Genomic DNA, 208120 nt, shown 5'->3' with positions numbered 1-208120 from the left:
TCCATTCAAACTCACCTCCCAGTTGACTATATATATATATATATATATATATATATATATATATATATATATATATATATGTTCTATACTTAGAAAAGCAAATGGATTTGTATGTAGCATTTATGGATCTGGAGAAGGCATATGATAGAGTTGATAGAGATGCTCTGTCGAAGGTATTAAGAATATATGGTGTGGGAGGCAAGTTGTTAGAAGCAGTGAAAAGTTTTTATCGAGGATGTAAGGCATGTGTACGTGTAGGAAGAGAGGAAAGTGATTGGTTCTCAGTGAATGTAGGTTTGCGGCAGGGGTGTGTGATGTCTCCATGGTTGTTTAATTTGTTTATGGATGGGGTTGTCAGGGAGGTGAATGCAAGAGTTTTGGAAAGAGGGGCAAGTATGAAGTCTGTTGGGGATGAGAGAGCTTGGGAAGTGAGTCAGTTGTTGTTCGCTGATGATACAGCGCTGGTGGCTGATTCATGTGAGAAACTGCAGAAGCTGGTGACCGAGTTTGGTAAAGTGTGTGAAAGAAGAAAGTTAAGAGTAAATGTGAATAAGAGCAAGGTTATTAGGTACAGTAGGGTTGAGGGTCAAGTCAATTGGGAGGTAAGTTTGAATGGAGAAAAACTGGAGGAAGTAAAGTGTTTTAGATATCTGGGAGTGGATCTGGCAGCGGATGGAACCATGGAAGCGGAAGTGGATCATAGGGTGGGGGAGGGGGCGAAAATTCTGGGAGCCTTGAAGAATGTGTGGAAGTCAAGAACATTATCTCGGAAAGCAAAAATGGGTATGTTTGAAGGAATAGTGGTTCCAACAATGTTGTATGGTTGCGAGGCGTGGGCTATGGATAGAGTTGTGCGCAGGAGGATGGATGTGCTGGAAATGAGATGTTTGAGGACACTGTGGTGTGAGGTGGTTTGATCGAGTAAGTAACGTAAGGGTAAGAGAGATGTGTGGAAATAAAAAGAGCGTGGTTGAGAGACTAGAAGAGGGTGTTTTGAAATGGTTTGGGCACATGGAGAGAATGAGTGAGGAAAGATTGACAAAGAGGATATATGTGTCGGAGGTGGAGGGAACGAGGAGAAGTGGGAGACCAAATTGGAGGTGGAAAGATGGAGTGAAAAAGATTTTGTGTGATCGGGGCCTGAACATGCAGGAGGGTGAAAGGAGGGCAAGGAATAGAGTGAATTGGATCGATGTGGTATACCGGGGTTGACGTGCTGTCAGTGGATTGAATCAGGGCATGTGAAGCGTCTGGGGTAAACCATGGAAAGCTGTGTAGGAATGTATATTTGCGTGTGTGGACGTATGTATATACATGTGTATGGGGGTGGGTTGGGCCATTTCTTTCGTCTGTTTCCTTGCGTTACCTCGCAAACGCGGAAGACAGCGAAAAAAAAAAAAATATATATATATATGTATATATATATATATATATATATATATATATATATATATATATATATATATATATATATCTTCTTTCTTTTCTTTTAAACTATTCGCCATTTCCCGCGTTAGCGAGGTAGCATTAAGAACAGAGGACTGGGCCTTTGAGGGAATACCCTCACCTGGCCCAATTCTCTGTTCCTTCTTTTGGAAAATTAAAAAAAAACGAGAGGGGAGGATTTCCAGCCCCCCGCTCCCTCCCCTTTTAGTCGCCTTCTACGACACGCAGGGAATACGTGGGAAGTATTCTTAATCCCCTATCCCCAGGGATTATATATATATATATATATATATATATATATATATATATATATATATATATATATATATATATATATATATGAGAAGAAAGATCATGAGAGGCAAGTGTTTTGGGAGCAGCTGAATGAGTGTGTTAGCGGTTTTGATGCACGAGACCGGGTTATAGTGATGGGTGATTTGAATGCAAAGGTGAGTAATGTGGCAGTTGAGGGAATAATTGGTATGCATGGGGTGTTCAGTGTTGTAAATGGAAATGGTGAAGAGCTTGTAGATTTATGTGCTGAAAAAGGACTGATGATTGGGAATACCTGGTTTAAAAAGCGAGATATACATAAGTATACTTATGTAAGTAGGAGAGATGGCCAGAGAGCGTTATTAGATTACGTGTTAATTGACAGGCGTGCGAAAGAGAGACTTTTGGATGTTAATGTGCTGAGAGGTGCAACTGGAGGGATGTCTGATCATTATCTTGTGGAGGCTAAGGTGAAGATTAGTATGGGTTTTCAGAAAAGAGGAGTGAATGTTGGGGTGAAGAAGGTGGTGAGAGTAAGTGAGCTTGGGAAGGAGACCTGTGTGGGGAAGTACCAGGAGAGACTGTGTACAGAATGGAAAAAGGTGAGAACAATGGAAGTAAGGGGAGTGGGGGAGGAATGGGATGTATTTAGGGAATCAGTGATGGATTGCGCAAAAGATGCTTGTGGCATGAGAAGAGTGGGAGGTGGGCTGTTTAGAAAGGGTAGTGAGTGGTGGGATGAAGAAGTAAGAGTATTAGTGAAAGAGAAGAGAGAGGCATTTGGACGATTTTTGCAGGGAAAAAATGCAATTGAGTGGGAGAAGTATAAAAGAAAGAGACAGGAGGTCAAGAGAAAGGTGCAAGAGGTGAAAAAAAGGGCAAATGAGAGTTGGGGTGAGAGACTATCAGTAAATTTTAGGGAGAATAAAAAGATGTTCTGGAAAGAGGTAAATAGGGTGCGTAAGACAAGGGAGCAAATGGGAACTTCAGTGAAGGGCGTAAATGGGGAGGTGATAACAAGTAGTGGTGATGTGAGAAGGAGATGGAATGAGTATTTTGAAGGTTTGTTGAATGTGTCTGATGACAGAGTGGCAGATATAGGGTGTTTTGGTCGAGGTGGTGTGCAAAGTGAGAGGGTTAGGGAAAATGATTTGGTAAACAGAGAAGAGGTAGTAAAAGCTTTGCGGAAGATGAAAGCCGGCAAGGCAGCAGGTTTGGATGGTATTGCAGTGGAATTTATTAAAAAAGGGGGTGACTGTATTGTTGACTGGTTGGTAAGGTTATTTAATGTATGTATGACTCATGGTGAGGTGCCTGAGGATTGGCGGAATGCGTGCATAGTGCCATTGTACAAAGGCAAAGGGGATAAGAGTGAGTGCTCAAATTACAGAGGTATAAGTTTGTTGAGTATTCCTGGTAAATTATATGGGAGGGTATTGATTGAGAGGGTGAAGGCATGTACAGAGCATCAGATTGGGGAAGAGCAGTGCGGTTTCAGAAGTGGTAGAGGATGTGTGGATCAGGTGTTTGCTTTGAAGAATGTATGTGAGAAATACTTAGAAAAGCAAATGGATTTGTATGTAGCATTTATGGATCTGGAGAAGGCATATGATAGAGTTGATAGAGATGCTCTGTGGAAGGTATTAAGAATATATGGTGTGGGAGGCAAGTTGTTAGAAGCAGTGAAAAGTTTTTATCGAGGATGTAAGGCATGTGTACGTGTAGGAAGAGAGGAAAGTGATTGGTTCTCAGTGAATGTAGGTTTGCGGCAGGGGTGTGTGATGTCTCCGTGGTTGTTTAATTTGTTTATGGATGGGGTTGTTAGGGAGGTAAATGCAAGAGTCCTGGAAAGAGGGGCAAGTATGAAGTCTGTCGGGGATGAGAGAGCTTGGGAAGTGAGTCAGTTGTTGTTCGCTGATGATACAGCGCTGGTGGCTGATTCATGTGAGAAACTGCAGAAGCTGGTGACTGAGTTTGGTAAAGTGTGTGGAAGAAGAAAGTTAAGAGTAAATGTGAATAAGAGCAAGGTTATTAGGTACAGTAGGGTTGAGGGTCAAGTCAATTGGGAGGTGAGTTTGAATGGAGAAAAACTGGAGGAAGTGAAGTGTTTTAGATATCTGGGAGTGGATCTGTCAGCGGATGGAACCATGGAAGCGGAAGTGGATCATAGGGTGGGGGAGGGGGCGAAAATTTTGGGAGCCTTGAAAAATGTGTGGAAGTCGAGAACATTATCTCGGAAAGCAAAAATGGGTATGTTTGAAGGAATAGTGGTTCCAACAATGTTGTATGGTTGCGAGGCGTGGGCTATGGATAGAGTTGTGCGCAGGAGGATGGATGTGCTGGAAATGAGATGTTTGAGGACAATGTGTGGTGTGAGGTGGTTTGATCGAGTAAGTAACGTAAGGGTAAGAGAGATGTGTGGAAATAAAAAGAGCGTGGTTGAGAGAGCAGAAGAGGGTGTTTTGAAATGGTTTGGGCACATGGAGAGAATGAGTGAGGAAAGATTGACCAAGAGGATATATGTGTCGGAGGTGGAGGGAACGAGGAGAAGAGGGAGACCAAATTGGAGGTGGAAAGATGGAGTGAAAAAGATTTTGTGTGATCGGGGCCTGAACATGCAGGAGGGTGAAAGGAGGGCAAGGAATAGAGTGAATTGGAGCGATGTGGTATACAGGGTTTGACGTGCTGTCAGTGGATTGAATCAAGGCATGTGAAGCGTCTGGGGTAAACCATGGAAAGCTGTGTAGGTATGTATATTTGCGTGTGTGGACGTGTGTATGTACATGTGTATGGGGGGGGGGGGGGTTGGGCCATTTCTTTCGTCTGTTTCCTTGCGCTACCTCGCAAACGCGGGAGACAGCGACAAAGTATAAAAAAAAAAAAAAAAAAAAAATATATATATATATATATATATATTTTCCCTGGGGATAGGGGAGAAAGAATACTTCCCACGTATTCCCTGCGTGTCGTAGAAGGCGACTAAAAGGGGAGGGAGCGGGGGGCTGGAAATCCTCCCCTCTCGTTTTTTTTTTAATTTTCCAAAAGAGGGAACAGAGAATTGCGCCAGGTGAGGGTATTCCCTCAAAGGCCCAGTTCTCTGTTCTTAACGCTACCTCTCTAATGCGGGAAATGGCGAATAGTTTGAAAGAAATATATATATATATATATATATATATATATATATATATATATATATATATATATATAACATGGCATTTTCTTACAGCATCGGAATTATGACCATTAAAAACTAAAGACATAAAGACTAAAACCAAAGTCCAGCAAACAGTTAAGCCCCCCCCCCACAGCCAGGGGTGTCCCCCACCACAGCAACACATACGGGGAAAAAAGTAAAATCGATCTCTTTACGAGCCGCGGCCAAGATAGCGTCGGATAAGAGGCCACACACCCATCACTGTCCGGCTCCCGGCCCGCTCCCCACCAGCACCATTCTCTGCTGTCACAGTCCCTGGCACTGCTCTGCTACCGTGATCCCTGGCACTGCCCTCATCACACCATCCCTAGCACTACCCTACTCTCGTGATCCCTGGCACTGCTTTACCATCATCATTCCCGGCACTTCACTGGCGTCAGTCACTGGTGGCCAATTAGCAAACAATACCCAGGTCGCTTTCATTCAACCATGAATTAAATGAGCAAAGTAGTGCAGGGACTGGGTCTGGGTTGGTCCCGGCAACGAGCAGTGGGTGTGAGGGCAACACACTCGTGCCCACCAATTATCCGGATTACTGCGGGGTAGTAAACTGCTCTACTGTGATGTTCTCACACATGACAATGAAGAGCTTTATCTCTTGTTCCTCATCGTCAGACGGAGTGGTGAGGGACACACAGCCATGAAATGATGTGACACGATCGCACGATTTGACAGCCTAGTCCTGAGACAAATGACATCCTATAATCGTGACAGATAACAGCTTGTGCTCGTGACAGATGACAAATTACAATCGTGACAAGTAACAACTTGCGCTTTGAACAGGGGGGCACGCGTGCCATCCCTGCAGCTTATGCTGACACCGGAGTTAAGTGAGGCAAGTCATCACATTACTGGTCAGTTATCTGTACCTGATGCAGCTGTTGCACACTCGAGTACATATCACGGTCACCAACCACTGTGCACGTCTCACCACACTGTACGTGCAGACTGATGTACGTGACTTGCATAATCTCAAACATGGAAGTATTGTAAATGTTTGACCGGTATCTGGGTCCGCAGGCATCATATCTCTCATATCTGTGTCGACTCGCCTCATAACCCTCCAGACTACCGGCACACCAGACAACAACAGCTCTATCACCTCCTACAACACCACACAACTAGCACTGCTAAAATCACTATCACCAACAATAAACACCAACATCTACAGTAACACTTGCATAAACAACGCTATGAACACCAACACTACCAACAAGACTATCACCATCACCAACACTCCATCGCCACCATCTTCACCAACAGCATTACTACCACCACCAGGCCAGACTGGTGACCATGACTGGGTAATGAGTATGGTGGCTGAACCGTCGCCTTACCTGCCTCCAACCAATGAATTTCCTAAGCGTGTGATGCGAGGATAGAGTCTGCAGGTGGCCGGTCTAACCCATGATATTCATGACAATATGATTGGTTTCTCCTTCACCTCATAACCCATGCATAAACCTATTTCCTCTTGGCATCGTACCATCACAGCCTGGCCATAGCCAGTCTCTCTCTGATGTGGCCCTTAACCTCAAGCCTCAGCCTTCACTTGCCCCTCTCCCAGGTGGCCCCAACCCTCCTCCAGACAACCGTGCGTGCGGGGGGCAGGGATGATGCCTGCCACCAATAAAACTAAAAGCCTTTTAACTAGCGAGAGGGAACAAGGGCGAGGGTTGGCGTTGGTCCCCGGCGCTAACTGCGTTACTGCCTCGTTCCCGGAACCCGTACCGCTGGTAACTGAGTTATCTCTCTCGCTGATTTGTAGTCCCAGATGGTGGGACGGCGGAGCTGGCTGTGCCGGGGAGTGTGGAAACAACAGCTGACATCTTGTACCTTGTGAAAATCTCAGGACAAGAAGAAGAAGAAGAAGAAGAAGAAAGAAACATAAGGAACTTGGAGCAGCACGACGCAGGAGGATCAGGTGACAGGTAGTACCGTCGTGGTCAGGGTGTTGCGCTAGGCTTGATGAATGTGGGACGACAGGAACATTAAAACAAGTAAACAACTCAGAGAGAGAGAGAGAGAGAGCAGGAGAGGGACAAGCACCCGGCCCCCGGCAGCAGTCTCAACTGTGTACACGTTGGCAGCCAGCGATCCCTGCCAGCTGCACAATACCTACCAGATAATATGATCCTCAAACCACTGGTGTTAACACCTACAATAACATCATAACATGAACACAAGCGTCGCAAAACTCAGCTGTGTTTCCCGGCAACAATAATACACACATAAACTTCAATCTGGTTTTACATAATTTTCTTTCTTATGCAGAAGCCGTGGTTTTTACCGTGCGATGGCTACAAGCTCATCGGTTAGAATCAAGAGAAAAGTTGGAAGGAACAGAGAAGAGTAAGATGACCGTTGGGCGTCGGTCTACGTACGTGGGTTCTGGGTGAAATGAAGAGTGGATGACACCTGCACGAACCAGGTCTGGCAGGGAAGCCACCAGTGAACCAGCGTGGCGAGGAATGAGAGGATGAACAATTGAAAAATAAACTAACTACTCTGACAGGGACTGAAAGGTATCAAACTTTATTATGTAAACTGACTTTATTGGTCGAGAGAGAGAGAGAGAGAGAGAGAGAGAGAGAGAGAGAGAGAGAGAGAGAGAGAGAGAGAGAGAGAGAGAGAGAGGCAGGTCTGCAGAAGGTGTGTGGCGTCGCCAGAGATCAGTGAGAGCAACATGAAAGGCTTCCCAGCAGCAATAATGGACCAAGTAATTACGTTGTGTGATGCCTTATGACTGCCAGCCTCGACCTGGCCTTGCTGCTGTCTGCTGTACACCCAGCCCGGACATTACGCAGGTCGGTTCTCCTAACACTACAACGATCATCAAGTTTGTTAGCAAGTTTCTCTCGAACTGAGTCCTTCTGATGTACTGCATATATCATAGTATCCTTCTCTCCCAGTGAACAGGTCATGTATCATATAAGGCTTCAGATGGACTCGTCAAATCGATCAGCTGTACAACGTTATATGAGCAAACATATCGCGTATCCCCCTGGCTGGAGCCAGCAGTGTAATGCAGCACCAGCACCGCTCTCACTACCAGTTCCTCAATGCATTTCCATTCTCCTGATGAACCAAGTGATCGGTAGGGATACAGGGGGTGAGGGGTAGGAGTGATTGTGAGAGGCGTGGTTGACCTGGACGTACAAATTCAACTTTTTACAAACTTCGACATACCTGAGTATTGGGCGCGGGTGACTGGGTATGGGCATAATGGCTGGGTATTGGTGTGGATGGTTGGATATGGGTGTAGGTAGGTGGGTATTGGCATTGGTGGCTGGGTATGGGCGTGGGTTCACGTGTGGCTGGCTCAGTGCGGGCGTGGAAGTTGGTGGTGTGGAGCCAGTTGGTAGTGGCGAGGCGACCATGTTCATGTTCCCAGGGTGGTGGTGGTGAAGGGCGCGGCGGCGGCACGTGGCGGGCGCGTGTTGCCGTGGGCTGCACGCGCCCCCGTCCCGCCCCTGGACCTGTAGCCGTGGGGCAGGACACGCGGGCCAGGGAGGGGAAGGACACGCATGGAGGAGAGAGGGCCATGGACACGTCTAGCATGACACAGGAAATAATGAAGGCTCAGGTCAGACGGGAAGATCCTAGTAAACTACACTGAATAATGAAACTCTCCACCCCAGTACACCATCACCACACACAACATGTAAACCACACACCCCAGTATACCATCACCACAATGTAAACCACTCACCCCAGTATACCATCACCACGCACAACATGTAAACCACAAACTCTGTGCTGTCTTCAAAAAGTCCAGGCATGGCAGAGTGGAGAGTGGTGGAGCGCAGACCACACCACGTACAAATAGCATTACTGACTGAACAGGGTAGATATTGGAAGGATTATGAGAGGAGGAACCATGAAGAACTTTTCTCAGGTTAAGAGTAAGTAGGTAGAGGAACTAAGGCAAAGGTTTCGGTCGAGGCTGCATTGTAGTAGAAACAGAAAGTCTACTCCCACCGAGGCAGTCCTGACAACAGGAGGCAGGAGCCAGAACAACACTATTAGTGAATCCGGAAGTTAGGGTTGGGGGCTGTATGTCACCCTGGCCAACTCTGAGGCAGGCAAGACACGCCGACATGATACGTGGCAAGACTGACGAACTCCAGCCTGAAAGAAATCATAAATACCCAGGCACTGACCACAATGCTAAACACATATACACAGCTAATGTACGGCAGTGTTTACTATATCAACCATGAAAGACATACTGGAGAAGGAGACACTTTGTGGAGAGTGTATGTGGACAAGATCACGTGTAGAGGTTGTACGTAGGGAAGAGGTCCCCTTGTGGAATTAGAACGTTTGGATACCTAGCTTATCGTTCCCTTCTCTCGTCAAAATGTAGAACGACTGATGTCTACAATGTCCACATGGCTCTCCTGATGTGATGATCTAGATTCTACTGAGATGTGTAGGCGTGGAGCGAGTCTCTGTGGACTTGGAACGCGGCACTGTGGTCGTGGAACGAGTCATTTTAGGCATGGAACGAGTCATTGTGGACTAGGAATGAATCTGTGAGGTTAGTGTGAGAAAGTATGGGCGAGAGGATGCACGAGGAGCCTTCCTACTCTTACTTGATCTCCCTCATATACTGATCCTCACAGTGAGCCTCACTTCCTCGCACAAGAGAGGGGAGAGACCCCACTACTCACCCTCACCCCCCAACACTCGTTCGGAAATTCTTAATTAGCATTCCAGTCAAGGGTCCTGCCTCGGGAATGGGAATGACTGAAGATGGGAATGGCTGGAATTTCGTAAATTTTCAATGGGAATGACAGTTAAGTACAGGACAAACGCCCTTAAGGATCTGTATGGCACGCAGATAAACACATATTTACTTAACTTCTCATATTGATGTTTGTAAAAATGAATAACAACATGTTGTATCATCATCAGCTGTTGTTGGTATATTCTCGGCTCAAACATCTTCAGTCAACAAGATCACTTTTCATACGTTTCCCTCAATATTGCAGCATATTCATCCTGATTACTATCATCTATATAAATCAGCGATGACTAATGAGGTGATAAATAGATTGATAGAGATGGATATATGTACCACACCCACGCCCTCCCTCTCATCACGCCCACTTCCTCAATGAAGTCAGGTCAAGGGTCATGCCATCACACTCGAAGGTCGCACTGTTGTGCTCACGGCAATAAGGTGATCAGAAACAGACGAATCAATTACGCAAAATTATAACATAGTTCATGGTGACCTTATCTGAGTAATATCCTATTTAAGGCCAACGACAGAGTAACACGTCCTCATTTAAGGTCTCTGGCTATTCACTGAAAACTCTTATAGTCAATGTACTACACTGAAGAGTGCTGTAGGAAGTACAAATTAAGCAGTATCACAATTAAGAGTGTACGCTGAGACATACTGAAGTAAAATTAAGGTAACCCTGATGGCAACACAGATCATAAAGTCCCGATGGTTCGAGAGCAGTGTGAGGCAGGCAGCACTGCCCCGAAGAGCACCACAGATAACTCGACCCCAATCATGCCACAGTTAGCATCTACCACTTGGAAGATGATGATGTTGACACAGTTTAACGTGAGTGTGAGATGTCTTCCAATATCACTATCAGTTACGTTATTATAGTGGGTATAGCATCAACTATATTGGATATAGCATCAGTTACGTTATCATAGTAGGGAGAGGATCAACTATATTGGGTATAGTATCAGTAACTATAAAGAGAATGACAAATAACTTACTGTTCTGTGTGTTCATGGTTAAATCTCATGATTCTAGTATGTACAGCATGGAGCGTATCATCTTATGGTATACTAACTAAAGGATATCATTATCATAACTATGATCTTCGATAAGGTTCCCTTCATTTTTATCTTTACTGGCGTGCACACTAAAAGATAAACCATGGTGTTGTGTTATTCTACCACAGTCGAGGTAAAGTAGACACAAAACTCCTCTTTTTAGTGAGGATTACCTTGGGATGTTGTGGGTCTTGTGTCTTTGTTCAAGAGGTGTTGTATATCAGTGGGTTAGGTCGCGACCTGTCTTTTTGCCGATCCTTTGTACATGTCTGACAACGTTTCTGATTTTCCTATAGACTAACTACCGTTCTATCGGTTCGTAAAATAACAACATCTTTATATAAGCTCATACTTAAGATATTCATTACCTACTACTGAAGGTATTGAGAAAATTACCCGCAGAAAGATACACTGGCAATGGTGCTGGCCGCCATGTTGTGTAAGGCAGTTGCCACGTCTCCCCGTAATGTGTGCCATGTTACCAGCACCAGCGACCGTGACCCAGGCTCCCACCCAACCTGACCTGATGCCGCTACAGCCCTTGTTGTCCGGCACACACAAAGCCTCGGCTGAAACATTCCTCGCGGCTTGCATTTGAGATGTTACCTCTAAAAGTTTTGCGAAGACCTGATTTAAAATTCCCAACAACTCACGGTAACCAAGAATTATAATTTCACGAGAGGCAATGGGCATAACATCAGAAGAAAGTCGATAGTGGCTGCGACCACAACAGCTGAGTTAGGTTGTGTCAGGAGGTCTGGAGGGAATATGCCTGGAACAGGAAGACGACGCCAGGCTGGGTGAGTGAGCCTAGCCCGCGCGCGCTCCACCCCGGGATCAATAGTGTTCCCATGGTGCCCCGGGACGTATCCCACACCCCGTTGAGGTTGATGCCACCCTTGTGAGTGACGTGCACTAGGGCACTCGAGGCCCGCCTCCATCTCCGTGATTGCACGACCAACATTCGATCGGTGGTAATCTGAGAAGCTGCGGTGCACGGGAGTTTGAACCTTGGGAAACCCGACAGACAATCAGTATTTCAATCCATTCCTTCGATCATTTCGCCTGATGTGTTCTTTTCCAGTCGACTTCCATCGAGTTATCAGTGACGGGGTTCATAAGAGCATTAGGGATGTAAGTTTGGCAATGGGTGCGTAAGCCGGCCATAACCAATTCTTCACGCTCATATTTACGGGTAATGACGCCGACCACTACACCAGGCGGGGGTGGACTCACAACAACATTGGTACGTATTTTGAGAAACAAACATTAAGCGTATGATAACTAGTTTATTACTCCAGTGCACTGTCATCTTAGGCTGCCATCAGCCTATTATTACCTTTCGTAATTTCCATGGGGTGGCTGCACTGTAAAAGGTCGTAGTAAATATTTGCAAATACCTTAAGTACAATTAGGAAATAAAAATTGAAAAACTATCTAAAGAGAAGGTACACGTAATAACCCGTAGGAGAGTTCTAATTATATCGAGTTATTAGTCAATAAGGAGAGTCCTGTAATGCCATGCAGTCTGGCATCTGATGTGTTCATTTACTGTTTCACTGTCATGACTAAACTACTGGCAGTCCTGACAACCTATCATTCTTGCTGCAGCCTTTGCTGGAATATCCTACACATAACTCAACCATCTTGGAGCGAGGGATTCCTCGCCTTCTGCTACCTCTCAACCTCTTGAAAATTCGTTTTCATCTGCCTAAAACTCTTCATACTTTTCTACATGCTTACACCATCATCATAATTTAATCATACAATTTCTCAGAAACTTCCCGGCCAACATCTTTATCATTGTCTATGTTCCTCCTGTACCTACAATGTGGCTCAGGTTATTTCCAGCGTAATATACTGAAAGATAGAAGCAGCCTGGAATGGATCACAGTGGGCGCAGAGATAACTTGCAATCCTAAAATCACGTCCACATATCATAAACATGGATCACAGTGGACGTAGTGAGACATAAATTGCAATCCTAAAATCACGTCCACATATTATAAACATGGATCACAGTGGACGTAGTGAAACATAACTTGCAATCCTAAAATCACGTCCACATATTATAAACATGGATCACAGTGGACGTAGTGAAACATAACTTGCAATCCTAAAATCACGTCCACATATTATAAACATGATGGGAAGAGTAAGCCTTCATGAAGGGTCCCCATGCATGTGACACATCCACTGGCCATATTCTGAGACAGTAATGTTTTCCTCATACCAGTCCACCTTCTGTCATCACATGCCCACACTGCTAGTCTTATCAAACTTTGTTCTCACACACCAGAACTCTTTCATACCACACACACCAACACCACATGGAAGAGGAGGATGGCCTATAATGTATCACTACTCTCTTACTTTTTTACTAATACTCAAGCACTTATACTACTTTATTAACACATGTACCACTACTACTATCAGTACTAATATTTTTCTGACACATGCATTACTGCTAGTACTCTTTTACTAATACACAATCGCTGCTATCACTACTACTTTAATGGCACACAAGTATAACAAATTCTTTACCCAAACACTTGCTCAAACATAAATGAGCAGTCCTCCAGATACGTATGAATTTACAGATAACTTTATTATATCTAATTTTTTTCCCATCCTACCCACACAGCATACACTGCCTTTCAATCCAAAAGTTTCGGGTCAAAAACAAACAAAAAATTCATTCACCCCGCCACTCTCCATAACCCTTCTTATTCTTCATGTGAATGTGTTACTATATCTTCTAGACAACATATTACATCCCTAACGTACACCTTGCCAACAACATAAAGAGATTTTATTCCTGTTATTCTTGAATACACTTATCTCCTTACGAACCTGAGAACATACAATGCTTTATTGCAATCAAATGTTCTCGTCAATTTTTCTAATGGACCCATACTCCTTTTTTGTATCGTGCTGCTGTATCACATACATAATACATACTGGGAAACAGTATCGAGGTGATGCTTACTGGACAGCAAGGTGATTAATGAAGAAGAGGCAGTTAGTGAATACATAATACATTCAGGGCTGTAAGGCTTTACATAATATATCTAGGCCAAAAGGGAACTAGCCCTTACATATATGGCAGTAGGATGCTACAAGATAGACACACAGCAAGGGGTCACATTGTGCGTACAGGAAACTTGAGGATAGAATCAAGACTGTATGGAACTACAGCAAATATACAAATTACATGTCTTGGTTCTGGGCATCACTTGTACATCCCTAATTCAGGCGAGAACTTGCTTGGGCGGGTGCTGTCTTCAACCTACTGGTACGGAGGGTGTAGGATGCTTCCAGACATTACCTCAACACAGTGAAGTCATCAGGGCAGTACTTACAGATAAATTAGGAATAAATTGTGTAAACAAAGGGGTAGAGTACATACAATATATTCAAGGAATAAACACCACACAATACATCCAAGGATGTTGGGAACGTACAGTAAATATATAGTTTATAATCACAGGGCACAGTTGCAACGAGATGGTAGACAAGGCAACATCTCATCACATTTCCCTCGGTGATCGTGAACAGTGCATGACGTGAGCCGCTCTTGGCTGGCAAGCCTGGTCGAGGCCACGTCTACACACCGATAAAGTTATCCTGACTTTACGAGGTCCATCCCGGCAGGGCGAGCAGATGGAGGGTCCCCGGAGACGAGTGGCGCGGGGCCTCTCCCTCACCCTGCTCTTTAACCTCTTAAGCACGACGGTACGATCAATGCGCACGACGGTACGATCATTGAGCACGACAGTACGATCCTTGAGCACGACGGTACGATCACTGAGAACGACAGTGTGATCCTTGATGAGGGAAGACCCTTGAGCACTAGAGTGCTAGTTATCTGGCAGGGCAAAAAAGGGTATGTTTGAAAGTACGGTAGTCCCACAATGTTATATGAAAGCGAGGCATGAAGTATAGATGAGGACGTGCGGAGGAGGATGGATGTGCTGGAAATGTTTGAGGACAATATGTGGTGTGAGGTACTTTGGTGGAGTAATGAAAGGTAAAGAGTGAGGTGTGGTAACGAAAGGAATTTGGTTGAGAGAGCTGAAGAAGGTGTGTTAAAATGGTTTGAACATATGGAGAGAATGAGTGAGGAAAGGTTTACAAAGATGATACATGTGTCAGAGGTGGAAGGAATAAGGAGAAGCGGGAGACCAGTTTGGAGGTGGAAAGACAAAGTCAAAAAAACCTTGAGCTCGGGGTCTGAACATACAGGAAAATGAAAGGTGTTGACAGCATGGAGTGAATTGGAATGATGTGGTATACAGAGATCGACGTGCTGTCAGTGAACTGTACCAGGACATGTGAGGCGTCCAGGGTAAACCGTGGAAAGGTCTGTGGGTCTGGTTGTAGATAGGGAGCTGTGGTTTCGGTGCATTTCACATGACAGCTAGAGAATGGATGGAGCAAAAGCCTCAATTATTCGTCTGTTCCCGGCGCTACCTCGCCATCGCGAGGAACAGTGATCAAGTAGGACTTAATAGAAATCCTTTAAGACAGTCTAGTCAACAGAATGTAGGATGTATAAACTGGTAACTGGTGATATTTTTCTTCTTGCTGTTATGACAAGAGGCTGCGGTGATGTGAGCAGTGGAGTCCTGGGAGTGGCTGCTAGCCTCCCTCCCCCAGAGCCCCATTCCTCCTGCTACCTCCCCCAAGACTGTAATAATTCGACTTATCGGAGATTCTAATACAGCGCTCAGTATAGCCAACGATCCATGAGAACGAGTTACCAATTCTAGAGATATTCCATTTCATATATGCAAACCAATGTTACAACCTTCTAAATCCTATTTCTATAATGTGTAGTGTTATATATTAGTGTAAAAAGGAGTAGATGTTAGATAAATAGAAGGAGATAATGGAGGAAGATGGGATGAGGGAGAACTTGGGTGCGACCTTGGCAGGGGTGCGACGTGAGGAGGGAGCCAGGGTCGGAATGAATAGCCTGACATGATATTGCCCTCCCGACTCCGACCACCGCCACCACTACATACCCTTCCATCTTCTCCCTCCTGCAGCTGGTGACGTGCACTGGACATAAATATCATGGACCTGTGCAAGATGAATCAGTTTAGTGTTGTGTAAGCTGCAGCAGAGGGCGGTGAGGAAGGCCGTGCTGGTGTTGTAGGCGGAGTCAGTCGGGGACATCGTATGAATGTTGATGAGATAGAGTTCCCTCTCCTGCCCCACCACCACCACCACCACCACATCATAATACCATCCTCGCTCCCGCCACAGCTGCCACCCCTACTGAATCCTCATCACCACAGATGCTCTCGGTCCTACACAATCATCACAGCCACAGCTGCGAGTCCCAGTCGTCCTCACCACCACAGGCCAGGATCCTTCACAGTTATGGTTTCTGTGACACACCACCACCGATACAGGCGATCTCCATCATGTTCTTCCCGCAGATTAGCTCCGGTGTCTCCTCATAATGTGGATGCGTTTACAAATGTCTGAACTCGTGTATACGCAAGAGGGGAACCCTTGCCGAAGTCTAAGGTGTCTACGTCCCATGTTCCACTTACCGAAAGTTGGGGATAAGGTAGCGGGTCCCTGGCAATACCAGAACCTGTCTCACGGAGGATACAAAGTGTACAAAATATTTACTTACCTACACTGTCAACATGATGGGTGAAATATTTCTAGAAGTAAGGTCGTATCCTCCGCTTCTTGAAAACACGTCCAGCTGAGGTACATCTTCCCTTCACAGGAGAGATGGAGCAAGTTAGAAGTCCTGAAGGATCCAGAGTCTCTTTGACAACACTGAGGGAGGTCTGAGAGTTGTGGTTTCTTGTCTAACGATGCAGAGAGGCCGTCCAGCAGATGTGAGGGACGGGCATACACTACATGCCATGTAGACGGAACTAATGGTACTGTCCAATGCTAATTGCATTAACATTCTGGAGCAAGTCTCATGCCATTCGTGGTCAAATTTCTTATGTAGTTTTTCGATCTATTTTGATAAAAATGTTTCTCGGGTGAGGATATCGACAGAAGATATGCCATGCGTCTGTTTAATGGAAGAGAACATATTATACTGACTTTAAAGCACCACCTTATGTGTCATTCGGGTTTTCAAACGTCAGGAGGAACCGATGGTGGAGTTTCCTCGAGGACCAAAGCGAATTGCTTGCCACACAGAAATGCCATATATCCTAAGAATTTGCTTTGGTTATGACAAACAGCGGGATTTCTCTGGGACACGGGATCTGCTGGGACAAGGCGCTACCAGCGTTACAGCACAGCCCGGGTCACTGCGACCCCAGGGCACACCTTCAGTGGTGAATCGCCACTGGAAAAGACCCCCCCCCCCCAACAGTCGTCTTTATGGTACACGGCAGCCCAGAGACACTGTGTACCAGAAAGGGGCAGGGCAGCCCAGGGACACTGCACCAGGGATGTAACATTTCGTGAGACCTGGGAACCTAAGGGTATGGCACCTCCTCAGGGACACACGGCGTCACAGGGATATGAAACTTTCAGACACACACGGCGCCCTAAACATACGGGGCACCAAGCATACGGTGTCTCATAATTACTACATTAGGGTCTTAAGGTCTTTGGGGAAATCCTCCACTAAATCCTACAGTAAAATCTGAGAGTTGTAACAAGTTACGTACATGTGTCAGTAGTGACAGTGGTGGCGGAGGCGATGGGTGGAGACGGGAGTACATCCTCCATCACCGGTGTCCGCCAGTAACACACGCTGTGTTCAGGACGACGGTACGACCCCTGTGCACGAGAGTACGATCCTTGAGCACTACGGTACGACCTTTGGGCACATCAGAATGATATTAGAAAACGAAGTTGCGACCTTATGTTACGATGGATTAGTTTCTCACCTGACCCCTGGTCAAAAGCCAAGGCGTCATTCCCAAGGGTCAAACTGTGGTGCCAATGGTCGTACCATTGGGCTCAAGTGTCGTACCGTGGTCCTGGAGGGGTTAAATAGCTATGGCTGGTCGTGGTCCTGCAAGCCAGACCCAGGCAAGACCACGGATCACCACTTACCCGTACGTCACAGTAAGCAAATCTTAACTAACCAAATGCAAGTAATTTTTCTCGAACTGATAAAATTCTTATAATTTTCAGTAAATCTACTGGACTCCAGTTGTTATTCACAATATTGATAAAGAAAATTACAACATGAAGGAAAAGCATTATTACACTGACACAGTAACAAATGAATAATAAAAAACAAACAAACAAACAAAAAGGTATTCAGCGAAGAAAATGGTAGGACGGCTATCGTACAGCGGGCAGCAGCAGGTGCAATCAATATCTGTCGTAATCTCCAATTAGCCGTATCATTTATTCAGTGAGTCATTATCTTGCACGAGGATGAGCCGTACACAGGTTGGATGGTCCACACACGTGCACGTCTCGTACACAAGGTGGTGTCCAGCCAAGTCATGACGGAGACGACGTGATCTCGCAGATTTCAAACAAATGGTATTTAACTGTAAAGTTAATATTCTTATGATGATATCACGTGATTCTTACAGGAATTTCTCCTACATTATCATTATTAACATTAATGCAATAATAATAATAATAATAATAATAATATTGACCATTATCATATTCTTGGTGGTAGGGTGAGTTGGTGGTTGATGATGTGGTCAGGTGGACACACCTGGAAGTAAAGATATCGTTAATAATATCAACATTCTGCACTGTCACACGTACCACCACCAGCAGGTGCAGGTGACAACAGCAGGTACAGGTACCACCAGCAGGTGCAGGTGAGGCTGGAGAGGTCAGGTGAGAAGCGTGAGGACCTGTTGATCTGGTGATGGCCGGGTCGATGCTACAGGCAGGAGGTGTTATACGTCCATCACACGCTAACCCTCCCCACCTCCCTCCTGCTGCACCCTCCTCCCTCCCGCTATACTCTCCTCCCTCCTACTATACCCTGCTCCCTCCTGCTGCACCCTCCTCCCTCCTGCTATACTCTCCTCCCTCCTGCTGCACCCTCCTCCCTCCCGCTATACTCTCCTCCCTCCTGCTGCACCCTCCTCCCTCCCGCCAGATGTACCTGCCTCTCCCCCAGAGTACCTGCTACTCTCCCACGCTACACTTCCTGCCTGACAACTCTCCCACGCCACCTACTCCCACAGCCAATAACATAATCATGGCCTCATTGTAACCCCTGAACGTGAAACGATATTTGTCTTTCGATTTTCTGATTAATATTGATCATAAGGACGAATGTGGGGTACAGTGTTGCTGGGGTGAGTTTAAAGTACGCAGGGTCGGCGGTGTGTGGGAAGAACTCAGGTGCTGAATGAGCAAGGTGTGTGTCATGGTGGAGTGCCTGTTCCAAATCTGTTTTAAGGATGTGAAACCCAAAAGATTTCTAAAATCGACAGAATATAATAGAGCATAAGAGATGGATATGTTACATACAGGACTTGCAATTAGGAAAATAAAGTAATATATGAAAGTGTGAGAAAGCTATGTATGTAGTGTGAACACTTTACATTTCATGACGATAAACTTTTGAGATATTACAAGTGTCATGACGGACGATGAGCCAGTGAGAAGATACATGATTGTCAACAGTATGGACAAATGCAACGACCCAACTGTTATTGCCAGACGATGGAAGGGGAACGGTATTGGATGATGATGTGCTGCGCGTTGCTCGAACTGTGAAGATGGGCGTCAGTCTCGCCTGACGTGTTGCCTTAATGTGCTAAATGAAACATAGTATTTACACTAGTGTGGAGGCCAGGGTCACCTCAACACACTGGACGTGTCTGGAGGATAAGTGTGTGTGTGTGTGTGTGTGTGTGTGTGTGTGTGTTAAAATGAGAGTTCACAGTACCTAATCTAGCCCATGAAAAACTTAATGATGATGGAACAAAATCTGTCACATCAGTTCTCGAATTGATTCCCAGACGAGAAAATCACAAGAGACCTTCACTAGCTACAAACAGGTAATCTAAGGACAAAAAATGATGAAACTGAAATATAAAAAGTATGTAATTAAAGGACAGTTATGTCTTGTTCCTTGGTACATAAAAAGCATTCATGTACACATGCTACAAACTCGCTCTGGATCATGATTACCGACCCTCCGTCCACAACCAGAAAACTCCTGAACATATTATTGATACGATTCCAAAATACTCGCTGTCTCCCGCGTTAGCGCAAGGAAACAGACGAAAGAATGGCCCAACCCATCCACATACACATGTATATACATACACGTCCACACACGCACATATACATGCCTATACATTTCAGCGTATACATATACATATATATATATATATATATATATATATATATATATATATATATATATATATATATCGATTGTATATAAGAGGGAATGCCATGTAGTTCTGGCTTGGTGAGTCTCCTATGGATTGTTTGCTAATGGACCATCCCCCTGACCCCCCTCACACACACACACACACACAGAGCAGCGCTCCACCCCTCGCCTGCTACATTAGTCATTCCCCTCACCTACAACTCTGAGGAACTTGGCTTGGTCTTCATCAATAAAATAAGGTTCCTTGCCGGACAAAAGTCAGGTCATGGGAGATTGATGTTGATAGTGAACCAAACAATCGGCAGCGAGCGTCCATTGTTGATGTCTGAGCTGCGTCTCCGGGTCAGGGGTCAAAGGATGATCCTCGCTGGTCCTTAGGGACGAGGTCACCGGTTCATGCAAGCCTTTCCTATGGCAGGTGTGGGAAGGACAAGCTATGGGCCGTCGGACACACTAACCAAAGCCCGCACAGAATGAATTAACAAAGCGTTACGTCCATTAGTGAGGCAGTGTTCATGGCTACACAGACTGGGTTGTGTTTGTTCATTTCTGAAGTCACATGTCTTCATGTGAAGACGTTAAGTTTTCCCAGGAAGACATGTGACTACTTCATACGTCATGATCGAAGGACCAGACTACCCTGCCTACATACGTCATGATCGAAGGACCAGACTACCGTGCCTACATACGTCATGATCGAAGGACCAGACTACCCTGCCTACATACGTCAGAGCGTCGTCGTCGTGCCTAAGGGTCGTAGCGTCCTGCTCAAATGTCATACGTTGTGGTCATTAAGTTAATAGCCTGTAGAGAAAAAGGAGGCCGGAAATTGTACCCACCCGGACGAAAAGATTCTCAACTTTTCATTAAAAGGCAAGGGCGAATAAGTTACTTCGACCAACGCCTTACTTTCTAGGACTCCGCCCGTCTGACATTCTCCACAGGCGTAACAGCAGCAGCCCACGAAGCCATCAGCTTTATGTATAAAGTATAAATAGATCAATCAGGAGTAGTGGTAGTGATGTTGGTAGCGGCGTCGGCGGCGGCGCGAGGCGGAGGTGGTGAATATTGGAGTGAGGGCAGGGGAGGTGAGCTGGTCCGAGGACCCGCCCCGGACCCTGACATTTCTAGCACCGCGTCCACCACCACCACCACCACCCGTGAAGACACCAGGCCAGGTTATCGTAACCAACGTGAGCAAGACTGTACGATCCTTGACCACGACTGTACGAGTCTTTAAGCAGGACAGTACGACCCCTCGACATGAACTATCCATCAAAGTACTACGAATCAGGGAGTTGCAAAAATAACTTGAGGCCGGAGAAACACGTGAAGCATAAGGGGCGTGCGTTAAGCATATGTATGAACGGCCTCCACGAGCAGAGAGAGAAGATCCGAACAGCTTCCACCAGTAGAGAGAAGACCTATAACTTTAGTATGTCGTGGGAGACTCATGAGGCTCTGAGGCGGGGAGGAGGGGTGGTATACAGAAGGGTATGAGGGTGTGTAGCGCAGGTGGCAGTGAGTACGGTCAGGGTTTAAGGTCCATCTTTACATCTGATTCAAGTAATGAATAACAATATTCACAATTTATTTAGTAACCATATTGAAGTGTTGTTACTGTACATGTCGAATATTGTACCTTCAACACAACCAGAGTTCTAGGGAACAACTGGCGTGCACCATATCCCTCTGACCCTCTACTGACGCATTTTACCAGCGCCTGACAGCCTCTCCAGCACAGTCAACCAAGAGAGTGTCCAGCGACAACACCACCTGATTTCCCAGCCTCCAGCTGTATGTGTGTCACGTGGAAAGTTCTACTTGGTCACTAGAGTACGTCACGAAGATCAGTGTCACGTAGTGTAACGTGACGTAACCTAACCCAGACTGTAACTGAAATAATCCGAACAGATCTTGCTAAATTTCCTCCTTCCACATCGCTTTCACAGTTCTTCTGACAATCAATACAACTTTGCTCACAACTTTATTACTGCATCTTGCACTTGCCTTTAATGAGAGTCCCGTCATTATTAAACACCTTCCTGGCATTTAAAGCAACTCTGCGCGACCTTTATCATATTTTCATATACCTTCAATATTACATTCCCCAGACCTTCATTAATGAGGCCTTTCCCACATCTATATTGAAGGGTTTCCAGGTAAAAATCATGTCAATACATTTTTCATACTTATTCGCCGTTTCCTACATTAGGGAGGCAGCGCAAGAAACAGACGAAGCAAAGACCTCATTTGCTCAACCACTTTTTTGCTGTCGTGTATAATAACAGAAATAATAATAATAATAATAATAAAAATAATAATAATAATAATAATAATAATAATAATAACGTACTGGCATCGTCAATACATTCAGTAAGGTACCTTAATGATACCTTCCTACCCTGAGCTACTCAGATACAGTCTTCTCTGGACCTTCCTCTACAGGAAACCTTCTCCAGCAGCAGGAGAGACATATATCATTACAACGATTTAACACACAGCTTGGGAACAACACCTACTGACAGGATCAGACATGATTTCCATTTTGCCTCAAAAGTAACTTCTTATGATGAGTTGGATTAGTGAACTATTCTATTGGTTAGATCTTGTTCAAGCCCCCGTAAGCCACACTCCTCAACTCCACAACGATCAAAACAAAAACTAGACCATAATACCCCACGGGTCGTACCGTGTGAACACGAGTAATATTGTCGTGTTCAACATACTATACAATACGTTAGATAAAGCATGAAAACCAGCCATCAGTGAGTGAAGGTGTAGCATCAGGCAAGACTAAGCAACATGTCATCACCTCCTCTCCTGGGGTGACACGAGACACACAGCCAACCAGCTGTACACACATAACTCTCACGAGAACACACACACAATCACATGACTACCCCATCATTTACAGCACCCTTGCCTGTCCCGTCCTTCCCACCAGCCAACCGCCTATCCTGCCTCCCTTCCCCTCGCCCCTTGCTTCCCTCCCACCAGCACTAAAACATTCATTACCTTGCAAATTCCGTCAACGTCCCTTTGGATTTCCCTTGGCACCCCTCACTTTCACTGTCTTTCTCAAATACAGAATACACCAATTATTTTACCTCTCCTAGATTAAACATTGCCATTCAGTGTATTTCAATTCCTTAAAACAATCATATGCAGTAATTTCATTGCTCTTAATATCATTCTTCTTTATGAAATCTAATATGACACATAAAAATGAAGCAGAAGTCACCGTCAATGATCGAACATAGGCTAGTTTCCCGCCCATATGCTGGCAAACGCGCGGGGACGAGCGAAATTGTAAACCCATTTTACAAAACAAACTCCACAGTCCTGAAACAGCTCATCTATTGGATTATTCAAACTATGTACCAACTCGAACAGCTGTGCCAAACGACAGAAGCTCATGAATATTACTCTTTATCGTTGTAATAGGACTCAACACTATCATAACGTACCTAGTGCAGAGTTCCTTTTGAAGTTAGTTTTTGAGTTTTGGAGACTTGAATAGCATAAACATATATATATATATATATATATATATATATATATATACACATTATTTTATTTTGCTTTGTCGCTCTCCCGCGTTAGCGAGGTAGCGCAAGGAAACAGACGAAAGAATGGCCCAACCCACCCACATACACATGTATATACATAAACGCCCACACACGCACATATACATACATTTCAACATATACGTAAATATACATATATACACATGTACATATCTATACTTGCTGCCTTCATCCATTTCCGTCGCCACTCCGCCACACATGAAATAGCATCCCCAACCCCCCTCCAGCGAGGCAGCACCAGGAGCAGACAAAAAAAAAAAAAAAAAAAAAAAGGCCACATTTGCTCACACTCAGTCTGTAGCTGTCATGTGTAATGCACCGAAACCACAGCTCCCTTTCCACAACCAGGCCCCACAGACCTTTCCATTGTTTACCCCAGACGTTTAACATGCCCTGGTTCAATCCATTATATATACACACACACTTCTGACATTAGTGTAATACTGGAAAAGGCACATAAACTTTTAACGCCTGCCAGGGATAGAATGATGTATGTTAAAGCTGTCTGTGGTAGTTCCAGACCATAAGAACAAAATGCTTCTGATATATATATATACGTCACTACAGATAACCAATCCTTCATAACTCATTCACGAAGTCTCAGTATTTATGTAATCAAATACCTGGACCAACAACACCTGGATAATGAAAATATCGGGTTCATTACTCGGTCGGTTAACTTGAGTCTACTCTCAGTTAAGGTTGTGTTGCTGTTCACGTGCCTTATAAGAAAGGACGTTCATCGACAACAGAGGCAAGCCATCAGCTGAGTGCGACACTGTAAGTCACCAGTGACCGTTGACTGTATCCGGCAGCCTTGTCACTCCGGTATACAGCACTCGCTGTGTCCCGCAAGGAACGTGTCTGAGACATCTTACGTTCATTTCTAGAACCTAGTTTCATACCAGTACGACTGTTTTTAACTCAATGGCAACATGGAAACGTGAAAACAGACGACTATATTCATTCAGATCAACAGAGAAGAGTATCAGTTAGCCAGAGATGGGTTCGTTGCTATCAAGTTACGTGCGTCATTCGTTACTGTAGCATAATACTACCAGCGTTCCACCTAGGAGGATGCTATCCTGGCCTGCGAAGTGAATGCAACGTGTACGGCGTCCACAGGGCTGGTGGGATAAGTGGCCAGGATGAGCCTGACGCGGGTGAGGGGAGCGCCAGTAATCAGGTTAGGTTGGTCTCCCCAAAAGCCATCTGTCGTGGTGGCCAGGCGAGCCACCTCACGGCTAATCAGGCACCTGTCTCTCGCACTCCCTTCCCCAACATTACTCCCAAGTCCGCTCCCTTATCTCCCTCCTCCACTATCAGGCATCGGGGTCCTGCCCTGGTGAACGGGTCTCGTCTCTACTGCACAAGCAAAACAAAATTCCTGAAGAAACTAATGATAGCCATGATACTAACGTCTTCCCGTGCTCTCTCTAGCAACAGGAAACGGACCTTCCTAGAACGACAATAAATCAGAATACATGATCCCCTAAAAGACGTTGCCTGGCTGGTCAACCCTCACGAGAAACCGTTGCTTCAAAACTAAACGCGTCTTGAAACACGAGCTATAATGAAACAAGGTACACATAATCTGTAGTCTATCTTCACCGAGTCTTCTTCATAAGTGTCCTCCTCCTAACAGTTTACAGGCTTCAGTAAGTCTAAAGCTGCATCATCTAAAATACGTCACGTGATACGAAGAAGTGTTGGGTTAGCAATGTATACAACATACATATGCTTAACTAAATGTTGTATTCATGTAACCAAGAATCTGAGCCTTACATCCAAACCTTACAACTACAGCCGCCTGTTCACAACATACATGCCGTAGTATACTCCACCCCACCACACACACACACCCACCCGGACACCTTCCTACATACATCCCCACTCCACCATCCAAGATCCTGCATCACTAACTTCCTCTTTCTCAACACACCAAGACCCTCTACCCATCATCTATATCCTTAAACACGACGGTCCGACCCTTGGCCATGATGGTGTACCTAATGACCTGACGGGTCCTGTCATACAAGGGTCGTGCTGAAGGATAATGTTGCCGTAAACCACATCAACGGATCCCTTTGCCTCTGTTCACCTCCATCACACTGAACGACCCTTGGCCATCGTCTTGAGCCTGGCCATCCCAGCAAGGTACCTGGAGGTGTGTTCGTTTGCAAACTACACCTTTTGGACACCCTTTCGGACGCAGTCAGAATAAAAACATTGAGTGGCGGTGCCCGCGCTGCTGGCGTACTGAGCCTGGCGAACCTACCATGGGTGCGTGAGGCCTGCTTTGCACTGCACGGGGAAGCCCCTCCAAGGTCTCCTCACTGGAAAATCGATCTGCAGGTGCCAGAGGTCGATAACCAGGTCTCCTGAGGGGGCAGGGACGAGAGCAGGGGTCCTTGTGGTTGGGGAGGCGGAGGATGGGGCAAGACTGGGAGGGGAAGGCGTATGGCCTCATCCCTGCTTCATGATGACCGAGGTTAATGGTCACCTGTGGGGATCAGTAGGACATTTAACCCTTAGTCTAAGGTGGCAGTGATGAGGTTGCACAAGCTACACCAGGTCACATCATCATGCAACCCGCTACATAGAACCCATCTTTCCCAGCCTCAATCTGTAGATTATGATTCTCTGTTTCACACGTGACCATCTAACACCTCTTTCCCTCTGCCACAGTGGTGGCACATAACAGGACCACAACCCACAAGGACACGATCCGAATCCCACAGAAATGAAAACCATAAGGCACATACAAGCGGCCTACCACAACACTTGTGGTCCAGCCTCATAATACCTCAGGCAGTGGTCCACTTCACACATACAGTGAGGCACATGGACCTCGGGCAGTGATCCATTTCACCAGGGTCACGTATCATCAGTTGCTACTTGTTTCTCAGTCAAGAATTTTTTCAAATTTGGATGAACAGAAAACTAATTGCTGTTCCTCACTGGTTACTACGGTAATAGAAAAATGACGTGTCAAATATGTTTCCTTTCTGTAGGAATAAGTATTGTCCATTATAGAAATGTTCCCCAAGGAAATAAATATATGCTAATATGCTTAATCCTGAGGTAAAGAAAGATTGCATCTAAATTTTTCCTCTGTAATGCCTTAAAATTTTCTAGCTAAGAAAACGACTCAGTATCATATCTCGCTTGACAGTTCAGTAATGGCTGTTCGCTGATCTTTCCAAACGTTTGATAACAGCTGCGCTTTAAATTACGCAGGAAGTTCACGGAAAGACGAAACGTTTACCCCATTATCTTACGAGAGGCTCTCTTCACGAACAGAGGTCCTTAGTCTCCTGACCAGACTTTAGAAAGCAATGGAGCCAAAGAAGTTAAAAAAGGAAAGCTAAGCGTAAAATCCATGTAAACAAAAAGATATCTGGTGGCTCAGTTTGAATGAGAGCATAACCATTAATCCTGCCACGGAGGGTTTAGTACTGGGCTTCTCTTCAACACACATAAGTCAGGAGGCTTGTGCGTCCCTGGGTGGCTACTGTTTAAAGACTACGTACACAGAGGGCGTCAGATGGTTCAAAGCATCACTTTTACACTCCTACAGTAAGGAGAGTAGCGTTTACCTGGGCGGCGACAGCCTATAGATCATTACAAGGTATTCATTCATCTCTTGTAAACTGAAGAAGGTAGCTGATGAATGGAATAAAATGCAATCTGAATTCATTTTTTCGGCGATGGGTGTAAACAAGAGGTGACATATCTGTTGACAGCATAATACTGTATTCTAAAAGTTTGGATCTCACCTGAACAGCAAATTAGTAAATTTATTTGGTTGGTTTTCATTTGCTATTACTGTCACAAGGATCAAGAACATCTTTTGTTACATATTTCTTTCCAACAACTTTATATCAGTTGTTAAATAGAGTTCTTGCAGGAGGCAACAGTATAGTCCCTACAACCTTGAACTAAGACCTTTATCTCCGATTATATTGAAAGAATCACATTTGTCGTCGAACATCGTAGATCGTGACAGCAAATATCTTGACAAACCAGATAACTAGTTTCTGGTGTAGTGGGGTTGGGAATATACCAGTTAGTTAACAGTGTAATGTAGGAAGAAAAGAGCTAATATGTGGTTCAGTAGGATCATTAATGATGCACATAAAGCTAAGTAATACAGCTAGTAGAGACGTAAGACGGTGCATGTTGGAAGAACGGGTAGAATGTGTTGGTGAGGGGGTGTAGAAGGGAAAGGTAGGGTGTCGAAGGAACAGGTAGTGTTGGTGAGGGGTGTAGAAGAGACAGGTAGGGTGTTGGTGAGGGGTGTAGAAGGGACAGGTAGGGTGTGTTGGTGAGGGTCCCGGGGTAGTGCGTAATTTTGCCTGGCTTGAGCTTCGGTCCCGGAGGACATAATATCCGTAATGCCTTCCAGCCAAAATATTCAGTGGCAGCTCCGAGCACTCCGCCCTCGTGCCTCACTCCAGAGCCTTGGAACATCTACATTACTTCTTTTACGAAGACAAATATACTTAAGAACGAGGTTGTTAGGCGCAAGAAGGAAGAGTAATTCCTAATATCTATTGTTCTAAAAGTCGTCAGGCAATCCGAAAAAAAGCGAAAGATGGCACCACTTGTAGAGACGTCTCTTCCAGGCCAGGAACGTCACCATTGGCTGTTGAGGTTTTCGGGGCGTGGCTATCGATCGTGTCTGTACGGTGAGTGGTCGGTTAGCCTGGGAATGGCCTCAGTCAGAAAGTCGGCAAAGCTGGGAAAGTAAGGGATCGGTAGTGAGGTTGCTGCTGAGAGTTTGGGGACACCGGGTGGCTGAGGCAGGAGTACCACCGGTCGGTGCCAGGTCCTGGGCCATCATGAAGCCTGAGAAGCAGACGCCTCCCACTAGAGACAGAGACATCCTCCGTGCCAGTAACACCAAGACGTTGAAGGCTGCTGCACAGCCTTCCTCCTCATCCTCATCAAGTGTAGAGTCAACCTCGTGCCCGCAGCCCTCAGTAGTGCCCACGCAAGACGCTGCCACGGCTGGTACATCGGAAGGAGCAGCACCAGCAGCGTCAGGTGGGGAGGATGGGCGGGGGGCGGAGATGCGTGTTTACCTAGACAAACTGCGGGAGTTGGTGCCGTATGTGCCGCGCTCCGGCCGCCTCTCCCGTGTACAGCTCATCCATTCGGCCATCGACTACATCACCGACCTGCAGGAGGCTCTGGAGGCACGTGCACGAAGGAAGCTCCGAGACAAGCAGGACCGCCCTCCTAGACCTCCGCTGGCCGCCCTGCCGCAGGCACAGCTGGAGGCCAACACCAGCAAGACGACCCCACTCATGGAAAACAACGCTAACAGACTCCCTACTGCTCTGGAGACTAACACCAGGCACCCTGCCGCGCTCACAGCCTCGGAAACCGCGGCACATGGCGTTACCAACACCACAGCTACTACTACCAGCACCAGACCTATCTCCCCAGCTGCCCCAGGTCCACCAGCCCTACACCCCAGCTAGTGATTCTCTGTATTAAACACCTGTTCGTATCCACCAGCATTATTCTGCACACATCTGGTGTGACGTGCTGACGCCTCTGGTGTGACCTGGAGATAGGGATGCTCTAAAAATTAAGTGACCTGGAGTTACTGATGACCAGGGCGATACAAGTGATCTGCAAGGTACACAAGACCTACAAGAGAACTAAGACCAGGCAGCTTGAGTCACCAGACGTGGACTTTGTAAATAGTGTACAGTTGTGTCAGATTTTATATTTGTTAACTTAGTTCAGTGCGGGCTCGGCACTGTCAGTCGACCCGGTGCAGCTGTGAACCAAAGAACCATAATGATGGGTGACTGCCCACCTAAACAACACACATCACTCACTTGAAAACATCTACTGATCAAGAGGTGAACACCACTGATCAAGAGGTGAACACCACTGATCAAGAGGTGAACACCACTGATCAAGAGGTGAACACCACTGATCAAGAGGTGAACACCACTGATCAAGAGGTGAACACCACTGATCAAGAGGTGAACACCATTGATCAAGAGGTGAACACCACTGATCAAGAGGTGAACACCACTGATCAAGAGGTGAACACCACTGATCAAGAGGTGAACACCACTGATCAAGAGGTGAACACCATTGATCAAGAGGTGAACACCACTGATCAAGAGGTGAACACCACTGATCAAGAGGTGAACACCACTGATCAAGAGGTGAACACCACTGATCAAGAGGTGAACACCACTGATCAAGAGGTGAACACCACTGATCAAGAGGTGAACACCACTGATCAACGCTTCAGATTAATGCTAGACACATGGCAAAATTTCATTTTATATCCTAGATACATCGTGATTCCTTCTTTATTTAATAACTGGTGATGTAAGGAACACCAAGATAAGTTTATATCTTGATAAGTGAGTTTTTCAAATGTGGAACCAGTTATGATAGACAGAAAAGGTCTGCAACTATGAAGTGAAACCCACATTATCAAAGGAAAAAATGGTAAATTATGATAATTTTAGTTTTCAACGTAACAGTAGCGACACAGATAGTGCTGCTAATAAATGAAACGTTTTATGACATGGAAAATTCATTAATAAAAAAGAAGAAAAATTGTACAGGGAGATGGCCAGGACGTGGTAAACAAATATAAAGAAAATACGAACACTCCATATTACACTGTGATGACTTAACGTCAACAATACCTGGAACATGTGCACCTGGAGGAGGGGTGAAGGCGGGCAGGAACATGGATTAAGTGAGGCAGCCAGCAGCGTGGTACTGTCGCCACGTGTGACAATCAGATTCTAAGTAAACAGGTTACATCAATGCTTCTCGTCACACGGAAAACCACTTTTCAACAAGTGTTACATTATTTCTATCTTTCTTTTATGTTGTACGGCTGTGAATGGCCATTAGACCCGGCAGTAACCATCAGCATATAACAAAATCTTGACTGTTATCTTTTACAAATATCAAGCAAGATGACTGGAAGTACTAAGAACGCTGGACTTTCCAATGTCACATGAGCTCAAAATTACATCATGAGTCCACTCTCATAATGTCTTTTATATGTTTCCAATACAGAAACGACTTTGTTTTCAATACATTACTGTAAGTAAACGAAGATTAATGAAGGTTGAGGCGATTTCTTGTAGTAGTATAATAATTACCTTCAGTCTGACAATTGAACCTCAGGAAAGTCATGATATATTTCATACCTGATATTCACATCAAGACGAAACATATTATACTGATTAACAAATATGCGTCTCTTCATGAACCCAATCTCAGGTTTGAAAAAAAAAATAAATGATTAATTCAGGAATAACTCACCAGAATTTTTAAGCACGATGCCCCGTTTATCATATTCTTTAGGAAAATATTAATATACAATGTTTTTTAATGAGCTGCATAAATATATGGAGAGTAAACTGCCATCACAGAAGACATTAACGCAGAGTAAGATTAAAGAATACCACTGGAATCCTGCCTATTCATTAATATTACTTCTGCGAGTTATGATTCTATTACCATATCAGCATTAATTTATGGGAGATAAATAAACACGCATATATCGTTTTGCGTATATTTTCAGTGTAGATCCTCCCTTTTTAATTATCTTTGAAAGATACTGATTCCTTAATACGGCAGGATCAAATCTATGATCATTTTCATATCTAAACAAATAAAAGTTATTGATTCGGTATCAATATTCTCGTTAAAGACGAAGAAAGACCATATCCACTCACATGGATTCTCTAGCAGTCATGTGTATTCCGCCGAAGCCACAGCTTCCTATCTACATCCAGGCCCCAAAGACCCTTCCATGGTTTACTCCGGACGCTTCACATGCCCTGGTTCAGTCCATTGATAGCATGTCGACCCCAGTATACCAAATCGTTCCATTTCACTATATCCCGTGCACGCCTTTCACCCTCTTGCATGCTGAGGCCTCGGTCGCTCAAATTCTTTTTCACTCCATCCTTCCATCTCCAATTCGGTCTCCCCATTCTCCTTGTTCCCTCCACTTCTGATACCTACAGCATATCCTCTTTGTCGGCCTTTCCTCATAAACACACACACACACACACACACACACATATATATATATATATATATATATATATATATATATATATATATATATATATATATATATATATATACACTTTCGTGTAATGATCACATCGTTAGGGGAGATACAGGAATGGACAAGAAAACGTAGAACAGCCAGTTGATATACAAGGTATGGTGGCCTGACAATCAGGTCGAAGGCCAGGCCATCATACCTGAGGGTCATACTAAGTGGATTTAATGTCACTTTGTGTATGCACTGCGTGGGCCTTAAAGCACTAGAAAGAATTCTCGAACAAATCTCAGGCAAATGTCAACTTCCTATTGCTCACACGGAAATAATATTTAGTATTACAAACGGAACTAGAACAAGCCGATGTCTGGCAGTACAGCTCCTAGCAAAACACTAAACTCTCTTATCAGCCTTTCACCTCCAGTTATGAGAGAACAGTGAACGGATAATGTCTTTTTTTGTTGTTGTTGTTGCCCTTAAATAACATATAAAATATAACTCGTCTATGATGTCATATTACTTACTTTTACTGATATATGTGCTTTGACATCAAAAGAAAATTACATTTTATTGGCTGTTTTCTCGTAACTATGAAAGTGAAAGGACTTTGCCTGCATAAGGTTACTCCGCGAGTGAAAATTCGCCTTAGGCAAGATTGTATTGTCGTCATCTGACGAAACAGAGTACAGACAGACTCGTCAAGTAATTTCTCGATTCAAAGTGGTTCATCTGCACCTGTAACTGAACCAAGCGAAGCCTTAGCCTTAAGGTCTCTGGCGATATACCAAGATAAGTAAATAAATGATCATTTGATCATTTACAAACACGAAAAAAAAGTAATCAGATAACCACTTTCCTAAATACTGGACTCTACACTCAACACATAATCACTTAAAACTATCATGAAAATATAATAATTTCAACTTCCTTTACTTGCAAAAGTCATGTACAGGTGCACAGTTTACATATATACGTCTTCTCATTAGAAATGTGCAGAATGCTATAATGCTATTTTCATAAATTGTCCAAAAACAATGCTTAAAGGCAGAGACATAGATAACGACACCAACTTTAGAAGAACCACACAAACGTAACAACCTTCCTAATGGTAACCCCTTGGGTATGATGGCCCGGCCTTTAATGTGAACCTTGAGGACCATGCCAAAGGTCACATCATGATACCCAAGGGTCGTACTGACATGCTTAAGGTCGACAGCCATTAAATATCAACATGTATCAGGTCCGGGTGGCGTAACTATGGCATGAAGTAAACTTTATTAGTCCTTAAAAATGAAAAATAAAAAACTATCAAATGTTGACAACCATAATAAAGAAATTAAAGTGCTCAACCATTTTTAAGACTCTTAACGATCATATTCTGAAATACCACCATCTCGAAACCTAGAGTTAAAACAAACGAACTATTTGAAAAAGAATGACGCATATTATTATGATCATTATTATCATTCGTAGTAAGTGAAACTCACTGAGACCTAGCTCACTAATGTAAACTCTGACATTCATTCTTAAACCTCTGTACATTATATCACAAAACTTCAATAACAACTTCGTACTTAGCTTTAAATGGCCAGTCATACCCATTCAAACGCATTCATATTTATCACTCACTGTACATCTAAATAACATATCTCCTAATTTATATAATACGCTGTGTTGAGGTGATCAATACCCCTTCATATGAGGTAATGGCTGCCCGCAACAACTCACGATTAGCTGGTCGTGTTCTTCCATTTGACCAAACAATACAGATTTCACTTCGTCTTCTGTTAACAGTGATTGTCACGCACATTTGTATCTCAACTACACACAGCAGACTTCTCAGTAATGCCTGAACGACTGACTGTATCATGACCATCATCACAACTCATTCACTTACCAACCGTCAGATTCTTCTTCCTGAACAACAAACACAGCCTAAAACTAACCTGATACAAGTGGCCAGATATATTCACTTTTATCTTCATGTGTACTAGATATCTAACATCTCTCATGGTTGCCAACCCTCAGACAACGAAGATCAGCTTCAGATGTTTATCTAAGAAAATAACATGACTACTTCAGGAAGAGCATTCTTGAATATCTTTATCCCTGGTATTAGGTTCTTGGAGAAGTGGTATTCGGCCTGGTGCCCTGCTGGTATTGTATACAGCAAAACAAGAGCTTGCTTCTGCATCAGTAAGGGTGTAACCGAGATTCTTAAATATGTCCCGTTTCATGTTACGTTTATTTTGTAATTTTTTCCTTAATGGTTAGATAAATTGATATGAAAAGTGTCATGTTCTGTGTGAAGGTCAATGTTCTAAGAATAAAAAGGATTTTGGTATGACACAGATTAAGCGTTCCTTGAATATAGCTACAATAGGAAGAAATTTCTCCGGCAGAGACAACTGTTTTGTTTGTATAAACAATATTGAATACAGTCTCATGTATAAATTAATTCCCTGCAATCCTTGTTGCGCCTCTGTACAGTCAGTTGGAATCCCAACTAAAACATTCATTGTATATAAATTATTCAAATAAATAAACTTATTTTTGTTAATCTTTCTTTGAATTACCTTATATTGTTTCCTACTATACAACCTGACGGCCATATGACCACTACATAAAATCTTTCCTTAGGGTTATGTCTGTAGTAAATCCTTAGTTATATAATGTAAGTATACGACTACGCATCCCTTTTAGGCTACATGATTCTAGCACAGTACCTCGGTTATATGAGCTTACAACCTTAACCTAGTTGGTTATGACTTAGCACCATACCTAATCAAGCACTTTACTGAGCTGTGATCTTAGCGCTTTAACCTAGGATATGTGATCTTAGTGAATTAACCTAGGACATGTTAAGCTCTAGGATATGTGATCTTTGTGATCCTAATCCTTAACCAGGGATATGTTAGGTTATATGATCTTAGTGCCTTAACCTTGGATGTTATCTTAGCACTCTACCTTAAAGAAAATATGTTTTGAGCACCATATCCTATAGGCGATCGAATACTTTTCTGAAGCTGACGACCTCACATGGGAGATCACCAACGTCAGGTCAACAATTGACACCGTTGCTCGGACACTAACCTGCCAATATGCACAACACCATCAAATTCTCAGCAACAACAGGTGTGTTCAGGCAGTCTCTACAGTACAGTTATTGATTAAACCATAAATCTACCTTAACAGGAGCATTTTACAGATGTATCTTCACAATGGAAACACCAGGAAAGACCATTAAACATAAGAATAATGGATCACCTGAAAATCACTATCATATCACCGCTGAACACGAAATCCGCCATAATAAGGACTGAACATCACTAGGGCACCAGTGACTAAACCCTGACAACTGACACAAGACCATGCACACCTGCTATGTTACTTTCTAGGGAACTTGAAACAATGTGATCAGCAAGATGTAAGACACTATAGCACTAGGAGCTACTCTTAGCAAAATTACTATCACACTTCACACCACGTCATCCTTAATAGATTTACAAATAACTTCGTGAGCCAGCAACCCCGCTGACAACGTGAGCCAGCAACCCCGCTACCAACGTGAGCCAGCAACCCCGCTGACAACGTGAGCCAGCAACCCCGCTACCAACGTGAGCCAGCAACCCCGCTACCAACGTGAGCCAGCAACCCCGCTGACAACGTGAGCCAGCAACCCCACTACCAACGTGAGCCAGCAACCCCACTACCAACGTGAGCCAGCAACCCCGCTACCAACGTGAGCCAGCAACCCCGCTGACAACGTGAGCCAGCAACCCCACTACCAACGTGAGCCAGCAACCCCACTACCAACGTGAGCCAGCAACCCCGCTGACAACGTGAGCCAGCAACCCCACTACCAACGTGAGCCAGCAACCCCGCTACCAACGTGAGCCAGCAACCCCACTACCAACGTGAGCCAGCAACCCCACTACCAACGTGAGCCAGCAACCCCGCTGACAACGTGAGCCAGCAACCCCACTACCAACGTGAGCCAGCAACCCCGCTACCAACGTGAGCCAGCAACCCCGCTACCAACTTGAGCGCTACATGACACTTTTTCGTTCCTGCCATGCCAGTTCCTCCATCGGAGACCTACAGCGATAATCGACGACAATATAACGTAAGAGTTAAAGACATGCTGACTAAACTGTAATCTATATTCATGGTCTCTTTCTGCCCTGGTTAACTGTCTGCTTACAGATCCAATTCCGTGAAATATAACTTTAACCATGATATTCACAAGGGTTGAATAATGAAGCGGTTACCCAGTGCCTTCTTCACTGAAAGCCAAGCTTCCTGGGACATAATCCAAGATCCGAACACAGATTGTCTCGTGAGGAGGTCATCTGCCAGTAGTCCCAGCCACCACTGCTGCTGCCTAGCGGCTTCACCGTATCTCTGGTGAGGGCGGCTATCCAGCCTCGCCTGGTAGAGATGCTGCACCTTGTTCAAGGGTGATCTGAGGCTACGCAGAACAGTATGTACACGTAGATGACTACGCACGGCAGATGCAAGACTTCTTTAAGGCTGACCTATTACTTGACTTAAAAAAAAATATCTTTAACATCTGGAGAAGGTATCAAATATGTTTAGGGTAGTGGTTATAACTTAACTTGATACCCTTAACGACCGTGGAAGTTGGTATGCCTAAAAGTTAACTAACCAACCAAGGATATGCAAGGAAGGGGCGTCTACCTCCCAAAGATGAGCAACAGACTCACCAGCATACCCGAATATTTATGATTTGTAACGGCAATTCAGCCTAAGTAATCTGATATTGAGTGAGGTAGGTATTATGGAACTACACCCGCATATGGTGACGCTGCGAGTTAAAGGTTACCCTTGGAAAGGTTGTATCATCATCATTAGCTTACGAGAGTACAATCTCATCCATGAATTTCTCACTCCAATATAGTTCAACAATTCCCTGGTACTGATTGTGGAGCAACTTTGAATCTGAAGGAGTCTCGTAAAAGGGATCCTGATAATAATAAACAGACTCGAGAGGTGTTCTTCAGCGACGTTTATGAAACAGCAGATCTTGCAGTGATTGGCAAAGAAATGTAAAAATGGACAATAATCACACAGTTCCTACGCAGCTAGAAAATAAACCAGCACCATTCATAGGAAAACTGCTAAGAAAGGATGATTCTTTGCCCATGCTTCATGGTGAAAACAAATTATCTGCTGGTGAATACTGAAATCGCTTTCAGATACAAGGATAAGAAAATATTCAGCAAACTATTCATATCATATATGAGGCCAGAGTTAGATTACGCCTCTCAGGTTTGTTCACCGCTCCTCAAAAGCACAAAGAACTAATAGAGAAGCAACATAGTACCCGATTTAGGAAAGCTGAGTTGCAGGGAAAGGCTAGAACCTTAAAGTTTGTCCACTTTGGAAGAAAGATGAGTGAGGGTGACCGGATCGCAGCCTTTACGTTTAATACCGATGGCGTTGACTGTGAAGAAAATTCGAGAGATGTAGGGATAGAACAATCCGAGGACAAAACATTAACATGACGAACAATCTTGTTATGATTAAATACTTTTATATCATACGAGTAGTGGATGAATGGAATAAGATTACTGAAGACATGGCTAATGCAGACAGTATACAGAAATTTAAAGTTTTATAAGAACGTTCAAGGAAGTGTAAAACTCCCTCCTCGTACAGTATAAATAGGCAGTAATAACACACACCAAAAATACTTCTCAATACTTTTGGAACAATTTTCGAGAAACTTGTGTGGAAAATAATACGCATACAAATGTTTCTAACCTGCCTATGATAAAAATCAATAAGCCTGCGCTAAAACATGTGAAGGAACACAAATAATAGTGATATATGATAGTCAACACTGGCTTCGTAACCTGGTTCACACAAGAAAATACATGCTTCTCTCCCTACACCTCGAAGCTTTGGAATTCCCTACCATCTCATGTCTTTCCCAGTAACTATGACCTGCTGCACATTTTAAGACAGGTAAATAATTTCCCTTGTCACTTCTTTTTCTTTCAAAATCCTATCTATATTTCAATGATGGCCCGGCCTTGATGTGGATTTTTGTCTGTGACTGGAACCTTAAAAAAAAAAGTATATTTATTTATAATTTTGCTTTGTCGCTGTCTCCCGCGTTAGCGAGGTAGCGCAAGGAAACAGACGAAAGAATGGCCCAACCCACCCACATACACATGTATATACATACACGTCCACACACGCAAATATACATACCTATACATCTCAATGTATACATATATATACACACAGACATATACATATATACACATGTACATAGTTCATACTGTCTGCCTTTATTCATTCCCATCGCCACCTCGCCACACATGAAATAACAACCCCCTCCTCCCTCATGTGTGCGAGGTAGCGCTAGGAAAAGAAAACAAAGGCCACATTCGTTCACACTCAGTCTCTAGCAGTCATGTAATAATGCACCGAAACCACAGCTCCCTTTCCACATCGAGGCCCCACACAACTTTCCATGGTTTACCCCAGACGCTTCACATGCCCTGGTTCAATCCATTGACAGCACGTCGACCCCGGTATACCACATCGTTCCAATTCACTCTATTCCTTGCATGGTGTACCCCAGACGCTTCACATGCCCTGGTTCAATCCATTGACAGCACGTCGACCCCGGTATACCACATCGTTCCAATTCACTCTATTCCTTGCACGCCTTTCACCCTCCTGCATGTTCAGGCCCCGATCACTCAAAATCTTTTTCACTCCATCTTTCCACCTCCGATTTGGTCTCCCACTTCTCCTCGTTCCCTCCACCTCTGACACATATATCCTCTTTGTCAATCTTTCCTCACTAGTTCTCTCCATGTGACCAAACTATTTCAAAACACCTTCTTCTGCTCTCTCAACCACACTCTTTTTTATTACCACACATCTCTCTTACCCTATTATTACTTACTCGATCAAACCACCTCACACCACATATTGTCCTCAAACATCTCATTTCCAGCACATCCACCCTCCTGCGCACAACTCTATCTATCGCTCACGCCTCACAACCATATACATTGTTGGAACCACTATTCCTTCAAATATACCCATTTTTGCTTTCCGAGATAATGTCTCGCCTTCCACACATTCTTCAACGCTCCCAGAACCTTCGCCCCCTCCCCTATCCTGTGACTCACTTCCGCTTCCATCCCTTATCCCTTTGGATAGGGGAGAAAGAATACTTCTCACGTATTCCCTGCACGTCGTAGAAGACGACTAAAAGGGGAGGGAGCAGCTGGCTGGAAATCCTCCCCTTACGTTTTTAATTTTCCAAAAGAAGGAGCAGAGAAGGGGCCAAGTGAGGATATTTCCTCTAAGGCTCAGTCCCCTGTTCTTAACGCTACCTCACTGACGCGGGAAATGGAGACTATGCATGGAAAATATATATATATATATATATATATATATATATATATATATATATATATATATATATATATATATATATATAAACACCTAAAGGGTGTAAATATGTATCATACATACATTATGAAAATAACACATATCAAATTATAGGCTATACTGCAAGCACATGATTAAATCTAATGACGTATAAAACCTAAAGACAATATAACAAGACTTCCATCAGTCAGAGAGAAATAGACTGAATCATATGTAAATTAGCATACATTAACGTACCGACGGAGAACAAGACTCAACAGCAGCAGCGTGCTGGTACTTCAGTGTGATGGTCTTCATACAGGCCGCCCGTAGTACCTGCCGCTACGTATTGGACATACTGCTGTTGTTACCTCCCCGAACTATCTTCTTGTGAAGCCAAACGTCGAAGCTCCTACAAAGTTTAATATCAGCACATGATGGTACGATTGTCCATGGCCAAGCCCCATATACTACTACATGGCACACACACACACACCATTACTACCAGACAGGTACGTGTCCCACAGATAAATTCACACAAATATATGAAAGCTGACGAAAATGGAAGAGGAAGCTCGCTGCAATGTAAGGAAATCACTGGAGCTCAAAGTATAGCTTTTTCCCCACTTTCTTTTACGAATGTAACATAAATCAACTTGGACAATCATTATATCTACTATATTTTACAATGAAGACGTAGACTCAAAGAGGACATGGAAACATTAAACATACTACATCAAAGAGACTCGTTATATATATATTATATCCTTAACGTCAATGAATCTGTTCTGAAAAATCAAACTTTATATAATCATCAATATACTATCAATACTGTAATTATCATTACTATTATTATTACTATTATAATTATCACTGATCCGATTTCATTTATAATGGATAATCTTGTGGGAATCAACCGTACACAATTCGTGTCCCTAATCTCGCAGGCTGACAAAGGGCAGGGGCGCCCAGCTCCCTGGGGTACAACAGTTGTTACCCTGCTACCCAAGTCTAGGTTACAACACGCTTCGGCGATGGACGATCAACCACATTCTTCCGGCATACTACACTTGATTACCACACGTTTGCCACAAGTGTTTTCCCAAAGGTTATTCAAATTCACGTTGCTACTTTCACACTGCTTTCACGTGGTCTCACAAGTGTTTGACTTAGAAAATGTTCCTTTTTGTTTTCAGTCATCAAGGATGATTTATTTCTATCTAAGGTTAGCTCATGTTGATGTTCCCATGTTTTCTAAACGTGTGGCTGCCTCGGAAAAAATTACAAATTTCACATACTCCGCGAGCTCATTCATAGTAAATAAAAGCTTTTTAAGAATGACTAAAATGGCTGTCCATGTTTGATGCTAAAACAATATGGACAGGAAGTTAACACATTGCGAGTTATTCACATAGTGCAGATCACCCTATCATCAGACGACATTCACAGAACGCTTTCTGAGTGAGCTAAACGGACTCGATGCACTTCAACTGATAAAGTAGCACATTTTGCTGGTACATGAAATTTGTGCTAGCATTTCTCAGAATGAGGAGCATTGAATTCCAGCTCCTGTTTGAATTCAGTTTCTCACTAAGACAGTACATGGGACAAAGCTCAGGACTAAAGCTCAAAAGTTTTGATAAGGTTCTTCGTATAAGGAAGATTTCAGTTTAGGTCAGGCGTAAACCATCTTTCAAGGCAGTTCTGGGAGTATAATCCAACAGTCTTGAAATGCTAATAAGTTAGGCCTTCATATTAGTGGTGACATTACTGATTACCAAATAAATCAGCAGTGCTCTGCTGGACAACACTTTAATCGACATAAACTTAATTCTAAGACACGATCAAAGACACGATCACTCAATGACACATGCCGTCCTCAAATTTCCACACATGAAGGTGTCACTGATATTTCGGGTGGTTGTTATATCTCGATAATAACAGCCTTAATGACCTTGTCAGTTGATAACCTCCCCAAATACTCAACCAGAAAACGGACCGTTAACAGAAAACATGGAATCCTAAAAATACAACGTTGAGTGATCGAATTTTGTGATATACCTCTTTTCTTCATTAAAGAAAAAAAATTATTATTTACCCAGATAAGTAAAGCATTATTATAAGATTTTCTGCACAGCTAAAAGTCTCCGTACTAAGAGAAGGAGATTTCTGGAACATCCACTCACAATTACAACAATACGGTTCATGTTTATGCTGCCACTGTCAGATCTGCTCCACCACCACTCCTCATTTAATGATTTGTCATGAATTTAAAATCATTAGCAATCAATGCAAAATTTTAGCAACTGAATAATCCATTTTTTAAAGAATGAAAATCTATCCCCCCCCCCACGAAGTGATTTCACATTTGTTAAATACTGTTCTGTTTCATATTTAGTGTCCAATTATCTCGCGTCATTTAGCAGAGAAGAGCTAATGTTAGCTCGGCCTCCCAGTTTATTCTTTCTCGTCCTGTCTCTGGCTACGAGATACAATCATATCAGGATTCTTGTTAAAGAAAGATAAGAAAAAAATCATACACATGAGGGAAGCATTTTCTAACGGTGAGATTGGTGAAGGAACATTTTCAATATTTACTCATCAACTTGTGTGTTGTCTCGAGTAAACTTAGCCTTCTGAATCACTCCGTCGCCATTGCGATGAGTTTACTCCAAGTTCAATGGGAGGTTGAGCGGTTTCACTGATTAATAGTTCATATGAAACGACAGATTCAGCACCACACACCTACTACTGCAAATACTCCCCATCCAAACTGGTAATTAAAGACATGGCAGATCCACAGCATTTAATGCTACAACAACTGACTTCCAACATCTCCCCAACATTCTTCTTTTTTGAAAACTACAAATCTTCACTTTCGCCTTCACGAGATAATGACCAGACATCCCTCCAGCTGCCTCTCAACACACGGACGGCCAAAAGTCTCTTTTACACGCTTTCCAATCAACACGTAATCCATTAATGGCTTTTGACCATCTCACCTACTCACATATGTATACTTATGTATATCTCTTTTTAAACCAGGTATTCCTAATCACCAGTCCTTTTTCAGCCCACAAATCCACAAGTTCTTCATTTCCATTCACAGCACTGAATACTCCATGTACACCAATTTATACCCTCAACTGCCACATTACTTACCGCATTTAAATCACCCATCACTAAAACCCGGTCTTGTGCATCAAAGCTGCTGACACACTCAATTAGCTGCTCCCAAAACACTTGCCTCTCATGATCTTTCTTCTCATGACTAGATGCATAACTTTTTTTTACGTTCATGACACACCCAGCTACCCAGGTCAACCTCCGCCACCTGACCCTCCTCAATTACTCTCCCTTACAAGGATTACGACCATACATATAGCAGACTGCTTGGCCTAGAAAGAGTGGCGTTATATGGCAAGAACCAAGTGTGATGTTCGGATTTAAATAACTTTTTTAAGAACTGGCACTTGATGGGGTGAATTGTTTCCACAAAACATGTCGTGCCACATGTATAGAAAATTACTATCGTCACGGACAAGCGTGATCATGGTTATATATGTATATATCATACAAACCTCCAAAAGACAGGATCGAACACGGGACCACTGTGCAACAGGCAGGAGCGATATCGCTAGGCTATGATCACCTTTATATCAATATAACTATTCGAAAACTAAGTCTCGAATACCCTTCGTGTCACGTTGGTGAGCAACGGGGTCTACACCGGTCATTTCCCATCAAGCTCACACAGCCAGCAGATAGCATTTCACCGAACCTAACTGTACAACGAGGAGGTATATGAATACGAACAAAGTCTATGAAGGTGCGTGTTCATAAAACACTTTGTTCGTACATATATATATATATATATATATATATATATATATATATATATATATATATATATATATATATATATATATATTATTTTTTTTATTATACTTTGTCGCTGTCTCCCGCGTTTGCGAGGTAGCGCAAGGAAACAGACGAAAGAAATGGCCCAACCCCCCCCCATACACATGTATATACATACGTCCACACACGCAAATATACATACCTACACAGCTTTCCATGGTTTACCCCAGACGCTTCACATGCCTTGATTCAATCCACTGACAGCACGTCAACCCCGGTATACCACATCGCTCCAATTCACTCTATTCCTTGCCCTCCTTTCACCCTCCTGCATGTTCAGGCCCCGATCACACAAAATCTTTTTCACTCCATCTTTCCACCTCCAATTTGGTCTCCCTCTTCTCCTCGTTCCCTCCACCTCCGACACATATATCCTCTTGGTCAATCTTTCCTCACTCATTCTCTCCATGTACCCAAACCACTTCAAAACACCCACTTCTGCTCTCTCAACCACGCTCTTTTTATTTCCACACATCTCTCTTACCCTTACGTTACTCACTCGATCAAACCACCTCACACCACACATTGTCCTCAAACATCTCATTTCCAGCACATCCATCCTCCTGCGCACAACTCTATCCATAGCCCACGCCTCGCAACCATACAACATTGTTGGAACCACTATTCCTTCAAACATACCCATTTTTGCTTTCCGAGATAATGTTCTCGACTTCCACACATTCTTCAAGGCTCCCAGAATTTTCGCCCCCTCCCCCACCCTATGATCCACTTCCGCTTCCATGGTTCCATCCGCTGCCAGATCCACTCCCAGATATCTAAAACATTTCACTTCCTCCAGTTTTTCTCCATTCAAACTCACCTCCCAATTGACTTGACCCTCAACCCTACTGTACCTAATAACCTTGCTCTTATTCACATTTACTCTTAACTTTCTTCTTCCACACACTTTACCAAACTCAGTCACCAGCTTCTGCAGTTTCTCACATGAATCAGCCACCAGCGCTGTATCATCAGCGAACAACAACTGACTCACTTCCCAAGCTCTCTCATCCCAAACAGACTTCATACTTGTCCCTCTTTCCAAAACTCTTGCATTTACCTCCCTAACAACCGGCCCTCTCACTTTGCACACCACCTCGACCAGGGCACCCTGTGTCTGCCACTCTATCATCAAGCACATTCGGCAAACCTTCAAAATAGAGCAGTGTGGTTTCAGAAGTGGTAGAGGATGTGTGGATCAGGTGTTTGCTTTGAAGAATGTATGTGAGAAATACTTAGAAAAGGAAATGGATTTGTATGTAGCATTTATGGATCTGGAGAAGGCATATGATAGAGTTGATAGAGATGCTCTGTGGAAGGTATTAAGAATATATGGTGTGGGAGGAAAGTTGTTAGAAGCAGTGAAAAGTTTTTATCGAGGATGTAAGGCATGTGTACGTGTAGGAAGAGAGGAGAGTGATTGGTTCTCGGTGAATGTAGGTTTGCGGCAGGGGTGTGTGATGTCTCCATGGTTGTTTAATATATATATATATATATATATATATATATATATATATATATATATATATATATATATATATATATATATATATATATATATATATATTATCCCTTGGGATAGGGGAGAAAGAATACTGCCCACGTATTCCCTGCGTGTCGTAGAAGGCGACTAAAAGGGGAGGGAGCGGGGGGCTGGAAATCTTCCCCTCTCGTTTTTTTTTAATTTTCTAAAACAAGGGACAGAGAAGGGGGCCAGGTGAGGATATTCCCTCCAAGGCCCAGTCCTCTGTTCTTAACGCTACCTCGCTAACGCGGGAAATGGCGAATAGTTTGAAAGAATATATATATATATATATATATATATATATATATATATATATATATATATATATATATATATATATATATATATATATATATATATATAAGCGGAAGTGGATCATAGGGTGGAGGAGGGGGCGAAAATCCTGGGAGCCTTGAAGAATGTGTGGAAGTCGAGGACATTATCTCGGAAAGCAAAAATGGGTATGTTTGAGGGAATAGTGGTTCCAACAATGTTGTATGGTTGCGAGGCGTGGGCTATGGATAGAGTTGTGCGCAGGAGGATGGGTGTGCTGGAAATGAGATGTTTGAGGACAGTGTGTGGTGTGAGGTGGTTTGATCGAGTAAGTAACGTATGGGTAAGAGAGATGTGTGGAAATAAAAACAGCGTGGTTGAGAGAGCAGAAGAGGGTGTTTTGAAATGGTTTGGGCACATGGAGAGAATGAGTGAGGAAAGATTGACCAAGAGGATATATGTGCCGGAGGTGGAGGGAACGAGGAGAAGTGGGAGACCAAATTGGAGGTGGAAAGATGGAGTGAAAAAGATTTTGTGTGATCGGGGCCTGAACATGCAGGAGGGTGAAAGGAGGGCAAGGAATAGAGTGAATCGGATCGATGTGGTATACCGGGGTTGACGTGCTCTCAGTGGATTGAATCAGGGCATGTGAAGCGTCTGGGGTAAACCATGGAAAGCTGTGTAGGTATATATATTTGCGTGTGTGGACGTATGTATGTACATGTGTATGGGGGTGGGTTGGGCCATTTCTTTCGTCTGTTTCCTTGCGCTACCTCGCAAACGCGGGAGACAGCGGCAAAAAAAAAAAAAAAAAAAAAAAAAAAAAAAAAATATATATATATATATATATATATATATATATATATATATATATATATATATATATATATCTTTTCTTTCATACTATTCGCCATTTCCCGCATTAGCGAGGTAGCGTTAAGAACAGAGGACTGGGTCTTTGAGGGAATATCCTCAACTGGCCCCCTTCTCTGTTCCTTCTTTTGAGAGAAAAAAAAAAAAAAAAAAAAAAAAAAAAGAGAGGGGAGGATTTCCAGCCCCCCCGCTCCCTCCCCTTCTAGTCGCCTTCTACGACACGGAGGGAATACGTGGGTAGTATTCTTTCTCCCCTATCCCCAGGGATATATATATATATATATATATATATATATATATATATATATATATATATATATATATATATATATATTTGCTTTGTCGCTGTCTCCCGCGCCTGCGAGGCAGCGCAAGGAAACAGACGAAAGAAATGGCCCAACCCACCCCCATACACATGCATATACACACGTCCACACACGCAAATATACATACCTACACAGCTTTCCATGGTTTACCCCAGACGCTTCACATGCCCTGATTCAATCATATATATATATATATATATATATATATATATATATATATATATATATATATATATATATATATATATATATATTCCCTGGGGATAGGGGAGAAAGAATACTTCCCACGTATTCTCTGCGTGTCGTAGAAGGCGACTAAAAGGGAAGGGAGCGGGGGGGCTGGAAATTATCCTTTCTCTTTTTTTTATATTTTCCAAAGGATGGAACAGAGAAGGGGGCTGGATGAGGATGTTTCCTGAGGCCCAGTTCTCTGTTCTTAACGCTACCTCGCTGACGCGGGAAATGGCGAATAGTTTCCCATATATACTTTACCACTACTCTATATAACGAAAAATTCAATTTCATAAGGTTTGCAGCAAAATGGAATGAATTTTGTAACGGAAAAGTGGGATATGGGAAACGAAATGTTGGAGAATAAGTAACCTTTTCTCAACAGAAACAGAATTAGTTGCTATTAATGAATTACTAAAAGAAGAAACACTATAAACTAAAAATGGAATACTGATTATAAATGTATCCTTCACAAGTTCAAAAGCTAGGAAGTTACGGTTCAAGATATTCTTACTATGGACATTAAAGGTATTTCTATGAAATTCGAAGGTAAAGGGAAAAATTACATTTCTTTTTTCTCTTAAGAATATATTTTCTTGAAATAAAAAATTGAGTCTAGGCAAAATCTTCGATCTTCTAGACTGCGCAGCCTCAGCAACATTTGTGAGGTTTTCCGAGTAGAAAATACATCACATGTGGGTTTTGAGATAAATTTTGGAAAAAGTAAAAAAATTAACGTCTTCACTGAAGAAATCTGATATATAGTATTAAAATTAAACAATTAAATAGAACCAAATACTTTGTCTTCGCTTCACGTTTTCAATCATATGATTGTCAAAGCCGTTCTTTTGATGCCCCTACCTTAATTAAGGAGAAAAGTAATGACGTAAAGAGAAGTAGTTCATAAACTTTTCATATTTGAAAAATTACTCTGAGAATTATCATTTTAACGCAAAACCATAAAAAAGTAAAATAGTCCTTTTATCCAATGTAAAATATTAGCTATGATTGTGTATTTGTCCATAAATGTATGTATATTCTCAGTGATAATTTATCATTTCCTTGCACCTCCTCCGAAAATATAACCTGGTCTTATCAATATTGTTTCCATACTAAATCTTGAAGTCCTACGGGGACGGAGTGAGAATACAGTGTTTGCTCCTGAATTTGGTTCGGCCATTGTGTCAGGAGTGTTGCCATCGAACTGCTGACAGTCTCACCATGGCAAGTCAGAGTCAAGGAGTGCAGCAACTCTTGGCCGCAGAGAAAAAGGCAGCTGAAAAGGTTGCGGAGGCCAGAAAACGTAAGTGACTATAAAAGATGTATTGTGATTTAACTGAGGGGTATTCATGATGTATCATTTGACTGGAACCTATATTGATTATATTCGTAATCTTGACATCCATAGTAAACCATTCAGGATGATGATGGTTCGATTTTAAGAGAAATTAGCGCATTTATGTTTGGGATCATTCATCATACATTTGGTAAAGGCCTTGTTTAACTTTGCATGCTTGATGCTGATAATTTCCATGGATATTTTCTTATTTATGATTTATGAGTACGCGTACTCATTCCAAATTGACTTGGAATACCTCTAGCCAACAATGGTAACTTCCACATAATTGGAGAGTACGTTGAATGGAAATTGTAAAAAAAAGGAAAGAAAAGAAAAAAGACAAAGAAGATGCTAGTTAAGGCCTAGTTTATCCATGCATTCTACTGGCCTTAGAAAGTGAGTGATATTGTTCTGCAGTCCTAATTTAGTTTTTAAAGAATACTAAAAGGTAAAGGTTTATCTTAGCTCTGCAAAGCAACAGGGTTTGATAAATGGGTATTATGCCTTAGATGCACTTTGTTGTTAACAAAATATTGGCGGATGATCAATTCACGTATTAATTTATTGAAGGATACTCAGAAGGGTGAAAATGGTAGTGTACATCAGGGAAAATATGGAGTTATTTAAGTTAAAATGGTTACTACATGTAAAAAAAAAATCAATAAAACTTCAGAAAACTTTAAACTACCTAGCGTCAAGATTTATGTTAATGTTCACATGGTGAAATAAACCACTTGAACCCTTACTTGAGTAATGTGCTGTTGGTGTTGAACATTAATAATCATGTTGCAGTGAGCAGATAAGATATACCATCCTCAGCAGCAGAGGAGTTTCATACTGGTACAACAAAACCAAAATGCCAAAATTGGTCACCATGCACATGAACATAGTGTATGTCATCCAATTTCCCAATATTGTATTTAGATGGTATATTGATTAAGCTTATTTAGCAAAATATATGTTTTGATTTCACCGAGGATAGCAAGGAAAGTATAAACATATATACTTATGTTGTCCTTATAGACTTATGTAGGGCTGTTGATACTTTTAAGATAATAAAAGAACAGAGTACAAAAATGTAATTGAACTAGATACAAATTATAATGTCTTTGTAAGTAAGAGCAAGGAACTGTTATTAGCTTACTTAAGAAGAATTAGAAAATAGTCATATATACATTGATATCATTGGTACCCATCTAGTGATCTTACTAGGTATGTAACATTGTTATACATAAGAAAAGATTCACCTTAGTACTCTCACCACATTGTTCTCCTAAACACCAGTGTACATTTTAAAAAGCAAGATAGTAGTTAGAAATTCTCTATTATGAAATCAAATAATATATATGAATGATAAAACAAGAAACAAATGATGTAGGCCTAAAAAAAAAAAAGTGGTGGGAGCGCACTGGTAAGATAGCGGTAATCACTAAGAAAAGTCTGCTGTTATGGTTACCCAGTTGGTGGTTTTACCATGTTTGTATAATGTTTTGGTACTCTTGCTTATTAATTCTGTCCATTGTTCCATATCTTTCCATTGGTTCTGATGATGGTAATGTCCACATACATACAATCTCTCCTTGTCACACAGAACACTTGACAACACTTAACACACCCTCATAACTGAAGATATTTCCTACAGTGAGTGCTATGTGCTAGCCCTGCCCTTTGATGAAATTGTAAAAGCAATAGATATGAGTAGTAAGTAGGAACAATAGATGGGAGCATTAGGTAGTTAATAGGAACATTATTAGGTGGGAGCATTAGGTAGTAGTAGCTGGTAGGAACACTAGATAAGAGTCTCTGAAAACACTGTGCTTGAGTTGCCCTCTGCCAGTGGTCTGTTAAGGGTGAGACACTAAAGGATACAAATTGGCACTGTAGTTCACTAGTTACAGAGACTTTTGCCATGGCCACCCCCTCGAGGGAGTTCCTGAAAGGAACAGGCATTATAGATTGATAGATTATGTATATACTTAGTAGTTTATCATTACTATTCTTTGTTTATCCTTATAATTACTGCAATCATTGTCAGAAGTAATGATACAATGAATGAATGTTTGATTATTTATTCTACTTTATTACACACATAGAATAAAAAATGTACAAATGATGACATTTGTTGACCCAGTGATCTTGACTCATCCATATTATTGAGTAGTTTAGTGATGATACATGATGTTTGATAGCTTTTCCTGTTATCTATTAAACTCTATAGTCGATGCAGTGTATACTACTTGGATTAAATCATTGCAGTATTGTTTTTCTCTTGTGTCCAGGGATAGAAATAAATCTTGTGTAGAAGCACTGTAATGTATATTTTAAATATATTTGGTTTGCTTGTTTGATGAGTGTATTTCATTATGGACAAGTATTGTTTTATCATGACTTATTAAATTCAGTCATTTATAAACCTTGAGAGAGCAGAAGAGGGTGTTTTGAAATGGTTTGGGCACATGGAGAGAATGAGTGAGTAAAGATTGACCAAGAGGATATATGTGTCGGAGGTGGAGGGAACGAGGAGAAGTGGGAGACCAAATTGGAGGTGGAAAGATGGAGTGAAAAAGATTTTGTGTGATCGGGGCCTGAACATGCAGGAGGGTGAAAGGAGGGCAAGGAATAGAGTGAATTGGATCGATGTGGTATACCGGGGTTGACATGCTGTCAGTGGATTGAATCAGGGCATGTGAAGCGTCTGGGATAAACCATGGAAAGCTGTGTAGGTATGTATATTTGCGTGTGTGGACAGATGTATATGCATGTTGTATGGGGGTGGGTTGGGCCATTTCTTTCGTCTGTTTCCTTGCGCCACCTCACAAACGCGGGAGACAAAAAAAAAAAACAAAAAAACCTTCCCAAGGACTGTGTGTGGGTTCTGAAAAAGTATGGTCTGTTTTACAAATTGAAATAAGTGTTACATTGATAGTCCTCGTTTGATACAATTCTTTTTTATTTTGTCATATCTACTTTTCTTTTTTTATGCTAAAATTCCAAAAACCCAAGAGCTCTAAAGAATTGACCTTCACTGAGGTATGTCATGCCAAATCTCTGGGTTGCATTAAGTATAATACTTGCAATTTTATTATTGTATAAGCTGAAGCCACAGAAAAAAAAAAGCTTTCACAAACTAAAACTGATCAAAACATAAGTAGGATCTTCCATGACACAAGAGAGAGATTAAATTCTCTAGCAATTTTGTGAACAGAAAATTACCTAGTAAGAAATATAGATAAGTGCTAAAACTTTACAGACTTGAAGTCTAGGAAAACATGTTTGAGTTAGCTTAATGTATGTTTTTGCATGCCTGTTGATAAGCTAGATTTCTTTCATTTATTTATAATAAAATATGTTATTTAGTTTCTTCTTTCTTTATGTAAAATAATGTTGAGTGGCATGGAAATATCCGTTGCTGTGTTTGATTTTTTTCTGATATGCAAAGTTCTTTTTTCCAAACTTGAACTTTTTACCATGAAGAAACAAGCAAACTACATTGGTAAAAATGTGGGGTAATGTGTGGTTTTAATGTATAATGCTTCATTTGATTTTTTTCATGGTAATATCTGTAGTTTATTCATTATTCCTATATTCTTAATTTCTTATCCTTAAAAAAATATACAAGTGGTAAGTCCTAAAGGTGCTGAAGTTCAGTTGCTTAGGGTGATGACAACCCTACAGCAGGCCTTAAAATGAGCTTTAGAAAAGTATACCAGCAAAAAATTGAGAAAATTATTAATATATCATCAGAGTAAGTCCCTACTTAACATTTTTTTGTGGTATTACACAATCATATCATTTGAGTAACCCTTACTTAGCATTTTTTTGTGGTATTACACCATAAAGGTTAATATGACAGACATCATGTTTATAATTGCAAATCAGGTTTATTCATTGGATGTAGCAAAGGTACCAATTGTCTGTTTAATGCTGGTTATAATTTGATGTAACTTGTACATAGAAAGCAGGGTTTAGAAGGAGAGGAAAAATGTCTGGTTCAAATACTAAATCACTTATTACTTTGAACACAATCATAACCTACTTCAAGGTAGTTTAAGTGATCAAAATATGACTGTAATTATAACAGTTTAAAAAAATCTTTGATGTGTATAGTATCTATGATTTTGACACAGGTAAGGCTCGACGACTGAAGCAAGCTAAGGATGAGGCCCAAGCAGAAATAGAAAAATTCAGGCAGGAAAGAGAGAGACAGTTCAAAGAATATGAAGCAAAGGTGATTATACCATAGCTGTTCTATACCTTGAAGAGTGGACTTTTATGTATGATTTATCTGAAAGGGTGAAATGTCAGATTAATGTGATCAATATGGAGAGATTGGATATGAAGAATGTACTTTACAGTACAAGAAATAATATGTTGTAAATAATTAAATTAAGAGGCCATTTTAAAGGTAGTCTCAGCGAGGGATGCAATTTGGGATGAATAATAACAAGAGGTACTAATAAAGTTCGTAGAACAGTGCTGATATAGCAGTAGGAATTGTTGACTAATGTGATAACCATAAACAGTGATGATTTTAGTTAATCATCCTGTGGTTTGTTTTCATAGAGGAAACATTTCTTAATTATTTTTGATTTTCAATAATTAATTTATTTTTCTCTTTGTACATCAGTGCAATTTTATTATTGATAGCAGAGTAGCATTTGCTTATTAATATAAAGATTTATTGTGTAAATAAAGTATTCATTAATAAGTATGTAGTTAGCTTAGTGATATTTATTTTAATGCAGTAACTGTTGCTTTATTAGAATCAATGAAGTGATGCTTTGAATGCAGATCTACAGTGTGACAGTTCATAGTTTGTGAATGTAGGTTTTGCTGTGGTGCAAATATTTGTGTTGTTCATTGTGAGACTGATAGATTCATTTCTTCTTGTATTTTTTCCTCATATCATGGATACTGACTATGTCATTTCTTTAGCAGTTGCTAAAGAATTCTGTTTCTTCAACAATTGCCAGCATGAAATATTAAAAAAAGAAGAGAGTCACTTTGGTACATAAAGGTGATGACAGATGTATGAATTGGTTGTGCAAGACACCAGGTCTGAGAGTTAGTGAATATTTTCAAGTGAAGCAGATTTTGTTGTGATTTTAATTTCAGCACCTTGGGTCTCAAGATGACATAGCTCTGAAGATCAAGAATGACACACATGAGAAAATTACTGCCATGAATAAGCAAGTGGCTACAAATAAGGACAAGGTAAGAGTTGTAGTATGAATCAGACTATTGAAATTCTTAACTTTCATGAGGTTTTATATCTCTAGGCAGTGCACTGTTTGGAAAATAAACTGATGGGCGTGAATGATTTGATTGATATTTGTTTCTTGAGGTTTGGTGTAAAAGTTTTATTTTAAAGCTATAGGGAGAGCATACAGGGATGATGATGTGATAAACTGTTATACTGTGTGTAGGTTTTTAATCTTTTTTATTAGGCACTCATGTAACGATATTCAAATCTATGAGCTCTGTATTATGCTATCACCAGAAGCATCATGACTAGTCAAATTTTTAGGCACATAAAATTTGTAAGGCAGGCAGGCAAATGGGCAAAACAAACATCTGAAATAGGAACATAAAACTGAAAAAAGCAGTAATTATTTTGCTCGTTATTTTACAAATAGTATTTATAATGTAACACCACTATCAGTAAAAGAAATGATAGTTAACCAATCAATTAGTTGCAAAGATGGCTAACTTAAATTTCTAAACTGAAATCTGCTCCTTCTCAGAGAGGAAACGTGGGAAAAAGAAGTTGCATTTACAGACTACGGTACTGCTTCACAATTTTGTTACCAGCTTTTCAAATTCTCCCATCTTATTTTTCCTTCATCTGTTACAAAATACAAAAAATAACCAGCTGCTTTTTACACATTGAAAAACAAGGAAATTATCCATAGTTCAAATGGTCATGTTAGCAACACGTCATCCCACAGCATTTATTGTTTTGTCAATGAAAATTCAAATAATTATGTTTGTGGCTTCATCCCTTATTTTCTGGATAACACTTCCATGATAAGTGTCCACAGGATTTTTCTGTAATGTAGTCTCATTTGATACATCATTAGTTTATTTCTTTAAATTAGAGAGAAATATTTTTCTATTTTCAAAGAGGAATGTTAATATCAACAAATGCCTTCCGGAGGTCTAACAAAAATTAAGATTGCCAGCTGGAAGCTGTAGTATATGAAGTAAGAAGGCATGCAATCTGTTGACCAGCTTTGCTAGCAGTGGCAGCTCTGCTTAGAAGTCTCTTAAGTTTTTTCTTTTTTCACTATAATACTATCCTATCTTTAGACATCTTATTGCTACCAAACTCTGTAACTAAACTGTTAATACTTAAAAAACAACTCACTTCAGGCATCAAAAGTGCAATGTGTTCGACATTGTTTTAAAGAGGAGTGAATAGCTAAAACAGTTTGGTCCAGGCCATAGAGGGGCATACCAGGACATATTCATACATACTGTACCTGTCAGTTGCACCCCTCTAGTACCTGTCAGAATGGTGTCTAAACATAAGTAAACAGATTCAAGGAAATGAGCAATGTGTTTTGTTTTCTTTAAGGACAGCCAGACAGTTATTCAAAAATACATTAATTTCTTCCATAGCACATATGATATAAAAATCAAGGAAATAGGCATATTAATTGAAAATACGCAATTTGATCTTGAAATAAAAACACATTTATGGCATTTTGCCTTATCATTTGGGGTTTAGTCATGATTTATTTTTCCCGCCTTAGCAACTTGGCTAACTATTACATCTATGTGTTTCTCTGGCATTGTTTATTAGTCATTAAATGCAGTACCAGAATTGGTTTTTACAGTGTTTTTCAACATTTAGTTCCCTTATATATCTTGAAATTAATGTATTGCTTTTGTGTTTAAAGCTTATTTATTAAGCACTAATCATTGGCGAGTTACTGTAAGAAATGGAATAAGGGAATATATTTTGAAAAGTACTTTTCCATTCCAAAATTTGTTAGCTTAAACCCATTTTTCAAACTTCATGTACTTTATTTCCAGTTGCTCATACAGTAGCAATTTATGTTAACTTTTTTACTACTACACTAACCCTGAAATGGCATTGTGATGTAATTTATCCTTTTGCAACATTGGTTTTAGTTGAATTGAAATTAGGATCTTCCAAGCAAAAACTGTTGACCTCGGTTGTTGTCTTATCTTGGAAAAAAGTATCACAAAGACTTTGTATGTTACTGAACTTTACGTACTTTCTATTGCAGGTGATTGAGCGTACTTTGCAGCTTGTTAAGGATATCAACCCAGAACTGCATATTAATGCTTCAAAAGAAATTTAAACAAGAAATAGTTGTTTGTCATAACTTAACTGTAAAGTTGTGATGATTATACATATGTCTAGACGTGTTTTAATGTAGAGTGAGGGAACTTGATTCACCTCTTCCAATAAATGTGATTAGATGAATAGATATTAAACAGAAATGTTATTTGACTCTCTACATAGGGAAATTAAATCTTATAATTTTATGATTTAGTGGATTTTACTTGGATGCTTTCATCAGATTCCAATTTTGCAGTTAAGTGTAGCACAAGAAATAAGTTTTTGTAAGATTATTTAACTTTTTGGTATTTACTGCAATGCAGTCTATGTACTGTGTAGTAACATTGTATTACTCATGTGTTGTGGTATTTGTTTATAGTGTACATTAAACTTTTTGGATTATGAAAATATTTTCATTTTGCCTGGTTTTAGAGACAATTAATGAAAATTTATATAAAATTTACTAGGGCATATGAAGCATCCAGGGTGAATCATGGAAAGGTATGTGGGGCCTGGGTGTGGATAGCAAGCTATGGTTTCAGTTCATTACACATAACAGCTAGAGAATGGATGTGGCCTTTCTTCATCTGTTCCCAAAGCTACCTCACTAACATGGGAAATGGCAGTCAAGTATGAAAAAGAAGCACTATCATGGAATTTTCCTGTACTTGAAAACTGAGTATATAAGTTAGAAACCATTGAATAAACAACTTGTGTACAACTACCACAGTACCACATGAATAATCTGCAAATTACACCAAATACATTGCCTACATTGCAACCACAAAAGCATCTCCATAATGTAACAAAAATCCTACCACTCCACCTCAACATGCTTGGCACACAATGCACCCACCATGACGACATTAAACATTTCCTCCTTTTACTGCGTGTCGTAGAAGGTGACTAAATGGGGGGGCCTCCCCTCCCATTTTTAATTTTGCAAAAGAGAGAGCAGAGAAGGGGACCAAGTGAGGATACTCCCTCTAAGGCTCAGTCCTCTGTTCTTAATGCTACTTCGCCAATGCGGGAAGTGGCAAATATTTATTTATATATTTATTTTGCTTTGTCGCTGTCTCCCGCGTTAGCGAGGTAGCGCAAGGAAACAGACGAAAGAATGGCCCAACCCACCCACATACACATGTATATACATACATGTCCACACACGCAAATATACATACCTATACATCTCAACGTATACATATATATACACACACAGACATATACATATATACACATGTACATAATTCATACTGTCTGCTTTTATTCATTCCCATCGCCACCCCGCCACGCATGAAGTAACAACCCCCTCCCCCTCATGTGCGCGAGGTAGCGCTAGGAAAACAACAACAACAAAGGCCTCATTCGTTCACACTCAGTCTCTAGCTGTCATGTAATAATGCACCGAAACCACAGCTCCCTTTCCACATCCAGGCCCCACAGAACTTTCCATGGTTTACCCCAGACGCTTCACATACCCTGGTTCAAAACATTGACAGCACGTCGACCCCTGTATACCACATCGTTCCAATTCACTCTATTCCTTGCACACCTTTCACCCTCCTGCATGTTCAGGCCTCGATCACTGAAAATCTTTTTCACTCCATCTTTCCACCTCCAATTTGGTCTCCCACTTCTCCTCGTTCCCTCCACCTCTTGACACATATATCCTCTTGGTCAATCTTTCCTCACTCATTCTCTCCATGTGACCAAACCATTTCAAAACACCCTCTTCTGCTCTCTCAACCACACTCTCTTTGTTACCACACATCTCTCTTACCCTATTATTACTGACTCGCTCAAACCACCTCACACCACATATTGTCCTTAAACATCTCATTTCCAGCACATCCACCCTCCTCTGCACAACTCTATCCATAGCCCACGCCTCGCAACCATACAACATTGTTGGAGGTATAAGTTTGTTGAGTATTCCTGGGAAATTATATGGGAGGGTATTGATTGAGAGGGTGAAGGCATGTACAGAGCATAAGATTGGGGAAGAGCAGTGTGGTTTCAGAAGTGGTAGAGGATGTGTGGATCAGGTGTTTGCTTTGAAGAATGTATGTAAGAAATACTTAGAAAAGCAAATGGATTTTTATGTAGCATTTATGGATCTGGAGAAGGCATATGATAGAGTTGATAGAGATGCTCTGTGGAAGGTATTAAGAATATATGGTGTGGGAGGCAAGTTGTCAGAAGCAGTGAATAATTTTTATCAAGGATGTAAGGCATGTGTACGTGTAGGAAGAGAGGAAAGTGATTGGTTCTCAGTGAATGTAGGTTTGCGGCAGGGGTGTGTGATGTCTCCATGGTTCTTTAATTTGTTTATGGATGGGGTTGTTAGGGAGGTGAATGCAAGGGTTTTGGAAAGAGGGGCAAGTATGTAGTCTGTTGGGGATGAGAGAGCTTGGGAAGTGAGTCAGTTGTTATTCGCAGATGATACAGCGCTGGTGGCTGATTCATGTGAGAAACTGCAGAAGCTGGTGACTGAGTTTGGTAAAGTGTGTGAAAGAAGAAAGTTGAGAGTAAATGTGAATAAGAGCAAGGTTATTAGGTACAGTAGGGTTGAGGGTCAAGTCAATTGGGAGGTAAGTTTGAATGGAGAAAAACTGGAGGAAGTGAAGTGTTTTAGATATCTGGGAGTGGATTTGGCAGCAGATGGAACCATGGAAGCGGAAGTGAACCATAGGGTGGGGGAGGGGGCGAAAATTCTGGGAGCATTGAAAAATGTGTGGAAGTATGGAAGTATGTTTGAAGGAATAGGGAGCCTTGAAAAATGTGTGGAAGTCGAGAACATTATCCCGGAAAGCAAAAATGGGTATGTTTGAAGGAATAGTAGTTCCAACAATGTTGTATGGTTGCGAGGCGTGGGCTATGGATAGAGTTGTGCGCAGGAGGATGGATGTGCTGGAAATGAGATGTTTGAGGACAATGTGTGGTGTGAGGTGGTTTGATCGAGTAAGTAACGTAAGGGTAAGAGAGATGTGTGGAAATAAAAAGAGCGTGGTTGAGAGAGCAGAAGAGGGTGTTTTAAAATGGTTTGGGCACATGGAGAGAATGAGTGAGGAAAGATTGACCAAGAGGATATATGTGTCGGAGGTGGAGGGAACGAGGAGAAGAGGGAGACTAAATTGGAGGTGGAAAGATGGAGTGAAAAAGATTTTGTGTGATCGGGGCCTGAACATGCAGGAGGGTGAAAGGAGGGCAAGGAATAGAGTGAATTGGAGCGATGTGGTATACAGGGGTTGACGTGCTGTCAGTGGATTGAATCAAGGCATGTGAAGCGTCCGGGGTAAACCATGGAAAGCTGTGTAGGTATGTATATTTGTGTGTGTGGACGTGTGTATGTACATGTGTATGGGGGGGGTTGGGCCATTTCTTTCGTCTGTTTCCTTGCGCTACCTCGCAAACGCGGGAGACAGCGACAAAGTATAAAAAAAAAAAAAAAAAAATATATATATATATATATATATATATATATATATATATATATATATATATATATATATATATATATATATATATATTATTAGGTACAGTAGGGTTGAGGGACAAGTCAATTGGGATGTAAGTCTGAATGGAGAAAACCTGGAGGAAGTGAAGTGTTTTAGATATCTGGGAGTGGAATTGGCAGCGGAAGTGAATCATAGGGTGTGGGAGGGGGGCGAAAGTTCTGGGAGTGTTGAAAAATATATGGAAGTTGAGAACGTTATCTTGGAAAGCAAAAATGGTTATGTTTGAAGGAGTAGTGGTTCCAACAATGTTATATGGTTGTGAGGTGTGGGCTATAGATAGAGTTGTGCGGAGGAGGATGGATGTGCTGGAAATGAGATGTTTGAGGACAATATGTGGTGTGAGGTGGTTTGAGCGAGTAAGTAATGAAAGGGTAAGAGAGATGTGTGGTAATAAAAAGAGTGTAATTGAGAGAGCAGAAGAGGGTGTTTTGAAATGGTTTGGTCACATGGAGACAGTGAGTGAGGAAAGATTGACAAAGAGGATATATGTGTCTGAGGTGGAGGGAATGAGGAGAAGTGGGAGACCAAATTGGAGGTGGAAAGATGGAGTGGAAAAGATTCTGAGTGATCGGGGCCTGAACATGCAGGAGGGTGAAAGGCGTGCAAGGAATAGAGTGAATTGGAACGATGTAGTATACCGGGGTCGACGTGCTGTCAATAGACTGAACCAGGGCATGTGAAGCGTCTGGGGTAAACCATGGAAAGTTTTGTGGGGCCTGGATGTAGAAAGGAAGCTGTGGTTTCGGTGCATTATCCATGACAGCTAGAGACTGTGTGAACAAATGTGGCCTTTGTTGTCTTTTCCTAGCGCTATCTTGCGCACATGCGGGGGGAGAGGGTTGTCATTCCATGTGTGGAGGGGTGGTGACGGGAATGAGTAAGGGCAGACAGTATGAATTATGTACATGTGTATATATGTATATGTCTGTGTGTGTATATATATGTATACATTGAGATGTATAAGTATGTATATGTACATGTGTGGACGTGTATGTATATACATGTGTATGTGGGTGGGTTGGGCCATTCTTTCGTCTGTTTCCTTGCACTACCTTGCTAACACGGGAGACAGCGACAAAGCAAATAAAAAAAAGATATAGGGAGCAGGTGGCTGGAAATCATCCCCTCTCGTTTTTTTCAATTTTCCAAAAGAAGGAACAGAGAAGGGGGCCAGGTGAGGATATTCCTCAAAGGCCCAGTCCTCTGTTCTTAACGCTACCTCGCTAATGCGGGAAGTGGCGAATAGTACGAAAGAAAAGAAAAAGAAAGATATAAACAGTTAAGGCAGTGTGTGACAGAATGTAAGGAAGAAATTCTAGGTTGATGTGGGTAAAACTGAGAGTGAATGGCACGATATGGGTGATCATTGGTGCTTATGCACCCGGTCAAGAGAAGAAAGATCGTGAGAGGCGAGTGTTTTGGGTGCAGCTGAGTGAAAGTGTCAGCATTTTTGGTACATGAGGCAGGATCTTAGCAATGGATGAATTTATCAAGAGGGTGAATAATATGGCAGTTGAGGGTATAATTGGAGTGCATGGGGTATTCATTGTTGTGAATGGAAATGGGAAAGAGCTTGTGGATTTGTGCTGAAAAAGACTGGTGATTGGTTTAAAAAAAGATATACACAAATACGTGTATGTGAGTAAGAGGGATGGTCAAAGGATATTATTAGATTACATATCAATTGATAGACATGTAAAAGAGACTTTTGGAGGTCAATGTACTGAGAGGGGCAGCTGGTGGGATGTTTGATCCCTCTTGTGGAGGTGAAGGTGGAGATTTGTAGAGGTTTCTAAAACAGAGGAGAGAATGTAAGGAAGAATATAGTGGTGAGAGTAAGGGAACCTGGAAAGAAGACTTGTGTGAAGAAATACCAGGAAAGATTGAGTGAAGAATGGCAAAAGGTGAGAGCAAATGAAGTGAGGGGAATGGGTGAGGAATGGGATGTATTTAGGGAAGCAGTGATGGTATGTGCACGAAAAAGGTGGGAGGTGCGCAGATTAGAAAGGGTAGTGAGTGGTGGGATGAAGAATAAAGTTGTTAGTGAAAGAGAAAAAAGAGGCATTTAGACGATACTTACAAGAAAGGAGTGGGGATGTACGAGAGAAAGCAGCAGGAGGTCAAAAGGAAGGTGCAAGGGTTTAAAAAGAGGGCAAATGAGAATTGGGGAGAGATAGCATCATTAAACTTTTGGGAAAACAAAAAGATGTTTTAGAAGGAGATCAATAATGTGCAAAAGACAAGAGAACAAAGGGAAACATCAGTGAAGGGGGCAAGGAAGAGGAAGTGATAATAAGTAGTGATGGGGAGAGGAAGAGATGGAGTGAGTATTCTGAAGGACTGCTGAATGTGTTTGATGACTGAGTGGCAGATATAGGGTGTTTTGGTTGGGGTGGTGGGCAAGTTGAGAGAGTCAGAGAGAGTGATTTGGCAAAAAGAGGAGAGGTGGTGAAATCCTTTAAGATGCCTCTGAGTTAGAATAAAAAAAGAGAGGGTGAAGAAAAGGCTCAGAAAAAGAGAATGGAGTTAAACTGCATACAAGGAAATAATATAAAGTCTAGTTCAGCAATTAATTTTTTTTGGGGGGGGCACGGCACAATTCCGATATGGATAACCTCCTGAGATGATTCCATGCACTGCTTCAACACTTAAAAGTCATTACAATATGATTATTGCATTTATTTCTTACCACACCTTTCCTTCAAAACATGGTATTTCTACTGTATCCATCTTGTCCTCTAGTACTCTCACACTGAAGGTATAAGAGCATTCGTACTTCCTCATTCAAATAAACTTATCCATAATCCTTGTAATGGCTAAATAAAAACTTATCTGAAGATTTGGCCCCATGAACTGCTTATCAAGCAAGAAATGGAAATGATGTTTATGAGCTATACATTTGGAATATTTGGTGCAGACTGTCAGTATTGACTGTATAGAGCCCAACAAAAAATGGTGAAAATGATGCTTTACCATCAATAAAGAAAATCCATTATAATGCCTAATAATAAATTAAAAGCATTAGTATATCAACACAATGTTAGATGGTTCGTTGTATGTCAGCAAGATGGGTAGGTGGAGGAGGAGAGAATAAGATGATGCATCAACCTCCCGTGACACTCTAAGCCAACTCTCCAAGAAATCAACCATGGCACCAGTGCTCATGCTGGTTGGGTTTAACCCTCGAAAAAATAAACACTGGAAAGAAAAAAATATGAATACATTTAACATTTCCTATTTACTCAAACTAAACAAGTTTTAAAAGTGATGATACTCTTATAACAAAAGTTTAAGGGCATTAACATTAATCTTAACTACTGGAAAAGTTCAATTAGCAAATTATGCCATCTATTACGTGAAAAAAGGAAAAAATCAATACTAAAAATATCACTATCTGAAGTAACTATAATTCATGAAATGTATCCAGTCAAGTACACTTTTACACATTACACTTGTTTTTCATAGATTCAAAGAGAAAAAAAAAGCATGGAGGAACAAAAGAAGAATGAGAAATGAAGGTGGAGAGCTATAAGGAAAAGGAAAGTGAGAAGGGAAAAGAAGGAAAGCAGTTGAGCAATGGGTAGAAGGGGAAAAAAAGGTAAAGGATAAAAGTGAACAAAGTCAGAATTTTCATACTGGTGGGTCAGAAATTGGACTTTTAGGGCCATCGAGACCCTTTCTAGACCCGTTTTTGAAGAAGTGTTAAATTCCTGTATAATACAACAAATGCTAACCCTAAAGAACAATAATTCTACAACCAAAATATTAGAAAGCTACACAAGTACGCAACTGAGAGTGAATTGCCAACTTGAAAGAATAATGCTGTACAAGATTGAAGTCATAACAATCTTTTTAACCATTTCTTCAAGCCCTGAGGTCAAAATTCACTCCAAATGGCAAATGCAAATATGATTTTCAGACTATCTTGGGTTGACGTTTTAATCATGCTCATTTGAGACTTACATAGACTTTTGCAAACCCAAACAAAACTGACAAGACAGGAAAGAAGGGAGGGATGGTGAAGTAAGATATGAGAGATAAAGGGTAAAAAGAGAAGACAAATAATAAAATGACAATGAAACTGAGTTTTTAAGTCCATGAAAAAATAGCCCAGAAAAATATGAGCACTCACTACCAGAGAAACTTCTTTAAAATGTATGGGTTTCAGTTTCTTCCTTGACAATCCTATGCTTGGACTTCCCTTGATATCCCAACATAATAAATAAAACAGAGGAGGGGTTGGAGAAGAAACACATCTATAATCTAATTAAAGGAGTGAAGAAGTGGATTAAATGGAAGAGATAATCTGAGGAATGAAGGCATAAATAAACTTTGTGCATATTACTGATATGAATAAGGGAATGCATATTGTCATATGGAATAAAAAAAAAACTGTTTGGAGAGAGAAAAGCAAAATGTAAAACATAACATGATGCTTACTGATTTAAGTTGATCATGTGTCAATGAGTTGATCCCTTCCCTTGATATTGCGGCATCCATGTAATGCAAAATTCGTGCATGGTCTCTCAATCGGCGACGGCGTCTCCCCCAAACCGATCGTCCATGAAGTCGAAGTAATCCATTCTGTGGAGTGTTTAAGTTGTATACAGACGAAAATGTCTACAATTTCAACAGATGACAAGGAACCACTTGCTGTCCTCCCTCCTAACTTGTATACATACCTTACTTTCCATTTACTCTTCACCGCACTTACAATAGTAATTTTCCCCTTTTCCCCATATATATGTAGCACCTTCCACAAGATCTCTCTGTCAACCATAACATGTGCTTTCTCCAGTTATATTAATGATACATACAATTCACCCTTTCTTCAAATACTCCTCATGCAAATTCTTCAAAGCTAAGCTTTTACTATCACCTCTCTTTTCAGCTCACTTATGCATTCAAGTCTGCTGAAATATTCACTTCCTCTTTTTTAACCTCTTCTTTGCCTGTCATCACTTAGCTATTTGATTACCACTTTGCTATCTGCTTTCCTCACCATCATTCCAATTATCTTCTCCTGTCCTTCTCTGCTATTTGCCTTTTACCACTTTCCATCTCCTTCTCACAACACTCACCTCCTAACAGAACATTTTTCTGTTCTCTAAGTTCAATGGTCTTATCTCTCACCCTATTTTTCATTTGCCCTCTTTTCCATCTTTTATAATCCTAATCATTTGCACATGTTTCTTGCAGAAAATATCCATGTATCTCTTATTTCTCTTTCACAAGCAATTCAATTTCTTCATCCCACTCCTTCCTCGTACATCAAAATCTCACCTTCTGCAGACCATGTACTTTGCCCACTCATGTAAACACTGCTTCCCTAAATACCTTCCACTCTCCCTGTTTCATTTTCTTTCCCTCTGACACCCTTTAATCAAATTCTCTTGCTACATTGAACAGTGTGGAGAGGTCACTGTGAGGGCAAAGATGGGTATGACATGCTGTAGTGTAATCCTAACAATGTCGTATGGGTGCAATTTGTGGACCCTGTATACAAAAGAATACAGGATGGATGTGTTGGAAATGAAATGCTTAAAAACGATATGTGAAGTGAGAAGGATTGATTATGTAAGGAATGATAGTGTGTAAGAGGTGTGGTAGTAAGCTCTTTATGACTGAAAGAGCTTAAGAGAGTATGCTGGAATAGTGTGAATAGATGTAAAGAATGAATGAAGAGACACTGATTAAGAAGATATATGTGTCAGAAAAGGAGGTAGCAAGAAGGAAGGATGGAATTAATAAAGCCTTGAGATACTGGCAGGTGTGCATGGATTAATGTGAATTAGAGCAATATGGACTACCATGGTGTAGAGGTTAGCGGTCTGACCGTGACACATTCATAGGCCTCCCAGGGTCGAGCACATAGGTTCGAATCCTGGTTAAGGAAGTCAGTCCGCAGTCAACCCAGCTGTTCATCCACCCTTACAGGGTTGGCTAATAAAATGAGTACGTTTCACTCTATATTGGAAAGATGGAGTGAAAAAGACTTTGAGTGATCGGGGTCATGAACATACAGGAGGGTGAAAGGCATGCAAAGAATAGAGTGAATTGGAACAATGTGGTATACTGGGGTCAACGTGCTGTCAATGGATTGAACCAGGGCATGTGAAGCGTCTGGGGTAAACCATGGAAAGTTCTGTAGGGCCTGGATGTGAAGAGGGAGCTGTGGTTTCGGTGCATTATACATGACAGCTAGAGACTGAGTGTGAATGAATGTGGCCTTTGTTGTCTTTTCCTAGCGCTACCTCGCACACATGAGGGGGGCGGGGGATGGTATTCCATGTGTGGCGAGGTGGCGATGGGAATGAATAAAGGCAGACAGTGTGAATTGTGTGCATGGGTATATATGTATGTGTCTGTGTGTGTATATATATGTGTACATGAGATGTATAGGTATGTATATTTGCGTGTGTGGATGTGTATGTATATACATGTGTATGGGGGTGGGTTGGGCCATTTCTTTCGTCTGTTTCCTTGTGCTACCTCGCAAATGCGGGAGACAGCGACAAAGCAAAATATATAAATATAAATAAATAAATATATATAGTGTTAATCGGATGGCCTTGATTAGGGCCTCAGCTAAAAAATAAATAAAGGGTGTTACATGCTGCCACTGGGCACAAAAGGAGGTCATGGTGAGCGAGTAAAAAATACATATAAATATACATGAATATATCCGTTGTATACTTCACCTACAAGTGGCAATACTATTTGGTGATGTACCTCCTTCAACCATCATGAATAATAAGAGGCTTCCAGAAGGATGTTCACTTGGTCTTAACCACCACAGAGTAACTTAACCAGGCTTATGACATCACAACACAAAGCAGAGGTGGTGGGGGTACAAAGAACATTTCACTGTCAAGAACCACTAAATGGATGTTAAGGGGGCTCTTCTTACTATATTGAATCTGCTTTTCATCAAACAAAATATTTTTCTCATATATGGACAAAGACTTACCAGCATTTGTGAGTATATCCACATAAAGGATGAGGGACTTACAAGAAAAATCTAAGGAACAAAACTAACCCTTAGCAAGAGGTAGACCTCCATCACACTTACACGGTAAGAAGGTTACCTTCACATGACCAAATTCTTGAATTAGCTACTTCTACCTTCTTAGTGAAATAAACAACCATTAATACTTGTAATGGCATCCTATGAATTGTTGCCAGATGCTACAGACCAAAATGTTTTCCATACACTGTTCAGTTTATGAATATGTCGAGGATACTCATATGGGATCATATGAGTATCAAAAAGAATGAGTTGTGTGAGTTAAGTGTTGTCAAGATTGCATGTTTGTGAACAGAATGCAAGTAGTCAGTGTGTAGGTAAGGCAGAGAGAAATGACAGGTTCCTGGGTCAGAAGAGTACAACTTGACAACCAATGAAGTCCTGACTCTCTTCGGTGGTTGTCAAATAAAACATCAAAACATGCAGAAAAAAAAATAAAATAAAAAAAAACTTCATTTTCCCATGAATTTTCAGCACAGCTTGATCTTTTGTCACAAAATCATTGTTGTTGACTTAAAGTGAGACTCAGTGAAGACATGTTACAACAGCTTTTCTCCTATTACAATTTTCATATGTACTGATAATATTTTTTCATTTGTATATACTTATGCATGTAAAGATTTATATTCTGGCTGAAAATTTAATACTCTCACTCATTTGTCACTGACTTAAATACCACAGATGCAAAGGTTACGTAAAGTCCCTTAAGAAATAATCTAATGAAAATAAGACAGAATATACTGCAGTACAAAATAACACTAAAACTGGGGGACATTTTGTAACAATAAAAAGTTGTTTCTTACCACGTGGGTCAACCCGATCCTCTTGATGTGGAAGGGATCTCCTTGAAATAATGGTATAAGAGACACTATTTCATCAGTGGTTGGGTGAATTCCTGAGCCAACCTTAAAGAAAGCTCTTTTGCATTTTTCTTGCAGTTTTTCATCACTTATAGTAAAAAGAACAGCTTGCAAAGACCTGAAAAATCCAAGAGCCCAACATATAAATAACCTTATACAGTGTGGGTGTTAATGGACACTGCTTGTGGTTACTTTGTGAATGAAAAATCACTTTTGGCAACACTATCATTACCATTTGATTGAAAGGGAGTACAATCTAGTCAAAAAATTTCTTGCAACAAATGAGTCTACTAACTCTGGATGTAGCACAGCCATGAAGCTACAGGAGCCCCAGTCTCCTTCAGAAAAATCATTCTACTAGAATACCATGTTGAGTAATGCCTAAGATTCTTGTGCCATGGCCATCCCCTTCAAGGAGTTCCCGAAGGGAATGGGTGTCAGAGATATAGATACAGATAGAATAAATGGTAATGCCTAAGTCCTTCTATGATGGAAACATCCTGTACTCACAAACATATTTTCATCTTTTGCTAAGTAAACACCATATTTTAACATACTCTATCATATGAAATACAGTGTTGAATTCTTGCTACTGCATCATCAATTCAGTGCTTCATTCTTTGCATTTCCAAGGTGTCATCGCTGTCCTGAAATTTTGTACTTATAAAGCATGAGTGATGTACTCAGTGAATTATCAAAATGGTTGAGATTCTGCAATTACTGGGAATGTGATGCGGTGGAAACATTTCACATAAGGAAGTGGTATGAATGGATACTCTGGAAACAAGTGACAAACGAACTTACTTTCTTTCTTTTCTTTCGTACTATTCGCCATTTCCCGCGATAGCGAGGTAGCATTAAGAACAGAGGACTGAGCCTTTGAGGGAATATCCTCACCTGGCCCCCTTCTCTGTTCCTTCTTTTGGAAAATTGAAAAAAATGAGAGGGGAGGATTTCCAGCCACCCGCTCCCTCCCCTTTTAGTCGCCTTCTACGACACGCAGGGAATACGTGGGAAGCATTCTTTCTCCCCTATCCCCAGGGGCCCCTTTATAGGTAGTGAAGTCACTGTTTCATTCAAACAGTAGACATGGGTAGAGGATATGTGTAAATGATGGTGTGTAGGCTGTATGTACCTGATGCACCCCAATAAGTCATAAATGAGTAACGATAACAGATAGATTGGTTGATGGATTCTGCAAAAGACTTTTCTTCTTCATAAAGGTACTACTCATGGACAATGATGCCTATATCATGGATAGACCTGATGAAGACATTTTAAAAAGTGTCATCTATTTCAAAAGATAACAGAAGCATACAAGAGTTTGGAGCACTTAAATAAAAGAGTAACTCAGTAAATGGATGTTAATGATACAGTACAAAGTAGTTTTAAATATGGTATGATGTGAACTGGGCTACAATATATACGAAAAGGGAGTACAAATCATTGAAAGACTTAAAGAGGAGTCAGTGCCCTCTGAATTGTTGGCAGGGTAAATGTAAGGATAGTGACTGACTGTCTTAAAAGAATTAGTAAACCCTGCAGTGAGGAAGAATTAACAAGGTTTGGGAAGGGAGGGGGGTGTGTTGATCATATTTTTGCATAGACTCAATATGGGGTGCATGGAAGATTTCTGAATGCCTTTAAAATGGAAGTATTGCATATGTGACGGTAAGTGACTATTTGAAATGCATGTGGGTGTGTCAAGGAACAGCATCTTGAAGAGCAAGAATGCTAGCACAATGTGGGTAAATGGCACAATTTTTTTGAAAAGTGGATAAAGAGTTAGAAGAGAGGACTGAGTGAGAAGTGAGATATTCTGGAAAGGATGAGTACTAAGGAAGTATAAACATTCAGAGAGAATGAATTTGGGTACAAGTGGATATGGAGAGAAGAGCAAAGATTTTTCATGCATGTAAACCGAATGGAAACAATCAATGGAGGGTCAAAGGTTCAGTGGATGGGAAAAAATATGGAATATATATGTAGGGTGTTCAAGTAAAGTATTTTCTTGTAACATACACTGGAAATGATGTATGAAAAAGGTTTCGTATTGCTAACCCATGTGTATACTGGGAAAGACATCATTTGTTACAAACATAAAAACAAATAAAAACGATGCGTGATCAAGAAAATATGGTACAAAAAAATCAATATCAAGAGAAAAGACTAATACATAAGTCATCAGAATGAGAATTTAAAAAGTTATAGAAAAAGGAAAGACATTACAAATATCTAAACTATCTATCTACTTATTTATCTATTAAACTTTATCACAGTCTCCCACGTTAGCGAGGTAGTGCAAGGAAACAGTCGAAAGAATAGCTCAACCCACCCACATACACATGTATATACATACAGGTCCACACATGCACATATACATACCTATACATTTCAACATATACATATATATACATACACAGACATATACATATATACACATGTACAATATTCGTACTTGCTGCCTTTATTCATTCCCATTGCCACCCTGCCACACATGAAATGACAACCCTCTCCCCCGCATGCACGCAAGGTAGTGTTAGGAAAAGACAACAAAGGCCACATTCATTCAAACTCAGTCTCTAGTTGTCATGTATAATGCACCGAAACCACAACACCCTTTCCACATCCAGGCCCCACAGAACTTTCCATGGTTTACCCCAGACGCTTCACATGCCCTGGTTCAATCCACTGACAGCATGTCAACCCCGGTATACCACATCGTTCCAATTCACTCTATTTCATGCACGCCTTTCACCCTCCTGCATGTTCAGGCCCCGATCGCTCAAAATCTTTTTCACTCCATCTTTCCACCTCCAATTTGGTCTCCCACTTCTCCGCGTTCCCTCCACCTCTGACACACATATCCTCTTTGTCAATCTTTCCTCACTCATTCTCTCCATGTGACCAAACCATTTCAATACACCCTCTTTTGCTCTCTCAACCACACTTTTTATTACCACACATCTCTCTTAATCTTTCATTGCTTACTCGATCAAACCACCTCACACCACATATTGTCCTCAAACTACTCATTTAGAACACACCCACCCTCCTCCGCAACACTATCTATAGCCCACACCTCGCAACCACATAACATTGTTGGAACCACTATTCCTTCAAACATACCCATTTTTGCTTTCCAAGATAATGTTCTCGCTTTCCACACATTTTTCAATGCTCCCAGAACTTTCGCCCCCTTCCCCACCCTGACTCACTTCTGCTTCCACTGTTCCATCTGCTGCTAAATCAACTCCCAGATATCTAAAACACTTCACTTCCTCCAGTCTTTCTCCATTCAAACTTACCTCCCAATTGACTTGTCCCTCAACCCTACTGTACCTAATAAACTTATTTTTATTCACATTTACTCTCAGCTTTCTTCTATCACACACTTTACCAAACTCAGTCACCAGCTTCTGCAGTTTCTCACCCGAATCAGCCATCAGTGCTGTATCATCAGTGAACAACAACTGACTCACTTCCCAAGCTCTCTCATCCACAACAGACTGCACACTTGCCCCTCTCTCCAAAACTCTTACATTCATCTCCCTAACAACCCCATCCATAAACAAATTAAGCAACCATGGAGACATCATGCACCCCTACCACAAAGTGACATTCAATGAGTACCAATCACTTTCCTCTCTTCCTACTTGTAGACATGCCTTACATCCTCAATAAAAACTTTTCACTGCTCCAAATAACTTGCCTCGCACACCATATATTCTTATTACCTTTCATAGAACATCTCTATCAACTCTATCATATGCCTTCTACAGATCCATAAATGCTACATATAAATCCATTTGCTTTTCTAAGTATTTCTCACATACATTCTTCAAAGCAAACCCCTGATCCACACATCCTCCACAACTTCTGAAACCACGCTGCTCTTCCCTAATCTGATGCTCTGTACATGCCTTCACCCTCTCAATCAATACCCTCCCATATAATTTACCAAGAATACTCAACAAACTTATACCTCTGTAATTTGAGCACTCACCTTTATCCCCTTTGCCTTTGTGCAATGGCACTATGCATGCATTCCGCCAATCCTCAGGCACCTTACCATGAGTCATACATACATTAAATATCCTTACCGACCAGTCAACAACACAGTCATCCCTTCTTTCTTAAATTCCACTGCAATACCATCCAAACCCACTGCCTTGCCAGCTTTCATCTTCCTAAAAGCTTTTACTACCTCTTCTCTGTTTACCAAATAATTCTCCCCAACCCTCTCACTTCGCACACCACCTCGACCAAAACACCCAATATCTGCCACTCTATCATCTAACACATTCAACAGATCTTCAAAATACTCACTCCATTTCCTTCTCACATCACCAATACTTGTTATTACCTCCCCATTAGCTCCTTTCAACAATGTTCCCATTTGTTTTCTTGTCTTACGTGCTTTATTTACCTCCTTCAAAAACATCTTTTTATTCTCCCTAAAATTTAATGATACTCTCACCCCAACTCTCATTTGTCCTCTTTTTCACCTCTTACACCTTTCTCTTGACCTCCTGCCTCTTTCTTTAATACATCTCCCAGTCATTTAAACTATTTCTCTGCAAAACTCGTCCAAATGCCTCTCTCTCCTCTTTCACTAATAATCTTACTTCTTCATCCCACCACTCACTACCCTTTCTAATCTGCCCACCTCCCACGCTTCTCATGCCTCAAGCAATTTTTGCACAAGCCATCACTACTTCCCTAAATACATCCCCATTCCCCCTACATCCTTTGCTCTAACCTTTTTCCATTCTGCACTCAGTCTCTCCTGGTACTTCCTCACACAAGTCTCCTTCCCAAGCTCACTTACTCTCACCACTCTCTTCAAACTAACATTCTCTCTTCTTTTCTGAAAACCTCTATAAATCTTCACCTTCGCCTCCACAAGATAATGATCAGACATCCCTTCAGTTGCCCCTCTCAGCACATTAACACCCAAAAGTCTCTCTTTCCCACGCCTATCAATTAACACATAATCCAATAACGCTATCTGGACATCTCTCCTACTAACATACGTATACTTATGTATATCTCTCTTTTTAAACCAGGTATTCCCAATCACCAGTTCTTTGTCAGCACACAAATCTACCAGCTCTTCACCATTTCCATTTACAACACTGAACACCCCATGTACACCATTTATTCCCTCAACTGCCACATTACTCAACTTTGCATTCAAATCACCCATCACTATAATCCCGTCTCATGCATCAAAACTACTAACACACTCACTCAGCTGCTCCCGAAGCACTTGCCTTTCATGATCTTTCTTCTCATGACCAGGTGCATCGGCACCAATAATCACCCATCTCTCTCCATCCACTTTAGTTTTACCCATATCAATCTAGAGATTACTTTCTTACACTCTATCACATACTCTCACCACTCCTGTTTCAGTAGTGCTACTCCTTCCCTTGCCCTTGTCCTCTCACCAACCCCTGACTTTACTCCCAAAACATTCCCAAACCACTCTTCCCCTTTACCCTTGAGCCTCGTTTCACTCAGAGCCAAAACATCCAGGTTCCTTTCCTCAAACATACTACCTATCTTTCCTTTTTTCTCATCTTGGTTACATCCACACACATTTAGATACCCCAATCTGAGCCTTCGAGGTGGATGAGTACTCCCCACATGACTCCTTCTATTTCCCCTTTTAGAAAGTTAAAATACAAGTAGGGGAGGGTTTCTGGCCCCCACGCTCCCGTCCCCTTTAGTCGCCTTCTACGACAGGTGAGGAATGCATGGGAAGTATTCTTTCTCTCCTATCTTATATATAACTACATTCCCACCTAAAATCACTGCCAGAAGTCGTTCTGCAAATTAATTCATATAAAAACTTTGCGGCAGGGGTGTGTGATGTCTCCATGGTTGTTTAATTTGTTTATGGATGGGGTTGTAAAGGAGGTAAATGCAAGAGTCCTGGAAAGAGGGGCAAGTATGAAGTCTGTTGGGGATGAGAGAGCTTGGGAAGTGAGTCAATTGTTGTTCGCTGATGATACAGCGCTGGTGGCTGATTCATGTGAGAAACTGCAGAAGCTGGTGACTGAGTTTGGTAAAGTGTGTGGAAGAAGAAAGTTGAGAGTAAATGTGAATAAGAGCAAGGTTATTAGGTACAGTAGGGGTGAGGGTCAAGTCAATTGGGAGGTGAGTTTGAATGGAGAAAAACTGGAGGAAGTGAAGTGTTTTAGATATCTGGGAGTGGATCTGTCAGCGGATGGAACCATGGAAGCGGAAGTGGATCATAGGGTGGGGGAGGGGGCGAAAATTTTGGGAGCCTTGAAAAATGTGTGGAAGTCGAGAACATTATCTCGGAAAGCAAAAATGGGTATGTTTGAGGGAATAGTGGTTCCAACAATGCTGTATGGTTGCGAGGCGTGGGCTATGGATAGAGATGTGCGCAGGAGGATGGATGTGCTGGAAATGAGATGTTTGAGGACAATGTGTGGTGTGAGGTGGTTTGATCGAGTAAGTAACGTAAGGGTAAGAGAGATGTGTGGAAATAAAAAGAGCGTGGTCGAGAGAGCAGAAGAGGGTGTTTTGAAATGGTTTGGGCACATGGAGAGAATGAGTGAGGAGAGATTGACCAAGAGGATATATGTGTCGGAGGTGGAGGGAACGAGGAGAAGAGGGAGACCAAATTGGAGGTGGAAAGATGGAGTGAAAAAGATTTTGTGTGATCGGGGCCTGAACATGCAGGAGGGTGAAAGGAGGGCAAGAAATAGAGTGAATTGGAGTCATGTGGTATACAGGGGTTGACGTGCTGTCAGTGGATTGAAGCAAGGCATGTGAAGCGTCTGGGGTAAACCATGGAAAGCTGTGTAGGTATGTATATTTGCGTGTCTGGACGTGTGTATGTACATGTGTATGGGGGGGGGGGGGGTTGGGCCATTTCTTTCGTCTGTTTCCTTGCGCTACCTCGCAAACGCGGGAGACAGCGACAAAGTATAAAAAAAAAAAAAAAAAACTTTAGGATGTGTTAGAAACTCAAAGCAAAGAGCATGCCGCATGTTTAGTCTCAATAAGATGAAAAAACAAAAAAGACATAAATTGTAACTTCATATTTAGTTTTTATTTACCTTAGGAGATTTTTTTAAAGATATTTGAGTCTGAAAGGATTTTGAGTAAAATGGTGAACGAGGAATCTCCTGACTGGCTATCTCAAAAGCAAATGTAGAGAGAAAAATCATTCAATCAGTGTAATAGAATATGTAAAACATGAAGTTGTAATAACTAAAACTTAAAGGGGAAGGGTAATTGCGGAACATCTGAAGGGGTCTGAAAGTAAGGCAAATTCACTATATGGATTTAAGAGCAAATTCTTGTCTCAGTAACAAGAATAAGTTCTGCTTGAACACACTGTATAATAATCCAGCTAACAAATTCAAAATAAGAACATTTATTAAAGTAATCTTACATCACCTGAACACTGGACGAGCATTGAATAGCCTTTTCTTCAATGCTAACACAGCAAATTCATGGCGCTGCTGAATATCCCAAAAGTGGCGGCATAACAGATAGCGAGGAAACCAGTACCTGCAAATCATTAAATCAAGTCATATGGTTATCATAACAAAGGGATAGACATAACTTGATTTAGTCTTTCCATCTGTCAACAAGAGCACTATATAACAATTCTTTTGTTTGGTTTGCCATAGTTTTTCAAAAACAGTATAGATGTGAAACTATGTACTTTACATAATGTAATTCAAGCTACAGAGATTTAATTCCTTCCCTAGTTTGAGGGTGGTTTGGAAAATCTTTGTAAAGATCATTTCTTTCCATCCTTTATAACAAATACAGTGGTCCCTTAAAGTTCATGGTTAAACTATGTATTAACCCTTTTCAAAGCTCATCACCACAATTATGGCACAATACAGTGTGGAGCTCCACCCATTGTGTTGTGTACCACTGTATTAAGTTTCCATGGGACAATGGCTGATTCCTGTAGCTCTAGCAATTCCACAACCTCACCCATACATGTGTACAATAGTGAAAATAAGATAACATGGAATAAGGATAATAATGAGTAATACAACTATTTTGAGAGTTGCACTCCCCTGAACTTCTAGCAGTGTAACGTAAACAAAAAATTTCTGAATGATAACATTCCAATATAAACTCCAAGAAAATCAACACCAAAGTGCATTTTTAGTGGTACAACATACATAAGTTATTAGGGAGTCATAAAAAATAAAGTAATATAGGGTTATATCTTACCTTTCCTTCCTGCCCCAGGAGTCACGTCCACCTTTATGATGCTCCTGTAGCACTCAGGAAGCAAGCCACGTCCACTAGTTGGGACCATAAGTCATACAGTTTTGTGGCACTGTGTATGTATATATGTCCAGAAAGGACCATGGTGAAGTGCCTGAGGACTAGCCGAATGCATGCATGGTGCCATTGTACAAAGGCAAAAGGGATAAAGGTGAGTGTTCAAACTAGAGAGGCATAAGTTTGTTGAGTATTCCTGGTAAATTATATGGGAGGGATTTGATTGAGAGGGTGAAGGCATGTACAGAGCATCAGCCTGGAGAAAAGCACTGAGGTTTCAGAAGTGGTAGAGGATGTGTGAATCAGGTGTTTCCTTTGAAGAATGTGTGTGAAAATACTTAGAAAAAGGTGAATTTGTATGTAGCATTTATAGATCTGGAGAAGGCATATGATAGGGTTGACAGAGATGCTTTGTGGAAGGTCTAAGAATATATGGTGTGGGAGGTAAGTTGCTAGAAGCTATGAAATTTTTTTTACCAAGGATGTAAGGTATGTGTATGAGTAGAAAGAGAGGAGAGGGATTGGTTCCCAGTGAATGTTGGTCTGCAGCAGGGGTGTGTGATGTCCCCATGGTTGTTTAATTTGTTTATAGATGGAGTAGTTAGGGAGGTAAATGCATGAACTTTAGGGAGATGGGCGAGTATGCAGTCTGTTGGGGACGAGAGGGCTTAGGAAGTGAGTCTGTTGGGAATGAGAGGTCTTGGGATGTGAGTCAGTTCTTGTTCACCGATGATACAGCTCTAGTGGCTGATTCAAGTAAGAAACTGTAGAAGTTGGTGACTGAGGTTGGAAAAATGTGTGAAAGGAGACAGTAGAGAGTGAATGTGAATAAGAGCAAGGTTATCAGGTTCAGTAGTTTGAGGGACAAGTAAAGTGCGATGTAAGTTTGAATGAAGAAAAATTGGAGGAAGTAAAGTGTTTTAGATATCTGGGGGTGGACTTAGCAGAGAATGGAATCATGGAAGCAGAAGTGAGTAACAGGGTGGGGGAGGGGGGGAAGGTTCTAAGAGCAATAAAGAATGTGTGGAAGGAGAGATCATTATCTCGCAGAGAAAAAATGGGCATGTTTGAATAAATAGTAGTTCAAACAATGTTATTTGGTCGCGAGGATGTGTTGGAAATTAAATGCATGATGACAATATGTGGTGTGAGATGGTTTGATCGAGAAAGTACTGAAAGGGTAAGAGATGTGTAGAAATAAAAAGAGTATAGTTGAGAGAGCAGAAGAGGGCGTGTTGAAATGGTTTGGACATATGGAGAGAATGAGTGAGGAGAGATTAACAAAGGGGATATATGTGTCAGAGGTGGAGGGAATGAGAAGTGGGAGAGTGGGAGACCAAATTGGAGGTGGAAGGATGGAGTGAAAAAGATTTTGAGCGATCAGGGCCTGAACATGCAGGAGGGTGAAAGGTGTGCAAGGAACAGAGTGAACTGGAACAATGTGGTATACCAGGGTCCACGTGCTATCAATGGATTAAACCAGGGCATTTGAAGCGTCTGGGGTAAACCATGGATAGTTTTGTGGGGCCTGGATGTGGAAAGGGAGCACGTGGTTTCAGTGCATTATACATGACAGTTAGAGACTGAGTGTGAACGAATGTGGCCTTTGTTGTCTTTTCCTAGCGCTACCTCGTGCGCGTGCGGGGGAAGGGGGTTGTCATTTCATGTGTGGCGGGGTGGCGATGGGAATGAATAAAGGCAGCAAGTATGAATCATATACATGTGTATATACGTATATGTCTGTGCATGTATATGTATACGTTGAAATGTATAGGTATGTATATGTGCGTGTGTGGACGTGTATGTATATACTTGTGTATGTGGGCCATTCTTTCGTCTGTTTCCTTGCGCTACCTCGCTAACGCGGGAGACAGCGACAAAGCATAATAAATGAATAAATAAATAAATATATATATATAAGTACATATAAGTATATCACACATGACACATGACAGGTAGAGATTGAATGTGAATGAATGTGGTCTTTGTTGGCTTTTCCTAGTGCTACCTTGCATGCACGCAGGGGGATGGGGGTATCATTTCAAGTGTAGCGGGGCGGTGGTGGGAATGGATGAAGGCAGCATGTATGAATATGTACATGAGTATATATATATATGTCTGTGTATGTATATGTTGAAATGTATAGGTATGTATATGTGCATGTGTGGGTGTCTATGTATATACATGTGTATGTGGGTGGGATGGGCCATTCTTTCATCTGTTTCCTTGCACTACCTCGCTAACGCGGGAGACAGTGATAAAGTATAATAGAAAAAAAAAATAGAATATTCATTTCATGGTCAAGCCTATTTTCACCCCTGAAGTCTGGGTAATGGGTCTTGATGGGACCTGATTTATAACAACCTCATATGTCTTTGCCTCATGGAAAACATGTATATAAGCCTCGAACATGCAAGTGAAATATATAATCACAGCAGTCACTGAATAACTGCAAGGATCTCCTACACATCCCACCCTTTCAACACCACAACTTGTGTACTTTTCCTGCCAACTATCTTCTGATTCATCTGCAACTTCAGCAATGTCTTTTTTGAACTGTTATTTACTAAGATTTTTTGGTAAACAAATGCAAATGGGAAGATTAAAAAAGTCTAGAAATATTTGACAGACAATATTACATACATAACTGCTGGAAGACTGACTGTTATAGTACTCAGGAAGGGAAAAAGAGCAAGTTTATTGCCTACCTTCATGAAGGGCAGAAAAAAAATTTGTTGTGCTATAAGAACATCAATGACAAGCATGATCCACATAATACTTTGCAAGACATTCAGGATGTATATGGATGTGTACTTGCAAGACAAAACTACAAATGTAATAAGCATCATTGTTTCAGAGGGAAGAATTATGCATTACAATATTTATATCAATTATTTATTTATTCATTTTGCTTTGTCGCTGTAGAGGGAAGAATTATACATTACAATATTTATATCTATTATTCATTTATTCATTTTGCTTTGTCGCTATTTCCCGCGTTAGCGAGGTAGCGCAAGGAAAGACGAAACAATGGCCCAACCCCCCCATATACACATGGATATACATACACGTCCACACATGCAAATATACATACCTATACATCTCAACGTATACATATATATACACACACAGACATATACATATATACACATGTACATAATTCATAGTCTGCCTTTATTCATTCCCATTGCCACCTCGCCACACATGAAATAACAACCCCCTCCCCCCTCATGTGTGTGAGGTAGCGCTAGGAAAAGACAACAAAGGCCCCATTAGTTCACACTCAGTCTCTAGCTGTCATGTAATAATGCACCGAAACCACAGCTCCCTTTCCACATCCAGGCCCCACAGAACTTTCCATGGTTTACCCCAGATGCTTCACATGTCCTCGTTCAATCTATCGACAGTATGTCAACCCCGGTATACAACATCATTCCAATTCACTCTATTCCTTGCACACCTTTCACCCTCCTGCATGTTCAGGCCCTGATCACTCAAAATCTTTTTCATTCAATCTTTCCACCTCCAATTTGGCCTCTCACTTCTCATTCCCTCCACCTCTGACACATACATCCTCTTGATCAATCTTTCCTCACCCATTCTCTCCATGTGACCAAACCATTTCAAAACACCCTCTTCTGCTCTCTCAACCACACTCTTTTTATTACCACACATCTCTCTTACCCTATTATTGCTTACTCAATCAAACCACCTCACACCACATATTGTCCTCAAGCATCTCATTTCCAGAACATCCAACCTTCTCCGCACAACTCTATCCATAGCCCACGCCTCGCAACCATATAACATTGTTGGAACCACTATTCCTTCAAACATACCCATTTCTTGCTTTCCGAGATAATGTTCTTAACTTCCATACATTCTTCAATGCTCCCAGAATTTTCGCCCCCTCCCCCAACCTATGATTCACTTCTGCTTCCATGGTTCCATCCGCTGCCAAATCCACTCCCAGATATCTAAAACACTTCACTTCCTCCAGTTTTTCTCCATTCAAATTTACCTCCCAATTGACTTGACCCTCAACCCTACTGTACCTAATAACCTTGCTCTTATTCACATTCACTCTCAGCTTTCTTCTTTCACACACTTTACCAAACTCAGTCACCACCTTCTGCAGTTTCTCACATGAATCAGCCACCAGCGCTGTATCATCAGCGAACAACAAATGACTCACTTCCCAAGCCCTCTCATCCACAACAGACTGCATACTTGCCCCTCTTTCCAAAACTCTTGCATTTCACCTCTCTAACAACCCCATCCATAAACAAATTAAACAACCATGGAGACATCACACACCCCTGCCACAAACCTACATTCACTGAGAACCAATAACTTTCCTCTCTTCCTACACATACACATGCCTTACATCCTCGATAAAAACTTTTCACTGCTTCTAACAACTTGCCTCCCACACCATATATTCTTAGTACCTTCCACAGAGCATCTCTATCAACTCTATAATATAATAACTCTATAACATGCATTACAAATATTCTAAATTTCAGGGATATGAGTGAGCACAAACAATCAAAAGGATATAGGTTAGGAAAAAGGGTGTTTTGGTCATACATAGTGCTGCAACAAATTCCCCTACATATCAAAAATACAGGCAGTGTTTTGCAGTCAAATACACTAAACTTGCATGAATGGAATGAAACTAAAAATTTTGGACAATAAAAAGAAAGATGCCAGAGCAAAATGAAGGATTATACGGATGAGTGGGATATAAGGATCATCAAATGGAGAATCTTTGGAACAACTATCCTCCAATACAGATGAAAACATCTATGAAATATTAATCTGAATGACTGATATGATAAAACGATGACTTACCCAATTGGAAAAGCAATATTCTGTCCAAAAGGCACTGAAGACATAAGCAGCACAGGAAAAACCCTGATCATGTCTCCAGGCATGTGATAGTACAGTTCCAGCTCTCGATGGCTCACTGTACGTAAGGTGCAGCCTGGTAAACTTAGCTGTACCAACAACTTGATGAAATCCCTGTTAAATAATACCAAACCATAAACCATGCTGAAGCTCAGTAATATTCAAGAAACAAACACTGAAAACTGAGGATAAATGCATGTCTAAAAAGGATAATTACTAAATTTACAGCATTCATAAATCAGTTATCACTTAGAAATGCAAAACGTTTTGACTAGAATTAAAGCAGCATTTTCTTTACAGGAGACAAAAGTGAGTTGGACATCTGAATGGTTATAGCTCACTCAGTAAAGGAAAACAAACCAGTCAAAGAGATTTAATAGAAGGGTGAATAAAAAGTATAGCAAAGAACCATTTGTGGGAAAGAAAATTAATATAGTATTTTAGTTGATAAATCATATTCAAATTAAGGGATTTCAATACAATCAAGAACTTAAAAAGAATACAGAAGTTCAAACAGATGAATGACTGCAGAGAAAGCTGAAGAGATGGGGGTAATAAGAGTGCAAATATCCCTCGCCATACAGTATGAAAAGGTAATTACTGATGTTAACCAAATGGCCAATAAACAAAATATCACCCCTACAAATAACCAACACAAATGAAATTCTTTTAAACTCAGGTCCTGATATTCATCAGAGCTGGTTTGCCAACAAACCACTGAATTTCAACAGTGCTACTGAGAGTAGGCAGTTACATTCTGGTTGAAGAAATGCAAAAGATAATAGGGACATTAATCATCCATGTAAGAATCTCAACTTTTGAAAACTGATACATAAAACGCCAGTCCATGAATGTGGAAGGATGGAGTGAGAAAGATTTTCAGCGATTGGGGCTTTAACATGCAGGAGGATGAAAGATGCACACGGGACTGAGTAACTGGGAATGATGTGGTATACTGGGATTGAATGCTGTCAATCGATTGAACCAGGGTATGTGAAATGTCTAGGGTAAACCAATAAAAGGTCTGTGGGGCCTGGCTGTGGACAGCAACAGGAAAAACAGACAAAAAAAAGCCATATTCATTCATAATCAGTCTTTAGCTGTCATGTGTAATGCACCGAAACAACAGATCTCTATCCACATCCAGGCCCCACAGACCATTCCATGGTTTACCCCACACATTTCACATGCTTTGGCTAAGTCCATTGACAGCACTTTGACCCTGGTATACCACATTGTTCCAATTCACTCTATTCCTTGCACGCCTCTCACCCTCCTGTAAGTTAAGGCCCTGATGACTCAAAATCTTTTCCACTCCATCCTTCCACCTCCAATTGGGTCTCTTGCTGCTCCTTGTTTCCTCCACCTCAAACACTTATATCCTCTTAGTCAATCTTTCCTCACTCATTTTCTGCATGTGTCCAAACCATTTCAACACACCCTCTTCTGCTCTCTCAACCACACTCTTTTTATTACCAAACATCTCACGCTTTCATTACTTACTCGATCAAACCACCTCACACCAAATATTGTCCTCAAACATTTCATATCCAACACATTCACCCTCCTCCATACAACCCTATCTATCTATATATATATTTTTTTGCTTTGTCGCTGTCTACCGCGTTTGCGAGGTAGCGCAAGGAAACAGACGAAAGAAATGGCCCAACCCCCCCCATACACATGTATATACATACGTCCACACACGCAAATATACATACCTACACAGCTTTCCATGGTTTACCCCAGACGCTTCACATGCCTTGATTCAATCCACTGACAGCACGTCAACCCCGGTATACCACATCACTCCAATTCACTCTATTCCCCGCCCTCCTTTCACCCTCCTGCATGTTCAGGCCCCGATCACACAAAATCTTTTTCACTCCATCTTTCCACCTCCAATTTGGTCTCCCTCTTCTCCTCGTTCCCTCCACCTCCGACACATATACTCTCTTGGTCAATCTTTCCTCACTCATTCTCTCCATGTGCCCGAACCATTTCAAAACACCCTCTTCTGCTCTCTCAACCACGCTCTTTTTATTTCCACACATCTCTCTTACCCTTACGTTACTTACTCGATCAAACCACCTCACACCACACATTGTCCTCAAACATCTCATTTCCAGCACATCCATCCTCCTGCGCACAACTCTATCCATAGCCCATGCCTCGCAACCATACAACATTGTTGGAACCACTATTCCTTCAAACATACCCATTTCTGCTTTCCGAGATAATGTTCTCGACTTCCACACATTCTTCAAGGCTCCTAGAATTTTCGCCCCCTCCCCCACCCTATGATCCACTTCCGCTTCCATGGTTCCATCCGCTGCCAGATCCACTCCCAGATATCTAAAACACTTTACTTCCTCCAGTTTTTCTCCATTCAAACTTACCTCCCAATTGACTTGACCCTCAACCCTACTGTACCTAATAACCTTGCTCTTATTCACATTTACTCTTAACTTTCTTCTTTCATGTGGGAGACAGCGACAAAGCAAAATAATAAAAATATAATATATATTATTATTTATTTTGCTTTGTCGCTGTCTCCCGCATTTGCGAGGTAGCGCAAGGAAACAGACGAAAGAAATGGCCCAACCCACCCCCATATACATGTATATACATACACGTCCCCACACGCAAATATACATAACCATACATCTTAATGCACACATATATATACACACACAAACAGATACATATATATGCATGCACACAATTCACACTGTCTGCCTTTATTCATTCCCATCACCACCTCGCCACACATGGAATAACATCCCCCCCCCCCATGTGTGCGAGGTAGCGCTAGGAAAAGACAACAAAGGCCCCATTCGTTCACATAAAACATTTTCTTGGTACTCCAGGAGTCCCTTCTATCTCTATAAAACTCCTGCAGTTCCATGGAAGCCAGCTATGTCCACCAGACAGGACCATAGGTCATAAAGGGGCCTGTTGCCAGCTGGGGGTCAAGTCAGTCCACAGACCCCAGACAAAAGTGCATTCTCCAGTACTTGAACATGTCTCCTGCCATGTAAATCTAGCTCATTCTCCTCTCTATATGGAGCAGCATGGGGCCTCATCTCTCACAACTCCCTTTGGGCAGCAGCTCAATGTAACTCCAGCTCCTTTGCCCTTCAGCAAGAGCTCTGTGGAACACTGTTATCACCTGTCTCCTGTAGCAGCTCAACATCAGAATTAAGCAATGCCACTTCCTTCCTACAGCAAACAACTCTGAAATTGCAAGGGGTAAACCAACATTTTGTACCCAGTGACCCCCATGCTATCCTGACCAGTAATCCCTAGCTACACTGAATTCCATGTGCATATCTTCTTGAACCTAAGTGAGAAACAAAAAATGCCTCGGAGATGTAAAAATCATGTAATAATTAGAGTATCAAATTTATACAAATTTGTTCTGATTTACTGAAATGCTTACCTGGTAGCAGAAAAAATTAATACTAAAAGTCTCTGACACCAGTCTGGGAGCTGACCAAAGTGTAGGTGATTTAAGTCAGTGTATAAGATCCCAAAGTATGTGAGATATCTTCACACTGAGCAGATACCCTTCCTGTTAAAAGATCCTGTCTACTTAATACATATCATTATACAAATCTGTGGCTATTCAGCCACTGTAACGGTAGTCAGCAAGTGTAAAGTAGACATTTTCTGGTAAATAATGCAAAAACCAATCTGGGTTGCTACGTAAATAAAAAGTTAGAAGTACTTACTTGAAATCAATAATAAATTCCTTTAGCCCAACTGTGAAGATACGAAACATGTTGAAAGTATCAGGCATTTCATTTTCCAAAGACACTTGGAACCTCTTCAGATACCAAGTGTATCGTCCCAGAAAATAACGCTGTATGCGAGATGGCAATTTTTCACTTTCAATGTTATTTTCACCTATCTTCCTTGCAATTTCTGTTGCAGATTTGCTTGACATCTGCCTGGACTGTGGAATTACTGCTACATCATCACTAGAGGAGTCAGCAATAAAGGATTTATCATTATCAGTAACATCCTTTTTTAATACAATAAAGGATTTGTCATTATCAATAACATCCTTTTTTGATACACTACCATCCTTATTTGACACTACTTCTCTGACTGGAGAAACAGCTTCCTTTGGAACACTTAAATGGCTTTCCCAATGAATATTACGATGTGAAAAGAGTAAATGACTACTCTTAACATCAGGATTTCTTCTGTCTAGCAATCCTTTATGGCAGGGGATAGAATCTTTCATCTTTCTTGTGAAAAGCTGTTTGCTATCCTGACTTTCAGCATGTTTTTTAGTCCTTGTTTTATTTGTACTTTTTTTTGCTACTAATATTGCTGATATGTAACAAGGATTTTGCCAAAAGGGTGAACTCCATAAACAGAGGCAGTTCTGGCTGTTGATACTCCATGGAGGCCATCTGAAAAAGTAAAATAAATAAATAAATAGAGAATATGTACAAAGAAAAGAATTCAATATATATAAATATATATTCATATTTTTTTTTTTCCCCAAAAGAAGGAACAGACAAGGGGGCTAGGTGAGGGTATTCCCTCAAAGGGCCAGTCCTCTGTTCGTAACGCTACCTCGCTATCGCGGGAAATGGCGAATAGTATGAAAAAAAAAATATTCATATTCATTTATTCATTATACTTTGTTGCTGTCTCCCACATCAGCAAGGTAGCGCAAGGAAACAGATGAAAGAATGGCCCAACCCATTCACATGTGTATACATACACGTCCACACACGCACATATACATACCAATACATTTCAACATATACATATATATACATACACAGACATAAACACATATACACATGTACTTATTCATGCTTGCTTCCTTCATCCACTCCCGTCGCCACCCCACCACACATGAAAAACAGCACCCCCCTCCCCCCGCGCGCGCGAGGTAGTGCTAGGAAAAGACAACAAAGGCCACAATCATTCACGCTCAGTCTCTAGCTGTCATGTGTAATGCACCAAAAACATGGTTCCCTTTCCACATCCAGGCCCCACAAAACTTTCCATGGTTTACCCCAGACGCTTCACATGCCCTGGTTCAATCCACTGACAGCACGTCGACCCTGGTATACCACATCGTCCCAACTCACTCGATTCCTTATGTTTTGGACAATCACATGTTTACCAAATGGCGTCCTAGCTTTGTCTCTTTGATGTATATCAACTGACTGTTATATTTCTCTCTTGTGTCTCCCCTGATGATGTGATTATTACATGAAAGTGCACTTGGGAACTTTTCGTGTTTCATTTTCCCCGTGGACTCATGGGAATATACATATATATTTATCAACCAAATGTTCCAACCAATTACTTTTACCTAAAGTTCTCACCTAATATGCCTACCTTCTATTTCTACTTAATCCCCCTGTCAAACGTTTCTACCTACTACTTCTATCTATTCCTCCTACAATTTTGCCTAAAGGTAGGGCTGGTGTATAATGCTCACTGCAGGAAAAATCTAGTCACAAAGAGTGAGTTGTGTCAGTTAAGTGTTGCCAAGTCTTACGTGACAAGGAGATTTTGTACGAAAGTGGACAGAATGCCAGCAGTTCAATTAGAAAAGAGCTACCTGGACAGAAGAGTGCAACTTCAGTCACTGAAGAGCTGGCTCACTACAAAGTCATCATCAACCTTCCTAATACCCAGGTGGGTAGTAATGGTAATGTAACTCCCTGCTCAGTGGCTGCTTACCAACCACTACATACCAACTTTTTAAGTCAACTTTCTTAAAGATAAAAAATGCATTACAATCAATTTCCCTTCTCCATAAAGAATGAATGGCAGCACTACACTAGAAGTTTACCAAACATACTCCAGAAAACTGAAAATAATATGAAAGTCAGCTCCTAAGGAAAATTAGGTAAGGTTTTCACTGATTTTGTTTTAAACTAACTTAATTTGCACATCAATACCCAACTTCACATTTTCTTTCATCATCTATGTCCCCACACTTTGGTAAAATTAGTTAAAAAATCCACCTCTCTGGAAGCTGATATTATGTTGTTTATGCGTTTAGCATGATTCTGTGGGTACCGGGGGTTTAGTGTGGGGAAAATCACAATGAGGAGTAATTTGCAAGAGAAATGAATGCCAAATTTGTCAAAAAACATTAAAAACAATCTTAACCATTGCAAACCTAACCTAATCTAACAAAATTAGCTGGATGTCTGAAACTGTAATAATACCCCTACTTACAAGTTATGCGTTCACTAAATGTGTATCCCATTTATATCAAAATCAAGTGAAGAAATGTCCTAATATCTGCAACAATCTCGGCTTATATGATTTTCACCGATATAAATCCTTTACTTCCATTTATACCAATCATTATCACCAGAGTATGGTCTGTCGACTATTCCAAGTAATACTGTCTTGTCTCATGTATCCAATTTTGTAGTACTATATGCCTGTAATACTTTTTTCCCTTTATCATGTATAAAATCAATTAATAAGATAATTAATCGTCTCAAGCATCAACATGCACTCTACTTTGTAATATTTACTTATAATGACGGAGAAAAAAGCGAAGAACTGTATAATTTGGTGTAAGGAACATTCCGTCTGAGTCACCTGCAGTTTGACGAGATGTTGTTGCTAATCAGCTGATTCTTTTGTTTACCAAAAACATTACGGGACTACCAAACAGAACTCTGAGTCATACACACACACACACATATATAAATATATATATATACATATATATGTGTGTATGTACATGTACTTCTTATGTATTATGTTTTACCTTAATGTATGTCCTTAAAATGGGAGTTTACATATTTTTTTGTATGGTTCAGCATTTTCTACATGCCACATCTAGTAAAGGTGAAGAACAAGTAACAAGAGCTTGATACTTTCCTGTTAAACAATTCCATATTTGGCCAGGTTGCAACTCTGCAAGTGGAGACAAATTTCCATGAAAATATAAGGTAGGAACTGGAGCTCACATAGTTTATAAACCACACTGTTAGACAGGTAGAGTCATTTGATTTAGTTGCTGGGTCAACGGACGTCATCTTGCGTCCACAAAGTGATGAATTGCAGTTTCCAGTCCTTATCTTAGAGGCAAGTAGAAGGATCATAAAATACATACTCATGCTTTATTCACTTGCAGTAACCAAGAGAAATACTACTGTCATGAATTCTGACACTTGAGCCTGTACATTTCATCATATGCATTAAATCATGATTCTCATAATTGTGTACATAAACGAGAATATTGTATGTATGCCATCGTTTGATGGGCCTCATGCAGTTGGTTAGCACTATGGTATACCTTTGATCTGTGCCTTACTCTTGATCAGTTGCAGCTTGCTGAGTAACAACTATGATTGTAGATGAAGATTATATGCCCTTAAAAGTCTCGTGCTCTCACTAGCCTTTTTAGAATTTTAGGTAATGAATATTCAACTGGTCCTTATCCTCTTCAAATGCTTTTTTTCAAGTACATTTTTTTTATGATATTTGAGTCCAAAATATATGTCACCTCTATCAAATGTTTTGTGACTTGTTTAAATAACTTCAGCCTTCAAAGTTCTGCAATTCTTTTTTCTGTTTCCTATAGAGAGTATGCTGTTCTCATTCATCTTGAGACTTTTTGCACATATTTTTCAGTAGTTCTTGTTTGCTGTATTTTTAAATTGCTTCCTTGGTCAGCCTTTCTAGACATGCTTCTGATGTTGGTTACCATTAGTAAATGGTTTTCATTATATTGCAGATAATCATTGTTTGTTTAACCCTAGAGTAAACTCAATATTGCTAAATTAAATATGCAGAGTTTCCCCCCTAGGACTTACCCATTGAAATGAACTGGATTAGAAAATGTAAATGTTAAAACTTGGTATCACAGATCAAATCTATTTTATATGTAAAAATCACATTAACCATTTCATTTACACATAAGAGTTCTGTTTTCTGCTTACAAAGATTGAACTTGTAACACATACGAAAGAATTCCTTTTCATAAATTTTAGAGGAAGTTTATATTTCTCATCCTTCTCCATCTCGGGTGAGATAGGTAGAAGGCTTTTGTGACTCAGTTTCCAAGATTACCAAGAATGATTCTTTAATTTTGCTCTGCATGTAGTTTTTTTTAAATGAGTAAACTGAACAAAAGTTTCCAGTCATGATTAACACTTCCACCACTTCTTTTACAATTATATTTGTGAGCTAGTCTACAACATGCATTCCAACTTCCACCATGTCTTTCCAATTCTGTCACATGTTTGTAAATTTTAATTTGGAATCCATATAGTTGCAAGGCATGACCTATAGATAGGGTTGTACAGAGGAGGGTGGATGTTTTGGAAATGAATTGTTTAGAGGACAATATGCAGTGTGAGGTGGTTTGATTAAGTAATGAAAGGGTAAGAGAGGTGTGTGGTAATGAAAAGAGTGTGGTTGAGAGAGCAGAAGAGGATTTGTTGAAATGGTTTGGACATATGGAGAGAATGAGTGAGGAAAGGATGACAAAGAGGATATGTGTGTCAGAAATGAAGGAACAAGCAGAACTGGGAGACCAGATTAGAGGTGGAAGGATTGAGTGACAGATTTTGAGCAATCAGGGCCTGAACATGTAAGAGGGTGAAAGGCATGCATGGAAAAGAGTGAACTGGAACGACGTAGTTTATATACGTACACATATACATATTCATACTTGCCTTCATCACTACCCCCTGCTTCAACGAGGCAGTGCCGGGAAATCAGATAAACAAGGCCACATTTGTTCACACACAGTCTTTATCTGTCATGTGTACTGTATCGAAGCCACAGCTCCCTATCCATATCCAGGCCCCACAGACCTTTCCATGGTTTACCCCAGACGTCTCATATGCCCTGGTGTGCATAAAGAAATGTATGCATTGTACAACATACTGTTTTCAAACAGCAATAATGCATAATGCATCTTATTTGCATTTTACTTTCAAAGTAATCATTGTAGTAGGTAGCTATCATAATAATAAAGAAGTACATCTTGCATTCACACTTACAGACCTTACCTTAGTCAACAGGAGCCTAGTATTAATTTTTAAACCAATTATACCCATCAATAAGTATACATAGTTGTTGGATACAAATCTACTTTTTTAACTTTCGTGACATTGGAATGTTGGGTTCGCTTAAGGTCAGGGATAGGAAGTTTATTGACAAACAATTATTTTTATGCCCTGGAAATATTTTTTAACTTAGATGTTATTGTCATACATTTATTATCCCTGACCCTCTCCACAGACTTGCTAAACTTGAATCCATGGCAATTTAAGAATCAACTATTTGTATTTAACTGTTTATGCATGTATGGAGGTAGATTTACACTCATAGAGCCCCACTTAAATTTTCAGTTATTCATATTTTTTTATCTGAATTCACTGTTTCTTCAAAGTTTGTTTTACATGTCCACAACTCAGTTACTATTGAAATGTTTCTTCATATATTATTTGATTCTTCTCTTCCTTAGTTCCTTTTTGTCCATTTGCTAATCATTTCCTCCCCTCAAAGAACTGCTCTGTGCCATTATGAAGCAGAGCTAGAAATTTGAAGATATAATAAATGCATTCCCTTCTCATTCTCTTTTTCTGTGTGGGAAAGTTTATAGCTCACCTCAGCTCACTTTAGGTAAAATTTCTATTGCCCATAATTGAACTGTGGCAATTTTATTGCACCACCTCCATATCCGTTATTTGAAGGCAGTACCAGCGGTATCTTAACTTATGCTTTACCTCCTTTACAATTCTTCCAATGTGGTTTTTTGCTGATGGGTGTGTTTGAAAATTGACTGAAATTGGCACCCTTAGGTTGATTATATATTTGCAACATATCTGAGTTGCCACTGAAATATTTAATGACAAAAGCGTAAGATTCCCTCCCAGAGAAATTATCAAGAATATCAGTTTGGCATAATTGAATAAAAGTGATTTGTACAGTCTAAAAACGACATAACTTAAATATATCAACTAACTGAACCATGATTATAGTGCTTAAGCATGGCATCATATAGTCAGGTTGCAGGCTTGTTGATCTGGAAATACTTAAGCTTGTTTATTTTGAAATACTTGAACTTATGTAGTGATTATTGATTAGAATGTTTGAACTATTACTTCCTTGACTGTATTTCCATTTACAGAATAATGCCAGCCAAGAAGGGTGTGCTGCCCCTTTGCAGTTTATGTGTTGAGAAGATTACGAAACTGTTGATTGAAGTTGTTTGTATATGCCAGACCAATGCAGTAAAACAGAGCCCTCTGGCTACTAGTGTCCAAGATAACCTTAGTAAAGATTACAAGGATTTGCTGCGCAGTAAGCTAAAACATGCCCAGAATAAACAAAAGACTGAAGAAGGATACACCCAGACTCTTAGCCATGAAACTGATAAGCCTGACCACCAAACTCAGAATATAACAGAGCCACAGGATGCAGAAGAATTATTGCTAGAGAGTACTAGAGAGAGAGAGAATGCATCCCCTGAAAATAATGAGGAAATGGAGAGACAGGGTAGTGAGTATATATGAATACAGAGTTCATGTTTCTGATGCATTTTACTCTTTCTGTCATTTATTTAGTAGCCTAATAAATAACTTAAGACATTTTTCTTGTTCAGTATCAGTTTGCATGTTTTTATTATTAGAATGACAGAACTACGGTATTAGTATCACTTGGATGTATAGTTACGAAGGGTTAAGATAAAATGGAGTCATTAAAGATTAACTTGCATATTTTATTTGATATCTATTTTTCTTAACTTAATTTGTATAGGCTGTCTCTAAAATTCTGCAGGTGACATATAGCTACAGTATTGGTCTGCTTTTTTTTATTTTGCTCACATAAGCACTATGGACATAGCTGAGGATGTATGTAAAGCCTGCACATGGAAGTAATATCTGCCTCTTCATTGAAACATGATCATTTGGGGCAGTGATTTACAACTTGTGTCCATAATTCATTTCCTTTAATAGCTCCTATGAGTCCCTTCTCGTCTGTTTAGATGCCAGTTCACATGTCCTTAGCTACTATTCGTGGGGTCTGCACCACTAGAGAAATAGTCTGAACTTGGTCCTTATTTACTGCATGTGATCATCCAAAGGCCCAACTCCAAAGGTACTGTTTAAGCAACATGTTGGAAAAGCATCTCTTGCTGTCATGTGAGCTGCTTTAACAGCGATCGTCTTCTAGCCAAAGACAGATTACCTTCTTTACTCAACATGAACTTTTTCATTTAAATTATCAAAGTTTCCCTTAGGCACTCATAGATAGTTACTTCATTGGCCATGTGGAATGTGATATATCACCAGACAGAAAAGAAGGACATTTTCTTCAGTCAGGTACTCTGACATTTGTTTAGATTAAACATCATATTTGTGTCTCATTTTTTATTCCATGCAAGTGGTTGTATTCACCTATTTTTCTGTTCCAGAGTTTGAGATAATACGACAAGAACTCAGTAGACTTTTGACTTCACACTCCCATGCTGCATTGCATGGTCTCCTTTTCAACTCAATCACAAGTAGATTAGATCCCATCTACATGCGAGAGAAAAAGACACGTCATGCTGTTCAAGATATTTTGACTTATTTCATTAATTCTACCCTTAGAAATCTGGATTTTGGAAATGCAAAGATGTTTTCAGAGGCTGATATGTGTAAGGTTAGTGTGTTTATCTCATGGCTTTTTGTACCACTTAACTGATCAGTTGCATAAAAACAGCTCTTTCACCATTAAAAATCTCCTTATGCTTTTCCTGTTAACTTAAATTTGCCTTTGTGAAATAGATTGCAAGTGTCCCATAAGTAACCATGATGCTTGTGCCCTTAGGCTGTCACGGTCTACATCTCTCCATGTTTTCAAATTCTCTGGCCATACACTGTTATAAGTGATATCACAGTCATATAATAATGAGATGCTATTCTGTTCTCTTTAACCCTTTTGCTGCTGCTTACCATTCAAATGTAGGTTTTCAAAAAGTCATTTTGCCATCAATAAATGTAAGTGCTCTAATCATCTTTTTAACTACTTTTCTAGTATGGAAGAAAACAAATGTATATAGTATTCATATGACCGTGTGGATGGCATGCGTTTATATCAGCTGGGACTGTTTACTTCTGGGATTTAACTTGCCCCTTCAGTGTGGCAGCACCAACTGGACAAACATGGGCATTCTGTTATGAGAGAACTTAAGGAACTGTACTGGGGGTTTCAAATATTTTTACAAGTCTGTGCCATAAATTTGCATTCTTTGGTGAATGACGATCGAATTGTACATACATGAATGAGATTTATACAGCAAAAGGGTTAGTTAAAGAATATCTTGTCATATTCAAATTCTTGTAGCTTCATTTGGTCATTCTTCTGTAGAAAAAGAAAATAAAAATGTACAGTTGCAGGTATGAAGTATAGTTTTAACCAGAGTATTTTACAGCCTATTAAAATCTGAAGCATTAGTTTCTATTGTTTAGTCATTTCATTCACTATCATAATTTCCCCCATGTAACATTAAAACTGTAATGTAGTGATTGGAAAGACTCATAATATGAAGGCTTTCAGAAGCGTGGTAAGATGTAGTCATTTAACTCAAACTGATACTGAAAGTTGGAATGCATTCGAGTAAAGGATCCTGGGTAAGGTATACTCTTCTTGAAGAATGAAGGTGCTCGCATGGAAACTTATGTATTGAAAATCTTTCTATACAGGTGGATACTGATAATATTTGCAGCCTCAGGACATTATTAGTGCATATCACCATTCTTTGAATGTCATAATTTACTTTTAAAGCAATGCTTGGTAGTTGTTTTTTCTTTAAAGGTTGACTTGGAAAAAAAAAAAAAAAAAAAAAGTTGTCTGGCTTAAGGTTATGTCTACAAAGAATATTCTTTTAATGTGCACATTGATTCTGATACTAAGGTAATTCATTTCAGATTTTGTTTGAACATCTACATAAAGCAACTCGACTAGAAAAGTTGGTCATTGGACGGCCATGTTATTGGAGATCACAGATTTTTGAAAAACTGAGCACCAAGCTTGTTTGCATGCCACACTTAACAGTCTTAAAAGTCCAGTATATATGTACTCCTGAGATGATATCTGGGCTGTCAGGAATCTGCCCTAAATTATATGAGTTGTCATTGAGAGGCTCAGAAAAGATTACAGATCAACAGTGTGAGGAGATTGCTAAATGTACTGGGCTGATTTGCCTAGATATTTCAGGCACAAGGATTACTGGAAAAGGATGTTGGAAAATTCTAGACTCCATTAAGAATCTTGTTTGGCTACACCATTGTGCTTTTAATTGTAATTCAGATTCTCTCTTATTTGAGTCTAGAGCAGATTTGTTTGATTGCATTAAAGAACAGTTACGTCATGGAGAAAATGCCATATCTCTTGTAGATCGGCCAGACCTCAACCTTAGAGATGTAAGATTCAACTTGAAGAACTTTTGGCTTTTCAACCCCTTCACTGAAGATTTGCTTACCTCACTTCTTTGTCCTCAACTGGAGCAACTTCGACTAGATTTTGTCTTCCAGGATTTAGAAGATGAGCCAGATGTCTCAGTACTCTCATCGCTCACACAGGTTATTCACCTTTTCTTTTACTGTAGCATCTTCTCTTTAAATAACAGTTAATGTATATTTTACATGCAGGATAAAAGAAAGATTTTTGTTCTTTAGCTTAAGGAAGCAGTGCTAAGATGTAGACAGTATAATACACATGAAGCATAGACTTTTTTCGTGCAAATCTTATGAAGACCTCAGTTTGTTTCTAAGTTTGGTTTTCAGATGATATTATTTTTATAACTCAGTATGGATCTTCTGTTCTTTCTGTTAAACACGAAAGTTCACAAAATCAACCTTACTATATTACCTTTTTAAAAAATGTCTTGAATTTGTATTTATTATATATTTTGAGTATTTCTGCAATGTGTGTAATCTAAAACTATTAGACCTACAGTACATGATCCTTGACAGGTCATTTAATAATGGAATCCATTTATCATTAATCAGGTATTACGTGGATAATGTTATTTAGATTTTATAAATTTTGTAAATTTCACAGGTTTATTCCAAAATATACTATAAACAAAGTTTTCATATTGAAGAGTGAGGACATTATTATTATTATTATTATTATTATTATCATTATTACTCAGGTTTTACTTAGCATGCATCTCAATTTTTTTTCTATCATTCTTCCTGTAGCTGCTTTGGGTAACACCAAAGTAAGTGACTCTATCCTGTTATTATTGGGTCTGTAATGCTGTTTAAGAACAGTATTTTTATAGTCTATGAAATTTTATTTTATTTTCATAATTTTAGAATGGGTGAATATACAATATACATTAGTTTATCTGGGAGTGGATTTGGCAGTGGATGGAACCATGGAAGTGGAAGTGAATCATAGGGTGGGAGAGGGGGCAAAAGTTCTGGGTGCATTGAAGAACGTGTGGAAGTCGAGAACATTACCTTGGAAAGCAAAAATGGGTATGTTTGAAGGAGTAGTGGTTCCAACAATGTTATATGGTTGCGAGGCGTGGGCTATAGATAGAGTTGTGCGGAGGAGGGTGGATGTGCTGGAAATGAGATGTTTGAGGACAATATGGGGTGTGAGGTGGTTTGATCGAGTAAGTAATAATTGGGTGAGAGAGATGTGTGGAAATAAAAAGGGTGTGGTTGAGAGAGCAGAAGAGGGTGTTTTGAAATGGTTTGGTCACATGGAGAGAATGAGTGAGAAAAGATTGACCAAGAGGATATATGTGTCAGAGGTGGAGGGAACGAGGAGAAGTGGGAGACCAAATTGGAGGTGGAAAGATGGAGTGAAAAAGATTTTGAGTGATTTAGGCCTGAACATGCAGGAGGGTGAAAGGTGTGCAAGGAATAGAGTGAATTGGAACGATGTGGTATAACTGTCAATGGATTGAACCAGGGCATGTGAAGCATCTGGCGTAAACCATGGATGTGGAAAGGGAGCTGTGGTTTCAGTGCATTATACATGACAGCTAGAGACTGAGTGTGAATGAATGTGGCCTTTGCTGTCTTTTCCTAGCACTACCTCGCGCACATGCGGGGGGGAGAGGGTTGTTATTTTATGTGTGGCGGGGTGGCGATGGGAATAAATGAGGCAGACAGTATGAATTATGTACATGTGTATATATGTATATGTCTGTGTATACGTTGAGATGTATAGGTATGTATATTTGCATGTGCGGACGTGTATGTATATACATGTTTAAGTGGGTGGGTTGGGCCATTCTTTCATCTGTTTCCTTGTGCTACCTCGCTAATGCGGGAGACAGCGACAAAACAAAATAATAATAATAATAATAATAACATTAGTCTAATTTTAGAAAATTCTACATGACCTTTCAGTACCTCCAGCAAACCACAGTATGAAGGTCCTATCATATGTAGATGACCTTGCAATCACATCACACACCCAGACACCACAGTAGCATCATCAGTATGCAGCACTGCATTACACATTTGGCTTACCTAGAGTAGAATGTCTGCATCTGTACTTAAGTCTTCAGTTACTCTTTTAACCCTAGACAGACATGTATTCAACCTACATCCTCCAGTCACCTTAAATGGACAATCACTACCACTGAACAAAACATCAGCCATTCTACACATCACATAAATTAAACACATAACATTCACTTCTCACTCCAGGAACAGCAGTACAGTAGCTGCTATGGGTAACACCACAGTGAGTCTATCCTGTTAGTACTGTTCCTGTAGTACTGTTTAAAGAGTATTTTTATGTAGTTTGATGAAATTTTACCATAATTTCATAGTTTTAGTTTTATTAGAAAAAAAAAAATCCTGCATGAACTCCCAGTACCTCTGGAAAGCCACATTATGAAGGTGCTTATATGTGCAAATGACCTCATAGTCACATTACAATACCCTAACACCACAGTACCATCAACTTAACATACACAATTGAAACTGGCTCACCCAAAACAAAATGATTGCATCTTCACATAAGTCTTCAGTAGGATATGAATCCTACTTACATCCTCCAGTCACCTGGAATGGACAATCAATCCCATTGAAAATCATCCATTCAAGGCATCATATACATTAAACAATTGACATTCTCTTCCCACACAAAAAGTATCAACACACAAACTAGTTGCCCTCAGAACACTAATTGGTTTTAGATTTCTGAAAAAAAAAAAAGAAAAAAGAATCCTTTAAGATCCTCAACAAACAATTCATCCTCTTCACCCTAAACTATCCCTGGTCGTCAATCCTCTCGAAAGCAAACATAACTAGGCTGCAAACCACACAAAACAGTGCACTCAGAACATTCACTGGCTGCTTGGCAACCTCAAACATTTAACAACCATACAATTAATTGAACAAAGATTCTCCCAGTACATTCTCACCTCAATATGGTTCACACTCAGTTCTTTGCAATAGCAAAAGACCTCTCCTATTTAAACCACTATACCATCCTCCCAACTTGAGTCTTAAATACTACCATACCAGACATAACCCATCTAAAACTATGCTTCCCAAACAAACATGTGCCACAGTTTCCCATCTATGCTTCGGATATCACTAATCCCTGCAGTACTATAAACACTGATTGAACACATCCCAAGACCCCTCATACCCATGATGCAGCTATCACAATAAAGACAAACTTACTGTTTAGTTGCCCAGCACTCTCCCCAAATTGGGAGTGTGTGAAAGGAGAACATTGAGAGTAAATGTGAATAAAAGCGAGATTACTAGGTTTAGTAGTGAAGAGAGATGGGTTACAGTATTTGGAGCAAGGGTGTGAATGGAGAGAACTCGAAGGAATTATAGTGTATAGTGTTTTAGATACCTGGGAGTGGATATGGTAACAAAAGGAACCACGGGAGCTGGAGTGAACAACACACACACACACGGATGTCAATCTCTTTGAAAAGAGATTGTTCATAAGGACAGTGAACAATTCTTTGAGAGTTGTTGGGACAGATCAACCAAAGAACAAAACATGAAACTGACTGAAAAACTTTTTAAAACAGTTGTAAAGATATACTTTTATGGTATAAAAGTGGTGGATGAATGGAACAGATTGAGTGAGGACATGATTAATACAGACAAAATAAGGAAACTTTAAAATTTGTATGACAGTGGAGAACCCTCATGAGATGGGGCCTCATAAGTTTTAAACTCCCTCTTCATACACACACAAAAAAGGTAATTACATCATTTTAAAATTTCACACAAACACACCATTGGCCTCTGCTACTTGTAGAGGGAATCACAGAACCATTTTAAAACTAAGCAGTGGACCTTACAAAATTCTTAAGCCATGTTACTTACCTCACTTCCCTGTGTATTCACCCATTTTTTTTACTAATCTTACAAAATTATCTTTTGCTGCCCTTCTTCATAATGGTGTTTTATTTTCTTACATTTACAATATTACCTTCTTTCTCTGATATGTACTGATTTGAACATTCTTATCACACATATTTCATGTCTGCAGAGAAAACCCTTTTTAGAGTTACTTTGTCAGTCATTTTGACTCTGTTTTTTGATTGACTTGTGTTTTTGTTTCTTCTGCTTTATGAGAGACTCCAGTTCAAGTGCTTTTACTTCCTTACTATTCATTCTTGCTATTCCACTTGAACGTTCCATGTCTACATCATAATTTCAGTAGTATTGTTGTATTTGTCAGATTATATGGGGATTGCAAATACTTTATATATTTTCAATATGGTAATGTTAAAGAAATATGTGGGATGGGTATAATGAAGAGAGGATAGCAACAAGCATAACCAATCCAGTATCTTTATGACACAAGCAGGAATATGATATATTACGTGAATGGTGTGAGGCCTCTAAGAAGTACTCAGTATTATGAATGGAAATGGTGAACAGCTTGTGAAGTTGTGTGCAGAAAAAGGACTGGTGATTGGGAATGCCTGGTTAAAAAAAAGGGACATACACAAGTATAAGTATGTGAACAAGAGAAATGGTCAACATGCATTATTGGATTACATAATTTTTGAGAGGCATGTAAGAGTGACTTTTGGATGTAAATATGCTGAGGGGTTAAGCTGGTGGGATGTCTGATCACTATCTTGTGGAGGCGAGGGTAAAGATGTGCAGAGGTTTTCAGAAAAGTGGAAATAATGTTGGTGAGAAGAGTGACAAGAGTAAGTGAACTTGGAAAAGAGACTTGTGTCAAGAAATACCAGGAGAGATTTAATGTGAATGAAACTAGGAGAGTGGGCAAGGAATAGGAGGTATTTAGGGAAGCATTGCTGGCATGTGAAATAGATGTATGTGATATGCAAAAGGTGGGAGTTGGGCACATTAGAAAGGGTAGTGAGCGGTGGGATGAAGAAGTAAAGTTGCTAGTGAAAGAGAAAATGGAGGCATTTTGGTACTACTTACTGGGAAGGAGTGCAAATGATTGGGGGATGTATAAGAATAATTGGCAGGAGGTCAGGAGGAAGGTGCAGGGGTTGAAAAAAGAGGACTTGGGTTGGAGTGAGCGACTATCAGCAAACTTTAGGGAGATAAGATGTTTTGGAAGCAGGTATGTAATGTGCAAAGAACAAGAGAATGAATAAGAACATCGGTGAAAGGGGCAAAAGAGAGAGTGATAACAGGTACTGATGAAAGGAAGAAGAGATAAAGGGATTATTTTGAAGGACTGTTGAATGTGTTTGACAATAGAGTGGTAGATGTAGGGTGTTTTAGTCATGGTGGTATGCAAAGTGAGTGACAAGTTTGGTTTAATGAATAGAGAAGAAGTGGTGAAAGCCTTACATTATTGAAATGTGGAAAGGTGGCTAGAGTTTAGTGTTTAGAGGGAAAAGCTCAAGGTTTTATCCAGTAATCTGTATTTCTGCTGTCATGTATGATTTCCATTAAAATTGTCTTTTAGTCTAGATAATGCATGTGAATGTTAAAACAAGAAGTGAAGATTGCAGTTTTAGCCTCGCTGAAATTCCTTTAAACAATTTTGAAAACATTTTCCAGCTAAGAAAGTTTGAGGCAAACTTGTACGATCGATGCTCCATTGATTTGGTAAGCCGTATGATTGAGGGCTGTGGAGAACGACTCACAACTTTAGAACTTCACCTGGCTGATGATTGGTATTTTGCTGCACAAGTATGTTGTATGTAGCTCTAAGACTATACTTATTGTTTTCCTTTGTTTGTTTCATATGCTACACAAAATAGTTAAATTGTTTTTATAACAGTTTCATTGGTATGAAAGCCATAATACTGCATACTTCCTTTTAATTTTTCTTACCCCATATCAGGTGTAACTTTTCTGTACATACATTAGGCAGGTCAAGATGAATTATTTCCAAACAAAACAGTCACTGGAAATATTTATTCATCAGTAACAGCACCTAATTTACACACACAATCTCTCATACCTTTTTAGTTACCATACCCAGGCGGGCTTATACATATTTCTTCCATATCTGTTCTTCATTCATGCCACATAATGTCAATAATCATTTTCTACATTATATAATCACACCATTATAAGGCTACATGTCTTTCAAAATGATTAATTTTATTTTATTTTCACTGTCCTGATTCACTATTTGCACCAGAAAATAAACCTCACCCATAGGCACTTGATATATCATTTTTCAAGGTCTTTGTTATCTTCCATCAAAATTCCAAACATGGGCAAGCCTGCATTTTCATCTTTCTTAATTTCCCCTACAACTCAGGTGATTTACCAACTTCTGAACTCTATCCCTGAGCATACTCACTTTACAACAAAAAATCTTTGCACTTTGATCTTTCTTCCTATGAGGTATTTCAATCATATTTCATAGTCTAACTCCCTTTCTGTAAGGAAAGACACCTTGTTATCTTTGTGTACTCCTGTTCCTGATGGTTCAGTGAGGATGAATCATCTTGGATACACATGATGTTGGGGATGAAGTGACATTTTAAGCCTTGAATAGCAGGTGCTCTTTCTTTCAGATCTGTAGGTGGGAACCTAGCAGAAGCTCAAAATTTTAACTCTTGGTCTTACAAAATTCTCTATTGTTTCTCATACCTTTTTATTGTTTTTATACATTTATTTTCAGATTCTAATGCTGTTGTTCATTTATTTTTCATATAATATATCATTTACCTGCCATATATTACTAAAATATTCTACACATAATAATTCATACCTGAAGCAGGGGGTAGCAATGCTGTTTCCTATGGGGCGGGGTAACACCAGGAATGGATGAAAGCAAGCAAGTATGCAGTCTGTTGGGGATGAGAGGGCCTGGGAAGTGAGTTAGTTGTTGTTTGCCAATGATACAGCTCTGGTGGCTAATTCAAGTGAGAAACTGGAGAGGTTGGTGATAAATTTGGAAAAGTGTACGAAAAGAGAAAGTCGAGAGTAAATGTGAATTAGAGCAAGGTTATTAGGTTCAGTAGGGTTGAGGGTCAAGTTAAATGGGATGTAAGTTTAAATGGAAAAAAATTGGAAGTGAAGTGTTTTAGTTATCTGGGAATGGACTTAGCAGTGAATGGAACCATGGAAGCAGAAGTGAGTCACAGGGTGGGGGATGGGGTGAAAGTTCAGGAAGCAATGAAAAAGGTGTGGAAGGAGAGAACGTTAACTTGGAGAGCAAAAATGGGTATGTTTGAACGAATAGTAGTTCCAGCAATGTTATGTGGTTGTGAGGCATGGGCTATAGAAAGGGTTGCATGGAGGAGGGGTATGTGTTGGAAATGAAATGCTTGAGGACAATATATGGTGTGAGGTGGTTTGATTGAGTAATGAAAGGGTAAGGGAAATGTGTGGAAATAAAAAGAGTGTGGTTGAGAGAGCAGAGGAGGGTGTGTAGAAATGGTTTGGTAACATGGAGAGAATGAGTGAGGAAAGATTGACAAAGAGGATATATGTGTCAGAGGTGGAGGGAATGAGAAGTGGGAGACCAAATTGGAGGGGGAAGGATGGGGTGAGAAAGATTTTGAGCAATTAGGGCCATTCTGAATATACAGGAGGGTGAGAGGCATGCAAGGAATACAGTGAATTGGAACGATGTGTTATACCAGGGTAAATGCGCTGTTAGTGGACTGAACCAGGGTATGTGAAACATCTGGGGTGGGCTTGGAGAGGTCTGTGGGGCCTGGATGTTGATGGGGAGCTGTGGTTTCAGTGTGCTGCACATTACAGCTAGAGACAGAAAGTGAACGAATGTGTGTGTGTGCGCATATATATGGATATGTGAGTGGATGCGACTTTCTTCTGTGTCATGGCATTACCTCCCCAGGAAATGACATGGAATGCATGTATAGTGCCATTGTACAATGGCAAAGGGGATAAAGGTGAGTGCTCAAATTACAGAGGTATAAGTTTGTTGAGTATTCCTGGGAAATTATATGGGAGGGTATTGATTGAGAGGGTGAAAGCATGTACAGAGCATCAGACTCTCTCTCTCTCATCTTGGTTATATCGACACACATTTAGACACCCCAGTATATATATATATATATATATATATATATATATATATATATTGGGGAAAAGCACTGTGGTTTCAGAAGTGGTAGAGGATGTGTGGATCAGGTGTTTGCTTTGAAGAATGTATGTGAGAAATACTTAGAAAAGCAAATGGATTTGTATGTAGCATTTATGGATCTGGAGAAGGCATATGATAAGAGTTGATAGAGATGTTCTCTGGAAGGTATTAAGAATATATGGTGTGGGAGGCAAGTGGCTTGAAGCAGTGAAAAGTTTTTATCGAGCATGTAAGGCATATATACAAGTAGGAAGAGAGGAAAATGATTGGTTCTCAGTGAATGTCGTTTTGCAGCATGTGTGCGTAATGTCTCCATGGTTGTTCAATTTGTTTATGGATGGAGTTGTTAGGGAGGTGAATGCAAGAGTTTTGGAGAGAGGGGCAAGTATCCTGTCTGTCGTGGATGAGAGGGCTTGGGAAGTGAGTCAGTTGTTCGCTGATGATACAGCGCTGGTGGCTGATTCATGTGAGAAACTGCAGAAGCTGGTGACTGAGTTTGGTAAAGTGTGTGAAAGAAGAAAGCTGAGAGTAAATGTAAATGAGAGCAAGGTTATTAGGTACAGTAGGGTTGAGGGACAAGTCAATTGGGAGGTAAGTTTGAATGGAAAAAAACTGGAGGAAGTGAAGTGTTTTAGATATCTGGGTGTGGATTTGGCAGCGGATGGAACCATGGAAGCGGAAGTGAGTCATAGGGTGGGGGAGGGGGCAAAAGTTCTGGGAGCTTTGAAAAATGTGTGGAAGGCGAGAACATTATCTCGGAAAGCAAAGATGGGTATGTTTGAAGGAATAGTGGTTCCAACAATGTTATATGGTTGTAAGGCGTGGGCTATAGATAGAGTTTTGCGGAGGAGGGTGGATGTGTTGGAAATGAAATGTTTGAGGACAGTATGTGGTGTGCGGTGGTTTGATCGAGTAAGTAATAATAGGGTAAAAGAGGTGTGTGGTAATAAAAAGAGTGTGGTTGAGAGGGCAGAAGAGGGTGTTTTGAAATGGTTTGGTCACGTGGAGAGAATGAGTGAGGAAAGATTGACCAAGAGGATATATGTGTCAGAGGTGGAGGGAACGAGGAGAAGAGGGAGACCAAATTGGAGGTGGAAAGATATAGTGAAAAAGATTGTGAGTGATCGGGGCCTGAACATGCAGGAGGGTGAAAGGCGTGCAAGGAATAGCGTGAATTGGAACGATGTGGTATACTGGGGTCGACGTGCTGTCAGTGGATTGAATCAAGGCATGTGAAGCGTCCGGGGTAAACCATGGAAAGCTGTGTAGGTATGTATATTTGTGTGTGTGGACGTGTGTATGTACATGTGTATGGGGGGGGTTGGGACATTTCTTTCGTCTGTTTCCTTGCGCTACCTCGCAAACGCGGGAGACAGCGACAAAGTAAAAAAAAAAAAAAAAAAAAAAAAAAAAAATATATATATATATATATATATATATATATATATATATATATATATATACACATATTCCTATGAGTTCACAGGGAAAATGAAACACTCATAGGAATATCTTGATCATGCACAAAATTGTGATCCTTTCCAATATATATATATATATATATATATATATATATATATATATATATATATATATATATATTTTTTTTTTTTTTTTTTTTTTTATACTTTGTCGCTGTCTCCCGCGTTTGCGAGGTAGCGCAAGGAAACAGACGAAAGAAATGGCCCAACCCCCGCCCCATACACATGTACATACACACGTCCACACACGCAAATATACATACCTACACAGCTTTCCATGGTTTACCCCAGACGCTTCACATGCCTTGATTCAATCCACTGACAGCACGTCAACCCCTGTATATCACATGACTCCAATTCACTCTATTCCTTGCCCTCCTTTCACCCTCCTGCATGTTCAGGCCCCGATCACACAAAATCTTTTTCACTCCATCTTTCCACCTCCAATTTGGTCTCCCTCTTCTCCTCGTTCCCTCCACCTCCGACACATATATCCTCTTGGTCAATCTCTCCTCACTCATTCTCTCCATGTGCCCAAACCATTTCAAAACACCCTCTTCTGCTCTCTCAACCACGCTCTTTTTATTTCCACACATCTCTCTTACCCTTACGTTACTTACTCGATCAAACCACCTCACACCACACATTGTCCTCAAACATCTCATTTCCAGCACATCCATCCTCCTGCGCACATCTCTATCCATAGCCCACGCCTCGCAACCATACAACATTGTTGGAACCACTATTCCCTCAAACATACCCATTTTCGCTTTCCGAGATAATGTTCTCGACTTCCACACATTTTTCAAGGCTCCCAAAATTTTCGCCCCCTCCCCCACCCTATGATCCACTTCCACTTCCATGGTTCCATCCGCTGACAGATCCACTCCCAGATATCTAAAACACTTCACTTCCTCCAGTTTTTCTCCATTCAAACTCACCTCCCAATTGACTTGACCCTCACCCCTACTGTACCTAATAACCTTGCTCTTATTCACATTTACTCTCAACTTTCTTCTTCCACACACTTTACCAAACTCAGTCACCAGCTTCTGCAGTTTCTCACATGAATCAGCCACCAGCGCTGTATCATCAGCGAACAACAACTGACTCACTTCCCAAGCTCTCTCATCCCCAACAGACTTCATACTTGCCCCTCTTTCCAGGACTCTTGCATTTACCTCCCTTACAACCCCATCCATAAACAAATTAAACAACCATGGAGACATCACACACCCCTGCCGCAAACCTACATTCACTGAGAACCAATCACTTTCCTCTCTTCCTACACGTACACATGCCTTACATCCTCGATAAAAACTTTTCACTGCTTCTAACAACTTGCCTCCCACACCATATATTCTTAATACCTTCCACAGAGCATCTCTATCAACTCTATCATATGCCTTCTCCAGATCCATAAATGCTACATACAAATCCATTTGCTTTTCTAAGTATTTCTCACATACATTCTTCAAAGCAAACACCTGATCCACACATCCTCTACCACTTCTGAAACCGCACTGCTCTTCCCCAATCTGATGCTCTGTACATGCCTTCACCCTCTCAATCAATACCCTCCCATATAATTTACCAGGAATACTCAACAAACTTATACCTCTGTAATTTGAGCACTCACTCTTATATATATATATATATATATATATATATATATATATATATATATATATATATATATATATATATTTTTGCTTTGTCGCTGCTCCCGCGTTTGCGAGGTAGCGCAAGGAAACAGACGAAAGAAATGGCCCAACCCACCCCCATACACATGTATATACATACGTCCACACACGCAAATATACATACCTACACAGCTTTCCATGGTTTACCCCAGACGCTTCACATGCCCTGATTCAATCCACTGACAGCACGTCAACCCCGGTATACCACATCGATCCAATCCACTCTATTCCTTGCCCTCCTTTCACCCTCCTGCATGTTCAGGCCCCGATCACACAAAATCTTTTTCACTCCATCTTTCCACCTCCAATTTGGTCTCCCACTTCTCCTCGTTCCCTCCACCTCCGACACATATATCCTCTTGGTCAATCTTTCCTCACTCATTCTCTCCATGTGCCCAAACCATTTCAAAACACCCTCTTCTGCTCTCTCAACCACGCTCTTTTTATTTCCACACATCTCTCTTACCCTTACGTTACTCGATCAAACCACCTCACACCACACATTGTCCTCAAACATCTCATTTCCAGCACATCCATCCTCCTGTGCACAACTCTATCCATAGCCCACGCCTCGCAACCATACAACATTGTTGGAACCACTATTCCTTCAAACATACCCATTTTTGCTTTCTGAGATAATGTTCTCGACTTCCACACATTCTTCAAGGCTCCCAGGATTTTTGCCCCCTCCCCCACCCTATGATCCACTTCCGCTTCCATGGTTCCATCCGCTGCCAGATCCACTCCCAGATATCTAAAACACTTTACTTCCTCCAGTTTTTCTCCATTCAAACTTATCTCCCAATTGACTTGACCCTCAACCCTACTGTACCTAATAACCTTGCTCTTATTCACATTTACTCTTAACTTTCTTCTTTCACACACTTTACCAAATATATATATATATATATATATATATATATATATATATATATATATATATATATATATATATACATTTTTATTTTTTTATATTTATTATACTTTGTCACTGTCTCCCGCGTTAGCGAGGTAGCGCAAGGAAACAGATGAAAGAATGGCCTAACCCACCCACATACACATGTATATACATACACGTCCACACACAACACATATACATACCTATACATCTCAACGTATACATATATATATACACACAGACATATACATATATACACGTACATAATTCATACTGTCTGCCCTTATTCATTCCCGTCGCCAGCCCACCACACATGAAATGAAAACCCCCTCCCCCGCATGTGCGCGAGGTAGTGCTAGGAAAAGACAGCAAAGGCCACATTCGTTCACACTCAGTCTCTAGCTGTCATGTATAATGCACCGAAACCACAGCCCCCTTTCCACATCAAGGCCCCACAGAACTTTCCATGGTTTACCCCAGACACTTCACATGCCCTGGTTCAATCCATTGACCGCATGTCGACCCGGGTATACCACATTGTTCCAATTCACTCTATTCCTTGCACGCCTTTCACCCTCCTGCATGTTCAGGCCCCGATAACTCAAAATCTTTTTCACTCCATCTTTCCACCTCCAATATGGTCTCCCACTTCTCCTCGTTCCCTCCACCTCAGACACATATATCCTCTTTGTCAATCTTTCCTCACTCATTCTCTTCATGTGACCAAACCATTTCAAAACACCCTCTTTTGCTCTCTCAACCACACTCTTTTTATTACCACACATCTCTCTTACCCTTACATTACTTACTCGATCAAACCACCTCACACCACATATTGTCCTCAAACATCTCATTTCCAGCACATCCACCCTCCTCCACACAACTCTATCTATAGCCCACGCCTCACAACCATATAACATTGTTGGAACCACTATTCCTTCAAACATACCCATTTTTGCTTTCCCAGATAACATTCTCGACCTCCACACATTTTTCAACGCTCCCAGAACATTCGCCCCCTCCCCCACCCTATGATTCACTTCCACCTCCATGGTTCCATCCGCTGCCAAATCCGCTCCCAGATATCTAAAACACTTCACTTCCTCCAGTTTCTCTCCATTCAAACTTACCTCCCAATTGACTTATACATATATTTATATTTCATACAAATTTGCCATTTCCCACATTAGCAAGGTAGCTTTAAAAACAGAGGACTGAGCCTAAGTGGGAAGGTCCTCACTTGGCCCCCTTCTTTTGCTCCTTCTTTTGGAAAAGTAATTTGTATACTAAAACACATAATTTTATCAACTGTATTGTTCACATTATATCATCCTACATAGAAAAAATTCTTCCACAGGTTCACAATGTTGTTGCAAGTTGCTGCCCAAGTCTTGTTACTCTTACCTTCTCTGGGGATTACAAGGTCAGATATCAGTTTATCATAATTCCAATTTCATAAGAAGTATATCCTGAATAAATGATTCAGTTTCCATCAAATCACTAAATACAATCCAAGCATCAGCTAATGAATAGGAAACAAGTGAAATGAATAAATGTAAAGTAATTCTAAAGTTGAAAATCATTAACCCTTTCACTGCAACAGGCCTAATATCTTCTGTACAATCTCTGTGGGAATTATTACATATTCTAAACAGTATCTGTAAAAGCTTGATGTTTCCGTTAACTAGAATATAATTTTCTAAAATGATATACAACTCAACCTGAAGAAACATCGTTTACATGTGCTTTGTGCCCTCTAACATATGATACTCATTGCCAGGTGTATGATATACATCAGGAGAACTGAAAGGCATGTGTAGTGAGATTTCTGTTTTATTGAGTTTGAAAAATTGTAAGGCACTGAAACCTAAAGGTTATTAAGTGACTTTTAGCATGAAAAAGATATCTAAGAACTTAAAAGTAATCTTACTGAATTATGTATTATGACTTCCTTTAAAAGATATCTTAAAACTTAAAACAATTATGTTTTGGCTTCAAGAAAATATAAAAAGCTTGAAACTATTAATAGAGATTTTGGCTTCTTCTAAATTCATTAATGTTTTTAACATAATTGTCTAAAATTTCTCCAGTACTCTCATTTTTCCCATTATTTTAATTCATATATGAGTCTGAGACTCATATATCGTTGGCATTCTATTAGAACAGGTTCCACAGCAATATTGCAATTGCAGGTGTCCCATACTGGGGCAGTCTCCTCTCCATTAAGTGACCATGGTCAACATAGTATGACCCATCCCCAGTCAACAGGGAAGTGCCTCAAATTAGGGCTTCCTTTTGGGGTAGGAACACCATACTTCAACACCTCTCTTTATTAACTGTAGTTCGTTATTCTTTGGGCTTTCAAGTCCCACGTAGGTTGCCATGTATATCTAACAGTTATTTAATCTGCCTTTAAGATTATTGTAAGTTATAACTCCCATTTGTAGATTGCTCAGTACAACTCCTTTAGCTGCAGCATCTGCTGCTTCTTTACTGTAGATACAACATGTCCAGCACACCAGTGTTGCCTGTTATGTGTCATTTTCTTATTCCTTTTGTAAATTATTTCAAGCCTTACTGTGCATCTATGAGAAAACCTGGCTACCACTTTATGTGCAAAAAACAAGACAACACCTTAAAAACTTATTATATTCTCATAAAATTAAAGATATGGATGCAGAAGGATGAATGATGAAAAAAATATAATCCTTTATCTTTATTTTGCCATGGTGGAATATTGACTTCAGCATCAAGGGGCTGCTTAGCCAAGCATGTAGATGTGTAGCAGGGAGAGGAGCAAATATTGCATAATAAGAGAGGAAGGAGGAGAGAGGAGTGGTTAACTTGGCAAAAAATCTCGAAAATGCTGACACAGAAATCTTGTCTCAGTTAATGTACTATGTTGCACTTGATCAAGTACCAACAAATGACATATGCCACAAGTAGAACAATCAAACAGAAAATGTGAGTAATGGGCATAGAGAGATTAAACATTATCAGAGAATATCTATAAAGCTTAACAGACACTCTGCATTAGATTTCTCTTGCACACTACCTGTACCGCCACTAGAGGAAGATGGACTAACAAATGACGTGTGACTTAGGATATCCAAATAAAGAGTGAGCTAGTTTAAGGCTTACTAGCGAGCTTGCACTTTACCAACACTTTTCCTCACACAACACTTTTGTTGCACATCATATGTACCATGGGAAGTATATGGTACTGGGTGACTAGAAAATGGTGATGTACAAGTGTCCATCATGTTGACAGATTCTCCTGAAGACTGAGTGATGTGTGGTTGGTGTGAGGAGGCCTCTGGGACATGATATGGTTTATGAATGCTAAACTTGGATTAGTTTATTAATTACAGTAGCATGGAAATTTTCCATTTCAGATGTGTCACAATACATATGGCACTGACAAATGTATGTTGCAGTTTAAGGGTTAATGAACTTTAAAAATCAATATTAGAACGCTACTTTTTATAATGTTTTTTGGTAATCAATAGCACACAGATTTCTTAGATTGTATTCATTCTGATTTTATTGAGATACCTTATTAATAAAAGCTAATCATTTTGGTATAATTTACAACCATACTTGAGATTCCTGCATTTGCAACAGTATCATATCTGTTATTATGGTGATTGTTTTATGAGGATGATGAAAAATCTAAAATAAAATATTGAACTGGTGATAATTATGTAGTCAGATTCTTTAAAAGTGAAAGTCTACGAGTTAGTTTCTAGAAATCAATAATTAGAGTTTGCAAGAGTGTCATGGGTGCCTATGACTTCTTTAAAAAATTCTACGGATGTCTAAATAAGCACAATTCTCTTATTGTAACAATAAGTATACTGTGTATCTATTTTTCCACATAATTGTTTTGAAAATGGTAAAATTATTTAAGACTTAGAATATTCTTTTCTGTTGGTTTTAATTTTTATTTTATATTATTTTACTAGTGTACAATATAAATCTCACCTTTACATATTTCTAGACTCATGACTTTTTTTAAGTACTGATTTTTTATGAGAAACAGAAAAAATGAATCAGTCATATTGCATTAAGACTGGCATTGTCATTTCATTCAAGTAAGCATTAAGTGAGCTCAACAATCATAAGTTAAATACAAATACAATAAACTAATGTGAACTTGGACTTTTACAACTTATGTTTTGGGAGTGTGAAAAATCTGCAAATAGTGCAGTTTGGAAATGTTGGAAAATATTCCCTGCTTTTGTTTAGTAATTTACTGTGCAAATGTGCTTATATGGATTTTTTTTTTTTTTAACTAGCTAGCACAGTCAGATCTTGAATCACACCTAAATGTATTGGCAAAATGATGCTGTAGTTACAAGAGATAGGTATTTAGGATTGTGACAACAGATGGTTGCCCCTGTTAGTGGGCCTGAGCCCACTGACAGGGCAGGGAAACCATAGAATAATGCCTGGGGTCTGGGCCTGTCAGGAATCCAGAAGGGAGATGAAATCTAAAGATATTACTAAAGTACTTAATCAAATAACAGAAAAGATTTTTATTTTCTTAATAGAGATTAATCATTCTTTATAGATTATCATTTGTTGCCATCTTGCTGGTCACATGGGGCCCCACAGCCCTCATGGCCTTGGGGTGGCCATAAGCCAACCCTTCCCCAGGGCATGCATCAGCTCTCAGCAGCCCTGGACAGGTTCCAGCTGTAGTCAGATATGTGGTTACTGAAATTCAACCTAGCCAAAAGCAGTGATGATGGAACACATATAACTGAGACCAGATCATGACTCACATGAAAGGAGACAAATTACAGGAGTGAAAAGTATGTTAAGGGCAAGGGGACTGACATAGTACATAGCATGTCAGCAGACCACCATATTCATTTAATTGTAAAGAAAGTAAATAACAAATAAGAACTAAATTTCAAGAACATGGACAAGATGTTCAGAAGCATATTCACAGCATATACCGACCCCAGTCAAATTATGCATTGCTAGTTCTGATTAGCAGTTTTCCTAAAGAATACTTAGTAGTGAGCAAAAATGGTTGTACCTAAAGTAAGAGAGTTAGAGAAGAGGTAGCAGCCACACAGCTGACCATGCTAGATGAGATTGAAGAGAGGAGATCTGATTATAACTTCCAAGTTTCTATGGCAATTTTATTATAATCAAATTGCCATAGAAACTTTTGATATTGGAAGACAATAGGAAAGTAGCAGAATAAAAGTCAGAAAAGATGAAGAAATTCTTCTACGATAATACATTCATGAATGAATGGAACAAGTGAGGAAATAATGAAATGTATTAACATTTCTGTTAAAAGGCCACATACTTATAGTTTCAGATGTGGCCAAGAAGTACCATATGGCATAAAATGCAACAGAATATGAACTGATAATATTGGAAAATAAAGTTCATGGGTAAATAATGAATAGACAGATAATTGCTTACCTATCTGATCTTTCACAGGTCACTTATATGGATGCTAAATTACAGCTAATTTTGTATGTGCATGAATTTACAGTACAAGCAGATTGTAAAGAAACAAGCTCCAAAGCCCATTCTTGAATTGATAATCTGCTGTCATGGTTCTTATTGTACTTTTATGCTGATTATTTTTGTAAGATGCACATAAGTAGCTGTTAATTTGGTGGATAATAGAAACACTGAACACAGAGCAAAGAATGTTTATGTATAAGACTAGCTGTAACTCAGTAAAAGTATTTGTTACCGACAGTCCTAGCCAGTTACAGAATGTCTAATGAGAAGTTTAGAGGAATTTGTTTGCTAAGTAAGCAAGTTTCTCTCTTTACTAGTATTGTTTTCCAATTTATCTCAGGGAAAGATTCACCTTTTCTAATGATGATGATTATTTGGATAGACAGATGCAGAGCGACCAGATCGGGTAAGCATTTGGGCACTAACATTCTTAGTACGAGATTATATATTGGAGCTATAACATCAATGGCTCCCCCTCTGTACTCACTCCTTATGAAAATATCCTCACTTGAGAGTGATAGGGAAGTTTTACACTAATGGTGTATTAACATGAACCTTTTCAACTGATCTGTAAGTAATTTTCTTTTTTGAATGCTTCATGGCATATTTATTTTGCTTTGTACTTTTTATTTTATAGGTATATCTTTTGTCCACTCTTACTCTAATTTCCTTCTTGGACTGATTGACTCAATCAAATTTCACTACATATTCCTTTTTACAGTATAAATCATCCTTCCTGATTGCCACATCATAGTACTTTTTGTATAACAAGGTACAATATGTCCCCAAGTTCTTTTCAAACTGACATCATAATTATTACTGCTTCATAATTCATATTTACTCTTCAGACTTTATACCCAAATCATACTGAATATCCATAATAATCATCTTTCATTTTTCATAATCAATACATTGTGATCCTATGACTAGTAAAATTCTATTTTCACTCTTTCTAACGAAGTATTTATGTTGGACCATTTGCAATAATTTATTCAGGTAATTTTTCTTCGCATCTCATATCATTCAATTCAACATTCTGTATCTCAAGATAATTTCTTTTTCATGTACAAACTGTTTTATATGGTCATTATACCAATCCTAACACATGAAAATATCCACTGTACCATCAGCTTTCGACAAACTTCAGTAATTTATCCTAAAAATCTATTTTCATTAATCTCCTCTCACAGTTCAAAGTTAATGACTTTCATGTGTGTCCTACCTCATACACATTCATTAAACAAGCACAAATGCATAAAATATGCATTTGTGTTTTATATTTTATTATATTTTGTCGCTTTCTCCCACATTAGCGAGGTAACGCAAGGAAACAGACAAAAGAATGGTCCAACCCACCCACATACACATGTATATACATACATGCACATATACATACCTATACATTTCAGTGTATACATACACAGACATATACATATATACACATGTACATATTCATACTTGCTGCCTTCATTCATTTCCATCGCCACCCCGCCACACAGGAATTGGCACCCCAGTTCCCCCCGCGTGCATAAGGTAGCACTAGGAAAGGACAACAAAGGCCACATTCGTTCACACTCAGTCTTTAGCTGTCATGTGTAATGCACTGAAACCACAGCTCCCTTTCCACATCTAGGCCCCACAAAACTTTCCATTGTTTACCCCAAATGCTTCACAAGCCCTAATTCAATCCATTGACCACTTTTGAATATGCCTTTAAATAATTTTCTGTTCTCCATACTGATGATATATCCATCTTGACTGCAGAAGCTTCTGTATATCCTGTGCACTTTTACGATACAGTTTTCATAAGGATGCATTATTTACTGTCTCCAGTAAATAACATGCGCTCCATACATCTTTGCACACTTCTGGTTGATGATTCTCTAATATATATATTTGCTCACAGCATACCTTATCTTTGGTATTCCTTTGAATCTCTTTCCATTCATTTCACTCATACAGTATATTAAGGAATTCATTTATAGTTATTCCTTTTTCATAAATCCAAAATGTCAAGTAATTTCTTTGACTACTTGTTTCATAATACAGTGGAGTCGCAATTAATTCATGACATTCAAATTCGCGGATACCTCGATTATACTTTTTCATATTTTGCGGTCAGATTTTCATCATTTATGGCCAAGTAGTGGCAGCTGCAGTGTATGACTCTCTAGGTCAGTGCAACTGGTGGCCAAGTTCCCACTTCAGCTTAGAAAGGATTCTCAAAGCATCCTCAACCAATGGTTCAAATTCAGTATATTCCATTACCAAATTCAAGGAAATCTGGTAATGAAAAATATAGTTGGTAAAAAAATATTGTTTGGTAATGATGATGTGCTGTAAGGACCTGCATATCATGTACAAAATGTTTGATAAATTCTCTGCTGAATCATATGATTGTACACCAGAAGGGAAAGTGGAGGACTAAATTACCAGTGATTCTGCATCAAAAGATTCAAAACATGCCATTCGTATCATGTAAGTTAAAGTATTATTCTTTTTTCCTATCTTGTATTTGTTGATGAATTATGTATTATATTTACTGTTTATTAAAGCAGTTTTGGAACAATCTGTGCATATTATTTGGCCTCCAGAACCTAATCAATTACTTCCATTTAAATCTATTAAACCAAAATTTGCGCTTTGATAATTCACAGAGACTTCTGGTTTCTAACCCTTGAATTATGGCGACTCCTCTGTACAGCATCGAAATTTCTTCAAATCTCCTATCTTCAGATTTCCTCTTGACTAATTTTCTACTTGCTCAGGTGCATATCCAGGACTGGGTTTGGGGATTATGAAATCAGTAAAATAATGAAAATCTCAGAACAAGACTGTTATGTAAGAATGCTGTATCACTTTGAGAACTTAAGAGTTTGAAGTTATTTGGATGTTAAAATCAATCACTAACATAAGCAAAATTGTGAAAAAAGATTTAATACAGCTATTATAAGATTTATTATAAGACTGAAAACCAGTTCTGAATCAATATGTTTATACTTGATAACATAAATCAAATGAGAGTAAGAATAAGTTTTTTGTTGTTGAAACAAATGCTTTTGGAGTAAAAACAATTTCACTACAATAAACTTACCACTATTCTGGGAAGATGGTGAAACTGTTATCATTATTAGCAAGAACCCTAAAAGTGGAAGTGAGTCAGAGGGTAGGGGAGGGGGTGAAGCTTCTGGAAGCGATGAAGATTGTGTGGAAAGAGAGAGAATGTTATCTCGAAGAGCAAAAGTGGATATGTTTGAAGAAATAGTTGTCTTGTGTAATGCACCAAAACCACAGCTCCCTATCCGCATCCAGGCCCCACAAACCTTTCAGAGATTTATCCCAGACATTTCACATGCCCTGGTTCAGTCCTCTGACAGCAAAGTGACCCCTGTATACAACATGGTTTCAATTCAATCTATTCTGTACATGCCTTCCACCCTCCTGCATGTTCAGGCCCCTATCACTCAAAATCTTTTTCCCTCCATCCTTCAACTTCCAATTTGGTCTCCTGGTTCTCCTTGTTCCCTCCACTTCTGACACAAATATCCTCTTTGCTAACCTATCCTCACTCATTCTCTCCATACATCCAAACCATTTCAACACACCCCCTTCTGCTCTCTCAACCACACTCTTTTATTTCCACACATCTCTCTTACCCTTTCATTACTTAATCAAACTACCTCACACCTCATATTGTCCTTAAACATTTCATTTCCAACACATCCACCCTCCTCCGTATAACCCTATCTATATCCCATGCCTCACAACCACAATTCCTTCAAACATTCCCATTTCTGCTCTCCGAGATAATGTTCTCTCTTTCCACACATTCTTCATTGCTCCCAGAACATTTGCCCCCTCCACCACCCTGTGACTCACTTCTGCTTCTATGGTTCCATTTACTCCTAAGTCCACTCCTAGATATCTAAAATAGTTCACTTCCTCCAATTTTTCTCCATTCAATCTTACATCCCAACTAACATGTCCCTCAACCCTGCTGAACCTAATAACCTTGTTCTTATTCACATTTACTCTCAACTTTCTCCTTTCACACACTTTCCCAAACTCATAAGCACATATATATACATAATTTCTAAGAGCCCACAGGCAAAATGAAACACAATATGTTTCCAAGTGCACTTTCGTGTAATAATCACATCATCAGGGAGACACAAGAGAGAAATATAACAGTCAGATGATATACAACGAAGAGACATAGCTAGAATGCCATTTGGTAAACATGCGATTGTCCAAGACCTGGACAATCGTCTTGGACAATCGCATGTTTACCAAATGGCGTCCTAGCTACGTCTCTTCGTTGTATATCAACTGACTGTTATATTTCTCTCTTGTATCTCCCCTGATGATGTGATTATTACATGAGTGCACTTGGGAACTTAATGTGTTTCATTTTCCCCGTGGACTCTTAGGAATATACTTGATCATGTGCAAAATTGTGATCCTTTCCAATATAAACATAAATGCCCGTATACACATATAAACATATATGCACAAATATTCATACATATTTCCTTTTCAAGGAATGAAAAGGATTATAATAATTGCAAGGATATATAAATCATCATTATCATGAAGAGAGTTTCCTGTATTGTATATCAAATGTATAGCTCAAAAGGGAGTGCTGACTGCCCCTCTCCCCAGCTGGATACACCCCTGTATATTTTAGATATATAGTGCACTTGTGAATGGAGACATTAATCCCATAAAACGTATCGTGTGTATAAAGTTCAAAAGAGGCACTTTTGTACATGTGGAAGTTCAAGTTAAACTTTAACATACTGGGCGTGGATTGAGGATACAAACAAGTGATTTCAGAGACTTTATGCACCAGATCTACTCTGTGATACTGTGAAAGGATTTAATGATGACAGGTAAATGCAGTCACTCTGCAAGTCTATTTTCCATGCATCTGTTCCACAATATCTGCTTAATGCATTGTACAAATAATTAGCCCATTGTAATCTCTTTATAAGTCCATTCATCCACATTTTTTCACATGAATTCCCTTCTTGAAAAAAAAATGAATAAAAAATAATTTTTTTTTTTTTTTTTGCTTTGTCGCTGTCTCCCGCGTTTGTGAGGTAGCGCAAGGAAACAGACGAAAGAAATGGCCCAACCCACCCCCATACACATGTATATACATACGTCCACACACGCAAATATACATACCTACACAGCTTTCCATGGTTTACCCCAGACGCTTCACATGCCTTGATTCAATCCACTGACAGCATGTCAACCCCGGTATACCACATCGCTCCAATTCACTCTATTCCTTGCCCTCCTTTCACCCTCCTGCATGTTCAGGCCCCGATCACACAAAATCTTTTTCACTCCATCTTTCCACCTCCAATTTGGTCTCCCTCTTCTCCTCGTTCCCTCCACCTCCGACACATATATTCTCTTGGTCAATCTTTCCTCACTCATTCTCTCCATGTGCCCAAACCATTTCAAAACACCCTCTTCTGCTCTCTCAACCACGCTCTTTTTATTTCCACACATCTCTCTTACCCTTACGTTACTTACTCGATCAAACCACCTCACACCACATATTGTCCTCAAACATCTCATTTCCAGCACATCCATCCTCCTGCGCACAACTCTATCCATAGCCCACGTCTCGCAACCATACAACATTGTTGGAACCACTATTCCTTCAAACATACCCATTTTTGCTTTCCGAGATAATGTTCTCGACTTCCACACATTCTTCAAGGCTCCCAGAATTTTCGCCCCCTCCCCCACCCTATGATCCACTTCCGCTTCCATGGTTCCATCCGCTGCCAGATCCACTCCCAGATATCTAAAACACTTCACTTCCTCCAGTTTTTCTCCATTCAAACTCACCTCCCAATTGACTTGACCCTCAACCCTACTGTACCTAATAACCTTGCTCTTATTCACATTTACTCTTAAAATAAAATAAAAAAATAAAAATCAAATTTTTACCGATGCCTATAATACTTTCAGGTTTTTATTTTCAACATATTCACATTCAAAATCTACACTCCATTTCAGTCATTCAGCCTTGGTTCACTGATCTATTCAGCTACTGCTTCACTCTACATTCTAATGTCTTAATCTGGCAATTTAGAGGATACTAGTATTCAACAAAATCCCCAGCACACTGATCTTCTGTGTAATCATCTGTGTAAGCTCAGGAAAAAGAAAATCTGCTTGTGAAATCTTCAAATCTTGCAAACCTAAATACAAAATCTCTAACCTCTCCACTAAGCCTCTTGCCTAAAGCTCACTCATCCGAGTTTTGATCCTCCAAGTACATCCAAACCAGTCCCTACAATTGATAAAATGGAATACCTACCCTCTCCTGAAGTTTCAAACTCACTGCAGCAAGATGTCTCTCCTGTTAACTCATCTCCAAATTCAGCTGGGTCAGGTACTTTCACAAGCACTTCACTTAAGTAATCACTTATTGTTACCTTAATCTACATGTACATTTTGGCATCAGAAACAAAGAAGAACTCTTGGTAAGTACAGTAAATAATTACAATCATAATTTTGTTTGGTTAAACTCTAAAAGCAATGATTAATTCAGTCTACTATCAGGAATCCTTGACATTATCAATACCCAAATTCCAGAAAATTGCAATACCCAAGGTTGTTGGGTTTAAGACAGTTTTAAGACATTAGGAGGGTATCAGTGATACCCTTTGGTCCTCTGACTTCATACACATATCACACCTCAATCGCTAACAATTATGCTAGGAATTTTCCTTCTCATTTTCATCCATACCCTTTATCCAGCTTATACTTCAATTTCATGTTCATATTTTGGCTCTTCTTTTTCAGGCATAGTATTTAAATAATTTTTCATAGTACAGGTATGCCATCAGTAATCAAATATTTTTTTTTTTCCTTGAAGATACTATTTAAAGATGGATGGCTTGTTTTATAAGGTAGCATGGTATTACTGAATCATTTTATGTCAAAATAATCCTGCAAGAGTGCTAGCTTAATCAACAAATTAAGTGGTGTTGAAATATTGCATATTGTGCAAAGTATTATTCACACTTTATGGTAGAAGCATTAAAAAATAGCTAACATGTATTATACCCAGCAGTTAACTATGTGGTTGGAACACAATGGCTGTGTGATGTTCTAATAATTCATTACAATCAGTATATTGTTAACAAGCACTGAAGAGTACCATAACACTCATGAATCGTACAAGTTATGGACATCTTCATGTAATTATAACCTCTCAGAACTATATTAAGAATAAGACTTTATGAGACTTCAAAGATAAACAATGAATACTGAGTGACATTATTATCAAAATTATTATTCATATAGGTGTATGTCATAGGCCCTTCAAAAAGAAGTTTGGATGTTTTGGAAATGAACTCTTGATGATAACATATGATGTAAAGAGAATTGATAAAATAAGAAGTTATAGTACAAGAGAGAAGTGCAGTAATATCTAAATATGATTAGGAGAGCTGAACAGAATGTGCTGAGGATGAATGAAAAGAGACAGATGATGAGGATGTGTGTCAAGTGGAGGGAGCAAGGGGAAAGGGTGCCAACCTATAAGTACCTACAAGATTTTACCACAGCAGCATGGTTAGCACATTGTGCTAACCACTTGTATACTGAAGAATGAAAAGGAGATGGAAGAAGTTGAAAGAGGCTTCGAGTCATCAGGGGCAGAAGATACTAGCACATGATTTTAGTACATTATAAATGACAGTTTGAGATTGGATGTATATAAGTTTGGTCAATACTCATTTGCTCCTGATGCTAAGGAGGGATAGGCAGTTCAGTATAAAACCTGAAATTTTGAAAAATATGTATTATTATTATTATGGGGATAGGGGAGAAAGAATACTTCCCAAGTATTCCCCAAGTGTCATAGAAGGTGACTAAAGGGGGTGCAAGTGGGGGGCTGGAAACCTTCCTGTCCTTGTATTTCAATTTCTAAAAGGGAAAATAGAAGGAGTCAAGCAGGGAGTGCTCATCCCCCCAAAGGCTCAGATTTGGGTGTCTGAATGTGTGTGGATGTAACAAAGATGAAAAAAAAGGAGAGATAGGTAGTATGTTTAAGGAAAGAAACCTGGATGAACGTTCTGGCTCTGAGTGAAATGAAGCTCAAGGGTAAAGGGGAAGAGTGGTTTGGAAAAGTCTTGGGAGTAAAGTAAGGGGTTGGTGAGAGAACAAGAGCTAAGGAAGGAGTAGCACTATTCCTGAAGCAGGATTTGTGGGTGTGTGATAAGTGTAGCACTATTCCTGAAGCAGGATTTGTGGGTGTGTGATAAGTGTAAGAAAGTAATTTCTAGACTGAAGTGGGTAAAAGTGAAAGTGGATGGAGAGAGATGGGTAATTATTGGTGCTTATGCACCTGTTTATGAGAACAAAGATCAAGAGAGTCAAGTATTTTGGGAGCAGCTGAGTGAGTGTGTCAGTGATTTTGATGCACGAGACTGGGGTACTAGTGATGGGAGATTTAAATGAGGTGAGTAATGTGGCAGTTAAGGGTATAACTGGTGTACATAGGGTATTCAGTGTTAAGAATGGAAATGGTGAAGAGCTTGTGGATTTGTGCTGAAAAAAGACTGGCAACTGGGAATACCTGGTTTAAAAAGAGATATACATAAGTATACGTATGTGAGGAAGAGAAATGGTCAAGGGGCATTATTAGATTGCATGTTAATTGATAGGCGTGTAAAAGAGAGACTTTTGGATATCAATGTGCTGAGAGGGGCAGCTGGAAGGATGTCTGATCACTATCTTGTGGAGGGAAAGGTGAAGATTTGTAGAGGTTTTCAAAGAAGAGAGAATGTTGGGGAGAAGAGAGTGGTGAAAGTAAGTGAGCTTGGAAAGGAGATTTGTGTGAAGAAGTACCAGGAGAGATTGTGTAGAATGGCAAAAGGTGAGAGAAAATGATGTGAGTGGAGTGGGTCAGGAAGGAGATATATTTAGGGTAGCAAGTTGGCATGTGCAAAAGACCAATGTGGCATGTGGGAGGTGGGCAGATTAGAAAGAGTAGTGAGTGGTGGGATGAAGAAGTAAAGCTGTAAGTGAAAGAAAAAAAAGAGCCATTTGGAAGGAGTGCAAATGATAAAAGAAAGCAGCAGGAGGTCAAGAGGAAGGTGCAAGGGTTGAAAAAATGAGAATTGGGGTGAGAGAGTATCATTAACCTTTAGGGAGAATAAGATGTTTTGGAAGGAGGTAAATAGTGTGCATAAGACAAGAGAACAAGTGGGAACATCAGTGAAGTAATAAGCAATAACAAGTGGTGATGAAGTGAGAAGGAGATTAAGTGAGTATTTTGAAGGTTTGTTGAATGTGTTTGATGATAAAGTGTCAGATGTAGGGTGATTTGGTTGGGGTGATGTGCAAAGTGAGAGGGTCAGGGAGAGTGGTTTGGTAAAGAGAAAAGAGGTAGTGAAAGCTCTGCAGAAAAAGATATCCAACAAGGCAGTGGGTTTGGGTGGTACTGCAGTAGAGTTTATTAAGAAAGGGGGTGACTGTGTTGTTGATTGGTTGGTAAGGATATTCACTGTATGTATGGACCATGGTGAAGTGCCTGAGGATTGGCAGAATGCATGCATAATGCCATTGCACAAAGGCAAAGGGGATAAAGGTGAGTGTTCATACTACAGAGGCATAAGTTTGTTGAATATTCCTGGAGAATTGTATGGGATGGTATTGACTGAGAGGGTGAAGGCATGCACAAAGTATCAGGTTGGCAAAGAGCATTGTGGTTTCAGAAGTGGTAGGGGATTTGTGGATCAGGTGTTTGCTTTGAAGAATGTGTGTGAGAAATACTTAAAAAACAGATGGATTTGTATGTAGCATTTATGTACCTGGAGAAGCCATATGATTGGGGTGATAAAGATGCTCTTCGGAAGGTCTTAAGAGTATATGGTATGGGAGGTAAGCTGCTAGAAGCAGTGAAAAGTTATTACCAAGGATGTAAGGCATGTGTGCGAGTAGGAGGAGAGGAGAGTGATTGGTTCCCAGAATAGGTTAGTCTACGGCCAGGGTGTGTGATGGTTGTTTCATTTGTTTATGGATGGGGTGGTTAGGGAGGTAAATGCAAAAGTGTTGAAGAGAGGGTTATGTATGTAGTCTGTTGGGAATGACAGGGCCTGGGAAGTAAGTCAGTTGTTGTTTGCCGATTTTAAGCTTTGGTGGCTAATTCAAGTGAGAAACGGCAGAAGTTGGTCACTGAGTTTGGAAAAGTTTGTGAAAGGAGAAGGTTGTGAGGAAATGTGAATAAGAGCAAGGTTATCAGGTTCAGTAGGGTTGAGGGACAAGTTAATTGGGATGTGAGTTTGAATGGAGAAAAATTGGAGGAAGTTAAGTGTTTTAGATATCTGGGAGTGGAACCATGGAAGTGGAGGTGACTCACAAGGTGGGGGAGGGGGCAAAGGTTCTGGGAGAAATGAAGAATGTGTGGAAGGTGAGAATGTTATCTCGGAAAGCAAAAATGGGTATAGTTCACATGCTCAAGTCCTCTCCTTTTACAGCTGCATTTAACTTTATTTCTTTATGTGCTCAAGCACTCTCATCATTAGCTTTAGGTCCATTTTAATAGTTCTTTGTATCATACCTCTCACTATTTGACTTGAGTGCATTATTGTATGAACCAAATGGGGGTGAAGGTCCTGGATGCATTATGAACTGTGTGGAAGGAGTCAGTCTCTATCAGAGCAAAGATGGGTGTGTTTGAAGGTATAGTGCTCTTGTCAGTGTTGCATGGATGTGAATCTTAGGCCTTCAATGCAGAGGAAAGGAAAAAGGTGACATTGCTGGAAATTAAATGCTTATGGACAATATGTGATGTGAGATCAAACTGATCATGTAAGGAATGACAGAGTAAGAAAGAGCTGTAGTAGTTAGCGCAGTTTGAATGAGAGAACTGACCATGGTGTGCTGAAATGTGTTGGGCATATGAAGAGAAAGATCAATGAGGGGGAAATGCAGTCAAAAGCGGAGGATGGGGGATATCAAGGAGACAGAAGGAAGGAGCAAACAAAGCCCTGGGGTATCACAGCTTGTATATTCAAAAGGGTGAGAGATAAACTTAGAATAAATTGGAATGACATGGTATGTGGGGGATGACATGCTGTCAGTGGGCCACAGCAAGGCTACGAAGTGGTCAAGGTAAACTTGGGAAGAGTCTGTGTGGACTGACTTGATGGTAGGCTCATATGGCTCTGGTACATTATACTCAACATCTAAAGAATGGATGTGTGCAAATGAGGCAATTTCTATTTCTTCTTGATGCTACCTTACAAAAACATAAGTGATTGTGTACAAATATATTATAATTTCTTTTCTTTCATGACTGTTCACAGTTCCAGTGTTACTGACGTCGTGCCAGGAACAGAAACAGAAAAGACCTCATTCGTTCACATCCATTCTCTACTTGTCATGTGTAATGCACTAAAACCACTGACCCTTACTCACAACTAGGCTCCACAGGCCTTTCTGCAGCTTTATATGCCCTAATTCAGTCCACAGACAGCATGTCCTCCCCTTTACCCTACATTGCTCCAATTTATTTATCCCGTGGATACCTTTCACCCCCCTGCATGTTCAGCCCCAAGCACTCAAAATCTTATTCACTCCATACTTTCATCTCCAATTCAGCCTCCCCTTTCTACTTGTCCCCTCTACTTCTAACACATACATCCTCTTTGTCAACCTTGCCTTACTCATTCTCTCCATATGTCCAAACCATTTCAGCACAATATCTTCAGCTCTCTCAACCATATTCTTCTTACCACCACACCTCTCTCTTACCCAGTCATTACTCACTTTATCAACCCATCTCCCACCAAATATTACCCTCAAACATTTAACTTCCAATACACTCACCCTCTTCCATACAATCTCATCTATAATCTATGACTTGCATCCACACATCATCATCATCAGGACTAATGTACCCTCAAACATATCCATTTTTGCCCTCCTAGATAGAGATTTCTCTTTCCACATACTACTCTATGCTCCCAGAACCTTTGCCCTCTCATCCACCCTGTGACTCACATCATCTTCCATGGTTTCATTTGCTGTTGTGTCCACTCCCAAGTATCTAAAATATTTCACTTCCTCTGAGTTTTCTACATTCAAACTCATTCCTATTCTAACTTGTCTCTTTGCACTACAACCCTAATAAACTCCTCACTGCTTCTAGTTGCTTTCCTCCCACACCATATATTCATAACACCTTCCACAAAGCACCTCTATCAACCATCATATTCTTTCTCCAGATTTTCAAAGGCTCCTGTCACAGAACAGACTCTCCAAAGGGGCCATACCTTGATTGTAACATGAAAAAGGTTAAAAGTTGAAGAATAAAGTTAGAATTTTTAAGTATATGGAAAACTTACCTTGTAAAAAGGAGAAGGTTATAATAGGGAAAACAAAGTTTCAAAGCTTAGCCATGTAGTAAAGAAACAGACATCACAATGGCCTATCCTGGACTTGCCATCGGTTGCACAATAATTACATGACACAGTCACTTTTTATATATGGGGTGATCTAGCTAATTGTGGAGGCACACAAGCAGGCAGCTCTTGAAAAGAAAAATTAATAATAATATCTACAAAAGGGGAAACGTAACCAACAAGAAAAGTAAATAAGTTTTAAGAGCATACCAGCAGAGTTGAAAAGTTGAAATGATTTAGACTAGACTCTGTCAAGTGACAAGGTACAGCTAAAACAGCCTTAGAAATAAGAGCAATACTCCATGCAAGCATGATTCAATAACCGGAGTAAATGCTTAGGAGAGAAGAATTTTCCAGAAATGATCAAGGCTCAATGTTTTAAAGATGAAAACTCAGCTATTTGCATGATACTGAGTTTCCATGATAAGCGAGATGTTAACATGATGTGAAGTATGTTCAACATGAGTATTGGGAGTTACAGATTTATCAGAAAAAAAAAAAAAAAGGAGAAAGTCACGAGGAAAAAAGTATAAAGATATTGGATTTTATAGTTATACAATTTGAGTAAGTTATTCTTACATCGATGAATAATTGCTTCCAAAGCTGAGTTTACAGACTGTTGTGATAAAATGTACATTAAAAAATACATAAGATACGAAATTTGAAATCAATGGAGCAATGCAAAGCTGAGTAACCATTAAAACTAGGTTACTGGTCGAAGAAATAAAATTTTTGATGAAAAAGAGGAAAAACATAAGTATTAGTGAAATCATTATAATACTGCTGCAGTACAATATAAATATTTAATGTTACAGAAACTTACATATAGGGTGAATATCTTAAAAAAAAGAATCATATAATAGTATATATCCATGCATTCTGAAAGGTATGCAAGGGAGGCATATACGAACAGGGAAACTGGAGACTTTTGCTGGTGCTACCCCTGTTGGGAGTTCCCAGATGGAATGAACATCAGACAGTATATGTCACTCCTGTGTGTCATAAACAAGTTCCAACAAGTTCTTATGAGCTGTAAGACTGCTAATACATATCAAAATACTTGAGTTAGGGGTCCATTAACTATTAGGTTCCAGATATATGAATATCTTAATTTCTATGACAAATTAAAATGTAACTTTGTCATTCAGGCTTCAGACTTGGAAAATATCTTTTAAGTAAAAAAAAAAAACTACCACATACTTAACTCAATGGTGTGACATGAAAAGATTAATCTCTACTAAAGATTTCCATCCTAAATACTCACCAATTTATGACTATGATATTCTTTTGAATATTCCATGTGAAATTCATAATCTTGTATACAATTTGATTTGATTTTGACTTCAGAAAGGTCTTTCAGACTCAATGAAAGTAAAGAGTACAACTAAATGGCCTAGGAACAAACCCAGTGCAATGTTCGCAAAGTGTTCTTGTCCATGATAAGACTAGAAGTAGCTCATCTTTTTAGGATATAATGAAAAGCATGTCAGCTCAGCATACGTTCAAACTTAAGTTCTCAATTTTCATACTCATCCAAAGATAGCAAAATATAACAATAAATGAATGTTGACGTTTGAAGAGATACGTAATCCTTCAACATTCAAATTTGTAATGTACATAATTATAGCCATTATTCATTCACAGGCTCGACACAGTTTGGAAGAGTGTGATGATCGGCTAGACTTTGGAATTCTAGCTCCAGCTCATCCAAACTTAAAACACTTGAAGTTGATTGGAGTGGTCAGTGACCAACGTCTACGCTTCATTTTGAACCACACTCCTGCGCTACACACCTTACGCATGGATGGGGAACTGGAATGGCTGCATGATGCTACTTTTACTGCTGTCCTGGAGACAAATCCATTACCAAATTTAGAAGTGAGATTTTCTTTTGTTAAATTTCTTTACTGAATCACCACAGGTATTTCTAAACTTTTACCGTATTTCGTCAGTTCCTTCTCCTAAAGACTGATGATTTTCTGTAGTCATACTTTTGAATATGGTGCTCAGCCATACATTCTCAGAAACCACAAAATCCTTTCAGAGGTAACCATATTATTATTATTTTTTTTCTGTGCTGCTACTTCTATCTTATATCATGTAAGCAGTGATTGCCATACTTGATGAAGCATCCTTAATCTTATGGTCATATCTTGGTCATAAAAATTTAGTGAAAATTGTCACTCACTTTTCAGGAAATATGGTTTAACGTTTCAACAACGGTGACTCTGGACACAGTTCGTCTCCTGCTAAAGCAAGATAACTCCCTCAGGTGTATAGGCAGATTGTGCCATATGGGTGGTGCAACCATGGCGGAATATCAAGAGCTTCTTACTGAAGTTCGTCAACATAACTTAGACATAAAACTAATATGGGTCACTGATGAACGTGTTAAGTAATCAACCTTAGTGAGAGCTGGATAAAATTAAGTGTATTTCATTGCTCTTTTCTTATTAATTACTACTTAATTAAAAACTAATACAACCACCACCATTATAGCTGTTCCTGAAATGTAATTTGAAAGATAAGGAAATAAAGCCTAACATATACAAATTTTGAAAATGAGTGTATGTTAACTGTTTACCTTCTAGTAAGATATGTCTCATTCAAAAAACAATCAGTGCATGACTGACAATCTATTCACTTCCAAGGAGTATTTGAGTAAATTTTACAGTTGTAAAATTCATGAAAACATCTGACACATAAGACTAAGAATGATTTAAGCTGTTCAAGATATCAGACAGCGAGACCTTCAAGTCATACAAAAGGCAGTGAAATGGTGGTCTCAATGTATAAAATCATATTACATATGGATAGTGTGGTTAAGGCTAAAACAATCAGGTTTACCCAACATCTTCCCAATTCTTCACCTAAAATTCCTCGACTATAATGTTCCTTCATGATTTTGATGTTCAGTTCTTTAACAGAATCTTTCTTATTATTTCCATATCACTGAAACTGCAAAAAAAAAAAGGTCATTTGTTTCAAATGTATTTCACATCGGGCAGATAATCAAACCATACAGAGGCTTCTTTCATCTTTGCCTGAAGTAGCTTATGTAAAAGAGTGGCTTTATCTCACATTCCAAAGCAACATAATTCAATCAAGAGTAATTTACCTTAATACCCCATCTCTTGATTTTTTCTCTGCTATCAGTCAGCTTCTTAAAATTCTGTATGCTGCCAGCATTCACCTTGTCAATTTGCTTGTTCCAATCATCTACCACCCTGATACTGAAATAGCATTTCCCTACATCCTTTAATGCTTTGTTCTTAATTTTTTGATAAGTACAGAAAAAGATATATTCACAAAAGCCTTGCCAAAAATTATCCTTGCTTTCTGATGATGTTAGTCAGCCTCACTTGGTTATTTGATGTTATTACAAAGGAAAAAAATATAAAACAAAAGAAATAGATGGTATGCTGCATGCAGATCAGTGTGCTACCACCTCAAGGAGGCAAGGTTAAGTGTTACTTTGTCAAGCTAATGTACAGCATTGGTGGTTATGCCTTCTTGGCTCAAAACCTGGAAGTATTCAGTGGCAAGATGAGGATGATACCATTCTGTGAGGGAGTCAGGCTTCTTTTTAGAATTCTATACTGGTTATTACCAAGACAGGTAATAAGCATATCTCTATCTTTCATCAGCAAATAGAGAAAACAGATGACATAAAAAGATAAATGGGAAGATTCTCTATTTAGCATCATCATTTACAAAGCAAACAGTAAACAAAGAACAGTTATAAACTGACTTTCAGCTGACGCATTTTATGGTTTCAAGTTTGAGACAACAAATGACACTTTAAACTGTTTCTTTAGTATCTAAATTACACTCTAACAAATCAGTATGCTGACCAAGTAAGCTGCTTCATCCTCCTTGCCATGTGTTCAACCACTAACTCTCGAGAACGGTCTGAAAAGTGGATAAGTCAGATAAAAACAGACTGTATTCCAACTTGGCTTTACTGTGCCTACATCAAAATTAGTATAACTTCAAGTGAGCTCTTTTCAGCATCCATGCTATGTGTCTGAAATCTTGAAAAGTCTGAAAAACTAATACGTTAACATATCTCACTGTGTGTATGAGTAGGAAGAGAGGAAAGCGATTCGTTCTCAGTGAATGTCAGTCTGCAGCAGGGGTGCGTGATGTCTCCATGGTTGTTTAATTTGTTTATGGATGGGGTTGTTAGGGAGGTGTATGCAAGAGTTTTTGGAGAGAGGGGCAAGTATGCAGTCTGTTGTGGATGAGAGGGCTTGGGAAGTGAGTCTGTTGTTGTTCGCTGATGATACAGCGCTGGTGGCTGATTCAGGTGAGAAACTGCAGAAGCTGGTGACTGAGTTTGGTAAAGTGTGTGACAAAAGAAAGTTGAGAGTAAATGTGAATAAGAGCACGGTTATTAGGTACAGTAGGGTTGAGGGACAAGTCATTTGGGAGGTAAGTTTGAATGGAGAAAAACTGGAGGAAGTGAAGTGTTTTAGATATCTGGGAGTGGATTTGGCAGCGGATGGAATGATGGAAGCAGAAGTGACTCACGGTGGGATAGAGGGAGAAAGTTCTGGGAATGTTGAAAAATGTGTGGAAGGTGAGAATATTATCTCGGAAAGCAAAAATGGGTATGTTTGAAGGAATAGGGGTTCCAACAATGTTATAAGGTTGCGAGATGAGGGCTATAGACAGGGTTGTGAGGAGGAGGGTGGGTGTGTTGGAAATGAGATTTTTGAGGACAATATGTGGTGTGAGGTGGTTTGATAGAGTAAATAATAATAGGGTAAGAGAGATGTGTGGTAATAAAAAGAGTGTGGTTGAGAGAGCAGAAGAGGCTGTTATGAAATGGTTTGATCACGTGGACAGAATGAGTGAGGAAAGATTGACAAAGAGGATATATGCGTCAGAGGTGGAGGGAACGAGAAGTGGAGGACCAAATTGGAGGTGGAAGGATGGAGTGAAAAAGATTTTGAGCAATCGGGGCCTGAACATGCAGGAGGGTGAAAGGCATGCAAGGAAAAGAGTGAATTGGAATGATGTGGTATACTGGGGTCGATGTGCTGTCAATGGATTGAACCAGGGCATGTGAAGCATCCGGGGTAAACCATGGAAAGTTTTGTGGGGCCTGGATGTGGAAAGGGAGCTGTGGTTTCGGTGCATTATACATGACAGTTAGAGACTGAGTGTGAACAAATGTGGCCTTTGTTGTCTTTTCCTAGCGCTACCTTGTATGCATGCAGGGGGGAAGGGGTTGTCATTTCATGTGTGGCGGGGTGGCGACGGGAATGAATAAACAGGGTTGTGAGGAGGAGGGTGGGTGTGTTGGAAATGAGATTTTTGAGGACAATATGTGGTGTGAGGTGGTTTGATAGAGTAAATAATAATAGGGTAAGAGAGATGTGTGGTAATAAAAAGAGTGTGGTTGAGAGAGCAGAAGAGGCTGTTATGAAATGGTTTGATCACGTGGACAGAATGAGTGAGGAAAGATTGACAAAGAGGATATATGCGTCAGAGGTGGAGGGAACGAGAAGTGGAGGACCAAATTGGAGGTGGAAGGATGGAGTGAAAAAGATTTTGAGCAATCGGGGCCTGAACATGCAGGAGGGTGAAAGGCATGCAAGGAAAAGAGTGAATTGGAATGATGTGGTATACTGGGGTCGATGTGCTGTCAATGGATTGAACCAGGGCATGTGAAGCATCCGGGGTAAACCATGGAAAGTTTTGTGGGGCCTGGATGTGGAAAGGGAGCTGTGGTTTCGGTGCATTATACATGACAGTTAGAGACTGAGTGTGAACAAATGTGGCCTTTGTTGTCTTTTCCTAGCGCTACCTTGTATGCATGCAGGGGGGAAGGGGTTGTCATTTCATGTGTGGCGGGGGATGGAGTGAAAAAGATTTTGAGCAATCGGGGCCTGAACATGCAGGAGGGTGAAAGGCATGCAAGGAAAAGAGTGAATTGGAATGATGTGGTATACTGGGGTCGATGTGCTGTCAATGGATTGAACCAGGGCATGTGAAGCATCCGGGGTAAACCATGGAAAGTTTTGTGGGGCCTGGATGTGGAAAGGGAGCTGTGGTTTCGGTGCATTATACATGACAGTTAGAGACTGAGTGTGAACAAATGTGGCCTTTGTTGTCTTTTCCTAGCGCTACCTTGTATGCATGCAGGGGGGAAGGGGTTGTCATTTCATGTGTGGCGGGGTGGCGACGGGAATGAATAAAGGCAGCAAGTATGAATTATGTACATGTGTATACTTGTATATGTCTGTGTATGTATATATATATATATGTATAAGTTGAAATATATAAGTATGTATATGTGAATGTGTGGACATGGATGTACATACATGAGTATGTGGGTGGGTTGGGCCATTCTCTTGTCTGTTTCCTTGCGCTACCTCGCTAACGTGGGAGACAGTGACAAAGTATAATAAATAAATAAATAAAATCTCACTATGTAGTCAGCAAAACTAAATCCTTCCTACCCAACATCCTATCTTATATTACACTATATTCATCCTAAACCATCCCTTTCACCTATCATCAATTATCATACTTTCTAAATTCACTATGCTTATGTTTCATAATTCTTTAGCTTATTTCTATATATCCCTTTATGTTCATTCAGTAAAAAAGTATCTGTGCTCAGTAAGTGTGAAACATCATGACACGGTCCAACAGATATTGAGAAATTTGTGTAAGACCCGCTAAATGTTGGTAGCCCTGATGTCAGAAGGAAGTGCCATATCAGCTATTATCAACATATCCTGTAAATTACTTATGGACAGTTGTCTGTAGCACCTATTTTGGTATGCTGCCAAATCCACGATGCTGTTGTGTTTTGGTAAAAATTTAAGCTGCCAGAGAATATCACAAACACTGTACACTCATGTGTTGCCTGTGAGGTTTCTATCAAGACTGGCATGACCATGACATTGGTGGCCGACAATGACTATGTTAGCTGAAATGCCACATTGTGGCGTGTTCTGTGAATCGAGTAATGAAACTGTGAACCTTATCTCAGGTTCCACAACACTGTTTGGTTCAAGCCTGATGGACCAACCACAACCAAGCACATCAACCCTCCCACAACATCAAGAGCTCGTTGAATCATTATATGGAAGGCATCAGATCCATTGTGAACCGATACTTTTCTCATCCAGCATACATACGGTGTAATAATAGATACTTTCATTCTACCGTACAGAACTCTATTTCTCAATTGCACATTTTTTCCTTCTGCAACATTCACTTCATGCACACCATGCCCTCTGAAATTCTGTTTTTGGTAGATGATGACATGCACACTACATAAATAAGCTGAAGTGAAATCACACCCTCTCAGAATTTCCATAAGTACCTGATCAACTCTTGAAACCTTACTTTCTTATGCATTATGTAAAAATTTCTTCTATATTTTCTTATTCTATCAATCTGATACTTCTGTCCCATTCCATACTAATATTTTCATGAATCTACTTACTTCAAAACCTGACATCAAATCATATTTCTTTATCACTATCATAATATTTCAATTCCTCCTCTTCTCATCAATTCACATCCTAAACCCTAATGTATTTTCAGACATCATCACAGATTTCCTCTCTGCTTTTTAAATTCATGCCCTTATAAATCTGTTATCATACACTTTCAAGTTCTGTGCTCGTTCTGCATTTGACATGCCTTCATTCATTCTGTTCCATTCAACTACCACTTAAATTCTATCAAGAATATTTCTTCACATCTTTCTTAAGAAGTTTCTTATTTGATTACATGCTATGTCCACTGGTTGTTCAATCCCTCTATCTCTCAAACAATTGTCTATTGTCTCCATCATCAATCCGTTTTGAAAACTGGAAGTTGTCAAAATGTTATATCTTTTTTTCTCTCCCAAGATGGTAACCTTGAGGCCTCTATCCATTCCTTGTAACTCAGCATACTTAATTCCTTTACCATCTTTGTTCCACCTTTGTTGTTCTCATTTGAACTTTTTCCATTAGTTCTATGTGCTTCTTTATCTGGAGTGCCCAAACTTGAGAAGCATATTCTAGTTTTGGCTTTATGTAAAAAGTGAACAGCTTGCTAAATATATCCTTAATCATTAACTTGTGTTCAATACTAATATTTGGTGACAGAAACTTGTTTTCCTTAACCATTCTCCCAAAGTGGGATTCTGGTGACAGATTTGGGTGATGGTGACTCCCACGTCTTTCTCTCAAATGCAGATTCCTGCAGCTTGCTTCTGGCTAGATTACTAAACTTCTTTCACTGTGACTTCCTCATTACTCCACATTTACTCAGGATGAACTGTATCATCCACATAACAGACCAACTTTGGAGTCTGTCAGTGTCTCCTTGTAAGTTGATGCAGTCCTCCATGCTTTCCATTTCCCTCATGACCTTTGCATCATAAGCAAACATGTACAGAAATTAAAAAAAGTAATGGTCTCATTACAAAACCTTTTGGTACTCCACTGGTGACCCCAGCCTATTCTGAAAAGGTTCCTTTGAGGGAGTCTCTATTCTGTATGTTGATTCAGCTTCTTAATCAGCCTCCTATGCGGTACAATGTCGAATGCCTTCTGGGAGTCTAGATACAAACATTCTAACTAACCTTCCCTCTTGTCTAAGACAGAGCTCACTCTCTTGAAAAAACTAAGAAGTTTGTTTCACATGATTTCCTTTCTCTTAAGCTGTGCTGTCTCACAATTAGCTAATTCTGCCTTTGTAAAAAGTCAACAATTTGCTATTTTTTTCTTTTTATCTTACAAATCTTAAGATCAGTGTTTCAGTTATAACCCCAAATCTATTTGCTCTAATAAGTACACTCTCTTCCTTAGCCTCCATACTGTTCCTTGATCTTTGTCCCTCATTCTCTTAGAAAGTCTGTGCCTTCTGCTGTTGGTGCTTTCATTGACTTCTTTCAATCTTCCAAAATGGTTCCTCTTGACCATTTTGTATAAGCACAGCTATAATCAACACTACTTGTATTCTCTTTTCTCTGTTTTCCCTATCAATTCTTGTAGTATCTGAGATTTACAATCGTATTCTCTCAATTCATCCTAACGTTCCTTATTCTCCTTACTCATTAGCAGTAACTTTTGATCTTTCTGTATCATCAGTGACAGCTTCGCCATTCCTAAGCCACAGTTCTTTCATTCTTTGTTGTTTTTCACCTCTTTCTATTCTACGTTCAAAATCCTCGATGTCCCTTTCACACAGTCTCTTTCTGGCAGACATGGTGATGATCTTATGCTCAAAATAATTTTCCTTAACTAATTCCACTGCTGTTTCTTTATGACAGCTTAATCATATATCTTCAAGAAGTTCATAGCTATGCTTGCTCGAGTAACATTGATAAAAGCATTCATTACAAGTTTTGTGTGTGTATTTGCACACTGTAAGCTCTTCTTTATTACATGATATCACTTCTTAAGAAAATCATGGAAAAAAAAGCAAATCTATTTTAATTCTCATGACTTTTGATGACTACTTTATGCTTGTAAATCTCTCAACAGCAGATTTACCAGAAAGCTATAAATTGACAAGGAATAGTGAAGTCTGAACGTATATGTAAAATGGACAACACTGAACATGCTTATCTCTAAACAACAGTGAGAGCCACACATTACCTAATTATAAATGGTTCTGTTTATTTTGTACAAAGCTATTGTATGAAAAATCCTGTTGAGTATAGCACTTAGCTTACTACTGATAAATTAATGTTAGAGAGAAATGGGCAGCAGTAACACACCTGATAGTCTGGGACAGTGATGGAAACACAGAATGCTGAGATGAGAGCAGCAATGACAAATGGATTCAATACTATCATCAGTAAGACGGGCACAACCATCAATACGTAATTCGCGTAAACTATGGCCAACTCCTCCACCAACTAACTGCTGGATCCCTAAATCACTAACCTGAAAAGAAAAAGAAAAAATTATGTAGTGATTAACAGAGACAAGCAGTTACAAAATGAATCTACTGACATTTTCGAACTTGTCATTCAGTTACATACATATTCTTAAATCATCCCCTACAGCTGAGTCCTTTAACCTGACTAGCTCCTCTTTAACTGCTAATATACTCCTAATGAATTCAAGGAAACGTTTTGGATTATCCCTTACCTTGTCCACAACATTCTTTTCAAAGTTTCTCTGTTTCTTTTTTGTCATCCTGCTACACTCATTTCTTACTCCCTTACACCCTATAAATACTGGCTCTCTGTACTGCTACCTGTACCTCTACCAAAGAATGTCACTAAGCTTATTTTTTGACATCTTTTACTGAACCACCCCTCCCATTTTCTCAACTTCCCCTTTCTCTTTGGGGTAAAAGTTATCCATGTTCCTACCCCTTCATTGTAAATTTTAAAGAGCCTTCCACCACAATGCCCTGGTTTCTGACTAGTACTAACTCCATTTCCCATTCACATTACGATAGAAATTCTTAATTTGTGTAATTTCCTCGATTAGACCTTCTCTTTGAGTCTAATCTCATTTCTGCTCCATTTAAAGCCTAATTTACCATACAATCAAACCAGAGCATTACATGATCACTTTTTCTAACTAGCATATCATATATGATGTTCTCAACTTCCATGCTACAATGTGTGACTATAACAGTAGTAGTTGGTAAGCAGCCACTGACCAGGGAGGTATATTACTGGTACAACCCATCTGGATATAGGGAGACTTAGTCACTGGTGAACAATGAACCAGCATTTAAATGGTTATCAAGGTGCACTCCTTTAACCCAGGTAGCTGTCTTCTCTTTTTGCTGGTAGTCTGTCAACAAACATACAATCTCTCCTTGTCACACATAATGCTTGACACCAGTTAACTCACACAACTCATTCCTTGTAACTCTAGATTTTCTTTCAGTGAACACTATGTATCAGCCCTGCCTTTCGGCAAAGTGGTAGGAGCAACATGACACGCGGGAAATATGAGGGCAGTATTCTTTCTCCCCTATCCCCAGGGATACCATACCATATATCACCAATTTGTCCTCTTTACTTCATACAAAATCAGCTTGAAACAGTCTATCATTCAAATTTCAACCCTCTGCTTAAGCACAGAAATCATCTCAACTAAAAATTTTCTTCAATTACCTTTTGGTACTATTCCAATACACCCCTTTACTTTAACTGAGTTTTGTAATCCAGAGTAATAATCCCAAAACCTTATCTACTTTCTTTCCATAGTTCTTATGTAACTGCTTATTTCTATGCTGCTTTATATCAATCTTTTCAATCTTAAAACTGCTTCATTTATTCCTCTCAGATGTATCATACTTGGATAAGTTCTTGCTTTCTTCATTCTCCCATTCTTACATTTCAATCCCATCATGCTATCTTTTTTTTTTTTGGGGGGGGAGGATGTTTGTCTAAAAACACAGATCTTTCCTATTACATTCACAGTACTTTTTCCAAATTTTTCCTACGCTTCATTATATCATCTATATTCTCTATCCACAATATTATTCAACTTCAAGCTTCATATCTCTCATTAGCTAATTCTTCCTACAACAACATGTAAGCACATGTTCAGTACCCTACAACCGAATGATAAAATGACCAGTCCTTTGGAAGGGTTTTCCTCCTTTTTGTGTAATCAATTTTTCTCATCCTGCAGTAAATATGATCAGTAGTCAAAATATGTCTTTCATTAATCATCCATTACTAATCTAATCATCTACAGACTAATCTATGCTAGAAAATTAAGTTAAAACTACAAAAATCACACTGTTCATATAGACTGGAGACTTTAGAGACAACTATTCATGTACCATAGATATAATAAAGATGCTAAAATGGAAAAGCTGAACACATATAATCATAAATACCTGTGTTTTAGCAATATTCAAACTAACAAGCTGTGTTAAATTTGCTAGAGCAATTAGAGCATGGTTTGTGATAGCTGTAGATGAAATGTGTAGCTCCTCCAGCTGTGGACAACCACCTACTAATGATCCAATGACACGATCTGTCACTCCAGAAAGACCACTGAGAGCAACCACTCTTAAATTTGGTTTCCTTTCCCCTAATCGAATCAGAGCTGAAAAAAAGGCCATTTGTTAAGAGAAATCTAATGAATGCAAGTAAATGATTATGCATGAACATAACACAACAGCAATTCATTCATTGACAGCAAAGTTAAATCAGTCTCTCAGGCCTTTAGAGAAAGGAGCACCTAAACCCATTTGGCATGTGTATGCACTTACATTTAAAGATAGTACCAGAAATAGAAAGAGAGAGAATCTGAACGTGGAAACAGGTATCAAATGCATTTAGAGAAAGGAGTACCTAAACCCATATGGCATATGTATGCATTCATATGTAAAGATAGTAGCAGAAAGAGAAAAAATCTGAACTTGGAAACATGCTAAATAACCTGCTTACTAACACGAACCCTTACTGAAGAAATTGAGGAACTTTATCTTTTATTCTGGTTTATGGAACCTTAGTGAGAGGTAATAATAAACTCTTTCATGTCTTTCATGTTAGGTAAGATAACACTGGCAACTGAAACCCAAATCAAGGGAGTGGGCGAGGAATGGGTTGTATTTAGGGATGCAGTGATGGCATGTGCAAAAGATGCATGTGGCATGAGAAACATGGGAGGTGGGTAGATTAGAAAGGGTAGTGAACGTTGGGATGAAGAAGTGAAGTTGTTAGTGAAAGAAAATTGAGAGGCTTTTGGACGATACTTGCAAGGAAGGAGTGCAAATGACCGGGAGATGTACAAGAAAGCAGCAGGAGATCAAGAGGAAGATGCAAGGGTTGAAAAAGAGGGTAAATTAGAGTTGAGGAGAAAGAGTATCATTAAACCTCAGGGAGAGTAAAAAGATGTTTTGGAAGGAGGTAAATAACATGTGTAAGACGAGAGAACAAGTACGAATATCAGTGGAGGGGGCAAGAGAGAAGTGATAACAGATAGTGATGAAGTGAGAAGGAGATGGAGTGAGTATCTTAAAGATTTGTTGAATGTGTTTGATTACAGAGTGGCAGATGTAGGGTGTTTTGATTGGGGTAGTGTGTGAAGTGAAGGGTCTGGGAGAATGGCTTGGTTAAGAGAGTAGAGGTGGTGAAAGCCTTGCGTTAGATGAAATCCAGCAAGACGGTGGGTTTGGATAGTATTGCAGTTGAATTCATTAAGAAAGGGGGTGACTTGTTGATTGGTTGGTAAAGATATTCAATGTATGTATGGATATCCTGAAGTGCCTTAGGATTGGCAGAATGCATGCATAGTGCCATTGCACAAAGGCAAAGGGGATAAAGGTGAGTATTCAAACTACAGAGGCATAAGTTTGTTGAGTATTCCTGGAAAATTGTATGGGAGGGTATTGACTGAGAGGATGAGGGTATGTACACAGCATTAGACTGGGGAGGAGTAGTGTCATTTCTGAAGTGGTAGAGAATGTGTGGATCAGTTGTTTGCCTTGAAGAATGTGTGTGAGAAATAATTAGAAAAACAAATGGATTCATATGTAGCATTTATGGATCTGGAGAAGGCATATGATAGGGTCGATAGAAATGCTTTGTGGAAGGTTTAAGAGTATGTGGTGTGGGAGGTAAGCTGCTAGAAGCAGAAAAAATTTCTATCAAGGGTGTAAGGCATGTGTAACAATAGGAGGAGAGGAGAGTGATTGGTACCTAGTGAAGGTCAGTCTGCAGCAGTGGTGTATGGTCCTCATGGTTGTTTAATTTGTTTATAGATGGGGTGGTTAGGAAGGTAAATGCAAAGAGTTTTGGAGAGAAGGGCAAGTATGCAGTCTGTTGGAGAAAAGAGGGCCTGAGAAAGGAGTCACTTGTTGTTCACCGATAATACAGCTCTGGTGGCTGATTTGAGTGAGAAACTGCAGAAGTTGGTGAATGAGTTTAGAAAAGTGTAAGAAAGGAAAAAGTTGAGAGTAAATGTGAATAAGAGCAAGGTTATGAGGTTCAGCAGGGCTGAGGGACAAGTAAATTGGAATGTAAATTTGAATGGAGAAAAACTGAAGGAAGTGAAGTGCTTTAGATATCTGGGAGTGGACTTAGCAGCAGATGGAACAATGGAAGTGAGTCACAGGGTGGAGGAGGGGGAGAAGGTTCTGGAAGCAATGAAGATTGTGTGGAAGGAGAGAACACTATCTCAAAGAGCAGAAATGGGTATGTTTGAAGGAATACTAGTGCCAACAATATCATATGGTTGTGAGACATGGGTTATAAATAGGGTTGTACGGAGGAGGGTGGATGTGTTGGAAATGAAATATTTGAGGACAAAATGTGGTGTGAGGTGGTTTGATCAAGTAAGTAATGAAAGGGTAAGAGAGATGTGTGGAAATAAATAGACTGTGGCTGAGAGAGCAAAAAGGGTGTTGAAATGGTGTGGATGTATGGAGAGAATGAGTGAGGAAAGGTGGACAAAAAGGATATATGTGTCAGAGGTGGAGGGAACAAGGAGAAGCAGAAGAGCACATTAGAGGTGGAAGGATGGAGTGAAAAAGATTTTGAGTAATCAGGGGCTGAACATACAGGAGGGTGAGAGGCATGCAAGGAATAGAGTGAATTGAAATGATGAGGTATACCAGGGTCAACGTGCTGTCAATGGACTGAACCAGGGCATGTGAAGCGTCTGGGGCAAACCATGGAAAGGTGTGTGGAGCCTGGATGTGGATAGGGAGCTGTGGTTTCAGTGCATTGCGCAAGACAGCTAGAGACTGTGTGTGAATGAATGTGGCCTTTTTTTTGTCTTTTCTCCCAGTGCTACCTCGCTGAAGCAGAGGGTAGCGATGCTGTTTCCTGTGGGGCAGGGTAACAACAGGATTGGATGAAGGCAAGGAATATGTACATGTGTATATATGCATATGTCTGTGTATGTGTATATGTATGTATATGTTGATATGTATATGCATGTATATGGACATTTAGGTATACATTAGTGGATGGGCCATTCTTCGTCTGTTTCCTGGCGCTACCTCGCTGACACGGGAAACAGCGATTATGTATAATCATAAAAAAATATATATACACACACGCACCCCAACATGAGCCAGGCACACATTCTATCAACCAAGCCCTATGGGTGGATGAAAAGCTGGGATGACCATGGACCTATTCTATTTTCTATCTTTAATGTGTGTTCCAAATGGAACTCCCTCAAGGGGGGTGGTCATGGCAATATATTCTCGTTAACTAGAGACTTCTAATGCCACTTTTTAGTCTTTGGTGTAGCAACACAACAGCTGACACAAGAATTTGCTAGCTAGACCTTACAGATATGAAAAGGTAACTTAGTAATGCTGATGAACTTTATTGCTAGAGGAGAAAATAATAAGATAGCTCCATATTTCACAAGACCATATTGTCAGAAGGTCTAAGACAATACAGGATTTCAATCCAACTACAGAATACATACAGTACCTGGAAAACAAAACAATGTAGTTGATAACTGAACATCCTCCCCTACATAAAGATAAGCTAAAGGAGGAACAACAGAATAACTCAGTCTGGTCACAGGTGATAAAAGTACTTAGTAAAGAAACTCCTAACCTGACAGTTGCAATCAAATCCCCAGTTACAATTAGGATAAGAGGAGACAAGTACAAACTCAATCATTCAGAAATTCAAGAAATTCGAGACGAGCATGCTGACAATCTTAAGTTATCTAACTATGATGAAAACAATAAGGACCTTGAGCCTGGTATAGAGACCTCTGCCACAGTAGATACATTAACAACTACATCTTGGCATGAGTCATAGCTAAGACATTTTTGTGATTCACATCTACACCCACATACTTATATAACTAACAGCTGCATCATCTCTACAAATTGTTTATCTATCTATCTATATCTTTGATGCCTGATCCCTCTGGAAACTCCTACCAAGGGGGTGGCCTCAGCAAAAGAGTCTCCACTTATCCCTGTCCTTTGTGCTTCTCTCACACACATCATTCCATGCATTCTTTTACCATTCCTCTCCTTCCAGTATTCTTCCATTCTATTTCCCTATGTCAGAGGTAATCTTCCTTTCACACTTCCCTTATAAACTCTACCTTTGCATTCTTTCCACATGCCTAAACCACCTCAAATTATCATGTTTCACCCATTCTACCACTCCATAATTTATTCCCTTTACATTCCCTGTTATAATGAATCTCTCATACACCCATCCACTTCTTTTCTCATTCCACTGGTCATACCATATGCTCCTCTCAAATAGCTCACCTCCATCACCTGGATCCTTGACCTCTATGATGTTTTTGTAGAGAATAATTTCATTTTCTTTAACCCTTTCTCATACAGCTCTACCCTACTTCTTTTGGATAATGTGGAGACCAGAAATGTAATGCATACAAGAAATGTTGGCTTACTAATGAGTTATACATGGTCAATAATGTGTCTGATGTGATATTATGAACCCTTATGCTGTACAGAAACCAAATATATCTCTGTGAGTAGCAACCATCCTTTATTTAGATTTCAAATCACTTTAAAAAAGATAACTCCAAGATACTTGTTGAACTTCTGCCAGTGTTTTTCACGAATCTACATTCATATATTTTGTTTTCATCTGAAAAATCTATAATATCTGTCTACAATGAACTACCATTTTTACTTCCCAGACCATGCAGATAATGTCTTCATTATCTTGGATACTTCTATAACCAATGTTTTACAAGCAAATTTAAAGATTTTACAAACAAAAACTATATTCTTGTTCATATATAAACAGCATATTATAAAAAGAACTAAGTAAAGTATTGGGCCATTTAATACAATTTTCACATTGAAAATTTTTTTATGTATTTCTATTTAGTACTATTCTCTATCCTTTCTATAATAAGCTAGTCTTTTACATAACTTCATGTTTCAATATGCACATTGTAAACATTTGTAACAATCTTTTGACAGGAAGTCTATACAGATGATACTTGATCTATCTATACCTCTGATGGCTATTCCCTCCTGGAACTCCCTCATAGGGGTGGCTAAAGCAACAAAGTCTCCATAACTAGTAAACTTCAGTGATGCATCTTAGCCTTTAGTGCCTCACCCTTAACAGGCCACTGGCAGAGGGTATAGTGAAGTGTTTGCAAAGGCTCCTACCTAATGTTCCAACCAACTACTTCTACTTAAAGCTCCAGCTTAATGTTCCTACCTACTACTTCTCCCTAATGCTCCTGCTTAAATGTTCCTACCAGCTACTTTCATCTACTGTTCCTACTATTTTGCCAAAAGGAAGGACTAGCACATAGTACTCACTGCAAGAAAATCTCGAGTTATGAAGAATGAGCTGAGTGAGTTAAGTGTTGTCAAGTGTTATGGGTGACAAAGAGAGACTGTGTGTTGGTAGACAGAATGCCAGCAATCCATGTGTTGGTGAGACAAAATATGGTGAGACAAAAAACTACCTAAGTCAGATAAGTGCAATTTGAAACCACTGAAGTGCTGGCTCACAATGCATCCATCAACAACCCTCCCAATACCCAGGTGGGTAGATCTGACAATATACCTCCCTAGCCTGTGGTTGTCCACCAAATACTAATACCTACACACAGTTGATACTTGACCCATTAAAAACTGTCAATAAAGACCAAAAATTTTTCAAACCCAAAATCTTTATTAGATATAGTCAAAGAATATGAGCAGTTTAATACAAACTAGTCAATGGTATGACACATGACTTATTATGTTATGAAAAGTAACTCTTCATGCATAGCATGAATTTGCAGAATGGCATGAGAGACCACAGAAAACAAGCAAGAGTAAAATTTCCAGTGCATCACTTACAGTTCTCTGAAAAATGTGACTTGTCAACAACTGGTGGCTCTGGGAGATGCAAGATTTTCAAACATGTAGTTAACTCAAGACTTTCAAGGGCAGCATTTGATATCACACAGTCACGAAGATCTGTTAAAAAGAAAAAAAAAAAAAAAAAAAAAATCTAAATGTCAAGTCATGAAGATCTGTAAAAACATCAAAATCAACAACATATCAAAAATTTTGGGCACACACCCAAGACACCTCATACCACTTGGAGAATGAGAATTCCTGTCCCACCACATCTCATTCCATAGTTTGATTTGTGGCAAGAGCACACACACAAAATAGCTTGCACATGTGTGCTGCCACGAGGAAGAAAGGAATCTACAGTTCATCTCACAATTGACAAATTACAGAACCTTTCAGGATATGAAGTATATTTCCTATTTTCTCCAAACCAAGTTTGTTACAGAGAGCAACAGTAAGATGCTCCATAACAAGTAAAGTATTTTTATAATTTTTCAAAATGTGAGCACTATTTTCTCAAAAGGTAAATGAAATATGAATATGAAATCATGTAACTGTGAACCTACTAAATGACTTTATTTCTTTCTAAAACTCACTTATTCATACAGATATAAATATTTTCATAAACTAATTTTGTACATATTCTTGAAGAAAATAATTTGAGCTTTCTTTTGGTATGATTTTCATTAAAATAGAATAAAATACATACATAAACTGAAATTTTGAATGAAAATGCCAAGCATCCATTAGGATAAACAGGGAATAGATGGGAGTCTGCATTAAGGTTTTTCTATAACCACTGCAAATTCCATATATGATCTTAAAACTGACCATTTCAAGATTTGATTAAACATGAATTCAAGAAAAAAAATTATGCATATTCAACTGTGTAATGACAATTATGCAAAATGCCGTGTGTATAAGAGCTAATATGTCTAATTATCTACCTAAAAATTCTATCCATCGTTTTTTCACTATGTACATACTTACATGGGGTGGATTAGGCTCATATAACCACTCATTTCCTTATAAGTATCCTTAGCACATGCTTAATGATTTAAGTGAAAAATTATCTTCCAACCTGACTAGAAAAGAAATTCCTCAGCATGTTTTACAAATAATTATCACCCCTAAACAATGCCTCATCTGTGTAGTCATCCAGCCTTCTAAAGTAAACATGTCAAACTAAAAACCACACACCAAAAAGAAAGTGCTCAGAGCAATCATTGACTGCTTGGCAATCACAAACATTTAATATATACACAACAAAGCCAAAATTCTTCGAATACAATCCCATCTCAACATGCTTTGTGCCCAGTTCTTTCTTTGCAATGTTACTAGAGCCCTCACACTCATATCACTCCTTAATCAATCACAAACCCCATGCAGACACAAAAAATCTTACCCTTACCTTTAACCTCAACAACCTATGTTCATAATTTCCCTCTCTCCAAAGAAAAACACTGACAAAGACCCATCAAGCACTAAACAACTATCTCCCAACTCAGTCTTAAACTCCATTCCCCATAAATAAACCCATCTGAAACTACACTGCCCAAAACATATGAGTTACACTTTTTCATCTAAACTCTGTACACCATTCATCTCTAACATTACACACATCAATTTAACATATCACAAGATCCCTCATGAGCAAGATACAACTTTCACAATCAAGACACTGAACACTCACCCCTTAATTGTCCTGTGGTAACTCCACACCCACAGACATCACCACACTTCTTGACCTGTGATCCTACACAGTGAATGTGGCCAAGTTCCTGTGCAATGAAGGAGATAGAGAGAGGGGATTTATGAGGCAGAAGAGTAATTTAAGTATAAAAATATGTTATCTTTATTTTCTTATCATTAAGCACCCCCGAACCAATTTTTATGAAAACGTTCTGGTGTTACCCAGGACCCTTCTAAACATTCTTGCCGTCCAAGGGTATGCTAATTCCAGTAACAGAGAAATGTAAACTCCTTTTGAGAGATTTATCCAAGACCCTTCTAAAAACTCTTGCCATCCAAGGGTATGCTAATTCCAGTAGCAGAGAAATGTAAACTCCTTTTGAGAGATAGGTTCTTTGATGAGACTGTACTCCCAGCGATAAAGCCTTGCCAAAGATGACTTTAAACACACAATGTAAACTCAAGCAGGCAGAGCTTGGCAACACCTCACTCATATATATTTTATTCATTTTTCTAAATTTTTATCATACTTAACCACCATCTCCTGCGTTAGCGAGGTGGCACAAGGAAACAGACGAGGAATGGCCCAACACAACCACATACACATGTATATAAATAAACATCCAGACACGCATATATACATACATATACATTTCAATGAATACATACACATGCATACACAGACATATACATATATACACATGTACATATCCATACTTCCTGCCTTCATCCATTCCCGTCACCAACCCATCATACACGAAATAGCATAGAGAATGAGTGTGAATGAATGTGGCCTTTGTTGTCTTTTCCTAGCGCTACCTCGCGTGTGGGGGGAGGGGGGTGCCATTTCATGTGTGGCAGGGTGGTGACGGGAATGGATGAAGGCAGCAGGGACGAAAATGTACATGTGTATACATGTCTGTGTATGTATATGTATGTATACGTTAAAATGTAAAGGCATGTATATGTGCATGTGTGGGCATTTATGCATATACATGTGTATGTGGGTGGGTTGGGCCATTCTTTCGTCTGCATCCTTGCGCTACCTCGGTAACGTGGGAGACAGCACCAAAGTAAAATGAATAAATATATACATATATTTATTCCTTTTTCGCCCCCTCCCCCACCCCGTGACTCACTTCCACTTCCATGGTTCCATCTGCTGCCAAATCCACTCCCAGATATCTAAAACACTTCACTTCCTCCAGTTTTTCTCCATTCAAACTTACCTCCCAACTGACTTGTCCCTCAACCCTACTGTACCTAATAACCTTGCTCTTATTCACATTTACTCTCAGCTTTCTTCTTTCACACACTTTACCAAACTCAGTCACCAGCTTCTGCAGTTTCTCACCCGAATCAGCCACCAGCGCTGTATCATCAGTGAACAACAACTGACTCACTTCCCAAGCCCTCCCATCCACAACAGGCTGCATACTTGCCCCTCTCCAAAACTCTTGCATTCACCTCCCTAACAACCCAAACCATAAACAAATCAAACAGCCATGGAGACATCACGCACCCCTGCTGCAAACTGACATTCACTGGGAACCAATCACTTTCCTCTCTTCCTACACGTACACATGCCTTACATCCTCGATAAAAACTTTTCACTGCTTCTAACAACTTGCTTCCCACACTTTCCACAAAGCATCTCTATCGACTCTCATCAGATGCCTTCTCCAAGTCCATAAATGCTACATACAAATCCATTTGTTTTTCTAAGTATTTCTCACATACATTTTTCAAAGCAAACACCTGATCCACACATCCTCTACCACTTCTGAAACCACACTGCTCTTCCCCAATCTGATGCTCTGTACATGTCTTGACTCTCAATCAATACCTTCCCATATAATTTCCCAGGAATACTTAATAAACTTGTACTTCTGTAATTTGAACACTCACCTTTATCCCCTTTGCCTTTGTACAATGGCACTATACATGCATTTCGCCAATCCTCAGGCACTTCACCATGAGCCATACATACACTGAATATCCTCACCAACCAGTCAACAACACAGTCACCCCCTTTTTAATAATTTCCACTGCAACACCATCCAAACCTGCCGCCTTGCTGGCTTTCATCTTCCGCAAAGCTTTCACTACCTCATCCCTGTTTACCAAATCATTCTCCCTGACCCTCTCACTTCGCACACCACCTCGACCAAAACACTCTATATCTGCTACTCTATCATCTAACACATTCAACAAACCCTCAAAATACTCAATCCATCTCCTTCTCACATCACCACTACTTGTAATTACCTCCCCATTAGCCCCTTCACCGATGTTCCCATTTGTTCTCTTGTCTTTCACACTTTATTTACCTCCTTCCAAAACATCTTTTTATTCTCCTTAAAATTCAATGATACTCTCTCACCCCAACTCTCATTTGTCCTCTTTTTCACTTCTTGCACCTTTCTCTTGACTTCCTGCATTATCTCAGAAAGCAAAAATGGGTATGTTTGAAGGAATATTGGTTCCAACAATGTTGTATGGTTGTGAGGCGTGGGCTATAGATAGGGTTGTGAGGAGGAGGGTGGATGTGTTGGAAATGAGACGTTTGAGGAAAATATGTGGTGTGAGGTGGTTTGATAGAGTAAGAAATGAAAGGGTAAGAGAGATGTGTGGTAATAAAAAGAGTGTGGTTGAGAGAGCAAAAGAGGGTGTATTGAAATGGTTTGGTCACATGGAGAGAATGAGTGCGGAAAGATTGACGAAGAGGATATATGTGTCAGAGGTGGAGGGGACGAGGAGAAGTGGGAGACCAAATTGGAGGTCGAAGGATGGAGTGAAAAAGATTTTGAGCAATCAGGGCCTGAGCATGCAGGAGGGTGAAAGATGTGCAAGGAATAGAGTGAATTGGAATGATGTGGTATACCAGGGTCAACGTGCTGTCAAAGGATTGAACCAGGGCATGTGAAGTGTCTGGTGTAAACCACGTAAAGTTTTGTGGGGCCTGGATGTGGAAAGGGAGCTGTGGTTTCAGTGCATTATACATGACAGCTAGAAAGTGTGAACGAATGCAGCCTTTGTGTCTTTTCCCAGTGCTACCTCTAGCGCATGCAGGGGGAGGGGGGTGTCATTTCATGTGTGGCGGGTTGGCGATGGGAATGAATAAAGGCAGCAAGTATGAATTATGTACATGTGTATGTATGCATATCTATGTGTATGTGTATATATATGTATATGTTGAAATGTATAGGTATGTACATGTGTGTGTGTGTGGATGTGTATGTATATACATGTGTATGTGGGTGGGTTGGGCCATTCTTTCGTCTGTTTCCTTGCACTGCCTCACTAGCGTGGGGGACAATGACAAATTACACTAAACATATAATAAATAATATCTATTTATTAATCTATTTATTATGCTTAATCGCCATTTCCCATGTCAGTGAGGTAGCAGCAGGAAACAGACAAAGAATGGCCCATCCACACACATATACACAAAAATGCACATACATGCACATATACATATCAACATATGCATATATATACATACACACACATGTAAACACATGTACATATTCATATTTGCTTGCCTTCATCCATTCCTGGCGCTACCCTGCCCCACAGGAAACAGCACCGCTACCCCCTGCTTCAGTAAGGCAGCATCAGGAAAAAGAGACAAAAAGACCACATTCGTTCACATCCAGTCTCTAGCTGTTATGTGTAATGCACCGAAACCACAGCTCCCAATCCACATCCAGACTTTTCCATGGTTTACCCCAGACGTTTCACATGCCCTGGTTCAGTCCATTGATACATTTTGACCCCGGTATACTACATCATTCCAATTCACTCTATTGGCATTCCTGCACTCTACCTGCATATTGTTATACGAGAGAAAACCCACCTTCAGCAAGGGTGTATCATTGTCAATTAATGAAAAGGAGTATAATCTTGAAGCTGTTTAGACCCCGCAAAGATGTCCTGACATTAAATAAGGTATCAAAAACCAATGACCATCTCTTACCAAGCTCAGTGACACGAGAGTGAAGAAGCCATGAAAATACAGCATCATTACATCTGCCTCTTCTTGTTAATTTACTAAGAAGTTGGTCCTTCAAAGTCCAAGGAAGTTTCATGTACAATTCATTTGGCATTAAACACACTTCCTCCAAACACCTGCAGAGAATCATGTTTAAATCATATACATATTTCCTCTCATAAGTCTTGAATCACTATAACCTAAATTAGAATATTCAAATATATTTCTCTGTACACCTTTCCTAATGAGGCAAACTGCAGCAGGATCATGCAGTATTTTTCCAAATCTGTATCACTAAATATGATGGAAATTTTGGTATGTGTTTCAGAGGCAATACTTATTTTTTTTGTCTTCCATCTAACTAAACCCCAATAACCTTATCGTGCAGTTTTCTATAAGCTCAAGGAATTTAAGCATTTCAACAACTTACCTACCCCCCATTAGAAACCACACTACATAAACATTATTCCATACTGCATTATACCACACCTTATTCAACATGCACCAACCATTTCAAAAGTAAACTTTATATAATTTATCCTCTCAGCCAAAACATACCTCATCCATTTCAAAAATATTCTTTAAGCAATATATTCTTTTTTAAAAACACATTTCCACTCTTTAATAGAAATTTTTCCATAGTTGAACTTCTCACAATACAGTAATTCTTTCTTACACATCTGGTTACATTTCATTATCTGATAACCACACTCAGCCAATACACAAGATCGCATCAATTCAAAATACTTTGCTCTTTACATCCACTGTCAATAAAACAGGATAGTGCGAACTTCTACATTTCAATCCCTCTGTCAATACAAGAATTTCAATCTCATATGAATCAAAACATCTTATTTTTAGACAACAGTCTAAAAAATCTGCAACTGTAGAGCAGTATTCAAATCATCCACTTCTAATTCTCATGAAACTTACTATGTGATTAGAATTATTACCTCTAATTACCTGATTATTAAATGTATCTATCTTCAAATCAGTTATATGAAAAGGTAAATGAGGGCAATGGAGGTTATTACATATTCCTGTTATTTGTGTATACTATAATTCATCTTGAGACCTAGCACACAACCGTTCTTAAAGGTTAAGCCACTTGGAATAATGTAATACAAAGACAAAATCAACCAGAGAGTTGGCAAAAGCATATCTTACTTTCCTTACCAAAGCATCCCTTCTATAAGGTTCCTGCAGCACTCTAGGAGCCCGCAATATCCACAAGGCCAGACAATATGTCATAAATTGTAGTAATGTAGTATCTGCATCTCTATGGTGTGAACATGGGGCAAATAGAGGGTAAGTGCTCATTGCCTTCAGTGTGGTAGTTGTGCCTTGGGCATGGTGGGTCTCATGATAGGTTGAAATGGTGTTTGTGGGGCTTGGATGTGGATAGGGAACTGTGGTTTCGGTGCATTACACATGACAGTTAGAGATTGAGCGTGAATGAATGTGGCCTTTTTTGTCCGTTTTCCTGGAGCTACCTCGCTGAAGTGGGGGGTAGCGATACTGTTTCCTGTGGGTTGGGGTAGCGCCAGGAATGGATAAAGGAGAGCAAGTATGAATATGTACGTGTGTGTGTATATATATATATATATATATATATATATATATATATATATATATATATATATATATATATATATATATATTTCTTTTTCTTTCATACTATTTGCCATTTCCCGCGTCAGCGAGGTAGCGTTAAGAACAGAGGACTGGGCTTCTGAGGAAACATCCTCATCCAGCCCCCTTCTCTGTTCCTTCCTTTGGAAAAAAAAAAGAGGGGAGGATTTCCAGCCCCCCCGCTCCCTTCCCTTTTAGTCGCCCTCTACGACACGCAGGGAATACGTGGGAAGTATTCTTTCTCCACTATCCCCAGGGATAATATATATATATATATATATATATATATATATATATATTTTTTTTGCTTTGTCGCTGTCTCCCGCGTTTGCGAGGTAGCGCAAGGAAACAGACGAAAGAAATGGCCCAACCCACCCCCATACACATGCCTTGATTCAATCCACTGACAGCACGTCAACCCTGGTATACCACATCGCTCCAATTCACTCTATTCTTTGCCCTCCTTTCACCCTCCTGCATGTTCAGGCCCCGATCACACAAAATCTTTTTCACTCCATCTTTCCACCTCCAATTTGGTCTCCCTCTTCTCCTCGTTCCCTCCACCTCCGACACATATATCCTCTTGGTCAATCTTTCCTCACTCATTCTCTCCATGTGCCCAAACCATTTCAAAACACCCTCTTCTGCTCTCTCAACCACGCTCTTTTTATTTCCACACATCTCTCTTACCCTTACGTTACTTACTCGATCAAACCACCTCACACCACACATTGTCCTCAAACATCTCATTTCCAGCACATTCATCCTCCTGCGCACAACTCTATCCATAGTCCACGCCTCGCAACCATACAACATTGTTGGAACCACTATTCCTTCAAACATACCCATTTTTGCTTTCCGAGATAATGTTCTCGACTTCCACACATTCTTCAAGGCTCCCAGAATTTTCGCCCCCTCCCCCACCCTATGATCCTATATATATATTTTTTTTTTGCTGTCTCCCGCATATATGTCTTAGTATGTGTATGTATATGTGTATATGTTGATATGTATATGTATTTGTGCATGTATGGGCATTCATGTATATATAGGTGTATATGAGTGGATGGGCCGTTCTTTGCCTGTTTTAGTATATGTGTATATGTTGATATGTATATTTGTGCATGTATGGGCATTCATGTATTTATAGGTGTATATGAGTGGATGGGCCGTCCTTTGCCTGTTTCCTGGCGCTACCTTGATGACGTGGGAAACGGCAAATAGGTATAATATAAAAAATATTTTCTCAATCAACCCTACTTACACCACTTACTGTCCTCGCTTCACACCCATATAACATCAATGAGACTACTATACCTTTAAACATACCCTATTTTGCCATCTCAGATAAACCTCTCTTTCTAAACATTCCTCAGTCCTCCCAGAACCTTAGCTCCGTCATTCACCTGAAGAGTCGCTTCTGCTTCCATGGTTCTACTTGCTGCCATGCCCACTCCAAGGAAACTTACACGCTTCAGTTTCTCAAGTTTTCTCTTTTCCAACTCACATCCCAACCTACCTGTCTTTTTGTAATACTAAACCTAATAATCTTACTTTTATTCACAATTACTCTCAACTTTCCCCAAACTCAGATGCCAACTTTTGTGAATTCTTGCTCAAATCTGCCTCAAGTGCCATGTCAACAACAAAGAACTGACTCACTTCCCAGGCCCTTTCACTCATAGACTTGTGCATAGTTGCCCCACTCTCCGAGACCTTCCCACATTCAACTCCCTCACCTAAACAAATCAATTAGCCAAAGTGACATCACACACCCTTCTATTTTCATTAAAAAATTCTGTGCCGTTATATGTGATAGCTGTAACTACCAATGATGACTCTATGAGAGGGATCATTCTATATGATTAAGAAAACATTTACATAAATCAATCATATCTGTAAAGAAATATCAAAATTATGTACAGCACATAATCTATTTCAGGCAGACAACTGAACAATATCTTCAACTCACAAATCTTGAAGGCTGCTCGGCTGCATAATGGGACATGGTGCACTTCCCTGATGATCAAGTTTCCTTTAAGTTAAATAATTTGCTCTGAATTTAACCCCTGCAAAGAGAAAATATCCTAAACTCGATATACTTTATAAAATAAACAGAGATAAAGAATGTTACAGACCAAAGTAATAATTAAAGAAGCTGTAATGCTAACCCATTCAAAATCAACATCAATATCTAAATATCAATTTACATATCAAGATGCACAGAACCTTGAGTAACATAACATTTCTTAGATATGTGCGTTCACAAAAAGCAGTAAGTGAAGGCTTACATCACCTATTTCTTAGCTCTTCTACTTTTTCATATATAAAGTCTATCATTTCATGAGAAATCATTTCTCACCTTACTTGAAAAACAACCATTATCCAAAGACTGGGAAGCATTGTGTTGCACTGTCAGGTTGGAGGGGAAAAAAAAATCAGAATACTTATTAAGAACCATCAAACTGTTGATATAAATATAAATTTCATCAGTTTACCAAGTCTTCTATAATACTGCAACAGTATTTCAACATTCTAAAGCTTCTGTGATATACGGAGTTTACTGATGCCAGACCTCAAATACTCTCAAGTCATCAAAAGGGTGAAACAGAGGTGACTACATCTTATGAGATAGATTGAATCATTATTTCCCAATCTTATAGTCATAATTCTTAATGCAGTTTCTGGCTATGAAAGTTAGTTTGTTAACCCAACTGAAAAGATGGTGAAAATCTTATCTAAAATTCTTTTCAATCAGCAACTCTAAACACATAAAGTTAATCACATGTTGCATCCTATATATCAGTTTCATGTAAAAACAAAATAATACTGTGAATAAGCGAAATCTAATGGGAAGCCTAATGTTTGAGCATCAATCCATACCACTTTAACTGCAATCAGGTACTGTGTTTATTGACAAAAAATGGGGCTAAAAGTGAATTCTCCGAGTATGCCTTTCTTCACTTACAAAATCAAATCTCATTTTTGGTCACTTACTGTAATAGAATCAAATTACAGAAATATCAAAACCTTGGAACTTTTTTTGTGCCAGGTTTATTATGCTCCAGTTAAATCAAATATAGAAAGAAAATCAAACCAAATAAACCACTACTGACCAAACCAAACCTTGTTCAATAAACAAATCATAATATATCGTGCAATATAAAATATTCTGGGGTTCTTTATTCATTTCGACAGCAATAAAAGGAACCCCCCAAACAAATTAAAAAAAAAAAACTTAGCTACTGCACCGATTAATCGAATTTTCCTTGTAGGCTGTGATAAAATAAAAATTCAAGCAACGGAAAACAGTTATAACTTGTTCTGTTCTTTTCACCTGTTATAGAAAAATTAGCAACGGAGGGCAGAGATGAGGATAGGGAAATTGAGGGATAAAACGTAATAAATCATGTTACATACCACATCCTTAACACAGTATCAAGAAATACAGTGTAATACAAAAGGCTGCCTCTACAAGGGAATGAATCGCTGTTTAGTATATTCCTGTGGCCTACGTTAAACAAACAATCAAGTTTCGTATTTCGCACATGAAGGATGTTTACTTTTGGTCACTTAGAGAAAACGGATGCGACGTATATTCAGAGAACGCAATTTACAATTTGAGGTCGGTCTATTGTATTTGATATTACATGTAATGTGGAAATTTCAATCTCCAGTTTGTTCTTGGTCGAATATCTTGCTTGGGATCGGAGAGAGCGAACAGTGGGCAATAGTGTGCATACCCCCATTGAAATACATGTAATAACCTAACCAGAACGAGAGCGAACTGTGAGCGGACCGGAAGTAGTGCTGTAGTGTGCACCAGGCCTAACCCTTACATTTTTTCGATGTACCGGTCAAGGAAAGCACTACCTGAGGTACAACAATTTCTTTTGTCATTCTAGCTTAATTCCACATTTCTTCTCATTCTCAGATCCCTATACTCCTTTTGTCGAACTTTCAACAACAAAAAAAAAAATACTCGTTTGCCTAATCTCCGATCACCTGAAGACCCCCCCCCCCCCCCAACAACATCCCTCATGTTTTCCTATGGTAAGTAGGGTTCGGCTAAATTGGATTAGGTTAGGATTCAATTGTAACCTTATCTGGCCTTGATTCCTTGAGGGGAGGGGGAATCTTCAAATGATCCCGAATCTTTCCTTTTTAAACCAAAAGCAATCTCTGTATTTTCAATAACACTGCTTCTATCATGAGGTGTTATGTGAAGATCTGCAAAAACATAATGGTGTGAATCCTACATATGATGGCGACCCGTTATAATTCATTCTTTATTTAATATTTGTCAGTGAGGTTAAAACCGTTCTGTGCATAACTTATCCATCTTTTAACGAAATATAATTTACTTCTGGTCGGTGTCCAAGTTGATTGAGGAGACACTGGTAGATATCTCCTCACTCTCATTAGGTTACTCCTAAGTCTCTTTTGTTTACATTCAGTTAAGCCCTTACCCTGTCATTCATGCTAGTACATGCTGTGCCTATTTTGAACTCAAACGCCATCCATGACTTGCCGGAAAGATTTAGCTGCCAAGTACCTCAAAAACTTCATATTCCCATTCAGGATTCGTATTCTATTGTGTGATGCAATTATGGGCTTACGTTATTTAAACAACTCACACATGGCTTTCTCAAACTCAGAATTCTCTACATCAGTAAGCTTCAGTACAATTACTCTTCTTAAAGGGAGCCAAGCTCAATGTAGAGTACTGTCTTATGGATTCCTCCACCGTGCAGATCCCAAGACTATGCTTACGATATGTTAGTTATTCCTATTTAACTTTTCTGAATCTTGACAGATATAGTAATGCAGGATAATTTTCTTTCACTTGTGAATGTATGGTTATGCACATTATCCTTGCTACACCAACCACTAAAACAAGTTCTTCCCTCTATTGCTTTTAGAAATTCATTGCATAGGATTTTCGGCCATCTATTCCCACCCCTCTTACGGGTTAACCCAGTGAGGTAGCACAAGGAGACAGACGAAAGAATGGCCCAACCCAACCACATACATATGTATATATATACACGTCCACACACGCACACATACATACCTATACATCTCAACGTATACATTTATATACACACACAGACATATACATATATACACATGTACACAATTCATACTGTCTGCCCTTATTTCCCGTCGCCACACGTGAAATGACAACCCCCTCCCCCCCGCATGTGCGCGAGGTAGCGCTAGGAAAGGACAACAAAGGCCACATTCGTTCACACTCAGTCTCTAGCTGTCATGCATAATGCACTGAAACCACAGCTCCCTTTCCACATCCAGGCCCCACAAAACTTTCCATGGTTTACCTCAGACGCTTCACATGCCCTGGTTCAATATATTGACAGCACGTCCACCCCGGTATACCACATCGTTCCAATTCACTCTATTCCTTGCACGCCTATCACCCTCCTGCATGTTCAGGCCCCGATCACTCAAAATCTTTTTCACTCCATCTTTCCACCTCCAATATGGTCTCCCACTTCTCATTCCCTCCACCTCTGACACATATATCCTCCCAACAACCTTTCCCCACTCGTTCTCTCCACGTGACCAAACCATTTCAAAACCCTCCTCTGCTCTCTCAACCACACTCCTTTTATTACCACAAATCTCTCTTACCCCCTCATTACTTACTCGATCAAACCACCTCACACCAGATATTGTCCCCAAACATCTCACCTCCAGCACATCCACCCTCCTCTGCACAACTCCACCTACCTACCTATATACATGTGTGTGTGTGTGTGCTGAAAAAGGACTGGTGATTGGGAATACCTGGTTTAAAAAGAGAGATATACATAAGGATACGTATGTAAGTAGGAGAGATGGCCAGAGATCGTCATTGGATTAGGTGTTAATTGATAGGCTTGTGAAAGACACACTTTTGGATGTTAATGAGCTGAGAGGTGCAACTGGAGGGATGTCTGATCATTATCTTGTGGAGGCAAAGGTGAAGATTTGGAGAGGTTTTCAGTAAAGAAGAGAGAATGTTGGGGTGAAGAGAGTGGTGACAGTAAGTGAGCTTGGGAAGGAGACTTGTGTGAGGAAATACCAGGAGAGACTGAGCACAGAATGGAAAAAGGTGAGAACAAAGGACGTAAGGGGAGTGGGGGAGGAATGGGAGGTATTTAGGGAAGCAGTGATGGCTTGTGCAAAAGATGTTTGTGGCATGAGAAGCGTGAGAGGTGGGCAGATTAGAAAGGGTAGTGAGTGGTGGGATGAAGAAGTAAGATTGTTAGTGAAAGAGAAGAGAGAGGCTTGTGGACGATTTTTGCAAGGAAATAATGCAATTGAGTGGGAGATGTATAAAAGAAAGAGGCAGGAGGTCAAGAGAAAGGTGCAAGAGGTGAAAAAGAGGGCAAATGAGAGTTGGGGTGAGAGAGTATCATTAAATTTTAGGGAGAATAAAAAGATGTTTTGGAAGGAGGTAAATAAAGTGCATAAGACAAGGGAACAAATGGGAACTTAAGTGAAGGGGGCTAATGGGGATGTGATAACAAGTAGTGGTGATGTGAGGAGTTGGAGTGAGTATTTTCAATGTTTATTCAATGTGTTTGATGATAGAGTGGCAGATGTATGGTGTTTTGGTCGAGGTGGTATGCAAAGAGAGAGGATGAGGGAGAATGATTTGGTAAACAGAGAAGAGATAGTAAAAGCTTTGCAGAAGATGAAAGCCGGCAAGGCATCGGGTTTGGATGGTATTGCAGTGGAATTTATAAAAAAAAAAAAGGGGGTGACTGTATTGTTGACTGGTTGGAAAGGTTATTTAATGTATGTATGGCTCATGGTGGGGTGCCTGAGGATTGGCAGAATGCTTGCATAGTGCCATTGTACAAAGGCAAAGGGGATAAGAGTGAGTGCTCAAATTACAGAGGTATAAATTTGTTGAGCATTCTTGGGAAATTATATGGGAGGGTATTGATTGAGAAGGTGGAGGGATGTACAGAGTATCAGATTGGGGAAGAGCAGTGTGGTTTCAGAAGTGGTACAGGATGTGTGGATCAGGTGTTTGCTTTGAAAAATGTATGTGAAAAATACTTAGAAAAGCAAATGGATTTGTATGTAGCATTTATGGATCTGGAGAAGGCATATGATAGAGCTGATAGAGATGTTCTTTGGAAGGTATTAAGAATATATGGTTTGGGAGGCAAGTTGTTAGAAGCAGTGAAAAGTTTTTATCGAGGATGTAAGGCATGTGTACGTGTAGGAAGAGAGGAAAGTGACTGTCAGTTTGCGGCAGGGGTGCATGATGTCTCCATGGTTATTTAATTTTTTTATGGATGGGGTTGTTAGGGAGGTGAATGCAAGAGTTTTGGAAAGAGGGGAAAGTATGCAGTCTGTTGTGGATGAGAGCTTGGGAAGTGAGTAAGTTGTTATTCGCTGATGATACAGCGCTGTTGGCTGATTCGGGTGAGAAACTGCAGAAGCTGGTGACCGAGTTTGGTAAAGTGTGTGAAAGAAGAAAGCTGAGAGTAAATGTGAATAAGAGCAAGGTTATTAGGTACAGTAGGGTTGAGGGACAAGTCATTTGGGAGGTAAGTTTGAATGGAGAAAAACTGGGGGAAGTGAAGTGTTTTAGATATCTGGGAGTGGACTTGGCAGCGGATGGAACCATGGAAGCAGAAGTGAGTCACAGGGTGGGGGAGGGGACAAAGGTTCTGGGAGCGTTGAAGAATGTGTGGAAGGCCAGAAAGTTATCTTGGAGAGCAAAAATGGGTATGTTTGAAGGAATTGTGGTTCCAACAATGTTATATGGTTGCGAGGCATGGGTTATAGATTGGCTTGTGCGAAGGAGGGTGGATGCGTTGGAAATTAAATGTTTCAGGACATGTGAGGTGGTTTGATCGAGCAAGTAATGAAAGGATAAGAGAGAAGTGTGGTAATAAAAAGAGTGTGGCTGAGAGAGCAGAAGAGGGTGTATTAAAATGGTTTGGTCACATGGAGCAAATGAGTAAGGAAAGATTGACAAAGAGGATATATGTGTCAGAGGTGGAGGGAACGAGGAGAAGTGGGAGACCAAATTGGAGGTGGAAGGATGGAGTGAAAAAGATTTTGAGCGATCAGGGCCTGAACATAGAGGAGGGTGAAAGGCATGCTAGGAATAGAGTGAATTGGAATGATGCGGTATACCAGGCTGGACGTGCTGTCAATGAATTGAACCAGGGCATATGAAGCGTCTGGGGTAAACCATGGAAAGTTTTGTGGGCCTGGATGTGGAAAGGGAGCTGTGGTTTTGGTGCATTACACATGACAGCTAGAGAATGAGTGTGTATGAATGTGGCCTTTATTGTCTTTTCCTCACACTACCTCATGTGCATGCAGGATGAGGGGGATGCCATTTCATGTGTGGTGGGGTGGCAATGGGAATTCATGAAGACAGCAAGTATGAATATGTAAATGTGTATATATGTATATGTATATGTATGTATAAGTTGAAATGCATAGGTATGTAAATGTGCATGTGTGGGCATTTATGTATATACATGTGTATGTGGGAGGGTTGGGCCATTCTTTCGTCTGTTTCCTTGCACTACCTCACTAACATGGGAGACAGCAACAAAGTATAATAATATAAATAAATATATAAAAGATTGTGCAGAGGAGGGTGGATGTGTTGGAAATGAATAGTTTAATGACAATATGTGGTCTGAAGTAGTCTGATCGAGTAAAAATGAGTGGGTAAGGGAGATGCGTTGATGATAAAAAGAGCGTGGTTGAGAGCTGAAGAGGGTGTGCTTAAGTGGTTTGGACATATGGAGAGAATGAGAGGAAAGGCTGATAAATAGGATATTTGTGTCAGGAGTGGAGGTAACAGAAACAGGAAGACCAAATTGCGATGAACCAGATGAACTCTCTTGGATTGAGTTCTTTAACAAGACTGTACTCCATCAAGGTTGGTAGTAGTGTACGGATGGGTCCTGCCCAGAGAAGAGATGGGAAAGTGTAACTCCATTTGTCTGGAGAATACGGTTTTTGATGGATGTGTCTGATGGGGTGGTGTTTATGACCCAGTTGGAAAGGCAATTGTTTAATGCTTCCCAGATCATTTCAGTGCTTGTATGTTGTTAATGTTAAGTTTCCCAGACTTGAGGGGATCTGTAAATAGAGGTTGCTGATGTGTGAGGCTGGGGTAGGCTTTTTATTTCAATTTGAGGGTTAGTATTTAGCTATAGAGTTGTTAATTGAAAGGGATTGAAGTGCAGTTGCAATGAATTGAGTGCTGAGCATGCTAAGGTGGGACTGTATTGGGAGCATCTTTGTTTCACTGTAGAGTGTTAGAGTTATATGTATGTGTGACTGCCATGCAGCCATTGATTGTTCCGAGTACTCTTACTCTGTGTGGTTTGCAGCTGCTATATTTGCTTCTGCGAGGCTTGAAGACCAGGCAGGTGAGCAATAAATTAAAGTAAAGCCATTTGACTGTAGAGGATGCTAAGGATTCTTTTTCTTGTCCAAACATGATATCATTTGGTGTCTCGTGGCATTTGTCTGTTGCTTTTGTGTTGATGCTATTGGTATAAGGAGTGAATGTTGAATGTGTTGTCTGTAATGCATTGAGTGGTTGGTGTTTTGTTCAATGAGAGTGATTGTCTATTCAAAGTCAATCAAGGTTGTGAACTAAGGCTAACATGGAGATGCAGACATCCTGCTCTGGGTGAGTCACTGTTCCAACTGTGTAATGAAGTGCCGCATGTTTGTTGTTGCTACTGTGGTGTCAGGATGTAGTGGTGTGATTGCGAAGTCATCTGCATAAGAGTGGGCTTTCATGTTGTGATTTGCTGGGGGAATGGTGGTTTGTGTGGGAAGAGATTGAAGAGGGTTGGAGAAAGAGTTGCTCCTTGGGGAGCATTTTATAGGTGAAGCCATTGTAAGCAGCTCTGCCAGGGAGGCCAGCTATGAAACTGGCCAAGCACTTTCTATATTTTTCAAAAGGGTGGTGTCAAATATCTGTTGTGTGAGGAGTGTTGTGGGAAAGGATTGAATGTTTTGTTCATTAAAGTCCCTAGTACTCTGTGGGAGAGGGGCAGTAGCTAGTTGAACTCTGGGTTATTTATAACAGGTCAGTGTGTAACAAGGTGGTGAAGTGGTTGGGTTTGAGTAGGAGAGTGAATAAGAATAAAGGCAAGGATATTAGTTTTAGCAGTGTAAAGACACGGGTTAGTTGGACTGCTAATCTAAATTGAGAAATGTGGAAGTGGAGTGCTTAGATACCTAAGAGTGGACATGGCAGAGAATGGTCCCATGAAAGCAGAAGCAAGTTATATGGTGGATGAGAGGGCAAAAGTTCTGGGAGCATTGAGAAACATATGGAAAGAGAGGTCATTATCTGGGAGAGTATAAAATTGGTGTATTTGAAGGTATGGTCATCCCAACATTGTTGTATGGATATGAGGCCTGGGCTATAAATGAGAATGTGTAGAGAAGGGTGGATGTACTGGGAATGCAATGTCTTGGGGACAATATGTGGTGTGAGGTGGTTTGGTCGAGAGAAATAAATGGGTAAGACAGAGGTATAGCAACAACAGAGATGAACAGGGTGTGCTGAAATGGTTTGGACAATGCAGTGAACCAGAACAAATGAAGAAACCAGAGAAAATCATTAAAAGGAAGAGAGGAATGAGTGAAGATGAAGGAATGCAGTGGTTATGCAAGTTATGGGGAAGTTACATACATGGAAAGTTAAGGAGGGATATGAATGAAGGAGAAAGAATGAACTGCATAGGCAAAAGGGAATGTGTAATTGGGAGAAAATTCAAAAAAGGAATGGTAGAAAAAAGTATAAATATTAGCCATAAAAGTTCTTTAGGTAAATTTACTTTTCTACTGTATAAGCATTTCATATTTTATTGAAGATAATATTTACACCATAATGTAAAAAGTGAGATGCAATATTTACATGGATTTGTACAGTAAAAAAATTGATTTTACAATAACATAAGATAAAAAAGTCATACATCTTAATGCAGACTGGAGGCCGGGAATTGTTATACGTTCCATCAGTGGTCCCACTAAGGCATAGACTGTAAATAGTCTTATACAAAATTCAAGCCATGTAAATTTGTCACAGTTTCAACAACAGCCGGGACACATCCAACTTCTATGGCAAATATCATTCCCACTCCAAATACTCGAGGCCAAATAAATAAATCAGCTGGCATCTAATCCAAATTTTTCAGATCTTGTTTCAAAAAATTATAATTCTATTTACAAATTCAGCATTCTTTTGTTTGTTTCAGCAATAGAATGAGAAAGGCAAATTTTTGCTGGCAACCACGCCACTTAGATAAACCAAATGCAATGCTTCTGAAATGAAAATATAACCTGATTATAAAGACAATATAATGGTATTCTTAGCATGTAATAAAGGCAGTGAACCAATCTGTTCACCTGTTTGTAGATGACATAAGTATACACGAACATAGTTGGACACAATGAGATTCATTTGACGATATGTTTCATCAGAATTATTTCATATGCACGAATTCTCAAAGAAAAAAGATGGGAGGAGATAATTATCCTATATTAGTTAATATGCAATTTCTGTGTTTGAAAATCTCATATAACCATATACCTCTGAAGAAAAAAAAAATATAAATAGTAATCTTTCATCTGAAGTAATTTTCATATAAAAGATGTTCGGGAATGAGATAACAGTGCCAACTGAGGTCATGGAGCTTTGAGCTAACAGATTTTTCGTTACACTCCTGACGACTATGACAATTACCATCAGATTTTCAATCTACAAAACATTATTTACAGCATCTACTGTAGATCAGATAGGTGATTACTAAACTCAGCAGCACTCAATCTTAACTACATATTGCTCAACCTAAATATGTATGAAACAAATAAATACAAAATTTGAACACACAAAGTACCCCAGATAAATTCACATACTATCTAACAAAATCATGATCTTGACAAATTTTTCAGTTTACATGATATTATCATAAACATGCAAAAGTATTCCACATATCACAAATGCTAATAATTTCAAAACCTGCAAACAATACTTACTGTACTTTGTAGATGTACTACGAAAAGGCATTAATACTTTTCCAAAAACTTTCCAACATGCAAGCTCAACCACTGAATGACAAATAATGCTAAATAGGATGTGTAAGTTCTTAAAGAAAATGAAAATTAAGGGTAGCAGCAGCTACGTATGTAAACAGAGAAAAATGCTTCCAATGGTGGAACTCCAGGAACTTCATCAGTGAGCCAATATATCTTTAAAGGCAATTTATAATTCATTCATACACTGCATAATTGGAATATTTCCCCTTACCTTCCCAAACAAAAATGATAAAAATATGAAAAATTAAATAAAATCTTAGTCCCTGACAGATTTTATTAACGAATTTCAGAGTGATTACTTACGATACATTGACAGTTCACTGACTATCCACAATACAGCTACTGTACCTAAAATATATGTAAAGTGTGAAAAAAAATTCAAGTGTAATGTGGACAGTCAATGAATATTACATGACTTTTTAAAAGGTTTGTTCATAGTATATCACAATGCAGACAGGTATTGGTTTCCTCCCCATGCACACAATATTATAAATAATGCCCCATAAATCACTGCCTCATGTGAACTATCATAACTCATTTCCTCATTTTAGGACCTGAAATGAAGATGAACAAATATTTCCTTGTGCAAACAAATAGATCGACAACAGTTTCCATACCATCAAAAGCAATATAAAGATACTAATTAATTCCCAATGCTTCTCATGAATAAAGTACATAAAAAAACATATGTACCTGAGATATCAAAACCATATTCATTGGAAAAAATAAATAATGGACTTTCAAGAAAATGCCTTAATCACCACATTCTTAAATAATAAAAAAATTGACGAACTTATCTTTTTTTTTTTATCTCTTCTCAGTGGTGTCAGAGCCTTACCAGCAAGAGAAACCAATGTGAGTGGTATCATAATAAAGCTCCTCACACCATATATAAAACCTAAAACTATATTGACACCCTTGATTAGTTTCTTCACAGTGTTAGATGAACACAAATGCTCTGTATAAAATTTCACACTAAAATACACTTATAATGAAAACTCACCATATCTTTTCTACATGGAATGACTCAGAATCAGTGATTATGCCCCATTCTGGGTTTGGATCAGTTAATCCGAGTGAGGGATTTTTAGAGTGTTCCCATATCACTTAGTGGAATATTATTCATGCTTTGCATCTTGCCACCACGCTTCTCACTTTGCCATATTACCAGTAACCTGACACTGTAGTTTTCATTTTAGCTGTCTCACATTAAAATCACAACCAATAGCTGGTGAATCTATGAAAGATCAGCCAGCCCCAGTAAGACAGAGAAGGTAATCAGTTTTGCTTTATAAAATATTTGTATCAAAGACTTTTAGTAAATGCTATCCCAAAATTATTCTATCACTTCATCTCCTACATTAGAGGAACAATTACATATATTTACTACAAAAACTGGTCAGTTGTTGTCTCGAGCACCATCTTCCTTTGGGCCTGACTCCTCTGGCTTAACAATCTGGTAGGTGATGAGGTACTCTGGATAAGCCTGTAATATACATGCACAAGTTCTTTTATATATATATATATATATCAGTTACAGTATATATATGCTTTGAAGGATGTGTGTAAGACATACTTAGAAAAACAGATGGATTTGCATGTAGCATTTATGGATCTGGAGAAGGCATATGATAGGGTTCATAGAGATGCATTTGCGGAGTCTTAAAAGAGTATATGGTGTGGGAGGTAAGTTGCTAGAAGCAGTGAAAAGTTTTCACCAAGGACGTAAAGCATGTGTGTGAGTAGGAAGAGAGGAGAGTGATTGGTTCCCAGTGAATGTCGGTCTGCGTGACGGGTATGCGATGTCCTCATGGTTGTTTAATTTGTTTTTGGATGGGGAGATTAGGGAGGTAAATGCAAGAGTTTTGGAGAAAGGGGTGAAACACAGTCTCTTGGGGATGAGAAAGCCTGGGAAGTTAGTCAGCCATTGTTCACCAATGATACAGCTCTAGTGGCTGATTCAAGTGAGAAACTGCAGAAGCTGGTGACTGAGTTTGGAAAAGTGGTGAAAGGAGAAAGTTGAGAGTAAATGTGAATAAGAGCAAGGTTATTAGGTTCAGTAAGGTTGACGGACAAGTTAACTGCGATGGAAGTTTGAATGGATAAAAACTGCAGGAAGTGAAGTGTTTTAGATATCTGGGAGTGGACTTAGCAGTGAATGGAGCTATAGAAGTGGAAGCGAGTCACAGGGTGGGGGAGGTGGTGAAGGTTCTGGGAGCGATGAAGAATGTGTGGAAGGAGAGAACATTATCTCGGAGAGCAAAAATGGGTATGTTTGAAGGAATAGTGGTTCAAACAATGTTATATGGTTGCAAAGCATGGGCTACAGATAGGGTTGTACGGAGGACGGTGGATATGTTGGAAATGAAATGTATGAGGACAATATGTTGTGAGAGGTGGTTTGACTGAGTAAGTAATGAAAGGGTAAGAGAGATGTGTTGAAATAAAAAGTGTGGCTGAGAGAGAAGAGGGTGTATTGAAATGGTTTGGACATATGGAGAGAATGAGTGGGGAAAGATTGACAAAGAGGATATATGTGTCAATGGTGCATCACTCGCAAACAACTGACACTTCCTAGGCACCTCTCATCCCCAACTGACTGCTTACTTACCCCTCTCTCCAAAACTCTTGCATTTACCTCCCTAACCACCCCATCCATAAGCAAATCAAACAAACAGGGGGACATAACACACCCCTGCCATAGGCCAACCTTCACTGGGAACCAATCACTCTTCTCTCTACCTATTTGTCCACATGCCTTACATCTTTGGTAAAAACTTTTCACTGCTTCTACCAGCTTACCTAACACACCACATACTCTTCAGATGTTCCCACGAAATATCTCTATCCATCCTGTCATATGCCTTCTCCAAATCCATAATTGTCACATACAAATCCATCCGTTTCTCTAAGTACTTCTAACACACATTCTTCAAAGCAAACACCTGATCTACACATCTTCTACCACTTCTGATATCACACTGCTCCTCCCCAATCTGATGCTCTGTACATGCTTAACTCTCTCAATTAATACCCTCCCATACAATTTTCCAGGAATATTAAACAAACTTATGCCTCTGTAGTTTGAACACTCACCTTTACCCCTTTTGACTTTGTACAATGGCACTATATATGCATTCTGCCAATTCTCAGGGACTTCACCATGATCCATACATACACTGAATATCCTTACCAATCAATCAACAACACAATCACCCCCTTTCTTAATAAACTCAACTGCAATACCATCCATACCTGCCACCTTGCTGGATTTCATCTTCTGCAAGGCTTTCACCACCTCTTCTCTCTTCACCAAACCTCTCTCCCCGACTCTCACTCAACACATCAACGTGACCAAAATACCTACATCTGCCACTCTATCATCAAACACATTCAACAAATCTTCAAAATACTCAATTCATTTCCTCACTTCATCACAACCAGTTATCACTTGCCCCCTTTGCCGATGTTCCCATTTGTTCTCTTGTCATACAAACATTATTCACCCCTTCCAAAACATCTTTTTATTCTCCCTAAATTCTAATAATAATCTCTCACCCCCTCTCATCTGCCCTCTTTTTCAACCTTGCATCTTCCTCTTGACCTCCTGCTGCTTTCTCTTATACAACTTCCAGTCATTTGCACCCTTTCCTTGCAAGTATTGTCCAAACACCTCTCTTCTCTTTTTAAGTAACAACTTTACTTCTTCAACCTACCACTCGCTACCCTTCCTAATCTTCCCACCTTTCTCATGCTACATGCACCTCTTGTACATGCCATCACTGCTTTCCTAAATACATCCCATTCCTCACTCACTCCCCACACATCATTTGCTCTCACCTTTTACCATTCTACAATCATTCTCTCCAAGCACTTTCTCACACAAGTCTCCTTTCCAAGCTCACTTACTCTCACCACTCTTTTCCCCACAGCATTCTCCCCTCTTCTTTGAAAACTTTAACATATCTTCACCTTCACATCCACCAGATAGTGATCAGACATCCCGCCAGCTGCCCCTCTCAGCACATCAATATCCAAAAGTCTCTCTTTTACACACCTATCAATTAACACGATCTAATAATGCCCTCTGGCCATTTCTCCCCCTCACATGCATATACTTGTGTACTATATCTCTCTTTTTAAACCAGGTATTCCCAATCACCAGTCTTTTATTTCAGCACACAAATCCACAAGCTCTTCTCCATTTCTATCCACAGCACTGAATACCCCACGTACACCAATTATACCCTAAACTGCCATATTAATCACATTCACATTTAAGTCACCCATTACTAATAACTGGTCTCGTGGATCAAAACTGTTGACACACTCACTCAGCTGCTCCCAAAACACCTGCCTCTCAAGATCTTTCTTCTCATGACCAGGTGCAAAAGCACCAATAATAACCCTTTTCTCTCCATCCACTTTCAGTTTTACCGACATCAATCTAGAATTTACTTCCTTACACTCTATCACACACTCCAACAACTCCTGCTTAAGGAGTAGTGCTACTCCTTCCTTAGCTCTTGTCCTCTCAACAGCCCCTAACTTTAATCCCAAGACTTTTCCAAACCATTCTTCCCCTTTACCCTTGAGCTTTGTTGCACCAAGAGCCAGAACATCCAAATTTCTTTCCTATAACATACTATCTATCTCTCCTTTCTTTTCATCTTGGTTACATTTACACACATTAAGACATCCCAATTGGAGCCTATGAGGAGGATGAGCACTCCCCGCTTGACTCCTTCTTCTGTTTCCTTTTACTTAAGGACCTGATCACAAACAACTTAGTCCAGAACACAACAGTACTATACCTGTTCACCCCTGTAGACAACATACTCTGGGTAGCACAGTCCACCTGCACTGGGTCTTCCAACAACTGAGTGATGGCCAGGAGGAGCATGAGCCATCTTCATTGCCGAGAACTGAAGGAATGACTTGCCTAAGGTAACACGACAAAGTAGTAACTGCCTGTATAAGGAGAAATACAATGATAAAATGAAATACTAATGAAATGAAAGACATACCACATAAAAAATAATACTAATCAAGCAATATATCTCAGATCCCACCTTAGTGAGGTAGTATCAAGAGGGGGCAAACAAGAGCCTCTTTCTTTGCATCAACTCAAACCTGCTCTCAAACTATCATGAAAAAATACAGAAAGTAGTTTATTTATATTTCATGTAAATAAAATTAAAATTTTTTTCTGAACACAAAAAATTTCTGAGTCCCCCAAGTCAATGCACCTCTAACCAATTTGCTCCCTCACTGTATTTTCCTTTTTATGACTAACATTCAAGTCACAAAAACAAGCCCTCATCATGACCAGGCCTCAAATGGAGGTGAGGGGATGGGAAACAAAAGGTGAACTTGTATGGAAATTGTCTGACCTTTAACAAGGAATAGGTCATGATTGAATGACTAAAAATGAAATGTTAAAGTCCCAAATCTTACTAGTATGGGAAAAAAAAGGACATTACAGAATCCCACAAAATAATCATGCAAAACATTGACCTGCCAAGCAGAGTCGTCTTTTGAAAGAATGCATGCTCTCAAGTCTATGCATACAAGTAAACAGGAGATATGAGAAAAGAAATCACTAACCTGTAACATGAATAACATGATCTGTCTTTATGCACTGGACATCCACTTCCACCTCCAATGCCATACACATACTGGTTACTCTTAGAAGAGTGTTCAGCAAAATAAATACCTGAAATATATTTGATTTTAAAGAAGTCATCTGAATGCAAATTAGATACAATTAATTAGTATCTGTACAAATACTACTCATTGGAGTGCCAAAACTGTCAATTTCGGGTTCATGTCAAACCATCTTTGACCATATGTTTTCTTTAAAAAAAAAGTTTCTGCGTCCACTACATGTAGGCTTTTTATACAGTAAAACATTAAAGTTTCTCCATCTTTTTAAGTGGGTTGATATATTCTTGTCTGAATCCTTATTATTTTTTGTTATCTAAGGACTCTTGTACTTTTAAATACTGTTAACATAAAAAGTGGGGAAGATGCAGAATTAAAAATTGCCCCTTTTATACCACATGACTCCAATTCATGCTACTCCTTGCAAGCTTCACACCTTCCAGCATATTCAGGTCTCAAACTCTCAAAGTGCATTCCACTTCATTCTCTTACCTCTGTTTTTCCCACTTTCTTTTCTCTCTCCACTCTTGGTCAATATTTCTACACGCACTGCCCACATTTCCAAACAATTTCTGCAAACCCTCTTCAGCTCTCTCACACATACTCCTCTTACTCCCACACCTCTCTCTTACCATAGCATTTCTTACTTGTCTAACCTTCCTCATACCACATACTGTCCTCAGACATTTAACTTTCATTGCATTCATCCTTTTCCATGCTTTGTTATCTATGAACTAAGCCCAGTACCCATACAACATTGTCAGAACTATTACATCACACACAACCATCTTTGTTCTCACAGGTAGTGACCACTCTTTCCACACATTCCTCAACGTGTCTAGGACTTTCACTCCTTCAACCACACCATGGCTCACTTGAGCTCCCATGGTTCCATTAGCTAACATATCCACTCCCAGTTATCTAAAACTCTTCACCCCCTCCAAGTTCTTTCCATTAAAACTCCGACTAACCTGTCTCTCTCCGTTGCTAAATCAAATACCGTTACTTTTGTTCACATTTACACTTAATCTTCTTTCATGTACTCTTCCCAACTAAGAAACCAACTTCTGTAGTTTCTCACTCAAACCTGCCATCAGCATTGAGTCATCAGCAACAACAACTGATTTACCTCCCAGGCTCCCCATCCTAAACACAGTACATACCTGCCCCACTCCAAAACCACTCACATTCACCTCCCTCACCACCCCATCTACAAACAGATTTAGACAGCAATGGTGACATTACATACCCCTGCTACAGACCCACCTTAGCTTAGAACTACTCACCTTCAATGCTTCCTACTCGCACACTCCTTACTCTCGATGAAAACTCATCAATGCTTCTAACAGCTTCCTTCCCACACCATATATTCATAACGCTTTCCACAAAGCATCTCTATCATCCCTATTAAATGCTTTCTCCAGGTCTGTTAATGCCAATTATAAGTCCTGCTTATCTATACATTTCTCACCCAAATTCTTTCACCAACACAACTAATCCAAACATCCTCTTCCTACTTGTGTTCCTACTTGTGTATTTGTAATTTTGCAGGACAAACTACTGAAGTTTCCATATCTTGCTCTTATTCACATTTATTTGATTTAGCACAGGAGAGAAAGGTTAGTTGGAGTTGGAGTTTTAATGGAAAGAACTTGGAGGAGGTGAAGTTTCAGATACCTGGGAGTGGATATGTTAGCTAATGGAACCATGGGAGCTGAAGTGAGCCATGGTGTGGTTGAAGGAGTGAAAGTCCTAGATACAATGAGGAATGTGTGGAAAGAGTGCAGTCTGTTGTGGATGAAAGGGCTTGGGAAGTGAGTCAGTTGTTGTTTGCTGATGATACATCGCTGGTGGCTGATTTGGGTGAGAAACTGCAGAAGCTGGTGACTGAGTTTGGTAAAGTGTGTGAAAGAAGAAAACTGAGAGTAAATGTGAATAAGAGCAAGGTTATTAGGTACAGTAGGGTTGAGGGAGAAGTCAACTGGGAGGTAAGTTTGAATGGAGAAAAGCTGGAGGAAAAGAAGTGTTTTAGATATCTAGGAGTGGATTTGGCAGTGGATGGAATGATGGAAGCAGAAGTGAGTCACAGGGAGGGGGAGGGGGCGAAAGTTCTGGAGGCATTGAAGAATGTGTGGAAAGCGAGAACATTATCTCGGAAAGCAAAAATGGGTATGTTTGAAGGAAAAGTGGTTCCAACAAAGTTATACGGGTGCGAGGCGTGGGCAATAGATAGGGTTGTGCGGAGGAGGGTGGATGTGATGGAAATGAGATGTTTGAGGGCAATATATGGTGTGAGGTGGTTTGATCGAGTAAGTAATGAAAGGGTAAGAGAGATGTGCGGTAATAAAAAGAGTGTGGTTGAGAGAGCAGAAGAGGGTGTGTTGAAATGGTTTGGTCACATGGAGAGAATGAGTGATGAAAGATTGACAACGAGGACATATGTGTCAGAGGTGGAGGGAATGAGAAGTGGGAGACCAAATTGGAGGTGGAAGGATGGAGTGAAAAAGATTTTGAGCGATCAGGGCCTGAAAACGCAGGAGGGTGAAAGGCGTGAAAGGAATAGAGTAAATTGGATTGATGTGGTATACCGGGGTCGACGTGCTGTCAATGGATTGAACCAGGGCATGTGAAGCGTCTCGGGTAAACCATGGAAAATTTTGTGGGGCCTGGATGTGGAAAGGGAGCTGTGGTTTTGGTGCATTATACATGACAGCTAGAGACTGAGTGTAAACGAATGTGGGCTTTGTTGTCTTTTCCTAGTGCTACCTTGCGGGTGTGCAGGGGGAGGGGGTTGTCATTTCATGTGTGGAGGGGTGGCAACGGGAATGAATAAAGGCAGACAGTATGAATTATGTACATGTGTATATACGTATATGTCTGTGTATGTATATATATGTATACGTTGAAATGTATAGGGATGTATATCTGAGTGTGTGGACGTGTATGTATATACATGTGTATGTGGGTGGGTTGGGCCATTTTTTCGTCTGTTTCCTTGCGCTACCTCGCTAACATGGGAGACAGCGACAAAGCATAATAAATAAATATAAATATATTTGGTATTATAATCTATTTCTTTAACCACTTTTTTCTTTTTTGCTCCTTTAGCAAGGTACCATCAGGAACAATGAACAATGGCCTCATTTGCATACAACCATTCTCCCACTGTAATGAACGTTGTGCCAAAACCATGGACTACCATCCAGAGCCATGCGTTGCAGACTACTCCAGGGTTTACTCTAATTAATCCATATGCCCAGATTCAGCCCAATAACAAAAAATTCCTACCTTGTACAACATTGGTCTGATTCATTCTACCCAATTGAATGATTTTCAATATATTACATGAAACTCTTGTTGATTAAATTACTTTATTTCTTACAAATGCTGGTCTTCTTTCTAGGATATTCATTTTAACTGCTGTCATGCATAAGTCATATCTCTCTTTTCCTTCTATATGGTACAATTCATGTTATTTCAATCTTTCATGACAGCTTGTGTGTTTCACTCCTCCAGTTTGATTTACAAAGCAATCACACAACACAGCAAAAGTCAGTTTTGCCTCATACATATACTCTTTAGAATTTCCACCATCTTTTTATCTCTTGCAGAATTTCTCATTACTACACTGCTCATTACCTCATATACAGTACTAATTTTGACAGTGGTCTTACATTGCAACTTTTCATTTATGATGACCCCTAGATCTTAAACATTTTCTTCACTCTTAATCTCTATTTCAGCTGGAACTTGTAAGGAATTACCATCACATTCATGATCATTCAGTAACTAACTTGTTCAAAGAGAAACAGAAAGAGAGACAGACTGAGGGAACCCACATCAGGTGTATGAGAAAAAATGTAATTAGGTTTGGGCTGAAATTATCACATGAAAAAATGGACAAATTCTAAGGAAACCTAAATTTACAAAATTTACATCTTATTATGCCATAATTGATTTTAATTTGTCCCTAAATAAACTTCTAAACACATTCATATATTATTCATTTACTAAATCTGTTTGGTCAAATGGCAGAATATAATAAAATCTACATTACTGTACCAGCACCGGCTATCAGACTCACATTTAAAAAAATCAATGTTCCACAGCTATAGAGTAAGAGAAAAATAATTACTTTACCTGTTTTCTTTACTAATATGCAAATACAAACATATAACATTAACAAGCAAAAACTAACCTGCACCAAACATCCCACCAATATAAGCATGTCTCTCATCAAAGCCCTTTTGCACAATAGCAGAAATGAAAGGCGATCCATGGAAGAGCATTCTTTCTGTAGGCTGGCCACTATTCTCTTCAGCCACCTCCCGTCTCCTATGAGTATAACGCTCCCAGAGTCGTTTATTGCGAACTTTTTGAATCTGAGAGGATACAATAAGTATGAACACATTGCATATAGTATATTCTCTACTTAATCTAGGACCCCTTTCTAAAAAACTTCGGATGTGATACAGGACTCTTCAAAGGGCCCTGCAGCCCAATGGTGTGCTACTCTCAGGAGCAGGGATAAGATGGACTTCTTTAAAGTGAATACTTCTCTGAAGAGACTGTAACCCATTTCATCAACTGTTAAAAAAACTTGTTACTTGTAGTGAAACTTCAAGCAAATGACATCCAGTAACACCTCATCTATCTACTCTGTAACATGATATCTTGTCTCTTGAACTCAATTTGAATGGGAATAAAATTATGATCCTCCCAGCATATACTACTAACATCTAGCACAATTTCTCTTTACTTGGTTCTTATTTTCCTTTTCAATGATTTCTCTAATATATTATATTTATTTATTTATTTTGCTTTGTCGCTGTCTCTCGCGTTTGCGAGGTAGCGCAAGGAAACAGACGAAAGAAATGGCCCAACACACCCCCATACACAATGTATACACACACACGTCCACACACGCAAATATACATACCTATACATCTCAATGTACACATATATATACATACACAGACACATACATATATACCCATGCACACAATTCACACTGTCTGCCCCCATTCACTCCCATCGCCACCTCGCCACACATGGAATACCTTCCCCCTCCCCCCTCATGTGTGCGAGGTAGCACTAGGAAAAGACAACAAAGGCCCCATTCGTTCACACTCAGTCTCTAGCTGCCACGCAATAATGCCCAAAACCACAGCTCCCTTTCCACATCCAGGCCCCACACAACTTTCCATGGTTTACCCCAGACGCTTCACATGCCCTGATTCAATCCACTGACAGCACGTCAACCCTGGTATACCACATCGATCCAATTCACTCTATTCCTTGCCTGCCTTTCACCCTCCTGCATGTTCAGGCCCCAATCGCTCAAAATATTTTTCACCTCATCTCTCCACCTTCAGTTTGGTCTCCCACTTCTCCTCGTTCTCTCCACCTCTGACACGTATATCCTCTGTCAATCTTTCCTCATCCATTCTCTCCATGTGACCAAACCATTTCAAAACATCCTCTTCTATTCTCTCAACCACACTCTTTTTATTACCACACATCTCTTACCCTTTCATTACTTACTCGATCAAACCACCTCACACCACATATTTTCCTCAAACATCTCATTTCCAACACATCCACCCTCCTCTGCACAACTCTATCTATAGCCAATGCCTCACCACCACATAACATTGTTGGAAACCACTATTCCTTCAAACATACCCATTTTTTGTTTCCAAGATGATTTCTCGCCTTCCACACATTTTTCAACGCTCCCAGAATCTTCACCCCCTCCCCCACCCTGTGACTCACTTCCGCTTCCATGGTTCCATCCGCTGCCAAATCCACTCCTAGATATCTAAAACACTTCACTTCCTCCAGTTTTTCTCCATTCAAACTTACCTCCCAATTGACTTGTCCCTCAACTCTACTGTACCTAATAACCTTGCCCTTATTCACATTTACTCTCAGCTTTCTTCTTTCACACACTTTACCAAGCTCAGTCACCAACTTCAGCATTTTCTCACCCGAATTAGCCTACAGTGCTGTATCATCAGCGAACATCATCTGACTCACTTCCCAAGCTCTCTCATCCACAACAGACTGTACACTTGCCCCTCTCTCCAAAACTCTTACATTCACCTCCCTAACAACCCATCCATAAACAAACTAAACAACCATGGAGACATCATGCACTCCTGCCGTATACCAACAGTCACTGGGAACCAATTACTTTCCTCTCTTCCTACTCGTACACATGCCTTACATCCTCGAAAAAAATTCACTGCTTCTAGCAACTTACCTCCCACAAAATCTACTCTTAATGCCTTCAACAGAGCATCTTTATCAACTCTTATCATATGCTTTCTCCAGATCCATAAAAGCTACATACAAATCCATTCACTTTCCTAAGTATTTCTCATACATTCTTCCAAGTAAACACTTAATCCACACATCCTCTACCACTTCTGAAACCACACTGCTCTTCCCCAATCTGATGCTCTGTACATGCCTTGACCCTCTAAATCAATATCCTCCAATAAGATTTCCAAGGAATACTCAACAAACCTGTACCTCTGTAATTTGAACACTCATTTCTATCCCCTTTGCCTTTGTACAATGGCACTATGCATGCATTCCAAGTAATGAAAGGGTAAGAGAGATGTGTGCTAATAAAAAGTGTGGTTGAGAGACCAAAAGAGAGTGTACTGAAATGGTTTGGTCACATGGAGAGAATGAGTGAGGAAAGATTGACAAAGAGGATATATGTGTCAGAGGTGGAAGGAACGAGAATTAAGAATGTCAAAACATAAATATTTTGGAGGAAGCAGAAAACCTTCTTTCTATTAATAGGCAGGTTGTAGAAGTCAGGAAAAACATGAGAAGACAAAGTCCTAAAGCTTAATTGCACTGGGAAAGAAACAGAAATTCAAAACGGACTACCTAAATTTGCCACTGACTACATAGTAATTGTGTGATGCAATGTCTAACCAAGAATTACGAGGTTTAGCTAAAGGTAGAGGCACACAAGCAGCCAGTTCTTGAGATCATAAACTGGAGTAATATCTACATTAGAATAATATCTACTGCACAGTACAAGAAAACCAACACTAAAGCAAAACTCACGGTATTAATAAAATATAAACCTTGATGTTATCCTGGTGCACTTCCACCATTTAAAGCCAAAGCATACTTTATATGACCTATTGCATCACACACTACTTTCATTTTCCTCTGCTCTGCCTGGAGGCTGAGTCTTCCTCTAATATTACAATCAAAATATCATCAGTATTCATAAGCACTCCTCATGGTCTCCTCGTATATCCACTTATGATAGTTGGCTGTCATCACCTGAACCTCAGAAAATTTCGATCATGGTTTTTCTTGGTAACTGAACTATCTTTTTTCCTAAGGGTGAATCACTGCTGCTGATTCTTACTGATAACAAAGGAAATATATATCTCACCATCAAATGCATAAATATGACAAATGCCAGAAAAGTAGTTTAAAATACCTTTACAACATTGTACTTGGAAAAGACTCCTCCTGCATGGCCATTGTCCCTGTGTTCCCGTATAGTGGCTTGCATTTCTTCTTCCACAGCAATAAATTCCCTGTCTTCTCGACAAAGGTCAAGCAGGAGAGTGCCTTGAGAAGATCCATTTCCACTGCTACTACACCCACTCCCAACTAAGCCATCTGGTAATAAAAAATTCTATATTCATGAAAATAGGAAGAAACAAAAACTAAACCAGTATATCATTAACAATTCCTGGTCCATAACAGTCTTGCAAAGGAGAAAACATATTGTTACTTTTAAAACTAACCAACTAGAGACTTGCAGGGATATTACACCTGACAAAGCTATTCAGTGTCAGCCACTTTCTATGAACATCTTAGACAAATTACTACTTACTGTGTTGAATAAGTAATTTTTCAACACCTTTAAGCAGCTTGTGTCGGTGTCCATAGGCATTGATCCCAATGGTTTTAAGCTCTTCATGGCCCATTTCTGCTAATATATCCAGTGTTATGTCCTCTCTTTCAAATATATCTCGAAGGTGTTCCAGACCTAAACTGAAGGGTGGACAAGAAGATAAAATATAAATCAAGCATAATAGGTTCCCTACAAACAAGTCTGTTAAAAAAAAAAAAAAAAAAAAAGGCTGTACATCAGAAAATAAATTTCTGCAGGAAGCAAGTAGAACAAATTAAACTTTAAAGATGCCTGGATGAGAGTACTATCACCTTTTTACATTTCAATCTTTTATACTGTGAATGGTCTTTTCATATCAAGAGCTAGGGATACAAGCAATCTTTTTCACCATTTAAACAGTCCACCACTAACATAGGGATAGGGGTGAGAGAGATATAAGAAAAAATAGCATAATTAAAGACCATGATGATAAGGCAATGAATATGAGTCATGGCATAAAAAAATTAGATCCATTTCATTATAAAAAAAAGTTGTAACAATTTTAGTCAACTGTACATGAGTTTATAGTGCATTATGTAAGTCAACCTTAAGTCTGGTTTTACATAAGTGAGGTCATCCTGGAGAAGTCATCTTAAGATCAGGTAGAGAGAAGATCAAAGGGACCATGCGCCAACCTTAACTCTAACTAATTACAAGGTCACATGACCTCATTACAGATTTCCTTCAGTTCTACATACATAACTTAAGTTATATTTATTTTCTCACTATCACTAGCCATCTGATGATGTAATACACAAAAGTACTCAGGATTCTTGTGTCATCTTTCCTAGCAGTGATTCTGCATTTACAATGTGTCTGTTGTGAAATTCTGTATATACATATATTTATCCCTGGGGATAGGGGAGAAAGAATACTTCCCACGTATTCCCTGCGTGTCGTAGAAGGCGACTAAAAGGGAGGGGAGCGGGGGGCTGGAAGTCCTCCCCTCTTTTTTTTTTTCCAAAGAAGGAACAGAGAGGGGGACCAGGTGGGGATGTTCCCTCAGGGGCCCAGTCCTCTGTTCTTGGCGCTACCTCGCTAGTGCGGGAAATGGCGAATAGTATGAAAGAAAGAAAGAACATATATTTATTTATTTTCATAATTTCTATTAAGAAAAACTGAAGGAAGTGAAGTGTTTTAGATATCTAGGAGCAGATTTAGCAGCAGATGGAACCATGGTAGTGGAAGTGAGTCACAGGGTGGGGGAAGGGGTGAAGGTTCTGGGAGTGTTGAAGAATGTGTGGACAGCCAGAATGTTATACTGGAGAGCAAAATTGGATAAGTTTGAAGGAATAGTAGTTCCAACATTGTTATATGGTTGCGAGGCATGGGCTATAGATAGGGTTGTGTGGAGGAGGGTGGATGTGTTGGAAATGAGATGTTTGAGGACAATATGTGGTGTGAGGTGGTTTGATCAAGTAAGTAACAAAAGGGTAAGAGAGATGTGTGGTAACGAAGAGCGCGGTTGAGAGAGCAGAAGAGTGGGTATTGAAATGGATTGGTCACATGGAGAGAATGAGTGTGGAAAGACTGACAAAGAGGACGTATGTGTCAGAGGTGGAGGGAACGAGGAGAAGTGGGAGACCAAATTGGAGGTGGAAGGATGGAGTGAAAATGGTTTTGATGTGATTGGGGCCAGAACATACAGGAGGGTGAAAGGTGTGCAAGGAATAGAGTGAATTGGAACAATGTGGTATAAGAGGGTAGACATGCTGTCAATGGATTGAACCAGGGCATGTGAAGTGTCTGGGGTAAACCATGGAAAGTTTTGTGTAGCCTGGATGTGGAAAGGGAGCTGTGGTTTTGGTGCATTACATATGACAGCTAGAGACTGAATGTGAATGAATGTGGCCTTTACTGTCTTTTCCTAGCGCTACCTCACACGTGCATGGGGGGTACCATTTCATGTGTAGCAGGGTGGTGATGGGAATAAATGAAGGCAGCAAGTATGAAATGTACATGTGTATATTTGTATATGTCTGTGTATGTTTTATTTTTTTTTTCATTTTTTTTTTTTTGTCGCTGTCTCCCGCATTTGCGAGGTAGCACAAGGAAATAGACAAAAGAATGGCCCAACTCACTAACATACACATGTATGTACATACATAAGGGTAGACAGTATGAATTATGTACATGTGCATATATGTATATGTCTGTGTGTATATATATATATGTATACGTTGAGACGTATAGGTATGTATATGTGCGTGTGTGGATGCGCATGTATATACATGTGTATGTAGGTGGGTTGGGCCATTCTTTCGTCTGTTTCCTTGCGCTACCTCGCTAATGTGGGAGACAGCGACAAAGTATAATAAAAAAATAATATTAATTTCATTACATTCCATCATGTTCACTTCTGTATTCACAAACTGTCTGTAAATCTTTTCTCATCTCCATCTCATCAGTTTTTGATGCAATCATTCTGTCATCAGCAAAGCTCCTCACCATGCTTTCCTTTATTTCAAAGAAAGAGAGCAAGCCACTGGGGGTGAGGGGCTGAAAGGATATACAAAAAGGGCATTTCTTTTGCCATCCGACAAACAGAGAGGCCCAATCAATATTCAATTACCGTGCGGATAAGTCAGAGATCCTCTTTCCTGGTATTTACATTGACTACCAGTTATGTAAGTTACAACTCATCTGATCTGAAACTAGCAAAGTTCTCTTACCTATTAAGGAAAGAAGCAATACTCATGTTGACAGGAGTATCTGGAGTAGTCTCACAGCGAGAATGGTCACAACATCCATCACCAATGCCAGGCGAGGAACACATTACTGGTGTGAAAGTTAAACTGGCACCTGAAGGCATCATTACTGTTTCAACTGCAAAACAGTAAGAAGTATGACCATTTTAACACAACAGAGATAATATATACAGCTGAATTCTAAATTTGTTAAAGAATATCACAAAAAAGCATTTCAAAATAAACTATGAGTTAATATAACAAGAACATGAATATCTCATATCTAATAATATACTTTTTTTCATTCTGCAAATCTAATATAATGGATGTAATCAATATACCATAAATACCTTCAGCCCCAATATTATTGATAGATATCAAAGATGGAGCAGGAGAGACTGCTGACTGGGATACTGTCTTGGAGGGAGTGCCTGGGGGCTTAGGTGATGCTGGAGAAACTGGTGGTGCTGCTGCTCCTCCACTGGCAGGTGTTAGGCTTGGCTGACTCATCATAGCATCTTGCAGTAAACTCCTTACATCTTCTGCTGTAGCTAAGTGAAGTGGAGTCTGACCCTCCTACAATAATCAGGCAACAAAATACTTAGAATCATGCTAATGACTTTAAATCCAACAACAGAAGTAATCAATGATTTATGGTGACATCTTAAGTTACTGATTTTAATGATTATAGGTCTTCCTACTCTCACAAATTAAATGCTTATGCAAGGAGCTTCCAAACCCAATGAGAACTAACCTGATTCTTGAGGTATGGATCAGCTCCATGTGCAAGCAAAAGAGCACATAACTGAGTGCGGCCTTTCTGAGCTGCTTCATGTAGTGGTGTGAAACCCCATCTATCTGTGGCATTTACAGCTGTCTGGAATCTGATGAGGAGAGCTGCAATGTCTAGGTGTCCATATGAAGATGCATTATGTAGAGGGATGAGACCACCCTGTAATACATTGCAAAATCAATATTTATTTATACTTATTTATTACATTTTATTGCTGTCTCCTGCGTTACCGAGGTAGCGCAAGGAAACAGATGAAAGAATGGCCCAACCCACCCACATACACATGTATATACATACACGTCCACAAACGCACATATACATACCTACACATCTCAACGTATACATATATATACACACAGACATATAAATACATACACATGTACATAATTCATACTGTCTGCCCTTCTTCATTCCCGTCACCACCCCGCCACACATGAAATGACAACCCCCTCCCCCCCACATGTGCACAAGGTTGCGCTAGGAAAAGACAAGAAAGGCCACATTCGTTCACACTCAGTCTCTAGCTGTCATGTATAATGCACCGAAACCACAGCTCCCTTTCCACATCCAGGCCCCATAGAACTTCCCATGGTTTATCCCAGACGCTTCACATGCCCTGGTTCAATCCACTGAAAGCACGTCGACCCCTGTATACCACATTGTTCCAATTCGCTCTATTCCTTGCATGCATTTCACCCTCCTTCATGTTCAGGCCCCAATTGCTCAAAATCTTTTTCACTCCATCCTTCCACCTCCAATTTGGTCTCCCACTTCTCCTCGTTTCCTCCACTTCTGACACATATATCCTCTTTGTCAATCTTTCCTCACTCATTCTCTCCATGTGACCAAACCAATTCAAAGTGAGAATCATTGTGCAAACAGATGGCTGTGCAATGTTGGCTTCAAAAACGAAGCTACGAGCTTATTATGAGGAATTCAGACAAGTGCACAGTACATTCTGAAGCTCGGAGTGAATGCTACCAAATGAATGGTGATGATGTTAGCAAGTGATTTTTTTTCCTGTGCATACCTACCATTTCCCGCATCAGCGTGGTAGCAAAAGGCACAGATTAAGAAATGACCTCATCTGCTCATATTGACTCTCAAGCTGTCATGCATAATGTGCTGAAACCAGATCCCCCTATCCAAAACCAGGCCCCACAGACCTTTCTGAAGTTTTCTCTGACCACTTCTTATGCCCTGGTTCAGCCCAATGACAACACATCATTCATCCCCCATAACCTATATTGTTCCAATTCACTCTATCCCTTGCACACCCCATACCCTCCTGAATGTTCAGCCCCTGAACCTCCAAACTATCTTTCACTCTATCCTTCTCCCTCCACCTTAAGTTATTAATTACTCACTCATCCTCTCCATGTGCCACACCTAAAATTTCAGTACATCCTCTTCAGCTCTCTCAACCATACTCTTCTTACTACCACATGTCTTATTCAATCAAACCTGCTCGCACCACGTATTGTATTCAACCACTTCATTTACAACACATTCATCCTATCCTTTACATTTTTGTCTAGGTCCAAATATTGCATCTACAAAACAAAAAAGGGAATACTATACCATCAAGCATACCTATCTTTGCCCTTAAAGTGGGAGACTTCTGTTGCCATACCTTCCTCAATGCACCCAAGACCTTTCCCCCTCATCTAGCCTAAGGTTCGATTCAGCTCCAATGGTTTTGTTTGCTGTCATATCATCTCAAGTATCTAAAGCACTCCATCTCCTCCCAGTTCTCTCCATTAATACACACAAACACTCTCTAAATAATCAGTCTCTTTTCACTAGTAAACCTAATAACCTTATTTTTATCGACATTTACTCTCAACTTTCTTCTTTCACACACTCCCAAACTCAGATGCCAACTTATGGGGCTTCTCGCTCAAATCTGCCACCAGTGCCATATCATAAGCAAACAAGGAGAAATTTAATAAATTGGTGAAAGGCACAAAAAGGTTCATTTTCTTACATTTCTATGGAGCATCTTTATCAATGGAGGAGAAATGGATGGATGTTAAGATATACAAGAGGTTAGCAAGTGGCTGACTGCCCTGGGAAGGTTATGAGGGATAGAGCAATAAACTTGGTAGTGTGGTAAAGTTTACAGGAAGGTATGTTTCACCCTCCTTCCAAATAGGAAAGTGATACACAGGTTTCCCATACAAATGCAAAAACAAAAACTTTAAAGACAGATTTCTGAGATCAGGATCTGGAGAGGAAATAATGGATATGGTAAAAAATGAAAAAAAAATCTTGTATTAAAAGTAAACAGAGATGGTTCTAAAACAGAAAACGTAATGGAAATAGAATGGATGAATGGGGTGGAATGAGGCTGAGAAAAGGGAGACTAAAAGTGTGGTGGAAGGAGAAAGTGAAGGAATAAGTGGCAAAAGGGTGAATAAACAAAGAATTCTGGGTGCTTGGAACCATAAAAGGATAGGCATGCATAGAGATGATTCTGCATGAGATACAATATGTGACAGCAAAAAGCATAAGCATAGAGGCACTTGGATCTATGCCAAGAGAGGGATGAATGTAGAATATCCTACAAATTACTTTGTCATAAAGTAGGACACTGTATGCTGGACATGAATAAGACATGACTGGGCTTGTGCCAGGATCTAGCTTCCTAAACTGACATACTATCTAGCATGTGTCCTTCAAACTACATTGAAAGACAAAAACATAACATGAAGAAAATTTCTAAAGAGTAGGTACCACAATCTGGAGGTGGAGGGTCAGAAAAAAGGGATATGTTGATAAACTAAAAAATGGAAATAACTGAATGTCTGGATTAGAGAGAAAATTGTTAAGGAAATTTGAGACTGGATATTCATCTGAGTAAGAAAATTTGGAGTATGTGTTCATATAGGGTGTACACAGGGATGAAGATGTAGAGGTACACAAGACAGTTTAACATGTATCCTAGAAGATCAGTTGTAAGCAGCAAGCAACTAGTATGGGTAATTCGAGTGAAAGTTACATTTTCAAATGTACCTGATCATAAAACAAGTTCTTTAAAAATAAGTCTTGCAATCAAAGATTCCAATAATCAAGAGGATGGAGTACAGTTGATATACAGATGTGGAGCAAATAAGGAATGAAGATAGTTACATAATTTGGAGTAGGTGCCCAAACAGGGTGTGAGGGTGAACATTCAGGGATCTGTAGTAACCAAGATTCCCTGAGATACATAAAAAGAAACAACAAACTGTAGGTATGGGTAACATGATATCGACAAGAATGAAGAGCAAGCAACTTGCCATTAATGCACTTATAAATCAAACTAACCTTATCTTGCGCATTAACATCAGCTCCATTTTCTAAGAGATATTCTGCAACCTCTAGATTGTTGTAACCTGCAGCTAAGTGCAGAGGTGTAGAGTTGCGACCCTGGGAATAAGAATATTACAAGTTTTAGAACTGGTGATTACTTTATGCCCTTCAAATTCAAAACAGCTTCTTTACAATCCTAGTCACTCCAACATGCAAAGAAAAAATCTACCAAGAATCTTGATTTGCAAAGCATTTATACAGGGACCTTCATATTCAAGTAGCTGCCATAATGTACTGAGAAGCTGCTGTATGAACCACTCAGCTGAAAGCTAAACTTTTCAATAATGCAGAATATAGAAAGACAAAAATTTTACTTGTACCTGAGAATCCCTGCAGTTTATATTTTCTGGATTCAAGAGTTTCTGAACACGTGCCAGATTGCCCTTCTTAGCTGCATCCAGCAAAGCAGCATCCCCACGCAGTAAGTCAGCAACATCCTGGTCACTCTCTTTCACCAAGTCTAATGCTGTATGTCCATCTCTATTTTTTCTATTCACATCAGCTCCATGCTAGAAAATTTTATCAGATAATAAATAAATAAATCTATATGAAACTATTAAAAGTCTTATGGCAACCTTAACAGAATGGACTTAACTAGAAAACTGTGCATGTTAGGGGTGCATGGATAATTTACATAAGGGCTGGAGGATATGAGAAGTGAGTTAAGTGTCTAAAACACACTACTTCTGGCTGATAAAAGATCAAAACAATAGCATTTTTTCATTCACTGATTACATATCAACCAACAAGCAGTAAAATGATTACTTACAACAAATGAGCCATTTTTGTCAATTTTCCTCTACAACAATATCTGAACATAAGGTGCATTTAGCCAACAGCATTATGGATTTGGTGGTGAATAAGATATACATCAAAATCATATAAATGAAATGCCTTAGTCCCACATTCTTCACATCTTTGCTACACAATTCTTATTGTTCCCTTACCTTTAATAATAGTTTAACAATATCATATTTCCCTTTGGCAGCAGCTTCATGAAGTGGTGTAAATTTCCAAAGATCTGCTACATTCACACTTGCACCATGACGTACAAGAAGCTCAGTTACTTCATAGTGGCCATATGAACATGCGTTGTGTAAGGGCACAAGACCACTGTAAAAGAATATTCATCATTAATAAATGAGAGGGCTTGGGATGTGAGTCAGTTGTTGTTTGCTGATGATACAGCGCTGGAGGCTGATTCAGCCGAGAAACTGCAGAAGCTAGTGACTGAGTTTAGTAGTGTGTGAAAGAAGAAAACTGAGAGTAACTGTGAATAAGAGCAAGGTTATGAGGTACAGCAGAGTTGAGGGACAAGTAAATTGGAAGGTAAGTTTGAATGGAGAAAAACTGGGGGAAGTGAAGTGTTTTAGATATCTGGGAGTGGATTTGGCAGCTGATGGAACCATGGAAGCGGAAGTGAGTCACAGGGTGGGGGAGGGGGCGAAAGTTCTGGGAGAATTGAAGAATGTGTGGAAGGTGAGAACATTATCTCGGAAAGCAAAAATGGGTATGTTTGAAGGAATAGTGGTTCCAACAATGTCATATGGTTGCAAGGCAACACACCCCTATAATACCCTCAAATCAAATCACATCACTCAAAAGCTAACACACACAAATATTCATTTCCTTCATAATTGTCTGCCAAGGTAGTTACATGAACAGAAGAAAACAGGCTGCATTCCCTCATCAATTCTCTAGCTGTTATGTGTGAAGCATGAAATAACATCTTCTATCCACTACCAGGCTGCACAGTCTCTTTCATGGTTTCCCCCAGCTGCTTCACATACACATATACTAAATATAATTCCATTCACCTGTGTCCCCATTTGCTTACCCACCAGTCGCACATATTCCCAATTATCATGCCTACCCAAATACCCTAAGAACAGCACCTATCTAAATGAAGAGATAAATAACTCTTACCCTTTGTCTTTTGCATGAACATCAGCTCCATGCTGGAGTAGATACTCCACAATTGGAACACGGTTATATCCTGCAGCAAAATGTAAAGGTGTTGAGTGACGTCCATCTAGATCTCGAACATTTACCAGATGTGGCTGTGAGGTGAGGATGCGACGGACACACTCGATGTCACCAGATTTTGACGCTTCCAAGAGCTGCTGCTCACTGTCTACACCAGGCCCTGGAGGGTCCTCTGAGGGTGTTATATTAGAGTTATGTGTATAAAATGAAAAATCTACCAACTATTATATGAATGAATTCTAAACACAAACTACACCACCAACCTAATAATTTTCAATACTACTGTAATCATGGGAAAACTGACCATGTAGTAATCTTTGTACACTATCTGTGGCAACTTGTGTGGCAGTGTAACCCTGGAGTGAGATAATTGTTGGATCAACACCAAACTGTAGAAGAACACGGCAGGCCTGTACATCTCCCTCTTTACCACATCGATGAAGAGCTGAAATATTCATTCATAAAGTAAATTATGTGGCCTGAAAGCAAAAACAATAAAAATCCACAACACAGATATCAAAGCTGAATAAGAGAAGCACACATACAGGTATAAGAACTTTTAATGTGAAGTTACTATGGCAGTATCAACTCCCAGTACCAACCCCCTCCTACTTGTGAGGGATTGAATTGCAATGATTCACTTCAATTCCGAGAATTTAGGCACAGGCTTGATTAGTGATATACGACAAATTCTTTGTTTGGTGTGTGTGCAAGAATTACATCCTCAATGTATATAATAATCTTTTCCTTTAACATCATGTCAGATTTGAGAGAGAGAGAGAGAGAGAGAGAGAGAGAGAGAGAGAGAGAGAGAGAGAGAGAGAGAGAGAGAGAGAGAGAGAGAGAGAGAATCTTTTTTGTCAGAATACTTTTAAGGTATTTTTGTGTTTATCATTTATTCTATAATGATGTCAAAGCAACTGGTGAAATATGTTTCACTTCATATCCTATGTGCTGGTGGTTGGCTTATACACAAGAGAATGCACCACACACACCTCAGTTTGTGTACACTACTGGTAATGACTTATGTTGTCCCATAAAAATTTACTGCCTCAAGTATCAGTGTAGTAATTTCAGCAGGTCTGCAAGAAATGTTACTGGTACTCAGACTAGTATAAGACAAAAAGCTAAAACTCTTCATCTCGAATCAGGGATGCTTATGAGGTTTAATGGAAGTCAGAAACTCATGGCTGTAGCCAAGTCCATGATCCTCGCTCACCTAACTGTGACCACTTTCAGGAAAAACAAGAAAATAAAACTGCATTCTTTGTCTAACTCTCAATCAACTGCTAAGATAGTGTGTTAAAAGAGGATCAGTGTGATGGAGAAAATGGACCAGAATCAGATTATACAGAAGGCTAAATGGAGAGAATGGACCAGAATTAGATTATACAGAAGGCTAAGTAATTTCATAATGACTTAAAAAGTGAAGTCAACAAGATATGTTGGGGGAAACTTTTGGGCATCACAGGTATAGATAGATAAATAGATACAATAGTGGTGGTCTGAGGAGTTAAAAAAGTGTCATATAATAACCAATGAGTGCAAAGGTTACCAGGGCTGATACTGAGGCAGCAACTTGGTTCCTGTAACATCTAACCAATTTGTCATGCTAATGGATTCACAGAAAATAAAAAGCACACCTTCCTTTTTCTTTTAATTCATAAAAAGATACACAAAAGGTATCTTTTTTTAAGATTTAAGATAACTGCCAGACTGGCTAATCCTATGTAAACAGGTTACATAAACTTTCATATCATAACCTCTCTATTCATAAGATTAAGCACAATAAACAATAAAAACCACAATTTTTCTTACAATCTTAAAGTTGAAGCTTTGCATTTTGGAAAAATGCATTATTCTTCAGACTGGCCAACCCTAAGTGTGGGTGGTGTGGATGAAACAAGGGCACAACAGTGGGTGCCATGAACGGGGTTGGATGCCACAGACTCAGCAAGTCCCTATAAAAATTGTGTAGCCCCCTTCCTCAATAATTTTCTTTAACCCTTTTCATGCTATGGACGTCACTTCACTGTCATGTAGCTGGGTGCTTTGGCTGTATGGCTGTCAGTCAACGCACAGAATATCCCACCAATAATTTGAATTTTGTGTGCATGGTAGGCTCTGTTGGCTGACCATAGTTGGCAGTCCAAACAAAGGATGAGCCTGAGCTGTCTGGAGGCCTCAGTTACCTGCACTTTGGTTACTGGCAGCTAAAGGCATACAGACAGCTCAGGAGACATTCTTTATTTGGACTGCCAACTACGGCCAGCCAAGAGAACCAAAAATGCACACAAAATTCAATTTGTTGGCAGGACACTCCACCTGCAGAATGAGTCACAGCATCCTGTTACATTACAGAAGTAACATCCACAGCACTGAATGGGTTAAGGAAAATTTTTAAGGAAGGAGGTTACATGCCTCAAAAAGTCTTTAGTTTTGATGAGACAGTTATTGTGGAAAACAATGCAAGCTAGAACATTCTTTAACAAGGAAGAAAGAGTGCTCCTGGGTATAAAGCAACCAGAGATAGACTGACTCTTCTACTGGGAGAGAAGGGTGATGAAAAATCTTAAAATTAAGCCCTTACTGATGTTTCATTCAGTATAATTGCAATAATATGAAGGGCTATGTAAAGTTGGCATTACCTGTAACCTGGCATTCTAACTAGAAGCTTGGGGTCAACCAAAGTATTTCTCTAGTGTGGTTTACTGCCCCTTTCTGTCCAGCTGTAGACTGCTTCTGTGCCAGTAAAAACTTGGCTAATAAAGGCACCACTTATTCTTGACAATGTATCAGGCCATGTTAGGGTGGAACTCCTCCCAAAAACATGACTTTCTAGCTTCTGTCCAGAAATCAAGGTGTGAATGCCACCTACAAGGTATTTCACCTGAGGAGCACATTCCACCAACTCCTTAAAGGTACAGATAGGTGGGGTAAGCCTCTGATCATGAAGAGGTGGAAAAATAATTACATTAAGCATGCTGCGGAGAACATTGTTATTTTGTATGAGGAAATCAAAATCACATGGAAGTGTTTGGGTTAAGCTATGGACTGAGTAGAGCATAGCTTCTCAGGTTTTGGGCAAGTAGAAACAATGTACGAGGATCCTCAGACAACCATGACTCAAACCAATAATGGTGGCCTTAAAGATGTTTAAAAAGGTCTTGCTGAGTTGCTTGAGTCACAATCTGAGGACTTGACTGATAAGGATCTCAAGCAGTTAAAGGCAGAAAAAATCCTTGAGGAAAGGAGACACACATTCCCTACCACATGCCACTTTACAACCAAAGGGTTCTGCAGAAGTATTCTACCAATCAATTAATGCTTTGGCCCTCTTTAATGGCATGAATCTCATCCATGCATATGCCCTAGTGTTCTCTCGAGGGATTACAGACATTTCACATAGCTGCACTGAGATTCATAGAGAAAGTGGCATGCCACAAATAAAAAATGAAAAGCTGTTTCCCTACACCTTGAAACTTTGGAACTCTCTACCTTCTCATGCCTTTCCCAATAACAATGACCTGATACATTTAAAAGACAAGTTTCTAATTTCCTCCAAAAATTGTAAGTACTTTTCCTTGTCTCTTCTTTCTCCTTTTCACAATCCTCTCTATATTTCAATTAAGGTTTGGCCCTGATGTGGTCTTTTGTCTGTGACAAATACAACTATTTCAATACAATTTCCATATTCTAGCTTTCATTTGTGATCACTTCAAGGCTTTCAATTTTTTTTAAATTTCACCTTAACACTTACCTGTCTGACCAAGACCATCTAAAGCATTGACCTTTGAGCCATGCTTAAGTAACAATTCCATGATGTCATAGTGTCCTTTGTCTGCAGATACATGAAGAGGAGTAAGGAATTCTTTATTTTTCTCTTGTAATGGTGCTCCCTTCCTTAATAAAGCTTCCACTACACCTCGCCGTTTGCTACCAGTGGACCCAACTGCACAATGCTGAAGAGAAAATCAGAATCTATTACAAAAGGAACTTGTACTACACATCAAAATATGAGAACCGTATGTGTTGATTGAGTCAAAGGTATATAGCCTCAGTACATTCCAATATAATATCTACAAACTAGTGGACATCCATGGTCTACTACAGTTTAAGAATCCTAAAATATGTATCAAATACAAATTTGAAAGAATACTAAATAATTACAAAACATGTGCTACCATGGGAAAAAAATTATAAACACAAACACCTTAAAAAGCTCCTAAAAAGCCCTCAGAAATTTCATCTTCCAGGTAAATCTATGTTTAACCACAGATCAGACAGAGGTAGCCTTATCAGGTGAAAGGCTGAGTAGTACAAGTGCACATGAGAATCTATACTCCAAATCTTAACTATAAAACCGAAGGACCCCTTCAAGAGGCTCCTCCAGCTTTTCAATCAAAGGCACAGAAATAATGCACTCTTTTAGGGTGACAAGCTCCTTGATCAGACTATACTCATTTTCATGAAAAGATTCTGATATACATACCCTCTCCGAAGGTCACTTTTTACTTGCTGTGTAACCTTGTCCACTTCATGTACCCTGGTTCAGCCAAGTGACAGCATGTTGTCCCAAGTATAAAACTTCTGTAGTTGTAGAGTGCATCTATGAGGGTAAGTCGTGAGAGGTATGTAGGTGATGATTATGCTATAGCAAGAGTTGTGGTTTTATTCTTATGGATAGTATTTCAAAAAGTGTTGTCAATGTCTGTGAAATGTTTTGTGCACAGTCTTGGTGAATAAGATGTTGTAGTATACAATGTTATGAGTCCTCTGCCTTGTCCTTGCTGTGTATCTTTTCTTAGGGTTCTGTAGTTATAGATTACAGAAGGAAGTATCCGACCATATGAAGTTCCTTGGATGAGTTACATGCATTTTGCATTCCTAGAGTACAAAGAGTACTCCAGTGTGTTCAATTTTGATGCTACTGGCAGTAAATAAATATATAACATTCTATTTATCACTACTCCAGGACCAATTTCTAAAACAGAGTCCTGGTGTTTCCCAAGACCATTCTAAAAATTGCTGCAGCCTATACTCCTTTGGAAAGAGAAGTTCTTTGATGAGATTATACTACCAATGTACAACCATGCCATTCCACCTTTCATTCCATTCTTCCACCTCTTTGATGTCCCCATTTTCCTCCAATTCAGATATATATACCCTCTTGACCAACTCTCCTAACTCATCCTCTCCACATGACCAAACAATTTGAGCACACCATCTGCTCTCTCATACATACTCCTCTTACTACCCCAACTCTCTCTTACTCCACCATTTCTAATTCTATCAATTCTTCTAAGATACAAAACATACTGTCCTTAAACATTTTCTTTCCAACAAAATCCCCCTATCATTTACAATTTTCTCAAAGGTGCACAACTCACATCCACATAACACAGATGGGACTACTATACTGTCAAACATACCTATTTTTGTTCTTATTACCGAAGCAACTTCTTTTTGCTCCCTCACCCACCCTATGGCTAACTTCAGCTCCATTTGCTGCTATATCCACTTCAAGGTATCTAAAACACTTCACTTATTCCTAATTTTCTCCATTTAAACTTGCCCTCCAGACAACATCCATTCCAAGGTATCTACAACGCTCTACTTCTTCCAAATTCTCTCCATTTAAACCCACACTCCAAAAACACTTTTCAATGCTAAACTTAATAACATTCCTCTATTCACACTTATATTCAAAATTCTCCTTTCACACACTCTCCCAAACATCTCTCTCTTCTCTTTCACTAACAACCTTCCCTCGTCATTAGCTGAACTGGAAAAATCTTGATGGCAATCCTTAAGTAACAAGCCTTTCTTGTTCACCTTTCAAAACTTAATCACATTGAAAAATTCCTGATGATCACTGAAACTAATAGATACTCACAAGAGGAGTGTTCCCAGTATAAGGATGTTTAAAGTTAACAACTTCTGGTGATAGAAACTTCTTAAGTCGAGCAGCATCAGCTTGGCGACATGCTTCTAATAAGCTGTGACCTTTGTATTCATCTGGAAGTTGCAATTCAGTTAAAAGGTAAAATTTTTTGAATATAAGCATTACATGGATATAAAATTTTCAAAAATTCACATGCCTTTTTCTACCCAAGATGAATGGGTGATACTATGCCCTACCTCCAGCAACAACCTCATTTCTACACACCTATGCAGAAACCTCTTCTGAAATATCCCTTCTACTCATGGTATTATTGCAATCTTCCTTAAATCAACATTTGTTTACATTTATATCTATGCCCATTCACTTTACAAACATACTTTCACAGTCATCCTTTCCTACATTACCTCCAAAAACTTAGCACCAAAGTACACAATATTTTCTTAGGTTAACTAATCTGAAAATCTAAATCACACTATATTTCCACATTCCTCAACTCAACAGTTTATTATATATATCTATCCTTACCCCAAGAACTTGTTATTACTTGTTCATCATTTCCTGTCTTAGCTAAATAGCGCTAGAAACTGGGAGAGAAATAGCCTTATTCACTCTCATCCATTCTAGCTGTCATGTGTAATGTATATAAACTAGAGCCTCCTAAGCACAAGCAAGCCCCACAGACCTTTTAGTAGTTTCCCTCAGCCAGTTCATATGACCTGGTTCAGCCTACTGACAGCATGTCACCACTGTATGACACACTGCTCCAATTCATTCCATCCTCTGCACTCCTTTCACCCTCCTGCACGTTCAAACCATGAGCTTCCAAAACATCTTCACCTAATCCTTCCACCTCCTAATCAGTCTCCCAATTTTCCTAGTCCCCTCAACTTCTGACATATATATCCCTATGTCATCCTCTCCTAACTCATTCTCACCATACCTTCAAACCATTTCAGCACTCCCACTTTAGGCTTTCTCAACCATACTCTTCTTATTTCCACATCTCTCTCATACCTAATCATTTCTTAATTGGTCAAACCCCCACACACCATAATTGTTCTTAAACATTTCATATTCTACACGTTCACCCTCTTCTGTATATTTTCATCTAAAGCCCGTCTTACATCCATACAACACTGTTAGGAGTACTATACCTTAACCCAAACACTTGTTAGTTAAACATATGAATATGGAGAAAGCACAGGAAAGGGCTGAGATAGAGGTAGTGTGGAATGGGGTGAATGCTGTTAATGAATGCGGCGGGGAGTTTTCAGCAAGACAGTATGGCAGGTACGTGTGCTAGTACAAAAAGAGGATGAGTAGCTCCTAGTCAAGGTGCCACTGTCTCAATGATGCATTATGTCTCTTTGGCTATTCAATCAGCCTGCGGATGGGGTGGAGAGGGATACACACCCAAGGGTCTTAGAGAGTGGAGTTGGTCTATGGCATTTTTGAGGGGAGGGGAGTGAATAAACTGCCATTTACAAACGACAAATCTTTCGTGGCAGTTTTTATACAGTCTCTCAAAACTGGTGACAGAGTCTGAGAGTGTTTTAAAGAGGATATATAAGAAAAAAAATTAGGAAATGAGGTGCAGCAGAGGGATGAGATAGGATGGTTTGAATGGGAAAGACTTGGACAAAGTGGAGTGATTTACATATCTGGGAGTGAACATAGCAACAGATGGAACCACAGTAGCTAATACGAGTCAGAGTGGAAGATAGGGTGAAGGTTCTGGGTGCATTAAAGAGCAAGTTGAAGGAGAGGTCTGAGTTTGTAAGGGAAAGAGGGGCGAGTCTGAAGGTATATAAGCCCAGAGTTGCATGGATGTGAATCTTGGGCCTTTGTTTCATACATCAAACTGATATTCACTCCAAGATAATAAATTTATCCACAGTTTCCATTCCTTCACAACTCAGACTGAAATTATACTGTGATCTCATATATATCTCAAAAACTTAAGTCTAGCTTCACCTGGTTTCACTTTCCATCTATCTCCTACATACATAACAAGGCAGCCCACCATTCTATCTAAACACCTCCAAAATAGAGACAAAAAAAATTTGACTTACTTTTTTCTTCAACTAGTATTGACTGAAAAACACAATTCCCGTTCCTTCCATTTTCTTGCTTCCTTTTAACTTCTAACTCCTCTCTGGCTTCTTACTTCCAATGTTCAATCAACCCCTAGTATATACTAACTGAGGTAACTTTATTCCACTATATGAGTAGCAAGAAACTGGCAACTGATTTGTTTGAGTCAAATGCATATCAACATACAGTATTCTCCAGCAAATGTTGTTGACACCTATGGGTAAAGAGGGACAATAGCGAAAAATGCCAGAGGATGATCCTCAATATACTAACCTCCTCTAAATGCAGAAAATGGGTTATAAAGCTCACCATAATGTTTAGCTCTAGCTCGATCAGTTAACTAATAACTAACATGACCCCCCCAGTTCTGAAATATCTATAATACTTCAACTTCGTATTTCAAGCTGACTGGCTGCCTAAATGCAATAAAATGTTATTCACTTATTTCATTTATCTATTTACAATGCAGAACAAAAAGTCATTTCAAAGATCTTGTCTCTGCTTTGCCATGTTATAGCCAAGTTTGGTATCAGACATTCATGTAAGTCATGTCTCAATGTAATAAAAGATAGAAACTTACAAGTAAGACGCTCCTGTAGCTCTCTAGATGGTGCAACATCGATGGCTGATTTGGAATGACAATTGAGCAGTGTTGGGTCAGCACCATGGGCCAAGAGCAATGAACAAACCTGCCAAGTATTAATCATGTTACCCAACTAAAGACATGCAGCAAATTGATCTGCTTTATTCATGTGCTTTACTATAATCACTCATTAATCAAAAATCCTCTTTTTTATTTCAGACATCTAAAGCTTATGAATCACATTCTAGGAAGAAATAAAATCTTTAAGCCATTATGATCTAAAGACTAAGTTCTACTTATAAAACTACAACCTTTGGGAGAATTAAAAACAAAGCATCAAAACTGCCGAATGAAACTGCTGGACAAATGAAGTCATTCAAAGACAACTTCAATAAGCAATGAAATTCAATACTCACCTCAACACGTGACTTAGATGCTGCTTCATGAAGTGGGGTAAACTGCCAGAGATCCATGGCATTGACGTTGGCCCCATGCTTGATGAGAAGCTCTGTTACCTCAAAGTGGCCATACGAACATGCATTGTGAAGTGGAACAAGACCACTGTTGGTACAAATAATAAGCAGTATTCAGGGGTTGCCATTATTTATTCAAAGCTTAAATCAGGGTTAGTGATGGCTGCACAGAAAACCAGCAACTCAATGGTTGTCAAGTTACACACTTCTGACCCAAGTAGCTGTCTTTTCTTTCAGCATCACCCACAAGTGGAATGCTGGCATTCTGTCCACAAACATATAACCTCTCTTTGACATTCAGCATCTCACAACACTTAACTTGTACAACCCATTCTTTGTAAACAGATCTTCCTACAGTGAGTGCTAAGTGCTTGCCCTGCCTTCTGGCAACATGGTACAAGCAATAGATAGTAGTAATAGGTAGGAGCGTTAGATTGGAGCATTAGGTAGAAGTAGTAGGCTGGAACATTAAGGAGACACATTAGGTAGAAGTAGTCTGTTGGTACACTGTGCTAGAGTTGTACTCTGCCAGTGGCCTGTCAAGGTTGATGCATTAAAGGCTAAGAAGTGGCACTGAAATTAAACAAGTATGGAGACTTCTGCTGTGGCCAGCCCCTTGAGGGAGCTCCCAAAGGGAATGGAAGTCAGAGATACAGATACATGTAAAATTAAATTACTATTAATTTTTTCCTATTTTATCCAGTTTTTTCAAACATATTCACCATTAAGAACAGATGACTGGCCTTAGAGGGAAAAATTTCTATCTGATGATAATAATACATGAGAGAGCTTCACATACCCTACTTCAATCCACTGACAGCAGTCGATCCCGGAATACCACATCGTTCCAATTCACTCTATTCCTTGCATGCCTTTCACCCTCCTCTATGTTCAGGCCCTGATTGCTTAAAATCCTTTTCACTCCATTCTTCCACCTCCAATTTGGTCTTCTGCTTTTTCTTGTTCCCTCTACCCATGACACATATATCCTCTTTGTCAATCTTTCCTCAATCATTCTCTACATGTGACCAAACCATTTCAACACACCCTCTTCTGCTCTCTCAACCACACTCTTTTTATTACTACACATATCTCTCACCCTTTTATTACTTACTCCATCAAACCACCTCACACCACATATTGTCCTCAAACATTTCAGTTCCAACACATCCACCCTCATCCACACAACCCTATCTACAGCCCATGCCTTGCAGCCATATAACATTATTGGAACCACAATTCCTACAAACACAGCCATTTTTGCTCTCCGAGATAACATTCTTGCCTTCCACACATTCTTCAACACTCCCAGAACCTTTGCCCCCTCCCCCACCCTGTGACTCACTTCTACTTCCATGGTTCCATCCACTGTTAAATCCACTCCCAGATATCTAAAACCCTTCACTTCCTCCAGTTTTTCTCCATTCAAACTATCATTACTATTATTATCATTACTATACTTTGTCGCTGTCTTCCGCGTTAACGAGGTAGCGCAAGGAAACAGACGAAAGAATGGCCCAACCCACCCACATACACATGTATATACATAAATGCCCACACACACACACATATACATGTATATACATTCAAACTTACCTCCCAATCAACTTGTCCCTCAACCCTACTGAACCTATTAACCTTGCTCTTATTCACATTTACTCTCAGCTTTCTTCTTTCACACACTACCAAACTCAGTCACCAACTTTAGAGGAATTTGAAAAACCGTCTCATGCTCCAAGCTAATGTTCCTAACTACTACTTGACCTAACCCTTGTAAATCAGCAAGGAGTTATATATAAAAGATAATCAGACAATGAGAAAGAAAACATCAGCACATGAAATACTCTCTCCGTTCAGCTAAATTGAAAGGCTGGCAGAAAAGACTCAAAATATTACTTGTACAGTGTTTTAATGCAACAGCAATATAGTTATCATATTCTGTCTGTAAGCAAAACATGGTAAAGCTAATCCAAAGTACTTAAAAGAATAATAGCACTGATAATTTTAACAGGTTACAACACTAAAACAGGAAGCAGAAGTCAGAAGGTAATATAAAGCAAAGCAAAGTAGATGTCATCCTTATACATCTAATCATAAGTTGAAGTTTACAACCCATAAGTTTACTAAAGAGAAACTAATTGATTTTAACTAATAGCCACACTTTCTTTAGAATTCAAACTCACTGAAAGTATTTATGGAACATTTCTAAGAACTGTTTAAAAACATATGAACAAAAGTGTTAACTAAACTAAAAATGCTTTCATTTTTTTCAATGCAAAAGCATCTATAGTGAAATCTGCTGTATCTGAAAACAAGTTAACATACAAAAGTTTATCAAAATCATTGGGAAAACAGTAATGGGACACTGCATGACTACTGGATCAATAAACCAAAAAAAGCTTGTGAAAAAACTCAAAGAGAAATTAATGAAAATGTGAACAAGTCAAAATCCATCTCCAATACTGGTCACATTCTTCACTTAAACCATACTTATATTCATTTTATGCTCTGATGATACACATTCATTCAAAACTTCAATAATGGTAGTAAACAAAAGAGCAAGTAAACCACCATTGTTCTTGTTGCTAACAAAGATACATCTTTCCCAAAATCAGAACTTTGAAAAATAATTTAGTCACTTTCTTGTAAGCCTCTATATGAATCTTAGCAATCATCTGAGCTATCAAGCTTAGAAAACACCAACATAGCCTAGTCCTTGCCATGCACATCAACTCCATCTTGAAGCAATATTACTACTATCGTTGTTTGATTATATCCACTTATCACTTAAATTTCAAAAATAATTTAATTTTTCCTATTAGTTTCGACATCTAAATGAACCTCAGCAATAATCTGACCTATCTAGCATAGAAAACACCAACATACCCTTTGTCCTTAGCATGCACATCAGCTCCATGTTGAAGCAATATTGTTACTATTTCTGTTCGATTATATCCAGCTGCCAGATGCAATGGGGTAGATTTGCGACCATCAGAGGCATGACAATTGACATTTAGAGGAGTGAGAAGGGTTAGCAGGCGTTCCTCATTTCCAGTGCGAGCAGCCTCCAGCAGCTCTTCTTTCTTGTACTCTCCTATAAAATAAAGAATATGGAAACATAAGTAATTTCATTCTTACAAACATATCTAACAATGATCACAATGCCCAAGGAACTCTTTTATGGGGCTCCTACAGCTCCATGGCTGCACTTAATGTACAGACAGGGAACTGATGTACTCTTTTGGAATGAGGAGTTCCTTGACGAAACTGGACTCCTTTACATCCACTGGCGAAGAAACATTTCATTCATGCTGTAACCACTTACAACAAATATCTAATAAAGATGATATACGTAATATATATACCTAGTATTTATTTATTTATTCTATTATACTTTGTCGCTGTCTCCCGCGTTTGCGAGGTAGCGCAAGGAAACAGGCGAAAGAAATGGCCCAACCCCCCCCCATACACATGTATATACATACGTCCACACACGCAAATATACATACCTACACAGCTTTCCAAGGTTTACCCCAGACGTTTCACATGCCTTGATTCAATCCACTGACAGCACGTCAACCCCGGTATACCACATCGCTCCAATTCACTCTATTCCTTGCCCTCCTTTCACCCTCCTGCATGTTCAGGCCCCGATCACACAAAATCTTTTTCACTCCATCTTTCCACCTCCAATTTGGTCTCCCTCTTCTCCTCGTTCCCTTCACCTCCGACACATATATCCTCTTGGTCGATCTTTCCTCACTCATTCTCTCCATGTGCCCAAAACACTTCAAAACACCCTCTTCTGCTCTCTCAACCACGCTCTTTTTATTTCCACACATCTCTCTTACCCTTACGTTACTCACTCGATCAAACCACCTCACACCACACATTGTCCTCAAACATCTCATTTCCAGCACATCCATCCTCCTGCGCACAACTCTATCCATAGCCCACGCCTCGCAACCATACAACATTGTTGGAACCACTATTCCTTCAAACATACCCATTTTTGCTTTCCGAGATAATGTTCTCGACTTCCACACATTCTTCAAGGCCCCCAGAATTTTCGCCCCCTCCCCCACCCTATGATCCACTTCCGCTTCCATGGTTCCATCCGCTGCCAGATCCACTCCCAGATATCTAAAACACTTCACTTCCTCCAGTTTTTCTCCATTCAAACTCACCTTCCAATTGACTTGACCCTCAACCCTACTGTACCTAATAACCTTGCTCTTATTCACATTTACTCTTAACTTTCTTCTTCCACACACTTTACCAAACTCAGTCACTAGCTTCTGCAGTTTCTCACATGAATCAGCCACCAGCGCTGTATCATCAGCGAACAACAACTGACTCACTTCCCAAGCTCTCTCATCCCCAACAGACTTCATACTTGCCCCTCTTTCCAAAACTCTTGCATTTACCTCCCTAACAACCCCATCCATAAACAAATTAAACAACCATGGAGACATCACACACCCCTGCCGCAAACCTACATTCACTGAGAACCAATCACTTTCCTCTCTTCCTACACGTACACATGCCTTACATCCTCGATAAAAACTTTTCACTGCTTCTAACAACTTTCCTCCCACACCATATATTCTTAATACCTTCCACAGAGCATCTCTATCAACTCTATCATATGCCTTCTCCAGATCCATAAAAGCTACATACAAATCCATTTGCTTTTCTAAGTATTTCTCACATACATTCTTCAAAGCAAACACCTGATCCACACATCCTCTACCACTTCTGAAACCACACTGCTCTTCCCCAATCTGATGCTCTGTACATGCCTTCACCCTCTCAATCACTACCCTCCCATATAATTTACCAGGAATACTCAACAAACTTATACCTCTGTAATTTGAGCACTCACTCTTATCCCCTTTGCCTTTGTACAATGGCACTATGCACGCATTCCGCCAATCCTCAGGCACCTCACCATGAGTCATACATACATTAAATAACCTTACCAACCAGTCAACAATACAGTCACCCCCTTTTTTAATAAATTCCACTGCAATACCATCCAAACCTGCTGCCTTGCCGGCTTTCATCTTCCGCAAAGCTTTCACTACCTCTTCTCTGTTTACCAAATCATTTTCCCTAACCCTCTCACTTTGCACACCACCTCGACCAAAACACCCTATATCTGCCACTCTATCATCAAACACATTCAACAAACCTTCAAAATACTCACTCGATCTCCTTCTCACATCACCACTACTTGTTATCACCTCCCCATTTGCGCCCTTCACTGAAGTTCCCATTTGCTCCCTTGTCTTACGTACTTTATTTACCTCCTTCCAGAACATCTTTTTATTCTCCCTAAAATTTAATGATACTCTCTCACCCCAACTCTCATCTGCCCTTTTTTTCATCTCTTGCACCTTTCTCTTGACCTCCTGTCTCTTTCTTTTATACATCTCCCACTCAATTGCATTTTTTCCCTGCAAAAATCGTCCAAATGCCTCCCTCTTCTCTTTCACTAATACTCTTACTTCTTCATCCCACCACTCACTACCCTTTCTAATCAACCCACCTCCCACTCTTCTCATGCCACAAGCATCTTTTGCGCAATCCATCACTGATTCCCTAAATACATCCCATTCCTCCCCCACTCCCCTTACTTCCATTGTTCTCACCTTTTTCCATTCTGTACTCAGTCTCTCCTGGTACTTCCTCACACAGGTCTCCTTCCCAAGCTCACTTACTCTCACCACCCTCTTCACCCCAACATTCACTCTTCTTTTCTGAAAACCCATACAAATCTTCACCTTAGCCTCCACAAGATAATGATCAGACATCCCTCCAGTTGCACCTCTCAGCACATTAACATCCAAAAGTCTCTCCTAGTATCCCAGATAAATGCGTTTATTGATCATAGATAAAACCAAATCACTTAATAATACTTCCACAAAAGTCATCTTCCTCAAGTTGCTCAATCAATCATGATTATCGAAAGGAATACAGTGCATAGATTTAAAATACCACCCTTTTACCCCATGAATGCTTTTAGTCACATTTGTACTGCCTCTTAAGATACTGGACTACCAAACATTCTCAAATTTCACTATATCATTGACAAAATTCCTCTATTATCCTTATAGATCATTTGTTGCCTCCTCACATTCCTTCCTTACGTAAACTTGCTGCAGTAATCAATATTCAAATTAATTCCTATGAGCAGTTAACAACTGTCAACCGAAAAACAGAGTTATTCAGCACAATTTGAATTATGCTGCTGAGATTAAAACAAAAGGCAAGATCTTTTTTTTTCATACTGGAATATAAAATCACGGACAAAACTCCACAAGACTGGACCTTTACTGGAATATAGAGGTTAATGAAAGGGAGGGGGGGGGGAAAAAGGCAAGAGAAAGTATCTTAGAATTTTGGATGAAGTGAAAAAATTGTCTTTTAAAATGTCCCTGGTCACAGTTATTAGAAAGGACATGAGAGTGTAGAGAGTTCCAAAACTTTGAGGTTTAGGTTAAGACATTGTTATAAAAACAGGAAGGGAAGCGGGGGGATGGTATTGTGGTGGAATTTATTAAAAAAGGAGGTGGCTGTGTTGTTGACTGGTTGGTAAAGATATTCAATGTATGTATGGATCATGGTGAAGTGCCTAAGGACTGGCGGAATGCATGTACAGTGCCATTGTACAAAGGCAAAGGGGATAAAGGTGTGTTCAAACTACAGAGACATAAGTGTGTTGAGAATTCCTGGGAAATTATGTGGGAAGGTATTGACTGAGAGGGTGAAGGCAGGTACCGAACATTAGATTTGGGAAGAGCAGTGTGGTTTCAGAAGTGGTAGAGGATGTGTGGATCAGGTGTTTGCTTTGAAGAATGTAAGAAATACTTAGAAAAAATAATTATTATCATTATCATTATTATTATTATTATAACACTTAATCACTGTTTCCCTCATCAGCGAGGCAGCACCAGGAAACAGACAAAGAATGGCACATCCACTCGTTTACACATATATTCCCATACAAGCACATATACATACATATACGTATCAACATATACATACATATATACACATGTACATATTCATACTTGCTTGCCTTCATCCATTCCTGGCACTACCCAGCCCCACAGGAAACAGCATTGCTAAATCCTGCTTCAGTGAGGTAGTGCCAGAAAAACAAGTAAAAAGGGCAATATTCATTCATACTCAGTCTATAGCTGTCATGTGTAAGGCACCAAAACCACAGCTCCTTGTCAACATCCAGGCCCTTGGGAATAGGGGAGAAAGAATACTTCCCATGCATTCCCTGCATGTCACAGAAGGCAACTTAAAGGGGAGGAAGTGGGGGGGGCCGGAAATCCTCCCCTCCTGAGTAAAGATGTGGGGTAATAAAAAGTGTGTGGCTGAGAGACCAGAAGAGGGTGTGTTAAAATGTTTTGGACATATGGAGAGAAATGGAAGAGGGTGTGTGAATTAGGTGTTGACTTTAAAGAATATTTGTGGGAAATACTTGGAAAAACATATGATTTTGTATGTGGCATTTATGGATTTGGAGAAAGAGTATGATACAGTTGATAGAGACACTTTGCGGATGGTCTTAAGAACATATGGTGAGCGGGCTAAGCTGCTACAGGCTAAGCTTTTATCAAGGTTGTAAGGCATGTGTATGAATAGGAAGAAAGGAGAGTAAATGGTTCCCAGTGAAGGTCAATTTACAATCAAAACACTAAATATCAGTCTAACCTGTGAGTACTGAACGAGCATAGGTGTCAGCCAAATCCAGCGCTGTTTTGCCATCTGTGTTACGGATAGTGTGATCTGCACCGTTCTGAAGTAGTACTGAAAAATACAAAGTGTAACCATGCAGAGATAATGCTGACAAAGAAACAGTCCCATGGCTCACATCTAATATGAATGAGATTTTATATAAGTGATATATTTCTTCTGTAACTGTACCTCCTCCATACTCTCCAAAATATAAAGTTGAGCCTGCACTCTCTCTGTCACTCATTAGCTCCAAGAACATACTGCTGGTACATTCAATCAAACCCCCATGTCCTAATGGAGTTGTCATTTTCAAATACGAGCAATAATAAAAGAAAGTCCCTGTAAATCTGCCATGGCAGTTAAGGTCACTGATGAAGTCTTGTTGATAGCTACATACCAGCTACATATCCCTACGAAAGTACTTATTTACATTCAATCTCTTTTCTACAAACCTACTCAAACAAACAAATAATACATGACAAATAATAGATCACTTTTCAAGCTGGGTTAGAGTAGCAAGTGGTGTCCCACTTCAGGTATGTTTTCAGGCTGCAGTTGTTCCTCAATTATATAAATGACTTGGCAAATGGACTTGAGTAACACATGAATATGTTTGTAAATGATAATAAATGCTATGAAACTAAGGAATAAAAGTGTTTAGGATTATGTCAACTTACAAAGAGACTTGGACAACACCAGTATTTGTCATACAGATGGTTAAGTTAAAATCAGCCAAATGCAAAATAATGAAAATGTAACACACTGAAATGAAGCCTGGTTCTGGCTATTATTGGCAGGAAACTAATAATACGAATCTACCTAGGACTAAGTACTTAGCCCATCACCAGAAAACCAAAGCAGCAGATCTGTTGAGATAAATCATTGATTGATAACTATCTTAAGCACCTTCAAATTGATGTACTAGATATTCACAAAGACATTTAAAGCATATATTGGACACTTATCAAACTATACAAAAGCGAAAGAGGAATATGTTCATAACATCCAAGTCTCTTCAGAAACCTGACAGTGTTGATACAAAGCAGTTTACCCAAACTGGCAAAGAATGATGCAACAAGAAAGTAAGAAACTACTCAAGATATGGGCTAGAAAAGATGCTAGGGAATCTTCCATAGAATCAGCATAAAGGATTAATGGAGCAACCTTATTGAAAAATGAGGGAAGGAAATGTTATAAAAACACAACAGCAAATGTGTAAGGTAGCGGGCAACACAAAGGTAGAACTCGTTCCCTGTGCAGCATAATACGGTACTCACAAATATGTAGTAATACACACAGACAATTTTACCATTCTCCTTTTTAAGGCACTCAAGTTTATTGTGGCATATACTTTTATATATTTTCAGCTTTCGGGAGCTGTTAAAAAGTCATTAATTACTTCAATAATTCTTCCTAATTATCATTAAAATGGGGTTGGGGGCAAGATAAGTGCAACAGGTGCTTTCTAATGATGACATGGTTCTAATAACAGAATCCTGACATAAACTCCATTACCTGGTAACAGTTTAAAAAAGTGTCAGGAGAAAATTCAGAGTAAATGTCAGAAAAGGGAAAGACACTGAGGTGCAGCAAGGGAATGGTACAGGTTGGTGAGAGTGTAAGTCTACAGACAAAAGACCTTGAGGAAGAGGAGAGCATATTCTCGGAGTAGACATGGCAGCAGATGGCACTTAGGGGGCTGAAGTACCATAAACATATGTTGGGGCTATGGCAAGTGAAGTAAGTCATACGGTGGAATGATTGGGGCTGAAGTGAGTCATGGGGATGAGGAGAGGCCAAGGTACTACATACACTAATTGTGAAAGGATACCTCAGTGCTTGTACTGAAGATGTGGAAAATAATGCATAAGCATGAAAGATCATTAACATCATCTATCATTATCATTAAAGAACCCCAGGACCCTTACTTTAAAGGCATCTGCAGCTTAAAGGTTGCACTAAAATCAGTAGGAGGGAAAAGTTGTGCATTCCTATACACTGGTGAAACAACCTCACTGAAGGTGACTTTTCACTCATAGAATAAGCTAAAGAAGGCAGAGAATGAGTGACTGGAAATACCTGGGCTGCATCATGATGCAAGTTTATAATGTCAAGTATGCTATCTTTTTGTTTATGCCACAGCTGTCTGCATCAACCTAATTCCTGACATGTAAATTATCTCAACATAACTCTAGAACATCTGATAATAAAATGAAAGCTAAATATCATGTGAACATATTCTATCTGTTAAATTCCATTACAAAAGTGTCATACAATTCCATTCATCTAACTCAATTCACTACCAAATTTCATATTTTCTTTGTAAGCAGAGATTACAGAAAATGTACATCTGAAATCTATTTATAATAAAAACTTATTAATCAATTACCATTAAATTTCTACATACCTATACAAACATCAAACTTTGATTTAGATGCAGCTTCATGAAGTGGGGTATAGTTCCAATTGTCTCTAGCATTTGGATCAGCTCCATGTTTGAGAAGAAGGGAAACTACCTCTGCATGGCCAAATGAACAAGCGTTGTGCAACGGTATCAATCCACCATCATCACGTGCACCAACTGCGGCTCCAAGATTCAAAAGATGCTCAACAACATCCCTTCGGCCAAAACCTGAGGGCATGGATATGCAGTATACCTAACCAGTCAATTATAACCAATATCTTAGGATTTAATTCTGTTAAGAAAAGGAGTGGCTAAAGGTGAATCTCCTCTTCTTACAATAAAATCCATGGATATTCTCATTTTCAGCATAAAAATAATACTGATCAAATATATTCATCCAAATCTTCTCAAAATTGTCTTATTCATCTGATCTGCATATTTCCACTCACCTGAAGCAAATGCACATGCTTAGTCAACTACTAATCTCACAAAATTTTACATAGTCAAAATCTTTATGTCCATGATATGTTAGAATGAAAGTTTAGGTGACTCCTGCCTGCAAGATATCAACTTTAAAAAATATTGGCACCTACTTATATAAACAAGCTATGCCTGCATTTTCACAAATACAGAATTAAAATGGCAATGTTAAATTAGTGTTGCTCTTAGCAAATCTGCCACCTACCCCCAGTAAAAGCCACTTGGGGTGACTCCCCACTCACTAAACCAGTGGTGGTGAACTTCCTGAGTGTCACAAGAACCCTATAGAAGGAGCGAGCGAGTTCATCTGGGCATAATATGCAGATACTAAATCTAGTTACAAATTTTACTGGGATAGAACATAAAGTAGATACAAATATTTGTATACATGTGGTCATCATAACAAAATCAAAATGACTAATGGCAAAATGAGAAAGTACAAAAATATAAGTGAGCTATATACAAAAATGAATGATTTCATAATGAAAAAAATATAACATCAAAGAGCTGAGCACAGTTACTAGCTCCAGTGTGGAAATATCAAAAATAAGTTACAAACACACCAAAGAGGTTAGGTAATGATCATATCAATAAATCATACTTAGCAGGAAGGAGTGCAAATGACGGAGTTGTATAAAAGAAAGTGGCAGGAGGTCATGACGAAGGTGCAAGGGTTGAAAAAGAGGGCAAATGAGAGTTGGGGCAAGAGAGTATCATTAAACTTTAGGGAGAATAAAAGATGTTTTTGAAGGAGGTAAATAATGTGTGTAACACAAAAGAACAAATGGGACCATTTGTGATGAAGTGAGAAGGAAATGGAATGAGCATTTTCAAGGTTTGTTGAATGTTTTCCATGATACAAGTGGCAGATGTAGGGTGTTTTGGTCGGGGTAGTGTGTGAGGTGAAAGGGTTAGGGAGAATGGTTTGGTTAAGAGAGAAGAGGTAGTGAAAGCTTTGTGGAAGATGTAATCCGGCAAGGCAGTGGGTTTGGATGGTATTGCAGTGGAATTTATCAAGAAAAGGGGTGGCTGTGTTGTTGACTGTTTGGTAAGGATATTCAATGTACACAGATTAGAAAGGGTAGTGAGTGGTGGAATGAAGAAGTAAGATTGTTAGTGAAAGAAAAGAGAGAGGCATTTGGACGATTTTTGAGGGGAAATAATGCAAATGACTGGGAGATGTATAAAAGAAAGAGGCAGGAGGTCAAGAGAAACGTGAAAGAGGTGAAAAAGAGGGCAAATGAGAGTTGGGGTGAGAGAGTATCATTAAATTCTAGGGGGAATAAAAAGATGTTTTGGAGGGAGGTAAATAAAGTGCGTAAGACAAAGGAACAAATGGGAACTTCAGTGAAGGGGGCTAATGGGGAGGTGATAACAAGTAGTGGTGATGTGAGAAGGATATGGAGTGAGTATTTTGAAGGTTTGTTGAATGTGTTTGATGATAAAGTGTTTTGGTCGGGGTGGTGTGCAAAGTGAGAGGGTTAGGGAGAATGATTTGGTAAACAGAGAAGAGGTAGTAAAAGCTTTGCGGAAGATGAAAGCTGGCAAGGCAGCAGGTTTGGATGGTATTGCAGTGTAATTTATTAAAAAGGGGGTGATTGTATTGTTGACTGGTTGGTAAGGTTATTTAATGTATGTATGACTCATGGTGAGGTACCTGAGGATTGGCGGAATGCTTGCATGGTGCCATTGTACAAAGGCAAAGGGGATAAAAGTGAGTGCTCAAATTACAGAGGTATAAGCTTGTTGAGTATTCCTGGGAAATTATATGGGAGGGTATTGTTGAAATGACAACCCCCCTTCCCCGCACAAGGTAGCGCCTGGAAAAGACAACAAAGGCCACATTCGTTCACACTCACTCTCTAGCTGTCATGTATAATGCACAGAAACCACAGCTCCCTTTCCACATCCAAGCCCCATAAAACTTTCCATGGTTTATCCCAGACACTCCACATACCCTGGTTCAATCCATTGACAGCATGTCGACTCCAGTATACCACATCGTTCCAATTCACTATATTCCTTGCACACCTTTCACCCTCTTGCATGCCCAGGCCCCGATCACTCGAAATCTTTTTCACTCCATCATTCCACCTCCGATTTGGTCTCCCACTTCTCCTCATTCCCTCCACCTCTGACACATACATCCTCTTGGTCAGTCTTTCCTTACTCATTCTCTCCATGTGGCCAAACCATTTCAAAACACCCTCTTCTGCTCTCTAAACCACACTTTTTTTTAACACACATCTCACTTACCCTTTCATTACTTACTCAATGAAACCACCTAACACCACATATTGTCCTCAAACATCTCATTTCCAACACATCCACCCTCCTTCACATAATCCTATCTATAGCCCATGCCTCGCAACCATGTAACATTGCTGGAACCACAATTCCTTCAAACACACCCATTTTTGCTTTCCGAGATAATATTCTCACCTTCCACACATTTTTCAACACTCCCAGAACTTTTGCCTCCTCCCCCACCCTGTGACTCACTTCCGTGTCCATGGTTCCATCTGCTGCCAAATTCACTCCCAGATATCTAAAACACTTCACTTCCTCCAGTTTTTCTCCATTCAAACTTCATGTTTTTGTTCTGTAAGTCTCATTTAATCTTACATTTCAATACCCTAACTTCTACAAGTTGAGTTAGTCTGTATAAAATTTCATATTCATTAGGTTACTTTGAACTCTGTTTCATCATTCTTAATGCAAATTAGATTAATATCTTATGTTTACCACATTTCCTAATGTCTCTCAAGCACAGCATTTCTCCCTGAAAGTTATGTTTTTGACATGCAAAGTATTTGCTGACAGCTATACATCAAGTAAACCCACTTAATAACAATTTTTTACAACACTTTTGTACAAATTATGAGAAGCCACCTTCATGAAGCTAAACTTCCTAAACCAGTGCCCTACCACTGACCTATAAAGTAATACAATGTTATTTAGTACCCTAGAAATTTATTATATGTTAAGGAAAACAATTCATGCAAGGACTGTGAGTTACAAATGGGCCAAGATTAAGATCTATTCAAGATCATCAATAAAAATTTAAGAAAGCTTGTCTACAACTCAATGTTCGAACAATAATCAAAGATATAATAGTCTACTTGAGTGTAATTTAAGAAATAATCCTGTCTACATACTAAGCTCAAATTATATTGCACAAGAACTTACTTTTCTTGCCAATGTCCCTGGTTAGATTGGCTGTCACAGTTCTGAATAAGAGGGCATCAACCCTATAAGGTTCCCTATGATTGACAAACACATATTAATTACTATATATTCATCATCCTTCAGGAAGAAGCTAAAAGCATAACTGAACTGCTGTAAACTTTATAAATATGAAAGATAGTCTTATCAAGAGTGAAAGTACAAAAAGTAACCAAGGTCTGGAAGACAGGTGAGCCACAGCTATCGAGACTGACCTGCTGCGAAATGTAAAGGTGAAGATTTCCGTCCAGCAGTATCTCTTGCATTTACATTTTGTGGCGTTACCAACTTCTTCACTCGAACAAGGTCTCCATTCCTGCAAGCTTCAAACAATTCCCGAAGAGGGTCATTCCCGGCGATTTCATTTTGAGAGGCCAAGGCAGACCTCCGGGAAGCCATTGTGCCATTGTAACCCACTGAAAACAGTGTTCGTGTTGGTATATGTGCTAACAAGAAGAACCTAAGACAATATAAAATAAGTATAGATACAAACGATCGTTTGTGTATAGGAATAATAAATAATATGAAGTAAATTTTCAAATTTTGGCAGAATATTGTCAACATGTTTCAAATAGTGGAAGAATTTACTGCACAAAATAAAGCTGCGTACTATCAATCGGACGAAGTAAATATCTCGCAACATGCGAGATTTAGCGAGATGTTTTGAGGGTGACGTCACTTGCAGACTGCTAGGCAGCGGGAACAGATCAAGAAAACCAAACTTCCATTCCATAAGTAGGCGGGAATGAGGGGAAACATTGCACAGATAAGCAAAGAAAACTGGAGTTCATATAATGACAAATAAATTCCTCCAAATATCAGCATGACAGAACTCGTAACACTAAATTCTAAAGAGAAATTATATTCGGAAAAAAGATGGGAAAAATATTGGTATGGAAACTGTTGTAGACTTATGGTACAAGCTTCCAAGTGAGCTCAAAAACGTCAACACGTCAGAAATTTCAAGCGTGGGCTCAATGAATATATGACTAATAATTGTTAGACGAAAACAAGCTGTCTTACATGGGCCAGCAGCCTTTTGCAGCTTCCTTTATTCTTTTTATAGGGAATATATTAGAGTTTTCGGTAATAAGGTAAAAGTTTTCGGTAAGGTACAACTATCATTAATAATAATAATAATAATAATAATAATAATAATAATAATAATAATAATAATAATAATAATAACAGTCATAATAATAATAATGGTTATATATTAAACTAGCGACTTTTGAAACTAAATGCTGCCAAATATACAACAAACCGTAGGGCTATAAATAAGAAAGTCGTTGTTAAACGGAATTCACACAGACAGTATAGCTGTTAATATACAGTTTTCTTATTAGCGAATTCATAAAACTGTTAGAATAAGTGTTCTTGTAGGGTGTCTGATCGAGCTTGCAACTTGGATACGAAGGATTTCTAGTGGCAAGGATGATGCAATGGCTTCAACCTGAATTGCCACAGGAGTCAGGTGATTATTATAGAGTGGAGAGAACCAGTGGGTTGATCGCCTTTTGATAATCAGGTGGTGTAACAATCGAAGGTGATCTTACATGCCCTTTTCTGCACACTTTCAAGTAGCCCCAGTAGTGTGGTGGATAAGCGGGGAGACCAGGTGAAGAAAGAATGACCATGTTTATAAAGAATAAAATCTGTGCATACGCTCTTGACTTCAGTTGCAGGGAGTCCAATCGTTGTGAGTCGATAAAGTATGTTCGGGTGATAACTATGATTTGGTGATGGAACTGACATTACTTCGTTTGAATTATCGTCTAAACAGACGCCCAGAAGCTTGGCGGAGTAAATGGCCAGGAGAGAAACGGGGCAAACATTAATGGATGGGGTATGGTTAGAAGCGAGGTTGACGGGCATGACGGGCTCGTAGAAGCTTGGGAACATTATTATTGGTTAGGTTAGGTTAGGTTAGGTTAGGGGAAGAGACGAACCTTCAGAATGAAAGTAACGTCTGTCAGCACAAAAGTGTTTTAATACCTGGCTGATTCACCATATTCAAATCCCAGCGATCTTTAGTTAAGTTCAAGTTCAAATTCCAGTCAAACCCTCCAAGTCCCAGTCCAATTTAAGTCTTTTGTCAGAAGTTCCAAAACAAACACACACACACACACACACACACATATATATATATATATATATATATATATATATATATATATATATATATATATATATATATATATATATATATATATATAATGTAACTGCTCATTGTATCAGCTAACCCATGTAACATTATCATCTCTAAAACTAAGCAGATCGTCAACCATGAAATAAGTACCGCTGAGTTCATCAGTGTATCTCATTAAACATAAACGTCGCTCAATTATGATACATAATATAACAGTTCAATAACGAGTAATCTATTATCAAGCGAAAGTACATGTATAAAGTTACGATGAGAAATGGAACCTTCAACAAAGAAGCTTTAGATATGTGTTTTGTTATGTGTCCTTATCTAACACATCAGTTGG

The 208120-nt window shown here is 39.6% G+C and overlaps 6 protein-coding genes across 11 annotated transcripts; 3 read left to right on the top strand and 3 right to left on the bottom strand.

Moving 5' to 3' along the window:
* The first annotated feature begins 28280 nt into the window (after positions 1-28280).
* On the top strand, positions 28281-34287 carry LOC139759230 (uncharacterized). Its single transcript, XM_071681322.1, has one exon. The coding sequence runs from the start codon at positions 28498-28500 to the stop codon at positions 29140-29142; it is 645 nt and encodes a 214-aa protein (XP_071537423.1). The 5' UTR covers positions 28281-28497; the 3' UTR covers positions 29143-34287.
* A 13155-nt stretch (positions 34288-47442) lies between these two features.
* Positions 47443-55354, top strand: Vha13 (V-type proton ATPase subunit Vha13). Its single transcript, XM_071681321.1, has 4 exons — positions 47443-47598; positions 51762-51862; positions 52750-52848; positions 54891-55354. The coding sequence occupies exons 1-4, from the start codon at positions 47517-47519 to the stop codon at positions 54963-54965; spliced, it is 357 nt and encodes a 118-aa protein (XP_071537422.1). The 5' UTR covers positions 47443-47516; the 3' UTR covers positions 54966-55354.
* Positions 55246-86205, bottom strand: LOC139759227 (LETM1 domain-containing protein 1). Of its 2 annotated transcripts, none has more exons than XM_071681317.1 (7): positions 86085-86205; positions 83289-83978; positions 79498-79668; positions 73792-73905; positions 66295-66469; positions 62905-63048; positions 55246-61662 (listed from the first exon to the last, which is right to left on the bottom strand). In XM_071681317.1, exons 1-7 carry the CDS (start codon positions 86135-86137, stop codon positions 61486-61488), a joined length of 1524 nt encoding a protein of 507 aa, XP_071537418.1. In that variant the 5' UTR covers positions 86138-86205; the 3' UTR covers positions 55246-61485. The 2 variants fall into 2 exon arrangements, with proteins under 2 accessions (XP_071537418.1, XP_071537419.1); XM_071681318.1 differs by lacking the exon at positions 86085-86205 and adding an exon at positions 85777-85945.
* A 143-nt stretch (positions 86206-86348) lies between these two features.
* On the top strand, positions 86349-125650 carry LOC139759225 (uncharacterized). 3 transcript variants are annotated; one of them, XM_071681314.1, is made up of 9 exons: positions 86349-86507; positions 89702-90072; positions 90989-91218; positions 92487-93140; positions 98559-98690; positions 106510-106575; positions 111028-111051; positions 124733-124966; positions 125284-125650. In XM_071681314.1, exons 2-9 carry the CDS (start codon positions 89706-89708, stop codon positions 125485-125487), a joined length of 1911 nt encoding a protein of 636 aa, XP_071537415.1. In that variant the 5' UTR covers positions 86349-86507; positions 89702-89705; the 3' UTR covers positions 125488-125650. The 3 variants fall into 3 exon arrangements, with proteins under 3 accessions (XP_071537415.1, XP_071537417.1, XP_071537416.1); XM_071681315.1 differs by lacking the exon at positions 86349-86507 and adding an exon at positions 86515-86643; XM_071681316.1 differs by lacking the exon at positions 111028-111051.
* Positions 125651-126882: 1232 nt separating this feature from the next.
* LOC139759228 (protein AMN1 homolog) lies at positions 126883-151833 on the bottom strand. Of its 2 annotated transcripts, none has more exons than XM_071681319.1 (7): positions 151596-151833; positions 150148-150244; positions 146529-146680; positions 140855-140974; positions 134924-135135; positions 132828-132996; positions 126883-127000 (listed from the first exon to the last, which is right to left on the bottom strand). In XM_071681319.1, the coding sequence occupies exons 2-7, from the start codon at positions 150171-150173 to the stop codon at positions 126930-126932; spliced, it is 750 nt and encodes a 249-aa protein (XP_071537420.1). In that variant the 5' UTR covers positions 150174-150244; positions 151596-151833; the 3' UTR covers positions 126883-126929. The 2 variants fall into 2 exon arrangements, with proteins under 2 accessions (XP_071537420.1, XP_071537421.1); XM_071681320.1 differs by lacking the exon at positions 151596-151833 and adding an exon at positions 142548-142635.
* A 7813-nt stretch (positions 151834-159646) lies between these two features.
* On the bottom strand, positions 159647-206343 carry Tnks (tankyrase). Of its 2 annotated transcripts, none has more exons than XM_071681312.1 (23): positions 206239-206342; positions 205844-206044; positions 201927-202151; positions 199496-199591; positions 194651-194858; positions 191708-191852; positions 191289-191397; positions 188606-188727; positions 186470-186671; positions 183014-183154; positions 182650-182881; positions 181671-181836; positions 181044-181232; positions 180679-180780; positions 177331-177528; positions 176927-177152; positions 176562-176715; positions 173830-173990; positions 173428-173612; positions 170149-170332; positions 165894-166002; positions 165101-165257; positions 159647-161772 (listed from the first exon to the last, which is right to left on the bottom strand). In XM_071681312.1, coding segments are annotated over exons 1-23 (3600 nt in total). In that variant the 5' UTR covers positions 206240-206342; the 3' UTR covers positions 159647-161685. The 2 variants fall into 2 exon arrangements, with proteins under 2 accessions (XP_071537413.1, XP_071537414.1); XM_071681313.1 differs by having other exon boundaries at positions 161025-161772; positions 182650-182869; positions 206239-206343.
* Between the last annotated feature and the right edge of the window lie 1777 nt (positions 206344-208120).

The sequence above is a fragment of the Panulirus ornatus genome, chromosome 32, assembly GCF_036320965.1.
Source record: "Panulirus ornatus isolate Po-2019 chromosome 32, ASM3632096v1, whole genome shotgun sequence".
Lineage (NCBI taxonomy): Eukaryota > Metazoa > Arthropoda > Malacostraca > Decapoda > Palinuridae > Panulirus > Panulirus ornatus.
The sequence above is the reverse complement of the archived record's forward strand: the minus strand, read 5'-3'. Positions and strand labels throughout refer to the sequence as shown.

Excerpts from the sequence above, each read along its gene's own strand:
- LOC139759228 (XM_071681319.1), bottom strand. The coding sequence starts at position 150,173 with ATGCAGCCGAGCAGCCTTCAAGATTT. Across the intron at positions 140,975-146,528 it reads CTCTCGTGTCACTGAGCTTG|ATCTTCGTGACTGTGTGATA; the intron begins GTAAGAGATGGT and ends TCTTTTTAACAG. Across the intron at positions 135,136-140,854 it reads GTCACATTTTTCAGAGAACT|CTCTGATTCGATTAGGGGAA; the intron begins GTAAGTGATGCA and ends CCTTTTTTTCAG.
- LOC139759230 (XM_071681322.1), top strand. The coding sequence starts at position 28,498 with ATGAAGCCTGAGAAGCAGACGCCTCCCACTAGAGACAGAGACATCCTC.
- Tnks (XM_071681312.1), bottom strand. Across the intron at positions 191,398-191,707 it reads CATCTAAGTCACGTGTTGAG|GTTTGTTCATTGCTCTTGGC; the intron begins GTGAGTATTGAA and ends AATACTTGGCAG. Across the intron at positions 180,781-181,043 it reads TAAACTGCAGGGATTCTCAG|GGTCGCAACTCTACACCTCT; the intron begins GTACAAGTAAAA and ends TCTTATTCCCAG.
- LOC139759225 (XM_071681314.1), top strand. The coding sequence starts at position 89,706 with ATGCCAGCCAAGAAGGGTGTGCTGCCCCTTTGCAGTTTATGTGTTGAG. Across the intron at positions 98,691-106,509 it reads ATTGGTATTTTGCTGCACAA|GTTCACAATGTTGTTGCAAG; the intron begins GTATGTTGTATG and ends ATTCTTCCACAG. Across the intron at positions 124,967-125,283 it reads ATCCATTACCAAATTTAGAA|GAAATATGGTTTAACGTTTC; the intron begins GTGAGATTTTCT and ends CTCACTTTTCAG.
- LOC139759227 (XM_071681317.1), bottom strand. The coding sequence starts at position 86,137 with ATGTTCCTTACACCAAATTATACAGTTCTTCGCTTTTTTCTCCGTCAT. Across the intron at positions 83,979-86,084 it reads TTTTTTCTCCGTCATTATAA|ATGGCCTCCATGGAGTATCA; the intron begins GTAAATATTACA and ends TTACTTTTTCAG. Across the intron at positions 66,470-73,791 it reads AATGCTCGTCCAGTGTTCAG|GTCTTTGCAAGCTGTTCTTT; the intron begins GTGATGTAAGAT and ends TGGATTTTTCAG.
- Vha13 (XM_071681321.1), top strand. The coding sequence starts at position 47,517 with ATGGCAAGTCAGAGTCAAGGAGTGCAGCAACTCTTGGCCGCAGAGAAA. Across the intron at positions 51,863-52,749 it reads TCAAAGAATATGAAGCAAAG|CACCTTGGGTCTCAAGATGA; the intron begins GTGATTATACCA and ends TTTTAATTTCAG. Across the intron at positions 52,849-54,890 it reads TGGCTACAAATAAGGACAAG|GTGATTGAGCGTACTTTGCA; the intron begins GTAAGAGTTGTA and ends TTTCTATTGCAG.